This window comes from Lissotriton helveticus, chromosome 5_1 (genome assembly GCF_964261635.1).
Source record: "Lissotriton helveticus chromosome 5_1, aLisHel1.1, whole genome shotgun sequence".
Taxonomy (NCBI): Eukaryota; Metazoa; Chordata; class Amphibia; order Caudata; family Salamandridae; genus Lissotriton; species Lissotriton helveticus.
The window spans coordinates 1,487,569,301-1,487,813,093 of NC_136065.1; the positions used below are offsets into that span (position 1 = coordinate 1,487,569,301).

The window sequence follows — 243,793 nt, forward strand, 5'->3', positions numbered from 1 at the left end:
ATATGCGCTACTGGAGGGAATTCTTGATGGGCAAGGGGTACTTCTTGGCAGCATATACGCCCCTAATACGGATCAGGACCGGTTCTGGGATCACCTTACGGGCGTCCTGGCCCAGTTCACCACAGTCCCATGGGTGCTGGGAGGCGACTTTAACTGCACACTAGACCCCTCGCTGGACCGTTCACATCCTCCCCCCACGCACTCCCCGGCCCCCCGGCAGGCGGCCCTCTTCAGGGCATGGACCACACACTGGGCGCTCACTGATGCATGGCGACACCTACACCCACTGGCTCGCATCTACTCCTTCCACTCGATTCCACACAACCTTCGGGTCCGCCTAGACCGTTTCCTCTGCTCTGCTCCGATCCTCCCTAAGGTTACATCTACAGATTACCTGGGACGGATCCTCTCAGATCATGATGCCCACATAATACGGCTTACCTGGCGCCCCCCACATCCACCGGTCTCCACCTGGCGCCTCCCCAGAGACTGCCTAGCGGACCCGGTCTTTCAGGACGCGCACAAAACCAGCATACGCGACTACTTTATGCACAACGAGAACACAGCGTCATCGGTACTAGTGGAGTGGGACGCGTATAAAGTGGTGGCGAGAGGAGAATGCATCAAACAGATAGTGGGGGTCCGCCGCACCTTAGAACGATCGCTCTTAACGACGGAACAGGCTCTAGCTGCTCTCACCAAACGGCCTGACGACTCGGAGGAACACGCCGTACTCACGGCGGAGGCCAAAACGGAATATCAAACTGCCTGCGCTGACCTCCGTAAGTATAATTTCAGGGCATACGCCTCTCGGGTGCACAAAGACAGAGACAAAACCGGGGCGCTTCTGGCCTGGATGGCGAAGCAGGACACCGAAATCAAGCCGATCACGGACATTCTCAACCCGGAGGGTGTACTGGTGCAATCACAAGATGAGATTCTCCTAGCATTCCAACGCCATTATGCACGAGTGTACGAAGCCCCGGCATGCTGTACCCTGTTTACCGCGGATCAGTTTTTAGACCCTCTGACGCTGCCCACGATATCGGATTCCGACAAGCGCACACTAGACGCCAAGATAATTCCCTCTGACATCACCCAGGCGATACGCGCCATGTCCCGAAATAAAGCACCGGGACTGGACGGCTTCCCACTAGAATACTACGCAACATTCTCTCCCCTGGTGGTTCCCCGTCTGTCACGGATGTTCGGGGCGTCACTCCACCTGGGGAAACTACCCCAGTCGCTACGGGAATCCGTGATTGTCACCTTTCTTAAGCCCCACAGAGATCCGCTTCACATGGGGTCATACCGGCCTATCACCCTCCTGTCGGCTGATTGTAAGATACTGGGGAAGATCCTAGCTGATCGTTATGCGCAGATCATACGCCCGCTGGTCCACCCCGACCAATGCGGCTTCGTCCCCGGGAGGAATACCTCCCAGAACCTTCGCCGAGTCTTCCATATCCAAGATCAGGTACGCGACAGATTTCCCCGCGCTGCCTGCCTCATTATGGACCTAGAGAAGGCGTTTGACACCCTCACCTGGCCCTACCTGTTTTCGGTCCTGCGTCGCCTTAATCTCGGCCCGACGCTCATGGCATATACCCGCCTCCTATACACCGACCTCACTACTCGAGTTCGTATCGGGAAACGTATCTCACCGGCGTTTGCAGTCCGACGAGGCACAAGACAAGGTTGCCCCTTGTCGCCCCTCTTGTTCGCGCTAGCGGTCGAGCCGCTGGCGGTTCGACTGCGTCGGGAAGGTGTGAACTGGGGAGTACCGCTTGCAGATGGGACCCATTGTGTGTCCATGTACGCGGATGATCTCCTCATATATGTCCGGGACATTGAAATGGACCTAACCCCCATAGGGGCCACATTGGCGGACTTTGCAACTGCCTCGGGTCTACAAGTCAACTGGGACAAGTCCGTGGTTTACCCCCTACACCCGGACCTACCCCCCCGAGACATCGACCTCGGACCACATAGTCTTTCATGGTCCGCGGAAGCTCCCCGATACCTTGGCGTCCGCTTATACCATTCTTCGACGGACATCCTTGAAGGCAATCACCGCGCGGTACTCGAGAGTCTGCGCCCGACGGTCGCCTTCTGGAATAAATTACCACTGGCCCCGATTGGACGGATAGCCCTTGCTAAAATGGTGATGCTCCCCCGGCTCCTCTACCATTTCACAAACCTGCCGGTGATACCACCCAGGTCCTTCTTTCGCGACGTTGATTCCCTCTTGGGAACTCTCATCTGGGGAGCAGGCCGCCACAGAGTCGCCCTGAAAACTCTTCAACTCCCCACAACACAGGGGGGACTCGGAGCTCCATCCTTCGAGGCATATTTCCTCGCAGCACAGCTCCAGTGGCTGTCCTACTGGACAGCGGACCGTTACCCTCAGGAAACGGTTACTCCTACTGGTAGAATCACAACCCCGGAACTCACCCGTCTGCTCCTCCCGGGCACCAAGCCACGGCGCACTTACCCCCTTCAGGTGACGATAGCGCGCCGATGTATGCTGCGGATACACCGGCTGTCTTCCGCTAGGCCCACATACTCCCCGCTGCTGCCGCTAATAGGCGGCCCCAAGCAGGAGTCCTACTTTGCGGCCCCACTACTCGCCGACTGGTCCCGCTGTGGTATCACAGATCTGGAATCACTCTTCGAGGAGGGTCAACTGAAACCGCTGGACCGCCTGATCGCAGAGTACGGGCTCTCCCCAGGCCAATTCCTTAGGTATAGGCAATTACTCGACGGATACCGACCCCATTTCAATCTCCAAAATGGCGAGCCAGACACGCATCCAGTAATACATACTATTCTACATATGGGGGTGGGTCGCCACCTGGTCACATGGCTCTACAAATCCATCCGGGAACTCTCATACACCCCCCTGGCGACCCTACGAGCCACTTGGGAAGAGGACATAGGCCGTATTCTGCACGACTCGGAGTGGACTAAAGCTCTCGAGGCCCCTAAACGCGTCTCTAGGAACGCCCGCTTCAAAAATATTCAATATTATATATTACACAGGGCATATCTCACCCCAGCGCGATTACAGAAGTTCTACCCCTCCACGCCTTTCCTGTGCCCCAGATGCTGTTTCCCAGCTGCGAACTTCCGTCACATGTTCTGGGACTGTCCCAATCTTCAGCCTTTCTGGCAGGGGGTACACAACACACTACGAGAACTCACGGGTCTCACTACACTAGCCACCTGGGAGACCAGTGCATTAGGCATCCTCCACATCTCTAAGCGTGAACCGGTGCAACGGCGCTTCGTGTCCTTAGCGCTCCTACTAGCCAATAGATGTATAACCATGCGCTGGCGATCCCCAGAGGGTCCCCCCATAGCACAATGGAAGGGGGCGGTTAGCAAATGGGCGGCAGTGGAGGAAGACGCTTTAAGGGAGGAAGAAGCCAAGGGCGCGCGCAAACTTCCCATCTCCATGGAATGGGCCATGCTCCTTCACAGCTTCCGCCAGTCCACGCAGGCTGGTGACCCGCCTGACCCTTCCCCTCCCCCCACCCAAGAAGACCGGTAGCCTTCACCTGAAGTGAGTCACCCCAGAGTCGGACCCCGATAACCCCCTACGTCCTAGGCAACCTCTTGCATGTCCGGCCATCCGTGGGCTTCTCCCCCCCCCCGCCTCGACACCCGCTGCCATCATCCCCCTACTTAGACCCTGCTAGCGCCTACATGCTTCCCTCCCACAGTTCTGTTACCCCCCTGTTCACTGGTAACGCTGTTATGTGCACAGTACAGATCCAGATCCGGCGCTGTTATGGCATGAAAGTGCCCATCTGATCTTATTCATCGCCCCTATGGCGATGCCGTCCCATCACCGCTCAGCCTGCAGGAGCCTTTACATGATTATAATGCACTGATTCATCGAAGTCATGTTTATGTGTACCAGTTCTATATAGCAAGAAAATGTTGCACACATAGCTGTTCGTGGCTGAATGTTGAGGCCACGTCGGCGGACTGTTTATGCTGTACTGAGATACTTTACTGCAACAATAAAAACAAATTTAAATAAAAAAAAAAAAAGAGTTCTGGAACAATTCCTTCGTGCAATTATTGCACCAGCACAACCTTGCTGCAAATCCCACGAACTGCTGGATCTGCGGGTTGCTCCCGCATGCCACTGGACACTCCATCCCCTTCATCCCTTCTCCTTTCTTAGTACACGGCTCCTGCCTCGCCTGGTTGATCCTCCTGCAGGAAAGCCACAAGGACAACGCCGCTTCTGGTCAAACAGTGTCACACTTCTACTATGGGTTCTGGCTGAACAAAACAGGAAGGACGTCTGCCCCCTTTTGTCCTGTGACCTCAGGTTCCGCCTTTCATATGAACATCCCTGCCAAAGAACGAGTCGAGATGCAAGTGCTCCATAATCCAGCTAGACCCACCTTCTCCCACCTGCGGAAGCGAACGGCTGCCACTCTGACTGTGGCCCTGTCCGTCATTAATGTCACAGGTCTCGTGTGCCTCGAAGGCCAGGGAACACAGCTGGTGGGTCACAGTTCCTGCCGTATCACCAGAACATTGGTCTCAGTTGATCCCCCCTCCTTTGTTGCTTCTCCGAATATGTACTTTGTTTGTGGCATCAAAGCTTACACTTGGCTCCCGAAAGGTTGGAGGGGTACGTGCTACATCGCCTTCATTCTTCCCCCCACGTATGTGGCCCCAGCCTACCATCACCGGCAAAAGCGTGCCGGAGACATTGGACAAGCCGACTCCACCGGAGCACAGTTCCTGGATGCGGTGAAAGGACTTGTTCCTCTGTGGGGCCCAATGGCAAATAGCCGCGCTATCCGACATCTGACTCAGGCAGTAGAAACAACCATTAACATCACGGCTGGCATCCTCGCTAACAACACGGCTGAGCTTCATGCAGTCCGCCTAGTGGCTCTTCAGAACCGCCTTGTCCTAGATGTGGTTCTGGCCGACCGTGGAGGAGCATGCCGCATCATCGGCTCCAGCTGTTGCACCTACGTGCCAGATAACTCGCCTTCAGTCTACAAAGCAATCGAACACCTCCACAGACTATCCTCAGAGGTTCACCAGGAGCAAGAAGGATGGTCGCTTGGAAGCTGGTTTTGGGACACTTTGAAGGACTGGGGATGGAGGTTGTTTACATTTATACTGATACCAGTCATGATACTGTGTGGGTGTTGCTTAGGTATTGAATGTTTGCCACCTTTGTGTTCACTCATTCCTAACTGTATGTGCCCTAAGACTTTGGACTTTAGAACTGAGCACATGAGTCCCCTCTATGAGATAGAAATACGTGGTCTTATGGGGATAGATCCGAATTGACAAGCTGGCGAGACATGTTAAAAGGGAGGACTGTGGAATTTTAGTTCGTGAACTGAACATCATCTGCGCCATCTTGCCCATTCCTCAGACTCACGTATGAACATACACGACAGCCATTTTAGGTACCATGGTCTCCCTGTTCACGATCGATCATCAGCGCACTTCCCTGACCCTGCAAGCATCCCCCATGCACCCTGGCTGCCCCCGCGCTCACATGCACGAGTCATGAACCCTCCTCTTCCGCATGACTCTGTCTCCGGGAATTACACCCCGCGCCTGACCAACACCTCCTTTCCTCCCATGAATACCCCTCTTTTGATAAACCCTTCCTCTATGCTCGACTGTCCACACCGATCCTTTCTTTCATGGAATATCTCTCCTTTGAAGACCCCTTCCTCTGAGCCCGATTGTCTGCACGGACCGCTGGTCATCCCTTGGCCTGAGGATACAGTTTATTGCCCACTACTGTATGCACTCGCCCCTCTTCAAAGGAGCTACTATTGTTCATGACTTCCCCACCCCCTGAGATTCGATCAGGCGCACACATTCCAAAGGAATCGGCGGAACACTCAGCTGCGTGATAGCCCCCTCCTATTGTATGGGGGGTGAGGACCTCTACTGTAGCCACGTGTTGGAATGAGCCGGAACTGGGGGGGTACCGTGGATGTCATTTTTCCATTACTTCACAATGTCTTTATTGTAATAAAGAGCGGTCACATGTCGTAAACCAGTGTATAAAAGGCCAGGTCTCAGAGAGGCTGTTAGAGAGCACCTCGAGACGATACCTTGTTGTCCGATCTGATGTGTTCTGCTCCGTCGGAATAAAACTTGTTTCCTGTCTTCCTGTCTCCAGCGCCTGCCTCTTTATTTGATAACTTCGTATGGTATTAGAGGCGTTTAAACGCCGGGCAAACTTAAGAAACATCGACTAAATCGCCTGACCATTTTCCTGACTTTCCTCATAACCACATAGACATTCTGATGAATACAGACAGATGAGCAGATGCACACTGAAAGACGCAATGGGGCACTCACAGACAAAATAACAGATAGATGGACACACACCTATCGCTAGACACATGAAGATATACAGACAGATGCAGAAATGCAAACTGGCACAAAGGGCATATTCACAGAAAGAGATAGATACAAGTAAACACATGCACAAAGACACTACACAAGGAGACATAAAAAACTCACACATTTATGATCAAAGTCAGACAGAGACACAATGGCCCAAACTCACAGGGACTCGATCACACACACAGACACACACACACACACACCCACCCACACACACACACACACACACACACATATATTTTTATCTCTCTCGCTCCCTCGGGACACAAACAGGCCCTCACAAATACAAATAGATAAAATCAGACGCACTCAGAGCCATTATCTCAAAGGCAGTCCTGCACACTCGGCTTGTATGTCAGAGTATTGAGGACAGACATATCTTCCTGCCTCAGAAATATTGTGGCAAAAATACTGACTTCCAGAGTATTGTGAGGGTTAGTATATATTGTAAGTATGGATTTACTATTATTAACTCTCCAACTAGGTGATATAATGTCAAGGTTCCTACATGTGGAGGTACGTTTAGTAAACCTTGATTTACCGATATATAATAACCTTCACAGCATTTTGGCAGTCAGCACTTTTGACACAATATTTTGGGCGCCATTATTAAAAGCTCTGTATTCTGGTAGGAAGCCGACATGTCACGAGCCCCGAGAAACACCCCAGACACTCCTGGAGACTCTTCGAGCCGGGCCCTAGGGGGCTCCGAGCTATTAACACGTCTGGCACAGGGTTTGTTTAATGGGGCGGCCCCGGGCCTGCCACCCCAGGAGTCTGGCAATTTGGTAAGCATTGCCACCGTGCCTGGCATGGGGGCTAGGGAATAAACTCACACTAATTAATATACTCGGCTTTCCGAAAATGAGTGTGATTAAGGAACTCGCAGAGGAACCTCGGAGCAGACAGAGGGACAGTGAGCCGCGTGCTCAAAGGAAAGTACACAAATACACATTTGAAAATACACAGCAACGCGTAAACGTTAACACAGCTGTGACGTCACATTACAGGAGAAGCAGCCCGTTCACAGCTAATGTTTTAGAAATGCTCCCGTTCACTGTTTAAATGTTTTAGAAAGTGCATAATTGCGTGTTTCAATGTTTTACAAAGACAGTGACGATTCAGGAAATAAACAAACAGCAACGCGACGTTTTTCGTGAACATTGTTTTACAAATACAGTGACAAAAAACTGGTTAAACTTAACAAGTACATAAGAATACATTAAGCGTTGTCATTGCGTGCGCTTTTACAGTGTGCGAGGTAATAGACTTCGCAATAGGTTACATAGCATTGGCGTTGAAACGCCGTGCATTGAGAAAACTGCTGGTGTAACAGTGTTTGCGATGTGTAAGACGCGTGGTAAAAGCATGCATTGAAAACGTGTGCGATGTCCGAACATACATCCGGTCCTTGCAATAGTGAAAAACGAAATTGCCAGTATTTCACTATCAGGACATGTAAATCACACCAGTACATGTCCTACCTTTCACATATACCACTGCACCCTTCCCATGGGGGTACATTGGTCCTTCCTTAGAGGTGACTTACATGTACAGAAAGGGCAGAGTAGGGCCCGGCAAGTGGGTGCACTTGCCAGGTTGACATGGCAGTTTAAAACTACACTCACAGACACTAAACATGGCAGGTCTGAGGCAAGTTTGCAGGGCTACTCATGTGGGAGGCACAACCAGTGCTGCAGGCCCACTAGTAGCGGTTGATTTACAGACTGGGGCATACCGAGTGCATTTTACTAGGGACTCCACAGTAAATCAAATATGCCAATCATGGATAACAAATCAGAATTATAATTTAAACAGAGAGCATAAGGCCTTCAGCAATAATCAGCAGTGGTAAAATGCCCAGAGTCCTAAAGCAAACAAAAACAGGGTCAGAACATGAGAGGCAAAAGGCAAAAAGTTTGGGTATAAACCTGCAAAAAATGGCCAGGCCCAACATTAACCTTCAGTTTTTTCAAACTTTTAGAGGTAGATAAGAAGAAAGATACTTTAGATTCCCCCATGTCACTGTGTTCTTTAAAATATACAGAATGAATACCCTGTTTCTCTGCCCACCTATATCTAGCCGGGCTCTTCACTAGCAACCTATGGCATAGGCATTGCCCGCTCTTCACTCCAGCCCCACGAACAATAGGCAAATTGTTTTTAGCCTCTTTCACTTCTCTAAACTTCTAGTTTACCTGTGACTGTTGTTTCACTATAAATAATATTCTTATGCAGAACAACACATCGTTAATCTAGGCAACACCTATTTTTTTCCTGCAAGGTGTCTTCCTGGCTTTGATTCATTGATATTATGCAGTTTCTAAGTCTGATTTTGTTCTCTTGTCATTCGTGCACTACCTGTAATTTCAGAAGAGAGCGATGCTGGACTCTCTTGGTTTATAAAAAAGTTCGTCGAGTATATCACCGTGGGATGTGTTTTTTTTTTGTTCCTAGGAAACGGTGTGCGCAGTGAGTGATCCTTCTAGGGTGGGTCCGTCTGCGCGAGTTCCTGGCGAACTCCTTTATCAGGATTACACTCACTCTGACTGTCCCAGGTGGGGCTAGGCTTAAAAAGCGAGGACCGGAGGAGCTGAAAGACAGACTCCAGGTGGGTTGGGAAGACACCGAGGCAGCGAAAGCAAGGCTTCAGAAACAGGTACGTACAGGAGACCGGGGAGCGCCTGCATTCGCCATGCTGGGCAGCATCTGCAGGCAGCGCGTGCGAGGAAACACAGGGGCACCATTGTTTGCAGCCTGGCTGCACTGCGTGTACACAAGCGTGCGATAGGGTCTGCTTCATGGAGAGTCAATGCACTGGCGCCGAAGAGCTATTTATGTGTGACTAAATATGCATTACTGTAATAATCAATTAGTAATAATATTTTAACAAACGATTAGGACGATCCAGTGAAAAGAATCTCGAGTTGTAAGCCTTTATCAAGAATTAAGTTAGTGTTCTGTGCACCAAAATAACTTGTTTGTCCCACGGCCATGAGTTTAGGAGTCAGTTTGGTGTGTGTGATTCTAGACCTGTGGAGAGCGGGCAGCATAGAGGGATTGAAAGAACGTCACCTAGGGACAGCTACGGGTTCAGTGAAAGTGACGTCACCCATTCCACTTCCAGCTATTGAAAGCAAGAATGTTTTAGCTTCTTCCGGTGCACCTCTCTTGTGGAACCACCAGTTAGTGACGTGCTGCAAACTGGAGGTTTCGAAAAGTGTTGTTTAATATAATATGTATAGCGGAGGGCCAGAGGTTTCTGACGGTTTGTGACGTCACTCCCTTGTATCCTACTGCGAGGTTCTTGCGGCTGAAAAGACTTGCAACATCACTTTTATTGCTTTTTTTTATTTTGATGTGAAGACCCAAGTGAGGAATTGTACGAATTCAGATAATTTCACCACTGATGTTTGAATGTTCAGAAGTGTAAGAAAACAGCCTTTCACACAGCATTTCTCTTTTGATTTTTTAAGAAGTCATAATATATGGCTCTTGAGTCCTAGTATTGGACTCGGCCCATTACACATCTCTTACAGGATAATATGCAATTTAAATTCCTGATTTGTTTAGGTAAAGTTAATTAAAGTCATGATTTAAAGTTCAGTCAGTTATTTTATTATGTTATTTTTTTATGGTGCTAATGTAAAGAGTGGCGTTGCTGGTATTTTCTAAACGCGCCATATAACGTGACAGCCCAGGACTCGAAGGTGTAAGGGGATACAGATTGATGCTCTGTAGTGTTTTACTAGGTAACGCTGCCAGTACATTGTGCAGAGTGTATGGTCAGTGGGATCGTAGTCCCTGTTTTCTCAGACTATTGTAGGAGGTAGGGACGTTTTGTAAAACAATCTGAATTCCAGTTGTTATATTTTCTTTGCTCATGTCGGTTCTGCTGATTTTGCCTTCCTCCGGAGGAGGGCAGCAGAATGACTGGGCAGTGCTCATTGAATATATTTGTTATTGTTTCTCTCAACTAACTTTAGTCAAAATTGTGTCTTGTAGCTTCATAAGCACGCAGTGCACTTAAAAACATTGCAGTTCATTTTACTTTCTTTTATTTGAATGTGCAGCATAATTAAATCATTGCCCCAAAATCATTTAAGTGCATCTCAACGACTGGTGGATAATCCTGGAGAATTACAAATATTCCGGTTTTTTTAGGTGGGATATTTTACACATACAAATTGATGCATTTGTGCATTTGCTTTGTTAACCTTTTTTGATTCTTAATAGGGGAAATATCCCCCCTTCTCCTCAACACCCAATAATCTCAGGGGATATTGCCTCTATATTCCCACCCTGCCATTGTCATTGGGAGAAGTAAATACATAGGTGCACCAAGAGAAGGAAACCACCCAACACTTAGTCACAGCTGACGGCCCTCTGAGTTTGGTGGTATTCACCTACCTAAAAAGATCAGATCGAAAAGCAGGCTAAAAGTATTTGTATACAATGCAGACAGGGCTGCCGGAGATCTTTACAGAGTACACGTTGTTAAACTTTTACAGTAATGAGATTACAGAAATATAAATTGCGAGGAAGTGTTTTGCTATAGTTACCAAGACTGAAAGAAAACATGTGCAATTACAGTATTACAAAATACGCATAAGTAAACACATTGAATAAGTGACATCATAGGGGATTCGTTCCCCAATCAGCCAATAGATTAGAGGAAGAACGCCTGTTTACCACACCTGGGAATTAAATTAGATTAAGCAGTCTTCATTTTTAATGGTCTAGCTAAAGGATTTATCTATATTCTAGGCTCCACGATGTTTGCAGCACGCCTGTGAGAAGTTTTAAAGATTCAATGAATGGTTTCACTTATGGTGAATATTTTTTCCCAGGTCAAAGAAAACTCGCAGGCCAGTGCCAGGAAGTCGAAAGATGTGGACCTGGATAGTGCTTTTAGGTAAGTGACATCATTTGTGATCCAAGTGTTAAACAGTCATCTGAGGGCGTGTTTCAGAAGTCAAACGCCTACGTTACATTCCATCGTGATTCATTATTCAGTTTGCTGCAATGTTATGTACTTAGATTCATATTATAGTCCTAGTTTAGTGTCTGGCTCTTATTAGCATCACCGTGAATAGTCCTGCCAAGTGTTATTAACCTATTTCTAAAAGTAGTGTTCTTTGATTTCACCCATCAGTGTTGAATCTCCTATGTTCTACTAGGCTTTGAAATTGTGTGATTGTCAAACTATATTTTTTGTGTCCGTCAATAATGGTGTGCAGAATATCTTTACATTACGATAAAAATAATATGGTGGTTGCTGAACAAAATAATTTCATAAATAAAATGAATTCTGAGCAATCCTAGCTGTATGAGGAGTACATTTGTGTGGGATTTTTATTTTAAGCTTCACCGCATCCTCATGGGTGGTAAGTGCTATATAAACACAATTTAAAACTTCAAAGTGCTTCACATCATTGTATAATATGACATATAAAGGACAGGAGGGGGATCTTACATCTGGGGCAACACCTTCGTTTTTAGGAATCTGCAAGAGATCGGATGTGGTGTTGTAGGTCAAAGGGCAAGTGGCACCCTGTCGAAGCTCCATGTCCGGATTCTGAGAACTAACTGTACGTCTCTCCTGGATTTTTTTTTTACATTTCGGAATTTTGTACTGGAAACCGGCTCCAGCAGAGTGAACCCCTGCCCAAAAAAACACAGCCAGGCTTCACGCATAGTTCCTGAACTGTATGTCTTGAAGGGATGGAATATCTGCGTTTTGTACAACTTATGTATTGATAATAATGTACGATGTTCATTGTCATATGCAATCTCTTTTGTTTTTTCTGTTATGCTATTTGAAAAACTGAATAAAAAAAGTTTTTTAAAAAAAACATTCCGAAATTCTAAAATTTCCAATATGACCTTTCAGGCGGCAGGCGGGCATGTGATGTCACTAGACTAGTTTGGTGCTTCTTCAACAAGGTCGCACTTGTGGTCAAATGGAGTGATGGAACCTAAGAGAGTAATGACTCTAGTCCATCTTTAAAGTTGGACGAGAGTAACTTTAAAGATGGACTAGAAGCAGGGCTCGAGTCAGAGGTACACGCAGGTACACAGCGTCCGCCCACTAGTTTTACAGGGTGGACGCCGTCCCCCCTGCCAAGAAATTAGGCCCCACAGCAATATGTTGAACTTGTCCCAGTGTTAGACACCGAGACACGTTCAGCAGCGTCTGTTCGTTGTCTGCTTTCCATTCCCAGCAGCAATCTGCAGGCAGGGAGGGACCCTTTTTAGGTCTCGCTTAGTAGCAACGCACATGTGCTGCTCTGCAAGGCTTATAGTAAGGGCTTTTTAAAGCTGACCACACGTTTGTGCGTGTTGTTTTGTTATCGTTGCAGGCTATTGGGCATTGCATGCGTCTTTCTAGCAAAGACAGCACGCAATTGGACAAATGCGGGCACATGTCCCGCATTTGCCCCGCCCATGGCCTATTGGTGTCTGTTACCCGCACAGGTGCCCGATACTTCAAAACCGATGTCTCGCTCGCTGTGGCGCGCACGCGTGCACCACTTGCGAGCTTCTTTTAAAGGGCGCCACACCAACCCCGCCCGTGCCAGTAGACGAAATGTAACAAACGGTTACGTTTATTTATATAGCGCATTAATACAGCGATATTGTTTCTAGTCACTGCACAGCAGACGGCATGGCAATTTACGCCACCGAGCGAGGAGAGACCCACTCCGATCTGCTCATTTCTTTCTTGCACTTGCAGCTGAACATAGATGCTGGTGTGCTTCTCCTCTGCCTGCTCCAGTTTCTCTTCCTCAAGCTCCATGTTGCTCTGTCTCTCCACTAGATTGCTTTCCCCATGATGTTTCCCCAAACACCTCTGTAGCTTCACCATACCCCCATCCTCCATGATTCCACCCTGTCCTCAGTAATTCCACCCCAGTCCCCATTATTTCTTCTGCCTCCTACCACTGATGCCTTTTTTCCTTTATCGCTCCGCACCACTCCGCCCTCTGACATGTACACCAGCTGTACTCCTGCCCTTCCCAGAGACGCTGCAGAGAAATGCACAGGAGTAAAGCAGTCGCTTGTCCTATCTGCTCCGCAAGTTTTTCATTTGACTCCCAGGACACCACAGTTTTACATAAGCACAATTCTTAGGTCTCAACTACGAGACGGATTTTAGCTGGTGTAGGCAACATGGCTTCTGTTGTGTATGGCAATATGTTCGAAAACCGATCTCTCCGGTTCCCACAAAACATTTGCCCCGGAACGCTAGCTCTCATGCTTGCAAACCTGAAGTAGGTATTCTACTGACTTGAGAGCACAAACCCGTCTATAAAGGAGCACCCGTGTTACAAGCCAGTGTCTCTATCTGGTGTATTAAATTATCAATTTCCAGTCGGAGGTGAGCACACGCATGACGCCTCTATACAAATATTACGCAACGTTATTTCAAGCACGAAACGGAGTCCATTTAATGGTGTTTTAGACACATTATACAGTGCGCATATACACTAAGATGGGTGGTATCTGAATCATACTGACGTCATTATTTGCAAGAATTCTCACTAATATCCGTAACAATACTTTTTTGTAATGAATTATGAGCTGTGTGCTTGCCCAATGTTTAATACAGACTTTTTTGCTTCATTTACAGCAACTGTTTTTGTTATTAAGTGCATTTCACAGTACAGGACCTATTAGTCCGAAATGCATGAATTAATTAATTTATTCATAATCAGTTGCTTTAAATCATTACATGAAACAATGAACACAGTATTTCCTGGGTACAAAAATGAGGATGTTAAAATCGTATAAGAGATTTGTCGACATTAATTCTTAAAAGAAATAGTAACACAACCGAACAACATGCTATTAACTCTTCTTAATGTGCAACAAAGACCAGATAGTTTATATGATGAAGTATAAATAGATAAAAATACTCAAAGAGTTGAAGGAGAAGACAAGAAAGTGCAGAGAGCTCACTGAGCAGCTTCATTAACGGCGAGGGCCCTTGAAGGCGTGCGGGTGCACCCGTTTTTCAAACAAGCATTTGCAATGCAATAGGTCTCGCATTTGCTAGAGTTGGAGCTATTGGCATTGTAAATGACAATGCATTTTATTCGTTTGTTTCGAAAACCTGCAAGCAGTGCTTAAAAACGCACTTTGTACGTATAGTCCTTGCTTACGAGAAACAAGGCTGTTAGTAAAAGAGACTGCCAGCTTTGCTCATCATAAGCAAGAGCCATAAGTACAAAGTGCTTGTTTACGCTCAGCTTGCAGGTTTTCAAACGCATAAATAAAAGGCATTGTCATTTACAATGCCAATAGCTCAAACTCACGCAAATACAAGATCTATTGCATTCCAAATGCTTGTTTCACCTCCAGCTGGGCCGAAGTTAAGGGGCCATCTGGCCTCCTTTTGTTTGTATATGCTGACTGGGGGTCGCCTGGAATCTTACATTTAAATATAAATGCCACAGAGGGAAACAAAGGCACATGGCTTGCCTTCTCTTCACAGGTACTTAAGAGAGGCATGCTTTTACCTTTGTTCTGTCCCTGTATAGAAATGCGGACACTGTAAGACTGTCCAATGGGTTAGTCTGTCCCAGTATTTACACAAATAATTTAAATAGCACTATTTTATTACTTTTATAGCACTACGTCGTGACATCATGGAGTTATTTGCATATTGTCTTACTTGGTCAGTCCCCCCACTCCTTTTTATAGGACTTGTGCCCTGACTAGAAGGTATTTTTAATTGAACTGTATCCCGACCTTGACCTGAAAGTTATATGTAAGAACTCCCTCCTATAGCCAAGTCTTCGCAGAGGTTGAGTCCGCCCTGGTAGCAGCATCTTACCAGGGTGGGGAGAGAATGCCTATGATGTAGCATGACACGATAACGTGTGTGAGGCATCCTCTTCCATTAAGGATGGCCCCTATTTTGAAAGGTCCCACGAGACCTGTGGTAGATAGCTTCTGACCCCACTGCTGGACTCTTGCTCGGTGATTTAGTTAGACAACCCCATTCCTTTGTGGTTAATTTATCTTGTTTGGGAGCATAGTAGGGTTGCTTTTCTCCTCCTCGATCTCTCTTTGTGAATACTTTCAATTATTAATTAGCCCATCTGTGTTGACGTGAGAGGCTTTTCCTTAAATCAAGGTGTTCCTGTAGTTTTAAAATATGTTCAGCCAGGATACAGGGTACAAATGAAACAAGTTGTGTATATTGTTTCTGTATGTTTAATCTCTGGTAAGATCCACCATGTGATTTACTGGGAGATTAGTGCAGCTCAATTTTCTTTGATTTGAAGACATGTGATGCCGTGTAACAGCTCATGCACTAATTCCACTATGATAGAGGAAATGCCTGATGTTCAGGCAAGCCTTAGAACCCTTTGATCTCTGCAAAACAACAAAAGTTCACCTGGCGCGCACCCAGTTGTAGCATGATTACTGGTCTCCACCAATGCTGAGAGCCAGTTCAATTTAATCACCGAACAGTTCACTCTCCCAGAAACCCCCAGCATGGTTTCTACACAAAGCAACCACAGAACGTCCACCAATCCCATTCAATCAATGTATGGATGTTATTAGTATTTTATCATAGCAATGCAAACACCTGGAAGGGATCACGGCATGACACTTGCTCTCAGCAGATCAGTGGCGTAACGAAAGTTCAGGGAGCCCTCCTGCAAGTTACATGGAGGGGCCTCTACTCCGGATTCCGGAGCTCTAAAGCCTGAGTACTGTCCTGATGGCGACCTCTGCAGCTCGGGCCCCCCCCCCATGATGCGGCCGATGCAGGGGCCTGTGTTATGCTCCTGCAGCAGATGTAAGCATGATTACCACTCTGAGGAAAGCAATGCATGTTTAGGAAAGTTTACCAATCATAGCATCGCCACCACTCGTAGCCAGGCATAGCAAAGTTACTATCCCTAACTAAGCATCATATGGCTACCTCTCCTAACCAAGCACAACATGTTAACCAAGAATAGTATTTTTACCTCTCCTACCAAGAGTAGCATGATTACTACTCATAGATAAGCATAACATAGTTATTACTCCTAAATGAGCATAGCACGACTACCCCTCCTAACCAAGTATAACATGGTTATCACTCCTAATTCAACATAACATGTCTCTAGCTGATATCTAAGAAGTGCGTTCTTAGCGTTCCTTGGCTTGCTTATCACTACTAACAAATGAAGAAATACATGGTTATCTCTCCTAACCAAACCTATCAAGATTATCACTAATAAGCAAGCCTACATTGGCTACCACTTCTAACCAAGCACAGAATGTTTAGCACTTTCTACAAAGCAAAATGTCATTACCTTTCCCTTCCAATCACTTAATTGTTGCAACTCATATGGAGACATGACCATTATGTCAGGACGTAGCTATCAATAGTCCAGTAGGTGCACCAAGGCCCAGGGACTTGAGAGCATCATTTCTCCGCAAATATGTCTTTCACTACCCCACCAAGGATAAGCAGGAATTTTATTTTCCGTATTTGTATTAGTATTTGTGGGGCCATGCCACGTGGTGGGGTCAGCTACTGACAGCACTGCATCAGTTCTGCATGAGTTTAGGAGAAACATATTTCCTATCCTTTCAGCACAGAGTGCCTCTGAAAACTCTAACGGGGTTGGTAAATGGAGACATTGGGCCCATCGAAAAAGCATGTTGTGATGTTTCACACTGAAATTTCAGCTGCTGAAAGCAGCTGAAATCTCCATGTGAAGCCCCGGTAAAAAAAACATGCAATAATCAGTGCAGGAACACAATTATCCCATGTTATTGCCCCAAATGTCCCCAACACTGGAAAAACTGTGACAACTGTTAGTGGTTATTCTGCAGAAGGTTGGACTAAGTGGGATTATTTTGGGCAACTCTTATTGAGGCCTATTGCTAATAATTGGGAACAATGTAGATTTGGCCCTAAACACCTGTTATTCTGTTACAGCCCACCATAAAAATAGTAGCAGCATGTTTCTGCGGTGGACTGCTTAGTGTACTGCCTTCTATAAATGATCGATGGAAAGTATTGACTGATTAGCCAGTAAAGAAATGCCAACCCCATAATTATAGCCTTTTTTGTGCTACCATATTTAGCAGAGTCTAGATGAAAATACTGCCTCCTAGTGGTTTTCATGCTGATCATTGGTTTATCATGTTGTAAAATATACCACTTCACCGCACCTTGGAGAGAGTCCTGGATTAACATATGTGGAAATATGCTCAATTTCTAGTGAACTTTGCCAACAAATTTAGCACCTTAGTCTCCTTTCAGCCATTGTGGTTCCAACAGAAGGCAATGACGGTCCAATTCTTGGACAGGAGGTGGGAGATTGTACTATCTGCCTACCACTTACTGATCATGCCCTCTCCCTTTTGCTTCCTTCCACCATGCTCACCAAACAATCTGAACCTTTGCCACTATAGAGGTGGATCTGATAACTCATATTATATTCTCTCTGGTAAGAAAGACATGACACTTTAGGCCTGAAGTGGTATCTGGCTGGGTCTTAGTGTAGATCTGTTATTTTGCAGTGTGTCTGTGCTGCGACCAGGCCAAAACATTCCACCACTCTAGATGTACAGTAATGTTTTGTGTATATGTATACTGCTCAATTGGCCTGGCATGGTATCTTGGTGCTAAAGCAGGGCCTGAATGGGCTGAGCCAGAGTGGGGGCTAGGTGAAGAGCTAGGTCTTCAGATTCTTGTGGAATTCAAGAACTGAGGCTCTGATGTACGGGGAAGATATGGCTTGGCAGTTTGGGCTGGACTGTTCCCATGAGGCACAGGGTCAGACTGATTTCCATATAGCCATGTCTGAACTGGGGTGGCAGAGTGGGCTAAAGAACGGTGATGGATTAAACCCAGATCTTTTGACTGGGTGTGAGTGTTTGATTGATTCAGATGCTCCGTCCATCACCATCCCCTTTTGTACCGCTTTTGGCTGCCATAAGTGTGGCAGGGTATGCTCAGACGTGAGTCCCTTGCTCACTTTGCCACTGGATTCAAGCAAGCCGGGCTGAAGACGGCTGGATTGCCAGAAACCGGTCCTCGGAAGCTTGTTTCCGGTCCAGGGAAGACATGGCTTGGCAGTTCGGGCTGGACTGTTCCCATGAGGCACAGGGTCAGACTGATTTGCATATAGCCATGTCTGAACTGGGGTGGCAGAGTGGGCTAAAGAACGGTGATGGATTAAACCCAGATCTTTTGACTGGGTGTGAGTGTTTGATTGATTCAGATGCTCCGTCCATCACCATCCCCTTTTGTACCGCTTTTGGCTGCCATAAGTGTGGCAGGGTATGCTCAGACGTGAGTCCCTTCCTCACTTTGCCACTGGATTCAAGCAAGCCGGGCTGAAGACGGCTGGAATGCCAGAAACCCGTCCTCGGAAGCTTGTTTCCGGTCCAGGGAAGACATGGCTTGGCAGTTCGGGCTGGACTGTTCCCATGAGGCACAGGGTCAGACTGATTTGCATATAGCCATGTCTGAACTGGGGTGGCAGAGTGGGCTAAAGAACGGTGATGGATTAAACCCAGATCTTTTGACTGGGTGTGAGTGTTTGATTGATTCAGATGCTCCGTCCATCACCATCCCCTTTTGTACCGCTTTTGGCTGCCATAAGTGTGGCAGGGTATGCTCAGACGTGAGTCCCTTGCTCACTTTGCCACTGGATTCAAGCAAGCCGGGCTGAAGACGGCTGGAATGCCAGAAACCGGTCCTCGGAAGCTTGTTTCCGGTCCAGGGAAGACATGGCTTGGCAGTTCGGGCTGGACTGTTCCCATGAGGCACAGGGTCAGACTGATTTGCATATAGCCATGTCTGAACTGGGGTGGCAGAGTGGGCTAAAGAACGGTGATGGATTAAACCCAGATCTTTTGACTGGGTGTGAGTGTTTGATTGATTCAGATGCTCCGTCCATCACCATCCCCTTTTGTACCGCTTTTGGCTGCCATAAGTGTGGCAGGGTATGCTCAGACGTGAGTCCCTTGCTCACTTTGCCACTGGATTCAAGCAAGCCGGGCTGAAGACGGCTGGAATGCCAGAAACCGGTCCTCGGAAGCTTGTTTCCGGTCCAGGGAAGACATGGCTTGGCAGTTCGGGCTGGACTGTTCCCATGAGGCACAGGGTCAGACTGATTTGCATATAGCAATGTCTGAACTGGGGTGGCAGAGTGGGCTAAAGAACGATGATGGATTAAACCCAGATCTTTTGACTGGGTGTGAGTGTTTGATTGATTCAGATGCTCCGTCCATCACCATCCCCTTTTGTACCGCTTTTGTATGTGTATGTGCGGAGTTTGAAGAGTTCTTATATGTGGACTTGGAGCCAGGGGAGCTCTTTGAGGTTCATGGCCATAGTTACCCACTGGGTGGAATTCAACCCATTGAGTAGGTCTTTCAGTTCTTCCGCGTGTGGTCCTCCCAGGGCATCGTTGGCCCAGTAGTTAAAATCGCCAATCAGTAATATATTAGCATGGTTCATCATAAGATGAGCTATCTGTTCACTAAGAGAGTGGGGAAACAGAGGCATACTCTGGGGAGGTATATATAATAAGACGCAAATTAGTGGAGCCGATGCAGACTCTAATTTAATAACTACGTTGTCCACTTTATTTATAGCTAATGGTAATAGTGAGGTTAATTTCATCCCCTGACGTATGATGGCAGCTTCTCCCCCGCCCACCTTTCCTAGATGACATATGGAGACATGACACTTATGTCAGGGTGGAGCTATCAGTAGTGCAGCAGGTGCACCAAGGTCCATGGTATTAGGAGGGCCACTGCACCCCAAATATGTCTTTTACTACCCCACCAAGGATAAGGGAGCATTTCCCTTGTTTGTATTTATAAAAAAGCCCTGTACAGCATACAGAGCTTTTTTTAACACCTTGGGCGCGGCAGGAATTTCACTGTGGTGCAGCGAAATTCCACGTGTGCGCAGATCAGACGGCCCCTGGCCATCCGACGCACACATCCAGCGTGGCGTCGGACGGCCGGGGGCCGTACATCGCATGCAAGGGGTTAAAGGAATTACAGAATGCCCGTCTCATTTATATGCATGAAGTGGTATGCAAACTTCAGATTCTCCTTAAATGCTCCAAATTCTAGGACAGAGGCCTTCAAATGAGACAGACTTCCATCTTTAATCCATAAACAAGCATTGGCAAAGTCAGTAGGTCTGGTGTTGGTTGCTAGCCTTTTAGCTTTGTCAATACTTGTTTTGTCATAGTTTGTACAAAACTTTACTGTTGGGGAAGCTCCGGACCCTCACCAATCCAAAAACAATGGCTAAAAGCAAAAATATTTTTTGGGTCTCAAAAATCACACATTGCCGTAGTAGTCCCTGGCCCTGAAGTGAACTACTTGCTGTGTGGTTTTTTTCCCTGTGAAAAGGTGGCATGCCATCAGTCATAGCAAAGTTAGCCAGTGGCTGAAGTGGGATGACCTATTACCCCATGATGTATGTTATAGTTGGAAAAAGGAAAAATGTGACTGACACAATAACAGACCAGTGGATGACGAAGGCTGTCTGAAAGTTTATTTAAGTAAGTATATTAAACACAGAAACCTAGTAAAATCAAAAGGTCATGGCAAACACACTACCTAAAAATGGCTTATCCTGGATGTGATATTCAAAAAACCTTATATGCTAATGTCTGCTTGCTACGTGTCAGCTGTTGTGAGTAGAAGCTAACCTATTGAATGGTTTAAGATTGCTGTCGGCTGCTGGTAATCCTACATTGCTACTCTGCTGCAAGAATAAATAAAAAATAGTCACAAATAGTGGCGATGTCACTTTACATACCCCTTTGACCAGCAACTCATGAATATGATGATTTGCAATTAGAGATTGCAATTTGCAAATGGATTGCAAATTGGGATTTGTGATTGCGAATTCTGCCACATTGAATAACACATGCTTTGAAAATGAATAGTACCTTGGCACATGTGTCGGGCAATTGTTACAATTAGGTTGGCAGCATTGCTTGAATGGCATATTGTCAGTATGAGTGCTGCGCATTATCTATGTCGGAACCTTGTGCTACGTAAAGAACCATAGCTCAGATTCAACTTGGTGATTTTTCTTTGTGTTTGCTAGTGAGCTGGTATTGCTCCAAATAATCTGAATATTTTTTTTACTTCACTCAGCATTTCTAATGCACTTATATGTATTTTGTTTTTAGCTTTGCCATGCTTACTCCAAGCTCAAAGGGACTGTTCGCAGGGTGCTTGCTACCCACCGGTTGGAGACATTCTGATTGGAAGGGCCAATGACCTTCGGGCCTCCTCAACCTGTGGAATGGACAAGGTTGAAACGTTCTGCACCCCGTATGCTGAGGTAAACCAAATACTCCCTCAGGGACCATTTACTTTGTGCTCAGAAAAGTCTGTGTAGTTATGAAATATCCTTCATATGCTTCTGGTCTTATCTGGAATTCCAGCACTTTAGCTTATCAAGATTAAGGAGAAAGTGGTGAAGAAAGCTTCAGACCCTTGGTCTATGTGACAATATTTCTCCGATAGAGGAGATTATCCTAGTTGTAAAATGAGGAAGATAAGTGAGATGGCTGCCGGAAGGGTCCAGAGGGACAGAAGCAAGACAGGCGGACAGACAAGTCGAGAAATATTTATTTGTCTGGTATACCAATGAATTCCTACATAGGTGAGGATATTCTAAAATACAGGTACGAAAGAGGGAGAGACACTTATTAAAGCAGATCCTCTTCAATTGTAGCAAAGAGTCACACTCCTCAGATTCCAAGATGTGTGCTCCCTACCTGACATTTAAGCTATTTATTCGTTAGGCATTTTTGTCTGTAAATCACCTTTTCTCACAGTATTCTGCACTATTCCATAAAACGTCATGCTTAACCTTAGCGGCACAGGCACACCATGTCCATGGAACGTTAGTAAACCACACGCATCTCAGACAACTTTTACCATATAATTCATTCTGCACCTAACCCTCTGTCTCAACCTTGTGCTCTAAAAAGGGTGCCAGGGTCCTTATGCAAAGCGAAGCACTTCACGATCCTGTTAGGGTATGAAACACAACAGAAATGATTCAATTGAATACATTATACTGTAATAAGGTACAATACAATATAATCTAGCACATAAACTTGCAACTTCAAGCCTCTCTCCCAACCAATCACATAAAACTCGTGAAATGTACCTCTCTATGTGCTCCCTGTTGTTGTACATCCCCCCCCCCCCTCCCCTCTCCCCGGCTATGTACAGCTCTCCACTGCTCTCTGAAGCATAGGTCTCATTGTATAAATAAAATAAATACATGAGCTGAATTTGCTCTGGGTTATTTAACCACAAACCGGCAGACATTATGCCGGCAGAAATTCAGTTTCAGTTTCAGTTTGTTTATTTATTTCGAAGGTTAAAAACCATCATGAAAATACATCACAGTAAAATACATACATACATGATCACAAACTTTCTCAACAACATATCATTATTTTTAAAAAAGGAGGGAAAAAGGGGCATCACATTTAAAAAAGAAGAGTTTTTGAAAGTAATAGGACCAAAGTGCAGATGGCATACAGAAGCCCAGAATCACATAATAAAAACCTCCCTTGCCAACCAATTCAACATCCCCTAGTGTTTCTCAATTTAAAAGCGATTTTAAGAAAGCTTATAATGGCACATAGGGTTCGCATTTCAGTGGCTCTTTGCAGATACAGTAATGCAGATTTGGCATGGATAATTTTTGAGTCTTTTAGAATCCCTACTAAAAATCTTTGACGAGGTGTTTTAAAAAAAGGACACAATAATACAAAATGAAGGGTGTCCTGCGGAGACCTATTGTCGCAGCCGCAGGCACCCTTCTGCTCAATTGTTGGAGTAAACCCTGGTGGATGAGCTAAATTGTGGTGCAACAAATTGAGCCTAAAACGAGTCATTAAAAACCTCTCATGCTGACTATGCAATAAAAAGAGGTAAGGTTCCATGCCAACTTGATTCGAGACTAGCGAGTGAGCAACTACCGAGGATTTAATAGAGTCAAGCTCCCTCCTCCTGCCACTAAATTTGTCCAGCAATTGCCCTTGTACCGAGTGGCTGGTGTATATGTCCACCAGGGATGGATCCAAAAATAGTCTCTGTTCATCTATTTCCCCCAGGGTGTCTTTAATGTATTTCAACCAGGGGATTTGGAGGCACTTTTCTTTCGTCAAACAATCCTGGATAATCTGTCTAGATAATTCCGCATTGGGATTTAGCCAAATTTTGATCCAGGCCAGTATGGGTCTCAATCTAATCAAGTCCGCTATATATGTTATTCCCAGCTCATTGTGTGTTACTGCAGCGGAGGTGCTCAGGGGAAGTTTTAACAGTTTTTTTAAAAATTTCTCTTCCTCGCATTGGATTAGTTGAGCATCTCTGAAGCCCCAGACTTCAGATCCGTAAATAGTCTTTGAGATGCTGACTGATCTGTACAAAGTCAACACCTGCTCTGGGGACCACCTTCCCATTCGACGAGCAAAGTTTAATATGGCTCCATTGGCTGAGACTAGTCTCCTCGCCCTCTCCTCTACCAGCGGGGCGAACTTTAGCGTCTCGTCGAATAAAAGACCCAAATATGGGAATGTTTTGACACTGTCCAAGACATGATCCCCCAGTTTGAATGCGAATTTCTTCTTAGGTTTCTTCCCCACTATCATGATGAAGGATTTTGTCATGTTTACAGATAAGTCCAATTTCCTCATGAAATCTGCGAAACCCTTGATTAGAAGCTGCAGGCCGACCGCCGTCCGGGCTAGGAGGACGGCGTCATCGGCGTACAAGAGTACTGGCAGGTGATGTAAGCCCACCTTTGGGCAATCAGTTCCCAATGCTATAAGGTCGCTCTCCAGACCGTTTATGTAGAGGGAAAACAAAAAAGGTGCCAGGATACACCCCTGCCTGACCCCGCCTGAGCACAGGAAGGGATCGGTACTCACCCCCCCCGCACTGTAGCGGACCTTGGCAGTGGTGTTCCAGTGAAGTTCCCTCAGGATGTTGATAAGATCCGGGTCAATTCCCAGGTTGGACATGATCGACCATAGTTTGGCTCTGTTAACATTGTCAAACGCCGCTGCTAAATCCATGAACCCCATATACATGGTGCCTTCAGACGCCTTAGTATACTTAGCAGTGAGCAGGTACAGGTTGAGGCACTGGTCGGTGGTTGATCTCCCCGTTCTGAACCTATACTGGGTGTCCACCAAGATGTTATGGGTGTCCGTCCAGTCCAGTAGGCGATTGAGAAGTGCCCTCCCCAGTACCTTGGCAGAGACGTCGATAAGCGAGATTGGTCTGTAGCAATTGTTGGTGTGTTTCTCTTTCGTTAGGCCTATTTTCAGGAACCCCTGCAAAGATTATTACAAAGGGATTCGCCTCGGGAGGTAGATCTAAATGTGGTGCCTGAGTGTTGGTGTTGTCAAAGGGATCAGGGTCTTTATAACAGTGGTTGTAATTCCCTTCTCTCTGCGGGCGCTCATCGTGTCTCCGTTGCATTAGTGGTTGTATGGGAGGTTTCTCCCTCTGCGTGTTATTCGCACCTTGTCTCCCTCTAGAATTATCATTTGTTCCCCCTTTGGGGTTTTGGACAGAGTTGGGGGCCTCATGGATCTGGACTATAGCCTGTTGGACATGGCTAACACAGTTGTTATTTTGGGCCCTCTTTGTGTTTGCCTTATCATTTGTGATTTCCTCCATCAGTTGTGGACGGTCAGCGGAAGTTTTAACAAGTGCGTGTTCTAATGCTTTAGATTGTTTGGAGAACTCACAGATTATTTTGTCTACCTTGCTTATGATGGGTTTTAATTGTGCCGCAATGAAGGATTCTAACTGTTTTTTAATATCTATTACTACTTGCTCAATCCACCCTGGGGGAATAGTGTCTACTCTGGGATTATTTTCTAATGAATTATATTCTTGAGGGCTTATTGGGGAATTGGTTCTTGGGGGTCCTTTCCTCTGCCTCTGCTGCCCCTTGTTCCTCCCCACTCGCTTCCTTGCTTTCCGAGGGGCCGTGTCAATAAGTTCCGGGGATTCTAGCCCTGAGGTTTGTGCACAAGGGACATCCACTGTGTCATAATTTGGTTGTGACATACTGCCCTGGGCGTTTAGGCTATCAATCAGAGAAGCGTCTCTGGGGGGTGTTTGGCTAATGGCATTCAGATTGGGCGAGGAGGATAAGCTCCGTTCCATTCGTTCAATTTCACCTGTAACTTTTTTTAGCATTAGGTCAATTGCTGTAGGTTTATTCCCCTTTGCATGGGCTGCCTCCTTTATTTCCCCCCGTGTTGGCTTAGGGGTTGTTCTCTTAGAAGGCTTAATCCCGGTCGAGCGTGTGTTGGGGTGAGTGGACATCGTTCCCCTGTGGTCTCCTTTCTTTTCGCCACAACAATGTGCGGCGTTGGTTTCTACCAATCCTCCTGCGTGCTACCGTGGGGGTTTAGCGAGTGATCTTTCAAGGGCTCCTCTGCCCTAAGAAAATCCCCTATGGCCAGAGTACAGTACCTGTGTGTAGTATCATAGACGTGCAGACCAAGGGGGGTGGCCCGTCCCGTCCCTCGTCGTCCCCGGACGGCCACAGACGGCCCAGGCGATGCGGTGGCGGCTGTCTGTTTTTATGCGCCTCCGTTCGCGCCAAGCAGGAAGTGGGCGGCGATCTCCCAGGGCAGGCTGGGAGCTGTAGTCTCGACCCCGCTCCGCGGCCGACCGATGTCAGCAGCTCGCCGTCGGGGGAGACCACAGCGTCAGGAGCCCAGCTGTGCCCAAATGCCCAATGAGTTCGGTGATGCAAGAAGATCAGGTAAGCTACGAGCCCCCTCGCAGCGCGTCACCACAGGTCTGATGTTTGGCGTTCCCGTTCCAGGCAGAAATTGTTTTCTGAGGCAGATGTTTTCAAGTGTGATGACGAGCCAGAGAAGCAGCTTTGCCTTCGAGGTTAGTACAAGTATAGTCAGGGTATTGTATGTGTCCCCGCATTACCACTGTACTGTATTAAAAAATCTTCAATAAAACTCTTTGAAATAAAAAAAAAAGAAATAATGCCTTGACAAGAGGATTCTGGGATTATTGATCGAAGTACTAGTAAAGTACTTTAAAAACAGAGGAGTCTCCAGGCACTGATGATGAACCTGAAGGAATGGCATCCCAGTAGATGATGGTCCGTTTCCAGTTTTGGCTAAATTATGAATCTTGGTAGCCGGGCAGGAAGATGGTGCCATGTTTTATACTCATTTTTGCTACATGCGTAACAAACTGTCCTCCGCCGTTGGTAGGTTGGTGAACCCTAGGAATTGCTGAAATGATAATTCTCACTGTCTAATCAATGTGTTCAATTGTAGGCTGACACTTAAAGTGCGAACTACTCTTGAGGTGATGTTGTAGGTAGGGTTTGGATGTCAAGCAGCTTACATGTCGTCTCATATTTGATTGGGAGCCAAAATTAGATCCTTCCTGACTTGGTTGGTTGTCCTTAAGACTATATTTTCCTCTTGCACTAAAGTGTGTTGGATTTGATTATGTGCAGTAATGTAGTTGTGTTGAATCGCAAACACATTTCTTGCATATAACATGCATCATCAAGTACATTTTCATTTTGGCACCTGACAGGAAGTTGCAAGAGCACTTCCCCTCCCTGTAGAATCCACTGGCCTTAACCCACAATAACTAGTTGGTGGTCAAGAGGACAGTGCAGACATGAACAATGAGAGTAGGTACACACAATCAACACAAAATCTCAAACAAGAAGAGCAAGTAATAGTTCACTTACTAATTGTGACAAATGCTCTCAGGGTCAGAGAGCACAATTCACGAGTGGTTTGAGAAGCCACAGCCTGAGACTGACAAGCACAATTCCAGTTTAGGACCATCCTCCAATTTCAGTCAGCCTTTGGCTATGAAATTCGAACCTTCACTTTTGGGTGTCTGAGCACCATATCCATTACACTAAATTAAAACAACAGCATATATCATAATATATTGGGAAGTAACATAACGTCACATGGCATGATGTAATCATATGATGTTTTGACAATATATATCGAAATTATATGACATTTTCACTACATGCTCTTCAGTTGAACTTGCTGCGCTGCAGTCCGCTCAAAAATACCAACATAGCAATTGCATATCTAAGGAATAAGTCATGTTACAGACTGACCCTCAAATGCGCTTTTTCATCATTTCTGGCCAGTGATGGCGCAAACGCTCTCTGCACAGACTACGAGGGCTGTGGTGACGTGGCCACAGACTCCTTTTATGAAACGTGTCTGGACCCAGCCGGTCACTCGGGCACACGGCGCGTGGGACTAATTTCCTGCATTACCCCCGGGGAATCGTTCATTGAGAGCTGCCGTGGTCACACAGTATCTGTCTTACTGTATTAACCATTCAAGCGCAGCCTGCACTTGTCCTTGTTTCCTGTTCCCCTAACAGTTCTATGTGTGTTATCAGGGCATGCATTGTACTGGCAGACGTGCATAATCCGCACGGGGGTCAGTTATCTTAAAATATTATGCCCACATTTTCTCCATAGTTCTATTTTCCTCAGTTAAATATGTCTACATTTTACGGTATCAATTTCATTAATTAATTAAAATTAAAATACACAGGGCTACTATGATCAGTTACTTGCAGTCGCCTAACAAGTTTATTATTGCTGCTCGTAGCTCTTAGAGTATGTCCTGTGTTTGGCAGCTAAAGAGGCAAAAAAAATGTAGGGTGTGGGAGACAGGTGGGAGAAAGATAGCTTGTGCTATTTTCTCTCTCTCTCATTGGCAGTAGTGGATGGTATCTCGAAATAGTGGTGTGGTGGGGTGGGGTGGCATGGTGGTTGCAGGGGGGTGGGTGTAGACAACACAAACAAACAAAAAAAAGTCAACTTACCTTCTGCATCACCGGATCGCAGCATTGCGCTCTTCTAGACTCCTCTTCTTCACAAGGACAGGCTCCACTTGCCAATCCTGTTGTTGCTCTCATGCTTCTGATTGAAGCAGGAAAGCAGCATCAGTATTTTCCTGAGTCTGTGAATTTGTGCTCCCAGTTAGACGGGGGTCCTGTGCCTCCTGTCTCCAACTCGTCAACGCTTCAGTGTGCTTGAGACGGCCAACCAAACCGTCATGCGCACTGATACTAGTGCTAAACACTTGTTCTCCTGCCTTCCCCCCACTTGGCCCTGTCCCTAAACTAGGCCACTAAAAAATAAAATAAAACAATAATAACCGACATTTATTATCATTTTATTTTTTGTGTTTAAGGCTGCTGGCAGGGGGGGTGATGCTCCTCCCCCATAGCGAAGGAGCCACTGCTGCCCTTTGGTTTTGGAAATTGTTATAGCTCCACTGCTATCCTCTTGTCAAATCCTCTCTTCCTACCTTGTCCAGGTTGGTGCTCCTAGACACAAAGGGCCAGATTGAGTTTTGCAATCAGGATACTCAATTGTAAACATGATGGAGTAAACTGCTCACCCAACACTGTGCCAGCCCACCTCATTTACAGACAGACGGACCGTAATGATTTTGTTGATAGAGCCCCTGTTGGCTCTGCCAATGTCCTGAGGAAGGGCATTACACCATCCGCCTGATTAATGTTGATCATGTAACGCACTGCTTCCAGTCTGTCACCACCAGGAAAAACCTGGCAGTGAGAGACAGGAAAAAACAATCATCCATTTGTTTAAAACAAACCCCACTTTGGGAAAAATGTCAATAGTTTGGTGTATAGCTTGTTAAACCACCACCGCTGAAAAAACTAACTTTTAGTGCATTGGAAGTAACCGTGGTAGAGGCTGTTCTTTTCAATGTACAGAAATGATGGCAGGGCTGGTGGTCATCTCTAAATTTGGTAGGTGGTGTACCCTTGGGAGGTAATGTCCTTTGCTATCCTGAAAGACACTAATCGATCTGCCAACATTTAAATCAGTCCCAAACTGTGGTATCTTGCACATCGAAGGAGCAATTTGGTGTCCATCATAATGCTCATTAAATCCCAATTTTCTAGCATTCGTACAGCGCACTGAATGCAGACCTAGTGGCTTGTTGTGTTAGCACACTTCCAATTTCACAAGAGTGCAGTGATACCAGTACTTGACAATGGTGTGCATGTTCTCCACAATCAAGCATTTGGGCTGTCCTAAAATAATATGCTTGATGTGGGAAGTGATACCCAGGATCCAATAACTCCAGAAAACGAAACATGTTCTCCATATTCCATGCATGCCATCTCGCATGTGACATATTTTGGCATTCAGGAGGAGCCATGTCACTGTTTAATGTTACAATACAATGCATGTGTACTTTGAATTGCACCTTTCACCAGCAAATAAGCGTCTTGGTGCTACAAGAAACTGAAAGTAGAATTCTGGTGTGAGTATTCCCAACTGGAGCATCTCTATGAGTTGGATACCACTTAACCATTCTTTGGCCCAATGATTAGGATAATGCAGTTCAAAGTGTGTCCCTAAGACCCTGCTCAATAGGAGGACGTAGGTCACGTGGTCCTTCAACATAATATTTGAGCATCTTACATATCTTGGGTTGTCTCTGTGGGGTGATTCATTGTCAAGGTTCAGGTCTCCTCTCTCAACCTCAGTCTGCTAGTGCATGCTTGGCAGGTGCATGCTTGGTGCATGGTTGTATGAGCAACCATATTGGTCAATTGTCTAATTTGGAACTTGGTAAACTAGTCACCATTTAGTATTTGACGTTGAACTGTTCTTATTTGGAGTCTTAATGGCGGTCTTGGACGGGATTATATGGCCAGCATTATAGTTGTGATGGGATGTCGGATACGACAGCGATTGGATTTAGTATGGTGTGCTGTTTTGCATTTAAATGCTCGAGTTTGAAGTGTGACAGGTTAGGAGGTTTATGAAGATGCTAAACTTTGCAGTTAGTGATTTGTCTCTGCATTTGTGGTGTGTTGGGAATGATGTGTTGGTGTGATATAGAAAGAACAGTACAATGTGATATGAAAAGCTGTAGTAGGATGCTTTGCCGAATGTTATGGCGTGTGGCTGTGCAGCATGGTATGTTGACGTGTGCATCTGTTGGGTTTGATGTGTAGCATGCCATGATATATTGTTGGCAGGATGCAATGGAATGTGTGAAGATGGAATATTGAGGTATCTATGAGAATATTGCATGACACAGGTTAATATGCTTATGCTGTTTAGAATTGGATGATGGAGTGTGCTGTGGTATGGAAGTTGATGCTCTGCTTGCTGTCTACGCAGGTTGATGGGTAATGGTGAGATAGTTGTGTTAAATAGGATACTGCGGTGTAGTTTGAGATGTGTGGTGGAAGTCATCTTGTGATCTGTGGTAAGATGTGTTAATGCATGTGTTATATTATGGAATAGGGTTGTGGTATCTGAAGAGATGTAGTAAGTTATGTTATGTTATGTTATGTTATATTTATTTTTGTATAGCGCGCGTCGACTCAAAAAGAGTATCCCGGCGCTTTAGCAGCGAGACCTACAGTAAAATAACATAACACGGCAATAAAACAGAAAGGGGAAATGCAGTAAGAGGAGGGAGAGAGGCCTATAAGGTGAACAGCCAGGTCTTTAGACCCTTCCTAAAAGCAAGCAGGCTGGTGGCGCACCGGAGTGTCAGCGGCAGAGAGTTCCACAGCTGTGGTGCCAGCAGTCCAAAGGAACGACCTCCGATGCGAGCTCTTTTCACACGTGGCACCACTGCCAGGAACTGTGACTCCGATCTAAGAGCACGGGCCGGATGGTAGAAAGACAGTCTCCTTTGAAGGTACTTCGCGCCCCCGGCGTGAAGGGCCTTATAGGCCAGAGTCAGCGTCTTAAAGATGATGCGCTTGCGGATAGGCAGCCAGTGTAAGGCCTGCAAGAGACCCACCACACTAGCACGCCTATTTAAGCCATAAATGGCTCTTGCCGCCGCATTCTGTGCCACCTGGAGCCGCTGTAACAGATACTCCGACAGGCCCAGGTAAAGGACATTGGCATAGTCCAGCCTGGACCCGACCAGAGCCTGTACAGTCAGTTTCCGATGTTCCTCCGACAAAAGGGGTAGAAACTTCCTCAGTACCCTCAGGAGACCGAAGCAAGTGCCCGTCACCCCCAAAATCTGGGCTCTCATCGTCAAGCCCTTGTCCATCTTTACCCCCAAATTCTTAGCCACTAAAGATGGACAGGAAGGTGGAAACATGCTAGTAGGCCACCAGATATGCCAGTCAGGGTCCGACGCACACCCAAAGAAGAGAACTTCGGACTTCTCGGAATTGCACTTGAGGCCACTCAAATGAAACCATCTAAAGACAGCCCCAAGGCAATCCCGGATGCTCTCTCCATTAAAGTCTCCTCCACTCTTGCAGGAGAAGAGGAGCTGTGTGTCGTCGGCATAGGACACGATCCGGGCCCCGAAAGACTCCGCCAGTGCCGCCAAAGGGGTCATAAAGATGTTAAAGAGGGTCGGGCTCAAAATAGAGCCCTGCGGGACCCCAACACCCAATGGCGGCATCACAGCAGAGTCCGGGGAGGCCCAGACCGTTTGTCGGCGGTCAGCTAGAAATGCTGAAAACCAGCTGAGCACCGTCCCCCTGAGGCCTATCTCATAGAGTCTAGAGAGAAGGCGATCATGGGGGACGGTGTCAAAGGCCGCCGACAAGTCCAACATGACCAGCATGGCCTTGCCCCCAGAGTCCAGTACCCCTTTAATGTCTTCCGACACCTCTAGGAGCGCTGTCTCTGTGCTGAGATTAGGGAGAAAGCCCGATTGGGAGGCATGCAGAATCTCATGTGATTCCAAAAAATTGGAGAGCACCGTGTGTACGTGCTTCTCCAAAACTTTCATAAGGGCAGGCAAGAGAGAAATTGGTCTATAATTGACCAAAGCCTCAGGGTCGAGGCCAGGCTTCTTCAGCAACGGAATCACAAGTTTATGTGGTTGGAGTAGTTTGTAGCTCTATCACATGATGTGGTATGGTATATTGTGGTATGGTGTTCGAAAGACGATCCATTGTGGTTATGTTTGATTGATTGTCTTGCAAAATCAAGCATAGTGTGATTCGGAATAGGGAGGGTTATGTGGATGATCTGGAGTGTTGTGCTGAGGAGTGGTAGGACCCATACATTTGGTGTTTTCCCAGGAAGGTGGTCTGTGTGGTTGATATAGCATAGAATGATGTTAATAGAAATCAAAAACCAGAACACACAGTTGGAGACTAGAAAATCATGGGAGGCTCCAGTCAAAGGCAGGCTAAATGGTGGCCCCTGGGAAATGAATCCTGCAGAAGTTGCTTTAGGTTTGAGACCCACTCTAGCCCTCAGTAATCATGGCTTTGCCATTAGAATGGAATCAAGCTCTAATGACAAGTGATGCGGTCTATCGTTGTGGATATCAAGTTGATGATTGCCATCAGTGATTCAGATTTTATTTTTTACAACTCAGGAGACACAATGTCTAGCTTTGACCAAGAAGCTTTTTCCATAACTATTGCTATAGACGATGTATTGAATTGAGACACGACGAAGAGCTGACATATTATTTTGACTCCAAACTGGGACATGCAATTGGTTCATGTTTTTATTACAGAGACATTTCTATGGTATGAGTAGGGAGAAATGAGACTGCTGAATATGCTGCCTACTCCGGAGGTATTTTGAGCCAGTGAAATGGATTTTGCGATATGCCAAATTTGATTTCTGGTGATGCAAGAAAGAGGTGTGAAAATTAAGCGGCTCCCCCCAAAGGGCTGCTGATCAGTTCGTAGCTAACCTTACACAAAAAAGGGGTGACCAAAGTTGCATTGATTTGAACCCATATAATCTCAAGCTATGTCCAGCTTGCTTACAGATGCCGGTAACTTTTCATAACCTCTGTCTGCACGCCCTATTCTCCACAAAGGATAATTTTAGATCGCCTCTAACATGCTGCTGTGTGGTTTCACTTTCCTGGCGGTAGACTGTGGGTTTGGGCTGTTTTGTAATAGGCGCAGAGGGCATTGCACTCGGGCGGCCTTCCCTCTGCCTTAGCCTCTGTGTACTGTCTGGGTTTAGTGCCAAGCTGGAGTGTAACTGTCGAGCACTGTTTTGCAACTCTCCCTTATCTGCCCATGCATGAGTTTCAGACAAAGGTTGTACTTTACACATCAGTAATCGGAGATGAAAGAGCTATAATTTTCCATAAACCATAGCCTTGAATCTGTAACTATGAGAAGACTTGTGTGTGTCGGGGTGGGGGGGAGGATGGGAAGATGGGCGGAGGATAGGTGAAGAACTATGGGTTTCCCCTACTTTAACTTTACCATGCTTACCTGATTACAAAGTAACTCAAAGTAAAGTGTGACAAAAAAGTTTCACACTGGGCAAAGTGGGAGAAATGCACTAGGGATACTGTACAGGTTGATATACAGTGGATTCTGCATTTTTGGGTTGAGCATTCGAGACCTCTTCTATATACTTTAGTATATACTTATATGTGCATGCACTTTATGGGCTCTGGAGATCAGCCCCAGGACTTGTCTGCTTGAGCTTAGAGACTTTTATTTCTGTTCAACTGACTTTATTTAACTGTCTTGATAGAAAATGAACAGTAGAGGTCAGTAAAATACCAGAATTGCTTTCTGCTGAGAGACTTTCTTTTTTTAATTTTTATGGCAACTGACTCTATTTAACTTTTTGTTGATAGAAAACGACCAGCAGAGGTCAGTAAAATACCAGAATCACTTTAGCATTCTCTGGATTCCAGTCCATGGAAATTGTCTTCCACGAGCACCTGTAGACAATAATATTTTTCTCAAATCTTGTATTTTCAGTGATATGACCACCATAAGCCCTGATTTTATATTAAAAACAGAGCTTAGGACTATACAATTTCCCGCTGAAAGGCAATATTTCTCTCCATGTGTTCCCATACATCTCGTGTCACGCATTTTGATGCTTACTTTCCCTCCATGTTAACCCATTTGTTGCCACCGCAATTTGGCGATAGTGTGGAACTTCCGCAAAACGGGTGGGGCTGCGTCTGCCGTTGGACGTGCGCAGCACTAGGTTGGTAGTGCTCTCAATGTCCAACGGCCGGCAGCAGCACTTATGGGGTTAAAGAACAGTAAATGTTTCAGCACCCAGGCTAATCTGCTGCATAGCTAATTGTTATTGTTAATTTTGATTTATAGAGTGCTTAATACTGGCAGGTCTCTAAGCTCTACGAGAGGATTAGCTATAGTCCCAGACGTGAGTGTAGTCTCTAAGTGGTGGTTGCTATGCCCAGGCTTCTGTGAAGAATAACGTCTTCAGTTTTCTTCCTGAATGGTAGAAGGGCTCTTTCGGAGTGGAGATGGCCTGGCAGTCCATTCCAGAGTTGCGGGATGAGGACCAAGAAGGCTCGCCCACCTTTAGTGGTGTAATTAAACCGTGGATATTTTTATAGGCCCTCCGTGGCAGACCTTAGGGTGCGCCCTGGGACATATTTCACCAGACGTTCTTTGATGTATTTGGGTGCCTGACCATATAGGGCCTTATGGGTGATGCAGAGGCCTTTAAATCTAGCCCTCTGTTTAATGGGAAGCCAGTGCAGTTGTTGCAGTAGAGGTGAGGCCCGGGTGCATCAGGGAAGCTTAAAGATCAGCCTCACCGCATCATTCATCACCACCTGGAGTTTGCCTAGCAACTTGTCTGGCATTCCAATGTAAAGTGAGTTCCCGTAATCAAGACGTGACAGGATCAAGGTGGATATCACCGTCCGCATGGTTGAGAAAGAGAGGATGGGGATAATTTCCTCGGCTGTCTAAGCAGACCCACACAAGTCATAAGCATGGTCGATACTTGGTTGGCCAATGGGAGTTTGGCATCTTTTTACCACCGGAGCTGGAGACAGGGTGTCTCCCAGCTCATGTGGCCAATACTGAGTGGTCCATGGGTTACAGTCCGTAGTGATGGCCAATACCTCCGTTTTATCGGGGTTGATCTTGAGAGAGTTGGCCATCATCCAGTTTACCACACATTTCAGTATATCTTTCACCATATGTGGGCTTATGGGGTGTTTTCTATTTGTAGGATAATTTGTGTGTTATCCGCATAATTAAATACCTGGCAGTCCATCTGAGCCAGATCCCTCACTCGTGGTCTGAGGTATATGTTGAACAGAAGTGGGGACAAAGCGGACCCTTGCGGGACTCCACAGGTTATGGACCCCCTATCAGACACACAGTCACCTATCTGTATTTTTAGGGTGTGATCTGTCAGAAAGGAGATGATCCATCGGAGAATTGTCCCCCCAATTACGATGTCCTGGATTCTTTCTGGGAGTTGACACTGGTTGACCCTGTCGAACGCTGCCGACAGGTCAAGGAGGACTAGCATGCACAGCTTTTTGCTGTCAGTTGTGATCCTAATTTCATCCAATACTGACAGCATCACCAGCTCGGTACTGTGGTGGGCCCTAAAGCCTGCCTGCCTGTCCCTGAGTAGTTGATGTTCTTGCATGAACACTGATAAAGTTCGCAGAACGTGTTGTTCTATGATTTTGGCCAGAAAGGGGAGTTGGGATATGGGCCTGTGGTTTTTCATGTTGGAGGTGTTTGCTCCTATCTTTTTGAGACAGGCGATTACTCTTGCTTCCTTGATTGTCCTGGGGACCTTCCCTGTTTCCAGCGAGAGATTAATCATGGAGAGAATGTCTCCTTCAATCGCCGGGAGTGCTAATTAAAAAACCCTTGATGGATATGGATCTGAGGGTGAGCCTGTTTTATACTGGTCTCCTGATCGAGTTTTTGGAAGGAGTTGATCCACTCTATCCTATCTTTGTGTGGCTCAACCCATTCCATGACATGTTGGCTAAAGGTTGTCTGTGTCTGCCAGAATGGCTTGTACTTTGTCCAAAAAGAAGGCCAGGAACTTATTACACTGTTCCCGGCTGGATGGCGCTTCAAGCGTCTGCTTTTGACTCAGCTCCTTCAGGATTTTAAATGTTTCTTTTTGTTTATTGGGTGCCTCCAAAATCCTGTTTTCATAAAATTCGGTCTTCCTAATAAGAACAGCTTTTTTTATAGATGGACATTTTGGCCCTTTACTCTAAGAGTGCCTCATAGGTTTTGCGCCACTGTCTTTCATGGTGCTGAAGGGTTCGTTTCAGTCTCCTAAGCTCTTCCGGGAACCAGGGGACGCCCTTCCCCTTGTTATCCACTCTCAATTTTCTAGCTGACTCCAGCTTATTGATGTTTGTTACTAGTTGGCTGGTGATGGATTCACTCCACTCTTCAAGATCATCAATTGCCAACCTCCTAAGGCGTGAATACATATAAGGTCCCAAAGGCAAGACCGATTGCATTGCAAATGCTAGTTAAATCTGTGTCTCTGTGAGAATCTCTACAGGTATTATCGGCCAGTGCATTGAAATGTTACTGATACTGTCCTATACTTATTGTATCTGTAATCACTATTTGTGACATGAAAGTGAAGTTTAGAATGAATCTCTTCACTCATGCAAGCTATTGACTTACATGTCCACTGGGCACACTAGCCCGGTACCTACGAAGGATGAAAAGAAGCACAGTCAACCAAATAAAACATTGCTGAACCATAAAAAACACTGTTCGAGGCCATATTGTACATATTTTCGAGGCTTTGTTGTACGTAGTCACACAGGTTAAAGGGTTGGTCTCTGGGATCTGAGGTGCTGGGTAGAGAAGTCCTTCTCTATTCTGATTCTTAGCTTGTTTACAGCTCCTTGAAATAATGGAATCTGGATAATATCTGCTTTTCAATTTTATTGCAGGTTCCTCTGATTCTTGTTAGAAATCCTGGGTATCACTACAGTTTCTCTGAATTTGCATAATCTGGCCATATGGAAGGTTTTTTGTGTAATGATCAGGGATAGAAATAGCTGAATTGTAACCAACTGTTCATATCAGTAGGTTTGCTATTCTAATACCAAATGTCGTTGAGTACTATATTGCCAATTTCTGTGGTAAGGAATCTCTTTTATGGTGTTTAAAGTGATGTCCTGGGGCAAGCTGCTATAAAGCCTTTCAATGTCCAACCAAACTAACAGATTATTAGAGGGATCAAACGGTATGTCACAGAGGAGTCGTAGGAGATCCCTTGTATCCTTGAAATATGTCAATGTTCGTTGGCATCTCACCTAAGGCTGTTTTGTATTACTCATGATGCACTAAGGTGGCTAGCATTGGTAATCTTGCATGTGTTGGCCAATAAGGTAATCTTGTTTGATGTGGTCACAATTACAAAACCAATATTATTGGTATTGTGGGATGATTTTCAGTGAATATGTAACTCTTATTTCAACAAAAAATGTCGGAGTACCCTGATCTAATAGGACATCTTTAAAGTGTGTATTACTGGGTGATGGTCTATATGTTAAGAAGGAATAAGTGGTATTTGAAGTGGGGTGACATCTTATCATCAAGAATTCGAAGCTGTCCATGGTGTAGGTTTCGATATGTGTTATGTTTGTGATTTTTTTTATGGATGATGCCAATTTTGACAACACAGTTGTTGTAGATGATGCAAATCACATTCAGGTAGGATGTTTATGTGGCAAGTGGATGCAATGTCTTTGCTGAACTATGCTTCAGTAATGAATGTGAGGTCTGGAGTTGTTTCTGAGAGTAGACAGAAAATGGCGATGTGAAATGTGTTCACCGATCTTCCGTTAAAGAGTTAGCATTTTAGTTGTGTTTAGTTGTGTTTATTTACTCTTGATGTCATGGTGCTACTTTTAGGGAGATGTGTTAAGAGGAACAGGGTCATAGAGGAAATTGGTGTGAGTGGCTTGTGGGGTATTCTGGCTGCAGCTTGGGGTGGAGGTGGAGGGACAGTTGTTGCCTTAGAGAATGTTGAGGTTTGAGAGGTGTGTGTTGTAGGGGGCTTTTGTGAATGGTAGTGGTGTGTTTCCTGGTGGTTGGAATGAAGTGTGGAATGTTCTGGTGGGAAATTATGATCGGTGAATCTAGTGATCATATGATGGTGCCGTATCTTGATTTTTAGTTTCTTCCTGGCGAATGACATTGTGTTTGTCAGTTGTTTGGGTGGTGCTTTTACAGATAGTGTGTTTGGTGTAGGTGTTGTGATTGGTTTTATTATTGATGAGATTATATGGTTGTTGTGGGTGATTCCATATAGTTATGGTCAGCCTGTGAATGCATATAAGATGTGTGTATCAATAATAGATAGTCTTTAGGGGTTGTAGTATATATAGATTGTGTAAATGAGTAACCCGGGAAATACATCATATTTTGGACTTTCCATAGATACCAGAATTAGCAGGCTCATATGTTAAACTACATTATTTTATTTTGATTGTATTATTCTCGCTGACGTCATGCTATTAAACTCGTTTATGAAAAAAACGACCATGATGGAATTAATTAGGTTTATGTTTACCAGATATGTTTATTGTTCCAAATCATGATTGGGATTTCCGTTAGTGTCTTAATACATATGTTTGCGGAATTTTATGTTGCAGAAACCTAGCTGAAAAGCAGCGAAGTGCTGTGTTAAAATGGCAAGGGGTTTGCTACGGACAGATGGAAAAAATCTCAATTTTTAGCTAGATTTCCAAGTTGAGGGCCAGTGTGATCTTTATTAATGCCAAAATCCTTCTTCTACTTCTTTGCTTTATTTTGTGCCGCCATCATTCTTGCAGGTGGCAAACATAGCCTCTGTTTATCTAGAATGGAGGGTGAGCCCTAGACTTGGCACTATAATTGGTAACCTGGTATTAACACTTATCCAGAAATTCTACTCTGAAATGGCAAGCTTTTTATTTGGTTGCTTATCTGCGTTACAGCCCAGTATCTTTCTCGAGACAGTAGCAAATACATTTTACAGGGAAATGTAATGCCCTTTTTGTTCCTAATCATTCTTTAAATAAATGTCTATCACTAAAAATATGGGGGCATATTAACAAGGGCTTTTTTCTCGCTTTAAAAGCCAAAGAAGCGGAGATAAAAATATCACCCTATCGACAACAGGGTGCTAGCATGCAAAATCGCATATTAGCACCCTTTTTCACTACGCTTCCCTTTGCATCTCTAATGAGATGCAAAGTGGGCGTTCCAGAGCAAAATATCAAGCTTCACGCTAACCCTGTTAGAGACAAAAAAAGCAGCGCTAACCACAGTTAACGCTGCTTTTTTACGTCTGCTAATTTTCAGACTTAGCCATGTAATCCAATGGGAGGTGGATTACATGGCTAAATCCACCATGGGCAATCAACAAGGATATCCCTATCCTTGTAGTTTTATCGCTGCATTACCAGCGATAACCTCTAAAAATGCCGCTATCGCTGGATTTTTTATCGCCTAGGCAGTTAGCGTTGTTAATACCGCGAGAACCAGGCGATATTATCCAGCGATAGAGGGCGTTAACAAAATTAACGCTAAGCGCCCTTAGCGTTAATTTTCCCTTTTCCTTGTTAATATGCCCCATGAATTGTTAAATAAATCATCTACTTTTTGTCGAAATAAATCTTTACATTGTAGCGTGCCTTTTCATAAATAATTTTGATAGTTGAGGGAAGTTTCCCAGAACTAGGAAATACATTTAAGTAGCGGCCGGCTAAAAGTTTTGACCTAGGTTAAAAACAAGACTGTTTGACAAAACTCAGGATTAAAAAAAATGAATATCATCCTGCTCTACTTCCTACCCAGTGGCAGTCTTACTCCACCATAACCATAAGTCCCACCTTAATAGCTGAGCGAGTACAGCAAAAATGTGATATCAGTTTTTATAAGGCTGATTTTCCCTTTTTGGCATCTCAGAGATAAAATAAGGCTTATAGAGAACATTGAGGGATTGCATTCATCGGGTGGAAGTATGGGGCACGCGGCTCGGAGTGGCCCTTCATAGGTTGATAGGCCATTTTCTTTTACTGTATTCCTTCTGTCCAATATGTCACTTGAGCAGTCAATTATTAAAAATATACATTTTGCAAATGACTCTGGAGGAAGGTGAATTGAGTAAGATTTGCTTGCCCCAGTGCGAGCTAGCGTGGAAAAGATATGAATCATGGGTCATGTACATGTTAAGAGAGTGTTTAGCAATTGTCTGAACATGACTAACGACTGGTGCAATACAGCCTGTACTAAGTAAGCACGAAGAGTGGAGTTGCAAGAACACAATGGAACAGTTAAAACGAGGGGCAAAGCACGAATAGTTTTTCATGTGCGTCCCACTTTTGGGCAGCACATACACAATATATGACGTAATTGTAGGTTTTTCCTTGAAAACTAAAACAATGGTTTTGAGCAATAAGCTGGGACATAAAGTAATTGAATGGTCAACGTTTATTTTCAAAGTTTGACACCTCATTTTTTTTAGCAATGAATGAATCATGTGCAGCACGATTGTAAATGTTATATGGCTATCTCAATAGGTTTAGCATTGGTACCTTCAGGCACTCTGCAACACTGGGTCTTTTCTTTTGTTATGCAAATTTGGAATCCAATGTGATATTTGGAATAGTTGGTGATGGGTTGAATTTTAGAATACACATTTTATAATTTGAAAATCCGTTGACTTTCATTGGAAATGAACACTCATTTAGTTTTATGTTAGTGACCCTCATCATTTACTAACAGAATTTCAATTCTTCCTTTGGAATCATGAAATCACTTTTGGCCCATTTCTTAAAACCTTTGTAGAAAAGCTCGAAAATGACTCCCTTAGGGTTACTTCTACATTTTCATATTTTTTATGAAAAATTCAGAATTTCTGAAAATCTGAAGGCAATCCATGAAAGTGAAAAAATGTGAGGGGAAACACGTCTGAAATGAACCCCGCATATGATACTCGTGCGTTACCAACATTTTGGAATCATGTCATTCAACTTATGGAAGAGACAATCTTTTAAGCTCCTTTGAAGGCTAGGATGTTGTCAGCATGAGATGATTCCAGAACTAATCAATTCTGGAAATAACAATGAACCACTCATTGGTCTACATTGTCAGTGATCGAGTGACCACCTGAGCTCATTGTAGAATCTCTGCTTATTTCATCATAATTATCAAATTTCTCTTGACAGAGAGTGAGTGACTTTCATACTAAGTTACTATGTGAATATTCATTGCAGTAAAGTTTGATTTTATCTGATCTAGTCACTTTTCTCATAGCTTGATGCCCCTATGACCTGTAATCAAGCGCACACATCTAGTCTCATAGTTGATGCACTCTTTCACCTTGGGATTTGGAAAAGATACCAGAGGAAGACTTCAGACCTCTTTGCTCATCAATATACTGATATTATTCACCGGTGTTTGATTGACAACTTTTGTTATCGAAAAAGTGGTTATTTAGTCAGAGGTGCCTCTGGGAAAAAGACAGCTAGCACTCTCTGCACACATTCTTATGTATTAACTATCTATTCTTTCTTACAATTTAATTCTCTTTTGATGTTTGAATAATGTGCACTTTTGATCTGTAAAACAAGCATCACTTTTAATTGGATTCTGGTATTACGAGAATATAGGCACATTTACATAAGAGGTTTTCTGCAAGTATATGGATTTAATTAAATGAACTGTTGCCTGCGAAAGCCATAGAGGGAAGAGATTTATTCGTGCAAAAGGTTTTGGCACACTGATCAATATTATCTAACATTATCATCTTCTGCCCCACTCGTACTGTTTCATCTCAAGGCAGGCCGATTTATTAATGAGCTGCCGTTCATCAATTGAGCAGTTTGCAATAATACTGTTGTAAGATCAGTGTGCAGTGCCATTCTTTTGATTTTTTTAAGTATGGCTTTCTTCCATAGTTTTAAGTGTGACATAGGCAATAATAGATTATTGGTCTACCTTGTTATTCTTGACACAAGTCCCTTTAATATTCAGGCAGCAGAATGGCCTGGAAGGAAATCAAGGCTGATGCCGCTGGAAGTATCCAGGTCAATTCAACATGACTCAGACTTGTCACAGACTCCCATCTTTCCATTGCGCATTCTACTTTCACGAACTATCTCTGACCTGCGTCCAGAAGCCTTTTAGTTCCATACTAAGGTCATAGTTAGTACATATTACTATATATTAATGTATAATCCTTTATAGTCGAAAATGATTGGTGTTTTAAAATCACATTTGCACTATATGGAAACCAATGAAACAATGTTCTTGTTTTAGAAATTAATATTAGAGGAGCCCTAATACAAAGTTTAAGAGTTGAGGAGTTTTGTGGCTTAATTTCTGGCTTTTTAAGCAGACGACTTAGGTTTTGTGCCACCTCACCCCTTAACAAGGAGCTATATTGAAAACAAAATTCAATATTTCTTTCATGAAGTGTGAACTTGAAGGCCACATTGCGGTACATGACAACCATTGATTAAGAAAGAAGTGCATGATTTTAATGCAGGGCAGTGGTGTCACATTAGCTTTTCTGTAGATGGCTTTGTTGAGGCCTGTGAGCATTTGTTGGGGTGTGGAGCTGTGGCCTGTCCCCTCCTTTGAAAAGGATACCGGTATGTTTGTGCTGTCATTTACACTGAACTCTAAGCACAATTATAGGCACAATTATGAGTGCTAATACTTCTTTAACTAGGACCTTAAATTTCTTTGGTGCTTCTCAGTAGAGAGGTGACAGTAACTGTCATGCTTTCTGACAGGAGGAATGCTGTATCTGCTGACAATATGGGACTCACAATAGGGGTACCCATGCAGGTTGCAGTGTAGGTATCGCACACTTTTTTTAGCAAACATTAAAGAAATGAACAAATATCAAAAAGCCTTACTAAGCACAATGACCCAGTTTGAATTCCGGCTTTTTGACTATTATCCAATTTGTCTCTTTCTTCACCATTGAACTCTGTCTGATTAGGAACGTCCAACAATTTTTAAAGTTTCAGCAACTCAGACACGCAATAGAAATAGAGCAGAGGAGATATATTTGATTTTGGCTGTGGTTTGCGCGAAGGAGCCAACTCAAACATGCACATTAATTTAAGTCCATGGACCAGTATGACTATCATCGGCCTCTGGGACTCCAAATAAGTGGTGGTCGAGGTTACTTCCGAGTCCAATAGGCGATAGACCAGACCTCTTGATTGCATAACATCTAAGTGGCCCAGCCGAGACCCTTGGCAGTACTCTGTGGCTCACCACAAAGTGTTCACGCATTGGCTTTTCAGTTTGTGCTAGGACTGAAGAATAAGCTATTTGAAAGCCTGTGGGTGCTGGTGGGGATCACCGGAACTCATTTTGGGGGACTGGCACTTATTTTCTCTTATCGTACATTTCCTGAGCACAAGAGAGGGAAAATGCTCAAAGGGTAAAAAAAGGAGAAAGACGCAAAAACTATCGCAAAGGGCGAAAGCTAGAACCTGTAAGAATGAGATAAAGCGGCAGAAAGTGTCTGGTGGTAGAGTAAAGAGGCAGGAGGTGGATTCCAGACTACATAGCCTTGGTATTAGGCACATTGGTACCACCCGCTGGCTTCTAAGCAGAGCTTTGGGCACTGGCACTTATTCTTCTACAAATGTACACTGGTTGTTGGTCAGACTATCAGTAGCCAAGGGACTTTTCTTTACAGGCTAATTCTTCTGTAAGAACATTTTGTCAGTCAGTTTCCATTTGGCCAGCAGTATAATCACAGAAAATTACAGTTCCATGATATCAGGGCTGTGAGCGAGAAAGGAGAGGCCTGTACAGGAGGTGGCAAAAGGTAGGAACTTTTAGAGCACATGACTATCATAATGTATTTTGTGATAGGAATGTAGATGCCACAAGCTTAATAGTTGGTCAGGTAAAATGATGTTGTGAGTTTGCACCTACACTGTTAATCGTCCATTTTTAATTGTTGTCTCTGGATGTGTACACTTTATGAAGATCTGGGGCCAGATGTATGAAATACTGGTCGAAAATACTGAGCACAAATTGATACCTTTATTTTGCAACGAGTGTGGGATTTGGCAAACTGATCTATTGTACTAATAGATCAGTTAAAAAAATTTCAAATATTAGGGGATTGCAATGCAACCTACTTCATCAGTATTCATGAGGTAGGTCCCATATCACAGGGATGGTGGCTTTCTGGGGCACGAGAGCACCATGTCTGTGATTGCTTTTGAAATATTTTTTATAATGCAGCCCCTTTTCCTTAATGGAATAGGGCTGCTTTAAAAATGTATATTCACAATATATGAATGGCCCTTTCCCTTTTGCGTATGAGTTACCACCTCCTTTGAGATCTCCGTAACTTTACAATATTTTGTGACTGGATTTTGGTTTGAAAAACACTGATGCATATCATACCAGTTCGGTATTTGGAAGGGACACCTACAAAAATCCCCTTCCAAATACTGAATGGGTATGGGATCTCATACAGCCAGCTGACAAGGACTTATCAAACAACTGCAGCAAACCAACCAAGGAAGAAATATGGAAAGCGATCAAACATCTGAGAAATGAAAGGCAGCAGACCCTGACATCATTCCTGAAGGGCCATTGAAGGAAGATATTGAAACATCAATAGACACACTCTACCCTCTTTTTGGAGGAATCTGGGAAGAGGAAAATGTGCCCTCAGACTGAATGGAGGGATATCTCATCAAGATCACCAAGAATGGTGACCTGAGTAACCGTGCAAACTACAGAGGGATAACTCTTCTATCAACCCCAGGCAACCCCAGGCAAAGTGTTCAATAGAGTCGTCATGAAGAGAGTGAAGAAACAAGTCAACGCTCAGTTGCGAGACCAGCAAGCTGGTTTCTGACAAGATAGAGTCTGTACAAACAAGATTTCAAAACTGTGCATCATCATTGAGCAGCCGATGGAATGGAACTCATCCCTCTAGGTCAATGTCATCAACTATGAGAAAAAAAAGTCACAGCCGTTGTATAATGAGAAGCTCAGGTTATCCAGGCAGGATTGCCGTAAACAAGAGCAAAGATGGAGAAAAAACTATGAGGCAGAAAAAAGGATAATTTATAAATCTAAACTAGCTAAGCACAAAGAGAGCATCCTAACAGCAAAGACCATCTGTTTCAAAGAGCACATAAAAGCCACCTGTGATTCTAATAAAACTCTTTTCTGTGATAAAGAAACTGGTTACATCTACCAGTGCTAATCACGTTGGGATAAACCAAGACTTTTGTGATACGGTAGCTAGTTTTTTTCAGGAGAAGGTTGTTAACATCTACAATAAATTAGCAGCAAACAACCATCAGGCGGAACAGTTGACAACCAACCGAGCGAACAGAAGTAGTTTCTCCACTTTCACGATCCCTCCGGAGGAATAACTTAGAGACCTAATCCTGTTAATTAAAATCTGGCTCACCATATGATCCCTGCCCGCCCAGTATAATGCATATGCTGTCCATCCAAGGGGCAAAAAAACTTGGGATTTATCCATAACCAGATTTCACTAGTGGGACCATCCCAGCTCAGTGGAAACTTGCCTCAATTTTCCCACTTCTGAAGAAAGATAACCTGGACTCCACGGACCCAAGCAATTATCGTCCCATTTTGAGACTCCCTTTTGCCGCTAAATTGGCAGAGAAAATTATGAACCAACACATTTCAACATATGTATAAGAGAATTCCTTGCTAACTGACACACAACACACGTTTTGGAAACACCATAGCACTGAATCAACACTAACTGTGGCAACGGAAGACATATGTGAAATTTTTGATGGGCGACTCTGGTGCTGCTTGATCTCTCCGTGGCCTTTGACACGGTCGGCCACGAGATACTGGTCGACCGGCTCAACGAATTTCCTACCGCGCGCTGCATCGCATTTTGCGATGCAGGGCGCGATACGAAATTCGTTTTATTTATTAAATTGTTTACTTACCTCCAATTATCCATATTCTGGTTTTTAGCACCCCCACCCTGCCCCTCTCCCACCCCGCCTTTCTGCCCTACCGGAGCTCCCTCCATGGGCCGCGGCTGGTTACATATGGTATAAGACTGAAAGAGAAGCCTACGACAGAGATGGCTGGAGAGTCCTGGTTGAAGGCCTACACCCCAGGAGGGATAGTAGGCATAAGTAAGTAAGTATGGGGTCACAATCTCATTTTAGAAATTGATAAACATTTACGGACTCCTAACTGGGATTCATATATAAGATAAAGCATTGCTGTGGTCACAAACTACAAATTGGAGCATTTGCAACTGTAAAAATGCTTAGTACATCTGTCCACTACTTCAGTTTTCTAGTGTTCCTCTCATGAATCAACATCTCTTCCTAGGATACAGGAACTGCATCAGTGCTTAATTTGTACAAAAATAATTTCCAGGACATATGGTATTTCTTTGGAGGCCAGTGCAGCTTTCACCACTCACTGCCCTTGCCAGCCCTGCCAAATGCTATCACACACCTTCAAATGCGACAATGTGAACTTCTCAAGGACACCCAAAGTTGGAATAATATCCCGGATGTGCTGGTATTTAATTTTTGTACTGTATATGTTTGATAAACACTCTATTGAGGCCCTGTGCTAAAAATATCCAGAGCCACCATGTTTCGGAATGTCATAAACAAGTACGGTTGGTATGAATAAAATGCTGGGCCCGTGAACTGCATGGAACCCAGACTGAAATTGGCAAGCATGTAAAGGCAAAAAACAGAGGATGTTTGCTGGTTCATTTCTCACAGATTTGTGGACTAAAAAGAAGACTCTGAAATACACACTTGCATGCACTAGCTGATGACTTGAGACTTTTATACAAAGAGAGGCAAAACATGTACAAGAAACTAGCTTGAGTCAGCAGAGGCTCCCAGGGGCTATTATGTGTTTGGCTTGGGGCATTCACTGCAGGGATATTGGTGTTGCATCTGACAGCAAAGTGGGGCATGCCTGGTTTGTATATCTTCTCGATATCATTCTTGAGAGTGACAGTCACACAATATAATGAGATGTGGACCATCATTTGGGCCATTCAGTTTCAATTAAATGGAGAGGAGCAGGTGCTGTGGATCAGCAGCTGTGGAGGTTCCCGAGTCCTATGATGATCTCTCTGGCCTTTCTTATTTATTTGTTTATTCTATGTGCTCCCATTGCTGTTCTTTCTGGAAGGGGTAGCATGGATTGGGGTGAAGCATCATTGTATTTCTACTGAGAACTTTTTAGTGATTCAAAAGTAAGACAAAGCAATTGAGGATTTCCATGAACAATTCCAAGTGAACTTGTATGTCAGATACCAGTGGCTGATATAGATAAACCTCTCAATCTTCTGAGTCGCCAAGGTGGGTGAGATTGAGTGGTTGTGGCTGGTGAGTCCACTGAAATCAGTGATGATGAAAAACAAATGGGAGCAATGGAGGTTTTCTGGGTATGTGATCTTATTGAGAGTTTAAATGAGTTCAGCAACTTTGACAGGCTCTGAAAGAGAGGGGATTGAGAGGGAGAAGTAGTGGTATCATTGGACTCCACCCACGAAGGACTCTTCCTTTAAAAGTGGTTAGCTTTGGTATGCAATCCATTAGTTTAAGCACATTAACACTGTTTAAAAATGTATTCCTAAAACATGCACCAATATGTTTTTAATAAGGCAAAAATATGCAAGTCACAGAACAGACTTCTATTCTATTCTATGCAATTCTAAAGCACAGGGCTACCCAAGGGGCCTCCTATCATAACAGATCATACCAGTATCAATATCCTCAGCAGGTTGAGTGAACAACAGGGTGTTTAACTCCTTCTTGAAATGTAGTTTATTTTTTATCTTTCTCAATGCTGTAGGCAGTGTGTTCCAAAATTTGGGTACCAAGTAAGCAAAAGATCTTCCTCCACTTCTAGATTTGTTGATCTTGGCAATTTTTAGTAAGCATAAAACAGAGGAACATAAAGTTGTCTCAGGAAGATAAGGACAAACCAAGTGATGTAAAAGCTGTGGGCCTTTGTTATGTAAAATCTGGTGGGGCATGCAGAGAGCCTCTAACTGTATCCTCTTAGGAAGAGACAACCAATGCAGAGAGGCTAATGTGACAGTAACCAAATTATGTTTAGGTATCTTCAACAATATCTGAACGGCTCAATTTTGTACCACTTTTAGACTTCTTATAACACAATGAGGACTACCAAGGTAAAGCAAGTTACCATAATCCAATCATGAAAGCACCAATCCTTGCACCACCACTCTTCGTGCAGAAGTGGTTAGCACTACCAACATTTTCCTTAGTATCCTAAGCAGATCAAAACAACTAGCTAATAGCTTCATAGCCTGAATCTCCAGGGTGAGCATGCTATTAGTCCATTTCCCCAGACTTTTTAAAGCTGCTTTGGAGGTAGGATGATGGCCCAGAGTGTCTGATCAGAGTTACTCAATCCAAGGATTAGGGTTGTTTCCGACTACTAGTACCTCAGTTTTATCTCTGTTTAGTTTAGTAACTGACTGACATCCATTCTGCCACTTCATTTAGGAAGACGTTCAGTCGATTAGAAAATGTTGCTGTGTCAGGGGTGAGCAAGATGACAATCTGTGTGTCGTCTGCATATGACACCATTGAAAACCTGTGTTAGTACAGAATTTCTGCCAGAGGGCGGGCATACAGATTGAATAAGGTAGGGCTTAGCGAGGACTCAGGGGCACCCCACAGTTTAGGGGGTATGATTCTGAATAGAAAGGCTCTTCGTAGGCCTGTAAACGTCTGCCATTAAGTAAAGAGTCAAGTCATTTCAAGGCTTTAAAAAAAAAAAAAAATTAACTCTTTATTTTCGACTGCACAGTATGTCATACAGCACATCAGTTTCACTTAATACATAAAACAGTCATTTTAACTTTTTCTCCCCCACATAACCATATCAGCCTTTAGTAGTAGCGGCATGACAATTACCATATCTTAAGGAAATGCAGGAAAGCATAATATCTCATAGTCTTTTTAGATTTGTTATGTGACAGCATCAATTGCGTAATCATCATTATGCAATACACCATGTTTCCAACAAGCCTAATATCACTGAAATTATAATAGGCCGCTCCCTTGATCCGTCCCTTCCCCCTTAACCCCCCCACCCCTGCCCTGTACGTTTCCTGGTCATACTAAATCCAAAGAATAACACTTCTTAACGATGATATTGAGCTAACTTGGTATATTGTGAAGACTTACTGAAGACAAAACCTGCACGTTTGTGGGGTCTTGTGCTCCTATACTGCATGCACTAACACACACTGTATTCTTCTTTCGTTTACATCCCATCTGCCTGCGATGGTGACAATTCCATCTCTTCTAGTTCTAATAGCATAATTTGCCAGTCTTGTGCGATTGGATGCTTCCGTTGTCCTCTCTCCTCTTCCCGTCTCAATCAATCAATCAATCAATCATGCCATTTGTATAGCGCACTACTCACCCGGGAGGGTCTCAAGGCGCTTGGGGGGGAGGGGTATGCTACTGCTCGAACAGCCAGGTCTTGAGTTGTTTCCTGAAGGCGAGATGGTCCTGGGTCAGCCGAAGGTGGATGGGGAGGGAGTTCCAAGTCTTGGCAGCCAGGTAAGAGAAGGATCTTCCTCCGGCGGTGGCTCTTCGGATGCGTGGTACGGCTGCGAGGGCGAGGCTGGTGGACCGTAGCTGGCGGGTGGGCGTGTAGAAGGTCAGGCGGTCGTCGAGGTACTTGGGGCCCAGGTCGTGGAGAGACTTGTGTGCGTGGGTGAGGAGCCGGAACGTGATGCTCTTGTCGACGGGGAGCCAGTGCAGGTTCCTCAGGTGGCTGGAGATGTGGCTGTGTCGGGGGACATCCAGGATGAGTCGGGCTGAGGCGTTCTGGATGCGCTGGAGTCTTTTCTGTAGCTTGGCTGTGGTTCCGGCGTAGAGGGCGTTTCCGTAGTCCAGTCGGCTGGTGACGAGTGCCTGGGTGACAGGATTCCTGGTCTCGGTCGGGATCCACCTTCTGCCCTACCTCATCTCAACAGGTCAGATTGCCACACTGATATTCCAGGAGTTCTGGGGGACTTCCATCTCATTGTTAAACCTCTGATTGCTAATAACAGAGCCAGGTCTAGGAGTTTAAATTTAGCCCTATGTTGTTTGGACGTTTACGATGCCCCACCAAGCAATACAGAGCATCCTCTGGCACCGGCAGGGCAGTGACTGTGCGCAGTATATGGCAAATTTCCCCCCAATAACTTCGTAGTTGCTGGCATGCCCATAGCATGTGAAGAAAGCCAGCCTCGTCCTCCTTACAACGAGGGCAATTGTGGAGAGAGTCCGGTTACATTCTATGCAGCCTTTGGGGGGTAAGGTACGCCCTATGCAACACCACAACCTGGATGAATTTAAATTTAACGTTCCTGGACACCTTCCTGGGATGTTCAAGAACAACTTGCCAGGCCCTATCCGATAGAACCTCTCCTGTGTCCTGTGCCCTGGTGTCTCTAAGTGTGGTGAGTGGAGTAGCTGCATGCTACCCAATCCCAGTGTAAAGCCACCGTACCAAATGGCCACCTGCCCCCATATAGTAGAGTAAGTGAACCAATTTGTGTTGCGCAGGTATAAGCCTCTGTGGAGCCCAGGTATGTCTTATGTAGTGTGATACTGTAGCGTGTAGTAGGTATAACCTCTGGGGAGCCCCTGTGGCTTGCAGAAAGGAGTCGTGATCCAATAAGGCATTATCCCCAAAAAAGGCCCCCACATCCTCCACCCCAGCTTCCGTCCAGGGCCGTAGCCTACGCTGACTAAGTCTGCCCTGCGGTGTTGGAATGCCTAACAAAGGAACGTTCCCTGCGAAGGGCACGGTCGTAGATGTATATGCTAGTGCCTTCTTCCAGCACAACAGGGCTGTGCGCAGGAGAGGATGGCAATCCGGAGGAACCCTGGTCCTGGGCAATAACAGAGAATGCAACTCTCCACATGCTAGTCGGTCTGCCGTAAAATTAATCTTGTGCAGATTCCTGCCCGCTACCTATCGCGCCAGCCACTGCAGCTGACTGGCATAGTAATATCCGTGCAGGTCTGGCACCCCGACGCCCCCCAGTCTAGTCCCTAGTTGAAGCTTTCAGTGACTGATACCTCTCCGCCCGGACCCGCAAATGAGGGTTATCAATATTGTATTGAATGTATTGAATATCTGTTGTGGGAGGATGACCGGCAAATTAACAAAATAATATAGCATGCGCGGGAGCATGACCATCTTTGAGACGGTGATTCTACCCATGACGGACAGTGGCAAGGACGTCCAGAACCCCACACTGCTGCTGAGGCTAGTGATGGCTCTTCTAACATTGCCCTCAATCTGGTCTTCGGGCATTCTATATACTTGTATACCCAGATATTTGAACGTGGTCCGGGCTACTGGGATCTGATATCTCCCAAATTGGATGAGAGGAGGGTGTGGGAAATCTCTGAAGTAAAAGCCAGTAGACTTTCCAGGGTTAATGGCTAGGCAGGACACTTCCTCGAACCAGTTAAAAATGTCAGCTATAGCCGAGTGATCTTCTTCTAAATCACGAAGGTACAATAAGATATCGTCTGCGTATATTGATATCAGGTTGTGTGTCCTTCCAATTGAAATACCCATCTGTTCCTCAAGAGCCCGAAGTATCTTGTACTCTGTTGAGAGCATTGAGAGGGCCTATAATTAGTCAGTTCGAGCGTATCTCTTCCAGGTTTTGGTATGGATGTGACCAGGGCTTGCATCGTTGATACAGGTAGGTGACCTTCCTCAAATGACGTCTTATATACCTTTTCAAGGATGGGCACCAGGGTTTCAGAGTATGTCTGGTAAAACTCTACTGGGAGCCCGTCCATGCCCGTTGTCTTATTTCGATTAAGGGACCGGATAGCAGCACGGATTTCCTGTTGTGTGATGGGGCCACCAACCTCCTTTTATACGTCATGTGATAGGGCTGGGCAGGGCAGATCCTGAAGGAACACCGCTAGTCGATCTGGGACTTCTGTGGGGAAAGGAGCATATAACGCTTGCAAGTGGTCGTGGAATGCCCTATTGATCTTGGACTGCGTATGTACTATGCCGCCCGACCGGTCACGGATCTGTGTAATCACCGGGGGGTCCGGGCTATCCCGTACCAGTCGGGCCAATAAGGCGCCCGACCTGTCGGCTTCGGCATGTTGACGGTGTAAATAATCTTTATGGTCAATGGTCCTCAATGTTTCTAATAGTTCTGCATGATCTATATTTCCTGCTTGCAGTTCTCCCTTCTTTCCTGGGTCTACACTTGCCTCCCCCTCCAACATTTTCAGTCGATTCTCGACTTCAAAGAGTCTCTGATGAATTTCCTGTCTGGCCCCCACCAGCTGACTAATAGCGGCACCTCGCACTACTACTTTCATGGCATCCCATACCACTAAGTTGGACGATGAATTTTCAAGAAAATAATTGTTTAAAGTATCAGACAGGGATGTACGAAAGGGGGCATCCTCCAAAAGCAATGGATTAAGTCTCCGGGGACGGCACCCTACCCCAGAGGAGGCCAAGTGTCAGAGGTCTATGATCGGAGAAAGCTTTGGCTAAGTATTCCGAGGTACTAATCTTGGTCATTAGGGATCTGGAGCACAAGGATCTATGGATTCACTTGTGTAAGTTGTGTACTGATCTCCTGATCTAATAGGAATACTCTTGGTGGGTCGGATTTAATTCACTTCAGGTGTCCACTAGTCCCCAGCCCGCAGCCTAGGCCTTAAACGTCTCAGCCAATTTAGTTACCCCAGTCATCTGAAGAGGGGGGTGCGACCTATCCAGGCCCACAGCTAGCACCATATTCCAATCAACGCCCAGAATCCAGGGGACATCCACCCAGTCTGATAATGCCTGTCCCACGTTACAAAGAAATGTATCATGGTCAAAATTCGGGGCGTAGATGCTGCCGAGAACCAGTACGTGCCATCTAGTGTACCTTTCACCATGATGTACCTTCCCTGATCATCCACCTTCCTCTCTATCTCTACGAAGGGTGTCCCGTGACGGACCCATAGGGTCGCTCCCCTGGAAAAGGTGGAGTAGGACGTGGAATAAATAGTACCCCTCCACCTCTTCCTCAGTGTATGAGCTTCGGATACTGTTAGGTGGGATTCCTGCAGGAATGTAATCTGTGTATGGTGTCGCAGTAAAAACGCATGGATCCGTTGTCTCTTTTGTATTGCAACAAGCCCACGCACATTCCAGATAGTCAATTTATGGGACCCTAATATGTCAGCCTTAATCACCTTCGGTTTCATATCGGAGTGTTACTATACCCTTCTTAAAACATAATGTAAATGGCAACCAGGAGACATACTCTTTCCCTTCCAAAGACAGAACTAACTTGGCGCAGCATAATAACATTGCTGAGCCGAACAAGAAAATCATGAACATAACAATCTTAACACAAGTGCATACGCCATTGGGCGGGTGGACAAGCACTATGCCAATCATCCTAACTGTCCAACCGGGTGCAGCTGGCTCAACGGTACGCCGACCTAGGGGTACTATTATCAGGAGCTTAATCTTAGTTACCTTCTGGAGGACCCTAACAGGGGGACATAAAGATCTGTCACAAACCTAGGTGGCCCCGCCCCCAACTCCCACTCAGCAGTGAATCGAGCCCTCTCTAGGTCCCGTCCCATGAGAGCAAAATGAAGATAGTTCCCCAGTCCCCCGGTACCTCCCCGCATACCAGAGTTACTAGCATCAACCAGGTGTCACAAAAAGGATACCAAAAGTCTTCAAGTGGTCTATCTGCTCCAGGCCGGGCCATATATCCTCTCAATTGTCTAGCATATCGTCTGCCGCTCTGGGTGTGACAGTAGGAATAAAATCCCGCTATGGTCCGAATCAGAGTGAATCGTGCTGTCGTCTGTGTCCGTGCTAATCTTCTCCTGATCTTCCCGAAAGTTGCCCACCATTGCAATGGCTCCCAGCTGGTCTTCCTTCTGCTGTTCCCGCTACGGTCCGCTTTGTCCTGGTCTCCTCTCTGAGACAGGGGAGTCTCCGCCGTTTTGTCCCGAACCTTTCCTCGATCCGCTAGCTGATGTGTCCCGAGTCGCCTCTTGGCTACCGTCGATGCCCATCACTTCCAGCCATCTACATCCGTGGGCTGTCGAAGAAATGCGTTTTTTTGTCATATACAATCCTTAGTCGAGCTGGGAACAATAACGCAATGGCCTTTTCGAGTTTCTTTTTCACCTCCAGGTATGAAGATCGTTGTTTTTGTACCACATTGGTATAGTCCGGGTACAGAGATATTCGACGGTTCTCATATTGTATAAGGGATTTCTCTCTCGCCTTTTGCAGAAGGACATCCCTGTCCCGATAGTTTAGTATCCTTACGATCAGAGGGCGAGGCGGGCAACCCGGTCTAGGACTTCCAGTGGGGATGCGGTGTGCTCTTTCCACACAGAAGTGTGGCGACAGGCCGTCCGCGGTGATGTGGTCCCGGAACCATTGCTCCATGAAGTCCGCTGCGTGGGTCCCATCACAGCGCTCCGGAAGGCCAATGACGCGGATGTCATTGCGTCGATTGCGGCCTTCCGCATCCTTCATGCGGTCCATCAAGGAGGCAACCTGCTGCTGCAACTGCTGGATAGAGTTAGTATGGTCTGCCACCGTCGGGGTGAGGTCCGCAAGGCCCTGATCCTTAACCTTGTCGGCCAGTTTATTATGGTCTGCTTTAAGCAGGGATAGGTTGGTGGTAAGGGCCCCCAGCTGCGACTCCATCGCCGACCTGGAATCCCTAATCTCTTTCAGGATCAAGTCCAGTTTGTCGGTTTGTTGTCCTCCGGCAGGGTTCAACACAGCAACCCCCGACAGAGCCCCTCTCTCCTCGGCGTCCTGGGTCTGCTGCACAGCGGCTGGGTCATCCCGGCCCTCCGGCGCCCGCGCCCCTTTCCAGACCATGGCCAGATAGATCAAGAATTGTCCAACTCTCTTTGTGTGCGTACTGCCCAGCACAGGCACTATAGCATAAGGTATTCCGTGGGGCACAACACCTCCCCACACCGCTCCGTAGACTCCGTTTCACCAAAGTGCAGGGCACCATGCAGTTTTCAGCGAAGGCGCCGCAACAAGGGCCCTCCGCCCCTCTCCAACGACGAGTCCACGCGTCCGAGGCCTCGCACCCACTCTCCGCCACCCCAGGTCCACCTACTTGCTCTCCAAGTATTGTCCGGCGATGAGTCAGACCTCCATACCATCAGGGCGCACCATCATGGGTCGTGGGAGGTAGGGGGCCCCCGACCCCCAAAGGCGCGGCCCGTATCATCAGCTATGCCTCTACTCTCCCTTGGGTCGATTCCCTCTTCGTTGCGGTCATCTCCGCGCCATCCACCTCCCGGCGCAGGGTCCGTGAACGCCGCAGCGCGGGCAGGGAGGAAGAAGGGGGGAGCGCCCCGGGTCTCCACGCGGTCAAATGGGGCTCGAGTCCCCTCCGCTCCAGCGAGGCCGGCTGCTCGTGTCTCCTCCAGCCCCCCGGGACAACCGTCCAGTATTACTGCCTTCTTACACACAGTCTGGCCGGTGCTGGCACTCCGATAAGCAACAGTGCATGCAGACAGCCCTCAGACGAGCTGGGCACCACCGCGGGACCCCCAGGCTCGAGACCCGGTGCTTCCGGTCTCGCTTCCGGTCTCGCTCATCCGGGCCGGTCTATACTCCAGCCCCCGGCTTCAATCCCGGGGAAGGCCCCTACAGGCCCAAGCTCTGCACCGTCGCTCCGCGGTCTCTCGCATCTTCTGTCGCCGCACGGAGGCTCCCGGGGGGGGGGGGGGGGTTCCACCGCATAGGTCTCACCGCGGTTGCAGCTAGGGACCCTCCAGAAGCGCTAGTCAGGGCAATTACCCCCAGGCGGCTCCGGAGCTCTAGCCACACCCGTCCGCCATCATGGCTGGCTAGCCGCACCCCCATTTCAAGGCTAAACTAGTTACCACAGCCTCCTCTAATCTGTGTAATAAAATAGGGTGAGATACAGTACAAAGGTTACAATGAGATCTAATCGTATTACTGCAGCCAATCCACCTTGATGAAGAATTTTTTTCAGCTCTTCCATTACAGCTAAAATTTCTGTTTCCATACTATATCCTGGACGAAAGCCTGTTTGAGTGGGATGAAGTGTCTTATGGTTTTCCAGAAATTGCAACAGGTGTTAACAAATTTTTCTAGTACTTTATGGTGGGCTGACCTTTATTGGCCCGACAGGAGCTAGTCACATGGACTATATCCTAGTAGATCTTAGGCTGTAGCCCACACTGCTCGACATGCCTGTAAATAAGAACAGCGATACCTACGCAACCCTCTCAGTCTGGAGTTAGTTTCTCCCTGGGAGGGGAAAGATAGTGCCATTAGGAGCAACTTGATTATGAAAAAGGTCTTAGCTACTAATGATAAACGTCATCTTAAATGGCTCATGGTTGGAGGGTTCAACCAGGGCGATCTCATGGTTTTCAATTGAGAAAAAATCCCAAAAGGTCAACTATTTGGCGCCATTAAAAACAAAACCATACCCCTACTACGTGAATTACGGAGGTCATATAAATTAGCTATAAAGGAGACTAAACAGAAGTGAGACTAGGATAAGTGGAAGCAAATCGAGGAGGCATGCGCCATGAAAAGATTTTAGGAAATTCTGGTCTTTGGTGGCAAAAGGCAACTTGGAAAACCAATCTGCACTTGCCAATAATATAACAGCTGGAGATTGGCAGGAACAATTTGGGGCCCTTTATTCAACCATCATAACTTGCACCAAAGCAGAGGCGTAACACAGGCCCCCACAGCCCATGCGGTGCGGGGGGGCCCGACGCTCCAGGGGGCCCCTCGGCACTGTACTCAGTCCGGAGAGCTCTTAATTGAGCCCGGAGGGGGCCCCTCTACATAACTTGCAGGGAGGCCCCCTCAATTTTCGTTACGCCCGTGCACCAAAGGGATGCTCCCATTAGATTTACCATCTGATTTAGTGAGGGTTCACTTCACTAAGGAAGAAATAGGAACCTCAATTGAATCTATTGTAGCTGCAGATGCCTCAGGACCTGATGGAATTCCCGGTGATTTGTTTTGACATGATAAAAGTAATTGATCAAACTCCATGTTGTCACTCTTTAATGTCATCGCAAGGGAAGCACGAATCCATGAGTCTTGGGAGGGAGCCGGGGTTATACCAGTCTTTAAAAAAGGGGATTGTAACACCCCGGCTAATTACAGGCCTATTAGCTTAATAGACTTCATCCAGAAGGTGTTTAGTCATACCCTTTTTCCAGAATACAAGACTGGATGACTGAGGGAAATATACTAAAACCACTTCACGCAGGCTTCCGACAAAAGACTGGGACAATTGATCAGGTCTTTAGATTCATTCTCCTTTATTGGAAAGTGGTAGTTCTGGGCAAAGGGAGTTTATACGTCGCCTTTGTGGATTTTAGGTCAGCTTTTGACCTTGTGTCACGTGGGAAACTCTGGGAGGTGCTGAGAGATATGGGGATGCCCATGGAGATCTTGGCACTGGTTGTTTGTCTTGATGGCTACAAGTATGTCAGGGTGCGCCGGGGCAATCACGGCCAAGTGACCGACCCATTATTGTAAACAGGGGGGTTCGGCAGGGCTGTGTATTGGCCCCCACATTGTTCTCGCTTTACATCAACCAGGTTGTGGATTTTGTAGCCAGAACCCCAGCTGATGCTCCTTCTCTGGGGAAAATGAAGATCACTACTCTTCTCTTTGCGGATGACACAATCCTTGTTTCAAAAACTCCTAGTGGATTGCGGACGCTACTAAATCAATTTAAAGTGTTCTGTAATGAGAGGGCGGTAGAAATAAATACCAGTAAGACTAAACGAATGATGCTTAACCCACATAAATCTTTTAAAGTTTTTTTTTTTCTAAACAACATTAATCTGGAGCGGGTATGTAGCTTCAATATCTGGGCGTAAAACTGACAGAGGGATTGTCCTGGAAGCACAATTTCACTAATACCAATTTTAAATTTAGACAGATATGGGGTGCCCTGAGAAAGGAACATTCAGTATCCTATACTAAACCAGTTGCTCCAACCATAGAGATTTACAAAGCCAAACCAGTAAGCAGTGCCTTGTGCTGGGATGAGCTGTGGGGGCTGGAAAAAATGGATGATCTTATAGCTACTGAGAATAAGTACCTGAGGAATTTAGTCTCCCTTCCACCAAGTACACCACTATTTCATCTCAAATTAGATATGGGGGTAAATCTATAAATGATCTTACCAGAGTACGTCCTCTTTTGTTTTGGCAGAGATTACTTTCAACCCCAGGTTTGCACCGATATGCCTCAGCCTGGGAAGAAGTCTGTACCCTAGACATGTATAAGAAGATAGGCTGGATAAGGAATATCACCATTTGTTTAAAAACATTGAGTTAAAAGGTGGCTGCACTCATTCCCAAGATCTCCCCATAAAAAAACAAACTAAAATCCATCTATTGGGATTTGGTATTCGAAAATGAGGCCAGGAATAGCAAGATAGGAAGATTAACAGGGGAATTTTTAGATTTTAAATTCCAGTGTTCACCGGAGAGTTTTCTTTACTTGATTCAGGCCCCAGCAGACAGAATGCTATACATTCAATTCCGACATGGTAAAATTCCTTTGAACACATTCACAAGTTCTTGGCTAGCTAATGGCACTGCCAATAAGGGTTGTCCATGCTGTTCTGTCCCAAGAGAAACTATAGGTCATGCCTTCTTTGGTTGCCCAGCATTTTCAGTCCCCAGGAGCAGGTGGCTCGCTTCCAGATAAAAACAACTGGGCACTAGGGACCACAGTGGGGCACTTCCTATCTTAAAATCTGATGCAAGACCCTTGTTTAGTTGTGCGATTGCTCAATTCTTAAGTCATATGTGGATAATTAGACGGAAGGCACGACGGAAACCATCTATCCTGTCGATTTGATCTATTGGGACCCCCTAATCTTGGCCAGTAAACAGCATCTTGTACTGTTTCAAAGGAATATAAACGCGTTAGATAATAAAAGAAGAAGGCTTGAGGGACATTGACTTAATGTTTTTATAAATGTTTTATCTTTTAACATAATTGATTCTTAACTCATAGTCTTTTCTTTTAGTATAAATGTAAATTGTGATCATGTTTTAATGTGCTGCTCTGATGAAACTAATGATGTATCAATGTTAATAGCAACAATTTTTGTAGATGCACGTTGCACTTTATTTGTCTCGTGCAGCCTTATGTTACCAGTGCTAAGAATATGCGACCAGTAATATGATAGAATCACCACATTAGGCAGTGGGACGAACCTGGAGCCTCAGGTCAGAGAACGCGGCATAGTCTAGTGGAGCTAGACTTCGGGGGAGTGGCACAAGAAACCAGGGGTCAAGGGCTATTCCCAGGAAAGATAAAATTAGCATTCTGTAGGTTCTGTTCAGCCAGAATATCTGGGAGAGCTTGTAGAAACTGAGTGGCTGAGTCAAGAGGATGATATCCCAATATCACTGAAAATGTGATGATAGGAGAGAGGTCCGTGGAAAAGAAAAGACTCTTCCAACATGGAATTTAAGAGGAGGTTTCCTCATAAATTATGACAACCCTGCTGACAAAGTTTCTTTTGTCAATCACACCTAGCTATAGCATATCCTTGTGGAAGACCCAAAATCGCATCTGCCGTGGACTCTTCCCAAGCCATGTTTCGGTCCAATATAAGGCCTCCGGCTGATTTTCATCAAGAAATGCTTACAGATCTAAATTATGTCGTGGCACCAATCTACAGTTATTCAGATACATCTGCCACATATTGTTTTTGTCAATGGAGGACTATTATGACTACACTTGTGCAGCTGTGGAGTGTGCCCTTAAAGTTACATTTACATACGTCTGAAATTAGGGATACACTCATAGGGTCTATAGAGTTGTAACAGCTCTTATTGGTAGTGACATTTAAGTACAAGAGTTCTTGCCCCTGGTCGGGCTGGACATGGACGGATGCAGAAGGGCTTGCCTTTGGTGGGCCAGCGGCACTTCCACTCCCAGGCACTCATTTCATACTGTGCCAGAAAAACCCACTAGAGCGCTTACAAAAATGGCGCCTCTAGTCTTATTTTAGGTTAAAAGCATTTTATTGCATAATATTGAAACAATACAAAAACATGAACAATACAAAAACATTAGATACTGCTGCCAAAAACAAGTACTACAGTCCAGCAAATGAAAGCGCGCCGAGGCGCTGAGTCTTCCCTCCTGAAAGGCCCGGAAGGCTAGCTTGTCTTGATGCCAAGGAAGCAACAGCAGTACCAAAAAGGAACAACCCCCCCCCCCAACCCCCCCACCCCCCCTCTACCCAACTCCCCCAAGTCCCCCCTCCCCCAACCCCCCTCCCCGTCCAGTGCCCCAATCCGTACCACCCCGCCCCTTCATCTCCCCCCCGCCGGCCAGTTCCGTCCAACCACCCTTCAGGGAGCCGATGCAACAGGTGATGTCTATCTCAAGAGGCGAAGATACCTCGGGCAAGTAAGTTCCCTAAATTCAGTGACCAGCAGAGAGTGAAACGGTTGCCAGTGGTCATTGAACTGCTCCACATCCCCAGCTACTGTGAGCGATAGCTTCTCCATTCCCAACACATGCCACAATCTATGCAACCAACCTGTGAGAGAGGGGGGTGTGGTGGTGCGCCAGTGTATGAGGATGTTCTGGACCGGGGAGCCCAGTGCAATAGCAATTTGTCGGTCTCTACGGGATTTCAGGGGATACATCAGCCGATTAGGGAGGCCTAGCAGTACATACGCGGGGAAGCGTGGCAGCTCTATATCAAAGTGTGTTTCAATCTCATCTGACACCTCTTTCCAGTAGGCCTGCAGCAGCGGACAATCCCACAGGACATGCGTAAGTGTGCCCACTTGCCGACACGCCCTCCAACAGTTACCATCAATATTACGGTTCATCTCGCGCAGTCTCTCGGGAGTGTAATACCAGTAGGTGGTCACTTTAGTAAATGTTTCGGTGAGCCCCGTGTGGTATGCAGAGTGTCGCGCTCGATAGGAGATCTGGTCCCACTCCTTGTGGCTCAGCGTCCTCCCCAGCTCCTGTTCCCACCGCTCCCTGCCCGGGTTGTAAAAGTGAGAGGAAGGGGGTTGTAAAAACTTGTAGAGGTCGGAGATCAGTTTCGCGTCGGAGGTACGAGACAAAAGCAATCTCTCGGAGGGGGGAATACTCCTATCTGCCGTCTCCCGCACTTGCGGGTGCAACGCCCAGTGGCGTGCTTGTAGGTATCGCAGTCTCTCCGTTTCAGGCAACTTGTATTCCTGTCTGAAATTCGGAAAGGGAATAACGCCTTCCGATTCATACATGTGAAACAGAGTCCTGCACCCTGCAGCTCTCCAGTGTGTGAAAGCCCCTGGTTCCGTGCCTGGGGTGAAGTCCGGGTTCTCAACCAAAGGTGTAAGCGGCGAGGGGAACGTGGTAAGTCCGTGGGCGACACTCATGGCATCCCACACCTTCAACGGGACCCGCGTGACGGAAGACGCGTACAAATTGGGGGGGCGGTGGGCCCTGCGTAAGAAGGGCACTTCCTGCAGCAGCTGGCCCGCCACTGCCTGGTCCTGGAAGAGCCAGTGCTTATCTGACTCCCATCTGCTCCACTCCACAAGGTATCGCAGTTGCGCCGCCTGGAAGTATTTGCGCAGGTCTGGTATCCCCAGTCCCCCGGCTTCAGGGGCCAATGTGGAAAGTGCTCTCTTCAGTCTAGGTTTGCGGCCTTGCCAGATGAAACGCGCAAGATCCGCCTGCGTTTGCTGAAGCCTCCCTGAGGGGGGCTGAAGCGGCAGAGCCCGGAACAAATAAAGGATTTATGGCAGGGCTGTCATCTTAACCGCGGCTATCCTGCCGAGCCAGGACAACGTGCCTTTATTCCAACGTCCCAGTTCCTCTCTGATCTTCTTGCCCAAAGCAGTGTAGTTGGCAGTCACCATAGCAGGCAGGGTGGGAGCTAGTAAAATGCCTAAATAAGGCACGAGCTCCGACGACCACTGCATGGGGAAGAGGCTCTGCAGCTCGGTTCTTGTGGCTGCAGACAACGACACATCCAAGGCCACCGATTTCCCAAAGTTCATTTTAAATCCCGCGACCGCCGCAAAGGCGTCCAGCTCTGCAATGCATGCCGGGAGCGCCCTTTTCGGGTCGTCCAGGGTCAGAATGACGTCGTCCGCATACAGACTGACAGTGTGGGTGTACCCCCCACTTTCACCCCTGTCGCACACGGGTTCTGGCGTATCCTTTGGGCAAAGGGCTCCCTATACAGGGCGAAGAGCAATGGGGACAGCGGACAACCCTGTCTGGTGCCCCTCTCTATCGTGAAACTCTGTGAACTGCAGCCATTCACCCGCACCGTCGCAGAAGGAAACTTATAGCAGTTAAAAACCAGGGAGCAAAATTTCTCCCCAATTCCTACTTTCGCTAGGACCCTTTCCAAGTAAGGCCAGTGTACCCGGTCGAACGCCTTCTCCGCGTCCACTGCCAGCATCATTCTCTCTCCGGGAATCCGGGAGGCCTTCTCTAGAAGATGTATCACCCTCTTAGTATTGTCCACCGTCTGCCTCCCGGGATGAATCCCGCCTGATCAGAGTCCACCAAACCCGGCAGGTGGAGTGCCAACCGGGCCACGAGGATCCCGGTATACAGATTGAGATCAACATTGAGGAGTGAAATCGGTCTATATGAGCCGCAGTGGGTCTGGTCTTTCCCCGGCTTGGGGATGACAGTCACGGTGGCCCGCAAGAGGTCAGGCGGGATGGCGCCCGGTTCAGAGAACGAGTTGAAAAGACGGGTAAGGATAGGCGCCAGCGTCGTACAGAACGTCTTATAAAAAAGCGAAGTATAGCCATCTGGTCCCGTGGCCTTGCCATGCTTCAATTTAGAGATAGCGGTGACCACTTCCTCAATGCGAATGTCCCTTTCCAGGTATTCCGCCTGAGCCAGAGCCAGGGAGGGGAGGGCGACCAAGGCCAGGTACACCTCCGCCTCGGGCTCTGACGAGGGGTCACCCGCATACAAACCCGCATAGAACTGACGGAAGGCCTCAGCAATCTGAGCATCCTCCATGACCGCCACTTCGTCGGAGATCACGATCTCCTTCACCTGATGTTGTTGGTGCGCCACTCTGAGCTTGTTCGCCAGAAGCCGGCCACACCGGTCCCCCCCTGTATAATACGCATGTCTGAGACGCAGTGCCGCATACTCCGCCCGGTCCATATCCAGGGCCGACCGGAGTTTCCTCGCTGCCTTGAGTTGCCGCCAGACTCTGGGAGCCCCCGTTCGATGATGCACCTGCTCGAGTTCACGGACCCGTTGTGTGAGTTCGTCCCGTTTGAGCTGCCATTCCCTGTTCTCCGCCGAGGAAATGGATATAAATTCCCCCCTGAGGACCACCTTCAAGGCCGCCCATTGTGTCACTAAAGAGGTGTCGGTGTTATCGTTGTGATCCAAATAGTCACGGATGGTACCCGTAATATGCTTCACCACCGTCTGTTTGTGAAGCAAGGTGTCCCTGAGGCGCCAAACTCCGCGCGTTGAGGGCATTGGCGGTAAGCTAAAGGTGCCCGTGACCGGAGCATGGTCCGACAAGGAGAGGACCCCCATCTCGGACGCCGTGGCCATCGCACAGACCGGACCCGTAACCAGAAGATGGTCCAGTCTCGCATATGTTTTATGTGCATGCGAATAAAAGGAATAATCTCTATCGGTGGGATGGAGGCGGCGCCAAAGGTCGTGGAGATCCAGGTCCGCTAATCGGGACCTGCACGCGGCCGAAAGTTCCCCAGTCTGTGGGAACCGCTGCGCCGATCTATCCAAAGACGAGTCAAAGACCATATTAAGGTCCCCTCCTATGATGATATGTCTGTCTGGAGTGGCAGTACCGTCCACTAAGGCCGCGCTGAGGAACCGCTCCTGGTGCTCGTTGGGGCTGTACACAGACCCAATAGTAAACACGATGCTCCCAAGCTTAAACCGAAACGCTAGTAGCCTCCCCTGTTCCGCAAGTTTGTGCAGGACCTCCCCTTTGAATCACCTCGCTACCAGTATCGCCACCCCTGCTGTCTTGGTAGTGTGATAAGAAAAAAATTGTGTCGGGAAATTACGGGAGCGCAGCCTATGGCAATCGCGGGCCAGCAAGTGGGTCTCCTGCAGTAGACAGATATCTGCCTGTGTGTTTTCTAATAGGGACAGGACCACTCTCATCTTAACCGGATTGTTCAACCCCTTAACATTAAGGGTTACAACCTTAAGGGTCGTCAAAGGCATCGGAACAAGTGTGGGCGCAAGCAATGGACTTCCTCCCGTGTGGGGCGGAGCAGTGATAAGCAGCACACGAGAGCCCAAGGGTATAGGAGCAGGCGTGTGTATAGGCAACAGATCCCCGCCGAAACGGGGCGGTAAAGAAGCATGTATTGTGTGTGAGCCCAGCTAAGACGGTAAGACTCGGAAAGAGCACTGGACCAACCCCCCCACCCCCCAACCGACCCCTCTTCTCCACCCCCACCCCTCCGGAGCCCCCCCAACCCCTCCCGTCCCTGGTTCCCCCCAACCAGCCCTCTACAACTAGGACCACAAACCTTGTCATGTTCGACCCCTCCACTGCACCCACCCCCCCAACACCCAAGAAGCAAAAGGTGAAAAAACAGCCATCTCAATGCTGCAGTAGTGCCCCCAACTCCCCCCACCCCCCTCTGCAACAACCCCGCAAACCTCATAGTCCCAGACCGGTTCCAAGTGGAACAAGTCTGTGGTGAGTCACTGTAGTGGACGTCCAGCCACCACGTCGTCCCCGCCGCCCCCCCACCCCCCAGCCCCCGGTACAGCAATAGAAACAATGCAAGTAAGGTGCTCTCCCCCCGGAATCAACTTAGGCCGCAGATCAGGCTGTGAGGGCCACTGACCATACAGCCTCCTCCATTCCTGCTCTCACTGTAGGCGAGTCCGATCTGGAGCCCTGCCTCGAGCCCCGCCACCGCGGAGCCTGCTGCCAACCGTCCCTGGTCATTCTCCGCCTTCGAGGCGACTGCTCCCTCTCCTCCGCCACATCAATGCCCAGTACAGCACACGTATCTCTGAGAGAGCGAAGCTGATGCAGCGTTCCGTTCCAACGAAAAATTATGCGGAATGGGTGTCCCCATGAGTACGGTATTTCCTTTTCCCGTAAGAAATCCGTGGCTACCTTGAACGCTCGCCGTTTCCTGAGCATAATCGCCGAAAGGTCCTGGAAGAGGGCTACTGGATAATCCCTTAGTTGCAAAGGTTCGCGCTTCCTCGCTTCCCAGAGGACACGTTCCTTAAGTGTGTAGTCAGGTAAGAAGGCAAGAATGTCTGGCGGCGGGGCTGGAGGATTCCGTGCCTGGCCCACCCTGTGGGCCCTGTCGATCCGAATCACAAAGTCCACGTGTTCCCCCAGAATCTCTCTGAACAACACCTGGAGAAAACCTGCCACATCCGCACCCTCTTCCTTGGATGGCACTCCCCGAACCCGTATGTTGTTTCGCCGGGATCTGTTCTCGAGGTCCTCATTGTGTGCCTGAAGGTCCAGTTGTTGGTTCTGGAGCAGCAGGACCTCCTGCTGCAGGTGAGCAATTTCTTCATCCCTAGAGTGTCCAGCAGTCTCCATGGTAGCCACCCGTTCACCAAGACTGTCCACTTCGCGCCGCACCTCTCGAACCTCCCCCGCACCTCCTGTTTCAGTGTGTGGAAGTCCTCACGCAGGGAGTTGAAGAGGGTCTCTAAGAAGGACCTGGTGATGGGGACCTCTCCTTCCCCGGCTCCCTGTGCGGTTCTGGATGTGCCCGGGGAGGTGGACCTCTTCTCTCCCTTTTGTTGCCCCCTGCCCAGCATCTCCGGGAGGGTTCGATCTCCTTTCTTCCCACGCTGCCCTGCCATATCGCTGTACCTCACTGCCGCAGCACCACACCCTGTCGCACTGCGGAGGTCACCCACCTTCACCGCCGCTGGCTCCCTGCCACTAGCTCGTCGGTATTCGCGATTGCGAGTCTGTCACGGGGGGCCGTGGCACAGTCCACTGGGCTCTTGATATCCTTAACCCCGCAGCCGGGGCCTCCACCGCTCCGAGGAGTCTCGGTCCACCCCTCGGGCCTATTCACAAGGCGGGATCCGTGGGAAGCTAAAGTGTCTCCGCGGCCCCCGTGGTGAACCCCGGTGCGCTCCTGTCCTGGGGCCTGGCGCACGTCCGGGCTCTCAGTGCTACCCACAGGCCCCCGTCAACACCTCCTCACCTGCGGGGGGCCATTCCGGGGGCACACCGACCTCACCGAGGTCTCAGTTCTGCGGTAGCTCCCAACCGCGGAGAAGGCCGCAGAAAATATCTCCAATGCTGGTGGGGGGGGGGTGGACGTCAAGCCCGCTGGCCACCCGAATCTCAGCAACCACACCGCCCCCTCACCAAGTCTCAGTCCCACAGCGGGGCCCCTCGGGCGTCAATGCCCAGGGCCTAGCCGGGAGCCCGGGCTGCCTCCCAAACCCGGGCGTCGCCCTCAGTCCACTTCGATCCCCCGCACCTCCAGGTCTTGGGGGCACTGCCACCACCGAGGCTCACCTCCGCTGAAACTGGGTCCGCCGCGGGGTCCACCCGGCTCGGAGCTCCGACTTCCGTCCCACCGGAATCATAGGCCGCAGCACCGGCCTAGATTAGGCGTCTGCCGGGCCAGCCACCGCTCCAGGCTTCAGGGGAGCAGGCTTCTCCGCCAACGCAGCGTCCGGGGGGGGGCGCTCCGCCAGGCACACCCAGCGTCCTTCAAGTGTGGCCGATGCTCCGCTCCTGTCCCCCCGGCACCACAGGGTCGCCCGACAGCGTTACCCTGGTCCCAGGCCCGCACACAAGTCTGGTGCGGATACGGGCCGCGGCCCGTCCAGGAGCAGCTTCCACGCCGGGCCGGTACCTCTGTCAGCCGCACCGCTCGCGGGCCCCGCAGATCCGGCTCCGGCGGGGGGTCCAGGCAGTCTCCTGGTAGTCCGGCCGGGGGTAGGCTGCAGTCTCCGTCCTCGCTTCCTCTCCTGGGCCGATAGGACTCCTCCCTGTTCCGGCCAGCGCCAGGCCCAGTCACGATTCCGGGGCAACCAGCAACTGTCCAGGACCCTCCGGCAGGCGATTTAGCCGTTTCTCGATCCGCCGACTGCTCTGCGGCGTTCCAGCGTCTCCAGCCCCCACTAGAAGCCCGGGGGGGCTGGCCGGGGTCAGAGGAGCTCTCGGGGAACACGTCCTCTCACTCCGCCATCTTGGCCACGCCCCCTCTAGTCTTGTTTTAAAGTTTTATATAGCGCAAACTCGACACGAAGTTACATTAGCACTTTACATGAGCACCAGCTGCGTTACAGACAGACACATTCATTTTGTTAGGCACAGGGAGATTAAGTGATTTGCCCAGAATGACAGGATGGTGAGCGTTCCTGCCAAGACGAAACGTGAACCCAGCTCCCCAGGTTCGAGGTTAACCACTCTAGCCACTAGGCCACACCCTCTCCTCTCCTCTAGTTGTCTCGATAATGGACACTGTCCTTGAACATGGCTGAGTGCCGATTCAAGTGTACAATCAACAAACAGTCAATTACCCAATCATTCTGAATATAGGACTTCCTTAGTAAAGTGAATGTGCATGAAATTGCCATGGCTGCTTACGTAAACGTGATGAACCAGCTTGCACCCTTTTCTCACAACTCCACCCAAGAAAACAGAATAAAAGAAATGAAGACAAATTCAGACACTATGGGCCCTATTAGGATGGCGGACGGACCCCCGAGGAAAAGGGACCGTCCGCATGGGCAGCGGCAGTCCCTAAATGGCAATTAGGATGTGACCGCCACCCTGGCGGTCACATCCCCTACATTTAACATTGCGGCGGATGCTGCTTCAAGCAGCACCCGCCGCAAGGTTAAAAAGTGCATGTTGACCTTTGCATGCACCAAGCGGCAGGCACCGCGTGGTGCCTGCCGCTTCATGCACGCAAAGGCAGGGGGGTACCATAGGTTCCCCCCATATGCAACCCCCACCCCCCCTTCACCCCTGGGGGCCCGCAACAGGCCCCCAAAGAAAAGACCGTATGCCTTTCCACGGCGGAAATGCCGCTGTGGAAAGGCATAGGACCGCCGCCATCCTAATATGCCTGGCGGTTTCTGATAGACACCGCCAGCCATGTTAGAGCTTTTCCGCCACGGTCGGAAGGCGACCGCGGCGGAAAAGCTGAGGACGGAAAAAATATCCCCCCGCCATCCTAATCTGACGGGGGGTATTTATTCTGTCCGCAGCGGTTAATCCGCATCCTCCGAGCCGGCGGTGGCTTCCGCCGGCCCGGAGGATGTGGATTATCCGCGATCATAATCGGCCCCTAAATTTGCACGAAGTTCATAAAATGCTAATACGAACCTGGAAGAATGCGCGTATGGGCCCCGGTGCTCATTTTATGGTGCTTTCTTCACATTTTTGATGAAATGATGTTCTGTCTTGTATCTGAGTGTATGTATTGTGTGGGAAAGATTTAGTGGTTGATTGATGGAATGACTGAGTTGTGCGTCATTTCTTATTGCTTAATGTGGTCCTGGGCTGATGTTCTTCTCTTTTATGTTTTTCAAAGAAAATGAAATTGTATATGTAATGAGATGATCAAAATGAATTTTTCTGTGCCATTATTAAAATGTGATATTTATTCAAAATGACTATAAAAATAAATATTGAAAAGTAAACAGCTGTTCTGTGGGCATTTTTGGTTGAATTCATATCTTGGAACTTTTTTTGTCCTATTTATACATTGGGGACTTCCCTTTTCATGTTGTATAGTATTTACTTTTCCCTGGTGGGTTTCTCCCCTTCCTTTGAGTAACTTTAGTTTTTCAGGGTCCCTCTTCTGTTTTTTGCACTCATTTTATGGTGTGCCAGAAATAACCACTAGAGCGCTTACAAAAATGCCGTCTCTAGTTATCTTGACAATGGATACTGGCAGTGAACGCAGACGAGTGCTAAGTTCACTCTACAATGGATTACCATAACATAAAGTAACGTTTTTGATCTCCATCATTTTTTTTGTTTATAAGTTGGAACCACTGCCAAATGAACTGTGGTCTCCTTGAGGAAATCAAACGCTTGCCCAACCAATGGTTTAAACGCAGTGCCAAACCACCCCCAGGGCCACCCTAAGGCGTGTCACGAAACCTAGACAGAAAACAAGGTACAGTCAGGACTGTGACCGGTCTGACATGGCAAGTCAAGGGCATCCTTCTGATGAAATGGAAAAATACTAGGCTATGTGCCAACAAATGAATCTGCTCTTTGCAGTCAAATATCTCTAAGTTTAGCATGCAACATGGAATGGGCTGCAGGCAGACTTTCTCAATACCATGGCGGGGCCAAAGTTCTTGAATAAAAACATTATTTCAATATTGTTTTATAGGCAGTCCGGCCTTGCATTTTTTAAAATAGATTTGCAAATTAGACTGACCTCCTGGGGTTCAGTTCAATGAGTCAAAGCTGCACCCCACTCCTCCGGTAGGGTCACCATCAGCCTCTTTGGGAATGATGCTGCATGAGATTGCCTATATAATGTGAAAAAAAGGTAAGGTTTGTAACCGCTAAATCAATTTACCATATACATCAAACTTGTTGAATTCTTGTGTTTTTGATCTTATTTTGCTCCCTGAATTGAAAATAAGTTCTTTCAGAGCGAGTTTGTCTTCATAAATCATGAGCAGACAGATATTTTGCCCATGAGATGTTCACAATGTAACTGGTTTCTCATTCACTCTAATTACAATGATGGTAGGTCAGGCGAAAATTGCAGAATGTTGCGACAGTTCTGACATAATGTGGAACATTTGCAACCCACTTTTGTTTCTCTCCTACCCCTAAAGCATCTAGGTGCTTTAAAGACAGCTAGCGACTGTAAATGTTCCCTCCTGTAGCAGAAAAGGCATCTCATTAAGAAGGAGCTGCTGTCCTTTTCCTTCTGTAACATGAATCAAGAAGAATCATTCATGACAAGAATGTCTCAAAACGCCATTTTGTATCTGTTGCCACAGTTGGATCCAGGCATCCCAGGTTCAGGGGCAAGCCCGCAGTGTATACAAGAGCAATGAACTCTGGGCCTCTTTTAGAGAGCAAGACATTGGGGCACACCAGTAGGTGGGGGGGGAAGCACTGACACAGACACCAAATTAGTGTGATAAAGGCTGCTTTTATTGGAATCAGGTGCACCTGAACAACACCCACCTGGCCTGTGCCGAACAAAACTAATGCTCACTAAGTAACAACTGCCTGACAGCCCCCCACCCCCACCCCTAAAATTATCCCCAACATTGCAACTGAAATACCACATCCGCTCAGCAACATACCCCCCCTACCCACCGACTGCAATGACCTCATTGACCTCACTGACCTCAGCCCCCCACCTACCAATACAGCCCCAGGCCCCCTGCAATATCCCCCTTTCTTCTTAGGAAAACGCCACCAAAACCAGCACCTGTTCCAGCGACACCACAACCTTAACGCCCTAACATCCCAGTGCACCATCATCCAACAAAACTCCTCACGAAAAACCCAAGGCCCCGGAAAAAAACCCTGGGGATAAACCCCCCCTCCCCCCAGGGGAAAAATTACACAGGGAGGGAGGGACACAATTCCTCTACTGGTCCACCCGGCTGCCGTGTCACTGCCCCACAATGGTGGGCAGTCACACAAAATGTCCGGTTATAAACCTGACAAGCCCAAAAGGAGCCCAAAGAGAGCCCAACCAGCCCAACCAGCCCACCAGGCCCAGCTACGGATGCCCGCAGTGCACTCCTAACCCCCCCCTGCTGCCCCAAACTTCCCCGGGGGGTCAAGCCTCCCGCTGGTCGGCTGCCCCCCCCAAATCCCCATTGGGGCACACCAGTAGGTGGGGGGGGAAGCACTGACACAGACACCAAATTAGTGTGATAAAGGCCGCTTTTATTGGAATCAGGTGCACCTGAACAACACCCACCTGGCCTGTGCCGAACAAAACTAATGCTCACTAAGTAACAACTGCCTGACAGCCCCCCACCCCCACTCCTAAAATTATCCCCAACATTGCAACTGAAATACCACATCCGCTCAGCAACATACCCCCCTACCCACGGACTGCAATGACCTCATTGACCTCACTGACCTCAGCCCCCCCACCTACCAATACAGCCCCAGGCCCCCTGCAATAGCCCCCTTTCTTCTTAGGAAAACGCCACTCGGAAGTCGCCTACGACTTCCGACCCCCCCTTCGGACTCCTGCCTCCTGGGATACCTGAGCACCCCCAAAGCTCCATCCAGGGCCGCTTTCAACTGCACTATGTACAATTCCATTCCATACCTAGAGAGGTGGACACCATCCTCCCTGAAAAAAGACACCGCTCCGTAGCACAAATCCGGATGCTCCATTCTGCCTACCCCTTCTTTGGCACAGAAATCCCTCATCTCCCGGTTAATCTTCCTCCGAGCCCTGTCTATCGCTCCTGGGCGCTCAGCTCCCCTCCACACCCGCCTGGGATAAACTCAGACCAGATCACATGACAGCCCACCCATTGCTGTTTGATTTCCTTCAGCTCCCTCTTCATTTGTTTTACCAAGGCCAGCCCCTTACACTGCACCAAGTCATTTTCACCCAGATGAATCACCACCACATCCGGGCACACACCCCCCCTGACCACCGTATTCAACAAAGGCAATGGCTCATGCCAACGCCTACCCCCTTAACCCCTCCAGTGACAACGATACAGTCCTGTATCCAGTCCCAAATTGAGTGCACAATGTCTTTCCCACTCCGCCTGTTCTGCCCGCTGGACAAATGAGTGTCCCACAATATATACATTCAAAACAGCCACCTCCAGCCCCGCCACAGCACCTATAAAGAGACACATAACAAAATTTGGAAATCAAAGCAACGACACCCCATCCACCTCCCGCAACCTCACGTACGTCCGGTAACAGTCCGACTTCCACCTTCCCAGCCTCTGTATCTCCTCCTTCCCCCAACCCCTACGCGCCGCCTCCGTCGCCACCCCGATCCGGAAGGAATGCGTGCCAAAAGCCAGTGGGTCCTCACCCATGTACCGCAGGGCATGCCGCAGAACCTACAATGCCTGAGCCGCCGTCGCTCTGTCACCCCCCACCTCGTCCAAACACCTCCCCCTCCTTCTCGCACCGGCTCGCCATCAGCCTCCTTCCCCACGCCACGGGACACACCCCCTCCCGCCCGCCTGGGCCCAGCACCACCCAAGTTCCTACCCCCCGTTGGTCCGTTTTCGAGCGACGCAGACGCACCGCCACCTCTTGCGCTCGCAACTCCACAACCTCCCACAACACCCCCGGCACCCCTCTCGTGCCCAGCAACTCCGACACCCGAAACGCTCCAAAGAACAGCCAAGACATAAGAGTGGAAAACAGCACCGCCTCACCCCCATCCCTGCACACCGCCGGCAGGCGCCGATGACCTCTTCCAGCAACACCACCGTGATGGGATGTCGCGACCGCACCTTTGCGCCCTTCTCCCTCGCCCACCCCTCCAGCATCCGCGTCCCCAGTTCCCCCGCCGACGGGGAGTAACCCCACCACAACTTTCCCATGAAAGCCACCGCCGACAACTTGCCCGCAATCGTCACTCGCGACAGCCCTTTATCCAAGAGCGCCAACATAAAACGTACCATCTGCTCCTCTCGCTGCCACCGGTCCCCTCGCCTTACCGCGCCAGACAGCAGGAATTCCTCCCAGGAAGGTGCCTTCCACGTCGACACCGCCACAGACCCCTTCACCAGCTGAAAGACCCATGCTCGCCCACCGACCACATCTCTCTCGGAACCGGCGTCCTGTCCTCCTCCGCCGCCATGGCTAGCCCATGGAACCTCTCCCACTGTGAACGAGACAAAGCATCCGCAATGTCATTGTCCACTCCTGGGACGTGGCGCGCCTGAAACAGTATGTCATTCACCAAGCAGCGCAACACAAACACCCTTATCAACTTCAGCACCTGCGGGTCCTAGGCCGACTGCTTATTCACCACCTGAACGACCGCCATGTTGTCCACTCGAAACAACACACGCTTGTGCGCCAACTCCCCTGACCAAACCGTGACCGCCACCACCAACGGAAACAACTCCAAAAACGCAATGCTCTGCCCTCCTGCTTGCCATTGCGCTGGCCACTGCTCCGCGCACCACTTGCCATTCCAGTACAGACCGAAACCGCCACCGCCCGCCGCATCAGAGTACATGGTGACGTCCCACTCCCAGTCCTCCACCGGCGCCATGGGTACTCCGTTGAACTTTTCCAGGAACCCCCGCCACATGCCCAGACCCTCCTTCATCCCCGCCGACAATCGCACATGGTGATGAGGCAACGTCAAACCGGACTACGTCAAACCCAAACGCCGGCAGAACGTTCGACCCGCCCGCACCACACGACAAGCAAAATTCAAATGCCCCAACAGCACCTGCACTTCCCGCACCGTCACCTTCCTCTTTCCCAGTATTCCAACCACCAGAGCCAGCATCGCCGACTTCTTGTCGTCCGGTAGGCGTTCTTCCATGGCGACCGAGTCGAGCTCAATACCGAGAAAGGACAACACCGTACTGGGACCGTACGTCTTCTCTGGCGCCAGGGGAACACCAAACTCCCCCATCAACCCGGCCAAACCGTCCAGCTGCCGCTGGCAGTCCGCCGATCCGGGCCGCCCCACCAGGAAAAAGGCATCCAGGTAGTGCGTCACTGACTCCGAGCCTGTGCGCCTGGAAAAAACCCACTGCAGGAATGAACTGAAACGCTCGAACCATGAGCACAAAATGGAGCACCCCATCGGCAGCACCTTGTCCACAAAAATGCATCCCTCAAACTGAATCCCCAGCAACTGGTGATCCGCCGGGTGTACCGGAAGGAGTAGGAAGGCCGACTTGACATCGCATTTTGCCATCAGCGCGCCCTTCCCCGCCGCCGTCACGAGCCTCCGCGCCACGTCCACCGATGAGTAGGTTACCGACGCCAAGTCCGCCGAGATGTAGGCATTGACCGACTCCCCCTCCGGCCACGACAGATGTTGTATCAGCCGGAATTGCCCCTCCTCCTTCTTTGGCACCACCCCAATGGGGGAGATGATCAAGCCAGGCATCGGCGGCTCCGTGAATGGGCCCGCCATCCTCCCTTCCCTGACCTCCTTGAACAACTTCTCCCGCACAATACCCTTGTGCGCGTTCACTGACTTCAGATTGTCCGCCCAGCGAGCAATCCGAGGGCCCTCACAGCCCAGCCGAAACCCCTCCCGAAAACCACGACGCAGCACCGCAGCATCCTCTGCCCGCGGATATGCCGCTCCATCTGCTCTATCCTAACCGGCGTACGAGCCTTAGCCCAGACCCCGACTCCCCCCCATCTGCCTCCCCCCTCCCGCCACCCTGCCCCCCCCCCCGGATTGGGCACCTCCTTGTGCGGGCTGCTGTCAGGGTGGGCCCCCGAGCCCCCATCAACGCAGCACTGGGTGACGCCGCCCGCATATAGAGCACTCATGCCGAAAACGGCATGCTGCCCGCCCGCACGCTCCTCTATTGAAGTCCCAGCAGGCCCCGACCGTGGCCTGGCAGCTAGACTCCCCCTGCCCCACCCCCCCACGGGTGGGGCGGGCAGTAAAGGGGGGCAGCACCAGCGGCAAACCGCTGGCCGTGTAAATGGTGCGGCCGAACTTGGCCCCGCCCATCGTCTGCTGGTACAAGTCCGAATCCAGCTCCCCCCATAGCGCCTCCGGGTCAGCCACCATGTGCGCCCGGAACTCCTCGTCATAGTATGACCACGCAAACCCACCATAAGTCACCTGCGCCCTCCACACCACATCCAAATATTTGAAAATTGCGACAGACCTGTCCGGAAACTTCTCACAATGCACACTCGCGTATATGAGGAAAGCCGCCGACCAATTATCCAGCGGCAACGGCACCTTCGGGTGCCTAGCTAACTCCTGCTCTTCCTCCTTTGACCCCTCCTTTGACGTCAACTCCCTGTGGAGAAGTTTCAAGATGTCAATGTACTCCCCCTTCCATATCTTTTCTTTCGTCGCCAACGAAAGGTGCGCCCCCAGAGGCTTAGTCAGCCCCATGTACGGTAACTTACGCACCGGCACCACACAACTCTCCTTCCCCCCACCGGCCGCGTCCTATCCGCCGACCGCCGCCGCTCCTCCACGCGCTCCTGCCCCATCGTCCACCGCGCCTTTCGTGCCCACTCCTGCGTCCTGCACGTACCGTCCCCGCACCAGCCGCCATCCATCTTCCCCCTCGCCCCAGTCCCCACTGAGACCTGCACACAGCGCCGCTTGCCACTCCCCGCTCCGTCTCCTGCCTTACCTGCCATCAAGGTCGGCGTCCTTGCCGGATCCCGCCGCCTAACCAGTGGAGCTGAGGGGGCCGATACTCTGGGCACTTCTCGCCTTGCCGGAACCTGTAATATACTGCCAACAACATTACTCGCCCCCCCGTCCTCCCGAATCTCCCCCTCCTCCGCAGACTCTCCATCAGCCGCCTCCACACAACCCCGCCCCCCCCAAGGGGAGTCCAGCCGGCTCAATCCCGCTCTCTCCCGACACACCCGCATCAAGTCAACCAAATCCACGCTCTCACGCCCCTCCGCCACACTCGCATCAAAACCAGAAGTATGTGCATCCATCCTCACTCTCCTGCCCCCGGTGGCCGTGACAACCCTTCGGGGGGGGGGGGCCGGCGGAGATGACTCCCGCCTCCATTCGCAGCGCTCATTAGCCAAGTCCCTCGCTGGAGCTCGGCCGCCCGCACTAGACAGAGCCGGCCCATCCTCTCGGTGGTGTGGAGCCGCATGCTGCTCACCCGAGCGCCTCGCGAACAGCTCCTGCCAAGGAAAAAAGGTGGAGTCCAGCATACCGGGTGGAAAAACCCGCCGTCCCACCCCACACACCCCCCACTTCCCCCCCTCCCTCACTCCCCAATCCCACCGTCGCCCCCCGCCCCCACCCTGCCGAGTGGCCGCCGCGACGGGATCCCCCCGCCCCCCATGCCCCATCCTCCTTCCCAGTCCCAGCCTCCCGGCCCCCCCCCAAACCCCCAACTGGGCCCCGCAACCCCCCCTTGCCCCCACCAGGCCCCCTCCGCCGCTCCCCCGCCTCCCCCCATCACCGCCACTCCTCCCTTGCCCGCTACTCCCCCCCTCCACCGCTCCCCCCCGCACCGCACCTACTACCCCACCTGTTCCCCCCACCCCACCCCGGCCCACCCAACCCCCCGCTGCTCCGCCGCTCCCCCCCCTCCACCGCCACTCCCTCCTGGCACGTCAGCCCCCCTCGCCAAGCCTCCCCCACCACCCTTCGCCCGCAGCACCTGCCCCGGTGAAGAAAGCCTGCTCGGGCCCACTATGCCCCCCCCTCCTCCGATGACGAGGAGCCCCCAATCCAGCTCCGTGTCCGCCCCCTCCCCCCCATCTCCTCCACTTCCGTTTCCTCAATCAACAAAGGGAAGCCTGCCCCCCACGTCCTCACCCCTCCCAGCCTGCAGCCCCCCCTGTTCCACCAGCAGCACCCCGGCTTCCCCCCCGGGACCTCCCTCCGCCCCCCGGCCCCCCGCCCCACTCCCCGCATCCACTCCCACCATCAGCAACTGCTCTCCAGGGTCCCCCCCACCCCTCCCTGCCCTCCCATCTCCGTGTCAGCCTCGCGGGCCGCCCTCTCGCCCCCCACACCCCCCAGGCACCTCGCCCGGCCCTCCCACCCCCTCCACGAACGCCAGCGCCTGTTTCCGCCCTCTCTGCCCAGCCCTCGCAGCTCCTCTCCGCTCCTTCCTCCGCGGCGCCGCATCCTCGCGCTGCCCCCCGCCCCTCGCTCCTCCGCCCCCCCTCCCGCTTCTCGGAGCCGGCGGCTCACACGCCCACAAGGCTGCCGCGGCGCCGTTGGAAGCGCTCCGCGGCGGCCTTACCTGCAAGTCGGGCCTCACGATGTCCATGCGTCCTGCCTCCCCCAACAGCCTCAATGCTTCGGCCACCCTGGGGTCCCGGAAAGCCGCCATACCGCCCAATACCGCCGCACCGTACTCCCAAGAAACGCCGTCACCGCCGCCTGACACCAGCCATCCACGCCCACCGCGCACGCCTCAGGCCTAACAATAAACACAATTCCTCTACTGGTCCACCCGGCTGCCGTGTCAGTGCACCACAATGGTGAGCAGTCACACAAAATGTCCGGTTATAAACCCGACAAGCCCAAAAGGAGCCCAAAGAGAGCCCAACCAGCCCAACCAGCCCAGCTACGGATGCCCGCAGTGCACTCCTAACCCCCCCTCTCCTCCTGCTGCCCCAAACTTCCCGGGGGGGTCAAGCCGCTGGTCGGCTGCCCCCTCAAATCCCCATTTCCATCTTCAGGTCTGAGACGCTGTATGGCGTGCTATAGTTTACATCCATTGCTCAACGGAAATACATTTAAGGGAGAGATCAGTGCAGAACCCAGACCTGATCCTGACATCTCACTTTGGAATGCATTCTTGATCATGACTAGCTTACAAAACACCATTATTGGGGGCAACTTTTAGGCATCAAGAGGAAGGACCCTCAATAGTTTTGTTATTTGAAGGTACAGTCATAAACTGACTTTATGGAAGATGAGTGCTATGTAAAAGTGCAATCAATGCACAGCTTTGAATAAAAGCCGTTATTTCCAAAATGTGGAGAAGCTGTCTTTCTGGCTCTGACTCCACTTTCCAACTGGTAGATGAGAATTAAAGAGCTGCTTTAAAGAGAACAGAGTTAAAGAAGAGGCTAACAGAGCAGTTTATGTTGTGTGAAAACTAGAAAAACAGGTGATCTCAGTTGAACACTGAATATATCTTGGACCACAGTTATGACTGGGCTATCCAGTATGGGCACGTTTTAAGCATGGGTTTTTTCTAAGGTTCCACTGCACATCTTGTTGCCTTGCTCACCTGCTTTCCTGATATCCATTTTGTGAGCAGGGGGTTGACTCTTAAGATTAAACATTCAAGTGCAGTGTCCTGGCTACAGACACGTTTGTCTTCTCTCTTAATTGGTGCCCTTTTACTTACGTCATTCCCAGCCCACATTCTTTCCAAATCACCCATCCTGCTTCAGTTATTGAAAAAAGGGGCAAAGATTTAGATTAGGATGCGGTATTGGATGACATTTAAATTCCATATAAAGGAAAGAGAGAATGTTACTGTAAGTCGGGGTCAAGTCAGATTCTTTTTTGTGAACGAGATTGTCTTTAGATGTGAAAGAGAACGGTGGGAGGTCTGTGTAATAAGGGACATTTCCGAGTAGTGGCATCAGTAATAAGTGTCTCAATCAACCTACAGGGTTTGTGGGATTATGCCTTTGATGCTGTACATAATTAAGGAAGAATGAAAATGCCATTTAGTAAATGGCAAAGTCAATCTTAAAGTCTTGGTTGGATCCCTACGGTGAGGTATTTTAAAACCTGGTAGTGCAAATCCGATGATATCTGTGTGCATCTTGATTGGGCAAAACGTTTGTCGGAAGACAAGTGGCGTAAAAATCTTGACATGATCAGTGAACGTTCATGTTAGGCTCTGATTACAAGTGGGTCGGTAATTCCAACCCCTGTGCAAACGTGGTTTGTGCAGGGTTTGGAACTATAATTTGTGTGGAATTTACTGCACCCGGCAATTAATGTAAATTCCTATTAATACCTGTGGCAATCAGATTTTGATGACTAAGGCCATTTGTATGGCCAACCCCGAAATGTGCACTCAGTCTCACACCCTATAGAAACGTTTTTACTAAACTCAATATTTATCCCCTCGGGCACTCGTATTCACAAATCTAGTTGATCAAAACATAAAGAAAAATGTCTCTGTGTGTTACTTCTTAGACCCTATTCATGCTAATGCTGCAGGACTAAGTGTCTACAAACACTACCAATGCCTTCCACTTCAGCAAATCTCAGCCCAAGTCAGTAGTGGTGGTAGGCTGAGTATTTAAGGATGTGCTGTCAGTTGCCAGCCCTTCTTGACATCAGTTGGTGGCCTGTTTGACGTGAGATGGTGGCATTGAATCGCATGAGTTGCCTGGATGCCTTGTGTTGCTTTAATTGGTGGTCTCAGGCTAGGTCTGAGAAGACAGATGTTAACTTTGTGGAGCTAGCGAAGATGACTTCTAGGTGGCTCCATGTCTGACAAGCAGATGCTGCAGAGAGGAAGAGTACCCCTCATGGTGCCTCTCCAAGGTAAAGATCAGACTATTGGCATATCATGTTGGGGATTCTTACCATGTGACTGCAGAGGATCCAACTGTCCAATGAGCTCCGAAATTACCAATGCCCTCAATTCGGTATCTTTCACGAGAAACAAATCCATGCTAGAGCTTTGACCAAAGGTCACTTAGACATTCTGATGCTGTAGCCTTAGTTAATTTCATTTGGACCAGTAGGACTGAAGTAGGAGATCACAGTTTTCTTAATCTACTCCGGACTAGAAACCTGGTGTACCATAGAACTGAGCCTTCTGCTCATCCTAAATCTGTGCTTCGCAGAATTGCTGTTCAATTAATGCACACTGACTATTATGTTTGGCCTTTTCACTTGCATGAACGAAATCGCCATAAATCGAGCAACCTGATGATAACTTGTTTCCAGGCTTGTGTTGTCAATTACCAATTCACTACATTCTGGGAGTGGTAGTTTTGGCACTGTTGAACTGCACCATTTTAGTAACACACTTCAAAGCAATTCATTGCTAAGAGAACACTGCACTGGAAACAGTGTCCTGCTGACATGGAGTCATCTATACTGACCCTTCATTTAGTTGTGGAAAACGACAAACAGAAGTGGCCCTGCCAGAAATAATACCTGTGAACATATGGACAAAAAAGATCCTGCAATTTCCTATCTCAGAAAGACCAGTGGTCTCAATCGTACGCTGCCTCTACCAAGGTGTCCTCTTGCATCAAATCAAGTCAGCTTGTGTCCTCGATCTCCTTCTTCAGCACACTTGGCATGCCAGCACTACTGCAGTGAAAGTCTGAGGAATATATGACCTTCCAAGGCCCAGAAGAAGCGGTGACCTATTCCGTGCTGATTCTAGCATCCTGTTCTGAGCAAGGCATCCACGCTGGCATGGCTCAGAACCACCTCGAGTCACCCTGAAAACCTGCTGGAGCAGCGGATGAGATGTGTATTTAAAGGTCACTGTCGGAGCTAAGTGAATTGGAGACATGCATAGGTTAAACTATCATAATCCACAGCTAATCCGAGAGCCTATCTTTGTGCTAGACGGTTCAGCTAAGACAGCAAATAGGGCTATAAGAACCCTTCCCATGAGGTAGACCCTGGAACCAGTGTTTAGTGGGGTCTGAACAACTTGGAACTGGCATCGTGTGGGACTCAGCTACTGTCCATTGTACACTTTGGGCCCAGTGCGAGAATCAAAGAACAAGAAGGCGGGGTGGTACCCGCGGGAGCTTGAGGGGACCTGTGAGCAGTGCAAAATAGGCACCATCCCCAGGAGCAGCTCTGAGCAAGATATTGATGCCCGAATGTAGATTAATAATGTGACGCAGATGAGTTGTTACATCGATTTTGGTCGCAAGAAAATGATGGTTAAGTTCTCATTACCATCCACCAACACCCCAGGGCTACGTGACATGGCAGCAGAACTTTTATCTGGTATCAATTCAATCAATTCAAAAACTTTATTCGGAGGCAAAAGGTATCCCTAAAGGTGGTATTGTGCAGTTGCCTCAGGTCTGTGGATGGGGGTGGACAGATTTCCAGGTGGTTATCCTTCCATTGCTAACACACAGAAAACGTGGGGTGGTTGTGGTTAATTTGTTTAACAGAAATTAGTCCCAGTTTTTAACTTGAGCAAAAGGTGTGATCCTCGGTATATCATTGTGAATTGCTAGAAAATGCATACCACTCGATATCTGGTATACAAAAAACCTGAACGTTTACGTACCAGAGGCTTTGTGAAAAACGTCCCTAATGATGCAATCCTCGTTTTCGGTTTCGTTTGATTTGCTAGGGCGGTCGCCCCATTTTCACACCGTGCTGTTACTTTATTGGGTAGGTATGCCCGCCTTTCCCAGGTTCTCTACCTGGAACAAAACATTTTAGCAGGCTTCTGAACGTACAATGTCAGAGAACTTCTAATACTCCCTACATTTGTGCCATAAATAATTGAAATTCCAGTTACCACAAGTCTAGGGTTCTTACTGCGAGGGTGAGATTGAATATAGTAGGCTAGAAGCTCCTGAAAGACTTTTCGTTTCAGATTTGTTGAGGAAGAGTTTCACAACTGTGGTCTGCTCGCTTCTGCAATGCGTTTCCCTGGTGTACGTGCGCAGTCAGCAGATCTTGGCGTCAATCCTCGAGCCGCGATGGACAGCAGCCAAACTGGGCCTGGCGGTGAACTGAGGCGAGGCACGTACAGGGCTGCAGTCTGCGGCTGCACCTATTTCACAGGCTAGGCCAGGGTTTAATCGCAGGCAGGCTCGCACATGCAGACCCCTTACAAGGCATTCTCTGACGAGATCACAGTGTAGTATCCAAGGGTGGAGCAGAAAAACAATTTAATATAAAAACTGGAATGTTGTTCTTAAATGACACAAACATTCATCCATATGAAAAATCTCGCAGAAAGCAGACATCTCTCCAAACTTTTTGAAAGTTAAAGATGTGCCAATAATGGGTTGCTCCTCCGCTAAGGCAGAGGCGAGTCGCCCCACAAGAAAAATAAAATGATAATAACGCCGGGTTATTACCAGGTTATTATAATTTTATTTTTCTCTAGAAAATCCCTAGGTGCAGGGCGGGGCTGGGCTGCCCAAAGAGCAGGGGAGGAGTGGTAGGCACTCCCCAAGTGCACATGACAGTTTGGCCGGCCGTCTTGGCCCGGCCCAACAGTCATGCGCACTTTGCATCTTCCCCATAAGGCACTCCCTGTTCCCATCTGAGCGCCGAACCACAGCGCTCAGAACAATCACAGCACTGCTATCAGCAGCGCCGTGATTGGCTAGAGGAGTCTGGAAGTGTGGGTGCTTCCTGTTCTTGCATCGTGGCAAGAAGGACTGAGGAGAAGCGGGCGCCGGTAAGGTAATGTAAAAAAAAATAATTATGTTTCAGTTTTTCTTTTTAACCCCCCTTCCCACCATCCCACCACAACTGCTGCCGTTACTGGTGTCGAGACAAAATGTCAAATGTATCAAAGTCTTTCCAACAGTTTAAACTCTTAGGTCTCGCCTTTTAGCCAGCCCAAACTGTGTATTGGTGAAAACACCTATTGTTGGTTTACAGCGGGCTTAGAGCCTGCCCATTGCTCATCGAAGGTCGGTTTTAAACTTTTTATGTCCCTCTCATTTGCTTGCTTTTTATTCATTAGCTTTTATGTGTTCTACTTACTTTTTTGTGTTTGTCCCGCTCCTGGAAACATGAACATATCACTTGTGTCCTTCGACTGATGGCTTTTCAAGTACTACGTTAGTCTTTTGGGTTAAGCACACCATGAGTGTACATTTGTTTGCTGTCTACTCTATGTTGCTCTATTAAACCTGTGTGCTTCTCCTCTACCCGTGTCATGTTTAGCTTCTCATAACAGAGAAACTTTACATGAGAGAGGTCAGGAGACATCCCACTCCTTGACATAAAGAAAAAGGTCTAGTCACACAAATGATTTACAAGACCTCTCTGTTACCCTGCCACCACCATTTTATGTGAATCACCCACGCCATTGACAGCAGTCCAATGCACACTATGAAGACAGGCTTGGTGTGTCCCTCCAGGTCACAGAAAACGTTTTGGACCTTGCATCACCAGGAACAGGCCTATGCTTCTGCACACACGGTAGATTAGCTTGATTGATTGATCAACTAAAAGGTCAAGGTACCAGTTTCACATGCAGTTGGGCACTCAGGGCGGTGGTACGCTCCAGCTAACCATACAAGGAATATTCCTGCCCCAAAAGAGAAAGTTGTCTCCGCTTACTACTTTTAATGTGGTTATTGTGACTCAAGTGTTTATTGTTTATTGTAATGCAAGACCCGATCTCTGCTCTTTTGTGGCATTGCAAAGTACACACCCACCTCTGGGTAGAGTGGTGCTATAAAAAATGCAAAATAAATACAATTAATAAACACAAGAATAGCGATGAAAGTCATCGTATATTTAGAACCTGCTACCAGCCACGGCTCGTGCAAGGTGTTACACCTGGTGGTGACATCAGGCAGAGGAGGGGCAGGGTGGGGGGTTGTAAAATGCGGGATATGGACGATGTCAGGTAAGTACCAAAAAAACAAAAAACAAATTTCGTTACCCGCGCTGCATCACATTTGGCGATGCAGCGCGGGTAACGAAATTCAGACCGACCTACAGCAGACCGATGAAAGGTGACAAGAAGAAGAACAGTAAGAGTGAAATATAATGTGAAGATAATAGCAGAAACAGGCATGAGAAATCCTAGGGGAGTGAATCTGGGCTGTGATGGTTGGGTATGCACATCATTGCCAACAATATCAAAAGAAAGGCTAATATTATAGATACATGCAGAAATAGGGTTGCATGAGAAGAAGGCTTCCACCAAATCATCGAGATTTATCAAATTTTGATTTATTTAAATGTTTTGAAAGACATGTTAAGGGACACACACACACACACATTCGCGTCCCACATCATGGGCTATACTACACATGCCCACACACACAGTCACTTGACTAGCACACAGATTATCAGCACACAGCTCTGGGGTCACTTACCAGTAGAACTTTAAAGAAGAGGGGCTAGTAGACTGCTCTGCTTGACATAGAGAAAAAGGTCTGGTCACACTAATGATTCCTAAAAACTCATAACGCTTCCACCACTGCTTTATGTGATTCACTCAGGGCATGGACATGCTTGGTGTGCTCCTTAGGGTCACAGAACCGGTTTTGGACCTCATATCGCCACAAAAAGGCCTAGCCACTTGCACACACGTAAGGTTGAAGTGACACTCTGGTCAAATAAATGGTCAGGATACCAGTTTCACATGCAGTGAGGCACAAAGGACATGGGACACATACCCTTTTATTATGCAGGGGACATCCCGCCCCAATAGCAGGACAAACAAAAGAATAGTGAGGAAGCCATTGAATCAGGAGTATGGAAGTGAGATAAACTGCAAAGCCCTCCAGTCACAAGTAAGGGGCTGACCAAACTATCAGTATTTGTATATGCAACATTTAAATGCAGCTAACCTGAGGATTAAGATTCAGTGTGAAAATGAGAGACTGATCAGCAGACTGAGGTGTGCGGCACAATGGCTGGTTATTAATACATTCCAGAGGAGAACAGCAAACTGAACTGTTGGGCACATATTCACTTTGGGAGTGATTGAGTGATCTGCACCTGTCCTTATCAGCGCTGTATCCCTGATTCGATGTCAGGGCTCTCAGATTATGGGGAGGTCCGTTAGTTGGTGGAGGGTGCAGAACCTCAAGATCATTGATAGGATTTTGCATACTAATAATTGGTAGTATTAAGTAGCACTTTAAGATTAAAGTACAAAGGGCCTTATATACAACAAAGTAACGCAGCGCTATGCCGCAAGCCATTTGGCTGCGCTGCGGTACTTTGGAAGCAAAGGGATGTGTCATATCTACAATGATATGAGGGATCCCTTTGCTCTCCCCTGCTCAGGTGCAAAATTGACTGCCATCCACCAACGCAGACACCCTTGCACCATGTTGCAAGGGTGCCTGCTTTGAGAGGGTGATTGTTTTTGTGCAGGAAGGGACACCTTTCTGCACAAAAACCATCACAGGAGTTGTTTTCCTCTTTCTAATTGTCCTGCACGCATAGAAAGGGGAAAAAACGAGGAGGAATGGAAACATTTCTAATCGTTGAGCCTCCCCTGGGGAGGCACAGCATTCTGAAGTATTTGCAGGTTTGCAATTTCTCGTAAATCTGGAAATGTGGCAGAATCTATGGGGGTTGCGTGGAAACATCCACAGCAACTCCCATGGCATGCCCCTTTCACGCAAAGTGATGCGTGAAAAGGTACCGCATTTACAAGGCCATGTAAAGCCACACAAGGTGGTTTTACATGGCCTTATAAGTATGGGGCGGTACAAAAGGGGGTGGTAATGGACAAAGCATCTGAACCAATCAAACACTCACACCCAGTCAAAAGATCTGGGTTTAATCCATCACCATTCTTTAGCCCACTCTGCCACCCCAGTTCAGACATGGCTATATGCAAATCAGTCTGACCCTGTGCCTCATGGGAACAGTCCAGCCCGAACTGCCAAGCCATGTCCTCCCTGGACCGGCTTTTGGCCGCCATAAGTGTGGCAGGGTATGCTCAGACATGAGTCCCTTGCTCACTTTGGCACTGGATTCAAGCAAGCCGGGCTGAAGACGGCTGAAATGCCAGAAACCGGTCCTCGGAAGCTTGTTTCCGGTCCAGGGAAGACATGGCTTGGCAGTTCGGGCTGGACTGTTCCCATGAGGCACAGGGTCAGACTGATTTGCATATAGCCATGTCTGAACTGGGGTGGCAGAGTGGGCTAAAGAACGGTGATGGATTAAACCCAGATCTTTTGACTGGGTGTGAGTGTTTGATTGATTCAGATGCTCCGTCCATCACCACCCCCTTTTGTACCGCTTTTGGCCGCCATAAGTGTGGCAGGGTATGCTCTGACGTGAGTCCCTTGCTCACTTTGCCACTGGATTCAAGCAAGCCTGGCTGAAGACGGCTGGAATGCCAGAAACCGGTCCTCGGAAGCTTGTTTCCGGTCCAGGGAAGACATGGCTTGGCAGTTCGGGCTGGACTGTTCCCATGAGGCACAGGGTCAGACTGATTTGCATATAGCCATGTCTGAACTGGGGTGGCAGAGTGGGCTAAAGAACGGTGATGGATTAAACCCAGATCTTTTGACTGGGTGTGAGTGTTTGATTGATTCAGATGCTCCGTCCATCACCACCCCCTTTTGTACCGCTTATAAGTATGGGGCAGCACACTGCGGCGCCAGTGCATCATAAGAAGTGACGCACTAGTGGCGCAAGGGACTTGTAAATATGCCCCTTACTTATTTGTCAAAAAGGTAAGCACTGCAATGAGCTGGGCAGTATTTCATTGTGTTTGTTGCTTGACTGTTAAATTCAGAGTTCTTCTCCCCCACACTACATTCTTGAGAAGTCTTTGGATGCTTGCCCATGCTACAGTGGGAGCGAAAAGCAGAAAGAGTGTACTTGGCCCACTTTGCAAAGCCATATCAGGACGGACCCCAGACGCCAGTGACTGATGAGGTCAACTCCCAAAGGTGAGGTCCAGTAGCCTCTGTCTGGTCTATGCCCCCGCCTGCTGAACCGGATCTAACACCCACCCAGTTTATTTCAAGAACACCACCCATGCGTGCATGCATGCAGAATAGGCACCTTCAATGCTTTTCTTTTATTTTAGTAAATTCCATTGAAACATCAGTGCCTTAGGTTTGCATGCATTCACAGTGATCATCTTTGAAATTGATATATTATAACCCCAAACGTTTCAAGGATGGCCGCTGCAGATTCAAATGCATCCACAATTGCCACCTTGGGATGTCCTTTATTAAAACATTACAAATACATTCATGAGTAGCTGAATTGGATGAATGACATCCAAGCGGGCTAACTTCAAATGCCTATAGTAATGTTTTCAAAATCCATTCCTTTTCAAAAAAATGTTTTTATTGTTTTTCCCCAAGCACATTGGAGACTGTACATAACAATCAGAATGAATATGAAACAATGTATACTAACAATAATAAAGCAAAGAGGAAAACACAAACCAAGAAAAATACAACCAGATATGTCAAGCAAATAAAGAAAAAAAACATGATTAATTACAGTAGAGAAACAAATAAAGCAGCAACTAACCCCATTTGACTTTCAATATTGCTTTTAAACCATTAAGCTATATTTAACTTACTAAACACTGTTAGACTCATCAGACCCCCCCATCATCCAATCTCGAATCGGTGCCCAAATCTTAGCCCCACATCTTCTCTTCCTACTCCCTTTATTTCTATAGATTGCTGCCTCAAAGTTAAACATAGCCACCATTCTTGCTCTCCAATTAAAAAAAATTGGAGGCTCAGAGCTAATCCACTCACTGGTAATACATGCTCTGAGCACTGCCATCATCATAAACAAAAGTGCAGCTTCAGCATTATTCATTATAATGGGCCATGACTCCACCCCACCCCCAAAATCACAAGTTCACGCGTAAGGGTTATCTGCTTCTGAAACAATATATTTAAAAAACCTTCCGACTCCTGAAAACCCCCCACTAATTTTGGACAGGAAAAAAACACATGGATGGAGTCCGCCGTTAACAGCCCGCAACGATTACACTTATCCCCAACTGTTTTTCCCCACCGAGACACTTTCCTAGACGAGTAGTATAAGTCCCACAAGGCCATGTAATGCTGGCTACGATGTCTAACTGTCATTAATACACTATATCCAAGTTCCAACGACCTACTAATATTAAGGCCTACCACGCCAAATTTGTGCTCCCATTTTAATGGACAGTTATCCAAATTGTCTGGGAGGGCTGCGACCAATTGTTGATAAAATTGCCCAATCAGAGTCTTCTTCCTCATTTTCTCGATTAGCTAAATTTTTCCAAATTGAGTTCCCATTTTAGGACAAAATTTAGCCATAAAGCTCCGAATTTTCAAATATTTAAAGAAGTCTCCCCTGTCCAGGGCAAACTTTTCTCTAAGCTCTGAAAATACCATCACACCCCCTTGATCCAACAGCTCCCCTAAACTAGAAATTCTTTTTCTATCCATTTAAAAATAACATGATCCCTGAACATTGAAGGAGTGTGGAAATTCAGTTTTGGAATTTTGCATACCCGCTTAATTTGTTCCCACACTCGATGAGCTGCTCGCAAAGTCTTGAATTTTGTTTATTTATAGTACAATGGCTCTAGTCACTAGGCAGCCATTAGCTTCCTCACCCATAATAAGTTCATAAATTGACGGTCGATGAGATAAAGGAATAGGAGCTTTACTCCCCAAAATCAATGGTCCCATAATCTGCAACATGGCTGCCCAATAGTACATTATAAAATGCGGGACACCCCAGCCACCGCAATTTCTTGGAAGAATCATTTTCTTATGGGCCCTTTTTGTTCTCCGATACCCCCACAGAAATATTGAACTGACTCTATCTAATTTTAAAAACAGTGAGTTAGAAAATTCAAAAAGGATAGTTATAAATATGTACAGAAATTTTGGAAGGACAAGCATTTTAAGGACATTGCATACACCATGCAAGGAGAGATGAAGGTGATTCAGATGTTCCAGAGTGATATTAACCTTCTCCATGACAGGAAGAATGTTCAGGGCTGGAATCTCCTCCACATTAGGAGTAATTTTGATTCCCAGGTAAGTTGCCTCTGACGTAACTACCACATCAGCCAGGAGTTCTTGCCCAGAGTAAAGAACTTGAGTTTTTCCGATGTTGAGCTTATACCCTGAAAAAGAGCCAAACTGCACCGCTAAGGTTTTAATTACTGAAAGAGCAGTGGCCATTTCACCAGATACTAGGAGTATATCATCGGCGTAAGCCAATGCTCTATATTCAACTCCACTAAAGCGGATTGGTTTAACATCCTCATGGCAGTTTAATTTGCACAAAAATAAATCAATATATAAAGCAAATAAAAGGGGAGAACACGGGCACCCTTGTTGTGTGCCACGACTGATATTAAATTCATCAGACTCCAGCCCTGAAATCCTTATTGAGGCCTCCGGGCTAATATATAAGGTCTTAACCAGTGCTGGACAAAACCCTTTCCACCGCAGGACCTCCCACAGATAGCCCCAGGAGACCCTGTTGAACACCTTTTCGGCATCCAACAGGATCACCCCAAGCGCTGAATCCGTTGCTTGTGCCCAATCTAGAAGGGTAATAACCCTTCTTACGTGGTCGGCAGTATCCCTCCCTGGAATAAAGCTGTGTTGTACACTAGATACTAGAGGAGCAATAACTGTCCCTAGACGCAGAGCAAGGATTTTTGAGAATATATTGTTATCAGAATTGATTAGCGAAATGGGTCTATACGAAGAGGGTGAGAGCTCAGGCTTACCCTTTTTTAAAAAGACAATAATCGTTGTTTTCCTCCACGACTCTGGTGCTATCCCTTGTTGCACATTCAAAATCCATTCCAAGATGGCCACCACAGATGCATGGTTATTTGCGGCAGCTATCTTAGCCTAAAAAAGAATTATCAAAGCCACTATGTTTCACAGTCGAGACTAATAGGCTTTGTCAATGCTTATTTGTACAGGTTTTGTGCAATAGGACCATTTTTTTGGAGGCTACATGAAATTAGGCAAATATATAGGGAAATAATTCAAGAGAAGTGCTTGTAGAAGGAGATGTGGGGGTGTGTACTGATTAGAGAATAGTCATTCGTAATAAGGAGAGGATATTAGGGGTTCAATATAAAAGATAAGAGACAGCTAAGATAAGACTCAAAAATGTCAAATGAGGAAAGAAAATGTAATTATGAACATGATGATTAACCTTATGAAAAGCAATTGATAGTAGTTGAAAATAATAGAGTGGTGTAGTGTTTGGAAAGATGAAAGGTTACCAAATGATTAATTCCAGCACAGTACAGGAAGCAGAGTGTAAAATAGACTTGTGGGGATTAAGGGCTTCGAGAGTTGAGAGCAGGCTCGCGAGGCAATGAGAGTTGACAGTAGGCTCGCGAGGCAAGAACAGAGAAGAGAAGAACTGTGGTGGCAAGGGAAGAGGCAAACAAAGTTTTAAAATATTTGTTTTAAGAATTGGTAAAACAACCTCATATCATCTTTGGCAAGCATAGGTGATACTGCATGAGTTTAGACATGAACGAGCAATGTTATCCATCCCAGTGAGTCGCTCTTATTACCCGTTTGAAAATGTGTTTTCGCATATCACAATGGAAAAAATATTATTTCTATCTACAAAATCACTATACAAATTACTTAAACTCTTAGATAATAGTTAGAGTTTTTTTTGTATATTCATTGCTAGTAGCCAGAGTGCTAATGATACCCTCTAGCAGGTACTACTACCCATATCAACTTTGTTCCCTAAGCCTGGTGATCACCAAGGATACACTTAAAGAAACCAGTCAGAAGGTTCCATTCTTACCCAGGTTCACCCTTAAACCCGCTGCTTATTCCGGTATCTTCTGTATACAAAGGCAGCCTTCTATTCGAAGCACAGACTAAAACACGATTAAAGGCAACAGAGCCAGCATGTGAGGCAGTGAGGCCTTCTATTAGAGCATTCGAGAGTCTCATAAATAAAGGCAGAACCAGGATTGATGCTTTTGACTGAAACATTTATGCATCTCAAATGAGTGTGTGTGAAAGACATTTTATCACATTTTTAAAAGTGAATTAAATACACTTTGCATGTTCACCTACTGGAGCTTATCAAATCCTTTTTGAATGAGAGGGAGGTGGTATCAGAATAATGTTGTTACAGGCTGTACGTCCAGGAGCCGCATCATATGTTTTGTTTGACTATCTAGAGGGCCAATTGGGATTTTCAGTTGTCTATTGCCAGGTAATGACATGGTTTCACATCCTTCAACTACTCTTCTGGGTTTCTAAGCCAAGGGTTTGAGACAGTTGTTGGTGTTGTAACTCATAACCATCACTTGTTTGCCAGTGTGATAAACTATTCAAAAAGCTAGGCTAGTGTCTCCACGTCGAGAAACAGCATTGAGAAAGAGTTCAATGGCCTGTGTTGAGAATGAGGTAATGCGAACCTCCCTCCGCATGTTGGCACTGTCCCTAAGGACATCCCTCCCCGTGAGAGAGGTGGAACTTTTTGGAGCCTTGACAGCATTCCAGCTGGTCAAAGTGCTCAATGCAGGTGCATTTGGTACCTTCTGGACGCGTGTATTGGATCTGAAGAAATATGGATATGCACTAATCATACTGATGCTGGAAGACATGAAGTTTGCTAGAGGAGATGGTCATCCCATCATAGCACAGCCAATTTTTATGTTACATTTAGCCCCAGTGAAACTGGCCAGGTAGCACTCACTTTTGGTGAAATTGAAAATTGATGATGCAGGCTGATGGAGAATTTGGAATTGCTTCTGGGATAACATCGTGATGGAAGATGCCCTTGTTGTTCCAGTAGCATGAGACGGAAGTTCACCGAATGAGTCGGGGTGAGTTGAATATTTTTGAGAAATGTCCATATCTCTGTAGGAAATGGGTGTGTGCTGAGGTTTGAGAAAGATGGGAATGATAACAAGGACGTGTGGTACAGATTCCTGTCAGGCCGCTCAAAGGTTCAAGTCACTGTAACTCATATTTAGGTGTGTGTTAGCGTGTTTGTAGTAGAGTATTAAACCTGGAAATGGGAAGATGCTAATTTAGTAGTTAATTCAATATGAAATAGACTTTTCTGTTGAAAAAGAGCAAAGTTTAAGTAGGGCATTGTGTGCAGTTGCAGTTAATGCGAAGCACATTGGTGTGATAGAATTGATTCCTGCAATAAGCGTCCTAAAATGTGGGACCTGTGCTTCAGTCAACAGAGTGTCTTGGATAAAAAACTATTGTGGGGGTATTTTGACTAAGTCAGTGTTTATTTTCAGTGTCCATTTAGTTGGTGATGAGAATTATGGTTGTTAATTGAACTTCCATGCTGTCCAATCATTGAGGACAATGGCTCTCCATTTCAGTGACATTCCATAGTTACTGTATTATTCTATTGGTTTCAGGAGCTTGCAGATATTTTGCTTCTTACTGCACAGTGGTCCAGAGAGAAGGCTAACAATTAACAAATGTTTTACTATTATCCACTGCAGTATTTCCTCTGAAATGCCATCCAAAGGCTTCCAATCAATTTGCACCTTACCAATATATATTTAGAGGAATGAACAACATTTCTTGCAACCATTAACAGCAGTTCTGGTATCTCTCACAGCCATTAAAGCACTTAAAAATTCTGAAGTGAACCAAAAACTAGATTTTAATATTTGTGATTTAAAGCAGAAAAACTATCATAAACACTGATCCAAACAACTAACAAGCTCAACAGAATGATGTGTTACAGGCATTTATATGATTGGTGATCTGACATATAATACTGAGTAAAAGGTAAACAATACCTGTCACAGGTAGTGAATCCTTTATATACATTTTTGGGGGTTGTGGGGAACTGGGTTTCAGTTGCTGGAACCCTCCTCCCCCATTTTTGCCTGGCTTTTGATGCAACTTTGACTGTATAGTACTGGGTCCCTGCCTTCCAGGTTTCCAGTACCTGTGTTCTTTCCCTAAAACTTTACCGTGATTGGCAGCTTCAGACCCCCCTGAAAGTCCCTAGTAAATGGTACCCCATTACCAAGGGCATGGGGCCTGAAGAGACCAAGGCCATGCTGGCTGCCATTGCAGCCTGCATGCCTTGATGCAGACAAAAATGACAAAAGTCGACATGGCACACTGCCTGTGTGTCAATTCCAAGCAGCACTGTCTAAGGTATAGGTAAGTCACCCCTCAAGCAGGCCTTACAAGCACAAAGGCAGGTGCACTATATCTCAGATGTGGGCATATCTGCATGAGCAGATACGTCCCTACAATTTCTAAGTCTATTCTTACATTTTGTGAGTGCCAGTGAAGCCTTAGCGAATACGTGGACTGGAAACTCGACAACTCAAGTTCCCCAGCACCATGATGGCTTCACTGAACACAGGACCAAACAACTCATCTCAATAAACCCACACTGATACTAGTGTGGGATGTATTAGAACATGTACCCAGAGGGCACTTTAGAGGTGCCCCCTGAAATCCTACCAAACTTTGCATGGTCTATGACTGGCTTTATGGCAGCCTACCACCACCAGACATGTTTCTGGACCCCTGGGTTGAGAACCCCTGCTCTTTGAGACCAGAAGCAAAGCACATCCTGGGCAGAGGTGTCACCTCACCACCCCCATGAACACAGTGCTTGAGAGGGGAGCTTCAAAGCCTGGCCGCCTTTGTAATGCAACCACAGCATCTGCTACTAGCAGATGGAAGCTTCCAGTACAAACCCCCACTTTTGGAGGGAGAACCGTGGGAAAACCTAGATAGAATAGGAGTTGTTCCCTCCTTCGCCAACTCCACCCCTCAGGTGCTGGAGGCGAAGTTATGCACATTTTTCAGTGCCGACCATCTTGAAGAAGGTGGGACTTATCCAATCAGTGCTAGGGCTATGCCCCCCTCCCACAGGAGGTTGGTATAATAGAGGGTGTAGACTCCCCAGGCAAGGACCCCATTGGTCGCTACCTGTAATCTAGTATTTAGATGGCTAACCAAGGCCCTGAAAGGAGAATCCTGATGACCTAAGAAGAGCTGAACACTACAGCATCGCACCAGTAGAAAAGACTGCACACACCAACTGACTTGGCCCCAGACGTACCTGCCTGTCTGCAGGCCTCAGTGATCCTGCACCAAAAAACATCCTGTCTTGCAGCCCAGTGTCCTCCAAAGCCTTAGGAGGACTGCCTGTCTTCAACGAAGACCAAGGTCCCCCATGGACAGCGGACTTGTCCAGAAGGAACCAACTTTAAAGAAAAGGAACTCAGCCCTGAGAAGCCACAAAACCGCCTCCAGGACCACTTCTGTGCCTGACACCCACAGTCTGAGTCAAGTGGTGCACCAGTCCTGAAAAGGTTCCCCAGCACTCTACCTCAACGCATGCAGCCTGAATCCGAAGGCTGCCCTCAACCATGACCTGCCCGGTAAGCTGTTCCTGTAGTCAGAGGACTCCGCTTCACCCGAAGTCCCTGGATCTTGGGGAGCTTTTCTAATGATGTTCCGACATCCCCTAGTTTAAGAACTTACCTGGGCAGCTGCGGATTTTCTTTGTGCAGCCTCCTGGCCAGCACCTGCAACCTCTTTCCAAAACCAAACTTCCCCCTTAAATTGCATTGGGCGCCCCGCGCTGTGTTGGCACTCTGCACATGGCCGCCCCATAGCTGCTTAGGGTGTAAGTTTGGTGCTGCCTTGTGGACCCCCTGTACTTACCTTAACTCTAGGAGATCAACCCCTGACTCCAATGTACTCACCTTTGAGCAGCACATCTTCAATCACCCCCAGTCTCTATTGGTTAACATTGGGTGCCTGACCACGAATTTGACCTCTGCACCTGGCCACCCCTGTACCACTGGTGGTGCATTCTTTGTACCAATCTGAACCGTGCCTGGTGTTGACCTTAAACCCTGAAAACTGGATCTGTAAGTCGTATACTTACCTGAAAAACTGTATTCTTGTTTTCCTCCATTGGTTAAGATTGCACAACCTGAACCGTGCATTGTGTCCACTTTTTAAAGTATAAACAATTTTCCCTGAAAAACGTATTTACCTTTTTGCGTACATCTTGGTCTTAAAATAAGCTGAAGAAGCTTATTTTTCTAAAATTGGTGTGAATCTCCTTTTTGAGTCATGTGTCATGTATTGATCACTTTGTGGTATACCATATATAGATCCAGCTTTCTACAGGGGTAGCATTCATTTTATCAATACGGGACAAGGTGTTTTGGAATGCTCTATTAAATATCATACAGATTTGATCCCTTTGCTTCAGGCACTGAAGTATTACAGAATAAGACGAAGAGTGCAGCTGTTCTGCTGTTCAACACAGTGGATGTGTTTGTCCCATTTGCTGTTATCTCATCATGACACCGTAGTTCTTGCTTTTGGTCACTTTTGAAAGCATGCAATGTATGACCCAGACCATTGTAACTGCAACTGCAAACTCCATCCACCTCACTAGTACATCAACCAGGACCATTTTCTCGACTGGACAAATTCAGTATTTTAACTATAGTTCTGGCCAATATGGCCCCCAGCGCCAAGTCGAGTAGTGGAAGGTTAATACCAAGGTTATGAGTTTTTGCATGGCCGGTCAGTGAAGTCCCTAGGTACTCCAATTGTGTTGGAGATACTGTGGGTGCAGCCCTTCTTAATTGTGCTTAAGCGGCACGTACATGATTTGATTTTTGCGCAGACTTTGGATGCTTTACAATAAGGCCACACATTAGTATTCATACCATGTGCATTGTGAAGCTGTGTCATATTTACTCCATGCGCCACTGCATGGGATGGTGACTGCGGGGGCACACAACAAATAACGCTAACAAGAGTACTGTTGATGGACAAGTGTCTGTGATTGTTGCTCATATCTTGAAGAAATGCCTGACTTACTGCGAAAGCTGAGGCTACCTTTACATTATGCCATTTTCTGAGCTGTCACTAGATTAGCAGTTTTTCGGGGGAGGGAAGTGTGTGTGGATTACCATGGAGCTTAACCCATGATGTAGAATTTCTAAATGTAAATGGTGGTGATGCGATGGGTGTCTTCAAAATCGATGAATGTATGCGTGTAAGGACTCAAGCATCATAGTATTACATTTGCGTACTATTCGCATGTAATAATATTTTTCTAAACAATATTTAAGTTTTTTTTAAGACAGAAACAAGGTTACATTATCAAATACACTTGTGGTGACACTTAGAAGTTGTATATTTAGGCATACGTGCAGAATTTTTTTGTATAGGTTGATATTTTACGATGGCTTGATAATTAATAATATAGATATATAACTCCTATACTTCATCACTTCTTTTTTTAGGTTTCAGTCAATATTTTTCATTGAGTGTCAATTAATTTGATCAGCCATTCTCGCCTTCAGATTCTAATGAAGAGCTCAGGTGGATTGTGGCAGTAACACCACTGACACATGACCAGGTTCTCCCCTGTGGCGACCAATGTGTTGTTTTTTTATATAAGTCCGAAATGGGGACCAGGACATTCCAAATGTAGTCATTTTATCCTTTACAAGCTCCATCACTTTCTCTAGGTCATAAATCCACCATAGTTTGGTTGACCCCGTTTGCAGGCGGGGGGACGAGAGCTTCCATAAGGCTGTGATATAGCTGAGTCATTTTATCATTTAGATGGTGTGCGGGTATTCAGTATCATCCCCTGTGTCGCCCAATATTGATATCAGCGGGTTGAGCTTAGCTCACTAGCAGTTATAGCTTTGATCTGCTGTACAAAATATTTGGATAGATCTGTAAGACCACCACACAAGCCACATAGTTGCACCCTCTCACTTCTCTGTAGCATATGTCTACGGATCCAGATATGACGTGTAAGCAGACTGCAGTCCAGGTACCACCATGATACAACATTAGAACTGGTCTCTTTGTGTTGTGTGCATGTTGAAGAGTTGGCGGTTCCCCATCTTCTGTGTCGTTTTATATGACAGCTTGTAGTTTGTTGTGGATTATTCTGCAATTTATATAAGACTGAAATGCCCTTTTTTGTTTCTTGTGTGGCAAAACTAAGCAATCCCTGAATCCTCAGTCGTATTGTCACCGGTGGATTCTGATTTATTGAGGACAGGTGATGGGAATGTAATACACTGCCCATCCTAACCATCACATTCCTGTAGCGGTGGTGGACTTTTGAAGATTTTCCCTCCCTCTTGCCTAAAAGGGAAACTTCAGAAAGACAACTAAAGGTATTTTTGTGTATCTCCGTTCCACCTGTACCCATAGTTTCTCCCAATCTTTTTTCAGTGTTCTCTGCACTTGAATTATCTGAAAACCTCACGGGACAAACAACTTTGTAATGCCCTTGTTTATTCAAGATATGCGGCCTATTTGCTAGCATTTCAGAGTACTATTGATTTTTAGATGTACAGTAAAGTTTAAACTTTCGAGTGTTTACACAGTCTGCTGTTGCCACCTGTCCCTGTTTCCCCCTGCGCCATCTGATTCTAGTATAACCCAATGCCCCTGCTTATTGAGATAATACCGGACCATAGGTTACGTTTATTGCATTTTGTACATATTTCTGTTTGTTGGTTCCTTTTGTTGCATTTAATTAATATTCTTGTAAAACCTTTCTCAACTCATCTCCTTCGTGGTGGCACAAGGGCTTAGCTGGTCATGTTTCCAGAGGGTGGATGGAGCCGGAACGTACACTGAGGTTAAATTACACCTGAGTGTATCTATGCAGCGGAGAAGGCTGATAGGGAACTCTATGCACAAATTACCAATGGTTCATATAAGCAGAAACATTTTAAATTGTTGGAAAATTGAGGTGGGAGAAGAGGAAGTGTCGAAGTCTGGATCTGATCTGTTACTCCAAGGATCTGTCTTAGATACTAAAGAGCCAGATAGAATTCAGGCGGCACTATTCGGCCTTTAATCCTGCCTAGGTTGATGAAATGTCGGCATTGTTTGGAGTACCAATACATCTGGTGTATCTGTAAAAGGGTCTAAAGTCCACCTCAGTGATTAACCCATGTTCTACAAACATACCTTTTATGTTACGTCTGTATACTGCAGACAGCATCAGAGAGATTAAGAGCCAATCAGGCCGAACATGGGCATTGCAAATCAAAATCACAGCACCCCCTAGGGGTGTGTTCTGGAAACTGTCCGATCTAAGGTGAATTATTAGGCTCTAAACCCAGTGCCAAAGGGCCAATAAACACCTTTGCCCTAGGTGTAGGGAGTCCCCGGCATTCATGTTTGCCATGTAGTTGTCCACGTTCCCCCATTCAACACTCTCTCCTCTCTTCCTATCTCCTCCCACACTTTTTGTTTTACCACCGTGTTTTTGCAGTGAATTTCCCTGCTGCAGCTCTGTAGAACATCCCTGTTCAAGACGTTTACAAGTAAATAAATGCACAGTAAAATGTCCTAATGTAAATACATAATGTGTGCACATTCCCTCCTAATAAGAGTCAAGTGTACTTGTATGATCTTCTGTTGCATTGTAAACCTTGCGGTTAAATATATTTTCCAGTTAATACTGTATATCACATTTATAAGCAGCCCTAGGCTGAAAAAAAGGCGATACAGTCAAATCCCACTGCAAACACACGCTTAGTGTGCCACGCATTACTCTTTTACTCTGATGATTCGTGTGTTCATACATTTCTTCACACTATGCTCCAGTGCAAGCTCTGATATGTATTTTTTTGGGGGGGGTAATTTTCCTCTGGGGAGTGTCGCAATTCCGGGTTGGAAGTAACTAAATACTCACAGTACAATGCCGCAGTACTAGTTGATTAACAGTTTCTTCTGCAATGGAAAGTGTCCCTGGCGGTGATGCCACTAGTCCCCCGGAAGCTTTTTCGAATTCCAAATGCATAGTGTCGTGCCACTCCATCCAGCCAGCCTCAATGACCATCAAGTGTAATTATGATGATAATAATAGGACGTAAAAAATGTTGACTGGTTCTCATAACATTGAATCAGAAGAGACCATTTTAGAACGCCCAAAACGATAGAGTAAGCTACATGTCCTTGAGCAAGCCAGCCTGTGTGACGTTGTCCATCCAAGATATCCACGTCAATGAACGCACCTCTAGAAGAGATCTCCACGCCAGTAGAATATCACAACTGAAATCCAGCGGACTGGGTAGCAGTAAACCTGTTATATATGGGGCTACAAATCTGAAATACTTTCGAGCAAGCACCATATTAAATAACCTATTATAGAGGCTTGGACCTTTCAATGGGGCATATCCAGTGATTTCAAGGCAGAAGTAGATATGTCCTATTAATGCCCTCGATATACTCAATATGGTGTGGTTGTGAGACCTCACTTTGTAATACACTCAAGTAACCATCTTGGGTCCTGTCAGGCTCATTTGTAAAACCTCTTGCTCAACCTTGATTAGCTGTGGCTTCGAGCAGCAAGGCTTAAACAAAGAAACTAATGTAAGGCATTTAGAAGCACCAAACACAGAATAAGGAAGTCACACAACACAAACGAAATCCAACGCCAATATATAAAAATACATTATATTTTTATGAATTTTTAGACACCAACATGTACGGAACCAACTGGACGGTTCCAGAAATAAAGATGTTTAACTATGATGTAAATCTTGCTTTTTAGTCCAAAGCACAAACAAGCAATGCTAACTTTAAAGTTTGGAAACTACTGAAAAGTTTTAAAGAATTGTGTTTAACAACTCTGGAATGGGTGACAAATCCCAACAGGGAGAAGCTCGGGAGATAGGTGGGGGGGCAATAAGTAGTATTTTGACACGTACCTAGTCACCGAAACAGTTTCAAGTCCAGTTCCACACGTTATTAAAAGCACTGTCATAGACTTTAATGGATGGTCCTGATGCTAAAGATACAGGATACTGAAAGATTACCTGGGTGCTGTGTGGTCGACAGGGGCCTTTCTGGGGTTGTTCCTTGTTCCACAGAAGAAGTGGAGCGACTTGGGCCACAGGGCTTGGTGTCTCTCAATTCCTCTTTGAACAAGCAGAATTCTGGCAAAGTCGGGTCTACTGGTCTCCGATCATAGCAGGTCCAGTGATATCCTTTGGTAAGGGATAGTGCGCTTTGTTGGCGACCAACCTGAACTCTGATGACTCCTCCAGTCCGGCAGAATCAAGTGAAACTTTTGAGTATCGAGAGGTGATCTTCTTGGCTGCACGTCAGCAGTCAGTGGCGAGTTTTGCGGTAGCCAATTCAACATACATTTTGTAAAGGGTTAGAACACTGGCACTGAGGTCTGGTTAGCAGACCTCAGTGCACTCTGAGTCGAAATACCAGACGCATCAGTCTAAACCGTTGGGGGTGATCATGCAAAAAGAAGCATTTCCTTATAGCCCTCCCACCCCCCACCTCCCTGTTCTACTCTGAGGCACTTTCAATTTGTGGTTTGTAAACAGAATACTGAAATTGATTAGTTTATCATGGTTTTTCTTTTTTCCTCAGTGCAGTGCATCTAAGTCTCTTTACTCAGACTCCTCCAATAATATAGCTTTTACCACATGGACCATATTCCTGGTAGATTAAAGTGGTACAAAGCTGTGTTACCCATTAAAGTAGTGAAAGACACATCACACTATGGCCCTGATTACAACTTTTTAACGAGCAGTGGTGCAGCATGCAAAACTGGTCGCCGCCACCTGCCCGCCTGCCCACTACTTTTTAGTAGCCTCGCAGGCAGGCGGTGCTTCTTTCAAAGGCGGCGTGCTTTTGAAAAAGACCACGCAATAGGACCGCACTAAAAGGTTCTTGCACGGCAGGGACTCGAGAGTCCATGCCGTGCAGGAACCTATGTGTATGCACACAGGGGGGACATGTTATGCCCCCCTGTTTGCATCCTCATGCGGTTGAGGCACAGGAGACCCTGTAGGCCCCCCTTTGTTTCCTCTCCTCCAAGGTTTACAAAGAGACAGAACCTCCATGAATACCCTGGAAGAGAGGAAACTCATAATATGCTTGGCAGGACCGCAGCGTGTCCACCAAGCATATTGCGTCCTCTGACCGCCGTTCACACAGATTATGAGTCTGGCACTCCAACTGCCCAACTAGAAATGGGGTGATCAGACCGCTGGTGCGGCAGTGGCTGGATCCACAACCGCTGTGCCACCACAAGTATGGCGGTCCTCTGACCGCCAGACTTGTAATCGGGCCCTATGTGTAAGTGGTTAGGTCTTTCACATATATGGCTTGTGATAATATTAGTTTTGGCCATTCATGTGGTGCTTGTCACAAAATGAATTGTTGCTTTTCCCTTTAGTAAGAACACTGGATCTGACATGTTTCAATTTTACTCATTTTATTGTTTCGAGCAAGAAGAATAACTCAGAAGGTCTTGCAGGGATTTCAACATGAGTCTCTGTCCACTAAACTGTTTTTCAGCTTTTGTACACTGCAGTTGAAGTTCTGAAACAGTTCAGGTTACATCAGCAGTAAAAGTAACATTGCATTTCCTCTTTTGCTCATGTGGTTGTGGCTGAAGGCATGCCTCGGCAGCCGGTCTCAGACTTGCACTCCCCTTCCCTGTCTATTAATACCAGGAGAGGAATTCTCCTGTTTGCTAAGTATAGCCTTAGGACTTTTCCACAAAGAAGAGAGTGACAGGGTGATGAACATGTTGCTGCACTGCTTCTCTGACACCTGAAGTCTCTATTATCCATAGTTTACCACACAAAGCGCCCTGTCAACATCTGCTGAAAACGTTTAAAGTTAGCAGCGGACAAACATAGGGGGCAACCAATAGAACTGTTGTAGCCAAACCTAACATTCCTCAGGAAACCACCCCAATTCTACATATTTGCAGAGCAACTATATATTACTGGCAAAGCCCCTAAGTTATACTATACCAGCTTGTTTGCAACAGTGAGAGTGTAGCAAATATCACATCTTGCCTCTGAGTAGACGAAATGTGGGAGAGGAGTCAGTCGAGTGGCCCTAATTAAAAGACCATTGTATTCAGCTGCCGTATCTGAATGTATATTCCACTGTGAACTGCTGAGTAACAAAGCTCCCTGCACTAGAATTAGCTCCTCTCGTATATATGCCTTACCAGCTGCCCAGACAGTCTGGGTGGAAAGTAATATGTTCTCATTCTCCTCTAGGTAGGTACGAAGGGCCTCCTTTCAGCTCTTTTTGTCTTCTGGCAGTGTGTACCTCGACATATTGAGCCTCCATTGCCTCTTGGAAGGATTCAGTATGTCACATCTACCTATATCTGCATATCACATTGGTCTGACATGCTATTCAGTAGTATAGCTGTGCCTGTCACCTGGCTCAATACTCTATACAAGTGTATGTGTCGTGTGCACTGGAGACGTACATGTAGTCTCACCCTTTCGGGTGTATGAGTCTCCAGGGATCTGTTAGGGAAAATTCCTCATCAAGTCTTCTAGCAAGCCCCTTTGTATGTGCTGTCTTATCTATAGATGGTCAAATGTGTCCTAAATGGAAAACAGCACTGAGTTCCATTTCCATTTGAGGAGGACTTTAATTCTAGCCTGATGAAGCAGTATTTGGGAGTTTTCGCCAAATGCCTTGTGCTTATCATACAGTGGTGCATATATCGATCTTAATGTTTCTGTGATGTCGCATGTCCTTAATAAAGAGTCATGCCAGATTGTTTGAACCTTGAGAGGTAGCCGACGTTTAAGAAATCGGATATCTTTTGTGTTGTGTGACTGCCCTATTCTGTGTTTGGAATCCTTTTCCCACCCAGTCTTTTCTTAGTGTTTTCATTTTTCAAGTCAGAGAGGTGGGTCTTTTCAGTGAGGACTGTATCTAGTCGCAGTAAGCGAAGGTCATTTGGGATTTTCTTTCTCCTTACAAAGTGGTTAAGGCGTTTTACATTAATGGGGCTTTGCGAGTTATCATGTGTTGGTGTTACATCTAATCTGGGTTGTTTTAGTCCATGTGCACTAGAGTCAAGGGAAGAAGATAATCTTATGGAAAGATAGGTATTTATGGAGGCTTTGCAGGGAGTGATCTATATGTGCTCAGGCTGCTAGGCTACAGTGTGTATTGTTTGGTTGCTAATTTGACCATTGGGGTGGTGTAGGGCAGTGACTATCGAACACTCTAGGTCTGATTACGTTGTCAGTCGGATGCACCGCTATGGACTTGAACGGCCCGACCATAGGTCAGCGGTTCCGACTGCAGAATCTGGATGTGACTGTCCTATGGGCGGTCGGACACATCCATTTTTCAATGGCAGCTTGTGCACCGGGCGGTAAAAGCCTGCAGCTTAAGCTGCCATTGAAAAATGGATGTCTGTAGCCATCCCCGCACCGTGTGGCAGGCACCATCTGATGATTGCCACAAGCTGAATGGATGTTTAGAGGGGCACCATAGGTGCCCCCAAGGCCACATAGCTGAGGGCCAGGAGGGTATGGGGGGCCTGCTAGTGGCTCCCAAAATCACTTACTGACAGCCTTTCCATGTCAGCCTTTCCGACATGGAAAGGCTGTGGCAACGTGCCATAATTTTCCCAACGGCAGAGCCGAGACTGGCTCCGCCATCATTATGGGATTATTATGCCTTTTGATGCTCCAACAATGGACGGTTCCTCTGCCCGATTTTGGCCTGTCGCATTGTAATGTGGAGTGCAGCCTGCAGGGGAAGATGTCAGGTGGACCGCAACTGACAGTCGGTCAGTTGCAGTCCGCCCGACATCGTATTCGGGCCCTCTGTTGGGATCTTTCAGTATCTGCTGCTAACAGATTAAACCATTGTCTGGTCACTTCCTTCAGCCATTAAATTTCTAATGCTTGCATTTCAGGAATTGGCATATCCTGTTGGCATGGGTCCTGGTTTCCCTTCCTTTGTGTAATATCCTTTTCAGTGTTGCCAAAGGAGTGTACACAACCCTTCAGTTGGCACAGGACATCATAATCCATAGTTTTGTTTCCATAAGTGATGAGCAGTGTCACAGGATCCAACAAACCATAAAGGGGGCCTTGTTTCCTACGGTGGGGTTCTTGGCCTCAAGAATCTTTTGCGTCTGTGGAGAGTTTCCTTTGAGAAATCTTGAGAACCATACATATGATGGCCATGAAATGTAAAGGGCCCACTTGCATCACCCCCGTGATAATCACGTGTGTGTGGTGGTGTCTGCAGAAGCACATGCTTACATGACATGGCCCTTCTTCACCTGCAGAGTGTCTGGTTGTGAGTCTTCAGTCCCTTGTAGGTGTATGTGAAAAGAAGTGATATCCAAACCAATGTAGAGGATATCCGAAAATAATTGTGAAGTGCTGTCTTCAGCATAGTCCTTTGCTGTTCTTGGAGCTGCCAGTTCTTTCAGTATGGTTTTATGCTTGCAATAAAAGTTGAAAAGCATGTAACAATCTCACCAGCTTACCAAGGCAGACAATTTTCTTCTAAATATAACAGCAGACTCATGGATGTGTTGTTTAATAATTGAATCTGTGCTTTTCATATATGGTGCATATATCCTATATATTTTTTTATAAATTCGATAGGTTTTAAGTGACAGTGCAATGTTGATTCTTGTTGCAAAGAAAATGTGAAAGCTTTGCCTCATCTGTTTACAAAATACGTGGTATTAAACGTTTAGAAATCTTGTTAATGGTTTTCAGAACAGAGGGATCACTATACATTTTCGTGTATAAGGATCCAATTATGAACACAATCTCAATCCCAGAAATATGTATTTTGAGCAGACAACACCCCCTTTTCATCCTCCCCAAGTTACCATAAAAAATTAATAATACATGCATAGTTCTTATTGTCTGTGGTGGGTGCCTCATGATACTTTTAGACTGCTATGTCCACCACTACCTATCTGCTTCTTTCTATTTTGCATCATTTGAACCATCAGCTAAAACAAGTTTGCATCGTCGATACATCACATAACTGGACTTGTAATAAAAAAAAACATGACCGAATTAAAATTGGATGTTATTGGTCTTTTTTTACCCTTTGCCAACCATTTGTGAATTATTTCCTCTGCCAACATTTTGTATGTTCCCCAGCAACAAACCATTTAAAGCATGAATTTCGTGTTCTGCTCCACTAGGCAAACGTCTACTTTTTCCTCAGAATGCTTTTCTGTGTACATTACTACATGAGCTGGGACAAGTAGCACCCGCGCCACCCCCTCTCCCCACAACCTTTTCACTTGCACACACTGATTCTATTCGTAGCCTTCTGAGTTACCCACCCGTGGAGTGAGCTAGCTTTGATCGGAATGGTAAAGATGACCTTTGCACACAGTGACTGCTCACCCAGTAACCTTTCACCCAGTTAGCTGTTTGCCTTCAGAGCCACGCATGACGGGAAGGTCTTCCTCAGGCAGTGCTTGCGAGGCAAACCCCTTGACGGTACCAGGGAAACAGCCACCTTGTGACAGGAAAGCAGCGGGGCGTTGGGGCGCGGGCGGCATGACTCAAGTTTTAGTGTAAATTCCACGCTCTTCGGCCAATAAAATGAAAGACGTCTGAGCGGCCTGTCAATCCGTTAAAACAAAATAAAACAATGCCAAAATAGAGCAAAGTGGCATCCCTATAGCAGTGCTATTTTGTCTGGAATTGAGACTCAATTAAAAGTAGAAAGCAGATACTTTATTTCTACTAAATTCTTCAAACGTAAGCGCCAGTCTTTAAAAAATAAGGTTATAGGCCATATAGATATAATTTGGAACCATCCAGTGTAAAGAAAGAAACAATTTTCTTTGCCAGGAATTGCATAGATGCATCCCCAACAATGACAGTGGTATTCCAGAATGTTTCTTTATGCGGAAATATCTACTTGGTTTTGGAAACCTAGTGCGACTTCTTCACCTGATGGCCCCTTTAAATTGCAACCGGGATTGTCTGGATCTTTAAATAGCTTTTATTATTTCCCGTTTCTGGAAAGTCACTGTAGAGGGAGGAGCTGGTGTTTCTGATATGCACCGCAGTGCAGCCTGCACACCATACGAAAAGAGCTCCAATTAATTAACATTACTGCATCAGTGTCAAAAACGGCATTGTTTTACCCCTTTTATTTTCGATCCTATGCACATTTTCAGATTGTGTACTTCTGGCACATAGATGAAGTTGCAATGCACAACTATTTGAATGCAGATGAGCCAAAGAGGGATCATGCCATCGACCTATGGATGATGAAAAGCTGACAGGGCCTGCCCTCTTATAAAAGTGAAATGATTACCATTGTAGCCATGTCACTCAAAGTTGGCATTTTACCTATACCTTTACTTTCTAGCTCGCAATTAGCACATTTACGGTACAGACAGATCTGTTCATATTGGTATGAGTTTTCATGTTTGTGTTATGTGAAATGTTCAACCAGGTTTCAATTCTCTTGCCTCAAAAAGTTTATGGGTGTGATGTTGTGAGCAGAGCTGGACAAAGTTCATCATTATATTTGCATATGGCAGGAGATTTCCACCACATACGTCTGATTCACCGCTGCATTCTTCCAGTGCCCTGTCAGTGTGCCGTCTGGGAACGTTTTGTACCGTTTATGTACTATTGCGTTGCAGGCGTTAATGCCGCCAGGGAAGATTCCCACGTCCTCGTCAGTTTCTTACTCCTGCCCCTGACTTGGGCACATTAGGGCACGGCACGTGCTGACTGGGTCGATCATCTCTGGAAGGAGGAACAGCCGTTGAACTCAGACACGGGTTTCTGAAAACAGGCTCATGAAGTCATGCGCTCTGGGTTTTTCCAAGGGATGGAGAAAGAGAGAAGCTGTGACACATGCAGTGGTGTCATGGAAAATTATGGCGAGGGGGCGCTGACATTTCGCTACACCGCCTGCCCTACAGATTTGCAAAACTCTGTGGCTTGGCAAAGGCCCCTCGAGGGAACCCGAACACTGTTGCATTTCTGGTCTTAAGGAAGTATCAGCTTGAAAGTCGAGTTAACTTTTTTACTAAAGGTTTATATAAAACACATTCTAACTCACTCCAGAAAGGACAATTGTACTGGATGGGTAATGTAAAATGAGAACTCCCTAGGGCGTGGTACCTGGGGTAATGGAACCAAAACTCTGGGAGGAGGACGCTGAAGCCAAATTTCGAAGGAGACGATGCCCTATTGCCTGGTGTGTAGCGTGAGCCTCTCCATGCAAAGTGGACACTTGCGGTGACACTGGTCACTTTGCCATCAGGACGCTGCTTCCATCACACCATGCCTGAATTTCTTGTATTCTCTCCTGATTTGGGACCACTTTTGCGTGGAGAGGCTCACGTTACACACAGGCAGTGAAGCATCGTTTCTGTTGGCTTGGGGACACCTCCATTTGGCCCCCGTCACCCTCCTCCCGCAGGTTTGGACCGTTATCCTCAGGTATAATGCCTAGGGACTGCTATTTTTGCATTACCGACTGAGTCTTTTGTAAAGTCAATTTCTACTCATGACTCTCAGGCTCGAATATATCTATGCAGGGTTGGATTGGGATCAAAAATCCACCTGGGCACACACAAAAAAAAGTGGCCCGCATTTGCATATTGTCTTTCCGCGAAAACTGCTTTGCCGAAGTTTTATAAATAGAAGGGGGTCGGGGGTCTCTGACAGAGGCATGTTTTCTTAACTTTACTTAGATATAAAAAAATGCACGGATCATTTCCCACTGGTGAAGCACCCTGAAAACAAGTGAAGCCACTTCTGCTCAGACCCCCGTCCGTGGTCAATATGCACTAATGGGTGGGCAGAGAAGACCGGCCAGAGAAAGGGAGTGACACCGCTGACCCTAAATAAAAGGGAAGTAATGGATGCCCATCTGCCTCCAGAAAGGCTACTCAGGGACCCACTGGGCCACTGGCGGTATCCAAACAACACAGACGCCACCCAGATAGACCCCCTAGGCTGCCCAAAAATGCAGCCCACAGCTGGACTCAGATACCGGCCCCTCGGCCATTGTATGAGCGCCCACCTTACCAATCCAACCCTACAGCTACAGACTTGATGATGGTCCTGTGAGCTCCTTGGGGATCGAAATGTTGACTGAAATCGCAGACCCTTATCTAAATTGTTGATAAGCCAAGAATGGGCAGTTCTATTCTTGTTTTTAGATATGCACCTTTGTTCACTGTTGTCATGTATTTGTATCACCGACAAGAGAGCACCAATCACGTTTTTCTCTCTCACCCTCTGCGCCATTGCACAATGTTTTTTTAATAAAGAAACCTTTTCCTAGGTGTCTTATCCTTCCATAGGAACTTGTTGATCATGTTGTCTAGCTTCTTGTGGAAATCCTCAGTGAGTGTTAATGGTAGCATACCTAGCATGTAGTTGATCATGGGTGTTATCATCATCTTGATCGTTTCCACCCGTCCCCACCAGCTGATGAATTTGGGGGTCCAGGAGTCCAGTTTCCCTTTTACTTTATTTAAGACGGCTTCTTCGTTATGTTCTAGGGTTGGCCTCAGATCTCTGCTGAAAAGGAGACCTAGATATTTTAAGGGCTTCTTTTGCCATGCCAAGCCAGAGGTACCCAGGACCGCACTCATTGTGTGGCAGTTCATGGGTTTACATTCTGATTTCTCCCTGTTTAGTTTATAGCCTGAGGCTAGCGCGTACTCTTCTATGTCGCTGGCAACCGCTGTGTGCTAGAGGAGAACCACCATGCTAACGTTCAGTCCCCCGCCACCCCCCCTATCCTCTTTTTTCTCCTCCCTCTTCACACTCTCTTTCCCTTCTTTTGGGGCCTACAGAAACGTCAACTACCAATATCGGCCTACCCTGCGAAGACGCCGAATGTAACCACAAGGCACTTGTATCTCACCTGTATCGCCCCCGCATTACCACTGTACTGTACTACAAAATGTCTTCAATAAAAATCTTTGAAATAAAAATAAAGCGAAACCTTTTCCTTATTATTGTTTGGAATAAATAACTAGTTGGTTGGTAAAATGGTTGAATTCATATGTCTAGGGGCCTTTGTTTTGTATTAAAAATTGAAATATGACCTAACACATTTCACTGACACCCCACAGTTGTTGCTTTTGTCGACACAGAGCTTAAACCAATACAGCGACTAGGAATAATTGACAATTTCCAAAAGTAGCAAATCTGTACCAGTTCACAGGAGTACAGCTAAGGGGGCAGATTCACTCCTTTTCTTTCTTAATTTGGCCTTCACACTTTTTGAGAAAGACCATTTGGTTTCTTAAATCTGCACCATGAAAGTAAAACCATGTGTGTAAACCTCTGAAGCAAAACCGGCATGTGCTAAATTTCCCTCTATTTTTTCCTAGTGGCAAATGAAGTGCTGCAAGTGCGATTCGAGGCAGCCCTACACCGAGACAAGTCATGAAGTGGCAAACGTCCTTTCTACTATCGGACCACTGCGCTGGTGGCAGTCTCAGAACGGTAAGTGGCGCGTTACTATGCAAAGGCGAGCTGGCAAGGAATGGATACGAACACTGTTGTTGAGACTCAAATATTAAATTACAGCTTTTTCTAATTAATAATAAAAAGAAACCATGGTGAGGATTTACAGTGTCATCTTCAGATGGCTTCATAAACTGCTGAAATCAACAAGTGTTATTCGTTGTTGACATAAGCTTACAATTGAAGGGTTTTGTACTTGTGTGTTTGTGTAGTTGTAAAACAGGGAGATTCCTTACAAATCATAGGTTTTTTGCACACCTAGCCAGAGACATCCTTCCACGTGTCATTCCCTCTTGCCTGCTGGTTCACTGTTCTTCTGCTCCACCTGTCATTCAGATTAGACTCTCAACATTTCGTTCTCCATGGCTAATCAGTTTTGTCTACTCGTGCGCTGGCCGCTCTGTTTATTTATTTGCTATGTGCAACTTGAGTACTGCCACAGTTCTGCACTTGCACTTAATAGATATAACACAACATAAATGGGGCAAACGCAAGGTAGCCAGGTCTTGGGGAATTCTGGTGTGTGCTTGCATAAAAATTTGAGATGAGTAGGGGTGGTGTAGGTTACGCATTAAAGGTGCCAAGGAGCATTAGTGTGGGCACAAAGGCTGGTTTGTGCAGGTGAATGTTAGACGGTTACACATGCCTCCTATGTAGACTGGTAATGAATCCTGAAGATGGCAAGATCTATTTCGAAGGAGCTCACATTGGAGGGAGTCAGTTTGTGTTTTGGAATGGATAGTGCAATGGCAAACATGGTTATGGCTGGCTGGTTGCTGCATGTGTTGTTAATATGGAGCATAGGTATGTAAGTGTGTTTCCTGTTAGTGCTTTATGCAAGATGACTAATATCTGAATTTGACTTGGGAACTGGTTTTGGAGAACGTGCTGTGGGTGTGATTTGATCCAAGTTACATGATTGATGGAAGAAAAGCCTACTCTTTTTATGATGCATACCTAATGGTAATGAGTTGCGCTGTTAGATGACAGGTACGTTTGCCTGGACACCCACATGCACCTCACTAGCATATTGATTAAAGTTATTGTACATGCAGCTGTTTCGATGTTTTCCCACTCTTTCTTTGCTTGGTGTAGACCATGGATACTGAAAGTACGGCCTGGGGCCGCATGGGGCCCTCCTGACCTTTAATTGCAGTCCCCTGGTGAACAGCAGAAACAGCAGGAACTAACGGGCATACTTTATTTACACATTAGCTAAAGTAACAATAAGGAAGAAAAGAAGGTTTCGTGCGGTACATATCCTGATATTTTAAGGGGCGCTCATATGTGTTAATGAAGAAATAAAAGGCAAAGTGAAATTAACCCATTGCCTAGCATCACACAATTTCGTCAAGTGGGGAAGCCAGGACTTATACCAGGTCTTCTGGTGTTACATTTTACAATTCAGCCACCTGATGAGTATCTCTTTCCCTATCATGTCTTACATTAGAAGTTAATACTTTGACTTTAATTCTTGGTGCATTAGAATAGAGTGTAGGTGGTAGAAGTCACTGGAAGGCTCAGTTTGTTGTCCACACCATGCAACTGTTTCGCGTACCCCTATACCCACCTTTCATCTCCCCGACCCACGCACTTCTGGCATCTGTGCGGTGCTTGGGCATGGCGCAGCCAGAACATAGCGACCCCTGGAAAATGTTTGTGAGTACCCATGGAGTAGGCACTGTTATCTACACAATTTTTACAAAACCGTGGACCAATATTCCCGCAACACTGGATTCAACACCACATAACCACAATCCACTCATATGGCTCTATACCATACAATATCACACTTTCTACAACACATCACATCACATGCTCAAACACCCCAACATACCATTTCTCACTATACCTTGCCATATGATGGCGCTTCTCACCAACACTGTCTCATAGTCATACCACACAATACAACACTACGCTATACCCTTCCACGCTTTCTTACATTGTACAGATTCACACTTGGTTCACTCATATCCCACAACAAAAAACCTCCCCACAACGATCCACACCATAGCACTCTGTCAACACGACACATCCTTAATATTCCATATGAACCACACCAAACCTCATTGCATCATGTTCACTAACAAAGCCACACTTCACCATATCACACTAGATAAGATTAAATTACATGATCTACATGATCTAATAGAGCATCACACCATAAAACACCATATCAAAATATCCAGCACATCGTCATGGACCACACCTCAGGGCTAGACTCAATGCAATACTGCACAATACTTTTCCACAAAGTGTAATACTGCATCACATAACACCACATCACACAATATAACCCAAGAAAACACAAATTTGGTATGCCAATACCAATTGATGACTACAAACCATTTGTCTCCTCACCTCTCCAGACTGCACCACATCACATCACTCCACACCATACTACCCTACAAATACTACACTGCACAACTTTACACAACAATACAAACTATTTAACATGTCACTGGCACCTTGGAGAAAGATACCATACCACACTACATCATAAACTCTCCCTAACAACTCACCCCACAATATCACAGTACACTATTCAACACACCACTCTAACTTCCAGCAAGCCACAATCCAACAGAATATGAAACTAGACCACACCACAAAACAAAACACTTTTGTCATCATACCATTCAACAGAACTTTAAATCATACCACACGGCATGAGACTAGCAAATTGCACACTGAACCATCCAAAACACACCACTAGGTCAACAAAGAGCACACTAGATCTCAAAATACTTTATCTGAGAATTTCACACCACTGAGTCGCTAAGATAACATTTTACCTCATCCTTATCACCATCCATTACCCTACTTCAAATCACACCACGCTTCACTATACTATTTCACACTATCCAATGTAGCAGCACATCAAACAAACAATATAGCAGCATTCCATCACACTTACAGCATCACTCCATCCAATACTCTTCACACCATAACACTTGCCACCATACCTCATTTCATCAAAACATATTTCTCAGACCACAGTACATCGCATCACTGAATATGCCCAGTAGTAAAAAACTATTCCATGTTTCCAGGCATATATCCTTCTGGGTCTTCCAGATCCTCTGACTTATCAAATGCGATCCCGAAGAAGCCGGCAGATGGCAATTGCGCTCGGTTCAGCGCTGCAAAATATAAAAACTCATTGGCGTACCCCCAATATCCCAACCTTCACAGGCTAGCTGTATCGCCTGTAGCACATCCTCGGAATGGAGAAGCTGACATTGACAATGGCAGGGGAGGGGTTCAAGTATGTTGAATTATGGCAACCTTTTCTGTCCCTCTTATCCTCTGAATTCCGGGAGGTCACCTGTCCCTGGTACCTTCGTTTACTGCACCTTGCAGATCCACAGCGGGCGGAGTAATGTTTGAGGTCACGTACGGTTTTAGACAGATTAGATAGTGGGCATGGAACACGAGGCGGGGGTGGAGGAGGAGGGGTGGAGGGTGGGGGGGTTTCCAATAGCCCTTTTTCCCTTTTATTATTTTACTAGCAGCCCGTCCCGACGTTGTCCAGGTATGAAATAGAATGTGTGTAATGTGTGTATTTGGCAAGGGCAATTTATTTTAAAATCTCGCGGTAGACAACATTTTTTGTTTCATTAGAATAGGGACGGAGAAGGCCCAGCTGCAGCCCTGGTTGATGTTATCAGGCGCGTGTAATTAGTGTACTGATCCGCCGCCTGAGCCCGGCTAGAGCCCTGGTTGATGGTAGCAGGCGCGTGTAATTTCGTTGAATGAGAGAGTTCAGTAACAGCGCGCAGGAGAGGCTGCAGTAACGTTACTTACCAGGCCTCCAGGTGAACGCGTTTGTCACGCCCCCAGCACACGGCCCAGCAGACGATCTTCTGATTAATGTACGACCCACATGCCATGAATGGCGGAAAGTAGCACATGCCCCCAGCGTTTCTCACGCCCCCAGCGTGTCCCTTGATGCGGCGCAATTGCGTTCACATGGCATGATGGCCGTGCACACGCCCCCAGCGTTTCTCATGCCCCCAGCGTGTCACCCCCCCCAGCGTGCCCCTTGATGCTGCGCAGCAACGTAATTGGCGCTTGTATGTACGACTCACATGGCATGAAGGGGGGACACACGCCCCCAGCGTTTGTCACGCCCCCAGCATTTGTCACGACCCCAGCACACGCCCACAGCCCATGATGTGATGGCCGTACCACATGCCCCCAGCGTTAGTCACGCCTCCAGCCCACGCCCACAGCACAACGCAGACACACCCACAAGGGACTACTTTGCTGGCATGGTTCTTTTACCTTTTATATGTATATGGTGGCCGTCTGCATAGCGTATGTCCTTCTGCTGCAACTGCCCTTCCCAATGCTGTATTGGGTGTTGTGATTGGTGCTGTGGTTACTGAGATTACCGGCCTCAAAGGTTTGGGCTCTCTCTTTATAATATTAGTATGGATGTAAGGTTTTCCTGCTTTGATACACGCCTACTGTTATGCTTGCGCTTCTGGCTCAACCTGTAAAGTCATGTGCTACACAATGTCAGTGGTTTGACAGCTACACCTGCATGGTTATATACATGAGTGTTGAAAATTTCAATGAAAGAGATTCAAACCTAAAACATATCTGTATGGAAGATAGCATGTGCTTACAAGGAAAGTGGAATCATAAGCTCTCACTTCACTTTCTTTCTAGATGCTGTTGCGTGTCTGTTGTACACTCATTGTTGAGGAGCCTCTTGGTTTAAGGGGATTTAAGATTCTCAGCAACACTACACACAAGAGCAGCAACAAGAGCGTATTTTGACATCATGTTGCTAGTGATTATAGAATTGGCTTCTAATCAGCATTGTAACAATTGAGTAAATATTACCCATTTATTTTTTTATTATTTCCCCCGAGAGCCACAAGATCTGGTTTTGCATACCAGTGGACGAAATTTAAATTACTCCGGTGAAATTCCTGAAATAATCCTAACGTGAAAATTGTCACTACTTTGCTTTATGCAATTTCATGTCATTTTCTCTCAGTGGGAGACTTATTTGCACAAAAAATGTCTTGCAGAGAGACAGAGTGTCCTAGCAGTATCACTGATTACTTTTTTACTTGAAGTATGCCCCTGCGTGACAATAATCAGACAAGATAATGGTAAACCATATTTAGCATTAGAAGAGTAATTTTGTAAAAATGTCATAAAAAACAGAGAACTAAAATAATGTTTTGTAACACCCATAGTTGCCTTGATCCCATTTATATTTACATCTAGAGCGTATCCAAGCCTCCTCGTTTAGATTATTGTACAACAGCAATCATGATAGATTATTGTCAATCTTGCTGAGACAGAGATGATGATGATTTTCCTAACTCTTCTCTTTTCTAGATGTGGATCAGGTTTCTATACAACTGGATCTTGATGGAAAACTCCAGCTAAGCGAGGTCATGCTTGACTTTAGGGTAGGTTCCATGCTCGGGTACAGCACTTTTGTTTTAAAATAGGAGAATAGAATGTTCTTTCCTATTTCCTATGGGACATGGTGTTGAAGAAGCAGACACAACAAGCATTGGCATAGCCAATAGGTCTCGCCCTTGGGATCTTATAAGTGTTTAGCCATGCAACAGTTGTTGTTGCACCAAGGATATCGTGCTGCATAACTAAATACTTTGAAGGTCCCAAAAGCAAGACCTATTGGCTATGCCAATGCTTGTTTTCATTCTGTCTCTCCTCCATGTTCACTGTAAATGCACCTTGACACTCCCAATTTAACAAAAAATTATCGGAGCTGGGACGCAAATCCGGACAGAGATTTACTGCTAGCATGTCAGTCATACATCATGAGTGGGGCTGGGCAGGCTCGATGGTAGCACCCAGCAGATAAGTGGGCGCTGTGTTGATTAAAAAAATACAGCACAAGCCTGCTGAAGCGGCCAGCATGTTACACGGCATTTCTTCCCCGCAACCTCTTAGGAGGTGCTGTGAAATACAGGCAGCGGGAAGGAGAAATGGAGAATGTGGGTGGAAAACAAGGAGAAAATATTAGCTATGGAGGAAAGCACCATAAAGGAGAATTAGAGGAGGAAGGAAAGGGGGGGAAATGAAAATTTCAAAGTGAGCAGGAAGCAAGAAAAGAAGAGAAACCATGGAAGAACACGAAAAGGAACAGAGAGGGGGGTGGGGGGAGAGGGCAGAAGTTAAGGAGCCAAAGAGGACGTGGGGGGGGGGGGCGGGGAGGGAAGCCTGTGGGAGGCTGATGCCTTTGATGTGAGACCAGTGAAGTGTGAACCAGTGGGCGGGGAGGCAGGAGCAAATGGAACCCTTTGAAGTCACGGCCTGCGGCCGTGATGGCAAATGCTGCTGGCAGGGGAAGCCTGTAGGGGGAGGAGAAATCCATGTAAGGCTGTGTGCGGGGAGAGGGAGGGAGGCTGATGCGCGTGCTTGTTTGTTCACGTGATTCACGTGAACTCAAAGAAAACCGCAGCAAAAAGCCCTTGGTTTGACGAGCTTTTTGAGCACTTGAATTCTCGCTCCGCTCAATGCGCTTGCGCGCATTGATAGGTCGCGAGACCTAAAAAGACATAACCCCTGTCATTTAGCTTTAGATGATGCGGTTCAACTTGCTAAGTAAATATATTGTGGGTGAAAATGAAGAAAGGTTGGTAATAGTTCAAGATAGATGGGTGACATAAGAAAGAACAAAGCAGATGAGCTGACTCAAGGCTGTAGATATTGTAGGAAGGTGGAATCTGACTATATGGTTACCCCCATTTTTTTTCCTGGTGTTTTGCTGGTTTTCAACTTAGTTGGCCTGGGACCCTGCTATTCAGGGCCCCAGACTATCTGCTTTCTCTATAAAATGGACTCCATGTACTTTAGTTACATACCAGATTGATTACTGGGTCACCCTTGTGAGCCCCTGTATAGTGTACCATAGGTACCCAGGGCATAGGTGCACCCTAGGCCTACCAGGGGCTGCAGCATGTATTGTGCCACCCCTGGTTTGCCTTCCAAACTGAAACCGCAGGTCTGTTCACACAGCCTGGGTAAGGTGGTGTAATCACCCCTTACTTAGATATAGTATACCTATATCTACCTTTATATTTAGACACCTATACACCTATAAGCCACTCCTATGGTAGGACTTGACAATCCTGGAGGCAGAGTGCTTGGTTTTATGTGAGAGGGTGCCCTAGCATGAGCTGAGCCCCTCTGCAGCTTTCGGAACCATCTCCTTATAGCTGTTCTATGATATAGCCATACCATATACTCTTAAGTGCATTATAATCCTCGCGGTTAATGCTAACTTTGGTTTGGCTTTATCAAAATATGTCGTGTAAGGTGTCAAACACTTTGGAGTACTACCTCCCCCCCCGCCCACCTCCCCGCCAGGCCTGGCGGCGGGGGTAGCATTCCACCCTTCTAGAGGGAAAAGACATGTAGTTACTGGTTTACCCGGTTAAAGTTAAACAGAGCCTCAGCATCACAAAATGGATGCTGCTGCCACAGACACAAGTCTGACCTCCTGTTGCTGGACGAAACTCCGGCAGGGGAGGCCTGGACAATAGTTGTCCTGTCTAGGGAGGTGCTGGCACCTCCCCAGAGAGGGGTTTTGTGTATTGGGGCAGGGAGGGCTGCATTCAGTGAATGCTTCTAGACACTGCCAGGGGCACACAAGGTGCTCCATGCATAGCCCAGTTCAAACCGGTTGCTGGGGCGCAGAGCCCCAGCTTCGGCGCGAAACTGGACAAAGGGAAAGGGGTGTAACCACCCCCTTCTCAGGTCCACCCATAGGAGGGACCTAGTCAGGTAATCCAGCACCCATCCTTAGTATAAGTATAGGAGCTGTGTCCCTAGGACTTTAGATTATCCTGGACGAATCTTTGAAAGACATATCTTGAACCTTCGACATTCCATTCTGACTGGAAGATGGAAGACATCTCCCTTGTGGTTAAGGAGTGACCACCCTGTGCAAACAGGCACCAACAGTAACTTTGACGGTCTAAAGTTTCAAGGCTCCCGTCGGAACCTGAAGATTCTGCAACACAGAAACTAGACTTTCAGACTTTTCTGACTCTGACCCAAATCCACAGCAAAGCTGAGACCCATGGCGGATTCAAGAGACGTGGGACCGGACACCCTGGACATCCTGAATTTTGCTACCTGCACTCCTTTCCTGAAGCCTCAGTAAGTTGTGCATTGGGATACGAGAAGCCCCAGCCCCGAGCACCATTTTCACTGACGCTCAGGCCCCCACACTCCGCGAGTGTCCCGTGGGCCCCGCCTTTGCATTTGAGCTTGACGCGTCTTCCTGGTTCCTTGCCTGTTGGCTTGTGAGCCCCCTTAAGACCTTCCTTTGAATTTCACTTGCTTTCCTGGTTGCTCCAGGTTTGCTCCAGCTTCCCTGAAAAGGAGAAGGGCCACAGACCTTGATGGTCTCCAACAGAGCCAATCTTGACACCCTGCATGGGTTGCGGTTGCCAAAGCTTGTTGGGTCCAATCCGGATACCGACACTGCAGTCATCTAGATCCATTGTGGGACAGTTCGAATCCAGTGTCTGGTCATTGTCGATGCCTCCTGGACCTCGTGGCTGAAGAGACAAGTTTGACTACTTCACCTGAATCACTCGACATCGCCTGGTTCCTTCTTGGTTCCTTCCTGGTCACTGGCTAGTGACCCAGACTCTGTCCCTTCTGCTTTCAGGTTCTTCTGATCTTCGATCCACCCTTGGATCTACCCGGACACTTTTCCTCTGGTCACCTGCAGCACTTGTTTGCAGCTTTCCATTGAAAACGACGACAAAACCCGACACGAAAAGACACCTATGCACCCGGCTTCCCTGGGTTAGGTAACACAAGTATTCCGGTGCTCCCATGGGGCTTGACTCTCGAAGTGTCCTAGTTTAAAAGGGTTTCATCCTAGTCCATCCGGAAGTGTCCTCAAATTGTATATTTGTAAATTCTTCGTTTTCCATAGAAAGTCAATGGTAACCCGCGGCTGTGTTTAGACACTGCATGCGTCTCCCGTAGGCCTCCTACTTCCTAACCTATGGTTGTTTAGTGTAGCCCCAGCGATTCCACAGGCCCCAGGCCTGCTTTCTAACTCTCACATGGTACTTATACCACTTTCCTAGTATATGGTTTTTGAGGCCCCTAGGGCATAACGTATACTGTGCAACTTATCGTATATTAACTGTGTGACTTGTATTGTATTTTTACCTCTGACCTCATAAATAGTGCAGAGGAGTTGTGTTTAGATTAAATACATATATATTTGATATATACCTTGTGTGGTGTCCTTTCATTTGTTCTCAAGGGATATGGTAAAACAACTTGCTTAACTCGCCTACTGAAGTCTTAGCCTGAAGACTGCTGGTTCATACTACCACAGGATAGCTTTCTATAAGGTTGACTTTACAACCACCATCAATAAGGGTTGATTAGACTGGTGCAAGGTGCCCATTAGAACTAGTGGACATCATATGCCAGGCTAACTTCTCACGGATATAATGAACCAAAAGGTCTAGAATGCTTGATTCACTGGTAACTCTTGGTGAATGCACCAACCACTGAGGAGGTGTAATATTGATGGCAATGATTATGCATTGTGTTTCAAGGGGTACAGCTTCTTATATTCTTACATTGTTTTTTATGATGTTTGATATACTAAGAGGAATTTGGGAATGTAATAAAAAGCTGAAAATTAAAAATGCCGAAATTGTCAACTAAACATATTATCAGTACTTTGATATATTCATTTAAAAAACAAGCTTGTTAATTATGAGTTTAACAAGCTTAAAGTTGTTACCTTAATCGTTTTTAAAATGAACAAAACTGTTTAGGATTTTTTCAATCGTTTGAATTGTTAAATAAAAACATATAAATGTAATGGAAGGCAACAATTATTGTTTGTAAAAGGTGTTTACACCTTCTAAATTACAAATTAAGTTTCTTTATTTTGAAAACATACACACAATTAACGAATTTTGAATTTTTTATTAAAAGTACAGTTTATAATAAATAATAGCAAGGTATGGGCAATATAATGGGTTTTAAAATGTTGAGATTCGGATTCTTTTTGTAAAACCACATTACCATTATTTAAGCATTCTTAAAAGTTGGAATTGTTAATTTAAAATCTATGAAAGTTATCGAAGAAAGTTGAAATTATTTAATAAAATCGTTATTTTTTTAGTATAATGTCAACACTTATTTCAAACATGGGTACATTGGACTCCTAAATAAATAGAACTAAATTGCTGTTGGTTTGTTTTCTATATTAAATTGGAATACATTACTAGGTCTAGGACATGGTTGAAGCATGAACATCTACATATTGACCCAAGATGGAAGAGATTTGTGAATACCTTTGCTTTCTTTGTACCATATCAAAAGGCCCTTACGCCTCTGTTCTTGTGAGTTTCAGAGTGCAATTATATGAACAAATGTGTCTCTATCTCTGCTAATGAAATTGTGTTTAGGTTGAGTTGAGCGGGGTTTGTACTGAGAAACAAGGGTGCTACGAGTTGAAGAACAGTTTTCAATGTATATTGATTGATAGAATAATTATTACAGTGCAGAAGGGCAGGACCCAAAGATCACATATAAAATGCCCTTCTTTAGGTTGGAGGTTCCTGAACGAGATAAAATCCATTCAACACCCTTGTTTTTGGTTGTGAGTTAACAAATGTCTATGCAACTCCAGAGTGCAATACAAAATGATTATAAAATATATGTGAAAGATTATAGTAGTTGTTTCAATAACTTTTTCCCTGTTGTGCGCTGTAAACTATTCGTAATTCTCCACTTTCTCTCCTCTTCCAGGGGCCACTACCCGCCAGCATGTTCATTGAGCGATCAAGTGACTTTGGTAGCACATGGCAGACCTACCAGTACCTTGCACATGACTGTGCTGCCTCCTTCCCACATGTGAATCGTGGTCGCCCCCAGAACTTAGAGGACGTGCGGTGCCAGGAATTTCAAGCTGATCCGACAAACGGTGGAATGGTATGATATCTCACCTCAACATTGCACATTTAATTTGAAAGGGTTAAACAACTGTTAGCATCTGGAAAGAACCAGACTATGGTCAGGCTTCCCTGAGTGTCGCAGTGGTCGCAGCAGTGGCGTCACTAGGGTTGGTTTCACCCGGTGCTGGTAACTCATGGTGTCACCCCCTCACCACTTACCGCATGGACCTCCTGTGCCATCAGCGGATTTGCCTTCCATCTGCACCCTTATCACTGTTTACCTAGGGGTACCCTGCGTGAGTTTCAGGACGCTCGTCTGTGTGTCCAGCATTGTCCCCTGTATTTTGCTAGCATTTGTGCCTGTATTTGCTCAATATAAACTCACTTGACTGCAGTTTGGTTCACTCTGCGTCTGGGCGTTATACTTAGTTCACTGGTTTCCACCGTATTGAATTATTCTCAGGTTCAGGCCTTTCCTGAAGCCACTTTTAATATCCACCAACTCTGTGTTGATACAACCATTGCCTGGCAGTTTTCTGTGTCTCAACCCACTGCCCACTAAGCAAACTAAAATGATTGCCTTATTGTAAATGATTCCATTTACTCTGTAACGCCAAGAGGCCTGCATAGTTAATGTGTACTATCTGACAAACATTGATAGTGAACTGAATGTCATAGCGCCCAAGTAAGGACCGGAATCATTCTTACAGATTTGAAGCGGCTACGGGGCCATGTGTTTAGTTCTCCTTACAGTATCCGTTCCTTCTCTCTTTAATATACATATTCCTTGCTTTACTTTTTGCTCTCTCGCCTGCTCACCGACCTCTCAATTCTCACTGTAGCCTATCCTTCCGTGTCCACTCCTTCCTTTCACCCTCCTTTCCCATTCTGTGTTCTCCTTTCCCTCCCTAACCCCTTAAGTTTCCTCTCGCCGTCAACGCATCTTTTTCTCAACTTTCACCTTTTATTCTTCTCCCTCACCCCCTCACACCTCCTCCTCTTTTTCACCTCCCACTCTTTTCTCCAGCCATTCACTTTACGATCACACGTTTGTCTCTAATGCTGGTAATACACCTGCCCCATCGCCACCACAGGCCTCTTCGCCCCTCGCCTCTTCCCAGCCCACAGGCAACCCCTACGCCAGCTCTCTCTCCCCTCTCCTTGTGTGCTCTTAAGCTGCGCTGCCGTCTTAAGGAGCACTAGTTTGGTGAGCACTGCAGGGACATGAGGACACTGCTCGGAGCCGTGAAGCAGATCTTGTGCTGCTGAGACCAGCGAGGAGCATAAAGATGCCAGTAGGACCAAGCTCAATATACTGCCCAGTTGGTGGTGTATGTGGCAGTGGCATTTTGTTAATCACCCACCCCACTGCGACGCGCAACTTTTTTCCTTACCTGCCCCGGCCTGTACCGGCGTGGATTTTCTGCTTTTAACTTTTCTCAGTCGGTGCTTCACACAAAAGCGTTCAGCCGTTCCTTGCGTTAGTGATGTTTCAAAGTTGAACGTCGTCGACGTCCGGATGCTGACGTCATATAGCAGCCTAATAAACAGTAATCTTGGCCGGCGGCTGGATAACGGATTTCTCACCTCCTGATATGTAGCGAATCAATACGATTATTTAAAGCAGAGGCTCAAGGTGTCACCCCATGTGACGGTGTCACCCGGTGTGGTCCGCTTCCCCCTAGTGATGCCACTGGGTCGCAGCATGCGGCATTACAAGTTCAATCATTTACTGATTGCTGTGCAATTACCTGAAAGAAAGTATCAACTCTTGAACCATCAATCTGTTTCTCTCTAAATTCCTATCTTGTTTGAATCTTGGGTTCGTAAAGATCAGGTGTGGCCAAATGATATGCGAGGTTAAAAGCAGAACCTCATTTTTGTCAGGTTGCAAGGTTTGGTGAATGATTACATTTTACTTGACGTAGCAGTGACAGATCCCTGCTTGGTACATTTTTGACAATAATAATTTACAAAAAGTGCATAATTTATCATATATTGTTTGGAGTGTGAACCAAGCCCTTTTACACATCAGTGTACTACACATGAAAAGATATAGGTACCAGGGATAAAGGAGCTTTACTTAATGTAACAGCGAGGGAATTGTACAGCTATACATAACAATTATAATTATAATAATAATGATAACTATAATGACAATAGTCATTATTACTGCAAACGTTTAACGTTCAGGAGTATTTTCTGTAAATATATACACCAACTGGCCCCTTGTGTATATGCAGGGGCTAATACTGATGCTCATATGTTAAAATGTGCAACTCTGTTCTTTTAAATGAATAAGAGCTGGTTATCCAATATGCCATTTTTTGAGGCTTGTGTTAAGATTAGCGAAGATCATTCTCTTTAAGGATGCGGCGGAGTAACTGGGGTTCAAGGTATATGCTGGGGCTCATGTTCAGCTGTTGGAGATATGAACGTCCTGGCTTTCTCACATTAATTTATGAATGCAGACGTCTACTCCTTACCGAGATGTGGAATGATGAGAGGGTATGAACAGAAGCGTGGTTCATATTAGCAGAAAAGTTAGGGGTACACTTAGTATGTTACATTGAGGTATAATGTAGGTTCTGTTTCTGTGAGTTTTGGAATTTGGGGATTTCTTGTCTGAGCTTTTCTAGCTGTTTGGAACTGTGATACCTTCTGACAATATAACATTTTCTACCAGGTATCTGGGGATTTTAATTTGTATTTTTTTGTAGTAATAGGCAGTGGTTACATTCCACCTGCATATACAAAGCTGGATCAATGACATGAACCTGGACAGATTTGAACCCAAATTTCACCCAATGTCAAGTAACTCTAATTCATCATTGACACCAACCTCACTCTCCAGGAACAAATCACCCAGAAAATCAAGGCTGCCTGTTACCAGCTCTGTGTTCAAAAGAAAGTGACACTGTTTTTCCTAGAAAGTGGTTTCATATACCTGGGGTCAACACTTCACTTCAGGAACTCACATACTCCACACTGGCCCCCTTCATTCTGCAGCAGACCCAAGGAAGGCTGTAAAGAAATATTACTTGCATACCCTCCCCAATGATGTAAACTCTGCTGGCTCCCCATGATAGCCCACACAATACTCATCACAACCTGCATTTCTTACAAAGCCCTTACAACCAGACACTCTGTTAATATGGCTGACACTCTCACCATCTCTGGTGGTCTAGATGCACCCAGAGTCAGGACATTTTCAGATTTGAGACACAAATTGCAACAAAAGAAAAACAATGCAACAGACCTTCTCATTCAGGCACCCAAAGTCTGGAATGACATCCCTGTATCCATCATGATTGCTCCAACTCGCCTCCAAATTAAAAAAATAGCTGAATACACACCTTATAAAAGGGCAGTAAATCACAGTATAACAGCCAGGCCCCCTCTGAAACCCAGCTATCGCTTCAATCACTTATTGACTTTATCTTTACCTTTGACCATATACAACCCGGTTGTATGACGTTACAACACAGGAATTTACCACTCATGCATTTACCATTAATTTTTTACAACGCATGCACTTACCATGCATCTGCCCTTACCATACATACCTTTACCACGCATACCTTTACCACACAGGTAAGTATAAATAAGATAAGTAATATATATGTAATACGTATATTATATATATATATATATATATATATATATATATATATATATATATATATATATATGTATATTCATATATATAGATATATACATATATCTATATATATGCCCCCGCAATGCACTGCTTATGACCTCACATATTACATCACTCATGACCTGGTAAGTGACATCACACATTACATCACTCTATGATATCTCAAATGACATCACTCATGACATCATTCGGAGAGTGTGAGTGTTTTGAAAAAGTTTATGAGTGTTAATTATATATACCAAGGTGTATTGGTGAACCGGTGGGTGTACGAGTGCCTGTATGGACTGCGTGACTGACTGTATAAGTGTGTGATTAGGTATCTCAGTGAATATATGGGTGAGTGACTGGTTGTGTGAATGTCTGTATCAGTCAGTCAGTTGGTGTCAAAGCGGTTTAATGGGTGTGTGAGTTGGTTGGTGGCTGTATGCATGAGTGATTAGTTGTCTGAGTACCTGTATGGGTGTCTGAGTGTCTGTGTTGGTGGGTGAGGAGGTGTGTGACTGCCTGTATGGATGAGTGAGTGGGTAGTCAGTGGTATACGGGTGAGCACCTGGGTATGTGAAAAGCAGTATAGCTGGGTGATTGGATATACAAGTGACTTGGGGTGAGTGGGTGAATGTGAGAGTGGCTGTATGAGTGAGCGTGTGCTTGTGTCAGTAAGTGTACAGGTGAGTGAGTACGTGTTAATATCTGTATGGGTGAGTTAGTGGCTGTGCGATTGACTGTATGGGTGAGTGAGTAGGTGTGTGAATAGCTGCATGGGTGACTGACTCATTGTTTCGAGTAGTTGTATGAGTGGATATATCAGTAGCTGTACTAGTGAGTAGGTGAGGGGGTGTATAAGTGGGTGTATAGGTGAGTGAGTGGATGTGTGTATAGATTTATGAATCAGTGAGTGGGTGTGCAAGTACTGCTATGTGTCTGTGGATCGGTTTGTGAATAGTTGTTTGGGAGTGGGTATGTTGAAGGTTCTATTGGGGTGTGAGTCATTGCATTAGTCATTTTCTGAATGTCATTTGAGGTGTCCTCAGCAATGTCATCAGTGATGTCACTGATATTTTCATGAGTAATGTAATATGTGAGGTCATAAGCAGTGCTTTGCTTGGCATGAGTTATTGTTAGCTTAGGTTTTTTAAATGCTAATTCCTAACTATAATGCCCCTGTAACCTTTTGTTTCTTTCCTTGAATTTCTTAGATTTTTTAAATGCTAATTCCTAACCATAATATTACTGTAAACTTTGGTTTTTTCAGTGAATTTCTATGGTTTTTTAAATAGTAGTCGCGTTTGCAGAGTTATGGAGAAAGGGGGCTGGGCCTCCAACCAGCTCTCAGAAATTCCACTGTATAGGACTTACAGGAGGTGCTAGGAGGGCTTCTTGCCCAGAAGGCCACTCTCGAGTAAAGTGATATTTGTCCCCCAACTAGTACTGCATTTGGAGGTGCGTTTGCAGAGTGGTGGAGAAAGGGGGTGAGGCCTCCGAAGACCTCGTAGCACCCCCCCCCCCTTTTATTTGTACACAGCCCCCAGGACCTGGTCCAAAGGGAGACAATTAATAATGAAGCGCAGGAGGCTGTGCTTCATTAAAAAAAACTTTTTGGTGGGATTCGTGGATGCAGTGCGACTCCTGCCAGCCTAGGCGGTCAGGGTGCTTCTACCCTGCTCCCTTTTCTTTATTTAAAATGTTTTTTCCTTTGACACGGTTCAACCGAGTCACAAGATGGTTGCAGACACCTCCTGGTTTGAAGTGTTGGTAGCCAATCAGATCTCAGCATGTGATCAGGAGGGGTTGCGGATCCATCGACTCCCTATTTATACAACTGGAAATTTATTTAAATAACTCTGAAATTACTGAACGGATTTATGCCAAATAACAAAAAGGCATATCCCTGAACCAACATCTACTTTCCTTCCAAATTTGGTGTAATTCCGTTCAGCAGTTCGGACTGTAGCCGTGTCTAAACATCCTATCGGAATTAACATGGGGAAAACGCGCTTTTAAGCACCCCCTGGTTCTCAGCCCTAGCCTGACAGATCACCCCCAAAATTTCAAGATAGTAGCTGAAGTGAGTGTCGTATCTGTTTTGAATATTTTGTGTAGATTCACCAAACGGCGGCAACATTATTGGCAGATCAAAAAACGCTTTTTAACTACCTACTGGTGACCACCAGTAGGATATATATATATATATACATATATATATTACCTACTGGCGGTCGCCAGTAGGTATATATAGTTAGGATTTTTTCTCTATGGGATTTTTGAAAATTCTATGTCTAATAACTTTGGCGTTTGTGGACGGAATTGGCTGACATTTTCAGGAAAATGGCACATTTTGTTTCTGAGCAGCCCCTGAAAATTGGGGGGGGGTTCGTCCAGGGGGGTTGAGAAAAAAGGGGGGTCCCAAAACGTGTTTTTAACATTGAGTTTTCCATAGGGCGGTTGGCCTCACTTTTAGCCCGAACGGCTGAATGGATTTGCACGAAACTTGGCAAAATTGTAGGGACTGGTAGCCCGATGTGCCTTTTGTAGGTCTCAATATATGTGCTTCAGTGGATTTTGAGAAATTAACGTTAAAAAAAGATATATATCTGTAACAGCGGACCGGGCAGCGCTCCGGTTCGCGGACTTTTCGCGCAACGGAGCTTTGTGAAGCGAAGCTGATTGGTTCTCCGGCGTCTGTCAACATTCCAAACAGTCCGTAGCGGCCGCCATCTTGTCTCTCGGTAGGATCGAGAGACAAGAGGAGGCGAAAGCGAAGGGGCAAATGACCATAAGGGGGCATAGTAGATCCTCCCTGACCTCTTAGGTTTGATGTACCATTTTGCCAAGTTTGGTGTAATTCCGTTCAGCCATTCAGGCTGTAGACGTATCTAAATGTCAATAATCGAACGGCTGAATGGATTTGCACGAAACTTGGCAAAATATTAGGGACTGGTAGCCCGATGTGCCTTTGCTAGGTCTCAATATATGTGCTCCAGTGGATTTTGAGAAATTAACGTTCAAAAAAAGATATATATCTGTAACAGCGCTCCGCTTCGCGTACTTTTCGCGTTACGGAGCTTTGCGAAGCTGATTGGTTCTCCGGCGTCTGTCAACATTCCAAACAGTCCGTAGCGGCCGCCATCTTGTCTCTCGGTAGGATCGAGAGACAAGAGGAGGCCAAAGCGAAGGGGCAAATGACCATAAGGGGGCATAGTAGATCCTTCCTGACCTCTTAGGTTTGATGTACCATTTTGCCAAGTTTGGTGTAATTCCGTTCAGCCATTCAGGCTGTAGACGTATGTAAATGTCCTATGGAAAATTGCATGGGGAAAACACATTTGAAAGTGTTGAAATTTAGAACCAATTAAAATGTTACTTTGGTTTTGTATTTGTGTGTGATGAAAGTTAATTGGTTATGTATATATGTCAAATGAGAGGAAACCACAGCCATTTTGTGATACTACTGTCTGAGGTACATTTGTGAGGAATTTTTGGTGGTGAATTTCTGGTGTTTGATTTACACAGTACTAACACTTCTCCTACTTTTAAAAAGGTGAGTTGTTAATTTGTAAGGGGAACTATGTTGTACACTTGAAGATAATTTGAAAAATGTTTTCTGTTATTTATTTGCAGTCCTTCTGTTATACTAAATACTTGATAAAGTTAGTTTTATATTATGTATTACTAAAAACGATAAATGAAAGTGATTATTTTTTTCTGCAATTTACAGCAAGCAATTTCAAAATAAAATGGCTCACAATGAAGAGACCGTGGCAATTTCTTTTGAATTGTCCACTACATTGATTGAAATTGAGAGCACCAATAATGAAATATTGTCACAAGGAGGAGATGACGTGTATGATTTCATTAGATTGATTGAAATTGACAGCACCAATAATGAAATATTGTCACAAGGAGGAGATGACTTGAATGATTCCACTACATTGATTGAAATTGAGAGCACCAATAATGAAATATTGTCACGAGGAGATGACTTGAATGATTTTTTTGATCAATCTGTTGATGGCGAATTTATCGAATGTTTGGAGACCATAGAGTTACAAGAATCATCATTGCAGACTTTTCATGAGGAAATTGCTGATGAGGACATGTTACTAGTTCTTTCAAATTTAGAAAATTCTGAAGAATAAATTTATATTTAGAAATCAAAAATTGTTTGAGACATTATTCATTTTTATTTTTAATTTATGAGGTTGTAGCGAAGTGATTGTAGTATAAAATGAGACTTATAGTATAGAGTGCAACATTTTTATGTTACATGGTAAGTTTACTCATATTTACTTCCCTTCTGCCACTATATTATCTCCAATGTGTATTTGACATCTCTTCTTCATCTCCGGCCTCCTTTCTCTCACTGTGTGTCTCCGATGCATCTTATCGCTGCTATTTTGTGTAATTACAGAAGAGAGTAAAATAAAATAGTTCGGAACGTGAAAAGGGGGCAAAGTAGAGTACCCCTCACCCCCTAGGCCTTTTCAGGCGGTTCCAAAAGGATCAGTTTCTGATTTCCTGAGAGATTATGGTATGAGTTCCATATACCACAATAATTTGCATTACAACATGCAAGATATCTATCTCCTATTACCAACTTTTGGAGATATTCGTGCTAAGCGCGAATATCTCCAAAAAGTAACACCTGCCCTGAGCAGTTCTTAGCCATGTTATCCAATGGGAGGTGGATAACATGGCTAAGAGCATTAGCTCGGTAATGCATGAATATCGCTGACTTTTTAGCGGTATTCATGCATTGCGGCCGTTTATTATTGCATTTGCGATAAACCTTGATAATAGCAAGGTTTATCTTCGATAATTTCTGACGATGCTTAGCGGTAAAAAATTCGTTGGTAAGCATCGTTAGCGATAAATATCGCTTAACTTTGGTAATATGCACCAACGTCTGTTAACGTTCGATTCGAAGGAAATGAGGAAGTGTTGAAAAACATTGTTTGCGCCATCTTGCCTTTTTTGAAATGCCACACTTTTGTCGTGCATGGCAGCCATTTTAGATGCCTTGACCAGACCCACTCTCTGCACGCTGTCGATTCGTAGCATGGCTCCCCACCCTCGGAAGCATCTTCCCCAGGCACTGGTCACCCCCGCTCTCTGTCTTATGCATGGGCAATAAACCTCCCCCCATCTGCGCTGCTCTTCCCTGAGAATCACACTCTGTGCCCGCCCGACACCTCCCTTTCGCCCTATTCACTACCGCACCCTCTGACACTCCTCTTCCTCTGTGTCCGATTGTCCAGGCTATCAGCTAGCCCTGCAGATGTAGTTTATGGCTCCAGCTGTAAAGAATCACCCCTCTTCAAAGGAGTTATAGTAGATCAAGGCCCACACCCGATGAGATCCGTCACACCACACGTGTTCCTACTATCTGAAAACCATCCTGTATTGTGATTGGGGAGGGGACCGAGCCTGAAGCGGAAGATTCCAGGAATGACTCTTTGTACATCAAAGTTTTTACAATTATGTGTCACATTAAAAATATATAGCACTCCAACAAAGTAGTAGGAATATAAAACTTTAATAACATAAATATATACAACAAAACAAAAACAGTAAAAACATTTAAACAACGAAGAGACCGTGGCAATTTCTTTTGAATTCCTGATGAGGACATGTTACTAGTTCTTTCAAATTATGAAAATTCAGAAGATGTTGCCTGGGGGTGGGTCGTCAGTAGCAGTCTGTTGTGCGAATAGTTCCAAGGCAGCAGAACGCGCTGAAATCTAGATGGCACGAAAGTGATGTCTAGTAAGTTGCCGCCCAGCAAATAACGGCGTGGGGCGCCGCGGGGGTGAGTGAGTCCAGTAGGCACCACAGCTATTCTTACCGGCATTGCAGAATTACTGCTGGGGACAATGCCTGTGCTGTAGCAGGGTCACAGCAGAAACAAAAAGGATTCTGTTGAAGATGTTGTTGGTTTTCAATTTGAAAACAGTTCTGGTGTCAACTGCTATGCTAATGTAGTGGTTAATGTTTTGTTTTCTCTAGAAAATGTAAAAGAGGGGGAGGCAGTCCAAAGTTCCGTTAAAAGGGCAAAGGAAAGGATCGGTGGTTTGAACTATCAGTCAAAAAGGGGAGGGGGTGCAACAATTTTTCCTACCGGGTCACACTGTGCTTTCACCGGAACTGAGGTCTGCAGGATTCTAGTAATTCAAAGTGAGGCTGGCGCCAGCATGGGAGCACCGACGTCCCGCGGATACAGTTTCGTCACTCCACGGGCGATCATGGCAGTCATTCCCCATCGGGGGTCGGAGACTCCCGCGGCTCCTCTAGAATCTTCAAGGTCGTGGAGGACTACGGTGGTGGAGTCAACCAGTGACCGGGCCATTTCTTTATGCTGGGCCCGCTCTTGCCAGGTCGACTGCCATTTTGAGAGTTCGGTAGCTACTGGCGATCGCGGGGTCAAATGAGCGGACGGGCTCCACCCTGCCGGGCGAGACGTTGCAGCATGGCCACAGTGGAAGAACCCTTTTCCGGGCGCCTGGAGCGCTGAGGGTGCAGCTGGGAAGCCTCCACCTGGGGAGGCGGGAGAGGCCTGTTCGCACCGTCTCTCCCTCCCAGTGCACCCCACGGCGTCTCGCTTGAGATTTGTTATGGCCGGACCAGGCGATGAGGACGAGGGGGGGGGGGGGTCGGAGGCATGTGCAAGACATCCCCCCCCAGTGTTGTCGCAGCCATTATTCAAGAAAGAAGAAGTGTCCCGTCCGTCTTCGGGCCGGGCTTCCGGTGGATGTCGGCCGGACGCCCCTGGCTCTGGCCCCATGAACGGGTTCCTTGGTTTATCGGCTGCAGCCGGATCCCGTCGGCCTCGGCCCCCCGACCGTTGGTGGCCGGACTGGAAGAGCATGTGGCGGGACTACCTGAAACTGTCAAGGGCCACCGCGGCCGGACTGGGAGAGAGAGGGGAGGGTCGAGGAGATATTCCCCCCCCTGCAACTCTTCAGCGTTGTAAAGGCAATCCCCTGGCCGGGTCCCGCTGGCCTCGGCCTCTCCTCCGGCTACACCCTACGTTAGGATCTCCTGGCCGAGGCGTGGCAGCAGGACCCGCCTTATATGGGCTGCTCCCGGCTGGGCGTAGCCGCAACCCTGCCCCACCTTGGAAGTTTCCAGAGTGGGGGCGGATGTTCTACTGACTTGCATTTTCCATAGTCTCTCGATTTTTTTGGCGTGGCAGGCGGTGGGACAGCGAGGGGTGATTTGGTTTCTCTTACTGTTTTTCTGGTCTCTCACCACTGGCATATTTTAACGTTTTCTTGTTTCTAGGACATTAATAGGTTTTATCATTACGTTATGTTATCGTTTCTTTGTTCGTTGTTTAATAAAAGTTCATGTTCATCAGTGGCCTACTGATTTTCGTTTTCCTATTCTTTTCTTTCCAGGTTGTTTCATGCTAAAGTTTCTGTTAACAGGATACAGTGATCACTTCGTTATTATTGCATATGTCCTTTTCACTAGGGGTGCTCTCTGGTCGGGCCAGATGACGTATCTCTAGTAAATGGTCCGGGTGAAACAGGTGCATCAATCAGTGGGGAGTAGATAGGCATGACAGATTACAACGGGGGAGAAAGGTCCGCATTACGTACCCTTTCACTATTTGCAAAGATTTTCCTACGTATATTTGCAAACAGGGAATACCTCCAAAAAGAACCAATTCCCAAACAGTCAATGTTTGGGGAAACAATCAATCAATGAGGAACGAAATAGGCACGACGTGTTAAAGGTTTGCGTTACCTACCCTTCACTATCTGCAAAGGGAGAGAGAATATTCCTATTCTTCCTCGTTTGCAGGCAGAGAAGATTCTTAAGAGAACCAACTTCGAACAATTCAATGCTCGATTCAAACAATCAACAAGGGGTACTGTGAACACAAATGAACGCCGCTTATGTACATACACATTGGTATTATCAACAGGTTGTTCCTAATGTTTCTATTTTAGGGAGGTCAAAAAGAGATCCCATTAGAGGCCTCCTGATTTTGCTCGATTCCTTTTGTTTTTTTACACGATTTTTCTCTATCTGCAAAGACTAAACAGAGTATTGCGACTCTGTGCTTGTTTGTAAATAGAGAATGAACCAAAGAGAACAATCAATCAAATGGAGAGAGAAGCAGGCACGACGGATTACAACGGGGGCAAAGGCCTGCGTTAACTACCCTTCACTATCTGCAAAGAGAGAGTACTCCTAATAGAAATGAGGGGTGGGGGGCAGCATTCAAAGCAGATCAGTGTGCATAAACACGAAAATGTTTTTACTTACCACGTACTTGACATTCGACAGCTTATGATATTTGCTATTAAAAAACCATTGAAATTCACTGAAAAAACCATAGGTTATAGACCATATATAGTTAGGAATTAGCATTTAAAAAACCTTATTTTACTCACACAAAACCATTGAAATTCCATATATAGTTAGTTGCACTAACTATATATCGCGCACCCGCAATCCACTGCTGATCATGTCACATATTACATCATTCATGACATGGTCAGTGACATCACTGATGACATCACTGATGACATCTCAAATGACATCACTGATGACATCACTGATGACATCTCATTTGACATCATTCTTGTGCTAATACGATAAACCTCTTCAGACTCTAATATAACCTTAGATACACTCAGTGTATACAGACACTCACACACTGCCACTCATCCATGGAGTTACTCACACACCCAGTCAGTCATGCAAAGAAACAATCTCACCTCCATTTCTTCAACTATACAGTTAAACACACCTTACTTATTGAAACATATACTAACACATATTTACTCTCTTATACAATCCCTGATACAAGTTCACAATGATCGATACAACCACTCACTCATTCAGTGGCTCTCATGCACAGTTATTTATATATGCCAACTCTCACATGTACTGTGTTTTACATATGTACTTACTATGACATGTAGCATTGAGATATCCATTCACTCATCAATACACTCATGCACACAGTCAACTGCCCATGTAGCTGTTTCCACATGCACTCTTGAACTCATACACCTAGTGAATAAACTGCTCACACATCTATGCATAGAGTCACACACCTTCCAGCCACCCCCACACAAACTCAATCTCCCATAGAAATACTTGGGCAACCAATTAATAACACATATAGCCTCTCGTATAGCTAATGATCAACACATGCAGCAGTTTACATCACAACAGACATAATGATGCACAAATTAAGACAGTTTAGTCACTAACCCATGCATTCAGTGAGACACATTTAATCACTCACTCATACAGTCAGTCACGCACCTACTAAATCCTTCATCCAGACACTTATACATCCACTCATTCTTCAATATGTAAGACATATTTTAACTTTACAGAAACATACAGTCACTGGATGTTGTCATCAGTGATGTCATCAGTGATGTCATTTGAGATGTCATCAGTGATGTCATCAGTGATGTCACTGACCATGTCATGAATGATGTAATATGTGACATGATCAGCAGTGGATTGCGGGTGCGCGATATATAGTTAGTGCAACTAACTATATATGGAATTTCAATGGTTTTGTGTGAGTAAAATAAGGTTTTTTAAATGCTAATTCCTAACTATATATGGTCTATAACCTATGGTTTTTTCAGTGAATATATATATATATATATATATATATATATATATATATAGTATATCAAGTGAGCAAGGACACAGCCCCCTGTCTGAATCAATGGGAAAAATACATGGAACTCTCCTTGTATGTTATAAGGATTTATTCAAATCATCTCTCTCCTCATTCCTACGTGTTTTGACCTTCTCTGTCTTGATCACAGCAGTAAACAGAGTCCTTTCTTACTTTTCACTATTTGTACTCAGCTTCCACGTTGCCCATTAGGAGGCATAGTGGGACTGGTAGTTTAAGTTAAGTCAATTGTGCAATCATTGTAAATCATACAAGTTATAGATCAGGGTGACAACATTACATAGCCTCAGCAATATACGTAGTACCATCTGCCTGTTAAAGAAGAGAATATTGGAACACATAAGGGCAATTCAGAATCATGATTACACCTCCATTGCCAAGCATGTAATCACACATAAAGCCAAAACATGGATGGACATACATTACTCCAGTTTGGTCAGCATACCACGACATGAGAGAGAAGGTAACAGAACATTAAAACTGCAACGTCTTGAACCAAAACTAATAATCAGGTGTAAACCCCCCTCCCCCAACGCTACCATCCAATGCACACAATTTGATCAGCAACAACCAGCAGCGCCTCCCTGAGATGGAGAGAGAAGGTGGTAGCACATACTTTGATGGATGCCAACATTAGGTGAATATAGAACCTAACATGTTATATGCTTGTCTCTTAGGTTCGATTCAGCCCTGTTGAGTCCGTATCTGGCATGACTACATTGCAGAGCCAAAGGATTAACGGTAAGACCATGCACCGAGAAAGAGCGGGACATATAATCATTGTTCTGAACATAAGTCATTCACTTATAGCAATTCTGTGACTGAGTTTTCACTTAAAATAATATCTTCATGGTCCTTGACTCTTACTCAGTCACCATTTTTTGTAAAAAAATATTTGTATTGGTTTTTAGAGGTGCAGGATAAGTTCTCACTGGTTGTTTCGGTAGGTCCCGACTGATAGGAAGGGGTAACAGCTATGTTTGTGGGTGATCTTGGTGTTGATGGGAACCCTGGCATGTGTCGGAAGGCGAGAGTGGGGGATTTCCAGTGCAGTGTGATAGTCTACTTGGCCAGCAGGAGAGCTAAGGATGCGAAGTGGGCTCGAAGTTTCTGTTTCTTCCTACGTTCCTTTCTTCCTAGGGAACATGTCTCCACTGTAGATAGGTATGTCAGTTTTGTGACAACATGCAGGGTGATGTGGATAGAGTGCCAATAACTAGGGTGGGATAAACAGGACCAGAGCATATGTTTGGGATCGGCATAACGAGTTTGGCAGTTGCAAAGAAATGGTTCAGCTGCTCTTGGGTCAAGTACACTTTTGGAGATGTCGAATTGAATGTTGAGGAAGCGGAATAAAGCTTTGTGGAATTGAAGAGCTCCATTCAACTCCCTGTCGCGGAGAAATGTCCCAAATTCGTCCTATTTTTACATAAGGGGAGGAGGAAAATAAGTGTAAGCTCCCGTATGGCTTTATATATCCTCGTAAAGAGGTACCGACTGGGCCCATAACTAAGATGAACTGAAGGACTGGGTGAATAGAGGGTTCTTCATCTGTGAAGTTCTACTGCCTGTGAAATCGATGTCCAAGTTGCCTATGCAGACAGAGTTGCCCTAGGGGGAAACCATAACTCCAGAGAGACAGGGATGCTAAAATCCTGGATGGCATCCTAGGGAAGGCATATATTCAGCTTGCCAAAGTATACCTCGTCAGCGTAGATCAGGCTAAAGTTCAGTCTGCAAAAATAGTACCTAGCGAGGCAAGGAGCCTTTATAATCTGCTGGGGTAAAATCAGGAAGGCTGCTCCCGGCACTCTTAGGGGCATATTATCAAGAACAGCGATAAAATTATCGCGGCTTTAGTGGCAGGAAACTGCCGCTAAAGCGGCGATAATGGGCTTGATAATATTTCCTTCTAAATTACCCTAGCAGCCCAGGTTCTGGTGTTAACCTGGGCTGCTATGGTAATTCACAAGGGCATATTAACAAACCCATTATCGCCACTTTAGCTGCAGTTTCCTTACCCTAAAGCGGCGATAATTTTATCGCCTTTCTTGATAATATGCCCCTTAATTACTACTTATGACGGGAGCTCTAACAGAGAGACTCATCGCCTGCCTGAACTTATCTTAAGGAGTCCCTGATCAAGACAACACAGCATTAAACATCAAAACAAGGTTCACCCAGCTATGGACAGCCTCTACCAGCCATTCCTTATTCACAAAATTAGTATGAAAATCAATAAAGCTCAAATCGCAAGTGGAAGTCAAGGTGGCCTTCTCCGGCAGAGCTCATGCCTGGATGTCATTGAGCACCTACAGTTTGTTTCAAGTCTTGTCCACTGACTCACCCCCACAGCAGCCCTCCTGTCTGTAACCTGTCCCAGTGGGGAGCATTTCTGTGGTCCTATATATTCAATCTATCTTTAACAGGCATTTCTATTCTGCTGCTTCTTATCCACTTTACCTTTCTCCAACCTCTGTCGACTTTTCTTGCTCATTTTTTAGGTTTCGACTGGCCGAAAGCTGCGTACTGCGCAGCTTTTCGGCACAGCCGAAACCTTATGTCTACAGTATGTGGCTTGGGAATCCGCCCTCTGTTCCATTGGCTAGCTCCATAAATGGAGGCTAGCCATTGGAACAGAGATCTGTCCGTCAATTGCGGAGCAGATTCGGGGGGCGTTCCCGAGAATTTTAGGCTTTCTGCTCACGTCATGCGGCTGTGGGCGTGTTTTTTTTTTTCTTCAAAGCTTTGTTTCGCTGTTTCGGAAGTGTCCTTTGCAGGGGTGGGTTGCGCGATGTCCCGCTGTCCGTTCCCGTCTCTGCCTCTCTAAACCTGTTCCTAAACCTCTCTCCCTAGTTGCATATGGGGTCACACAAGGAAGAGATACGGACTGGTAGAGGTGTTACGGAGCTATGGGCTCCATCTTTGGCATCTCCGGTTCCTTTTCGTTAATTAGTGACATTTTATAAAGCGCAAACTGTGGCCGAGGGTGCCAGAGCGCTTTACATAAGAGTTTGTTACAAAACATAAGGTTTTAGGATTAGACATGTTACGTAAAGGTACAAACTGCATTAGGAATTGTAAAAGAGGTGTTGCGGAGCTCTGGGCTCCATCTTCGGCATCTCTGGTTTATGTTCGTTTACTCAATGCAATTTATGTAACCCGGATTTTACCCGAAGGTGTCGGAGTGCTTTACATAAGAGACTGTTGCACAGGATTGCAGGCGTAGAAGTTGTAGAGTCGCACAAGGAGGAGATACGGGCAGAGAGAGGTGTGCGGAACTCTGGGTGTTTTCGGTCACGGTTAATGATTCGGCAGTGGGGGGAAGGCTCGCTCACAGAGTGAGTCACTGCCATTTATGTCTATCTGGCGGGCCGAATGATTATTTGTGTGTGGTTGGCTTGTGGGTTTAAAGCTGGCTTTGCATGGCGCGAAGGTTGCCAGTTCGGTTCCCCCTACGGGCATCAGAGATGATTGAAATAGATGCGCTCATGGTGGTGGTTACAATCAGAGTTATAAATTGCAAATGTACGAGTTGTGAAGTCACACAGGGCGGAGATGCAGACAGAGAGAGGTGTTGCGGAGCTCTGGGCTCCATTTTTGGCATCTCCGGTTCATTTTCATTTACTTGATGCAATTTTGTATAGCGCAAACTTTGCCCAAAGGTGTCGGAGCGCTTTACATGGGAGCCCTCTTGCAAAGCATAGGAACTTAGGAGTTCTGACACTGTTTACTTTGTAAATAGGCTTTTCGCCTGTCATTCTTTTACTGCATGTGTGTTAAGAGACAGGCGCAGGTCCCGGATAAAGTATCCAGGTGGGTTCGTGCACTGTAGCAATGAAGGAACGACATCAAGAGCAGCTGTGTATCTAAGGCACTAAATCAAAGGGTGAGGCCGCTGTAGCCCGATTCTGTGCTAGCCTTCATGTCACCCATTCGGTTTCGGGTGCATTACATCTGTAGGACAGTGGCAGCTGAGATGAGGTAAGGACGGGCTCATGGAAGCCTTTTGGGACATCTGTATGGTTGTAAACCCCGCTGCATTTCACACAGTGCTACTGTCTTATAATCAATGGGGAACTTGATAGTGCTGTGTGGTGTAGAGTGACAGTGAGTGCAGAGTGACAGTGAGTGCAGAGTGAGTGCAGAGTGACAGTGAGTGCAGAGTGAGTGCAGAGACAGTGAGTGCAGAGTGACAGTGAGTGCAGAGTGAGTGCAGAGTGACTGGGTGCAGAGTGAGTGCAGAGTGACAGTGAGTGCAGAGTGAGTGCAGAGTGACAGTGAGTGCAGAGTGACAGTGAGTGCAGAGTGAGTGCAGAGACAGTGAGTGCAGAGTGAGTGCAGAGTGACAGTGAGTGCAGAGTGAGTGCAGAGTGATATTGAGTGCAGAGTGAGTGCAGAGTGCCAGTGAGTGCAGAGTGAGTGCAGAGACAGTGAGTGCAGAGTGAGTGCAGAGACAGTGAATGCAGAGTGAGTGCAGAGTGACAGTGAGTGCAGACTGAGTGCAGAGTGACAGTGAGTGCAGACTGAGTACAGAGTGACAGTGAGTGCAGACTGAGTGCAGAGTGACAGTGAGTGCACTGGCCGCTTTGTAGAAGGCCGAGATAAAATTTTTGTTCTGCTGGCATAATCTGACATACTTTTGATAAACTCATGTTGCACCTGTTATGAAATTTCCGAAGTTATGCAATTACGCCACATTGCTCAATATGCCCCTTGATTTTACCTAAAATTTGTAGTAAGGGCCCTAGATGAATATTTATCCCTTGGTATAATGTATACTTTGAGTTTCTTACCCCAAACATAGGCCTTTATAGTAGAAGACATGGCATGATTTATGTGCCTTATTTCTAGGTTTTGGTGCATTGATGCATTGATGTTATTGCGTTTATGTATAATGTTTAGAGTTCAGAAATCGAACTAGTGTTTTAATAATGCCAATATAGATTTTTTTTTTAGTAAGTGTGCAGCATGATTCGGTTTTAGTTTTCCTATTATTATTTGCATGCAACAAATTATTTAGGAGTTTGTTGAGCATAATTGTGTTTTGGCCCTGCACGACATTCACTCTTGCCTTTTTTTAATCTTTCTGAAGCTATTGGCATTGTAAATGACAATGCCATTTATTTATTTATTTTCAAAACAAACACATAAATAAAAATGTTGTCATTTACAATGCCAATAGCTCAAACTTTTCAAAAGGCGAAACCATTGCATTGTAAATGCTTGTTTAAATTTGATATGCTTATTATCCTAGTGCTGATTTGTTCTTGTTTCTGTTATCTAATGCCTTGTGTATCTGATTTGGTGGTCCCCTTTCACCAACCCGTCAGAAACACTGCAGTTATGCTCACTACTTACCCAAACCTTTTAGCCATGCAACACTTTAAGGTAATTTGTGACTACATATGGCTCTAGGATTGTGCAGTTTCCACCCATGACTATTCGTTTTCGTTTTACTCCTGATTTTACATTGTTCTTATGCGATCTACTCTCATTGGTAATTTGCCTTACTGTGCTGTTTAATGCCGTGTTGCACTTAGATTCACACATATATATATATATATATATATATATATATATATATATATATATATATATATATATATATATATATATATATATATATATATATATATATATATATATATATATATATATATATATATATATATATATATATATATGAGCAAGGCAGGGGATCCTGCCAAAACGCGTAGCAGCCTTTCTAACATAGTGAATGGTTGGAACCCTACCTTCGATTTGCGGTGTCGTTTTTCGGAGATGAAATGGTAACCGGAAGTATATATATATATATATACACACCCCAATGAAAATGTACTTGATGCACTAGTACCAAAAGGGTTTATAGAAAAATGCGTTTCTAGTACTCACATTCCTAGCAGTAGTTTAACTATGCACTTCAGCATGCCACCTTGGCATGCTGGACTGCCTCGACAGATAAGATCTGTTCCATAGCTTCTCTATCATCCCAAACCTAAAAAATCAATTCGTTGAAATACTGACGAGTCAGCAACTCCCTGGTTATAAATGTTACAGCAACTAACTAAAACGAGATTTATCGTTCAATTGACTATTGAAAATCTACACCCATTAATGTATGTTTTCTTGCATGCCTGATAAATTTGAAAGTGGCGATCTATGTTACTTTCTCGCCATCTGCTGGTCAAAAATAAAGACTGCATTATTGTGTGATGAGTCTAGCACCTCTGTTTCCACGTCTAAGAGCTACACTTGCTGTCAGTCCTCTTATAAATCACAATTGAAATTGTTGTGAATTTATTTTTCTTTCCTCCCTGCAGGCCTTGTGCAGTTTTCAAACCTAAGAGTAAACTTCACACAGCTGACGCGACTCCCTACCCGGAAATACCACACTTCCAGCTCATTCTACGCAGTGTCAGAGATGCAGGTGCAGGGCAGCTGCCTCTGCCACGGACACGCGGATCGCTGCGTGCCTGGCGGTACGTCACGCTCCAACGTACAGGTGAGAGTGACAAGCGAAATGAATGATTGAATAAATGAATGAATGAATGCTGAATTATCCAGTGAGACAGGTAGACAAATTAGGGTCTCCTGGCGCCTGAGTTTCCAGGTCAGGTTCTGAGAGATTCTGAGTTGGAAAACTATTATTTTCTGCAGTTTTTTATAATGCACTACTTGAAGGAGGGTTTTAGACCGTTTTGCAGCTAGATAAGAGAACCAGTGCCCCTAGTTAGGATTACTTGAACTGAGGGTTAGTCCCAGTAGCAACCGAACAGGTAAGAGCGGTGTGGCGGGGGAAGTCGACAGACGACAGGATAGGTACAATTAAATAAAAAAAATAATGAAAGCACTTCCCTTGATCTCGCTGCATCGTGGAGTCCCCACCCTGCCCCACCGCTGTTACCTGTGTCGGCACTGGTGGGTAGTCAATAATCTGGCGTTAGCCACATCGCTGCGGCGGCTATTCTGCCGCAGCGCTAAGGGAGCAGGGCGGCCGCGCGGTGGGCGCATGCTGGTGACGGAACCGCTCCGTCACCAGCCGCGGGTGGGCTGTGCTCATGACGGAGCGGTTCCGTCATGGCCCCGCCCGCTCAATAGAACGCCCAGCGCAGGCGCGGAATCCGCGCCATACAATCCCACTTATTCCCTTTAACTCTTTCGATGCTGATAACGGAACCGCTCCGTCATCAGCACAGCGCCACCGCAGCTGATGACGGAGTGGTTCCGTCATCAGCATCGAAAGAGTTAAAGGGAATAAGTGGGATTGTATTCGTGCAACCTCCATGCGGATGTCTTGAGGTAGTCTTACAATCTATTCTATGGAGAGAGTCAGCTGAGAGTCATCAGTGCATGATACCATTTGAGGACAAAAGATTCAAGGAGCTTTGCAATGGATTCATGGACACATTGAACAGGGAGGGGCTCAAAGAGGAGCCTTGAGCATCCTTGAGCAGTCTGGCAAGAGATTCAAGAATAACTATCTGGTTGCGAAAGCATGATATCCATATAAGGGCAGAGCCTTCAGTTCCAATCTGATGCAGATGTTCCTGCAGTAGTTGATAGAGACCCTTTCAGTGGCTGTGGAGATGCCCAAGAGGACCTATGTCGCTGAGCCTTCATGGTCTCATTTTGCACAAAAGTGTTTCAAGGCTGCTAAGAGAATTGATTCAGTGCTGGTCATAGAACGAAAATTCAACCGGTAGCCGCCCAGTAATGAATTAGTTTCCAAATATGTTGATAATTGCTGGCTGGCTGATTTCTTTCAATATTTTGGTGGCAAGAGGTAGGAGGAAGATGGGCCTAAAGTTTGACAAGTTACAGTGGTTTGAACATGGTTTCTTACACAGTTTTGTATATATTTTGGAGTTAGAATCTGACCTTGCCTCCATTTGAGTTCCAGATTTCTACAGTGCTGTTTTGCCACTGTAAGTGTGTCTGAGTACTGGGGAGAGGGAAGGGGGAGGTCGGTTTGGTGCGGTGGGTTTCCTAGGTTTGAGTAAATCAACGGAGACCACCACTGATGATATGCAGATATTAAAAGCTGAACCACCTTCAGTTTGGTTACCAGACAATAAAGGGTACGTCGAAGCTAGGGCTGGGATGAGATTAGTTGCAGAGATCTAGGACCAGGCTTCAAATAGCTTATCCTGACCGTTTTTTTGTAGAGATGGTGTTTTTAAGGTGTAAACTCTGACCATGTTCCAACTCAACTTACGTTTTGTTGGTTTGCATGTTCAAGAGGAATGTAAAATTAAAATATGAATTTGTTGTGTGTACTAGTTAAATAATCTGTAATATGATTTTTATTGCCATATGTTGATATTTGAGGAACACATTGCCCCTTTCCCAGGTTATTTTAATCTCTGACTAAAACAAGTAGTTCACCAGGCTGGTCTAGACATGAGAATCTAGACAAGAAGCCTTTAAACGTTTCAATTTCCTCCTCATACTCACCTGTGTGCTGTAGTAACTGTTTTTTAGAAAAATGTTCTGGGATCGCTCGGTAGCACCTCTGTTAGCACACAGTTGCCTCCTGATAACTTCTTTTGTCTCCTTCCAGGTGTACGGAATTTGTTCTTGTCAGCATAACACAGCTGGGCCCAACTGTGAGCGCTGTGCGGATTTCTACAATGATCAGCCTTGGAAGCCAGCTGATGCACGAAATACCAATGAATGCCGGCGTACGTACAGCTTTTAGACACATTCTTTCCAGAGTGTCAAACTTTTACTTTAATTTTCCACATATGTATTCTTTCTTGCAACCTGCCCCTTCTTTCTTGTTCCTCCTTGCCCCCAGTCAGCGCTCAATTCACTCAAATTTATTCCACATATTCCTTCTTCCTATCCTTCCTTCTTACTTCACTCACTTGCTTACTCCCTCTTATCTCTTTTCCATCCATTCTCACTCCATTTGATTCCTTCTTCTGTCATTCTTCACCTATCTTCTTTCCTTATTTTCCTTGCTCCCATCATTCCTTAACTACTTTGATCCATCCTTCCCTTTCCTTCCCTTCCCTTCCCATTCCTACCTCCCTTCCCATTCCTACCTCCCTTGCCATTCCTTTCCTTTCCTTTCCTTTCCTTTCCTTTCCTTTCCTTTCCTTTCCTTTCCTTTCCTTTCCTTTCCTTTCCTTTCCTTTCCTTTCTTTTCCTTTCCTTCTCTTCCCATCCCCCTCCCCTGCTACCCTCCCATCTCCTTTCTTTCCCCCCATCCCCTCTGCGCCCCTCCCCTTCTCCTCCTCCCTTCCCTTCCTTTCCCTTCCCTTCCTGTCTTCCTTTCCCTGCCGGTCCCTTTCTTCCCCTCCCGTCCCATCTCTTCCTCTCATTCCCTTCCCTTCCCTTCCCTTCTTCCTCCCCTGCCACCCTCCTTTCCCCTTCACTGCCCTTTCTTTCCCTCCCCTCCTCTTCCCGCTCCCCTCCCCTCCCTTCCCTTCCCTTCCCTTCCCTTCCCATCCCTTTTCTATCTTTCCCTTCCTTTCCCCTTCCCTTTCCTTTCTTTCCCTTCCCCTCCCTTCTTCCTCCCCTGCCACCCTCTCCTCCCCTCCCTCCCTACGTTTGTTCCTTCCTTCCTTCCTTCCTCTTTCACCTTCAAACATACCAGAGAAAGGGAATTTATATAATTTAATTACCTTCCCCAAAATTATGGGCCCGAGTTGCAGATGACGAGCCATAATGAGGGGAAGATAATTTACAACCATTATTGCCCTTCAGGTTGGCTCAATGAGGGCATTATGTGACTGATGGTTGATTGTACAAAACATATACCAGTTACAATAGTACAAATGTTAAAATAAATCATTTGAGTAATTTACAAAAGGCAAATTGTACATAAAAGAATTAGCAATCTACATAATGTGGCTTGGGACTCCAATATAAAAATTAGACAGAAACACTTAAAATAGCAGACTTTTTTAACCGCTTCAGCGCGGCGCGAATTTTCGCGCTGTGCTGAACGTTCCATTGAGCTTATGGAACCATGACGGAACGGTTCCGTCATGAGCACAGCTCAACCGACGCTCATGACGGAACCGTTCCGTCATGAGCATGGAAGGGGTTAAAAGACTACAAGCAAAATATAAAAATGTCACGGTTTCCAATAAAGTGAAGTCTCTTGTGACCTAGTGTTTGCCTTGCTGGACAATGCCCACACCTTGTAATTTAGGGCTATTAGCCGTAGCACAAAACCAGGCAGCACTGCTGGAATGGTAGCTATCGCGCAACTGAGAGACAGGAACAAATAAAACATTATCCCTCTGGACTCTCCGAGTCTCTTGGGAAGAAGCCGTTGATTCACAGGTAGCTGTTCGGGCTCCCCCCTTTGATTTTGTTGAGAAGGAAGTCCAAACAGCTAAAAATAAAGAAAAGAAAAATGATTATGGGCCAGATGTATGTAGCCCCCGTTTTGCTATTCCTTAATTGCGAATCACAATGATTCGCAATTAAGAAATAGCAAAATGCAATGTATGAAGGTGTATAGTACACCTTTTGCAATTCCTAAGGGGTCGCAAATGACCTACCTCATGAATATTAATGAGGTAGGTCGCAATTTGCGACCCTCTAGGAATCGCAAAAATCACAGGGATGGTGGCCTGCTGAGATCAGCAGACCACCAAGTCTGTGATTGCTTTTCAATAAAGCAATCTTTTTTTTTGTAGAGCAGACCGTTTTTCTTAAAGAAAAACGAGATGCTTTACAAAACGAAAAATGAAAAGTTTTCTTTTCATTTTATAAGAGCAGGCAGTGGTCTGTGGGACCACTGCCTGCTCTTAAAAATAGTTTTACAAACATTCAATCAATCAGTCAATCAATCAATCAAAAATAAGTTTATTATGACCAATTGGTCTTTAAACTACATACACCATCATACAACAGCTAGAAGTACACTTATCAGCGCTATCAGCCCAACAGAGCCCTCCGATCCAAATTTCTTAACCTGGTATCCATTCCTAAAATCAAGAAAACCAGAAGTGGGGGCCGTCAATTCTCCTTGCACACTGCCAAACTCTGGAACTCCCTCCCGCCCTACCTTCGTGCCGAACCCAACCATCTCTCCTTCCGCAGATCCCTAAAGACACTGCTGTTCCCCTAACACGCTCTGGTCATCCACCTCTGTCTACCTTAGCGCTGGGATGCCTCCGGGTAGCCATGCGCTATATAAATACCACTCAATTTCATTTTCAATTATTAAGATTGAGAAAAGTACCTAAAACCAAGAATTCATTATTTCCCATAAAAACTTGTTTTCATAGTATCGTACTGTGAACCAAGTCTAATTCATAAAAGTTCAATGTTAGTAGAATACATAAAATAATTAAAATCGCCCAAATTGACTGTTTGTCTCTCCATGAACCACTCTTTCCATTTCCTTATTCCATGAGAAGACTCTTAGCTACTTGGACAAAATTCGCCAAAGCAATTGCAATGTCAAAGAACTGCATGTCAATGAGGAGCGCAATTTCTCGCGTCCTTGACCTTATTTCATATTTAAAACAAACTGGCCTTAAAATCAGTCGCCGCACAGATAACAATTTTTGACAATCCATTACAATATGGACACAGGTACATTTTAAGCCTATCCCGCATGTACATTTACCAACATCATCCATTAATATGTTTTTTATTTTCTCATTTGCACATGCAGGATTAATACCTATTCTCACCTTTAACAAAATCAATCTCAACCAGTGATTCGGTACAGTATCTAGATACGGATACCAGTTTTCATTTCTCCATCTATTTAACATAAAATGCACGGACGCTTTTTGTTTCAGGTAATCCATATCGATTTGTCTAGATTTTTTGTTTCCAAAGGTTTTTAGAACACTTCAAAGGGGAAGGGGTCCCATTTGTGACTGGGTTACCACCTACTTCAAGTAGGTGGTAATATGCAAATGTTTTGCGGTCCCAAAACATTCATACATACCAATGCGATTCGGTATTAGGAAGGGCCGCCCTAAACACGCCCCTTCCTAATACCGAATCGCAAACCCATTTTGCGATTCGGTAACAGGTTACCGAATCGCAAAATTGGGTTTGCTGCATCGGAAGAGCATTTTTTTGTGTTCGCAAACAGGCAGATTCTGTGAATCTGCCCTTCTGCGAACGCAAACATGCTTGCTACATCTGCCCGTTAGTGTTCTACTTTTTTGGTTGCTTGGGCTTCGTTTTCAGCATTAAGCACCGGGAGGATCCTGGACTGCTGTCTGTGAAGCAGCGGCTGCTTCATGCGTGGTTGAAGGAGTGCAGAGGTTTTTTTCAATGTATCTTTCAGGTATGAGACAGCTCCCAGGGCACACAGCACACAGAAGGAACACTGGGATCTGAGATCTAGTAGCCTAGAATGCCACCTGTGTGGGCCTGTTAGTGTAGCCACAACCCAGAAAAAGAGCATTCTGATAGGCTGGCCTGCTCCTGACATTCCATTCAGTGTGCTAATATTTGTCTAAGAATGCAAGTTCTTTTTTAAAGCAGCAGCACAATAAGGAATATTAAAGGAATCAACATTTACTTCAAACTGGAATGTGGAATGTTTATTCAGCTACTGGGTCATATTTGACAACATTTTGCTTCCTTGCAAAATTGCCAAAAGGGATGCAAACCCATGCAAAGTGTTAATTGGTTATTTATGTCCAGCTCAAAGCTTGTTGTGACCTGGAAAGTTGCCTAATGTAATGCAAAATAGTGCTCTGCACTGCTTTGCACCATTTTGCATCAAAGGGGCCTCCTATGTTTAGGCCATGGGCATGGCCATGCAATCACCCAAGATTTTCAATGCAATGGTAGATAGACATGGCTCCAAAAAACTATTGCTTTTCGAGGAAGGCGCCAAGCAGAAGAAATATTTTTTGTTTCTGCAAACTTTTCAAACTTTAAATCTCTGCTGCCTTGTGCAGCGCACATAAAATGTTGGAAAAGATTTAAAGTTAACCTAAGCATGTTTTGTACTCCTAGGGTACCCTTCCAGTTCAAACCTCTTCTAGAATCACACACACTATTTTGCACTATGGTGCAAAGGTGTATGAGTGCCACTGGTCAGTCTCATTGTGCACCAGTACTTGGGATGAGAACAGCAGCACCATATCTTTGTAGATATGGCTCTTCTCCTCGGACACAGAGCAGCAGAGCAGAATTTATTAGTTGTGTGAAATAATAGTAAACTTTCCCCTTCATCGGCATTCCCTAGACATATAAACATTTCGTGTTTAAATGGTCTACACGTAAAATTGGAAAGTGAATACAACATAGGTGCTGATTAGGATGGCGGGGAGACCGCCACTGACAGGCTGTCGGTGACGGTCTCCCCCCATCCTAAGCAGCTTTACCGCCTGCCACATTTGGATGGTGGGCGGAGGGGTGGCGGTCAGAGAGACTGACCGCCATGGATCCAAATGGCTCAACGAGCCCGTAGGAGGGCACTCTGTTCCCTACAGTGGTGGCGCCGGGATGGTCCCTCCCCGCCAGCCTTTCACTGGCGGTTAACCCGCCATGAAAAGGCTGGTGGGGAGGGATATTGGGGGCCTGTAGCGGGCTCTCCTTCATCCCTGGCCCATTTCTTTGGGAGTTGGGGGCAGCTATGGTGCCCCCTACATATCAAACACAAGGAAATGATGGACAGAGCGCTGAAACTTTCAGACACTCACCCCCAGTCACCGATCTGGTTTGAATCCATCATCATTCTTCAGATCAATTCCCCACCCCAGTTCAGACCCAGCTATATGCAAATTAGTCTTGACCATGTGCCTCATGGGAACAGTCCAGCCTGAACTGCCAAGCCCCCCTACATATCCTTGTACCAAGTGACAGCCACCATATGGTGCCTGTCACGTAGTACAGGGATATGTAAAACATCCCTTTTTTTTCTGTTGTGGTGAGCGCTGCAGCCAGCAGCACCCGCCGCAATCGAAAACATGTACGATGCGACCGCCACCATGGCGGTCACACTGCAATATGGCCTGTGGGACCCCCAACACTATGTCGGGCGGTCCTCATCTCTGTTAGGGTGGCGGGCGGATGTGAGTACGCCGGCCATCCTAATCACGCCCCTAGTTTTATTGTACTGCTCTTGTCACTTTGTATCACTGCCACAATTGGGTATATTGACACTTTGCTAAAAGGATTATTATTATTATGGATTGTCTTGAGATGGCATGTGCATGGTGAAGGCTTTCAATGGATGAGTGAACGATCAAGCACCCCTATATAGCACAAAAGTACAACAGGCTGTCCCAATAAAGGAATATAAAGATAAGACTGTAAATCACGCTTTACAAAAACATAAATATGACTATAATAAACTTCCAGTTAGGAATAATGTGAGCCATTAGAAAACTATGATATATGTGTGTGTGTAGCTGTGTATACACACACACACACACACACAGACATATAAATACACACACACACACAAACACAGTTTTAGTTAGTGTTGCTAAAAACACACATACTCAAAAAGGGAATTAAATCGAGTAACCAACGGTAAAGCAGAAGCCCAAGAAGGGTTTGTGTGTTAAGGTGGGCGGAGAAATGCGAAGAATGCACGAATGTCGTGGTCTATGTTCCGCTGCAAATGTAAAATGCCCTCACTTCCGAAAGTGTCCTAACGCAGTTTGCCAGCGAAGTTCATTGCTAAGCTCATACTATCCTCTAGTGGTCTTGTGTGAAACTTCAGCTATATGTTCTGTATTGAAAATGTACTTCCAGTTAAGACGGCCGTTTATTCTTCTATTGCAGAATGTAATTGCAACAACCATTCCCAGAAGTGCAATTTTGACCCAGCTGTTTATCGAGCCAGCGGAGGGGTTAGCGGAGGTGTCTGTGACGAGTGCCGTGGTGGCACAACTGGCAAAAACTGTGAGCTGTGCAAGCCCAACTATTACCGCAACCCACTCCGCGACATTGGCCACCGTGACGCCTGCGTGTGTAAGTGCTATTTCTGCCTCTATTATTCATTTTTTTATATTATTATCACGTTAAACGTGCAGTTTATGTAAGTAGCACTTAATAGTCAGGTAGTAGTCTATTTCTAAGTGCATACTGTGATAAAGAAAAAATGTGCCCTCTTTGACAGTTTGTTGATGTGGAGACGCTGTGGTTGGAATCAAGGTATTCTGTGGTTCAATCAGCAACTTTGCCACAAAATAAGACTGCATCCCCTCTTTCTTTATTCTTCCGGCTTTCCCATCACTATGGTGTGTCTCGGCATTCCCACAATAGGGGCACCAGTGGTGGGGTTAAGAGGGGCGGGACATATGAGAGGTCACACCCCATGGACCACTTTTCAAGTCCGTATAATAAGCCCCTGCCAGGATGAAAGCACCCCCTTGCCAAATATTGTCCTATTGGGCTTGCCTGGATGGCTGTATCCCATTGGTCAGTGTGCTTCTATGTCATTACCACAGATCTTTCTGAACACTGTGGGCCTCATTTATGAAAAGTGACGCATCGCTGCGTGAAAACAGCGATGCGTCACTTTTCACTGCGCACTCCTTGCGACACCAATGATGCGTCATATTTAATGTATGACGCATCATGTCGCAAGGAGTTACAGATACATCAGTATTTCTGACGTATCTGTAAGCGCAAAAGTGACGCATTGCTGGAGTGTGTCACAAAAAGTGACGCAACTCCAGCAATGCTCCCTTTCACATGGGGCAAGCCCCATGTGAAAGGGCCTGCGTCAGTCTTACGCCTGCCATGAGGCAGGCGCAAGATTTTGACGCAACGTCGTCCTAAAAGTGACGCAGTGAAATCTCATAGATTTCACTGCGTCACTTCTACGACCCTTCCTTGCGTCAATACGCTCCCCTTGCATACATTATAACTGGCGCAGGTATAATGTGGTGCAGGGGTTTAAAAAGTGGCGCATCTACCTAGATGCGTCACTTTCTAAATATGGTGCAACAAGGCACATTATTTACGCTGCTGGTGCGTCACAAAAAGTGACGCACCGGCGGCATAAAAGTGACGCACGGCCTCATAAATGAGGCCCTGTATCTCTTTACTTCTCGTTTTCTGCCTACTGATTTGGTGCTTTTATGAGGTTGCCTGAGTTGGGCATAGACGCTTGAGAACGTTTATATGAAGATCATTTGTTTGGGTCCCTCGAATCTGTAGTCGAATGAAATAATCTGGAAATAGCTCTGTTATTTTTTTATCAATGTTTGATAAACCTGCATGATTGTTTCCAGCACTAACACTCAACCTGGTGGCTCATATTGTAATTTACTGATAAAAAATAAATCTTTGCCTCGCCTTTTTTGATCTTACCACGATTCGCCCTATGTCATGAGCTAAGGAAAGGTTGCCACGGATATAAAACAGTGAGTTATGCCCATAAACGTGATACGTTAAATGCTAGCAGGGCCATCTGAGCCATTCATCCTTCTGAGACCAATTTATTGAATACCATGGAGCTGTTTAACTGAAACATCTGTTTATTAATGTTCTCCAGCCCATTAACACTCTAGTAGTAAGTGCTATCTAAATCAATGTTTTAATGTGGTGATTCATGATAACAGTAGAGAAGAGATGCCCAAAGATTTTATTACAGAATATTCTTTGGATGAGTGTACAATCTGCAGATACCAAGGTATAAGTGATAGAATGATTCTTGTTGTGATTCTTGTTGACAGAACAGTGGATGTAAGCAAGTACCATAAATAGTACTTTTTGGTGGAATTATACAATGGCTCGTATGTGCCCGCGTACTGTCTAATGGGGCGAGGTTGAAGGAGATAGAATTCTCTTAATATGCTGAACATTTCACCAAAGCTAGATCCCAAATTCTGAGGATCGTCTCAGCTCTTGGCAACCAATTGCTAAGAATTCTAGACTAACCAGTGACACTACAGTTAGTTAGTGGCCTGTGGAGAGAAACATTTCACGTGGACAGTGATTGATATATTGACCAAATTCATAGAAATAACAAAATATAGAAATACTTGTAGTTATATCATCTAGTTCATGAATACTTGCCAACATTGTCTCAGGAACCAAACATTATGGCCTATGGTGTGATCGAGTTTGCATAGATGCTAGCAGAAAGAGGGACCAGGGAAGGGGGGTTTAAGGTGGAGCAAAACACGTATGTGGTGTTGTCGGTGATTCGTGGAGTTATTTCCATTCCATACTACCATCTAAATTAAGTCTCTAGAGCCTAGAAGAGTCATAGATTTGATAATACTGTGTAAAGCTGTATCTGAGTTACTTGTAGTAAGCCATCTGTGACTGCCATCACTGCCTTTGACATGTCAAGTGTACAATGGAAGTTACCAGATTGTTGAAATTGGATGAAATAGAATGCTAGGCCTGACAGTCTTTTTATGCCTTTAGTCTCTCATCTGTAAATATTAGGAGTGCTATGCAAATCCTCGGCTAAGACTCCGCTAACAAGGTATGCAATTTACTGAGGTGGGCAGACACCCGACCTCAATCACTAGACTGAGTACAGTGGGAAAGTTTTAGCATTGTTTAAAAGGCTATATTGTTGTTCGAGTTTTAATATCAACCTAGGCCACATAGAGGGTGGACATGACAACTGACTTAAATCTTGGTTCACTAATCACATTGACGTCAGATCTGAGGTGAGGGCATGAATGTTTGTAAGTCCATGTTTGAAAACGAGCACACCTAATAAATGTCAGTCTAAGCAGTGATCCATTCACATGCAATAAGGTGAAACACTTCCACATGTTAGAGAAACACCATTTTTGGTTTTAGAAACGACTTTATCAAGTTTTTACCTTTTTTGCACAATGTCTTTAAACCTGACGGTGTTCATAGATAAGTGATGCAGGATACCTTCCGAGCTTCTTATTTTTTTTACGTCAGTTAACATGTCAATAAATGCTTGCCCCTTTGTTTGCCATGTTTCTGAATGTTAGTGCTCAGTCAAGTAGTAGCAGTCCAATTCCGTACAATGAGTCTCCCTGGTATTACGTGCAAATGCTGCTGCATTGTGGCATTGTATACCAGAAGCTTCATGAGTGGTTGGAGAGGTGGGGGATTCTTGAAGTGAAGACGGTCAGGAAAGATGATAGAGAATAAATGTATAGGATGTTAGGGGGTGAAAGAAGAAAAATAACTGCCAAAGAAAAAGAAATCGAAATCCTGGCTTAAAGAATGCCAATGAATCTCTTGAACTATAGGTATTTTGTTATGTTATGTTATGTTATGTTATATCCTTTTGTACAGCGCACAAATCACCATGAGGCATCTCGGCGCTTACTCAGAACCCTACCCAAGGGAGGAAGACGAAGCAAAAGAGAGAGAAGCCTTTAGTACAGGAAAGCCTTTAGATGTTTCCTAAAGGTTTGATAGGATGAAATTTCTCGGATGGAAATAGGGAGGCTGTTCCAATATTTTGGAGCTAGGTAGGAGAAGGCCTTGCCTCCTGACCTGTGGCGTCTAATTCGGGGTACATGTAGCAGTAGTTGTGAACTAGATCTCAGTGGCCGGCTAGGTATATGTTTCACCAGCTTGCTCTGCAAGTATTTTGGGCCTCGCCCCTGGAGGGCATTAAATGTCAGACAGCAGACTTTAAAGATGGATCTTTGCTTTACAGGCAGCCAGTGCAGCTTTCCCAGCAGTGGCATCGAAGATGATCTAACAGGCATGTTCAAGACCAGCCTGGCTGCTGTATTTTGGATCACCCGTAATGTTTTGAGAGATGTTGGCCCAGCTTCTGCCAAAAGGGCATTACCGTAAACCAAACGGCTGATAACCATGGCCTGGGTCAAAGTTCGGCGATGCTCTAATGGGATAAAGGGGAAGATCTTCCTCAGCAGCCTTAACCTAAAATAGCAGGACCCCGCAACAGCCGCTACATGATCTTGCATTGAGAGCGAATGGTTGATCTTTATACCGAGGTTGTTAACACACTCTTTTGGTGCGGGAGGGGCACCCAGCTGTGAAGGCCACCACTCCTTGGACCAGATTTCTGCCGCCTTTCCCAGCAGCAGGACTTCAGTCTTCCCAGGATTCAACTGGAGAAAGTTATTGTTCATCCAGTTAGAGATTTCCAGGATGCCTGTGGAAAAACGTAGTCTGTCCGCCTCCTGGTTGGGACCGATGTTGAACAACAGTTGGGTGTCATCGGCGTATGAAATAGTTTCGAACCCCAGAGCTTCCGCTACCTTAGCCAGTGGTGCCATATAGATGTTAAAGAGGTTGGGGCTAAGGCAGGAGCCCTGGGGAACGCCTTTGTCCAACGGGCTTTTCTCTGCCTGATACGAGCCCATGATAACTGTTTGGGATCTATCCATCAGGAAGTTCAGTAGCCATTTTAAGGCCAGTCCTTGGATACCAATGGCTCTTAACCTCTCCACCAGCCTAGCATGTGAGATGGTATCGAAGGCCGCGGAGAGGTCAAGAAGAATCAAAATTGCCGATCCTCCAGCATCCACCGTCATCCGTAGGGAGTCAGTTACCGCTAAAAGCGCTGTTTCTGTGCTGAAACCCCTGCGGAAGCCGGATTGCGAGGCGTCCAAAATACAATTTGATTCGAGGTAGATGTTCAGTTGCTGATTTATCATACTTTCAAGTGTTTTACCCAGAAGAGGGAGCAACGAGATCGGCCGGTAGTTGCCCAGCTCTAGTAGGTTAGCAGCTGTTTTTTTTAGTATAGGGTGGACAAACGCTTCCTTCCAGGAGACCGGGATTTCACCCTCTGAAATAGATAAGTTAAAAAATTTCTGAATAGAAGGCGCCAATGAATGGGACAAGCGTGCCATAACTTTTGGAGGGCATAGATCCACCCGGGAACCCGATTTCGCAGTCTCCAGGGCTTTAAGAGTTTCAAGTAGGGTGATTGATCTAAAGGTTTCAAGGGAGCAGTGCGTATGTGTGAGTTGGCTACCTAGGTTAGGGGGGGGGCAGAAAGTGCAAACTTGGAGTAAATAGTTTTTATTTTTTCCTGGAAAAACCTAGCCAGTGAGTCACATAAATCCTGGGACTCAATGGACGGTTGTTTACATGCCACCGGGGATACAAAATCATTTACTATGTCAAATAATGCTTTAGAAGAATTTTAGAGTTCTCGATTTGATGTGCTATAAACACACATCTCGATACCCTTAAATTATGGTGGTAGGTTTTTAGTGAGACTTTAAAAAGTGTCTTTGACTGGGGGGATTTGCTTCGTCACCAGAGTCTCTCCAGTCTTTTGCAGGCGGATTTTTCCTGCTTTAATTCGGAGGTATACCATCGTGCTGAGCGGCGGTTCAGCAGAAGTCTGGATTTACTTTTCGCTGGAATGATTGAGTCAAGAGCTCTCCCCAGCTCTACCGTAGAGGTCGATAAAGCTTTAGAGACCTCTCTTTCCTCTATTATAGGAAGTACCGAGAAAACTTCCTCAAAAGCCTGGGGAGTTAACTTATTCCATGGTCGCTGGATCCGTTGACCTCTGCTAACAGGCTGTCCCATAGATGTCAGCAAACAGGGTGGACTCGTAAATGTAATCATAGAGTGGTCAGACCACGTAAGAGGCCAAGGTGCCTCATACACCAGTGAGGCAATGTTTGTGAATAATAGATCAAGCGTGTGCCCCCCATTATGGGTGGGACCTTGAATTTTTTGAGACAGCCCCAGATGCTCCATGTCTGTGAAGAGTTTATTCACATCAGGGGACGAGTGTAGCTCAACAGTACAAAATATGACCCAATCTAATGGCGAACGTCTGAATCAGTGACTACAAGGGGGTGCAAGAAACTCTAACTCCCCACCAATCTCTTATACACTTTCTAATGAGACGACTGCACTGTCCTCCGCCAAGGTTAAAAACCTGTTCTCCAGGGCACCACGCAAGAACCTAGTAAGAGTGCACCAGAAAATAATTGGTTACACATTCGTCCACACCAAACATTGGACACCGCTCATCATAGAGCAAAAAAATGTGAGAGAAGCAAATGACCCCTCACGGAAACACCACCAACGGGGTAACTGGTAATTAATTTCCAGACAGGCCCCTGTCTCATCATCGGTGGTCACTTGCTTCTCAAAGAAAAATAAGAAGAAAGGAAAGTAGTGTCCAAAACAAACAACATATAAAGTGACATATAGTGAATTGCAGAAAAATCTGCTGGTGATAAACACATATACAAATAATATTAACTGAGTGCCTAAAAACACACACACCAATCCCTTAACCAATTTTATTCATAGGGCGGTGATAGTGTGCTGTAATAAAAAGGCTGGTAGCTAATCATGCCTACCATAACCTGCTGCCAGTGCCGACATGTTTCACTGCTATGTTGCGTTCAAGCAGTTTCCTCAGGGCTGCACTCAAATGCTGCCACTTCGCTTTGTTTGGACACTAGTTCTATTGCGTGCTGCCAAGAGAGAACAGGTGGACAAACATAATTAAAAACCATGTAGATCACAAGGCGGCAAGGAAAAACACCATGGGTGCCCTATGTCTAATAAGTCATAGACTATTACCAGGGAACAGCCAAGCCGATCGTACCGGCCGCTCCTGTGTCATCAAGGTCAACAAACACTTCAGACGTAAATATGTCCCTTGGTACTTTCTTTAAAATTCGTTATCTGCAAGGAGCGGAGAAAATACACAAGGACTTGTGAGGGGCGTTGTTATACTGACTACACATCCACAACACTGCGGCACCATTATTTAAAATCTGCCGGGGCCAAACGCGGCCTGTTGCCTGCTTGTCGCCCTCCCGTGAAGATCATAATAAACATCATGTCACTGTAAAAAGAGGACCCTCCCCTGTGTTGTTGAAGCACCCGTATGCGCTGTAAATTGCAGGGACCAAAATTCATCCTAAGTCTGATGCTGCCAAAGCGGTGACAATATACATGCTTTCAGCTCAAATCTCCACGCCCCCACCTTAAGGCATTCTTAGTAGCGATGTAACCCATCCTCAACTCTCTCAAAAAAAGGTCCCTAAGGTACTTCCCTGCAGGGTTACTGGCGGGCGTCTCCTCACCGTGACGTGCCAGGAAGGCACCTTTCCTCAGCCGTATCGGAGGTCAGCCTGTCGGGAATAAAAAGGGGAAAGAAACCGGAAGACAAGTGCCGGCGGAACCACGCCCCTCATTTCAAACCACGTGATACTGGTACCAAATACGGCGGCCATCTTGGCCTAGTCAACCATCGCGCATATACATATACATCTGAGCGTGTTTAGACTGCCTACGCCCCCTGGGTTGTAAAACGGTGCCACATTATAGGGAGAATTCGCTGTCAACACCCAAAAGAACAAGAAGGTGACTAAAGTCCCTGCAATCGAGGCGACTACTCAGCCCTCCGCTAAATATAGGTGTCTATATTACCCTCAGTATCTCATCATAGTAACTGGGGAAATGTAGTCCCTCATCTTGTCATGATCATAAAGGCTCTCAACTGCTAGGTCAAGGGTATACTACCGAATAATTCAGAAAATGTAGTCATAGCCCTCATAACCCCATGTACCTAGTGGAAACCAATTCGACATGTATTGTGTATGCGACACTAGAAGTGTATGTTAGAGCAAAGTGCCGCCTACAGTTTAATTCTGTTCCATTCTATAATTTCATTGAGGCCCATCCTATCAGATTTCTCATTATAAATCCAGCGTGCTTCCTTCGATAATAAGATCTCATCTATATTTTGAGGGAAACCCCTGATTTTTTCAAGCACTGTCCACTGGAAAGTATGTTTCATTGAAAAACAATGTTGGACCAGTTTGGTTGTTAATTTGCCAGCTCTGATAGTGCTCAAATGCTCCTGTATGCGCACTTTAATTTTTCTGGAGGTGAGCCCAATATAGTGTAGGCCACACTGACAAGTTAACCTGTACACAACTTGTGTGGAATTGCAGTTGCTAAACTGGTTATGGAACCACTCCTTGCCCGATGTGAGTGTCACGCTCTTGCTCTTTTTAGTGAGAGGACAGACTGAGCATGTACCGCAGGGAAAATGGCCATTAGGTATGGTAGAGTTGTGATCAGTTTGCATTGATGGGGCCCTAGAGTGTACGAGTTTGTCTTTTAAGTTACATGCCCTCCTAAACGCAAATCTAGGTGGAGGCATCTGGAAGTTGCTGTCAGACAGAATGGACCAGTGTTTGCGGATGGACTGTCGGATTTGAGTAGCCATGGGGTCAAAGGTCATGACCACAGGTACACATTCGTCCCTCTGTTTGTGTACCTTTTCTAAGAGGGCGCTCCTGGGTGTATTGAGCGCTCTCTTTTTGGCTTGTTTCACTGTTTTGTTAGGATAGTTCCTACTGGTCAACTTTGCCACCAGTGTTTCCGATTGTTCTAAGAAGGTATTGGTGCTAGAAAAATTTCGTCTGTATCTCAGAAATTGCCCTACGGGCAAATTGTCCCTCAATGCCCTAGGGTGAAAGGAATCATAAGACAACAAAGAGTTCCTATCTGTGGGCTTTTGATGTACGCAGGTGTTGACGGTGCCCCTGCTATGCTCAATGTCCAAATCAAGGTATACTGCCTTGTGTCTATCATACGTCCACGTGAACTTGAGGTTACCGTCTTGGACATTTAGCCAGGTAAGGAATTCCGTAAGACGTTCCTCTGTTCCTGTCCAAATGCAGAGCACGTCATCTATATATCGCTTCCAGAGCCTAAGCTGGCTCCGGAAAGGGTTGTTGTTATGATAGATGACGTGCTCCTCAAACTGCCCAACGTAGATGCAGGCTATGCTAGGTGCCATCGTCGCCCCCATAGAGGTCCCAGACACCTGAAGGTACAGCTGATCTTTGTAGCTGAAGTAGTTCCTCGTAAGGGCTAACTCTATGCATTGCAACACAAAAGCCTGGGTAGTATCATAGAACCATTCCTGGCTGTCCAGGGCGCGGGCTGCTGCCACCAACGCCGCGTCCTGGGGTAAGCAGGTATACAATGATTCGATGTCAATAGTGACAAAGAATTCATTCTCAGGGTCAAATTGAATGTCCTCGAGTACATTTAAAATGTCGGTGGTGTCTTTGACAAAAGATTTCTGAGTGACAACCGATTCTCTGAGGAAATAGTCCGCATATTGAGATAGCGGTTCAAGTATGGATTGAATCCCTGCGACAATGGGACGTCCAGGCGGTGGGCGCTGGGGTTTGTGGATTTTAGGTAAAATATAAAAAGACGGAGTCCTGGGGTTGGTATTTACAAGGAACTCCGCCTCTTTAGCTGTAATCCATTTCCTTTCCCTTGCTGCTCCGACCATGTCACGAATGGTCTGTGACAATTCCTCAACAGGGTCTCTACTGAGTGGACGATAGTTGGTTCTCACACTCAGGAGGCATAAAACCTCGGCCTCGTAGTCGGTAGTATTGAGAAGGACAATCGCCCCACCCTTGTCGGCTGATTTTATAGTCAGGTCATGATTATTTTGTAGGCTTTTGACTGCTTCCCAATCTTCCCTAGTCATATTCTTATGATTGCGCTGTCTCTGAGTATGTTCAATTTTCTCTATGTCTTGCAGGACAAGAGATTCAAAAACCACCACTTCTGGGCCAACCGCAGAGGTGGGTGGACAGAATGAGGAAGGTTTTCTTAAATTGGTGGTGTATGTTAAGTTCTCCGATTGTGAATTGTCCTTAAAAAACTTTTTCAGCTTAATTTTCCTCATGGTTTCATGGAACTCGATCCTGCATTTAAATGCGTCATGATTAGGGGTTGGGATGAACCCCAGTCCTTTATTGAGTACTCTTCTCTCGCTGTTAGTGAGGGCATGGTCAGAGAGATTCACTACAATATCCCCCATTATTTCTGGGTTCTCCCTCTGCTGCGGGTCAACCTGGGTGAGAACGTCTGCCATTGCTGTCGTTGTTGGTTTGGCTGGTTGCCCTGATTTCCTCTGCCTCTTCCGCCACCTTGACCGCCCCCCCGATTGTTGGGTCGCTGGCCTTGGGCTAAAAAAGACCTGAGCAGGGCGCCCAAATCCTCGCTGCTCTGATTTTGTTGCTGAAATCTCACTCGGTTGCCTTGTGGTGTATCCTCTTCCTCTTCACTGGACGTATTATCGAAGGTCCACTGTTTGGGCATTCTTCTCGATTGTTGTCTGCCCCCTCGACCTCTCTGTCTTCCTCCAAAGGCTTGTGGCTCTTGCGGTGTTGTGTAATATTCGTCCTTCACGTAGGGAAACGCCCATTCATGTGAGTATCTCTCTAAATTACGAGTCAAACCCTTCAATTTTTGTGTGACCATATAGTTTCTGTATTCTGAAAGATCATCCTGGATCTTTTGAAGTTGTTCCTTCATGTCCACTAAGGTGGTGTCTCTCTGTATGGACTCTTCCAATTCCAGGATCTCTTTTAGCAAATCCTCACTGAGTCGCTTTGCCGTGCTAATAATTAAAATCAGCCAATCTCTCGTACATTTATTAGCGATAAAACTCCAGTCGCGCCTGAATCTGTTATCGTCAAGGAAGATGCGGGGTTCTATTCTCACAAGGAGGCTCGCCGGTGCTGCACCTGCAGTATAATATTCGGTCATAAGCGCCCCATGAAGGGCAATCCTGACCTGCCTCTTTTTAAGGGTACTGAGCTTCTCCCATTCTTCCCTCACCGTAGTTGTACTCAGCAGTGGATTGTCAGGGAGCAATGAGGGTCCTGCTAGAATCGCAGCTATTTGTTCCTCTGTAAAAGCTAAACAATTCCTATCCATTGATAGATAGAAGCACCCACTGCTAGGAATACACCGGGGGAAAAAACCCGGCACCGGTCACTAATAGTCACAGGACCCCAACGTATTACCTCACAGATAAACTGTCCCAATAATGCAGCACCTTGCCAACAACGGAATCTACATGTCAAGAATTAAAAAACAGGGGGTTCTAATCCTCCAAAATCGGGGGGAACCAAGCTCTCACGGCTGAGCCGCCGTACTAAGTATTCAACAATAAAGGAGCTCAGAGGGAAAAACAGAAAGGGTCGCCCTCCACTCAAAATCAACAGTACAAAATATGACCCAATCCAATGGCGAACGTCTGAATCAGTGACTACAAGGGGGTGCAAGAAACTCTAACTCCCCACCAATCTCTTATACACTTTCTAATGAGACGACTGCACTGTCCTCCGCCAAGGTTAAAAACCTGTTCTCCAGGGCACCACGCAAGAACCTAGTAAGAGTGCACCAGAAAATAATTGGTTACACATTCATCCACACCAAACATTGGACACCGGTCATCATAGAGCAAAAAAATGTGAGAGAAGCAAATGACCCCTCACGGAAACACCACCAACGGGGTAACTGGTAATTAATTTCCAGACAGGCCCCTGTCTCATCATCGGTGGTCACTTGCTTCTCAAAGAAAAATAAGAAGAAAGGAAAGTAGTGTCCAAAACAAACAACATATAAAGTGACATATAGTGAATTGCAGAAAAATCTGCTGGTGATAAACACATATACAAATAATATTAACTGAGTGCCTAAAAACACACACACCAATCCCTTAACCAATTTTATTCATAGGGCGGTGATAGTGTGCTGTAATAAAAAGGCTGGTAGCTAATCATGCCTTCCATAACCTGCTGCCAGTGCCGACATGTTTCACTGCTATGTTGCGTTCAAGCAGTTTCCTCAGGGCTGCACTCAAATGCTGCCACTTCGCTTTGTTTGGACACTAGTTCTATTGCGTGCTGCCAAGAGAGAACAGGTGGACAAACATAATTAAAAACCATGTAGATCACAAGGCGGCAAGGAAAAACACCATGGGTGCCCTATGTCTAATAAGTCATAGACTATTACCAGGGAAACGGAGTTATCTCGCCATGAAAATTTAAATCGCCCAATAGTAAAAATTTGCTGGATGCCAGGGCGTAAGTGGCTATCAAATCCACCAGTCTGTCTGTGAAATCCAGTTTAGGGCCTGGAGGCCGATAGACTAAGGCACCTGTCCAACTTTCCGACGGTGAAAAAATTATTTTAAAAAGTCCCAACTCCAGATTTTTATCAGAAAATGTTTCTAACCACGTGACTTTGAGATGTTTTTTGAAAACTATAGCAATGCCCCCCCCCCAATTTTCCCCACCCTATCCAGCTGAAAAAAACTATAGTTATCAGGGATAGCCACGTTTACCATCAGCAGATTGGCGGGATTCAGCCAAGTTTCCGTCAGGAAACATACCTCTGGGGCATGTGAGTGTATCAGATCCCAGATTTCCAAAGGGTGTCTGGCTAAAGAGCAGACATTGCCGAGAATGTAGGATAAACCATCTGACGACGGGATCCTAAAGGAACGAGTTAGAGGGACGTGACAGAGGAATTGGTTACCTTGGAAAGCGCAATGCCTACAGGCTACCGGACCTTCCATGGAAACGGGGAATTTGTGAGGAAAGACTAGCATGTCCACCTGTTGCAAGGAGGCTAGCCTCAATATATTTCGAAGCTCCATAGGAGAGTAAGCAATTTTAATCTGGGACTGCACCTCAGAAACTGACTGCAGACCCGCAGGGATCATGGCCTCCTGAATCGTCGGGGTTCGGACGGGCGCAGACGCGCTTACCTTTGGCGCACCTTCGGAGCGCCAAAGGGGTGCCCGCTGCCCGCATCCGCTGCGCGGAGTCATAGCCGTCTTCCTTTGTACTAACGCTAAGCACGTCACAAGGCTAGGCCGCCGCCCCCACCGTCCCGTCAGCAAGGTGGGCGTGGGGTGACCGGCAGGCTCACAAACAGATGGCGACTCCGCACCTAATCGGCGGAGCGAAGGACAAAGAAACCTCTAGTCAGGTAAGTGCAAGTTTAAAACATGAAAACTGAACTCGGTGTCACAATTTACAAATTAAAAAAGCAATCACTCGTGCAAGTTTCTAACTCCCGGCTTTCCGCCTCAGGAGTGTTCTAAGTGGGGCGCCTGCGCATCAGAAGCTCCCTTTGTACTAACGCTAAGCGCGTCACAAGGCTAAGCCGCCGCCCCCACCGTCCCGTCAGCAAGGTGGGCGTGGGGTGACCGGCAGGCTCACAAACAGATGGCGACTCAGCACCTAATCGGCGGAGCGAAGGACAAAGAAACCTCTAATCAGGTAAGTGCAAGTTTAAAACATGAAAACTGAACTCGGTGTCACAATTTACAAATTAAAAAAGCAATCGCTCGTGCAAGTTTCTAACTCCCGGCTTTCCGCCTCAGGAGTGTTCTTAGTGGGGCGCCTGCGCACCAGAAGCTCCCTTTGTACTAACGCTAAGCGCGTCACAAGGCTAGACCGCCGCCCCCACTGTCCCGTCAGCAAGTTGGGCGTGGGGTGACCGGCAGGCTCACAAACAGATGGCGACTCCGCACCTAATCGGCGGAGCGAAGGACAAAGAAACCTCTAGTCAGGTAAGTGCAAGTTTAAAACATGAAAACTGAACTCGGTGTCACAATTTACAAATTAAAAAAGCAATCACTCGTGCAAGTTTCTAACTCCCGGCTTTCCGCCTCAGGAGTGTTCTAAGTGGGGCGCCTGCGCATCAGAAGCTCCCTTTGTACTAACGCTAAGCGCGTCACAAGGCTAAGCCGCTGCCCCCACCGTCCCGTCAGCAAGGTGGGCGTGGGGTGACCGGCAGGCTCACAAACAGATGGCGACTCTGCACCTAATCGGCGAGCGAAGGACAAAGAAACCTCTAGTCAGGTAAGTGCAAGTTAAAAACATGAAAGCTGAACTCGGTGTCACAATTTACAAATTAAAAAAACAATCGCTCGTGCAAGTTTCTAACTCCCGGCTTTCCGCCTCAGGAGTGTTCTAAGTGTTCTGCTGTGTAATAAGTGGAGGTATACACAGTAGGAAAAGAGATTTGTTGTCATTGCACACCCATTAGTGACACACTGCCAGATGCAGCAGTACTGTAGTTATAGTGGTCATGTCACTGTGGGTCCTCATCCTCCTGGACCTGTCAGCCGCCTTCGACACTGTCTGCCACCGCACCCTACGCACACGCCTCCACGATGCTGGGATCTGAGACAAGGCTCTGATTGGACCACCTCCTTCCTCTCTGGCAGAAACCAGAGCGTCCACCTCACCCCTTCCCGCTCCAAAGCCACCAAGATCATCTGCGGCGTACCCCAGGGCTCATCCCTCAGCCCAACATTGTTCAACATCTACAAGGCACTGCTCGCCCACGTCGCCCGACAGCACGACCTCAACATCATCTCCTACGCCGACGACACCCAGCTAATCCTCTCCCTCACCAAGGACCCTCTTACCGCCAAAACCAACCTCCACAAAGGGATGAAAGCCATCACCAAGTGGATGAAGAACAGCCGACTGAAGCTAAACTCGGACAAGACGGAAGTCCTCATCCTTCACCCCCTCAGCCAGGGACGACTCCTGGTGGCCGACCGTACTGGGAACAGCTCCAACACCCACAGACCATGCATGCAACCTGGGGTTCATCCTTGACTCTACTCTCTCCATGACAAAGCAGGTCAACGCTGTCTCGTCCTTCTGCTTCAACACCCTCTGTCTGTTCCGCAAGATCTATAGGTGGATCCCCACAGAAACAGGAAGAACGGCCTCCCAGGCTCTCGTCAGCAGCAGGCTGGACTACGGAAACACCCTCTATGCTGGAGCCTCAGCCAAACTCCTGAAACGACTTCAACGCATCCAAAACGTCTCTGCATGCCTGATCCTCGACATCCCTTGCCGCAGCCACATCACACCCCACGTGAGAGACCTGCACTGGCTCCTCGTAAACAAGAGGATCACCTTCAAGCTCCTCACCCATGCACACAAGGCATTCCACAACACCGGACCAGCATACCTCAACAGACAACTCAGCTTCTACACTCCAAACAGCAGCTCTGCTCCGCCGACCATGCCCTCACCACCGCCGCCCCCATCCGAAGAGCGACCTCCGGCAGCAGATCATTCTCCCACCACGCCGCCAAAACCTGGAACACCCTCCCCATCCTCCTATGGCAGACACAGGACCTGGTAACCTTTAGAGGATTCCCCAAGACCTGGCTATTTGAGCAGTAGCAGCATCCATCCCCCCCCCCAGCGCCTTGAGACCCTCACGGGTAAGTAGTGCGCTTTACAAATATTTGATTGATTGATTATTGACAACCAAGAAAAGTCTGCGAGAACTGTACTGTGTTTGAATTATTAATCTGAACAGGTAAAAATCGAGAAAAGTGCAGTGCAATGGATTGAGGAGAGAGGTGGCAAGCACATTTGAGTGAAGGAGTTTTCTGGGATACGGAGTTATGATATTATCATGAAGAGGAGGCAGAGAAGTGACAAAGATATATATTTCGTCATTGGAAGAAGTGCGAATGCTTTGATTTCCATCTCTACAGGAATAATAGAGACTGCACCGGAAGTGCTTGTTTAGATGTAGAAGTACTGTAAGGAAGCCTGGGTTAAACTGTGGACCATGTAGGCGCAGGGATAGTAGACAGTCAAGAATGGGGACACAATATGGGCTGACAGTTCAGCCCTTATCTTTTATCAAACCATGTCATTAAAAAGGTTGGAATGTGTAATTAACGAAAAGTGGGTTAATTAAACTATGGTGCGTGTGCTGCCAAGCTACAGGCTGGTGGAAGCTCTACCTCTGCCCAGCTGTTGATGTAGTGACTACTGTGGTTGGGTATTTCTGATGGAAAGAATGGCAGGAGCTGTTGTGCAAACAGTGTAATGCTGGGAGGATCGCTTTGTTATGTTGGTCTGCTCTGCATTTCTTGTTGTTCTTCAGAAATAAACCACCAATGCAGGTTCATTCTGCAGGATTCAAACTTTAAGCTTTGGAAGCTGGGAGGAAACAATGAAAGGTGGAAGAAACATTCTAAATGGGGGTGGGGGGAGTCTTCTGATGCACATAGAGCAGTGGCCACGTGGCAGATGAGCCACCAGTCACAGGTCTCCAATGTCCGCGCCAGCTGAGGCGCCATCATTGGCAATCTAGTCGATCCCTCACCGCTAAATCAGGTGTGGGAGCTCCAAGTTGGTACTGGAGAAGCCCTGTCAATTTATGATGGGTCTGCCTCTCTGCTAAAGTCGACGTGAAGCCCAGGGACTTTCTGACACACTATTTGCATATAGTTGTCTTCAAAACACACTGAATGATAACATTGCAGGTCTGTCTAACAATCAGATATTTTGTTTTGTGGTTGGAACTCATAAAACCTTTCTTTGACATTCTTTTTTTCTTTCTTTCTAGCATGTGACTGTGACCCCGAAGGTGGTATCGGAGGTGGAAACTGCGAGCCACCTGGTGGGCGCTGTCTGTGCAAGGAGAACACTGAGGGAGAACGCTGCGACCGCTGCAAAGTTGGGTTCTACAAAATGAGTGCAGAAAACCCGCAGGGGTGTACCAGTGAGTATCAAAAACTTACAACAGAGGTGCCAGATCTGTTAGGTTATGGGCAGAGAACAGACTTTAGAAATCCATGGTAAAGAATTCACCCCAAATAATTTCATCACAATAGCAGTGTCGTTTTCTATTGTACATTTGTGGTTGAGGCACCTTCCTGCACAAAAAAAAATCCTAAGAGTCGTTTTCCTCTTGCTATGTGTGCTCCAGAATGCCACACACATAGAAACTGGAAAAAGCAAGGAGAAATAAAGATATTTCTCCTTGTTACGCCTCTCCTAAGGGAGCAGTATCTTTTTTTGCGCATTCCAGATTTACCTGTTCTTGTTAATCTTGGATGGCGTCAAAACCCATGGATGATGTGTGGGAACACCCACACAACACCCATAAAAATGCCTCACTGGTGCTGAGTAATGCAACACAGCAATTTGTAATGTGTTACATTACTCAAGATTTATGAAGCCACGAAGGGCCACGCACGGTGGCCTTGCGTGGCTTTATAAATCTAATTTTTCATTTGTGATGCTCTTGCACTACATTGCATGGTGCAAGATCGATGCAACAGGGCTCATAAATATGCCCTTAGGTGTCCATTCTCGATGTGAAATTTCTGTATTTAATCACATGGGTTTCAGCGCTCATCCCGTTCTGAAAGCACTGAGACACCATATATTTCTTTTGCACAGAATACCATGAGTCATATGGTTCTGGGGCACCACCTACAAATCATTCTCAAATATTCTCAAAAGAAACTTCATTCAAGAACCGCCAACTAAGAACATTCCTAGGGACTATGATGTCACCCATTTTAATTTGGGTGATATTAGATTTTATAGTCCTGGTTTCATCAATGTTTTCCAAAAGTAAAGTTCCCTCTATTTGCCAATACTCTTTGTTTTTATGTCTTTGTTTATTCTAGCCAAAGAGTGGTTTGCTTCTGATAAAAAAATAGTTTTTTTTCTATAAAGCCCATTTATTAGCACACAACCTACATAACATTGTTCTTGACCTTTAAAAACAGGCGTTTTCATCCCCCCAGTTCAATAACACTATATTATCGTGTTCAGAGAGAGGAAATTCTGAATCAGCCCTGCAACAGTATAGACGTGTGACCTGCAGGATCGCATAGATTTCTGTAATGGGTGCTCACCCCACTAGACTAATGTTTCAACTTTGTGACTGCTCATGATTGAGTACAATATCTTCATTTTGAATTCACACATACTGGCAGGTAGGATTACCTCACATATGAAGGGAGGGCCCTGCTCCTGTGCTCAAGGAGTAAAATGTTCCACCCTCAACTGCTAAATTTATCAGCCCAGCTTCAAGGGTGCAGCGCGATTAGCCGTGGGGTCCATACCTGTCACGTATGAGAAAGACACTTCATTCACGAGGTCCTACATGTCAGGCAGAGGCACATTACACCAAGAGGGGCTCATGGCTCCTTGTCAGGAAGCCTCAAGAAAATCTCAGGCAATAATAGGGGCTTTTAATGGTGAGACAAGTGAACTGAACAATGTGGCCAACATGTAGAACTTCTAATTCATGTTCGTGTTTGTATCGTGTGTAAAGCACATATATCTAACTAGCTTCTGTGGCTATTAAGAGAAGTAACTCGATTGCATGTGTAGAGAGAGTTGAGTTAAAGTGAATTATCTGTGTTATGACCGTCACGATTTCAGACCCTGAAATCTCTATTATAAGGATTCTGGTTTCCGCTACCCTCACCTCCTCTTTTCTATGCTAACCTCTTTATATGTGCTCAGAACAATAGCCAGGCTGTCAACTGCCTTTATAGTGTACGGGTCGGGATTGTGTGCAAGTTGTGTGCATCGTGGGTTTCTCTGTGGGTGTGAGGTTGAGCAGTGAGTACCGTGGGAGTCCTGCCCTGGAGTAATGGTTGCTTTGAAAGTTTGGGTCAAGTAAGGCTTCCTGGAATAGCCAATGCTTAAGTGCTGCATGAGCATTTTCTTTCTAGGTCTTGATTACATACAGCTTTTTCTGAGTGTTGGCCAGACCTAATGTTTCCAATATGAACAGAGTGAGCTCCAGATCAGCCCCTGCTCAGGATTGGCTAGCGTTGTGTCTATCTTTCTTCCCTGCTCCTGATTTCATGGCTTTCCTACCTATTTTTAGGGTTCGCCTGCTGATGCGCATAGCTGGCGAAGCTCTATAGTGGCTTATCCAGAGTTTAACCACTGGCGATTCCACTGGCGATTCCTTGCAGTGCATGTGCGCTTTTTAGGTCATTGCGCAAGCGCAAGCCCTAAAAAGCGTGCAAAATGCCACCAGCCGACTGCCTGCCTGCCTCGCATTACCACATCAAAGGCAGCCCAGCCTCCCTCCCAAAAGCTTCTCAGCGTGCGCTCATCCCCTAATTATTCACGGCCGGCCAGCAGAGTCCCTGCTCTCACCTAGGCTGCCAGATAGCTGCTATTCCGGTCTCTCTCTTCTCATTAGAGCTCCTGCGACGAGCATTTTATGTTATCCATTTTTTACTCAATGACGGATTGGATTTATAAAAGTAAAACTGCTGAAAACTTTCTTAATTTTCATATTTGTTTGGCTAATTTCAGTACAACGCTGTACTTTTGGATTGGAGGATTTTATAGCAGTAGAACTACTGAAATATTTAAAACAAATGTTTCATCAGCTCCTTTGCATACTTTACGTTCTCTTTTCTCTAACCCTCATATTTTATCAAAGCTGTGCCGCTTTATACTTTTAAAGATCAATTCAAACGCACAGAATTCTTGTCTTTTGGGCCTTGCTTTAGATTCAGGGGGAAGCTGGGGAAGGAATTAGACAGCACGAAATAAAGACATGCGATTATTTTCGGGAACCCCGCCGACACCCACCACACAGCTCCACCGAGGCACCCACCACACAGCTCCACCGAGGCACCCACCACACAGCTCCACCAAGGCACCCACCACACAGCTCCACCGATGCACCCACCACACAGCTCCACCGATGCAGCCACCACACAGCTCCACCGACACAGCTCCACCGAGGCACCCACCACACAGCTCCACCGATGCACCCACCACACAGCTCCACCGACACAGCTCCACCGATGCACCCACCACACAGCTCCACCGATACACCCACCACACAGCTCCACCAATGCACCCACCACACAGCTCCACCTACACAGCTCCACCGATGCACCCACCACACAGCTCCACTGATGCACCCACCACACAGCTCCACCGATGCACCCACCACACAGCTCCACCGATGCACCCACCACACAGCTCCACCGAGGCACCCACCACACAGCTCCACCGATGCACCCACCACACAGCTCCACCGATGCAGTCACCACGCAGCTCCACCGACACAGCTACAACGATGCACCCACCACCCAGTTCCACCGATGCACCCACCACACAGCTCCACCGACACAGCTCCACTGATGCACCCACCACACAGCTCCACCGATGCACCCACCACACAGCTTCACCGAGGCACCCACCATACAGCTCCACCGAGGCACCCACCACACAGCTCCACCAATGCACCCACCACACAGCTCCACCGAGGCACCCACCACACAGCTCCACAGATGCACCCACCACACAGCTCCACAGATGCACCCACCACACAGCTCCACAGATGCACCCACCACACAGCTCCACCGAAGCACCCACCACACAGCTCCACCGATGCACCCACCACACAGCTCCACCGATGCACCCACCACCCAGCTCCACCGATGCACCCACCACACAGCTCCGCCGAGGCACCCACCACACAGCTCCACTCAGCACCACCACAGCATCACTCAGCCCAACCACAGCATCACTCAGCGCAACAACAGCATCACTCAGCGCAACCACAGCATCACTGGTTCAAATATGTTTTTTCAATGTTTCAAGCTGTTTTCAAGCTTTCATGCTTTATTACAAATCACAAAAAGATGTTAATATTTCACTTCTGTTCTTGGATTTTCGTCACAATAAAAAACACTGAACATAATTTTCACAAAATGTATTTACAAAAGTTTAAGCTATTGCCATTACAAATTAAATAAATTATTTAAGTATTAATTATTTAAAAAAATTAAAATCCATTGTTATTTGTAATATCAATACATCTAAGTCACGTAAATACACAACATGTTGCATTACAAATGCTATAGGTGTTTGCGAAAGTTATAACTATTGGCATTGTAAATGACAAAGCTATTAATTTAGCTATTTTAAAAAATTACACATAAATTAAAAAAAATTCATTTATAAGACCAATAGCTCAAACTTTCTAATGCGAGCCCTTTTGCATTTCCAATCATTGTTGTTTTTGATCTCATGTGTTCTGACGGGAAGAGCCATACCCTTCCACTGCTTAGGTGATGGGACTCAATTTTTGTATTTAAATGTTGGTACTCGATGGGAGTGCATGCGTTTCCTTGCTCTCTCTCCATCTGCTGCTTCCCACCCTCACATGCTTTCCCCTAAACTTGTACATTACATTACCCACCCTCTTCATTCCACCTGACTTTTTATTTGTCTTTTTTGTTGTGTTTTTTAAAACCACGCTACACCCACCTATTCTGTTGTTTGCCTTCCTCTTGTTCTCACAGCTCAGTGGCTTTTACTTTTACCCCATCCCGTCCATCCGCTCTACCATTGCCCGCCCACCCTTCCCTGTCACGCTTGCTGCCACCCTGGAATGAGTTTCCTTTAAAAGTTTAGCGTGATTGTGACTTGATAGTGGATAACTACAATTTTTAGGGCACAATGAATGAGTACCTGTTTGTTGAAGGCTGTAGACGATGATCGAGGATTCATGGATTCCTGGTGTTATTGTTTCTCACATGAGAAGTGTGTGTGGGTCCAGGGCTTCTTGCTTCAATGTCCAGTCACTTGTGAAAGGTCTTCCCTGGATCTAACAGATCAAACAGGAACCACAAAGCAGGGTAATGCTCTTTTGAAAGGATGCCGAGGTGAACGCTCGAGGAAAGGTTTACAGGGTCACATTCCTGGGAAAGGAACCCCAGGGACGAAGTGTCCATGACATGGCCGTCTTCAGTAGTAATACTGCAGTGGCGCCGTGGATAAGCTCCTCCTGTGGGCGTCAAACGGGGGTTTCACCTAAATGCTCCAGGCATGCCCAGATCAGGAGATGGCTATTCCCTGCCTCCCTCTATGAATTCCTCGAAACGCCTTCTCTGTTGTAACTTAGTTCTGCGACACACTCCAGGCTGATTAACTTGTCCTTTCGCTAGGTGGCTTTTGGGGAGTGAAAACCAACACTTAGGTCCTTGGATCGTGGGCGCCACCACACCGAATGGTGCAAGAAAGTGGGCTGTCCTAAACCCTCTCTTCTTGATGAGTGGAGTCTCTTATCTCGTGCATTAGAGCACAACACAGGGTCCACTACTGACCCCCAAAATGTGAAGTCTGTTGGATGACCTCACTGATGTACAGGCCCTGAAAGGGCTCTTCCAGACTGAGCGACGCCTCCATGGGCTCTGCCTTTAGCCCGCCATACAGTCTGCAAGTCCACTAAGTGAACACCGTCCAGTTTCAAACCGCCATTTGCAGCGATGCAGTAGCAGCCTTGTACTGACCGACTTGTAGAAGAACAACATTTGCTCTGACAAGCAAATACATTGACAAAAGTATGTGTTTGCACCGGTGGGCTGGCACAAGTGCCACTTTTGCACTGCTCAGAGAGTGCAAAGCTTGATTCTCTATTTCACTGCACCGTGCACTGCAGTTACTTCAGCCCACGTGCTTACGTACAACCTGAATTTTCATTCATATAACTCATACTAGCTGGTCACTGTGAAATTTGGAAAATATTTGGAAAATATGACATAAGTTTCATCCTTATGGCAGCCCCGCGCGGCTGTGCTGTTGTTCATTGTTTAATTAACATTCTATTTATAAAAAGGTAAACAAAATATAAGCATTCTAATTCCAACAAGTGACCACTATTAACTGCACCCTGCATTGAACACCTACAGCAGTGTCTCACTTCTACAGACACAATGTATTTTTTTAGCAAAGCAAAATGTGTTTTTATGTCAAATTCGCCATTCTTAACTATAAATGTAAGTATTTTCTTATATTTTTATAGACAAACTAAATAGTCCAGTACTTCACTTATTGCTTTCAATAAACAATTGCCTGCTTGCAAAACATAAAAGACCAGTTGAATGTACCTACTCCAAAATAAAAATGTAATTTGGTGCTCTGTTGCCATCTTGCGGCTTTGGTGACAATTACACAAACATGGAAAATACCATGGAATAGCCCATGTATTCAGATGTGCAAAGCTTAATAAGCTATTAATTGCTACTGCAGATGAAGAGGAGTAATTAATAGTAATACCATATTATACTCGGTACATCTGAAAATATTTGTTCTATATCTATATATCTAAACATTTGTATGAGCTAGACTGAAGAAATTTTACACATGCTTTTTGATTGCTTTCGAGGTTTCAGAGAAATCCCTTGGTGACTCAAGAATGCCATGAGTACTAATCAAAGCAAGAACAAAAAGAGCCCCTTTACACCTGGGCTCCTGTCACAACTGGGCATCAGTACATCTGCTGCATTAATGATACCGCCACCCCTGAATAAATCACCCGAAAACCAGCTATAGCTGTCCTCAACTATAGGCAACTGTGGTGACCCTACAGCGGTATAAGGGATCGTCCATGAAATGTGATCAATTGACCAGTGTTAGGGGTAGCACAGTACATCGAGACTGTGGGCACTCTGCTTGTCAAACATCTGAAGTCTAAGGCGAGACTATTAAACCTCTCAGATACATTGTGCAGAAATTATTCAAATTGTTGGCAGAGATTTCTGTAAAATCTATAACTTGGCCATACATTTCAGAGAAATCGCTACTTTGGGGCAAATTACCAAGCTATAGCGATAATTATCGCTAAGCTTGGTTAGCGGCCAAAATAATATCGCCGAGCTTCGCATATTTTTATCGCTTAGGAGCCTTGATATTATCAAGGTTTATCTCCTAAGCGATAAAAATCGTCCGAAAGCATGAATATCGCTGAAAAGTCAGCGATATTCATGCATTACCGAGCAAATGCTCTTAGCCATGTTATCCACCTACCATTGGATAACATGGCTAAGAACTGCTCTGGGCAGGCGTTAGATTTTGGAGATAATCGCGCTTAGGGCGATTATTTCCAAAAGTTGGTAATAGGGGACAGCGATGTTAGCGATTGTTTCCAGTCGCTAACATCTTGGCACGCCCACTTTGCATGTCATTACCGATAATTATCGCTGACATGCAAAGTGGGCCCCTAAATGCCCGCTATCGCCTATTAGCTGTCGCTAACTGGTGTTAGCGACATCTAGGTAATAGGGCGATAAAATTATCGCCGCTTTAGCGGGAAAAATTCCCGCTAAAGAGGCGATAAGGCCCTTGGTAATATGCCCCTAAGATCCTTGTTTTGGCGGTTATTAGTAAAACGTTTATCCGGCAGCAAGAGGCTGGAAGAGGCGCTGTAATTAAATGGAGCTGCGCTGCATGACCGGCACAACGCAGTCAGTTTGGGCTATTTTATGAATGCATTGGGAAGTAACTCAATTAACAATAGTTTTGCATTGCAGTGTTTCACTTTCATGCTGTGCTTGCCCACAAACACATTTAGGGGCATATTACCAACGTTAAGCGATATTTATCGCTAACGATGCTTAGCAACGAATTTTTTAACGCTAAGCATCGTCAGAAATTATCGCAGATAAACCTTGCTATTATCAAGGTTTATCGCAAATGCTGAAAAGTCAGCGATATTCATGCATTACTGAGCTAATGCTCTTAGCCATGTTATCCACCTCCCATTGGATAACATGGCTAAGAACTGCTCAGGGCAGGTGTTAGTTTTTGGAGATTTTCGCGCTTAGCGCGAATATCTCCAAAAGTTGGTAATAGGAGATAGCGATGTTAGCGACTGTTTCCAGTGGCTAACATCTTGGCACGCCCACTTTGCATGTCATTAGTGATAAATATCACTGACATGCAAAGTGGGGCCCAAGATGGTCGCTATCTCCTACTAGCTGTCGCTAACTGGTGTTAGCGACAGCTAGGTAATAGGGAGATAATTTTATCTCCGCTTTCTTGGCTTTTAAAGCCAAAAAAGCGGAGATAAACCCCCTTGATAATATGCCCCTTAATTCTCCTGTGATTGATAAAATGAGGGCAGGATACTACATACAAAATGTACATTGGACCCAAGGCCATGGGAGGAATTTGGCTTGTTAATATTATACCATGTTAAAGAGCCTCCTGGGATTCAACTGATAGGAACATGATTTTAAAGATAAAGGGATGGATAGGAAACGATGACATACCATTATTAGATCGCATTAAGAAAGGGGACCTGCTGAGTCAGCCCCGCTGAGCTTCGAATATGAGGCCTGCAAGATACAACACATGACAACGGTTGACTTTCCAGTTCCAGGGCACGGGTGCAAAGGGCCATCTGTTTCACTTGGTTTTCCTCTGCACCTGGACTTCAACTGGTACCTTCTCACGGTTATTATTGTAACAGTTTCTAGAGGGACAAAGCGGCCATCAGTGGTGGTAGGATGCTCCACAAGGTGCCAGCTAACATCACAGACCACAACACAAGGGGCTCGCACATACGTTTGCCAGCACGGCTGATGAACTATAACCAGTATGCCCACCACTATACCCACCTGCATCTTCAGGTGGAATCAATGCACTCAACTGTGCTCTGTGTAAATGGAGCATTTGCATTCTGCACAGGCAAGGGAGAAACAGTACTGGTAATTTAGCTCTTAACAGTTTTCCACATATATGTGACAAAGTGCAAAGCACAGATTATTTAAAGTACAATATGTATGTGGATTCGGAAGAAAGTGTAACAAACACAATTTGACCTGAGTCCACGAATCTTCAGGTGGTCAGTTTCTACTTTATCTTAATGGGAAGTATGAAATAACCTAGATTTTGTCAATTTGAAGTAGATGAAATGTGATATTTGAAGGAGGATGTATTGGTATATATAAAGTGTGTAATTACAGTGGCTTAAGGTCTAGGGGTGCAGCAGTAGAGGTTCAGCATGAGGTTCTGGATTCTGCTACTAAGCTCTCTCTCCTCTCACCTTCAGGGTGTCCCTGCAATCCCCGTGGTACCCGTCAAGACATCCCGTGTGACCCTGAAACTGGGCGCTGCGTCTGCCTCCCAAACGTGATAGGACAGGCGTGCGACCAATGCGCCACCAACCACTGGAACCTCGTGAGTGGCCGGGGCTGCCAGATGTGCACCTGTGACCCGCAGAACTCCTACAGTGCCCAGTGCAACCAGGTAATGACAACCCACCCTACTTTCAGGCGTTATTTCACCTCTTATTATTATTATTACTGTGCAGGTTGACATGCCAACATCAACATACGCGGCTCTTTATGACAGAACATGTCACTGCCACTTAAACCACTTTTGCATCCAAACATTAGGTCATGGGCCTTTCATCAACTTATTGAACTAATCCAGAAAAAAGCAGCTAGCTAATCAGTTGTTGTTTGTTCAGTATCTAAAGAAGCCTTCTCGGTAGCTACTGGGGTAGAAAGAGATTTTTAGCAAAAATAAAGTGAACTGCTGGGTAAAAGACCATAAACGATACAGGGGGAAGCCTTCTAAATCGCAACACTTTAGGCTGAAATACCACAACTTCGAATGCGAATCAATATTCAAATCTTCAGTCTCTTTCTTTCTACTTCGTTGTGTTTCATGGATTCTTCCTGTCTACCTCTCTGTGGTTCGTGTGATTATTTCTTTGTTCTCATCTATATCTCTATGGGTAGTGCAGCCCCTACTTTCTACTTCTCTATATTCCTGTAAAGCTATTCTTTCCTCCTCTCTGTGGTTTACTGACTCTTGCTTTCTCTCTCTACTCTTCATGCCCCTTGTGTCTATCTTCCTCTTGATCGTTCACGAAACTCCTCCATCCTTCCCCTCAAAGGTCAGAGTGACTCCACCTCGCTACCTATCCGTTATTCATGTGCCTCTCACTTTCATATAAAATGTCCTTCATTCAACTCTTATTGTCTTGCTCCTTCTCCACGTGTTCATGACTCACACTTCCTCTTTCTCTAGTGAACATGTCTCTTCTACGCATCTTTCTATCACAAGTTCACATCTTCACTTCAGCAGCTCTATGGTTCGTGCAGCTGTTCCTCACTTGCTCTCTATGGTTCGTGCAGCTGTTCCTCACTTGCGCTCTATGGTTCGTGCAGCTGTTCCTCACTTGCTCTCTATGGGGCACATGCATCAACCTATTTAGGAAGTGCAAACGGTGCGAATCGGTAAATTCGGCCGTTTGCACTTCCTAAATACGTATTTGGGATGCATCAAACACTTTTTCAATATTCGCATTTTTTGCATTTCTTAAAAATGCGAATGCATTTAAGGAATCGCATTTGTGCGATTCCTTAAATGCAATGCATCAATTTAAAAAAAATGCGAATTTTGAAATTGGAAGTGCAAATTAACACGAGGTTGACCCTTGTGTTAATTTGCGAAAATCTTTCAAAATGCAAAAAAATGCATTTTTTACACTGTCATGTTACAGACACACATGTCCTTAGGACGTGTGTTTGAAACATGCACTTTCAAATACATTTCAGGGGTGCAGGGGGGGGGTCCTTTGGACCCCCCCCTGCACCCTTGGAATGCATCAACAAATTGCGAATTCGTAAATGCCTTCCCATTGACTCCTATGGGCCTTTCGGCCCATAGGAATCAATGGGATTTGCGAAAAAGCAGTTAGGAATTCGGTATTTATTTGCGATTCGGTAAAAATTGCGATTTTTACCGAATCACAAATAAATACCGAAAAAAATGATGCATAGCATTTTGCAATTCTTAATTTGCGATTCGGTAATTTTCGCAAATTAAGAAATGCAAAATGTATGAATGATGCATGTGCCCCGATGGTTCTTGTGACTCTTATATTTTTCAAATGATTTGCGTGATATGATAAAGCTCTAAGTAGCTCTGCTGAATCTTCCTCTATTTGATTGATGTGACTCTGGCTTCCAACTTCTGCATGGATCTAATGAGCCCAAGTGACTCCTCTTTTTTCTACCTTTAAGTGACTCCTGGGGTTGTTCCTTCCCACCTCTCCCAGGCGCATGTGACTCTTCCTTTCTTCTTGTAATTCCTCTTTTTGTATTGTTATTATTAAAGTGGGTCTACCATTCTACCACTCTGTGCTAATAGATTTCTCTTCACTTCTATTCTTCCTGCCTACTTCTCTATGATTTGCACGTCCCTTCCTTTATATATCTTTATGGTTCCAACTACACTTCCTGTGTCAGTCAGTCAGTCAATAATAACTTAATTCGTTTTTTTACAACCATAAAAGTATACACTAAGCAGCATCTCGAACAGTAAAATTAACAATTAAAACCATACAATATACAGTACATTTCTTAAGTTTATAGTTTACATATCCTTAAAATAAGAAATAAATATCTTTAAAATTTTACTTTTAAAACAAGTTGTCCTTTCTTGGGTCACATCGACCTTCAAATATATTTGCACCATACTTATATCCATAAATACCTCATACTCCCTATCGCTAAAAAGATCTCTATTTCCTCAATACTCTTTACATTTAAGGAACTCTTTAACTTTATTTAGATATTTACCAATGGCAAAGGCTATATCTAAATTCATCATTCCCACTAGGAGATTTACAGCTTGCATCCTATTTTTAATATCATATATTTTTTTAAATCGGGCCTAAAATCTCTCTTTGTATATCTAATATCCTCCAGCAGTCCAACAACATGTGTAAGATATCACAGGTAATCCTAAAGTGCAAGTGCATTTTCCATCGCTGTTTATCATAAACTTTGTTACTCCTTTGTTCATATAACACGGGTTTATCCCAATTCTCAATCGTAGCACTTCATGCCTTAGCTGGAAGCTAGATAACCTGTCGATATAGGGATAATGTAAATCGTTTTTCCATGCTATAACCATATGGGAGACTGAGCTTTTCCGTGATAGGTACTCTTGATCAAGGGTTTGAGATACTTCTAAGCCCAGGTTCTTAAGATCTTTCTTATCTAACCTGGGTTCAAGATACTGAGGGCCCCACTTTAGGTTTAACACCCCATACGCTTCCTTAATTGAGACTCTAGTCTCTTCCTGTGTACTTCTCTATCATGTGGCTTTTTCTTTCTACCTCTTTTGTCATTCTCGCAGCTGCTTATTTCCACATCATCTGGCAGACACGATCATCTAAGGAGATCAAAGAGAGCAGTCAGATCCTGAGCCCGCTCTTCTGCATGCCTAGAAGTGGACGCTTAAAACACTGATTTTAAAATTATTCAAAAGAAGTAGGCCTTTTAGTCTGAAGATCAGGTTCGCATGAGACCTGACTGGGCAGAAGAGGCTCTGTATTGATTCGCTGTAGCATTATTTTATTGCATTCATCGATTAATCGCTCATTCTTGCAAGTCACCGCAAGGAAGGAATCCACTTATCCAATCAAAATTACAGACACGTAGATCTCCAAAATACATTGACGTACATGAACTAAAATATAAATAAATATATATATATATATATATATAAAGTAATTTAATAGACATAAGTTCATAATAATTATGTGCTGCACTGAAATATCCGATATTTATCAATAAAAGTGCGCTAATTCTAACCTATTATTGTATTTGTTAAAACATTATAATAAAATACATTTTATTATTAAAGAACAATAACTCAAATAATTCTTCTTGACTATTAGCCTTCTCACTAGTTCAGAGCCAGTCAGAACAAACAAAGCAGGCCTGTTCCACGAGGAAAATGGATAAGACGCATACACATATAGCTGAACTCTATAGGAAATGTTTTCTAGAAATGTAAAAGGGGAAGAAATAAAAGGTGCACAATGTTTTAATCTTTTAATGTTTCAGGCGATTATATTTACAAATGAAAACAAATACCATGAAAACAATTTGATAAAAAAACTAAAACTAAAAGGAAGAGGAAGGCGACTACATCACAGAATGTGGTGATTTTAACACTAAATTACAGTTCTCATGAGGGTTTATTAAAAAAAAAGGCGACTAGGAGTGGTCAGATGATATCCAATCAGCAGCTTGCGAAATGAGCCACATTGTGAATGTTCCGTAACAGGGTATTTGAAGTAATATGTCAGGAGAGTAACCAAAGTGTGCGAAAGTGGCTAAATCTGCCTTATGGGTAAGTAGTTTCAAGTTTATTTTATTTAGCATAGTTACTTAAAACCGTTGCTACAAAAATTTCTCATTGCAGATTAAAAACCGGTTAAAAGACATTATAACCAAATGATATTTACAGTACATTAAAAAACAAGCAATTATTATGGCAGCGATAGTCCCTTTCCTTATCTGCTATGTGGTTGTTCGGACTTTGGCATTTTCTTCTCCACTGGTCTTAAAATTTTTACAAAGCAACAGTTAAGCTGCATGTCCTCGGGTGCAAAACATGCCAACACAGCTTGTCTCCGTGTGCGAATGCCTCTCTGGTTAAAGAGTGGTTTTAGAAGCCGTCTCCTTTCCTCTGTTAGCTCTTTACATGTGCAGAGGAGATGCAGCATATCTTCTTGCATTGTCCCACATAAGCGGCAGTTAGGATCAGATTTAATTTTCAGCCAATGTGGAAAGTGCTTTGTGCATGGTAACAAGCCTAATCTGTATTTCAAAAATAATTTTTTTGTATGTTTGGCAAAACTCAAAGCTAGATACTTTTGTGCCCCCAGAGAGGAATAGGTACTCAGAATCATCCAGCCATGCGACCTCCTTGTTAGGGCTGCCTTGTCTTCAATACAAGATTCATTTCGTACTATTTTCTTTGTTAGTTTTTTAAGGAGGTAGTGACTTGTGGGTGTTGCCCAAAGTTCGGTAAGACCCAGCGTTGCCACGCTTGTTGCTAAATATTTTGCCACTGGTGATGACTCTTTCTGTTGTAGCTCAGTCCACAAGTGCCAATTTAGGGTACCAGGTTCAGATTTCCTTACTTTGTCCCAAAAGATGACTATCGCACCTTTCCTTGCAATGGTCTGTTTTTGCACACCAAAATCGAGCCTAATTTGCACTGGTGAGACTCGTGTTGGTAAACCAAAGATTATTCTGTATACTTTTGCCACCACAGCATCCAAGAGCTTCGAGTCCCTCCCCCTCTGTGCCTCGCTCCCATAGGTTTTTGTGGGTAGAAGTTGTGCACGTATGACTTCGACCAAATGAGCGGGAGAGGGGCCAGTCAGTCTGGAATTGAGGTTTCTCATTGAGGATGCTACGGCTATGCCTTTCCTTTTAATTGTGTCTCTCTGGGTTACAAAGTGCCCGCCTTTATCAATGATCACCCCCAAATATTTATACTCATTGGCTGAATCTATTTGAATCCTATCCCAAAACCAGACAGGTGTTTTCTTAAAATTCTTTTTATTTGTCATGGTTTTTGTTTTTTCCAAGTTGATATTTAGGTCATTAGCCTCAGAGTATTGAAACGTGATGTCAAGAAGACGCTGTAGACCCACCTTCGTTTGGATTATCAATACTAGATCGTCAGCGTAGAGTAGGCATGGTAATGTTAGATTCCCAATCTTTGGAGAATGCGAGTTGCTTGCATTTAGTAACTGAATCAAATCTGCTAAAAACAGATTAAATAGCGTTGGGGCCAGTACGCAGCTTTGCTTGAGGCCTTTTGTTGTTGGGATTTTCCTCGATAGTGTTGACCCGTCACCGAGCTTTATTTGCACCCAGGTTTCAGTGTGCTGATTAATTAACAGGTTCAGTAAAACCTGGGGAATGCCCCAGCCTGCCAGTTTCAACCAAAGTTTACGTCGGTTTACATGGTCACATGTAGGGTAAGTAGTTTCAGCTGAAAAAGGATTTAGCCGGTGCACTGACCTGGAACTGACCCAGTTTAATCAGACAACACATTCAGTTTAATAACTACCAAATCCTAGAAGTCAAGAATTATTTTCTGACCTGTCTTCGCTCCTTTAAAAGTAACATGCTCAGAATTGTGCTTTGTGCCAGTAGCTCATGGTGTCAGGGCTTTGTAGTTCTAAAATACCTTTTCTTTAAGTCTTGTGGGCTTTGTACTGTCATGTTCTAAAATAGGATTGATTAGAAAGCCTACAGTAGAATTTACTGAGATACATTTGGAAACAAAATGTATTTGATTAGATTGGCGTAACTATTTTCAACAAATAGTGGTTCCATATTTTGATCAGCAGAAGCACCAGCTAGAGTAATGTGATAACACGAGGGAAACTTACATAAGTCAGCATGTTGCATGGAAGGAAGGAGAATCCTCATTCCAGGATTTCTTCTGGAATAGACATTGTTTATGTGTGTGCTAGCTGCACGGAATGCACGGAACAGTAGTGACAAAATGACAATCTGTTTGCCTGGCTGCACTAACTTCATGGCACAAGACGCATCGAGAATGTTTACTTGACAAGCATTTTTGTAGGATCTGTCCTATAATACTCATTCTTCTCTCTGAAAGGTCACCGGTCAGTGTCTGTGCAAGGAAGGGTTCGGTGGAAAACATTGTACGGAGTGTGGAGACCGGTTCTATGGGTCGGTGAGGACCGGATGCCGAGGTACGTGAGAGCGGGTCGTAAATGTTCACTTCATTCATTTCATCTTGTTTTGCAGTTTGTAATTTAGAACATGCTGTTATAATGCTGCTTCAAGGCACTCGAGGGATGAGAACCAGGGAGGATTTGGTAAAGACTGGTTGGTTGGTCGTGCACCAGGTCTTCAAGCCCCTCCCATCAAAGTGGTCTTTGGAAAGGCTTAGGAGGGGCCTATCTAGCAGTCAGGGGTGTTCAATCCTCACAGCCCTCTGTCTCAGGGCCCAGACCAGGGCTTCACACGTTTCCAAGCATACAGTAATGGAAGGAAGTCCTCTCTCAGGCTGAGATGTTCCACACTCAAGTCCCTTGTATGTGCGGGGTTCTCTCCCCAGAGCCTTTCAACCGCTCTCAATGGATGGCGAGCGCCATTGTGAGACAATGACTTCAGGCACCTGGTCAGGTGGCGCAGAATATCTTCCCAATGTAGACTGACGCAGGGTCTTTTGTACGGTGGAGAGGGGTCTGCATTGCAGGGTAATTCTGCGCAACACACCAGCAAACACAAGATTGAGGGCAATGGATGAAAAATGAAACAGCATTGTCCCATAGTACTAATACCATTACTGATCATTGATCATCTTCCACTCTATGATCGCCCCCTTCTAAATGAGAGCTCAGGTGTTCCTTTTAGCATGCGTATAGCTGCCTGCAAATCCATGTCATGTGTGACAACTCTGAGGACTCATGACTTTTTAGCCAGCACAAATTTGCGCTCTAGAACGTGTCGTTTTTTTTTATAACTTTGTCAGAGTTGTGTGTGGCTGCATGTAAATATCAGTTTGCTATGTGCATGTGTGCTTGTATGCATGTTGACTGCAAGTATTCTTGTATGTGTGTTGTCTGTGCTCATGGCTTGATTTATACCGATGTGTGCATGTTAGAGCATGTGTCTCTGTATGTTTTATGTCAATCTGCACATGCCTTATACATAAACCAGACAAGTTGACATTTCTGAACATCTCTCTGATCTCACCACCAGGCTTCATGAAGTTCTGCTTGCCTCTTCCTCTGACAGGAGAATGGAGTGAATAAATCAGCAAGCCATCATTAGCACACACACTGTTAGGTTATGTTATGCAGATTTATAGAGTGGCTATCTCTAAACTGAGCAGGTGTGACTTTAGGCACACCTATGGCTTAGTGGGACTTCTCCAAAAACCATGGGCCTTATTTATGAAGGCCTTGCGCCACCGGTGCGTCACTTTTAACATGGGAAAAAGTGACGCACCGGTGGCGCAAGGCTTTCATAAATAAGGCCCAATGTCTTCAGCTTCTTGCAGAATTCAAGGAGTGAGGAGGAGGATGTGGCGGCGGATCGTTCCACGCTTTATGAACGATATAGGAAAGGCTCAACCACCGGATCTTAAACTTATTTGGGAACTCACTTGTATTACCACAGTAAAATGAGTGCAACTTTTGCTCCAAAACAGTACACTCATTTATACTTACAATTATTCACATTGGGCTCCCAATCATCATCAGTTTTGTTTAATTAAAAAGGCAAATATGCATGTCAACGTTTTTCACAGCATCTTCATGAACAAGAATACATTATATAAATAGTCATAAGAATAATAGTTTGAGAGAAATTATTGAAATATACCAGAGTTACTTTTGAACCACATTAGTGTCTTCTGTATGAATAACCTTATTGAGGTACCGGTTTGCCTGGAGTTGAACGGGGTCAAACATATATGCCTGGGCACCAAAAAAAAAGTGCCCTCAACTAGCAAATACGTTCACTAAAAAGTGGTCCACATTTGCAAACTGGGGAAGTTTTGAATTTGTAAAAGACATGCTCTATGTCTGTTTTACAAGGTATGGGCAGGGCCACTGGAATTATGCAGCAAAAGAGGGCCAAATTATGTGGCAGAGCTGAGTTAATTATGCTGCAAGAAAAGCCAAATTATGCTGCGCAATGCAGCACATTTTGTGATGTTATTACTTCATTATTTATTTCATTTTTGCACTTGTTAACCCTGTCTGGGCATTGGTTGTACCTCATTAGTACCAGTTAAGTACCCAAATATTGCAATAAGCAACAGAAATCTTACCAGTCAACCTTTGCAAAGGAACTTCCACTGCACAGAAACACGTACTACTGTGTTTTTAGTAACTTTTGAACCATTTCAGCTAGAAACAAATTTGTTTTTTTTTAAATCCACAGATTATGCGGCAGAATGATGAATTATGTGGCAAATGGGTAAAATCTATAATTATGTGAAAAATGCAGCTGCTGCACAATTGCATAATTCCAGTGGCCCTGGCTATACGCATTTGTGCTTGCTCCAGGCAATGTTTGTGGTAGCATCACTGAAATCAACAGTAAAAATTGACTCACAAGTCAAAATTCAAAATACTTTATTCGGTTAAAAAGACAAAAATAACCATAAAAGTAGCATATAGAAAATACAGTTTACACAGGGAGTCATGTATTCATTTTTTAAAATATCTATGTACAATAAGGAGGTTAGTTCATTAAAATCGATTTACGACATTTAAAAATAGATTTAAAAAATTCACCCATTGAGGCTACCATAAAAACAGTTTCCAGTTTCTGGCACTCTAAAAACGCTAAGCGACATCTTCGTAAATTTAAGTCTTTAAGAATCGGGATGATACATTTCTTTCGCGCAAAAGTATAAAATTTACAAAAGAATAAAATATGAATATCAGACTGGGTGGAAACATCATCACATGGGCAAAAGGGTAATTCTTTCAACCAACAATTCATCACGGGGAAAGACAAGACTCTGAAAACAATATTGAGTCTAAACCGGGTTAAAAGGAAACGTTCGTGATTAGACATATATAGGGACAAGTATGGCTGTAATTTATCTCCGCATAAAATATCCTGATGGGCAGAGACAGTCTTTTTCCTTGCCTCCTCTAAATGTCTTTTGTCCCTGAGATGGGCAATACACAGGTTTTTCAAGTCTCTTCTTGATATGTATGCCATGGTTGGTGGGTCCTCAAAATATTGAACACAATTCATTTCGCTGAGAAAATCCTTGACATAACATATCCATTTAGAATCATTAATATTGTCCAATACTAAAACGTCCTTTAAAATAGCCCGATTAACCAAACATTCATCATTTGTCCACACCCTATGCCAGAGGAGGATGGGTTGAATCTTAATAGTGTCAGTAACATAAATCACTCCCAATTCTACATGGCATATCATAGTTGCAGTACTTTTCAGGTACAGACAGGATGTGGCGTAAAAATTTATTTTCCATGGTTTGAATTGTGCTAATGTTAGAGTAACCCCACAGCCCAAGTCAATAAAATAGGTCCACAACCACCCACAAAACAGTCCGATACACTGACCTTTCAAACCAGCGCTTCAGCTCTGCCAGATTGCACTTTAAGCTAGTCACATCTCATACAATCAACTTCACACTTAGCACAAAGAAAGCCAATTGTAAACCTTAATGTAGGCTTTAGGCATCCACTCTACTTGAAAGAATCCTGTATCTGACTTTCGCAGACTGCATCAGTTCACTTAGAGGCTGGCATTAATTTTCCACCCTAAGGCGTTCTGTAACACAATGATGGCTGTGTTTTCCTGATGGTTCGGGGGGGTGGTTTGACAGCCTTCTTGGTAACCATAGTTGCATTAAGTGCCTCACATAAGCAACGTGTAGGCCTCCCGCAAACCATTGCACTTGGGTCATACTCTCGTAAGGGAAAAGACTGTTGGCATGTGTCTGAAAGTAGGATCTGTTTCTTATTGTTACCCCCACTTTTTGCTAAATGTGATACTGTTTTTGACCAGTTTGACTAAGATCCTGTTAATCAGGACCCCAGTCTATCTGCTTTCTCCATAAACTGTTATGATACATTCCAGATTGTATACAGGGGTACCCTTGTCAGTCCCTAGTATATGGTACCCATGTACCCAGGGCATAGGTACCCCAGAAGCCTCCCATAGACTGAAGCATGTATTATGCCGCGCATGAGAGGCCATGCAAAATAGAACTACAGGCCTGCCATTGCAGCCTATGTTAGTTGGTACATGTACCACTTACTTAAGATATAGGCTTACTATATATAAGAGCCACTGCACTTAAAACACACCTATAAGTCACCCCTCTAGAAGGCCTTTACAATCCTAAGGGCAGGGTGCTTGGTTCTAAGTGAGAGTGTGCCCCTGCATGAGCAGAATACCCCTGCAGCCTATAGAGCCAATTCTCCTGGGTTGTCAGTGAGGCAGCCATTTACAACATATAGAGTGGCATTATTTGACCGCGTGATGACCAACTCTAAAACGGCTTAAACTAACACTGTTGTATTTGGTGTCAAACATGTTGGAATCAACCCCCCGCATCAGTAATTGGTATGGGAGGTATGATTTCACCCCTCAGAAGCGACCTTCGTGGGTCCCTGGTGTTCCCGGTACCAGCCTGCTAGTCCTAGACAGCACAAAATGGTTGCTGCCGACCAGAGACACATTTCTGCCCTCCTTCTGCTGAGCCAAGCTCGAGTAGGCGAAGGCAGAACAACAGGCATCCTGTCACCTGTGACCACCTCCCAGACAGGATTTAGTGTATTAGTTCTGGGTGGGTGGGTGTGCTTGTAAGTGACTGAAAGTGTGCATGAGGGGCACATTTGGTGTCCATGTGCATAGTCAAAATCAAATCAGTCCTGGGAGCAGTTGGCTCCCGCTCTGTTGTGAAACTGGACAAAGGACATGGGAGTACCCTCCCCACTGTCTAGACCCTCCCCTGGGTGGGTCCCCTGAATCTGTCCAACGCTCTCATATGGGTACAAAATGGCTTACCTGGCTGTAGGACCTTAGATTTGATGTGGACACGATTCTGAACCAGAAACCACTGAACTTCGACCGCCTGGACACTCGACTTTGCTGGACTTTGTTTGGGCCCGACTTCATCTCCCTCTCAGTCTGAAGCATCGTCTGTGCCAATGCACCATACAGGATCCGTGCAGGACCTGAGGAGCTACAAGGACAACAAAAGATATCTCCCTTGGAGTGAAGGAGTCCCTCCCATGCAATCACAGGCACTGCAACACTGCTATCCATCTGCAACACAGGAGGTGGGTTTCTATATTCTTTGAGGTCTGAGATGCTCTCTCACTAAGTTTGAGGTCAGAATCCCTCATGGGGGCTGCAATACCCGAGTCCCTGTGCACCGCGTACATTTGCAAGTTCATATGCTTGTTGGCATTTCCCTAACAAGCGAATTGGGCTTCGAGTAGCCCCTACCTCAGGCACCCTTACCTACCAAGAACTCTGGCCTCCTCCCACCGAGTGCTTTGTGGGCTCCTGTTTGGTGAAATCGCTCAAGGTCCTCTCGTGACTACTGTGCCTCTGGCCTGTGAAGCCACTTGAGGGTCAACTTTGCTTTTCTTGGGCTCCAGGCCTGCCCTGACTCCCCTTGCTGTGGTGAGTCTCCTGGACCTTGCTGGTTTGAACTGTATACATCCTTGACCTTCTGTGTGGGTTGCCGTTGCCGAGGCTTGTTGGTGCTCCAGCCGGACACCAACCCCTCAGTACTCGACATCCTTCATTCAAAAACTTGTAGCCTGGTCCTGGTCATCCTTGACATCTTCTGGTCCCTGTGGCTGCAGAGTCAAGAACTCCATCAAGCACCTGAACTACCCGACATTAGTGGGCATTCGTCTACTGAGCCCATGGTCACTCATGATTGACCCAGAATCTGTCCCCTGTGCTTTCGAGTACTCTTCAACAAGAATCCATCTTTGGATTCCAACAGACTCTTTTCTTCCTTCCAGGAGCAGCTCTTCTTCAAAGTCCTCCACTGGGTTCGATGGCGGTTTCCGACGCCACTTTAGACCTATGCACCAGACTTCCATGGGATAGGTAACTCAGGCACCTTGGTATCCATGGGTGAGTTGGCTCTCCAACCTCCTAACTTTCATGGGGTTTCTTCAAAGTCCACTGGAAGGGTCCTTAAACACTAATACTTCAACTGCGACTTTCCCATAAAATTGTACAGAGCATGCAGTCGCATTCCCACACTGCATCCATCCTCCGTGGGGTCCCTACTTACTCACCATGGGTGGTTCATTTGGGTCCCAGTGATTCTACAACCTCTTGAAACTGTCTTGACTCACGTCATGATTTTTATACCACTATTTTAGTATATGGTTTGGCCCCCCCTGGGGTCCACTGGTTATCAGTGCTATTTACTATAATTTTTGTGCTTAAGTATTGTGTGCTTTGTGAATATCTCCATGTAGGAGATAGTGTGGCATACTTAATAGTGTTATATAACCCCTTCAATGTGGGGATAATACCCCCACGGTGCTAGGGGGAGGGGGGCCTCGTGCATCGCTGCCGTGCTCGTGACGAACTCAGCTCGTCACGTAGCACGGTGGCGCTGTGCTCATGGCGAGCTGAACTCGTCACGACCACTCCCGTTTTAATAGAATGCTCAGCACAGTGGGGGAATTATCCCCGCGTGTGAGTGGCACGCGGTTCATGACGAGCTCAGCTCGTCATGAGCACAGCGCAGCCTTGCTTGAGCACGGAAGGAGTTAATAAATACATATTTTTATAACTACTGTGTGGTTCTCCTTTGATTTAACCAATGCTATAAGGTTGCATTCTGGTAAAACAAGCTGCTTAACATTCCTTCAAGACTAAGCCTGAAGGCTGCTCTCCACAGCTACCACTTGGATAGCTTTTTAAGGTTACCTTTGACCTCTCAAATCACCATATGGGTTGTTTGGACTGGTGCAAGGGGCCCACTTTAATTAGTGGACAGCATATACCAGGCCAAATTCTCACAGCATGTCTGAATTCTGCATACGGCTCGCTGCCAGTGCAATACACACCAGGCCAAGCCCACGCAACCTGCCAATCAAGATTTAAATATATATTGGCACTGTCCCTTAAAGAGCACACCAGTAAAAGCAACACTCACTCTGACCATCTCAATACAAAACCTCTGTGCCTCTCACATCAGGACCCCTTTGCTTTGCTATTATAAAATCTGCTTTCTGGGACCGGCAAAACAGTCATGCGCCCTGTCTCTGTTCTCCATGCAGGCTGAATTACAGCCTGCGCGGAGAACATGCACAGGCCCCCATTCCCTGGTTGAGCATCAAACCACGATGCTTAGACCAATCACGACTCTGCATTGCAGCGTTGTGATTGGCCAGGAAAGCCTGGGTGCTTACCAATCAAAACGCTGCATTGGAGCATTGTGATTGGCTTGGGGAACCTGGCTGTGCTTCGTGTCCCAGGAGCCGATGGAGGAGAGCAGGAGCTGAGACACGGGACCCGGCGGCAAGGTAAGCATTTATTTAAAAAACAAAAAAATTACATTGCGCCCCGGGTGTCCGCCCCCCCGGCTCACCACCTGCGAGATGTGCCGGCTGTCACTGAACAGATCTGCAACAGAACTCACATTTAAAAAACAAATTCACGTCTACATCAAAATAAACTATATTCTAGACAATTCAGTTGGTGTATCTTGAATTTCCTCATATGTAAAGGTTGAACGCTCTAAAGAAGTCTTAAGGCAAAGAACATGCAATGATTTGAATACTGTATGTTCAGGAGCTTGGATTGTGCAGAACGGATGGGGGTTTGATGGCATAACTTTAGTAACACATTAAATTAGTGGTGTGAATAAGGATACACTTGTGATGAATCAGCCCTAAATCCGCCTGGGGCGAGCCCAAAAGTAATTAAGGTAGTTTAGTAGTTGGCCAGTTTGCCTCTGGCTGAAATGCTGGTGGTAAATAAAACAAAAAATGTCAGTATTTAAAAACATAAAATAAACAAAAAAACTACAACTGCCTAGAAGTAATTTAGTACATACAGCAAAACTATTCAGGCCTCGTTTAGAAGGCCCCTAACGGCACTTTTGCGCTGCCGGATCATCATGTTTTTGACTCTCCGGTGTCGCAGTGTGCCACTGCATATTTACAAGACAATATAAAGCCACTTTACGTGGCTTTTCATGGCCTTGTAAATATGTGCCCCTTTCACGCAGAATACTGCGTAAAAGGGGCGTTCCATGGGTGTTGCTGTGGGTGTTCACACACAACACCCATGGAATATGAAGCATTCCCAGATTTATGAGAAATTGTAAACCTGGGAATGTGTCAGAATCTAATGTCACCCCACGAGTGGTGTCAAGGAGGCGCAACGAGGAGAAATGTTTTCATTTCTCTTAATTCTTTTTCATTTTCTATGTGTGCTGTACATAGAAAGAGAAAATCGCCTGAATTGATTGATTTTTGGCAGAAAGGTGTCCCATGTTGTTTTAGGGACAAGAACCCTCACTCACCCGAAGATGACATGCTTCATCAATGGGTTCCCTCCTCACGACAGGACCGCAAGGTACCTATTGCGGGCTACAACTTCCCAGCCAGGGAGGAGCAGTGGTGTTTTCCTCCTGATTGCCCATTCCATTGTCCGTCTCATTGGTAAAAATGTACTTATAGAGCACTGTCATTCACTACCTCCTTCACTTTAGGACTGATACATGGCACATATATGGGTATTATCAGATCGCTCTTAATCGCTCTAATGTTATTAGTGTCTGTCTAGCGCACTGCACCCATGCATTCAGTCCTGGGCTAACACTTATGTGTTAGCTGGATTAGGTTAAATGAAGCAAATTAAGACTACACCCTCAGAATCCACTGATGGTGAGAGAGCGCAAACTGATATAAATATATGAGTACATCACACTTACCTATAGAGAGCATAATTCATGAAGAGAAATGCCATGAGTGCTAATAGTATATGAAATTATATTCTAAATGTATAGCTAATATAGAGATTTAAGTAGAAGTGGAACTAATACAGAAATGTGTGACATTATATGATTTTATTAGACGTGATTATTTTGAATCTATGTCGTGTAGCTGTTAACACATAAGATGGTCTGTGGTAAAACGCAGAACGTGGTAGGCCTCAGGGCCAGAGCTGGAGCTAAAAGGGAAGGTGTTTCTTTTCACGACACAGATTGTTTAACGTTTTTGGTCATTGCATTAATGGGCCATGATTTAGAGTAATGTTTTCTAAATAATAGAATAAGAGTTTAACATGCTTTAATTAAATGAAGAAATTGAATGCTATAATCATAATGTGAAATATTGTAGGCCTGAAATGTTTTAGCAGTGATTTACACGTACATGTCTGGGCTGAGAAATGTTGCAAGCCTTTTTAGAAGTCTATGAGAGTTGGGTTCTTGGCGGCAGATATCTGTCTGCAACAGGAAAGGGGGGATCTAATTATAAGTGAATGAATAGAGGTCTGTTCAGTAGACGGCCCAGACATGGAGGAGGGTTCTGGAATGTTTAAGGGGTATCAGCGGGCCGGAGAAGAGACTGAGAAGCAAGGTCAACTCTAACGTCTGAGGCCCAATACAAAGCATCATGGAAAAAGCCTGAAGTTGCACCACGTGAGAGGCGTTTCGCAAGGGGCGTCTCAAATGTTGTTGACTGTTTTGTATTAGGGACAGCACCCCTGGGTGGAGTTAGAGCAGAGACCTGAGGACCCTTTAGAGAGCGGATGGGTAGGCAGTGAGGGGTCATGACTGGAGAACTTTAGGTTTTCACCAAGAGACTTAGAGTGGGTGACTTCCCTTGGGGGTCATTCATTGCTGACACCTTTGTTAGGTTGGGATTTGGTTAAGTAGGGATACCATCTAGAACAGGGTAGGGACGCCTAACCTGTGTTTGTTTTCCTCCAACCTAAATGAAGGAGAGATATGCGTCTATGCTGATAGCTTTGCTATTTTTAGAACTTGTGTTAGTGATTTCTGTTGCTCGTCTGAGGGCTTTTCGAGAGCACATGTATGTAATTGGACCTGTGTATCTCGTGAATCTCATTCTGAGATGCTTGTATTTGCAGCTCATTATATCTTTACAATAAACTTTTGAAACCTAGAAGTTGTCCGTGATCTTTGAGAGTAGAGTCCTTTCTTGGGTGAACTAATTTGCAGATAGGTGTACTGTTTCCTTCCAAGACAGGCAATAAAGGTTCAGTCGACCAGATCGAGGTTTGGATCAATAGATATAAGGTATCGATCAAAATCTCGCCCTTTCAGTTGGTAGCTATAGAGGATGGTTGCCTTCTTGAGGACGGTGACCTAGGCCAGGTTAGCTTACCCCAAGGCCCCTAGAAATCGATGATCGGAAGAACAGCCCGCAGATGAAGATCCGGATGACGTGAGACAGAAAAAGCAGCAGTATCAGAGAGAGTGAGTATAAAGGGTTATGCGTGTTAGATTGCGGTGTTTTTGTATTGTATCTATGTTGTAATGTTTGGCGGAGTTGAATGTCTGTAGAGTGACTGTGGAACAGGTTGTGAGCGCGCGCAACCGGTGGAAATCTTAAGTTCAAAGAGAGCTTAAGTGGTTCGGGTGTATCGGACACCCAGAGTAATTGTCAACTAGTGTGAAGGGGGTCATGAGGTACCATTGATCACCCGAGAGACCGAGATAGGGGGAACGTAAGAGTGAGTGCGTGAGTAACGGACGCTGGTCGGAAGTTACTGTGTGTGTAAGCAACCTATCAGAGAGACGATAGACATCTCGTCAGTTGTGTTGACAATTACAGATAGACTGTGGACGTACAGTCGAGAGAAGTGACCGCTTGGTCGGAAGTAGTCATTTTTCAGTGTATGAATGGGACGCATGCATAACCGGGAGACGAGTTGAGAAAGGAGGGGTGCTGCTGCGAAGCGGAGAAAAGAGACGTCAGGTGGTGTCGCGCAGTGATTGGCTGACCGGAGAAAGACCGCGCTGTGATAGGCCAGCTAGCGAACACGTCATACAGGGTCGCGACGTGATTGGCCAACAGGAGAAAGACCGCGCTGTGATAGGCCAAGCTAGCAAAGCCGCGACAGGATTGGTGGATTGTCATCAGGAAGTAAACAGAGTAGCGAGGCTGGATTTTGTGCGCATAATTATGAAGTGTTTTAAATGGTTGAAAGCGCTGTTTAAGAAAGAGAGGCGAGGATCGTATGAAGGGGAAGAAGCCCCGCCGGAGGGTACGCCAGCTCGTTACATGGCAGTAAACGTTGGGTTGCATACGATCCTTTGGATATCAGAGTGGAGTAAGATTACTGAAGGAAACGAGGAACTGACGTTCCCGAAGTACGGGACGTTCAGATTAGAGGTGTTACATCGATTGAAATCAGTCATGACCTCAAAGAGACCCTTGCCTAGACCAACCCAGTTTGAAGCCCTTGAGGCATGGCTTAGGGCAGCGCATGAAAGGAATATGAACAGACGACAAGAAAGGGTGAAACGCTCGGTAAGGGCAGTACAGGATGCCAGGTGGGATGCGGATGCTAAAAGATGGAGAGTGCATAATTTGGAAATAAATAAACTGTACCCAGTGTTAGAGGCGCCAGTAAATAAAAGCCCCCTAGAAGAAGATGATGAGAGCGAAACAGAGGACAGCCTGATAAACAGATTACTGACAGACAGGCCACCCCCGTATAATAGAGCAGGGGGAGAGGTCGAGAATACTGAAGGAGAAAAGGGGGGCAATGCAGGAGAGCATAGACCGCTTCCCAGTTCAGAGTGGGATCCTGAGCCAAAGAAAGAGTTGCTCCAGCCTAGTCAGGTGCAACAGGTAGTCGGTAGGTTTGTGGTACAAAGAGCGCCGGAAACGGAAAGCGCCACATCTTACCCATTGCCAGATGCACTACAGGTACCTGTTACCATAGGTCCTATAATATCGATATATGACCAAGAGAGAGCAAAAGGGGAAGAACGGAAACGGAAAGACAGAGAAAGAGCAGAGCAGGCAAGGAGGAACGATACCACTAATTCCCCAAGTCAGATGCCGATACCCAGAGAGTGGAGCACCCCGATGCACACAGCAGGGGACCCAGGAGGAGATCCTGGGGGCCCTAGATGGCCAATGGATCTGAGGGGATCTGGACGAAAATCCTTTCAAGAGCTAAATGAGTACATGAAGCAGTGGGATGAGGCAGTGAAGGCTCAAAAGTGCATCAATGCTGCAGAAGCAGAAAGGGAAAGTCAGGACAGCAGAGCACGAACTCACTGCGGGGCTGGGGAGAGTAGCCCGGAGTGGGACTGTAGAGGGAGTAGGGGAGTCACCCATTGGGCCCGGAATGGAGGTAGAACAGACCTGGAAAACGGGGGCCCCGGGAGTGGAGGGGTGGCGTGCCCAGTACTCAGTGAAGGGGAGAGGAGAGCGCAAGAGTACAGGAACAGCTTTAAGTGTCCACACTGTGTGCCTGGCACCAGAGAACAGAATGGGAGTTGTGAGAGGTCGCACCATAGTCCCTGTGATGACAGAAATGAGCGCAGCCCAGGGAATATGGGGAACCAGGAAGGATCGTATCGGATACTGAGCGATACGAGGCAAAGGGAGTGTAGCGACCAGAGGGAAAATAACAGAGAGATGTGCGGTGAGAGGAGAGAAGAAGACGAGAGTGGGCAGAGAGAGAGTAGGGATAAAAGGCCCGTGTTCCATCACCTTCCAAGATTGGATGGCCGAGCATGGGACCTGGAGAGATGGGAGCAAGGGAGGCCACCCATTAACTCTCCCGAGCCCAAACGCAGAGCTCGAAGTTGGGATGGTAGGGAGACCAGTGAGCCCCCTTCAAAAGACATATTGCGAGCTGAGATAAAAGCCAAGAGACTTGATGTCTCCAGCTTAAGGTCAGATCTGGATGACATGGTAGATGGTACCCTGCCTTTAGAAAGAATGGAAATGTATGAACAGGATGAAATACTGTATATGGCAAAGGACATCACACGAAAGGCGAGAGCAGTCCATGAGAAGTTAGTCGAACTAGCAGGCAAATATATGGTGGACTTGTCAAGAACCAAAGCATTACAGGGTAACCACAGGCTACATTACTCAGATCGAGATCTAGATGAGAGGAGAACGATTGGGCTGAAAACACACATAAGGGAACTGATTACTGGAATAAGGACATGGAGGGCACTAGATAAGTGGGAAGAGAGGTGGTCCAAGAAAGGGACCGGCAGGAGAAGCACGCTTGGTATGACACCAGGACAGCAGGGAATAGAAGCATACCCTTTGCGTGAAGTTGCCAATGGGAGCTATGTACATGTCCCTTGGAGTAGGGGAGATTTAGCTGCTTTTACCACATCTTTCCCCAAGTTACGAGAGAGCCCCGTGGAGTGGTACAAGCAAGTCGAGAGGTTTGTAAAGATCTCAAAAGTCCTATGGATAGATCTGAACACGCTGTTTGACATTGTAGTACCAGGAGATCTGTGGACAGCATGCAAGGTTAGCGCTGAGTGGCCCACAACGGAGCCAGAGAGAGATGCTAGGACTAATGGGCCGTCCGAGATCGTGATGGCAAAATTCGAGAGAGTGATGACTTGGCTGAAAGAAAAAGTGCCAATGCAAGACATAGATTGGGTCAGAATAGACAGAACGAGACAGGAACCCAAAGAGACAGTCCATGAATATTACGAGAGATTGCTGAAGGCGTTTAAACAGTATAGCGGCTTGGATGTAATGGATCCAAAGGACATAGGGCAATTTGTGTCCAAGTTCGTCCTGGGACTGAGACCGGATATTAGTTTAATGATTCAGCAACACTCGATTTGTTGGCAAAGTAGACCCCTAGATGAAATACTGAGATATGCCAGGTACTGCTGTGATGAGGTAGACTCCAAGGCTAAGAAACTAAAAGAGAAGCTGATGGTGGTACAATTGCAGGCAGCAGGAAAGGGGGGACCGCAACAACAGCAGCAAGGGACAGGTACAGGGGGTAAGAAGCAGTACAGTCAGAACAAGGGTAATGAGGAGAGTACTACCTTCAGACCCAGAGTAGACATAGCTACCTTGAAGAAAACGACTAGGTGCCACCAGTGCAACGAGTTGGGGCATTGGAAACGCGAGTGCCCTTACAATGTAGAGATCGGAGAGCAAGAGATAGAGGAGGAAGAGGTCCAGAGCGCACCTATGAGAGGGGCGACGCCATACCAAGGAAAGGTGCTCAAAGGGGGGGGGGCTCCTCCCCGAGCCCAGTTCCCGCAACCTCCTCGAGTAGGGAGTATGAGTAAGACCTATAGACAAATGCCCCTGTTTGTGGAAGGTGAAGAGTGCTATTATGTGGACCCATTAACCGGACAGAGAGTGGAAAGAGAAGACTGCACCCTTGGGGCAGCCTTAGAGGTAGATCAGAGGGGACCCTATGTTGAAGCAGAAGTAGCAGGGTGCCCTACGACATTTCTGGTGGACACAGGAGCCACTAGATCCACGATCAGATCAGCTGCAGTTCCAGACCTGCCCATGTCTGGAGAGACCATACAGGTGGTAGGGGTCGCAAACAGGAGAATAACCAGCCAATTGACAGAACCGGTACAGGTGAAAATAGGGAAGTACAGCGATGAGCACCAATTTGTGGTTTGCGATTCAAGCCCTGTGTGTCTGCTAGGAAGAGACCTGTTGTGCAAATTGAATTGTACTATATATTGTACACCCCAGGGAGTGGAGGTATTGACTAATGATGATGATGCAGATTTCAAAGTTGTAAACTCAAGAATATGTGTGGAGCTGTACCCTACTTTGACAGTAGACGAGCTTCCCTGGGATTTGAGAGAGACAGTGGCATCAGAGGTATGGGATTTCACTGGGGAAGAGATTGGATTGGTCAAAGGGGTAGACCCAGTGAAAATTGTAGTGAAACCGCATGCTGAGTTCCCAAGAACACCCCAGTATAAATTGACTCCAGAAACGATTGCAGGCATAAAACCCGTGATCGAGTCCATGATTAAACAGGGAATACTGAAAGAAATCGTGGGTAGTCCATGTAACTCCCCGATTATGGGTCTGCAGAAACCAAATGGGAAATTTCGGATAGTGCAGGACCTTCGAAAGATTAATAACATAGTCGTTTCATGTTGTCCAGTGGTACCGAATCCATCAGTGATACTGTTTCAGATTCCATTCCAAGCTGAGTGGTTCACTGTGATAGATCTTTGTCAGGCTTTCTTTTCGATCCCTTTGGACGAAGATAGCCATTTTCTTTTCGCATTTAAGCTGGAAAATCGCGTCCTAACATGGTGTCGTATCCCTCAGGGGTATACAGAGAGTCCATCGATCTTTAACCAGCTTCTGAAGAAAAATCTTGAAAGTCTAGTGCTGCCCCAGAAGTCAGTTCTGGTCCAGTACATAGACGACCTCCTTGTGGCGTCAGAAACAGAAGAAGCTTGCAGGGAAGATTCCATTGCTTTGTTAAATCACCTAGCTGCTAATGGGCACAAGGTGTCCCCGGGAAAATTGCAGTACTGCCTGACAGAAGTACAGTACTTGGGACACAGAATTGAGAAAGGCAAACGAAAGGTGTCACCAGACAGGATAGAGGCGATCATGAAAATGAACGCGCCTCAGACACAGAGAGAGGTCAGGATGTTCCTAGGGATGGTGGGTTATTGCCGACAGTGGATCGTGAACTTTTCACTGAAAGCAAAGCCCTTGCAAAAACTGACGCACAAAGAGGTGAGTGATCCGGTACCATGGGACAAAGACTGTTTGATGGCATTCTTACAGCTGAGAGAGGACCTGTGTCGTGCTCCGGCATTGGGAATGCCTGATTACAATAAACAATTCTTTCTTTACTGTTGTGAGAGAGAAGGTTGTGCGTTGTCTGTGTTGGTCCAAATCCATGGGAATGCCCGTAGACCAGTTGCTTATTTCTCAGCTACTTTAGACCCAGTAGCCGCAGCGTTGCCCGGATGTCTCAAATCCGTTGCTGCAACGGGTGTCAGCATTGAGAGATGTGAAAATATCGTCATGGGGCACCCGTTAGAGGTGTGCGTGCCACATTCTGTTGAACTGTTGATGACCAGGACCAAAACACAGCATCTGACCAATAGCAGGCTCACGCGCTATGAGCAAGTTATTCTTGCTGCAGAGAACGTGACCCTCAAGAGATGCTCTGTTTTGAACCCTGCTACCTTAATGCCACTTCCAAATGATATTGATGATGATGATGAATATACAGACCATGACTGTCTCGATGTGACTGAACTATGCACCAAACCCAGACCCGACATCGTAGATGAGCCACTGACCGACCCAGACGAAGTTTTCTTTGTCGATGGCTCATGTGTAAGAGACGAAGTTGGGCAGTTGAGAGCAGCTTATGCTGTTTGTACAATTGAAGGAGTTGTGGAAGCAGGGTGCCTGGAAGGAGTAAACTCCGCTCAGGTAGCCGAGATTATTGCCCTAACACGTGCTTGCTTAGCAGGCAATCAAATTCGAGTCACCATCTACACCGACAGCCAATATGGGTTTGGGGTAGTTCATGATTACGGGCAGTTATGGTCTCAAAGAGGGTTCATGACTTCTTCAGGCTCTCCCATTCGCAATGGAGAGTTTGTGCGCTTGTTGTTAGAAGCATTGCAATGTCCAGCAAGTATCGCAGTTGTAAAGTGCATCGCACATACCAAAAATGAGGACTTTGTTTCGAAAGGCAATAGATATGCTGATGAAGTTGCGCGGTATTGCGCAGAACAAGGTTACTCTTTCACAGAGGTGGATGTGGGTGGAATAAATGTGAGAACTGAATTAGCCATGATACTGGAAACTGTTGATACTTGGGATGAATTGTCAACCATGCAAGAAAATGCTCCTGATTCAGAAAAGGAAACATGGGTAAAGGCAGGATGTGTAATGGGTGAGACTCATTTTTGGGTCTCAGCAGACGGCAGAGCAGTGTTGCCCAATGAGATGGTGAGTCCAATGGCTAGACTCATACATGGTCCCGTACACTTAGGGAGAGATGCTATGCTGAGAGTGTTTAGACAGACTTGGTACAATCCTAAGTTTAGAATAGCAGCAGAAGCAGTGTGCCAGCGTTGTGTGACCTGCCAGCAGCTGAATGTAGGAAAAAGAACACCAGTTGCACTAAGTCACATAGGAAGGTCTGGAGGTCCATTCAACAGAATGCAGATAGATTTCATTGAAATGCCAAGATGCAACCGCCTCCGCTATGTCCTGGTGGTTGTTTGTGTGTTCTCCAGATGGGTTGAGGCATACCCTACACGTAGGTGCGACACCCTCACAGTGGCTAAGTTACTGCTTAGAGAACTTATCCCTCGTTTCGGGGTGCCGGCCTTTTTGGAATCAGATAGGGGAACACATTTTAACAGCGAGCTTGTGAAGATGATTTGTGTTGCACTGAATATAGACCAAAAGCTCCATTGCAGTTACCGACCAGAAGCCTCAGGAATTGTGGAACAAATTAATGGCACGATCAAGTCCAGAATAGCGAAAGTGTGCTCCTCAACGACCCTGAGTTGGCCTGATGCCCTGCCATTGGTACTCATGAGCCTTCGTAGTACCCCAGACAGAAGAACAGGGTTGTCACCACATGAGGTGTTAATGGGGAGAGCAATGAGACTGCCATCTATTCCAGCTACTGCACTGTTAAATATCACAGATGATATGATCCTGGACTATTGTAAGGGGCTGTCTGACGCCATGCGTTCTGTGTCCCTTCAGGTGCAGGCTGCAGAGGTTCCAGCGTGCCAGGGCCCTTGCCATGACCTGTATCCTGGGGACTGGGTCCTGGTGAAGAAACATGTGAGAAGAAGCTGCTTGGATATTCGTTGGCGTGGGCCCTACCAGGTCATCCTGATCACAAGTACAGCTGTAAAGGTGGGAGGCCTGCCCAACTGGATACACGCGTCGCATACGAAAAGGGTTCCAGCACCTCTGGAAACAGCTCCTCTCTCGGATGGACGTCCAGCTGAGGACCAAGAAGCCATAGAGGGGGCTAGCCAAGCTGTAGAGGTGCCAGTGGAAGCAGGGAACGAGTCTGACCAAGCTGAGGACGGTCAGTACAACAGCGAAACAGAAGACGCTACAGAAGGAGAAGACAGCTGGGAGTACGAGTCTGACCCTGACAGGTCTGAAAGAGAGCGAGAACAGACCAGAAGGAGAAGGAGTAGAAGGGCACGTGGAGAAGCAAATTGGCCGCAAAGAAGAAGTTCTAGCCTGAGGTCAACTCCAGAAGCAACCCTTCCTCCGATATCAGAAGACTCAGACCCAGAAGAAGGTGCTCAGGGCGCTGAAGCACCAGACCGAAGAAGGTCAAGAAGAGTGCGTGTGCCTAACAGAAGATACTCCACACCTGAGTGGACATATCTGGCGACAAATGTCTGTGAAACCGGAGACAGGGAGGATCCGAGCGGTGGTGGTGTCCAGTTCTGAGCCCATTATCACCGTGGAAATACAACTGTTGGTACCCGGTGTCGAACAAGAAGGGTCACTAACATTCGTGCTCCCCAGACCTCCCCGCCTCAGCAAGTTAAAACACATGTTTCTTACAGAATTGAAATTCCCCGACTTTGGTACCACGATAACAGCACATGAAGAGCATACTCTTCGCATGGAAATATTGAACTATGCTATTGAAGCTGCAACCACAAATCTAATAGTCGATTGTTAAAGGACTTTGTAAATAAAGCAAGCAGAAGAAAAGAAGATTACCTAGCGCCCAGGAAGCAGAGAATTTTAGGGAACCCCTTGAGTGGATGGAGAAGGGCTAGGGTTGTCTTTTTGAACTGTGAAAGGACTTTTTGCGAAACAGGCTGTCAGCCTCCAGCTGTGTGGATTCTAAAGACAAAAAAAGGATTGAAAGAGACTGTAAAGGAACGAGAGGAAAAGAACTTTTTTGCAAAGAGAAAGGGAAAAGCTAGATTGTCTGACGAAATGGAGGCCGGCACCCCGAACCGCAGAGCTAAATGTATAATAGGTACACTAATAGTAGGAGTGATAATATTAATAGCTTTAGTGGTAACAATTTCTTATGTAAAGGGACATGAGGAAGAGGTAAAGGTAACTGATGCGAATTCTGTAGTAACACTTACACCCACTGTTGCAGGTGAGAAAAGGGAAAACACTCAAGAGAAAGCGTTATTGGCTGCAGAAGCCCGCAGGTTACATGTAGACGAGTCCCAAGGAGACTTTAGGTCAAATGCTTATGCTAAACTTTTGTATGAATACGTGGATGCCATGGAGGTTAAGGATTGCTACGTCTGCATGCAGTTGCCTGCGTCTGTAGATGAAGGAATTCGATATCATCACCTCCCTCTGACATATGGCATTACATGTAGCTTATTGCTTAGTATATTTTATGAGAGAGATAGTTTTGAATACTATTTCTCCAATTATGATTCTGTGTTGCCAGAAGTCCCAAATTATAAGCAGATGAATAAATGGGATTACTGGAAGAGTGAAGACAGATTGGCCAAGTTCTTCATTCCTTGGATTACCTTAGATACTTCACATGCCCGTAGAAATAATCTGACATGCAAGGTGTCAGAAGTCGAGAAAAAGTTCATAGGGCAGGTGGATGATCGTTACAGGAGACAAAAGATTTTGAAAAAATCAGGACAAGGGAAATTAGATTGGACCGAGGAAGAGAAGTCACACAAGAGAAAGGGTAGTAGTGGTCCAATAGCTTTAGATAAAACGCGGAGAGGAAAGTTATGTCTTCACCGAGCCAAAACGTATTATGAAAATGTATACGTGGGTGAAGTTGACTGTGAACATGCTTTTAATTTAGAGTACTACACTAAGGATTTCCTGAAGGGAATGCAAGTGATTCCAAATGTGTATTTTGTATGTGGAAGAAATGCTTACGTGAGACTACCTGACAACTGGTATGGATCATGTTACTTGGCAATTGTCTTCCCCAAAATATATCATGCACAAGACTTATTGATCATTGAGGGCCAGACATCATCGAGGGGAAGGAGAGATTTAGGCGATGCAGAAATGGTTGGAGATGTCTTTGGAGCTATGTTCCCTCTTTTGGGAATAATCCTTAATGATGTTAAAATTAGACGACTGGCAACAGTTGTCGACAGGTTGTCTGCCAGCACTGCTCAGTCCTTAATGCTGGTAGAAGGAGAGATGCAATCGATAAGGGCTATGGTTCTTCAAAATCGGCTTGCATTAGATGTCTTATTAGCAAAAGAGGGCGGAGTCTGTAAGGCTTTGAAGGTTCAGGAATGTTGCACTTACATTCCAGACCTTTCAAAACCCCTTGAGAAAGTTATTAAGAACATAACTAATATACACAAAGAGATCGAAGACTTGAGTAGAGAAAATGTCTGGGAAAAGGTGGGCCACGGAATGAGTACAGTTGGAGGGTGGTTTTCCACCTTAGGCAAAAGCTTTATTTGGTATATCCTAAAGCCTATCATCATAATATTGGTCTGTGGGATAATATTGTGGGGATTGGTGAGGGTATTCAAATGGTACAGAGCAAGAAGGTCAGAAAGGGCCCAAAGAGAACAGTTGCAGAGATTGGCTGCCATACAAGATAATCAGTACAGGAGCCTGAGAGCTCTGGAAGCGCAGAGAATGCCAGCAATAACTGCAGTTTAAATGTTAGTGATGACCCCGAGAGGTCATCAAAGGGGGGAACTGAGAGAGCGCAAACTGATATAAATATATGAGTACATCACACTTACCTATAGAGAGCATAATTCATGAAGAGAAATGCCATGAGTGCTAATAGTATATGAAATTATATTCTAAATGTATAGCTAATATAGAGATTTAAGTAGAAGTGGAACTAATACAGAAATGTGTGACATTATATGATTTTATTAGACGTGATTATTTTGAATCTATGTCGTGTAGCTGTTAACACATAAGATGGTCTGTGGTAAAACGCAGAACGTGGTAGGCCTCAGGGCCAGAGCTGGAGCTAAAAGGGAAGGTGTTTCTTTTCACGACACAGATTGTTTAACGTTTTTGGTCATTGCATTAATGGGCCATGATTTAGAGTAATGTTTTCTAAATAATAGAATAAGAGTTTAACATGCTTTAATTAAATGAAGAAATTGAATGCTATAATCATAATGTGAAATATTGTAGGCCTGAAATGTTTTAGCAGTGATTTACACGTACATGTCTGGGCTGAGAAATGTTGCAAGCCTTTTTAGAAGTCTATGAGAGTTGGGTTCTTGGCGGCAGATATCTGTCTGCAACAGGAAAGGGGGGATCTAATTATAAGTGAATGAATAGAGGTCTGTTCAGTAGACGGCCCAGACATGGAGGAGGGTTCTGGAATGTTTAAGGGGTATCAGCGGGCCGGAGAAGAGACTGAGAAGCAAGGTCAACTCTAACGTCTGAGGCCCAATACAAAGCATCATGGAAAAAGCCTGAAGTTGCACCACGTGAGAGGCGTTTCGCAAGGGGCGTCTCAAATGTTGTTGACTGTTTTGTATTAGGGACAGCACCCCTGGGTGGAGTTAGAGCAGAGACCTGAGGACCCTTTAGAGAGCGGATGGGTAGGCAGTGAGGGGTCATGACTGGAGAACTTTAGGTTTTCACCAAGAGACTTAGAGTGGGTGACTTCCCTTGGGGGTCATTCATTGCTGACACCTTTGTTAGGTTGGGATTTGGTTAAGTAGGGATACCATCTAGAACAGGGTAGGGACGCCTAACCTGTGTTTGTTTTCCTCCAACCTAAATGAAGGAGAGATATGCGTCTATGCTGATAGCTTTGCTATTTTTAGAACTTGTGTTAGTGATTTCTGTTGCTCGTCTGAGGGCTTTTCGAGAGCACATGTATGTAATTGGACCTGTGTATCTCGTGAATCTCATTCTGAGATGCTTGTATTTGCAGCTCATTATATCTTTACAATAAACTTTTGAAACCTAGAAGTTGTCCGTGATCTTTGAGAGTAGAGTCCTTTCTTGGGTGAACTAATTTGCAGATAGGTGTACTGTTTCCTTCCAAGACAGGCAATAAAGGTTCAGTCGACCAGATCGAGGTTTGGATCAATAGATATAAGGTATCGATCAAAATCTCGCCCTTTCAATGGATTTAAATGAAAACCGAGAACAAGAAACATGGTGCAGAATGGACAGGTTGCAGACTGGCTACTCGATGTCCACATTGCATTTAGAACCCTTAAACTGTGCCAAATGTAATTGTGTACAGCAAACAAACATGTAGTATTTGCAAATAAATGTAATTTTGTTTTCGTCTTCAAAACGGGTTTCCTATTGGCACACCATTCTGTGGCGTGCTAAAATGTAATACAAATGTTTAATTTTTGATTTTGCCACTTTACTTTTCAGCAGAGACTTGAAGAGTCCCTAGTAATACATCTATTTATTGGGTAGTTAAGAGACTCTGAATGTTAAAATGAGTGACTTGTTGAGTCAAATCCATGCACAGAGGCTATATCATGTTTCCTGCATAAATGCTTTTTTATCCAAATTGGCTTTCTATTTTTCAAGTGCAAACCGTGAAAACTACCACTTCATAAGTAAACTGAACAGAGGCTATACCTCTTTCATAGATCATGACACTTGCATTGATCTCCCATTCAGCCAATTGCAAACCTTGGACTTCCAGAGTTGCTTACTATTTATGCTCCGGCTTGACAGCACACCTGTTGCCAGACAATTATGTGAGAAATAACAGGATGGGGGCTTTGCTCCTCCCACATATTGGAAGCCAGGAGCACATGTTCTGATTGGGCAGAGGTTTTGTGCTCCCCAAATAAAGTGCTTGCTCTCCACACAGCTGTGATCGTTTTGTTTAGTTTTTCAGATGCCTGAGTTTGAAGTGTGAGAGGCATACACTTGCCATTTTAATGCCATTAAACTAAATAATTTATGGCATTTATGACAGCAGTACAGAAGAGGAGGAGACACTCATTAACATACAAGAAGAGAGCAGGAAGGCACATATGCAGAAAATCAGTCTTAGAAACGTGGTCGAGCATGTTTTGTTTAATCCAATCTTGCATTTCCATTGGCAGGGATCAATTGATTGTTAGTCACCATAGAGTACACATGGAATCCAATGTAGATGGAGAAAAGGCACAGCCCTTTGGCACCAACCAAGCATTAGAAAATGTTTGGTAAAGGACAGTGATGTTCAGTCCTCTTGAAAGAAAGCAAAATCAGCAACGATTATTCCATCTGTCTTTGGTTGTGGGTAGCCATGTTGTGGAGTAGGAGCATATGTATGTTGCTATAATGATTCGTGTGCTGAGCATATGTTAGATGCTGTCATGATTCATGTGCTGAACATTTGGGTGATGGTATCATCATTCATTTGCTGAGCATATGGGTGATGCTATCATCATTCATGTTTTGAGCATATGGGTGATGCTATCATCATTCATGTGCTGAGCATATGTGTGTTGCTATCATGATTTATGTGATGAGCATATGTGAGATGCTATCATGATTAATGTGCTGAGCATATGGGTGATGGTATCATCATTCATGTGCTGAGCATATGGACGATGGTATCATCATTCATGTGCTGAGCATATGGGTGATGCTATCATGATTCATGTGCTGAGCATATGGGCGATGCTATAATGATTCATGTGCTGAGCATATGTGTGTTGCTATCATGATTTATGTGATGAGCATATGTGAGATGATATCATGATTAATGTGCTGAGCATATGGGTGATGGTATCATCATTCATGTGCTGAGCATATGGACGATGGTATCATCATTCATGTGCTGAGCATATGGGCGATGCTATCATGATTCATGTGCTGAGCATATGGGTGCTGCTATCCTGATTCTTGTGCTGAGCATATGGGTGCTGCTATCATGATTCGTGTGCTGAGCATATGGGTGATGCTATCATGTTTCATGTGCTCAGCATATGGGTGCTGCTCAGGGCCTGACTGGGAACTAAAACCGGCCCTGGCAAAGTGCTCGGACGTCCCCCCCCCTGCCCCACCCCCCCACGGGGGTTGGGGTACCGCCGAGCTCTTTGCCGGGGCCGATTTTCAGCAGATTTTGTTACAGGGCCGATTTTGCAGCTATGTAACAAAAACAGCCCCCAGGGGCCCAAAACCGGCCCCCACCCTTGCAGCGCACTGGGGGATTGCCCGGTGCCCGCAAAGGCCAGTCCGGGCCTGGTGCTGCTATCAGGATTTGTGTGCTGAGCACATGGGCGATGCTATTATGTTTCATGTGCTGAGCATATGGGTGCTGCTATCATGATTCGTGTGCTGAGCATATGGGTGCTGCTATCATGATTTGTGTGCTGAGCATATGGGTGCTGCTATCATGATTCGTGTGCTGAGCGTATGGGTGATGCTATCATGTTTCATGTGCTACTTAGAAGTATCAAAGCACTAATGTGCATTGATGGTCTTCATCTGTAGATGCCAATGGTTCCTCCCTATTGTTCATTGGAGCAGTCTCTTCATTGGGGTGGAAGTTAGAGTGGGAATCATCGGTTCAAGGGGGTGGTTAGTTGCCTGGGGACCAGCATTGCTATAGACTAGCAAATCAAGAGAGGCCTGACATCGGGTAGAAATTAGTTGGGTCAGTCTTTTCAATGCGGGTTGTGAATGTGATAATCGAAAGGGTATGTTGTTGGTGGTATGGATGCGTTGGTGAAAAGAATATTGACGTCTGTGTCACACACTCAAGCTTCATGGCAAAATTGCTTTCCAATCTGGGTGCCGTCTGAGTTGTTATTGTCTCTGGGATCTGCAATTTGTGCTGTCTAGAGAGCATTGCTCTGTGGGTGGAGGTAAGGTCGTTTGTTGGTCTACTTCTGTTTGTCATAACAAACCAAACAAATCAACTGAAAAAATCTACTTTTGTTTGTGATTTAGCATGTATTACTACTGGCTATTCTTGAATAAGCATTGCCTAAGACACAACTATTTAGCAAAATGCTTTTCAAATCAAGGCCGCATAGCCTTCTGTATTCCACATTAGCTGGTGGAAGGACAAGGCATGTATAAGGTTAAGCCCTCAGAAACTTGTTGCCCCGATGCCTAAAGAAAACATCCTGTGGTTTAGAAAAAACGTTAACACTTACTTTTCCTGAATGGGGTCTGATGTCCTCTCACTCTGTGCTAAATAGCCATTATCATAGTATTCTACCCTGCTCACCCAGCACTCACTCACAAGTCTACTATATGCCTAAGACCTGCTTTCCACCTCAAGAAGTTCATTCAAGGTGTTTCCATCTTCCTTCTAACTACAGACTTGCCCTTTCTGTAATGGTGATTGAGATCCATTACCCCCACAGCATCTTGATCAACTGGATTACCTCATCGACCATACTTTGATCTTTTGCATATCTCTAATCCTGCCATAAGTATGAGACTGCAATACCCCATTGCCCCTGCGCTTAACGATGCCATGTATAATGCATGTAGCATTTTTCAAAAAGCACTAAAATACAAAAAATAAATACTCATGGAAAATGGTTTGTGATCAGACTCCAAGTGGTGGCAACATGCATGGCGTACATTCTCATTTACTTTGGTCCGCTTCTGTAATAGGCCTTAGGACATATATGGCTTACGCTCTTTGATGCATTTCAGTATACGCTACTGCTATAACTGGCTAGCTGATTTAATGGTCCATTAATGTTTTATTGAACATACAATAATTTAAAGGTTTTCATACTGAACGTAATTTTTTCTCTCATAATTGTGAAATGAGATTGACACAACATTGTCTCCGCCTCCTTAGCCAGCTCCTCTGATATAAGGCTGTCCAACTATTTGGCTCCTTAACATCCTGGCGTCTGATTTCGCTTCCCTATCTCTTTAAAGCTCCACTGCTCTCCACTGCAAGGTTTACATTTAGGGTTGTGGGCAAAATGTCTTCTCATGGCCATTTGGTCTTTGTGAATACTCGAATGCAGAGGGAGGCTGAGCAGGTGCCCTACCTAGCAACTGCGGTCAACAATGTTTAAATATATTGAGAAGGGATTAGGAATCAGGATCTCTCCCATTAAAGTCTACCACTTTCTTGTGGCAGCAACCACTTGAGAATAAGTAATAGTGCTTCTGCGTCATGGGCCACAGGTGGGATGTAGGGAAATAGTTATCAAAGTTCTGTTTTTAATGTTAATTTATGTTAGTAACTGCAACTGTATTGTTTCCAATCGAATGTCTATGCCCATTAAGCTCTTCCCTTAGATTACAGCATGAGTATGTGATTTTTGCTATCTTCAGCTCACCAACTTTATTATTCTGTAGCACCCGTTCATTTTTTCTTATATATCTGCCACTTCTCAGGTCGCCCTCTGTACAATTAACCAGAGCTGTAGCCACACAGCTCCTGTAATTCTTGTATTCTCTCTTATTTTTATATTATTTCTCTATCTCCATACCTCACTATCTCTGCAGACCCCCTACTTTTTGGCTTCCTCACTCTCACGCTTCATGACATTTGAACTCCACTGCGTGTTTTCCTCTCCAGCTCAAATCACCCTTTTAGCCATCTATACAATTCATAACTTGTGCATCTACTATGATCTTTATTCATCACATTCTCAGCTTCTTGTGTCTCTAACTAGCTAGCTCTGCAAAACCCATTGTTGCCTATCACCAAATCCCCAACCTACAACAATGACAGGATGTCTATTGTCGAGAACCCCCACTCCATCTCTGCAAATCACCATCTCAGGTCTGCTCCGTTGCCCTTCTTGAGAGCTTCCAACTCCTCGTACACCTACTTCCATGCCCTGCCAGTTTCCCTTCACCCCGTCTCGTTGCCCCCAAAATGTTAGCCTTCTTTACACATAGTCCCGTCACCCCCATTGAAAAAGTTAGTTCATGATAGAACATACATGGTATAGAATATTTGTTTGATTTTTTACTGATGACATTTATATGAATTCACTCTATATCTGTTTGCCCTTTCTTCCCCCACAAACAGCCTGTACCTGCAACTTCATGGGCACAATCGATGGGGGGTGCGATAAGGCCACTGGTCGATGCATTTGCCGCCCTGGCTTTGCTGGATCCCGTTGCGATGAGTGCCAACGCGGTTACTGTGACAAACACCCAACTTGTGAGGCTTGCCATACTTGCTTCCATTTTTATGACCGGGATATCCAAGGCTTTGGGGTGCAGCAATCTGTCCTACGGAATGCCAGCCAGAAGCTGGACGGGATGGCAGATACCAGCTTGGGTCCAAAGATCCTGCAGGCAGAGGCGAGTCTACAGCCCATTCAGAGGATCCTCAGCAACCCCCTGTTATCGGACAAAGAACTGATGCAAGTGAAGAACACGTTTTCTGCAATGAGGTACAGTGCCCTTGCTGCTCAACTTGTATATTGTCCACTCCTTCTCCAGTGTTGGCTCAACTGCGCCCCCTCTCTCACATTATGAACCCTGCAGTGTCTTCTGAGAGGGAAAGCAGGTTACTAACGGATGAGGTAACCTAGAGCCTAATATATGAACATGTTTTTTGGGTCCAAAGTCAGGGAGTCTCAACATCACAAGCACAAAACAGTGTGAGAAGTGTATTAAAGAAACTTTGCACGTCAGTAATGATTTTACGATTCCCAGAGTGTCTTTTGTGACCCACATCAATGCTTAGTAGGTATAATGTCCTTCCCTATGCTTCGAGTCGGTATGCAATGAATCAAAGGTTTTCTACCACAATTATAGTCACAATCTACAGATCAGTTACTGAGACCCAAAAGGGGATGGCAATAAATGTAGTGGTGCAGCTTCCACTTAGCGATCCCCGGTGCTAGCATTGAGGGGATACACAGTGTCCAGGGGACTGCGACACCCTCTCCCCAGATCAACTTACGGAGAGGGGTGGCCTTCAAGTAAAATATTGACATTCAGCGAATGCGAATTCAGAGATTGATGACTTCTGTCCTTCGCAGACCTCTCTCTCTGCATTCACAGCCATTCGCAGAGGTTTTGCTGAAACGTTCCTGCCACTTGCATGTGCAGGAGATTGTGCTAAGGAGATGGCATGACCTTCTGTGAATGGGCATTTCCTGTGCAACTGATTAGTTCATCAGTCACAGTGTAAAGCGAAGACCGGGGCGCAAACCAGTGAGCAAAACACTGACTGGACTGCGAGCTGGTGTCAGTGGTGAACAACCGTTACAACTAAACTTTTACAACGCACTACCATTACAACGCGGTCATTACAACGCAAACTATTACAACGCATTGCTCTGGGGGGCGCTCTAGGATAGGGAATAAGTTTAATTTTCTATCCAACACCTTCCCTAGTGTCCACGGGGACTGGGGTTGGAATAGAAAATTAAACTTTTTACTATCCAGCACCTCTAAGTGATATGCGTTGTAAAGGTTTGCGATGTAAAAACCGCGTTGTAAAGGCAGGCGTTGTAATAGCCTGCGTTGTAACGTCATACATCCGGTGTCAGTGTACCTGGCATGCTGTGGGCCAAGGGAAGACTGCTGAGACCTGCGTACAATTTATTTACCTCAGGTACAAAGCCTGGAGTCTGTTCAGTCTAATATACTCCTGAGTAGGATCAAATGAATACTTTCAAGAGAGGCTTTAGAATTTACAGGGTGCTAATACTCACAAACTGCAACAGCAAATGCTATATATAATACTTAAAACTTAAACTCATTGACGGATGACTGCAGAACACGTCAGGACTGATGTTTGCGATAAATGCTGTTTAATGCATAACTCATGTGTTGCCCCATCAGTGGCAAATATGGGAACAAGGACATTATCCTTTAGATGAAAGTTTGGAAAAACTTTTTCCAACAATAGCTATTCACAAAACAATCCAACTCACACCCGTGTCCAACTGTGAACTTTTTGTATGTTGGTTAAATCAGCTATTGAGCCTTTCTCTTCTAGACAGACCATCATTCAAAAAATGGGCAGTGTTGATAGTGACAACAAATCATTGCAATCGGCTGACAATCTGGTGGCCTACATGAACTATAGTCTCAAAGAACCACATTTGTAGACATATACCTTGTAGAATGTGGGTGCGTCTCTTAATATGTTGAGAGACATTTCCAGTAGAAATCATGCTCTTAGAGCAAAACTCTGTCTTATAGGTTAACAGAATATAATTACTTTTAGCACTAAAGGCCTTATTTGTTGGGACGAGGTATCTGCCAAAAGCAGGCAGATGTCCAGATGTCCTGTTCATTGTATTTAGAGTGCCATTGACATCAGTGCACTCTTACTATGGTAGAGAAGACGGTTTGGTGGATGTCCTGCATCCTCCCAACTCTTGACAAGGCCCTGTGCTACTCATTCCATGTTTGGTCAGACTCGGGTGGAAACATGTTGCCATCTGTATTAGGAAAACTGGGTGTTTGGTAAAACCCAAACCTTTTGGACACTTCCAGGGCATATTTTGTCTGTGAAAACCAGATACACTCTATCTAAGAACAAGCATTGGCAAAGCCAGTAGGTGTCGCCTATGCAAGAACTATTGGCTTTGCCATCATGTTTTAGCCATGTTATAGACCATTGTGGCTGCCGTTCAGCATGGCTAAAAGGTAGGAGCGTAGAGGAGAATGCCATGGAGTGGAGTGGCATAGAGTGGATTGGATTGGTGTATACTAGAGTGGAGTAGAGTGGAGTAGAGTGGTCTAGAGTGTCAGAGTGGAGGGTCACACAGTGGAGGGTCACAGAGTGGAGTGTCATAGAGTGGAGTAAAATAGAGTGGAGTGTTTTAGACTAGAGTGCAGTGTCTGGGATTAGAGTGGTGTAGGGTAGAGTGGTACAGAGTGGAGTGTCATAGAATGGAGGGGTATAGAGTGGGGGGCGTAGAGTGAAGGGGGCCGATTGGAGTAGAGGGGCATTGAGTGTTGTAGCGTAGGGTGGGGAAGAGTGTTGTAGAGTGGAGTGGCATAGAGTGGACTGCCGTAGAGTGGAGGGGCACAGAGTGGAGTAATGGGGCATAGAGTATTGTGGCACAGAGAGGAGTAGAGTGTCATAAGGTGGAGTGGCATACAGTGGAGTGGAGCGGTAAACAGTGTTGAGGAGCGGCATAATTACCGTGGTGGTTTTACTGCATCAGAATAGCCATGGGACAGCTGACCCAGAGTTCAAGGACTTTCATGATTATTCTCAAAAGCTAATAAGCTGGCCCATGCCTCATAGATTTCTACCACTGAGGTCTATTTGTAGGAAGGTCTACACGGGTCGTACGTAATTTTTCTTTGGTGAAGAGCAGGGTAAAAATAACATTAGCAATTACTACTGAAAATTGAAATTTTTGCAGGGGTTGGTTAGTATAAATATATTTTTGCTCAAATCACTTAGTGAAGTTATCATTTTTACAAAGATCAATTAGGGGAGATGTCATGGCAGACTTGCCCTTCATTGGTGCATATTTATGTGATCTATAATTATCTGTAGAGTGCTTTCCTTGTGAGACAGGTCATATGCTGATTTACCACTCATACCGGTTGTGTATAATGGTGCCGCTTGCACTAATTTGCTTTGAGGACAGTCTCTGATATTGTAAGTGTACAGCCATGCATTCCTGCTCTATAACTGAATTGAATACGTCTATCGTTTTATATTAGGGTTGCTGCCCAAAAGGTAAACCCTGATTTACCACACATGGAAGATGCGTCCACTCTTTCGTCTGACATGAAAACGATTAACAGCCTCCTTCTCACTGTGAACGGCGAGTACCTGAGTAAGAAGATGCAGTACGATAGCACTGGCAATGGCGGCACTTCAGGTATAGTCTGTCTTGTCTTATCATTGCGTCCCCTACAGCGTCCCCTTCTGTCTGGCACCTTTTGGGGACCGTCTGATAAGGTATGCTTTATGCAGGGTAGATTTGCATCATGGATCACCAGGTGGCAGGTCGACTCTCAGAGCCAAGTGGAATTCATTTAGCTTTATTTGCATATTGTTATAGTTAGGGAACAGGGTCGTCATACAAGAGTCTAGAGCCATTGATGTAGGTTCTTTATTACACTTTAGGTCTTTAGGCTACAGCAGCAGCAGGTTGGTCCTTTCAAGGTTCCATCCCCCCTCCAACTGTCCCTGATCACACACCAACATTCCATTCCATTATTTACTCATCAGCATTCCAGGCTTCAGCTCAGACATACTGGGAATGGACACGCAGCATCCTACAGATATTTAGCGCCAATGTTTTTTTCCTGAGAACTATTATTGCTACATGTGTAGTGAGTGTGACCATGCGCAGTGCTTCTGGTGATATAAGAAATTATGAAATATATTTGTGGTTTGGCACTCAGGGAACAGGATTGCTCTTGATTAACTTTGTTTGCTCACACACTGAAAAAGATTCACCATGTAACACAAGCAAATAAAAGAGATATAACACGCTTCTCCACTTCATTAATACACTGAAATCTTGTTAACTGGGCAGAGAAGAGTGGAGTTGTAGAGGGCCAGTAATGCTGCATTCTCATCAGCACATTACCTGCCTCTAGCACAGGGTAACGCTTCTCCACTTCATTAATACACTAAAATCTTGTTAACTGGGCAGAGAAGAGTGGAGTTGTAGAGTGCCAGTAATGCTGCATTCTCCTCATCAGCACATTACCTGCCTCTAGCACAGGGTAACTGCTAGCATCCACGCACAACCTGTAGGGGAGTCTACTTATACACTGTGAGCATTGTACAACAACAAGTAACCTACATTGTTGATATTTATCACGCTTTCTTGCGATAACTTATCAAAAAGTTTCTATTGTTGGGTTAGTGATTCATAATGTCTTCCATTGCCGTACTCCAGGGGATTCAATTTCAATAGGAAAATTAATCCAAAAAGTCTCTTTTTGTAATTGACACTAATGACTTGACTGAAGAATGTATTTTTCATAATGATCCCATGTATTCTGTTACTAAGGAACACAAAAAAACCTTTCTGTTGACTACGTAGCGATTAATAACTGTGTTCCTGCTGTGCTTGTACTCAGTGTCTTCATAAAGTGTGAGTCATAAGCTGATCATGCCGTGTCTGCTCCATTTCCCCTGAAAGGAGTTTGCAAAACGATCACCTCCGCACACCGCACCTCCACGGACGCCGTGCAGCGCGTGGCGGAGTCCTCCAGGATGGTCTCCCAGTCGCAGGAGAGCAGGAGGAGTGCAGCACAGCTGGAGATTGAGATCAAAGGCGAGAGGTCCAGGCTGCAAGCGCTGCAGGAGGAGATGTCCTACCCAGACCTTACTCCCACCATGAACCTGGTAAGCCATTATTCAAAGTAAACAGCAGTTTTCGGGAAGTAATGTTGGCCATGGTCCCAGAATAGGCCATAGCATCAGGTCAGGTCGCTATTACAGCATAGGTCGCACCATTGAGACTACATATGCATTGAGCGCCTTCTCTGTTTGTAATAGGGGTGACATAAAGGAGAGCGACTACAAGCAAAGGAGGTCAGAGACATCACAGCAACTTGAGGCAGTAGAGCACCAATCATCATCTTAATTGTGCTTGTTACTTACTAAGTTATTTACGTTTGATTCTCAAGATTCTCAATAATATTTCATTCTGTTGTAGACACAGTATTTGTGTGTACTGCTCCAATTTTAACTTGCATGCAATCCCACTCCAAATCTGTTGTCATTTATATTGTGATACCGGAATTATCAAAGATTTTCGATTTTAGGGGAGGCACTGATTTACCTTTAGTATGTTAAAGCGCTGACAATCATTTTTGCATTTTAGGAAATGCTTATTAATGTACTCTCTCATTGGAAAGCTTCCTGGGATTGGTTTAATTCTCTTTTTAATCGTATTGTGGCCCATGTGTATCTTCACCAAAATGTGTAGCTCGGAACATGGTGACTTTGCAACTCACAATGTCTAGCACTGTCATACATGGGCTAAAACATGTTCACCTGACTGGGCTGGTGCTACGCCATGGCCAGACTGGCTACCGGGTGTTTTGGCATGCCGCTGAGCTGGGGGATAATTTCGTTGATGGGGACCTGTGTGTGCTGAACGAAATTCGTTTTGCTTTGTTTATTTCGTAGCACACGCAGTTCTCCATTAACAAAATTAACCCCCACCGCAGTGACATCAGCCCCCAGCTCGGCAGCAAGCCAAAACGCCCAGTTGCCAGTCCGGCCCTGTGCTATGCTAAGGCCATTGTAAACAACTGGCTTACGGCACAACCACAATTAGTCACAAGAGGTCGCCAGATTGCTAGGGATAGGGAGTACAAAATGGATTAATGTTACTTTTCATGATTCTCCAAAAACCTTTGACAGACAGACTGATGAGCTATACTAGGTGCATTCTTTTTTATCTTTATCTTTTAAAATATGGTCATGTTCATTGCACTTTTATGTACTTTAGATCTGTGGTGGTGCACGCTCAACTCCCTGCACACCTCAAGGGTGCGGGGGGAGTGTTTGCCCAGCAGAAAGCAGCACTGAATGTCTGCCGGGGGGCAGCTGTCGAGGAGTGATTCCACTGTCGAGAAGTGCAGTCCAAACAGCAAAAAAAACAGCTGGTGAGATCCAGGCCCTTAATGCCCAGCTTCAGCAAACTACTGAAATGGTAAGTGCGCGTCTGACGTTTACGTAACAATTATTCAAAGTCTTTCAGCAAAATGACAGATTGTTTAAGCCAATGGCTGACTGTAGAAGCGGCCTCTCCATTACGGTGAAGGTGCGCCGCCCTCCCTGCCACCGCCTTCCGATAAAACGATAATAAAATGGGGTTTAAACCCTTTTTATTTTAATCCCCTGGACTCCCCACACCACCAGGACTCTGACGAGTCCTGGGGGAGGGCCCAGGGGGATGACACTGCTGATGGGGGAGTGGTAGTGCACTCCTTTTACTTCACATGAGGGTTTGGCCAGCCCTCTCAGGCAAAGGCTTACAGCCTTCCTGGGAGCTGAAGTTGCCAGCACTCAGGCCAATCCTGATGCTGTTTTCATGCAGCATCATAATTGCCCGCAGTGCAGTCTGGGAGCCTGTTGAGAAATCTTCTTTAGGACGAAGCCCCAATATTTCTGTGCTTTACAGCGCCAGCAACAGAATGAAGGCATATTATGCATGCATTAGTTCTGCACGCAAGTCATTACAACAACTTGCTTTAAGGGGGGAGCATTGGTCGAATGGTGTTGAAATTAAAGTGCAACACCTTCCCTGCTGTTGCGCAGACTGGTGGTGGAATAGTAAATTAAACTATTCCAAAATTGTTAAGGCAAGTCGTTATAGTGACTTGCATGCAGAATGAATGCATGCAAAAGGCGCTTTCATACTAATGACGGCATTCCCAAGGCATGCATGATAAACGCATGCGGAATACCGTCATACATTCAGCATGTGCCCAGAAGAAGGAATAGCGCGATGCGGCAGGCTATGGGGGCGGCATTTGGGTAAGATTTATTTCATTTTATACCCGGGGGGGTAGGTGGCCTAAATTAAAAAGATCAAATAAAAAAACTCTTACCTGGCTACGGCCAGTGTTGCAGCCGACTCTCCTCCGATCCTCTTCATATTCTTATCTTCTTCCTGTCTGGAGTACGGCAACAGGAAACACCAGGGCTCCAAAGCTTCCCTAACCAATCATAATGCTGCAATGCAGCGTTATGATTGGTCTGAGCGAGGAGTGCTGAGTAAAATGGCGGGAGCGGGGAGATACCGTGACCGAACAATATGACAAAGAACAAAGCACACAAAAGGAGTGAGAATGTTGTGAAGCAGTGATAGTTATAAGGTTAAAAGAAGGTTAAAATAGTTCTGTATGAGACAATAGAAAATGTCATACTGTGCCGATATGTTAAGTATTAACAAGCCTCAGATACACGAAATGATGCATTGCATTGTGCTGAACGCCACCGGACCTCCGGGTTGTCGGTATAGAGGCTGTGTTACATTGTTTAATACCAATCACGCGCTGTTACTGATGTGCTGCCAGCCTCTGGGTTGTAGGCGAAGAAGCGGTGTATCGAATGAAACTTGCAATAAAACAGTTTGAACACCAAAAAAAAAAAAATAATAAAAAAAAAAATGATTGGTCTGAGCGCCATATTTCAGCGTTCAGACCAAGCTTGGGAGCCTGGGGCATGTTCTCCACTAGGGCTGTAATGCAGCCTAGATTGTAAAAATGCAAGTGCTCCTGACTGTTTTGGGCGGCCAGAGAGGGAGGGTCAAAATGTCATGCACACTTGGAGTATCACCACTCCTCCCATGCAGTGCTCTGGTGTCATGGGGGCCAGCCCCGCCCCCAGGAAAGAATGGAGCAACAGCAGTAGGAAAAAGAAAATTATAATAACTTTACGTTATTATCATGTTTTTTTCTTTTTTCACTGCTCGACGAGCCGCCACTGATTGTCCCTAAAGTCTTCTCTTGGACAGCAGTGCAGTAGATCAAGATGCAGCTGTTTTTATTTTGTTTTTAATTTTGTTAGATGAAAGTCTCTTACACCTGCACATTTTATGGATTTTAGAGGTGCTTTTAGTTCCCCTATTATAAAATAAACAATGACAAGTTATTACCCCAAATTTCTGACTCTGCATGAAACGAGGTAAACATATTACCGCCCATTACGGTCAATACCGTAGTACCTTAATGAGCCAGTGTTGGGGAGGTTTCACCGAGAGTGTCTGGGGGGGGATCCACACTGAATTTAGGGGCGTTACTTTTACTGGATTGTCAGAATTGGTAATACAATTTTCAAAAAACCTTGTAAACAAGCTATGTTTTTACTATCACTTCAAGAATGTTTTTGTTTTGTTTTTTACTTAAGAAAATGTTGTTTCATCTTCGAATCTGTAAGCTGAATAAATTGTCAGTAGCCTCAGCAAGAGAATTCCGTTTACACGTTTGTTCCTACCTCCTCTTCTGAAGGTTCAAATCCAGGAAGAACAACTCGTTTCATTTCATTAAATCCAGTTGATGATTATGGAATGTAATTGCAGATTAAATAAATATTTATGCACACATATGTTTCATTAAATTAATTGCTCTCGGCAGATCCGAGCAGCGGAACAGTCTGCAAAGGAGATTCAGAACAGCGCCCAGAAGCTGACGGAGCGCGTCACCGTCGCCAGAACGCAGATGGAAAGAGACATGAGACACAGTCGGCAGTTTATTCAGCAAGTCAGAGACTTTCTCACAGGTATAGCACGGATCTGGGTGTTGTAGGGTTCTTTCTGGTAGCGGAAGTTGCAGTTATTCTTTTCATTCCGCATCCTTCCCAGCAAATTATATATTTTTAAACATATTGTATATTTTATCAATACTTGTGGCTGCTCTGCTTTCTGTTGTAGCACAGTGATTTGGAGTCATTTTTTAAAACCTTTTTTTTGATCGTATGTATATGCATTGCTTATATTTTATGCTACTTATAGATTTTAATGTTTCAGCTGTGTCCCAGGCCCAAATAGACACAGTGAGGGGTCTGTTTTGGACTTTGCCTCCCCTGGCTAACCACCACTCCCGTAGGTAAATCCCCCTGAAAGGGTAGAATGCCGATATATCGTGGTTAGAATATGAACTGACATAAATGTTGTTTCCTACACCGTTGACAAAAATACCACCGGATGAAATAATAAAAGTGTACACCCAGTATGACGATATTTTTGTGAACGATATTTCGGACTCGTTATTTACGTTGGGCGATATTTTCGTTTACGACAGTGAGATAGACAGCCCTCCTAAATTCAAACACTTAGACGGTCCCTTTGGCAACAGGCAAGCTTTGATCTCCTCGCGCGGATGTGCATGACTCTATATCTACTTAAGTGAGGCCTTGAGGAGCTGAGTTCTGACCTCGCTGCATCAGCAAGGTCCCACGCTGGTGGCTCGTGCATGGACCACTGCACGTGACGTGTTCGAGCAGACTACTAATCAGAAGGAAGACGCGGGCAGGCTAATCTCTGCTTGCTCTTTTGTCTTTTCAAAAGTCAAATTTAAAAGCTGATCAGACTCGGTGCTTTATTTGTAGAAGAATAAGTGTCTGGGTTGAACGTTTTGCTCAGAAGCCCCAGGGCAGCGCCATACAAGGCCGGGGTGCTGAAGATCAATCAGTGTAGTCTATTTCGACCTCTTGCCGTCTCGCCCTCAGCATAGTGATGCCAAATAACCAAGAGGCGATATGAGAACGCTTCATCGTACAGCCACTCCGCTGCTGTTGCCTTTCCGTATTGCCAGGTACAGGGGTGCAGTTTCGGGGAGAATCTCGACACTACAGCGTGACGCCCCCGGGCTTTTCTTTGCTGTCTTAACCTGGGGGTGCACGCCTTCCTGGACTGCGTCTCTGGCACCCTCGCGGACTTCCACAGACATTTGGTGTGCTGCGTGCAGCCTGAGGGGCACTGCTGCCCTTGCGACCCAGAGACTGTGCCTTTGAACATCCTCGGCGACTCTGCTGCCCAGTGGCCACTGAGCGTTTGCCCATCTAATTGACTCGTTTTGGTTTCGGTGGTCACCCAATCCCTTTCCCTCCCTGTTCCTGTGGCTGCCCCCCTCTGCTCTGCTCCTCTATGGCCGCCATTTTGCTGCTGCTCTCAGCCGCTTCTTTCTCCTGACCCTGGCTTACCATCTTGTCCGTTCCCTTGGCCTTTACCCTTCTCCCTCGTTTTCCCCTTGACGATCCTCAAATGTTTCTGATTTGCCTTTTTTCCATACCCCAGTATCACTCCCACCCTCTGACCCAATTAATGGAACTCTGCTTTTCTGTATATAGAGATAACTCTAATCACTAGTATATGCAGTAGACCTTTGTACTCTCTACCATTCCTATGTGACCTTTAGAGTTTATCCATTCATATCCCTTCCCTATGTATATAGAGATAACTCTAATCACTAGAATATGCAGTAGACCCTTGTACTCTCTACCATTCCTATGTGACTCTTAGAGTATATCCATTCGTATCTCTTCCCTATGTATACAGAGATAACTCTAATCACTAGTATATGCAGTAGACCTTTGTACTCTCTACCATTCCTATGTGACTCTTAGAGTATATCCATTCGTATCCCTTCACTATGTATATAGAGATAACTCTAATCACTAGTATATGCAGTAGACATTTGTACTCTCTACCATTCCTATGTGACTATTAGAGTATAACCATCCGTATCCCTTCCCTATGTATATAGAGATAACTCTAATCACTAGTATATGCAGTAGACCTTTGTACTCTCTACCATTCCTATGTGACTCTTAGAGAATATCCATTCGTATCTCTTCCTTGAGTGACTTTACTATTTGTATATTTGCAATTTTTCTTTCTGTGACTTTACTATTTGTACATTTGCAATTTTTCTTTCTGTTTATATCTCTTCTTTGTGTGACTTTACATCTTGTACATTTGCAATTTTTTCTGTTTGTATCTTTTATGTAACGCATGTAATCCTTAGTCCTTATGTTTTGCAACTGGTTCTTATGTAAAGCGCTCTGACACCTTCGGGTAAAGTTCGCGCTATATAAAATCGCATTAAATAAATAAATAAATAAATAAAAATAAACATTTTTGATCCTCGTTTTCCCCCTTTATCACTGTTTTTCATCTTTCTTCTGCCCTTTTGTGTGGTTCTCACTCTTGCTCTGGATGACAGCCTGTGCAAGAAAAGTGAGCGCTGGTCCACAAAAATGAGTGCCAGTGCCCCCCCTCCCTCTGCCCCCACCGGCATTCACAGTATACCCTTCCTGGTGTGGTGTGCAGTGATTACCATACCCTGTAGTACTGATATTTACTGGATGCTACAGGAATGCACATAATTATGAGCTGCTCCTAATAAGGAGCTATGTGTTATTTATTTCTCTTCATATAACCGAGGCGGTGGGATATTCAGACACGTACAATAAACTGATATTCATGGGAAAATCTGAAGACTTAGTTTAAATTAATAAGGCGCTACTAGAAGATCTAATCTTTAATTCCACAAATTCTTTAGCGCCTCCAGGAGTTCCCTTCTGTGTCTAACTTGACAGTCTGATGGCCAAGAAAAGCCCATTAAAAGTTATTGGCAGAGGGCTCCTGTCTTTTGTATTAGGGTGCCTTCTGTATTTTTAGGCGATATGAATTAAGTAATGCACAATGGATGCACAATGAGTAACTTATACTATGGAAGTTGGAGGGGGTAAATGTTCCAAAGAAAGTGGCAAGCTGTAGCAATGGATCAAATTAATTCAGTCATAGTATTCGTAATTTGACTTTCTGTGGTGCCACTTTCCAATATTTGACTGCTGCAGGTAACCTCTCCAGATGGAACTAACTTGATGGCAACCAAATGTAGAGATGGGTTGAACTTGTGGAGTCTTACTTAACGAAATCGTGCAGTTACCTAAAAACTCAGCAAGATCCTATGGAGTTTTGTGAATGGTTGAATTCTAGTCTGTCGTACAGCTCACGCTGAGTTTTAGCTACGGGATCTTGCCCCGTGTTGTAAAATCAGTACAAACGGCACCACACAATGTGCCAAAGGGCGATGCTTTTTTCTGCAATTCGAGTAGATTTTCTAACGAGCTGCAGCTTTCGCAATGCGAGCAGCAACTTTCTCAACGTGAGTGGTTGCGACTTGCCCAGCCGCGGCTGGTAGAAGGTGTAACTGCAGGGCGGTGACGTGGGGAGGGGGAGGGGCAGGGTGGGGGTAGTAATGTATGGATTACGGACTTAAAAAGGTAAGAAAACTTATAAAGAAATAAAACGAATTTCGTTGCGCCCACTGCGTCGCATTTGGTGATGCAGTGCACACAACAAAATTCGTTTTATTTATATAGTCCCTAAACCATACATTACTACCCCCCCACCATGCCCCTCCCCACATCACCGCCCTGCAGTTACACCCACTACCGGCCATGGCTGGTCTTGCCACGACCCTGCTCGAGATGGGAAATCTAACCGGGAGGCAATCTCGATTTTTTTTTTATCTCACTCGCACTCGCCAACTTAACATTGGTGAGCTGCGCATGAGAAATACTCCACCACGTGGCTGTTGCCAGAGTTTTTGTCGAACTCTCGAGCGTGGAGTAGGCAAAACTCTGTGAACTCCTCCGGTGGAGCAGAGTTTACTGCCCACCTATTGGCATGCAATAGCTTAGTAAAATAGATTCCCGTTGAGGACTTTCTGGAAACAAGATTTTATCCATTGCTGTCAGGAATCTTCGTTGGTAGGACCAGAGCAGAGACTCCTCAGATGCAAGGGATTTTTTTAATATGTAAAATAATAATTTGCCTGTTTGTATGCCCTAGTGGAGAGACAGATAGTATGCACTGAATATCACTGCGCCTCATCAATGACATTGGCATTGTTGGCCGTACTATGGATGGCAGTGGGAACATATCACTAACCACTTGCTGTTCAACATTTTTCACTTCAGAGACACAGGACTAAAGGGCCCAGTAACAAGCCAAGAATGGTTACTCAGCTGTAATAGACATGACATTCATCCTCTCTGGACAGAGGCACAGGTTAATCAAAAATACGCTTAGGTACGATGAGGGGTTCATTACTCCAAATTAGTCAAACACCATGAAGGTGTGGGAATCCTACTACAACTAGTGTCCCATGAATTGAGCAGTTGAAACGAGAGCCTAAATATTAGCATATGCCACGAGCTTTGGGTCAAGTTTGGAGCTATTTCTCCCCACCCCCCATTCCTCATACATGATTAATACTGCATAGGTAATGGTAAAATATGCGCTTGTGTTATACTGTTACTGAAGGCCACTTGCAATGGAAGACTGCTTAAAATTGCACCAGTTAACTCAATTAATCAATCTATTTGCGGCCAATTAGCATTCGTTATATTTGCTAAAAGGTGTGTCTCAAACATTGTTCTGACCTGGGAATGGAACCACTCGAGGTAGCCCTTGCTTTTTATGTGTAGGGGTCTACTCACAAAGCCATTTGCGTACCTAGGTTGAATAAAGTTGAAATTAGGTGCGAGTGTAAATTAACATTCTGTATTCACAAAACATGAAAGTTCACCCATAAAGCAATTTTCAATTTGCAACATTAAGCAAGTAGTCTAAATGTCAGAGGCCCAACTAAAGCCAAATTTCGGGGGTGGAGGCTGCTAAAATTTTCTGGGGGGGCTGGCTAATACTTCCAGCAATAGGTAGAGTGGAGATGCAGGGGATCTAAGAAGGGGTGAAAAACAACAAAGCCTCGTTAACAAGTAAATGGTCTTTTAAAGACCTGTGAAGTACTCAGGTGCGGCTTCAATAAGACGGACGCCAGACCAGACAGCCCGCAGCAGCCCACAGCATCTCAAAAGCTGTGTGTGTGTGTGTGTGCCCAGGAAGCTCTCTCAGCCCGGGCTGACACACTCGACGGGGGTGGGGTTGGGGAGGTGGGGGGGCTGAAGCCTGCTAAATGTCATAATAGATAACTGTCTTCCACAACCGGGATGCCTTGAAACAATAGTGCTTTACGCCAGGTTCTGGGTAATCACAAATCTTTGCAGCACGCCATCCCCCCTTTTGATATGGTTGTAAAGTTGTCAGAGTCAGCAGTAATTTTGTATGCAGTGAGGGGATCAGAGAAAGATAACCATTAGAGTCAGTAGAAAATACTTTCCATAGGACATAATAAAAAATAAGTTAACAAGTGCAAATACACATTTCTTTGCCATTTACTCATTCGTAAAATTCAAGTTTATGCACATGCAAGTGCTTACGAGAGTCCGTGCAAGTACACCTGGAAAGATGGGCCTGCCACATTGTCCTAGAAGAATGCCTGCAAGTTTTTGAGAATTACCAAAAACTGCAAATTTACTTTCAATGTAAAAGTAAATTTACGGGAGCACATTTACATTTTTTGTGAATAGGCTCGGCGAGGGGCCAACACATGCCCTTTCTTTGGCAAAGGAACTAGCTCCTTCTTTTAGGTACTTGTGCTGGGGGGAAGGTTGCACTTGTCTGCGCTGTATGTTCTGGTCACAAAGTGGAAGCAGCACAGTCCAAAGTATATTTTACAAGCGGTCGACTGTGTATTTGATCTATAAAGCGATTGCATCAATGTGACCCACATGCAGAAACAAACTCAAATGCCTGCAGTCATAGGTGTGCACTTATTTTCAGGAGTACATTCTCAAATTTCTAGAATGTTAGAATGTCAAAGAATCCCCAGAGTGATTTTGGTAAACTGTAACAGTCTTGGCTTGTCAAGAATACTCACAGAAGCAGTTACACTGCGCAGATGAATAAAGGGGACGATGGACAAGTCCATCTTACAGTGCATGATGGTGGGACAAAAGACATTTAGGGGTTTAGTGATTTTCTCTATGAAATCCAATATATTTCCGTCAGATTTCTTTTTTAGGATAGGGAATTACATATTATAGGTATTACACTTCATGGTTGTGGTATTGATTATACTTCTGGTTCTTCAGTGCTCACACATTAGAACTAAGCAATCAGATGGGCCTGTAGTCCTGCTGAAACATAGATGCTTATAACTAATAGAGTTGAAAAAGCAGCATGACATAGACCATATATCCAGATGTACAGAAAGTGATATACTACTCATTAACATTGATGAGAAAGGGGAAGGGCGCCATGACCCGTACCAGGCTTTGCATCACGTGATAATAATTAGCATATTATATTCTGTGTGCATGCGTGAACGCGCGCGCACACACACACACATACACACACATTCCAATTTAAAAAAAACATACATTCTAATAAAGTTAGTGCTGACAACTATGTTGACAGTGGCTTTTCCTTAAAAACCAAAAAATTGATGAATTGCCGGGTTAAGGTGTTGCGCTTTCCCCACTGTATTAAGTCAACCTTTTGGTACTCAGGGAATAATAACATGAGATGTGATTTAGAGAGTCATTTATTACGCCTGGTTAATTTACGGTTATATGACAGTATTCTTAAGTTGTTAAACTGACAATATAAACAATGGCTGATGTGGTGGCATATGATGTTGTGCGTATTGGTGTATGATGATGGCTGGTTATGTGTATGGTGGTGGGTGTGGGGGCATCTCATTGTGGCTGCAAGATCACGTTAGTGGGTGTAGATGCTTGAATATTGATGTGTGGTAGTTTTATGGGAGGATTTCAGCATACAGCGGTGGTTTTACGTAGATGTACTGGGTTGTGTGGGGTTACATATTATGTTTGAATACCCTTATGATAATTGATTTTTGTTGTCAACAGTGTATTGCATTTAAAAACGTTGGCTATATGAGTGCATGATGGTTGCTATGTTGGTCACCCTCTGTGTTTATGGTGGCGTGAATGGGCATTTGGTTGTGTACATATTGGTGTATGTAAGTGGAAGTGGGTGTATAAATGTGACTCTGTAGTTCTATCAGTGGAGGTTGTGGTGCTGCTCATAGTGATGGTTGGGTGGACAGATAATGGTTGGTGTATACCAATATATGATGTGTGATTAGCCATATGATATTTGATTTTTTGTTATTGGTACTATAGAACATTGGTAAATGGTGAGTGTATGGATGAATGGCGGTTGCTGTTTTGGTTTAAGATGGCCGTTGTGTGTATATTTGATGGTGTATGTGTGTATGAATGTAAGTTGGTGGGAGTGGACATATGGATGTGGCTGTGTGTCTTTTTGCTTGGATTTCTATGGATCTGTTGGTTTGTAGTGGTGATATGTGGACCCAATGCTTGTTGTCTGGTTTTATATGGTGTTGTGAAAATGGTCATATTTTGCTTGGTTAATTCCAATACCATATACCAGTAATGATGTGTATTCTGAATGAAGCATATGCTGAAGTGGGCAATCGTGGTACCCTACTACAGGGAGGTGACAGGAGCACCAAGAATCGTTTCTGAAGAGTGTGTAGAGTCAAAACTGTGTGTCTCTGAAGAGTCTGTGCAGTCAGGAGAATAGAGACAGGAATGTGTGGTATAACTGTATTGCGTGGGTGTATGTACTGTGTGGGTTATCTGTGCATTGGGTGTGCGCATCACATGGAGTGTGTGTATGGTGCACCGTGAAAAATGTGCATCCTTTATGTGTGTGGGGTGTGTACATTAGTCTGAGTGTATACTGAACCAGGATTAAAAAGTGTACGTGCCTGTATATAGAGATAGGACTCTGGATTAAAAATGAGGAAGGTGTGAGGAGTATGCGCATTTCGGAGAGTGGAGTCAGGAATGTGTGTTATAGGAAACAAATCAAAGTATTTCTTGCGGTATTTTCACAGCAACAAGTGTGTCTTTTCTTTCCTAAAAGGACATAAAAATGTACACTCTTCAGTGCTTGGCAGCCACCTCTGTAAGGCTCTACCAAACAGTACTCAGGAGCTGTCCCAGCGTTTCCCTCGGTTTATAAACTGAGGCCCACTGTCCTTTGTTTGAGTTTCCTCTGCCCTCCTCAGTCAAGGTATGAACCCAATTACAGAAGTGAGTAGAAGCAGGGATGCAGTGGAGAGAAGGAGGTATTCATTGTGTTTCTTACCTTCGTCTCATCACAGCGCCTTTAGCAATTATGTAATGCGCTTTACCTGAGTGCTTGCTGACACAGGCCGGGTGCTTTTATATTCCATATATAAATATACTTTTCCAAGCGCCTCATTACAATCCCCGCTTGAATACAAAGTCTGACACTAACAGGAATTTCCACCTTAAAAAGGAATCAAAGTTTTTTGGTATATACTGTAACTAGGGTTTTTTCCACACAGTTTTCTGCAGGTAAAAAGTGAAAGAATTCATGGGGAAAATATAAGTATTCTGAGCTTTAAACCTAGGAAAAGGGACAACGTGATCTATTTCCGCTTTATCGATCATTCATAGGTACGAAACTCAGAACGATGTGGTAATATGATGCTTAGTAAAAACTAAACCCCTTGGCATTTCTAAATATGGATACTGCATATCTGCATCATTTTACAGTGGGAGAAGAGATGAACTCCTGTATCTTGGTAAAAGAAAGCTTTTATTGTGGTTGATAAGGTATGATGTTGTTAGAGGCCCTACCTAAAAGGTAAATTTGGTTGTAAACAAGTGTATGACAGAATTTTCCATTTTGATGTCTGCCAAGGACTCACAAAGTGATTCTTTGAGGGTGTAAATGTTTTTATTAGTGCTTATTACTCTGCCACTAGTGTGCAGAAATCTGCAGTAAGTAAATTCCACTGAAAGGGTGGGAAGAGCATGTTCTAAGGCCTAGCTTGCCTTGGAAGTTTAGAAACTCCTACAGATATGTACGTTTGTGGACGTTTTCAAGCTCCTCTATGTCTACTATTCACATTGTAAATGGTCAGAGATGTACTCCAGCTAAGAGCTCAATTTCCATCATGTAAAAGGGATCTCAGACTTACTAAGGGTTTAGGGGATGGTCTCTTTGTATGGGGAAAAATTCTAACATAAATGGGAAGTCTCGAGATTACAGTCCTCATAATTGTTTATGTTCATACAGTAAGCTTTCCAGCTATTTAGATGCACCGTCAGTTCATGAGTGCCAGTATATGGAAACATTGTCCACTTGCCACCGTTCCAAGTGGATACCCCTAATGATTTGGAGTGTAAAGCAGACTCCAATGAAATCCAGTAATCCAAAATATTTTTTCACCAGAAAAATATTTAATTTAGTTGGTGCTCAATCATAATACTCTTCTTTTTCTTATGTAATCATTAAATTATTAAAGAAACGTATTGATTACTGTAATCCCAGAAATAAGCGTCTTTCGTAATTTATACAACAATTTCATTGTTTATCATAGTCCGAATGCATTTCGGATTACTGTCCTTCATCAGGGGGTTACATGTCTTTTTTGCAATTAGTTGTTCACTGCTGCATGAGGAAAATGTTTCCCCATGGAGAACAAAATGTGCATTTGCCCAGGAGTCCCCATACCTCCTGTACAAAGTTACCCATTATGGCATTATCGGCAATGTTATGATCCTTTTGGACCATAATCCAGGGTGTAACCCTGGAAACCTGTGCCTGTCCCTGGGAATGTTAGTGTGTAGCAAAATACTGTAAAAATACATTCAGGTGGAGATGTAAATATCTGCCCACAATTTCACATTTCTTGTTTGTGAACAAGAATCTAGATATTTCTTGTGCAGGTGTCTCTCATGTATTTATAGACTTGACTCTAGTTCTGCCATCCCAGGATTATTGATCCGTTTATCCTTCTTATTGCTTTTGGGACTTTGGGTTAAAATCCTCTGCTAGTTCTCTGACGTTGCGACTAAATTTTCCTCTTTCTCCATTTTGTGCACTCCTTGTCCGTATAATGAAAAAATCAGGATGTTTCCAACACAATAATATTTGTGACTGTATACGTGCTCCTTGTGTCTCTATGCAGATCCAGTGACTGACCCTGCGACCATACAGCAGGTCAGTGAGTATGTCCTCTCCCTGCATCTCCCCACTGACTCGTCTTCTGTGCTGCGGAAGATCAAGGAGATCCGGGATATCGCAGGCAAGCTGCCCAACGTCAACATGGTGCTTGAGCAGACTAAGCTGGACATCGAGAAGGCCAAGCAGCTGCAAAGAGAAGCAGAAATTGCGAGGTACAATATTCACTATTACTGAACTATACAGAGTCCATCTGTGTCAAGGACCTGTGTGCATGCATGTGCAGGCGCACACATATGAGCATGCACTGTTTCAGTCACAGAGTTGTAGTTACTTTCATTTTCCTTGCTCTGAATTATTCACACTTATTTAAAACAATGGTCTTGTGCATAATAGCATATTCAGGTAGGCCAACTAATATGTAATATTTAGTGCACTTGCACTTGCACCACAAGGAGCATTAGACTCCGCAGCCACCGACGACATCCGGACCTTGCTCGACAAGGGGGAAACAGTGGCCCTCATCCTCCTGGACCTCTCCGCTGCGTTCGACACGGTCTACCACCGCACCCTAGTCCAGCGCCTCAGCAACATCGGTATCCAAGAGAAGGCACTGGAGTGGATCATCTCGTTCCTCGCCGGAAGAACACAAAGAGTCCGCCTCCCCCCGTTTCGCTCCGAGGCCACCGAAGTCATCAGCGGCGTCCTGCAAGGATCTTCACTCAACCCCACCCTCTTCAACATCTACATGAAACCTCTCGCAGCCATCGCACGCCAGCACAACCTCAACATCATCTCTTACGCCGACGACACCCAGCTGATCCTCTCCCTCACCAGAGACCCCGACACCGCCAGAACCTGCCTACACGAAGGGATGAAAGACGTTGCCGAGTGGATGAAGGACAGCCGCCTGAAACTGAACTCGGACAAGACGGAAGTCCTCATCCTGGGATCTTCGCCCTCCGCCTGGGACGACTCCTGGTGGCCCCCAGCCCTGGGCACCGCACCCAAGCCAACCGACCACGCACGCAACCTGGGCTTCATCCTGGACCCCTCCCTCTCGATGACCAGACAAGTCAACGCCGTCTCCTCATCGTGCTTCAACACCCTGCGTATGCTTTGCAAGATCTTCCGCTGGATCCCGACCGAGACCAGGAAGACTGTCACCCAGGCACTCGTCACCAGCCGACTGGACTACGGAAACGCCCTCTACGCCGGAACCACAGCCAAGCTACAGAAAAGACTCCAGCGCATCCAGAACGCCTCCGCCCGACTCATCCTGGATGTCCCCCGACGCAGCCACATCTCCAGCCACCTGAGGAACCTGCACTGGCTCCCCGTCGACAAGAGGATCACGTTCCGGCTCCTCACCCACGCACACAAGTCTCTCCACGACCTGGGCCCCAAGTACCTCAACGCCCGCCTGACCTTCTACACGCCCACCCGCCAGCTACGGTCCACCAGCCTCACCCTCGCAGCCGTACCACGCATCCGAAGAGCCACCGCCGGAGGAAGATTCTTCTTTTACGTGGCTGCCAAGACTTGGAACTCCCTCCCCATCCACCTTCGGCTGACCCAGGACCATCTCGCCTTCAGGAAGCAACTCAAGACCTGGCTGTTCGAGCAGTAGCATACCCCTCCCCCCAAGCGCCTTGAGACCCTCCCGGGTGAGTAGTGCGCTATACAAATGGCATGATTGATTGATTGATTGAGACTCTATATTGAGCGAAAATCACAGCAAACCGGTTAACACTGTGAAGAAACTTGCAGTGAACGTAGTGAAAGCAGTTTGTGCAGCCTACTAGCAAGGCTTTCAAATAACTAGGCTAAGTGAGGTTGCAGCATCTGAGACGGAGAGTTTCTGAGCAAGAGGGTTTGAAGAAAAATGCCCTTATTTGGAATTATTTTTATCTTCTGAGTACTCTACTGTCACCTGAAATAACGAGGAGTTTGGATAGCAATGAGGGTGTCAATTCATATGTTTTACAGGTGGGCGTCATAGTTTGAACAGGATTCTTGCTAGTAAGGGTGGCCAATGAAGATCATGTACAATATGCATGATGTGCTCAACTGTATTCAGAGTCTAGAAGTGGACTGTGATATCGCCTTCAGCGGAGTTAATGAAGATTTAGGTACACGTGCTAAGATGTTGTTTCCAAAGTAGAGCCTTGAGATGACAAGACTTTATACCGTAGTTTACAAGTGGTCTGCAGAGATTAGGTGGTCTTTTTATTCGAGTGAGCGGAGAAAGAAGTTAGCATACAAGTGAAGCATGCACTTCTTAAAATAATTAGAAAAGGCAGTAGGTTGGGAGGGGTCTGAGCAAGCAGATCAGGGGATCTGACTGCTCAGAAGCAAGTACCCTCACACACTCAGGTGGATTTCATGCGTCATCATCGGGCAACTCCTCGTTCAAAAGAAAATGTTTGAGTTTTTGCTGTCCTAGGGTGACATAATTGGGATTTTGTTTTCCTTTTTAGGTCGAGCCTGCATAGGCTGCACATGTGCAGTCTCGCTGGCGAGATTTTATGATATTGAGGAGCTTTCATTAGCGGGCTTTAAGCACCGCCCCTCTTTCCCATTGGCCGGCGTCACCGTTTATGCTAAATGGTGGCCTGTCATTGGAAAAGAGGTGTTGATGATGTACGCTTTTCTCTTATTCGGCCGTCCCACTTGGACGGCCTGGCCTGACTTAATTCTGGCGTAAAAGGTTTCTTGTCTTTATGGGGCAAAACACATGGCCCCATAAAAACGTTCTACTCTAAGCAGACCGAGCCGTCCATGTGGGACGGCAGAAAAAGAAAAGTCTACGTCATGGCGTCATGGTAAGCGATTGTTTTAGTTGGTAGGAAAGTATGTTTACAAGAGGTTCTTTGAAGAAGAAAAATGGTGTTCACTTAGGTTGCTTTCTCTTGAACAAGAGAGCTGCAGTCCGTCTCTTACGTCTAGTTTGTGGGTAAAAGCCGGAAGAAGACTTGTGCTTCTCTGCTGACAATGGCTTGTCCTCTTTCTATGACTACTGCTAAGCCTCTAGTGCTTACTGCCATTGCCAGCGGACACGCCTCACCCGCGGGAGCTCCCGGGCGCAGGAGGAAGAAGAGGACGACGGGCCGGAGCTGGACTCGGAGGAGGGTAAGCACCCCATGTGATAAAGCAGATGAATGCGTGAACTGTCAACAGAGGGGAGGGAGCACTACACCCGGGAGATCTTCTCACTGACAGCTGGGTCAAGACCTCTGTTCGGGTGGTAGCTATGGTGTCACACTGGAGATCTGAGAGTTCACCCTAATTGTGGGTTCTTCCTGGTGCAAGGTGAACATCTTTGGTCTCTGAGGTGCAGGAAAGTAGGGCATTCCCTGCCAGGAGTTTTACTTCTTCCTGCGAGGGGGAGACCCACGGGCTCCCAGCTCTTTATAGAGATACTTTCTTCACATCACCCTATATGCGCTGCCTTGGTGCACATTGCGGCGCAGCCTTTTTTGTCCGTTGTTCGGTCTACCTGATTGACTGGATCTTTTTCTTCAGCTGCTATGGCCATATTGTGATAGAATCCGACTCTAGTCTTCTTTCCAGTCCCCCGTCTACACTCGTCATCCCACTCTGACGCTGTCCATTCTGTCTCTATTGCTGACTGATCACGACCTCCGGGCAGTCATCCTTTGTTGCTGGCTCGCTTATCTAGGTCAGCTGCTCTGCGTGCTCCTGTGTGCGATCAGGGCACCTTCCATTTCAGGGTTTGCCTTTCCCTGTGATAGATTGCATCCTCCGGTCTATTCCCAGTGCAGGTCATTTGCAATCTTACATTCTCACAATGAGCCTCCCTCGCTACTGCCAGTGCAAGCCGGTCTTGTTGCCCTCTTACTGCGTACATCTCGCATTTCTGTCGGTGTGCTGCTTTGCCTGGGCAGTTTCTCTCTGCCCTGTGCTTCCTTGTCAGTGACATTTCTCCCTGCCTGGTGGTGTGTGCTTCCCTGTCAGTGCCCCTTCTCCCTGCTCTGTGTGCTTCCCTGTCAGTACCCCTTCTCCCTGCCCTCTGGTGTGTTTCTGTCAGTGATGTTTCTCCCTGCTCTGGGGTATGTGCTGAACTGTCAGTGCCGCTTCTCTCTGCCCTATAGTGTGCGCTGCCCTTTCTGTCTCCCTGCCCTCTGGTGTGTGTTTGTCAGTGTAGCTTCTCCTTGCCCTGTGGTGTGTGATGCTCTGTCGGTGCCCTTCTTCCAACCCTATTGTGTATTTTTCTCTGTCAGTGCCTCTTCTCTCTGCCCTGTAGTGTGCGCTGCCCTGTCAGTACCCCTTCTCCCTGCCCTCTGGTATGTGTTTCTGTCAGTGTCCCTTCTCCCTGCCCTGCGCGCTGTTCTGTCAGTCAGTGCCCCTTCTCCCTGCCCTGTGGTGTGCCCTGTGGTGTGTGCTGCTCTGTCAGTGCACCTTCTCCCTGCCCTGTGGTGTGTGCTGCTCTGTCAGTGCCCCTTCTCCCTGCCCTGTGGTGTGCTCTGCTTCTGTCATCTGAAGGAGTGTGTCACTTGCCCGTACCCGTCTTTCACTGCTCTGCTCGATCAGTGGCCTGAACTCAGACTTAATAAAGACCACAATTGTTTGGAAATCCTTCCTAAATGCTTTAGTGTTTTAGATAAAATATTTTGCTAATTACTGAAAATGCTGCTATTCCATAACAATAGAGACCTGCATTTTTTCAGGTTGAAACACCAAAGACGAGAAGCCTTAATCAGCGATTGAGAACTTAGTGAATGAAGGCAAACATAATTCTATGGTCACTTTCATCAAGTAACACTTGCATGTTAGTAAGTCTCTGGGTTTATTCCATGCAGTAGTTTCCACCATTGGTTGTGTGTAAACACTACTAATGAGAATAGCATTTATTTTTTGGAATTCTGTGATCACTTTGTCCTGTTATGATTGGATGAAGGTTTTTAAAGTGGGATATTCCCAGCAGATCCATTTCTTGACCTGAAGGGTTTTCCTGTACCAGCCTGTATTTACCATGTATGCTTGGCTCTGTAAAGTTGCCCGAGAGGATTCTTGACATTCCGTGTGCATGCTATGATACAGATTTGAACATCACACATGGCCAGTATCGTTATTCCATGTTTAATAGGAATGGCTATCTGTACGGGCGATTTGAATATCTGTCTTCCACTTTAAGTTCAGTAAAGGAGAATCTGACCTAAATGCACTCAATCCACTCTGATCTTCTTCCATTCGCCTTCTGCATGCTGCTCTCTCACTAAACTCTTCTTTGATATGCAGCCTAATGTAGTGTGGGGAGCCAGTATGAAACGTTGTGCATTGTCTATAGCAGAGGTCTCCAGCCAGTAGCTTGTGAGCTACTGTAGCTCTCCAGCTACCTCTGAGTTGCGCACCTGTGTGCTGCCCAGCTTATTAAATTAGAAAGCTTTTGCTTGGTTGAATTAATAAACATATAACAACATTAGATTATACTACACTGATATTAGTAGCTGTCAATGCATTCCATTGAACATAAGTAGCTCTCAGTAAAGAAAGAAGCATTAAAAATGCAATAGGTCTCACCTTTTATTAAGTTAAAGCCATTTGCTTTGCTATACAATACCATTAGCAAAGCAAATGGCTTTAAATTAATCAAAGGCAAGACTTATTGCATTTTCAATGCGTGTTTGGGTTCTGTCATCCAGGAATGGAGTGCTCTTAGACATGAACAGAGAGTCAGTTTGCCCTCTAGAGTTAGAAGATTTTAGGTACACCGAATATGATCACATATTGATGGTCAACAATTGCATTGTCAAACATCAGGCTTAGAGGATAAGGTTGATAAGAGCGGGCTAGGAGCAAACCTTGAGCTAAAGTTTCTGACAGGTCCAGAAGAATGATTTAAGATGTGATGGCACGCATATGCCATTAATCATTCAACATGAAATGTATTCACCTTTTGAAATTGATAGGAAAAATGGTAAATTGCATCACAAGGCAAGAAAACAAAAGACATTTCTCAGTCTTTTCGAATGGGATAATTGATTATGAAAAGTGGGGAAACATTGGCCCCTCAAGAACATTGCAATTAACTTAATCGTCTAATGATAGCTGCATTCTGTTCAATGTTGGGGAGTAAGGATGTGATCGGTTGCCCAATAGAGTGTCAATGATGAAAGGATTTAGTGGAAAGACTGCTGCATAATATGGATATCCACAATAACTTATCTAATAGCAATGCAGCGGCCCTTTAAACTGCTGTGGTAGGGGGCAGCCACTATTCTCTTACGGTTTGGCTAATGGAAGAACACTTTGCATTTGAATACAAAACCGTGAAGTGGCCTGATGTGATTATAAAGTTGTTTCAAAAAGGCAACACAGATACAGGGGCAAGGCACGTATTGGCCACTTCTCTTCTCATTTACGGTCTTTCCTTGTAATTTAAATTCACTTTTGTAACTAAATATATAGGTTCAACAATGAACTTTGAAAGCAATTGTGTCCTTAATGCTTAAATAATCATGTGGGAGAAGATGACCACCAAACGCTGGCACAGCGGGTTACCTGCTGATTGCCATAAGGCACCGTTGAAATAATCAAAATAGATTGTGTCACGTGGAGCAGAAGGAACTGAGGGTATCCTTTGAGTACAATAATTATAGTCATGCAAAACCCTAACATTTTCTTTCAAGCAGAAAGAATATGAAGACAAATTGGGAGAAACAAGAAGAAACACTTTTCTTAGAGATTGGTTAAGGGATCAAAAGTTATTGGAAGGATCAAAAGTCGAAGACCCCGTTCTCTTTACCATTGCATTATCTGACCGCCATTCCTGAATAAACTTTGAACAGATTTACATGAAACCAGGCAAGAGGGAAAACTATGAATAATAATGAGTCCTTTTTAGAATTATGAAAATAAATCCTGTAAGTTATGGATAAACTAAAACATTACACATTAAATATTTACACAATGCACAGGGTTCATGTACAACAAACCTGTGCTGAAGAAATGAAATTAAGGTTTGCGGCTATTATGCCATAGGAACATACCGCAATCTCTGGGGGAATAGAAAAAAAACACAGATTGGAGACAGAGGAAATGCCATTTGTCCAGAAAAGCTTAAGAATATATTCTAAATGATTTTATTCTGCAACAGTGATATTATTAACATCAGAAAAATGATGCCTTGACCGGTTAACCCTTTTCACTATGTGTAAATTGTGGGTGGCACCTTGAGAATTTTGATTCTATACAAATGGTTTATTCTTAGATTCTCAATACATTTCCGAGGTCACTCATATTCATGTAAATGTCGTCACTGACGTCTTGCCTCAATACCTGTTATATACACTGCTTCCTCCTTATTTTCATGTCTATCATTCACCTGTGTCTTGCTTATGATGCCCTTTTTCACTTTTTGTCCTTTACAGAAACAAGGCAAATGCTGTGGCAGGAAATGTGGAGGGAGTGATAGTGAACATAAACCAAGGCAAAGCTGCCCTTCAACAAGCAGAGGACACAATAGCTGGTACTGGGTTTCAGTTGCGGGTTGCGAAGGATCGGATTGCAGAGGTGAGAAATGTACTCAAAGTCTCTGACAATGATATGGTACACGAACCATAACCCTAAACGCTGCCATACACTGTTCACAACCTCATACATGACATCTCTCATGTAATCTCCAATTACTTCATTCATGACATCATTCATGCATAGAGGCGTGCACATCGAATTTAAACATGTGTTACTGTGTTATTTCTCTCATTTGATTTTATAAAAATAACAGCATGAGTTTCAGATGAAAATAATACATTCCCCAAATACAACAAAGTGGAAGCAAACTGTAGATGGCTGAAGTATTTAAAGTGGGATTGTCAGAAATTTACATTGATGTTGCCCTACCGTGTCAGACGTTCGGCGCTGCAAGAATATTTTTTATTCTGTGGTCAGATTCAAATCTGCCTGCTGCTTGAATGAATTAATGGTTAAACAAAAAAGCCTAATTCTCCAGTTGTAGACTTTTGGCTGACTTTGATGATCACAGGATGTTGAAAATGCTCTGGGTGAATTCAAGAATTTGACCTCATGAGTAATACACTGGGGCTATTTGACTGCCTTTTGACCTTATGAGGGGAAAACAATGATCAATGAATACCACCATTACTTTAATTGTGTATAGTTCATTTGAGACTATTATCATATAGTTATTATTTCAGTTGGCCTTAACTGAGAATCAACGTACATGTTTTATCGTAAAATGCATTTGATATGAATATTATATTTGCAATCCGTATATCCAAACCATATCCCATTGTATCAATTACTAAACCTGGATATTGACAGAGCCTATATAAAATATGTAGGCTTATGTAGGGCCTATGTACAGATTGCTAGTTTGAATATTATGGTTGTTCAGTGACTGGATTAAAATGTATATTTGCGGGCACATATTGCCACATGCCAACTGTGCAGGACACCTTATTGTTGGCTGAGAGCCTTCAAATGAATACAACAGTACCAAAATAACCTACAATGGCTAAAACCACAAAAACGGTCAGCATTGTTCCGTGCCTTGACTAGACAGATGTGACATTAGAAGGTTAAAAGATGTTTTGGATCATCCCCAGTCTTAAATTGAGGGGTGAGAGTTGGGAGGACGGATTTCTTAAAACTGTGACGCATGAAGGCTGAATTTACATACAATATTAGTCAAAATCAGCAGAGCAAGATAAGTGGTTGTGTTTGTGATTGAAGACTTCAGGAATGGGTATCCGTCTGCGGTCAATTTATTTTTTATTTCTGTGGGATCTTAAGAGTGGATTTTGTGATGAGGCAACACTTATTAGGTTGGATCCATTGAAGAAATATGATGCTCTTTTTCTTGTGATGGTGAGTTTTGATCGCACATACCTATTTGCTTGTGTAGCATATAGATATCAACATCCTTGATGAAGTATATTTCCCCCTCAAAAAATGGGAATAGGGAAAGGTATTCATAAAGTTCAAGTGATCACAAAATAATTTAACATTAGCAGAATTCATTGTATTAAATAATGGTAAAATGAACCTCCTCTTGCTGACTTTTCAATAATCGTGGGAGTAGTGGAGTGCAGCACATCATGACATGTCCCTCAATGCACAATCACTCCTTTGGTAAAAGTCTCTCAGACATGTTCGAAATGCTCAACCTAAAGGGCATCCGCAATCTTATGAGGACCTTCCTTACAAATAAAAAGTTGTTTCAGTCAGCGCCCCCACCCATATATCCAGCAAGGCTGTCCATGATTCTCAAGATCTCCCTTACGATAGACTGGGGTGACATAAATGTAGGAACAAACTTGCAGTTTATGGATTGGTCTGTCATTGTCTGGAGTGTGCAAGTTCAAAAACAGAGACAAGAAAGGTAGCCTTGCAGGACTCCACACTCAAGTACCTTCTTATTACAAGAGCAGGACTATGCTTATGTCTCCCAATCTTGTCATTTGGAAAGGCACCACAAGCAGCTCAAGACAGGCCTCATATGCATTTTGCGCTGCACATCCTTGCCACAACTGACTGTATCAGCAATTCACAACCAGTTGCTGCTTGAAAGATGACCATGCTCTCATTTTGCTCAGATTCAACTTGTGTTAACACCGTCCGAGAAGATTTTGAATGATTTAACTGGACGTATGCGTGGCTTTAATGAACAAGTCAACGGTCTACGTCTGGAGGCAAAACAGAACCAGCAAGAGGCACGCAAGGCTCAGGAGGCCGCAGCAGAAGCCGGTGCTCAAGCAGGCAAGGCTCAGCAGGTAACAGGAGAAACTCTGTGGAAAGATTTGACATATTTACTTCTTTTAATCTGTGTTCCACTTTCAAAGATGTTTGTATTTAGTTCTTGGTTGTGTTGTGTTTCGATGTTTTCTTCCATTAGCACCTCTTGGTGAAGGACTTTGCTACCCTGTAGATTGTTTATAAAAAACTGTACACACATTTCAGCTTTGTTAGCACTTAAAAAGTATTGACCAATTGAGAGACCTCTCTGAAGCAGTAAATGACAAGTAACAGGTTCAGGCGAAGGGTGCAAGTCAAGGTCAAGTATTCCGTGCAGTCCGTTTGGCAAAATCAGCGTTTGTGTATCCACTACTGACTGACACTATTGCTGTTGTAAACCGTCTCCCACCTGGAATTGTACAGTGGAAGGAGACGCTTTAATTAATGGTGGCAGAGGATAAACGGGAAACTATTTTTAACCACTGGTTATGTCTGCAGACTTAAGCACGACTTGCGGATGCTATTTCTGCAAGGGCTAGCAGAGTAGACCTTGGTATGTAATCATGTCAAGCCTCGGCTACTGCCATAATCCCATTACCAGCAACGCATAATTAAATGTAAGTGATATTTGGTATAATTACACTCCTTGGCTTTTTTCACAGTGTAATTAATGACATACAAAAAGTGTATGGACGAGGCACTCACAGTGGCTGAAAGAAAAAGTAGTTAGAGTCCAAAATCTGTGCACATAACACACACGAACCCGAGGCCAGCAATGTTTGACAACTAGGGTTACAGCTCATAACAGCAAGTAACTCTTTCGCAGGTGAGATACATTTACAGTCTTGAGGTGCGAATTGGTCCACATGGATCCCAGTCATGGGACACTCCGTAATGTACGAGATCATGTGAATTTAGCAATCAGATTCGCCTTTTCCATTTCCCTTCCTGATAATCCAGGATATCTGTCTACTTCGGAGCCCTTAAACGCCTTAATAAAAACACATTCTTTCCCTTCACGGGTGTTATGATACGTCATTCTCCATTGTGATTTTATGCACTATATAAAATCTTAAAATAAATAAATGAATCTAACATTACCCAATTAATCACCCCTTCTGCACTGCCCAACCTTTCTTAATTACCTTTCCTCTGACATTCCAATAACGGTGGCTGCTGCACAGGGGCACAATCACATCTCCAGTTCTCTCCTACCTTCAGTTCCCAAACCACAACACACAACAATTTGTAGCAATCCTGATTTTGCATAGCGTGTCGATTCTTATACTGGGTGGTCTGTATTGTTTTCGGGTTGGCTATTGGATGGGCTATTGCTAAACACTCATGTATACCTTGACTGTTCTTTGGCCTTTCTTTCAGGGCTTTGAGCTGGTAAAGCAGAAGTATGCCCTATTGAAGAGCAGAGTGGGGCAGTCCCCAGACCTGGGGGCACTCGGGGCCAGCATAAAGAGCGTTCAGGCAGAAGCGGAAAGTCTCTTTCAGGACTCCATGAGCATGATGTCCAGGATGGAAGGTATGAGGACATTTTCCACTCATTCCCCACTCTGTATGTAGCATGCGATCAGGGTTTGTTAATGTCGGCTTCCTGTCCTGGTGAAAGATATCTGGAAATAGCAGTGGTGTTTGCTCTGTTGAGGCCAGCCATAACATCCAACTAATGTTATATCTACACAGCATGATATTTGGCTACCTACTGGTGTGATGGACAATGAGGCTATGTAGATTACCACAGAAGTTCACCTAATGGAGATGCATCCAGTGGTGCTGTAAGTACTGGTGATTTCAATTATCAGAAAAGATTAAAATATCAGCAGTTTAAGGCAAAATTTAAATGCGTCTGGCACTAATTTTCAATAACTAAACCAGTACCACCATAATATTTGCCTCCCGTGGTAAAACAAATTACTGACTGTCACAATCTATGATTGTGTGAGTGTTTAGTGACATCACAGTTGTGTGGTCCTAGCTATTTGTTTGAGGTAACAAGAGTCATTTCGAGTTTTGGACCAGAGTTGGTTTTATTTTCTGCAAAGTAAAAATCAAGTTATAAGCAAATATGATTAATTAAAGGAATTTCTATAACAATGGTAAACGTTTTTTGATCTGTGAGTTTTAAAGGTAGCCCCGAATTAACCAGATCTCTAGTTTATGTTTATGTTTTGTGCGATTTATAGAGCGCTCAAATACCATGAGGTGTCTCGGCGCTATGGATTGGACAGTGGACAGTAGCTGGTAATTTTACTGCACCAGTAATGGTGTAATGGAATTCATAATTCCCTCTCCATTTTGCGACGGGAAAATGCTTTTTCAAATGTAGAAAATGTGATTCGGTAACTTGCAACCAGATCGCAATTTGCGTTTACGATTCGGTATTTGTGGAAGTGGCTTGTTTTGGGCGTCCCTTCCAGATACCAAATCGGTATGGTAAGTATTACTGTTTTGCAACTGAATTCTGGTTGATAAACACTAATACTTTACCACCATTTAAAAAATGGTGGTAACCCATTAGCAAATGGGAAAGGGTACCCGTCAGGCCCCTTCCCCTTTGAGTATGTTGAAAAATGTGCTCCCTCAAACCACTGTCTACTCTTAAAAAATTATACATCAAAGTTTGCTTTTTTTCTTTTTAAACACATCCTGTTTTCCTTTAAGGAAAATGGGCTCCACAAAAAAAAGAAAAATTGCTTTATTAAAAAGCAATCACAGACATGGTGGTCTGCTGACCTCAGCAGGCCAACATTCTGTGTAATGGCTGCGATCCCTAATGGGTTGCAAATTGCGACCTACCTTATCAATATTCATGAGGTAGGTCAATTTGTGACCTACTAGGAATTGCTGTTTGGAAATAAGAAGTTTCATACATTAGAAATACTGATTACCTAATTGTGATTTGGAGATAATTGTAATAAGGAAAGTGGTATTCCTACTCTTAGTTCAACTGGCCCCTAGTTGGGACTAGCAGTACCACAACTTAAATAAGTTTGCCGCATGATCAGAGCTAGTAGACTTAAGTGGAAATGGAAGACCAGAGTATGTTGCAGAACTGTCTAATTTGTGATGCAAGAAAAGGCAAAGCATTTGGTATAATGCAGCACATTTTGTGACAGTAATATTTCGCTATTTGAGCATAAGTTTAATGCCTGAATTCTGAGACGAGACTAAACCTTTGGCAGAAGCCTGCCACTGCAGGGCACTGTACAGATGTATCGAAGAAAATATTTTTCAATATTTTTACAAAGGAAGTTGTCCCAAAGGGACCCCTTCCCATTTGCGAATGAGTTACCACCACCTTTGAAATGGTGGTGAAGTATTACTGTTTTACAATTGGTATTAAGTCGCAAAAGAGTAATACATACAATACCAATTTGGTATTTGTAAGGGACAACATACTGAATCACATTTGCATTTTGCACATTAGAATAAGCAAATCTGGCCTCACGTCTTTATTTGTTTTTTGTTATTTTGTAATAACTTTTTCTCTGTACTACAAACATTTTTGATGTTAGGGGGGTTGTATTTGTAAATAATGCAGTTGATGGTGGATTTTGTGGAAACCCAATAATTAGGTGTAAATGGTACAGCAGCAGAATTGCAGCATGCCAGTGACCCATGGCATGATTCCTGTTCACAGTGTGAAATCACTTCTCATCCACAAATCAGGATCCTTCCAGTAGCGGTCGGTGGTGGGAGTAGCTGCCGGGCAGTGACTTCGGGAGGGGGAGGGGAAGGGTGAGGGGTAGTAATCTATGGATTACGGAGGATTACAGGTAAGTAAACATATAAATAAATAAAACAAATTTCGTTGCGCACACTGCATCCCCAAATGTGATGCAGGGCACGCAACAAAATATTTTTTTGTTTATTTATATGTTTACTTACCTGTAGTGCTCCGTAATTTATAGATTACTACCCCCCACCCTGCCCATCCCCCTCCCCACGTCACCGCCCAACAGCTACTCCCACCACCGACCGCTACTGGATCCTCCATGCTTCCAGACCATGGTTTTCCTTCATAGCCCTGCCAGCTGAAAGGGGGAGCATGGAACAACATTGAATAATTAAATTCACTTGCATTTTTAATGGTGTTTGGACCGAGCTTTTGTTGTTACAAAGCAATATAAACAACAGTTGAAGACTTTGCACAATTTAATGGGACTGGCTGGAAGCTTCTCTCGCAAATATATACTTGTCTGTCAAACCGGTTGAAGAGTGGAGTGGTAGCTCTCTTGAGTTGATGACACTTTTCCATAGGCTCCACTCCTGCACAGTGGCATAGCTAGGCCTTGTGCCGCCGTGTCAGTCCCTGCTTTTGCCGCCTGTGGCGCCCGAATGTAAGAGCGGGAGGCCTGGCATTTCCAGCGTTTACCCTCTATGGCTGCAGGTAAGAGCTGGGAGGTAAGGGGGAGGGGAGGCCGCCGTACCCAAAACTCGTGACGCCTGGGGTGGACCGCCAGCTACATCACTGCTCCCACACTTAAATTAAGGATTCAAAGTCACAGTCGAGAGGGTGAATGTATGTGTGCTGTATGCAAGAAAGCTCACCCTCTGCAAGGCTATATTGTCCAATCAGGAAACTGGAAAATGTTGCAGGCGCTCGGTACCCCCAAAAGAAGCCTGACAGGGCAATAGAATTTCATGTCGTAATTTGGACTAATCGAACTTGCCCCTGCATCCTCTTACACCATGTTTGCCTTCCAATTATTTATTCATTTTATTGTATTTTTTCAGAAATCGAGACAGAACTACAAGAAGGGAGTGACGCGTTAATGGCTAAATCGGCTAGACTGGCCGGCCTGGAGGAGAGGGTTATTGGCCTCAGAGACTACATCAGCCAACGGGTGGAATTTTACACAACCTGCAAATAGAGACACTGTGAACGCTCCGTTCTTCGCGCGTCACAGCATTGTTATCCTGCCATTAAGAAGCCTGGAGTGCCCACTTATCCCCATTTCCCAGCTCAACGTGCTGTTTTTCTTCTTAGCATGCTGTACGCGCTCCTACGTCTTGTCAGTTAGGATTGCGATGGAAGAATGGAGCTCTGAGCCGAGAGGAAGGTCGGGAAACCAAAGAGGAGAACGCTGCAAAACGGACAAATACAGAGAAAAGAGAGTGTAAGAATCATGAGAGCAAAAACAAGCGAAGAAGGGGTTTAGTTAGAAGAGAATGAAACCAATTGAAGGAGAATTGAAGAAAAACGAGGAGAGGGATAAAATGAAAAGTGAGGTGACAAACGAAGAAAGTAATAGATGGAAAATGATAGTAAGAAAGAAACAACGCATAGGTTAAGGCAGGGAGGGGGAAATAATAACAAAAGGCAGAGCAAGGCACAATTAAGGAGGAAAAAGAGAGAGATTTAATGTACATAATAATAATATTTACTTATTTATATAGTGCTTACTGCCACCGGCTCGTGCCTCTAGACACTGAAGATAACACGTTTATAATTTCCCAAATCACTGGTGCTCATTGTAGTAACCTCCGATCAATCCCGGGTTGATGGGACGTGCCTGGACTTGAATTTGTGATGTTGGATGAGCCACTAAGTGAACTAAGGCTCAATGATTAGGCCAAAGTTTTGTGATTTTAGTTTTTTGCTTTCAGAATGCCGACAAAAGTTAGGCCTGGTAGCTGGTCCATGGACTAAAATCACCATCACAATTTGCACTAACAATCTCCTCATAGGTGCAAAAGTAAGAAAGTGCACAAAACTAGATATCCCCTATCGGGTTTCAGGATGACTCCTCCACGGGAGGGTTGAAGTACGCTAGCAGGGCACTTTATGAAAGGGTTGCATTAATGCTTTACCGAGTCTGATGTAAAATTTCAGTGCTATCAACATGGCACCTCAGTGTTACATTCAGGATGCCCATAGATTTATTGGAGTCTTACACACTCACTCACCTGCTCGCTTGGGGGAACAGCCATGACAACGCAGGGATTACCCCGCACTGCCATTATAACGCAGGGATTACAACGAAAGTCGTTACAACGACTTTCGCTGGAGGGCGCTGTTGGATAGGGAATAGTTTAATTTTCTATCCAACACCTTCCCTACTGTCAACGTGGGCTGGAGTTGGAATAGAAAATTAAACTATTCCACTATCCAGCGCCCTCCAGCGAAAGTCGTTGTAACGACTTTCGTAGTAATCCCCACGTTGTAATGGCATGCGGGGTAAAAGCCCGACATACAATCCTCGCTTGCTCCCTGATTCACAATGCCACTCATTCACTCACTGGCATAATCACTTCCTCACGCAGTAACTTACCGGTTGACCCACATGCTCACTTAGGAGTTAGGACCAGATCTACAAAGCATTTTTCCAGATGCAAACTGCCCGATTCATAGAATCAGGTCATTCGCAACTGGAAAAATGCTTTTTCTAATGTACAAAATGCAAAATGTAATTCAGTAACTTGTTACCGGATCACACTTTGCAATTACGATTGGCGTGCTCTGGGTGTCCCTTCCAAATACTGAATTGGTATGGTATGTATTACTATTTTACGACCGAATTCTGGTTGCTAAACAGTAATACTTTACAACCTTTTTAAGAGTGGTGATAACCCATTGGCAAATGGGAATGGGTCCTATTGGGACCTCTTTCCCTTTCAGAATGTTGAAAAAATATTTTTTAGACATCGATGATGGCCGCATTCCAACACGTTGTTCTTGGCAGGTCTCTGTCTAGAGCGGCAGAGTAGCGACACAATGGTGGACTGGAATGCTGCCTGAACAATCACCAATGGCTGAGATTAATTCAATCATTTGTTGCTTCGTCTTGTTGATTGTTGAAAGCCACACTTTAAGCATCGCTTTTGCCTTTTTCATCCTGCCATACATATAGAACTGCTTATAACTGTGGGGAAAGCATACTGAATAAATGTAGCTGCCAGCAGAGTAACTTTGTGGAGCTCGATGTATTCGGAGGAAATTCTGCATTTGTAGGTTACATTTCCTAATAGAAAATTACACAGATTCAGCCTTGTGAGTCAAAATCCTGAATTTTTCGTGAAGTTCACTTTTTCAGTGAGTAGGTATTACAAAGAAAAGTATGTATTGCTGCAGCCAATAGATCCGGATTTTATGAGCTTATACATGCAAACTGCATCTATGCATGCTTGTGTCTCCATGTGTTGCCACACTAAAAGCCAGACATATTGACTCGCCATTGGATGTGTAGTTTTAAACAGCTGGATTCTGTGCCCTCTTGCATGTGCATGTATCAAACAAATATGAGTACATGTATGTGTCCCTCACACACTATTCTTGATTAAAATATATATATTTAAAAAAAGTACTACCGAAGTGAATAACAACAGAAAAAGCAGTGTATGGTGTATACAGTGCATTTATGCAATAAAGAAATTCACATGCCATGATTCCGTGTATTTTTTTAGATGTAAACCAGTCCCTCTTGAATTGCAATGCAAGCACTCCTTACAAAGTGGAACAATACATCAAATTGCCAAACCAATGAAGTGAGAGAGAATTACTTCTCTCTGTGGAGGCCATGCCCACTCTGTACATTTTATTGAATTGATATCAGTATATATTGCAGACTGCTTGGTGACAGTTGACTCCTGGCTGAGCTCAAGGGAACAGCTCCTGGTGGGGCATACTTTATAGCCTAATTGCCATCTTGGCTCCACCTTAACCTCCTTGTAACTTAACTACAAATAAAGAAATAACTTGGAACCTACATCTTGGCATCTTGAAGATTCTTTCTTTGTAACAGGCTCCCACCAGAGTAAAAGGGCGGCAAGGTCAGAGCCCAAAATTTCGTCAATGCAAAAGTAAAGTGGCACAGATGGAGCTCTCTATCAACAATCCTATATATGGTTCTATGGATGGTAGCCCTACGACAAAGAGTAATTCAAGAAAGGAAATGAGGAAGTGGATACATAGAAGGCCCTCTTCGAGTGAAGTCGTTGACCGGTCAGCAACAAAATGTGTGAAAGACTCTGTGTAGAA

The 243,793-nt window shown here is 45.4% G+C and overlaps 1 protein-coding gene across 3 annotated transcripts; it reads left to right on the forward strand.

The window, feature by feature from the left end:
- Nucleotides 1-8,823: 8,823 nt before the first annotated feature.
- On the forward strand, nt 8,824-243,198 carry LAMB3 (laminin subunit beta 3). Of its 3 annotated transcripts, XR_013594912.1 has the most exons (24): nt 8,916-9,073; nt 11,265-11,329; nt 21,600-21,754; nt 108,816-108,930; nt 114,313-114,386; nt 119,749-119,931; nt 133,909-133,972; nt 139,555-139,736; nt 141,795-141,915; nt 147,965-148,153; nt 164,327-164,482; nt 173,597-173,793; nt 179,998-180,094; nt 206,802-207,171; nt 210,422-210,582; nt 211,861-212,066; nt 213,181-213,384; nt 215,813-215,957; nt 226,088-226,295; nt 233,475-233,616; nt 235,662-235,838; nt 237,181-237,334; nt 240,550-241,800; nt 241,939-243,198. XR_013594912.1 is itself a non-coding variant. In XM_078644498.1 (23 exons), the coding sequence occupies exons 2-23, from the start codon at nt 11,305-11,307 to the stop codon at nt 240,684-240,686; spliced, it is 3,462 nt and encodes a 1,153-aa protein (XP_078500624.1). In that variant the 5' UTR covers nt 8,824-9,073; nt 11,265-11,304; the 3' UTR covers nt 240,687-243,198. The 3 variants fall into 3 exon arrangements, 2 of the variants coding, with proteins under 2 accessions (XP_078500624.1, XP_078500625.1); XM_078644498.1 differs by having other exon boundaries at nt 8,824-9,073; nt 240,550-243,198; XM_078644499.1 differs by lacking the exons at nt 8,916-9,073; nt 11,265-11,329; nt 21,600-21,754 and adding an exon at nt 91,353-91,470 and having other exon boundaries at nt 240,550-243,198.
- Nucleotides 243,199-243,793: the final 595 nt, after the last annotated feature.

Excerpts from the sequence above, each read along its gene's own strand:
- LAMB3 (XM_078644498.1), top strand. The coding sequence starts at position 11,305 with ATGTGGACCTGGATAGTGCTTTTAG. Across the intron at positions 207,172-210,421 it reads AACACGTTTTCTGCAATGAG|GGTTGCTGCCCAAAAGGTAA; the intron begins GTACAGTGCCCT and ends GTTTTATATTAG. Across the intron at positions 213,385-215,812 it reads TTCAGCAAACTACTGAAATG|ATCCGAGCAGCGGAACAGTC; the intron begins GTAAGTGCGCGT and ends TGCTCTCGGCAG.